The sequence below is a fragment of the Nyctibius grandis genome, chromosome 8 (genome assembly GCF_013368605.1).
Source record: "Nyctibius grandis isolate bNycGra1 chromosome 8, bNycGra1.pri, whole genome shotgun sequence".
Classification (NCBI taxonomy): domain Eukaryota; kingdom Metazoa; phylum Chordata; class Aves; order Nyctibiiformes; family Nyctibiidae; genus Nyctibius; species Nyctibius grandis.
Genome location: NC_090665.1, coordinates 43,921,865 through 44,209,537, shown reverse-complemented (window position 1 = coordinate 44,209,537; position 287,673 = coordinate 43,921,865). Strand labels below are relative to the sequence as shown.

The 287,673-nt window shown below is 41.8% G+C and overlaps 9 protein-coding genes across 11 annotated transcripts in view; 6 read left to right on the top strand and 3 right to left on the bottom strand.

The window, feature by feature from the left end:
• TCEANC2 (transcription elongation factor A N-terminal and central domain containing 2) overlaps positions 1–3,761 on the bottom strand; it is a 6,185-nt gene extending 2,424 nt beyond the window's left edge. Inside the window, exons 1-3 of the mRNA XM_068406788.1 lie at positions 3,599–3,761; positions 2,119–2,260; positions 565–758 (exon numbers count right to left, since the gene is read on the bottom strand). Of these exons, the coding sequence (XP_068262889.1) occupies positions 565–758; positions 2,119–2,260; positions 3,599–3,700 (438 nt within the window). The 5' untranslated portion in view covers positions 3,701–3,761. The remainder of the gene's footprint in view (positions 1–564; positions 759–2,118; positions 2,261–3,598) is intronic.
• Positions 3,762–3,859: 98 nt separating this feature from the next.
• Positions 3,860–12,763, top strand: TMEM59 (transmembrane protein 59). Of its 2 annotated transcripts, none has more exons than XM_068406373.1 (8): positions 3,860–4,073; positions 6,732–6,837; positions 8,961–9,055; positions 9,256–9,408; positions 9,683–9,767; positions 10,064–10,145; positions 10,905–11,013; positions 11,791–12,763. In XM_068406373.1, the coding sequence occupies exons 1-8, from the start codon at positions 3,879–3,881 to the stop codon at positions 11,944–11,946; spliced, it is 981 nt and encodes a 326-aa protein (XP_068262474.1). In that variant the 5' UTR covers positions 3,860–3,878; the 3' UTR covers positions 11,947–12,763. The 2 variants fall into 2 exon arrangements, with proteins under 2 accessions (XP_068262474.1, XP_068262472.1); XM_068406371.1 differs by having other exon boundaries at positions 10,061–10,145.
• Positions 12,764–16,676: 3,913 nt separating this feature from the next.
• On the top strand, positions 16,677–20,966 carry LDLRAD1 (low density lipoprotein receptor class A domain containing 1). Its single transcript, XM_068407006.1, has 6 exons — positions 16,677–16,697; positions 17,090–17,144; positions 18,726–18,857; positions 19,283–19,420; positions 19,969–20,097; positions 20,821–20,966. The coding sequence occupies exons 1-6, from the start codon at positions 16,677–16,679 to the stop codon at positions 20,964–20,966; spliced, it is 621 nt and encodes a 206-aa protein (XP_068263107.1).
• A 4,785-nt stretch (positions 20,967–25,751) lies between these two features.
• Positions 25,752–32,799, bottom strand: LRRC42 (leucine rich repeat containing 42). Its single transcript, XM_068406750.1, has 8 exons — positions 32,706–32,799; positions 31,353–31,840; positions 28,769–28,900; positions 27,592–27,710; positions 27,080–27,168; positions 26,882–26,995; positions 26,644–26,728; positions 25,752–26,241 (listed from the first exon to the last, which is right to left on the bottom strand). Exons 2-8 carry the CDS (start codon positions 31,832–31,834, stop codon positions 25,985–25,987), a joined length of 1,278 nt encoding a protein of 425 aa, XP_068262851.1. The 5' UTR covers positions 31,835–31,840; positions 32,706–32,799; the 3' UTR covers positions 25,752–25,984.
• A 386-nt stretch (positions 32,800–33,185) lies between these two features.
• On the top strand, positions 33,186–36,089 carry IFT25 (intraflagellar transport 25). Its single transcript, XM_068406855.1, has 5 exons — positions 33,186–33,321; positions 33,738–33,844; positions 34,533–34,601; positions 35,156–35,199; positions 35,691–36,089. Exons 1-5 carry the CDS (start codon positions 33,224–33,226, stop codon positions 35,796–35,798), a joined length of 426 nt encoding a protein of 141 aa, XP_068262956.1. The 5' UTR covers positions 33,186–33,223; the 3' UTR covers positions 35,799–36,089.
• An 815-nt stretch (positions 36,090–36,904) lies between these two features.
• Positions 36,905–40,873, bottom strand: DIO1 (iodothyronine deiodinase 1). The gene is made up of 4 exons (XM_068406905.1): positions 40,543–40,873; positions 38,843–38,986; positions 37,447–37,646; positions 36,905–36,970 (listed from the first exon to the last, which is right to left on the bottom strand). Exons 1-4 carry the CDS (start codon positions 40,871–40,873, stop codon positions 36,905–36,907), a joined length of 741 nt encoding a protein of 246 aa, XP_068263006.1.
• Positions 40,874–41,834: 961 nt separating this feature from the next.
• Positions 41,835–48,383, top strand: YIPF1 (Yip1 domain family member 1). 2 transcript variants are annotated; one of them, XM_068406616.1, is made up of 10 exons: positions 41,835–41,872; positions 42,028–42,102; positions 42,795–42,958; positions 43,612–43,692; positions 43,805–43,892; positions 44,017–44,133; positions 45,205–45,371; positions 45,965–46,147; positions 47,053–47,147; positions 48,132–48,383. In XM_068406616.1, exons 2-9 carry the CDS (start codon positions 42,072–42,074, stop codon positions 47,140–47,142), a joined length of 921 nt encoding a protein of 306 aa, XP_068262717.1. In that variant the 5' UTR covers positions 41,835–41,872; positions 42,028–42,071; the 3' UTR covers positions 47,143–47,147; positions 48,132–48,383. The 2 variants fall into 2 exon arrangements, with proteins under 2 accessions (XP_068262717.1, XP_068262718.1); XM_068406617.1 differs by lacking the exon at positions 44,017–44,133 and having other exon boundaries at positions 41,837–42,102.
• Positions 48,384–49,019: 636 nt separating this feature from the next.
• NDC1 (NDC1 transmembrane nucleoporin) lies at positions 49,020–66,694 on the top strand. The gene is made up of 18 exons (XM_068406483.1): positions 49,020–49,082; positions 49,161–49,281; positions 50,515–50,616; positions 50,974–51,148; positions 51,646–51,784; positions 53,159–53,267; positions 54,761–54,812; positions 55,441–55,573; positions 57,821–57,913; positions 59,215–59,296; positions 60,189–60,344; positions 61,425–61,679; positions 61,812–61,930; positions 62,153–62,203; positions 63,264–63,327; positions 64,524–64,624; positions 65,478–65,638; positions 66,498–66,694. Exons 1-18 carry the CDS (start codon positions 49,035–49,037, stop codon positions 66,559–66,561), a joined length of 2,025 nt encoding a protein of 674 aa, XP_068262584.1. The 5' UTR covers positions 49,020–49,034; the 3' UTR covers positions 66,562–66,694.
• A 10,084-nt stretch (positions 66,695–76,778) lies between these two features.
• Positions 76,779–282,058, top strand: GLIS1 (GLIS family zinc finger 1). Its single transcript, XM_068406885.1, has 11 exons — positions 76,779–76,998; positions 77,236–77,625; positions 172,326–172,524; positions 178,623–179,724; positions 241,390–241,551; positions 244,981–245,091; positions 248,858–248,990; positions 256,468–256,618; positions 270,938–271,122; positions 278,090–278,257; positions 281,922–282,058. The coding sequence occupies exons 1-11, from the start codon at positions 76,779–76,781 to the stop codon at positions 282,056–282,058; spliced, it is 2,958 nt and encodes a 985-aa protein (XP_068262986.1).
• Positions 282,059–287,673: the final 5,615 nt, after the last annotated feature.

Here is a 287,673-nt window from a genome sequence, read left to right as displayed (position 1 = left end):
CATAAACCAAGCAAACTAGTCATTAAGCCTTACAGCAAAGCTCTGTTCATTTACTTAAAGGTACCTGAGGGATCTGGTATTTATCACCACTTTATATACTGTCAACCTCGCCTCTCTGTTTTTGCAATAGATTTAAATTTACAAATGTTTAATTACTTAACTATGAAACACGCAAAAGGTCCCAGTGTTGCTTTCACAGCTGTTAAGTAGCAGGAAAAACTTTATGTTCCATTAACTTCCTCCTTCTCTTGTGTATCTACTGCTGTTGGGTTGTACAACTTTCTGTTGGCTGGTTATGTAAATGAGAGCAAATACACCTCACTTACAATTAGCATGTTTACTCAGTTAACAGCTAAAAAAGAAAAATTATCTACCTTGAAAACAAAGCTACTTAAAAGTAGGGATGTGCAGCGAAATCACTGAATCAGGAACAGATCACCTGGTCCTGTCCCCACTCTGCAGGCAGGACCAGCTTTACAGTAGCTACGGCTGAAAAAGGTTTGTTTAACTTGTTCCTACAAGAAGTAACTCTCCGAGCCAAGGACAAATAGATCTGAATGCTACCTCTAGATCCAGGGCTTCACAAAGCAGCTTCCGTGCGTTCTTTCTGAATGCCTCGGTCTTGGGATCGCTCCTGACCTCTATTGAGGGCTTGTTTGAATGGTCTTTGATGAAAGTTCGCCACTCGGTGTAAATATCTTTGGCGAGGCTGGCCACGTCGTGATCTGAATGTTTGCGCATCCTGTTCACTGTGTGACCTGGAAAACAGTAGCAGCTCCCTCAGGTTTGCTAGGTGGACAAAATATAATGGACACCAGTCAAATCATACTGGTGCTAAAAGCAGCCACACGCATTTTTAATTCGGGCAGTGTCAGCAAAACAACCAGAGCATTGACACAAATATAAATATAAAATTATTAGGAATGAAGCCTCAAGTTCTCACTCCTTGACTTCTGCAGTGATTTTTGCCTGAGCAACTAGCAAGGAACTGACCTATACATGTGAAAATTACCTTCCCAAGTCACTGAGGTGTGGAGAGACACTTAGGTAACACAGGGCTATGTTAATTTTCTACACAGATACTAGATCTGGTGAAAGCTTATAAGACTGGCCTACAAAGAATGCTGGTTTTAACCTGAAAACCCCTTTAAGGAGGCAGATGTTGCTGGTGATGGCTACAGCATTTTAACATGCAAACACCACGGCAACTCCAAGCAGAATCCTTCCAGCAGACAGGGCCTATCAGTGCAAAAGAGGCTCTCCTCTGAGAGGAGACAAAAGGGACCTTCCTCCAGCGGGGTGTTTCTCCCTGCCCACTCGCGCTGTTGGCCAGGAGATGTCACTGTTAGGCTTCAGTGGCTCTTCCAGCCCTGCTGCGTTCAGGCAGGCACTGGGAAAATATTCTCAGGAAAAGCCGACAGTTCATAAGTAAGGGGAAAGGGGCAGACTGCACCTCCTTTTCTAAGCCAAGGGGGGGATGTTTGAATAGAGATCCAGCTGCTCTGATGGCAAACAAAGGCCAGTATGACTGTAACTCACGCCAGGATGCTCTCCATAGATGGGAAAGGCAGGGACCATGTGGTCTCACATTATCCCTCCCCCAAGTCCTATGAAAAGAGTCAGGCATCGGGCTGTGTCATTTGCGTGGAGCTGCCTGTCTGCTGGGGATTTCTCAGTGTGAGGATGCAGTAAGCAGTTCTGGGCCAATCTGAGGAGAATTTCTCACATGTTCAGAGGATTCAGCCAGGTCAAATAGATGAGCCACATCTCGGATGGCAAAAGAGCACTCTACCATGCCCCTGACAGACAGCAGGAGAAGGAATAACACACACAGGTGCTCAAGAAAAGCTCTTAAAAAATCTGACCCCAGAAGGGGTGATGCAGTATTTGGTAATAAGCAGGCAACATGGGAGGAATTAGAGGATAGCTGACTTTTCCAGTACAACGACTGAAAACTGTAGGCTGAATACCAACAATTTTTTATTCAGTGACTGGATAAACCTTTTGAGACCACAACACTAATTTCTTGAAAAGCTTGCAAGGTGGTCTCTTTTGTACTGACAAGCCGAGCAGACACAAGACAGTCTAATATTCACAATCAAGATCAGACAAGATCACCTATTTTTGTTGAAAGTAACACTTCCTTGGAAGGTATTTTCTTCTTCAGCTCCTCCAAAGCTTCGATCAGATTCTCTTTCGGTTGCCCAGGAAGCTCAAGCATAGACTTCCATCGTTTTATGTCTTCCACAACCACAACTCTCTGGAAAAGAGAAAAGCCATTAGGAAAGCGGAGTATTCTTATTACAAATAAGGACACTGGCTTCAACTCAGCTAATGGGGCTGTAATTAACACATGAATTATTGATTATGGCATAAACCATAGCACAGAATACATGATGGCCTGGAATGATGGGTACTTGCTTGAGATTAGCAGCCTACTGCAAATCAAGACTGAAGTAACTAGAAAGCAAAGCGAGATGCTCCACCTTGGTCTGCCAAACTCAGGGCATGTAACAGCAAATGCCTGCTAGAAGAGAAGTGTTATGAATTTAAGGAGTCCATCATATAAATGTCTCTTAATGGAAAAAGGGATTAAGAAGGAGGCAGCTCATTATCTTTAGCAGCCTGGCAGAATCTGAATCCTGCTCAGATTGGCTTTAAATTTAAAATAATGCCAGCAGGGAGAGACACAAAGCATTAGGGAACATGAATGCAAACTCAAGTACACTGGACGTTTCCAGTGTTTTTTCACCCTGTTTTTGCCACAGACATTGACAGAACAGACCGCAAACAGTGCAAGTCTCATGTCAGATGTGAGGCATCTTACAAAGATTCAGCGGTGGTCAGACAGCTGGGGCGCTTTATGCACTGTTCTTTTGCTTTCTGCCTTACACTGAAAAGCTCTTTGGTGCAGCAAATGTTTTTATGTTGTGTTTCTACAAAGAGGTGGCAAAGAAGGGCTCAGCTCTTAGGCAGGTCTCGCGCAGGACCACCACGCAACCACCTGAAGGGCTCTCCTTGCTGGGGAGAGAAGTGAGCCAGCTGGCAATACTGAAGCTGGCAGTGTCACACTCGAATTGTGTGCCCAGCCTGACCTTACACCACACTGAATGGGCAGGAAGGAGCCAAGTTATAACCCATCTCGGTTTAGGAAACCCCCTGCAATGCAGCAGAGCCCTCTGCACCTTTCTAACCCGGCTTCCCTCTTCTCTGTGAGGATGCCACCGCAACACTGCAAAGATTTTGGTGAAGAACTGGAACCACGGGTGGTTTACAAAACGTTCCTCCCGCTGCTCAGCTCCACGCAGAGGCAGGATGGCGGCCTGGCGAAGGCCTGACACCCCTTCTCCTGCCCGAGGCGCCTCCGGGCCCGCCTGGCTCCTCCTGGGGTGCTGCCGCCGCCCTTGCACACAGCGCCCGGGGAACGGCGCGGTCCTGCCCCAGCGCAAGGCCGGGGGAAGGCCTCACCCCGTGCCCTCGAAGGCAGCGGCCTCCAGCAGCACCCGGTGCCGCGGGGTGCACACCTCCCGTGAGGCCGGGGCGAGCCGTGCTGCCCCTCCCGCTCCCCTCCCAGTGCCGGCGCCCGCCGGTGACCTGCCTTGAGGGACTCGAGGGTGGCCTGCCGGTAGGCGCGGGGGGCCGGCCCGGCCCGGCGGGGGCTCTGCGGGCAGCGGGCCCTGCGCACCACGAACCGCTCCATCCTCCGCCCGCCCCGCCGTGCAGCTCCCGCTGGCGGCGAGGCCCCGCGGGGCGGCGGGGGCGGCCCCGCCCACGGACTGCACCTCCCGGCAGGCCCCGCGCGGGGGCGGTGCGGGGATTAACCTCGCGAGAGGCCCACCGCGCCCGCCCCCGTCGGCGGGGCCCGCGGGCGGAGCAAGATGGCGGCGCGGCGGGCCGGCCTGCTCTGCCTGCCTCTCGCCCTGGCGCTCCTGGCCCACGGCGCCAGCAGCAGCGCTCGGGCGGCCGGGCCGTTGCCTGCCGCCTCGTCCGAAGCCTTTGACTCCGTGCTGGGCAACACGGCGTCGTGTCACCGCGCCTGCCAGCTGACCTACTCCCTGCACACCTACCCCAAGGTACGGGCGGGCCCTGCCTCACGGCTCCCCGCGGCGGCGTCCGGCGGGGCGGGCCCCTTCCCGGGCTCGGCCCCGCTCCCCTTCTCCCTCCCCGCGGGGGCTGTGGTGTGGGGCTGGCGGGCAGCACGGCCCCGGCATCCCCGGCGCGGCCGTCCCCGGGCCTGTCGCTTGCCCCTCGCCCCCCGCAGGTCCCTGTGCTCCAGAGTGACGGGAAATAGCCGGGAGTTTCTCGGGCAGGAGCCCTTGTCGGGGCATGTCCCCCTGCATGTTTTCTCAAGCAGTGCTGGACCTGTCTTTAAGTAAACATAAACACGAAGGAAGCTCACGCTCGCAGTGCTCAGGTGCAGGCAGCAGCCTGCTGCTGTTCTTCTCTGGCGTTTCTCATCTGGTTTAGATTTTCTTCCCCTAAAAGTAGGAAACGCAGTGGCTTCTCTAAAGATAGAGACTCCATTTTGAAAATAGATGGTTAGGCTGCAGCTTGTCAAAGAAATGCCACTTTCAAAGTATAGCTTTGTTAGTGCTGGTTACTTTTGTGGGTTTTGGGGGATGTGCTGCTTTTTTTTCCTTCTGTTCCTAAAGAGGCAGCTGTAATTTGACTTAGGCTGTTCCATATTTTTGGGCACTAAAACAGTGCTGTGTCCATGACAGGCCAAAGATCCTGAGTCAGGGCGCTAGTGTAACAGTTTGATATTGAAAGATGAAGTATAAATGATGATAAATGAGTAGCTTGTCAGAACCTTCAACCTGTGTTTTGATTCACTTACATGGAATTTTTTTCATCTCATGATAAAATACTGAAATAGTGTCTAATGGGAATCTAATTTCATACTCCAGAGTCTGCTGTTGGTTCAGAGCTTTGTAAACTTTTAACTACTGGTTTGAATTTGGAAAATCTCTTACCAAAAATCACATCTTCCCTGGTTCCTTCTTGGCAATATACTTCATTATCAGCTGCAGCTGTGTAGCAGGTTGAACTCTAAATGATGGGAGCTCTTACCCCATCTTTGAGATTTCACATGAGGGCAGCAGAGAAATGGAAGCGGTGACGGTGTTAGGTAATAGGGCTTTGTCTGTTTACATGTGAGACTTAAATTGGATTCTGTGACTCTAGCTGATACTGGTATCCCCACAGAGGGAAGTGACAGGGAGTTGTGTGGAATACAAATAAACTTATATCTGTACTAATGGCATGTTTTGGTGCCTTTGTGTGATGATAGTGAGGAGAAATAACTAGAGCTGAGGAATTAGGACTAAACAGTATGCTAATATATTTCCATACTGTTTTGGTGCAGTGCTCTTGTTTCTATTAAAGGACTCTTTCAGGGAAAGCTGCTAATTCTGTGATTTTTATTGTGCTTTTGAATTCTTTGTTGTGTGGTGTTGGAGCTGTCGAATAATACACCCATGTCTTCCTTTACATTTAGTCTTTGTTCTGTTTGTCACAAAACTACCAGTTGAATTGCAGGAAATTGTTTTAGTTGACATTGGAAAGTAAGACTGAGACTTCATGGAAGACTGACATAGAAATCTGTCTGCTAAAGCTAATTCTGTCTGGCTATCAAATTGTAAAACATGTTTTTTGCAACAGCATAACTATCTTAGCCACCTTGTCAGTGTTGTTAGAGTTAAGTTTTAGTTTACGTTCACTGTTTTCTACTTTTGTGCCCTTAAAGCATGTGAACTTGTGCTCTCAGAGACAAACAATGGCCAGTTCATTTACAGTAGGTTGTACAGAAGGAGTGGTGTGTTTGGTTTTTGTTAATTCAGAGTCCATTTCCTACCTGTACAGCAACTGGCTGCAGTCATTTGAGTAGTTATGTGGTTAGTGGTTTTGATGGGCCTGATTCATGATTGGGTGTGATCGTAAGTAGGAGAGCTCACGTAGTAGAGGCTGTCTTTAGTTCTGCAACCTGAGAGCACTGTACGTGGAAAGCGCACGTCCATGCCTTTGGTATTGCAGACGGAAGAAATACTAGGTGTAAGTTTTCTATATTTGCGTAATTTTAATGATTGCAGTGAGGAAGCACTTTTCCCCTTCAGTTCAATATAAGAATTAAAAATGTGTGTTTGTGGAACTGGCTTGGCAAGTTACCAGTACCCTGGTTAACTGCTTTAGTACATCAGAAGATAATCTCTTTATTTTGACAATTCTGTTGTAGTTCTGGTTAGAGTCTGGTAGATACATTGTAATATGCTGTCAAAATTAGTCTTTTTTTTGTCCTCTCCTGTTGGGTTCTACTGTTTAAGTTCTGGGATGGAAGACTATCTGTTCTTTGTAGGGTTAAGTGTCAGTAAACCTTTTACAGCCATATCTCTTATTTTTAAAAGCAACACTTTAAAAAAAATGCAGTGCAACTTTGCTTGTGAGTTGTAGGACTGGAATTACAAAATAGAATTTGCTGTTCTAGGTCTACCTCACCACAGAATGAAGAGCTCTGAGATAAATCAATAGTTACACTGCAGTGTTTAAGAGCTGTAGCTTGATTTTGTTTCAGATGATCCAGAGTGTCACATTTAGCTGGTTTCTAGGTCTAATGGAGGGATGGTGTTCTGGTGGGTGGCTTTTTATAGCACTTCCAAAAAAAAAAAAAAATTGTTTGTTTTCTGACAATTTATTCTTGAATGGAGGGATGCGAGCCTTTTCTTGTGCCTTCCCAGGAAGAGGAACTGTACGCGTGCCAGCGGGGCTGCAGACTGTTTTCCATTTGTCAGTTTGTGGATGATGGCATCGATTTGAATCGAACCAAACTGGAATGCGACTCTGGTAAGACTTCAGTACTCCTTCAGCATCCCGCAATGTGGAGACGTAACAGAGGGAAGAGCAGGAACGTCTGAAAGGGTGTTGTTAAATTGGTGGGATTACTTCAGTTGCTTTCAGGTTTTGTTTAACAACTTCTTAAAGTTTGCGCACAGGATAATACAAAAAAAATCTGAGGGAAAGGTTGTCTGTTCTCAGTGAGTTTCTTCTTACCCGATCCTTAGTGTTGCTGTTTTCCTGAATTTCTTAACTACCATCAGTCTCTGTAAATAAGTTAGAAATACTTCATTTTACTATAAACAGTTTGTCATAGAAAACACAAAACGGCTGGGAAAAAAATCCAGTCAAATTAACACTTTTCCTTTAATAATTCCATGCAACAATTGGTCCCATTTACAATTCCTGACAAACTTGTATATAAAAGTGAATTGTTCAGACAAAGTAAGAACACAGATCTTAATGTGCTGTCTGCCTTGTAACGTGTGGTCTAGGCTACATCCTGGGGTTTACCTACAGCTAAGCTCTTGGGAATGAGGTACGTGTTTTGTTTGAAATAGGCCATTAAATACTGGTGACTAAATCTCTCTGATTGTCTGTGTTAGAGCAAAAATTTCAGAGTGAAGATTAGATATGTGTAATATAGGCCAATAAAGACCAGTTTTGGAATTGTATAGAACTTTCATCCAATAATATTGAAGCAGCTGATTCACAGTTTTATTCAGAGATTGATAAAGTGGGACATAACCACGCAAAGCAGGAAAGGTGGGAGCTCTCCATCTGTATTTCCAATACAATTAAGCACCAAGCCAGCACTCAGAGGAGGCTTTTATCCTCTCAGTAGCCGTAAAAACAAGAGGGCTAGTGGCTAGCTCAGAGAGCTGGTGGAAGGTATGAAAGTAGAAAGCCTGACGTGCAAAGATGCTAATGTGATACAAAACTGCATTAAATACTCTAGAAATGGGCTAATGCTCTAGTCTGTCATACACTGTATGTAGCTGTGATACAGCATGTCAATCTAGTTGTCAAACCACACATGAAAGAGTGCCATAAAAAAGAGTAATGTAGCAATAGACCACATGTAGAGGTAATTGAACAGTTGCTTACTTTCTGGTTTAACTCTCCTTCCTGAGGCTGTTGTCTTTTGCTGGCTTATGTTCTGTAATCTGTTGCACTGGTTGGTGCCCTGACTAAGTATTCTGTGCTTGGCAAGATGTGTCTTGGCTGATCTGCTCACTGCTGCCTTCTGATGCTTCTTTCTGCCTACAAACACTAGTTTTGTGGCAGTTTTGCTGTAGAATTGCTGTTCAGGCGCTATGAGCTACATACTCAAATGTTTCGCTGCAGATGCCGTGCTGCTCTTAGCCTTTATGGTGGTCCATTTGTTCCTGTGGAAAACTGGGAGAGCTACTGTCCTCTGTGTTGCTACTTGGTTTGAGTCTTTAGTTCAGGTAGTGCTGCAACATTGTCCACCTAAGCTTTAGCATTTTGGGAAAGAGCTATACCCATGTACTGTCTGTTCAGTATCTCCGTGGGCAGAATAATTCTTGGTCTTTATGGTCTCTAGTGAAAAATTAATAGCAGCTTTCTGTAAAACAAAGAGTTGGCCTCATTTTTCATTAAAAAATTATTCCATAATACTTTCAATGCAGTTTCTGTACTTCTCACACTGGCAGGAAAATGGTCCCCTGGTTTTCTGTCATACCATGACTTCTGCTGTTACCTCTAAGGGATTTAATGGACTGATGGTCCCTCTGTTTTTTTTAGGATTCCAACTCTGTTCTCTGAGGTAAAAACTCATGTTGTATGTGATATGTAGAGGAAAAACTCTAGTGGTAGTGGGAGGATCAATGAAAACTTGCATCCCTGAGTTTGTCCAGGGTAACATTTCTGATCAGTTGCTCTGATTACATTCAAATTTCAACTGCCTCATCTGTGTAAGCTCTGATTTCTTAACCTTCATTAGACCTCAGAGCAAATGCTACCCTTGGAGTGATTGCCATATCTGTCCCTGCAAATGGGATTGTCAATCTTCTAAGTGCTGCTTTGTTTCTGATCCAACTTATACTGAAAATGTTTTCTTAACTAAAAGCAGAATTTATGTTCTCATTTGGGGAACTTCTTCCTTGCAGCCTGTACTGAAGCATACTCCCAATCTGATGAACAATATGCTTGCCATCTTGGATGCCAGAACCAATTGCCGTTTGCTGAGTTAAGGCAAGAGCAAGTAAGTAGATGACATGTTTTTCAAATACCACCTACTTGTTTTCTGTTCAGTGTGTCTCCTCTTTTTTAAATTTCTTCAAATGGAAGAGAAATCTTCCTAAGGACTGAAATCTAGACATGGGGCAAGGGGTGAACAAGAACATGACTTCTGTTCTTTTCATATAAAACCAAATGGAAAACCAGTTAATGTTGTACTTGCAGTTAATGTCCCTGATGCCAAGAATCCATCTCCTCTTCCCTCTGACACTGGTGAGATCATTCTGGAGTGACATGATGGATTCCGCTCAGAGCTTCATAACATCCTCATGGACTTTCTACCTTCAGGCAGATGATGGCAAAATTGTCATATTCCAGGTGCTTGCCTTTTTTGTTGAGATTAAGGTGTTCTGGCTGCTAAGTGTTTAACTCTGCTCCTTCCAGTCACAGAAAAGACTATGGAGCACTATCAGAAGTGTTGAGTTTTTGCTAGTATTTCGCTGCCTTTAGGGCCAGTGCAGGGCGGGGGAATCAAACTTCCATGAATGGTTCATGTCTTGAGGTTAACTTCCATATTCATTCTGAAGATGTAAATGATCAAGATCAGTGGAAGCCTGCTAGCAGGATCTCCTAACTCCTTATTTTGTTTTAGTCAAAGCCAGAAGTACAGTATGTACCACAGCTTGATCAGGAAACTGGAGATACAAGAGGATCCTTGTCGCTGAGTAAAACAGCCTGTAAGTTGTTCTTTGTGCTTTGGAAGAGCAAATGCAAATGTTTGCTGTCATGCAAGAAAAAATTAAGTTGCAGGTAGCACACGAAAGCACATTTTTAGAAAGCTAAAATGCAGTTATGTTTGCCATGTACTTAGTAAAGTCTGCGGTAGAAACCAAGCTCTGCTGGAAATAAAACGTGCTCGCTAGGGACATTTTAAAAATTGCTTTTTATGCACTCTCTATAGACAAACTGGGTGGTGGTTGGGTCTTCTCTTACTGCTTTCCTGACAGCTGTTTCTGCTGCTGTATTTCAGCAGACCTACGTCCAGGAAGTTCGCAGACATACCGAGGACTTTTTGAAGAGCGAGAAAATGACAGCTTTTTCAAGTGTCTTTCCATGTATGTACTAGAATGCCTGTACCTAGTAAGGAGGGTAATGGCCTTTCCTGTGTATGTTTGGTGGCACTGTGGTAAGATGTCAAAGTGCCACAAGTCTGTGGGGTCAGGATGCACAGCAGTTAAAATTGCCTGTCTGTTTGTGATTGCTGCTTTTCTGTGCTGGCCCCGTGTTATTTGCAGGCTATTCTGCCAACGTTGATTCTCCTTTCAACTTCAGTTGAATATCATTGATAATTTCCTACACTGCTTTTTGAGTGTGTTTTGTGAACTGTTTAGCTCTGGATATGTTTCAGGGCAAAGTACTTTTCCTGTATTTGTTTTGGGATTATCTGCTATGAAAGACACTGTTGTGCCTTGTTTCCAGGCTGAGAATATCCAGTATGTCTTTATTAAAGCTTTGCTGAACATCAGCATGTTGGTGGTTCTTTCCCTTACTCTGACTACTTTCTCCTTAAAAGTTTACACATGAAGGATCAGTGAATTGCACCCCAAATGTGTCACAGAAAAATCTGTTTTTAAAATTGTAAGTAGGAGGATGCTTAGGGCTGAATAAACAGAATCCAGCAAGTCTTTTGTGTCTTTCAAGTCAAATGCTAAATAGGCATTAGAGCACCCAGGAGTCTGAAGTGAGTATGTAGCTGGAAGAGCTAGAGACTAATGAATCAGCAGGAAATGCAGTCAAAATAGAGCTGAACTTTTTAGAGGGTCCATTGTCTTGTATTCAGTATATGAAATCTAGTAGCATTCTTTTCATTTCAGAAATTCCAGTTGGATTTTAACCACTACGCTCGTCCTGTCAGTGTTGGTGCTGCTCTGGATTTGTTGCGCAACTGTAGCTACAGCTGTAGAGCAGTATGTTCCATCTGAGGTAACTCTATTACATAACTTACAATATTTTGAATTTATTCATTATATTAGTTTTATGTTACAGCTGTCTAGAGACTAAGAAATGTTTGGGGGGAGGTTCCACTAGAAAAAGTGTTTTGTTTTGTTTTTATTTTGCAGATGTGGTTAGCAAACCAATTTTGTTATTTAAATGTTGATTTCATAGCTGAACAGTTTTTGCTCATTCCTGTGGCTGATAGGTGCTCTGAGCCTTACTCAGGCAGCCCAGATACAATGTCTTTTCGTTTGGAGCGCTGTCCTCTCGACAACTTTCACATTACTCGTAACAAATGGAGCCTGCTTCTAATTTCTCTAGGAATAAAGCTATACTGAGGGTTGGGTGGTGTAGGTGGAACCCAGTATGGGGGTTTAATCCAGGAGAATCAATAGCGAGAACAGAAGTGACAGCATATTACCCGTGAGCACAGAGAGTCTGGTCAGCGGGGATCTGGCTGAACTAGCATCTCTGGTGCCCAGAGAGATCCCCGCACTTCTGAAATAAGCAAGGCTCACAGTATTTGCCAACTAAAGGAGCTCTTACACAAGCACTGTATCTGCTGTGGTTCTGGCAGATTTAATATGTTTCTTTTGGACTCAAATCTGGTTCCAGCCATGAATCGCAGATGTTGCAGAAAGCCTGGATTAGCTTGTGTGGAAGGGCTGCAGCCACCAGAACCAGGAATGTAGTTGCATAACAAAATGCATTTTATTCACAGTATGGAGAGTCTTTGTCTTAAAGTAAACTGTTTAAATATTCCAGAAGCTGAGCATCTATGGAGATTTGGAATACATGAATGAACAAAAACTGAACAGATATCCATCCTCTGCACTCGTTGTGGTTAGATGCAAGACTGAAGAACATGAAGAAGCAGGACCCCTTCCTACAAAAGTCAATCTGGCTCAATCAGCAATTTAAATAAGTCTCCATTGGATCCAATAGACTAATTCTAACAGAGCTAGCAACTCCTAATGGTTTGTGGTGGTTCTTCAGATAAGAAGCTTAGCAGCCAGTCTTTAAATGCAAATAAAGTTACAGAATCAACAAATGTCATGGGATTTTGTTTTCAACTAGTAGTGAAGATTCAGACATCTTGAATTTATGTTTATTTCCAGACACAATTCACTTCTCACTGGTGTTTGCTATGTGTCTTTTTGCTTACAAAAGCTGTAAGCATGCTTTCCATACTTCTGCCATGACACTTTCAAACTTACCTGTGTGTTCTAGGATGTAATGTGTACCTTCAGAGTTAGCTTTGTAAAGGTATAAGAACTTTTTAAGTAGGCAGGAGATGCCTTTTTAGTGTTGCACTTTCTGTTGTAGTTAAGAGAAAATATTATAAAATTATCTGCTGAATTTTTGTACTTGTTAATGTCCATGCACAAACAACCCGGTCTCCAAATATAGAAATATATTTTTTCTACAGTGTGGCAATATCCAGGATGGAAAGCATTTGTTGAGGTACTGTAGGCTAGAACGCGGTTTGTGAAAGATAGAAACTTTGTTAAAACTTATGGACATACCCCTTCACACAGAGAACATAACATGGTCAATAGTTTTGTCACACTTTAGCCTTTAAGTCTTAAATTGCTTGTAAAGTTAGCACCTGTGTTTTCTGAAGAAATTCTACTTTCTCTTCCTGATTAACTATTCTAGTCTTGTAACTTCCTTTACAGAAACAAGTTGATTCCTGAGAAACGAGAACAGACAAATAAAATTGACTGTATAGAAAACATTGACTATATAGCTTTTTGCTATGGTTAATTATTGACCACAACATACTCAGTATGAAAGCCTGTCTGTAGCATTCCTCTCATGGGCAATGGGACCTGATTTTGCTACGTGATTCACTAACACAACAACAACTAACAATGTCCCTCACATTTCTAATACGTTTTTTGCAGTTCTTTTCTTTGAGGAGATTACTATGTGGTGGTTCCCATAGTGTGGGCAAGTTGGGGGTGTATGTGATTTATTTTAAGGTCTCTGTGAGTGTTTGAAAGCTGGCTACGATGCATGATCTCCAAGTCATCCTCTATTTTGTTGACTATACAGAACTCCCTTGAAGGTTTATAAAAAACACAAACCCAAATAATACGTCTTCAGGTTTTGAATTCTGGTGAGAACTGTAGAGGTTCTGGAGGAGGCAGTGATGTGTTCCCTCACTGTTAAAACTGGTTCAACAGTCCTTCCCGATTCGGCTGTCGCACTGATGGTTGTGTAACTACAGATGACGAGGCCTTGCAGGGACCATTAAGCAGGAATGTGCATTAAGTGGCCTGTGCAGTGCTGCAGAAAACCCTAGCCTAGAAGCGCTCCAGCAGCTTTTCTGTCAATGAGGTTTAAGAGCATTAAGAGATGTTTGTTTTAAGCAGGCTTGTACCAACGTGCAGAAATTACCATTTGAAGTCTTAAATTAATGGTACCTCTTTGTGCTAAATTCTTCAGCAGGACAGCTTCGTAGCCCAGAAGTTTGGGTGCCAGCAGCCATCGACAGGTACCGATGTGCGTAGGTGGCATTATTGCAAAGGCCTCAAGCGTGACTGCTGTGAAAATCGATGGCGTGATGTTTTTGGAACACTGTTCACTCCCGTGATAGCAGGGGTGGGAAATCCCTGTGTCTGCAGCAGGGATTCAGTGGAGACGTGCGTTTCTGCTCGCGTCGCGCAGACCTCAGTACACAGCCCCATTTCGGTGCAGGATGCCACGTTCCACTTCAAGCAGTATCAAATGCGATCTGTGCAACGGGTGTTTAAATTTATTTGTGAATACAGGCTTTACTTCAGTGATTATTGCCTGTCTTGTTAGCACTGTAATGTTTGGGATTGCCTTTCCAGAAGAGACTTTAGCAATCCCAGTTTTTCTAACTGAATTACTGACATGGAAATGTTTTCAAGTCTGTTAAAATGTTTTCCTTTACTATTATATGTAGTTGCAGAGGGAGTGTTACAGCTTCATGAAAACACGGATATTTGCCTGTGCCAAATGTGTGCAGTACAACCTCCGTTATGTTGATGACTTCATTTCACAAAACTTTCTCTTCCAAAATGTTTGACTTTATTGCTTACATTCCTCCGTTTGAGTTAAACAACTTCTGCTTTCATTTGGCGTTGTGTCTGCCTACAACAAAGGGAGAAAACTCAACACAAGCTTTACGTGTTGTTTTGTCTTGTTCACTGTTTAATGGTGTTTCAGCTAAGTGATCTGTGCAGTGAAGCCAGTGATTTGGTAAGGTGCTCTTAGGTCACAGAAACTCAATCTGTCACTTGGCACTACTGTTCCCAGAGTGAGCCAGGGTCTGGAGAATTTGTTGAGTGTTGTACTTGTAAGCTCTTGTCAAAGTATCTTCCCTCGGTAAAATCAGATGCTCTCTAGGCTGCAGTAATTGAACTGTTTCTCAAGATTTCTAATCTAAATGGACTATTTAAGCTATCTCGAGGTTTGACTTTGCAAAATGGCTTGTCCTACTTGTTTTTTGTTAAACGTATGACTTCCTGACATCTTCATTGTCAGAGGCTGCAGTTTGGGTTTGATCTCTGCCCAAGACCACTGTGTAAATGAAGGGCCTTTAAAATATTGAAGTTGCAGGAGGAGAGCATTTTCTATTCTCTTTAGGCATGTGTTCAACTGAACTTGTCTCAGGTTTTAAATGGAATCATCTTGACACAAATGAGGTGACTCTCTCGAGTGTGTGCAATTCATTGCTGGCAGAAATAGCCATGGTATGCTTGGGGGTTTATTAGGCGCTAGAATTAACGATAGTCTCCTGTCATACTGGGTGTCTTGATCTGTGTTCCCTCTTCAGCTTCTCTGATCTTTGGCAAAGGTTTTTTTTTTCCCCTCACTTCAGAAGCGCTTGCTTGTGTTTGTTACCTCATTCTCATGAACTCATTTTTCTGAACTATAAGCAGCATTTGATGTGGGGTAACTGCTCTAATCCCACTGCCTGCTTGGCTACGGTTGAGCTTGATAATCTTGGTGTAGGAAATAGATGGTGATAGATGTCAGGTCTTACGGACATTTGCCTCCAAGAGTGGGTTTATTCCACATTTTAAACGTTTCCATCATGGATTGTTTCATGGGGTGTGCATTAGCTAGCCTGCTCCACCTGGCTCTTACGTGGGACTCTCAGCAAACTCACAGTCACCTAAGAAGCCTTTTGAGTGCTCAAAATGGTCCTGTATCAAGTCCGAGTAGAAACTTAAGCTTCCTTTTTATAGAGAAACAGATCCAGAATTTAAGACATGCGGGTTTTAACCCTTAGTCTGTCGCTCTTCCATATTGCAGCGGCTGCCCAGACTTGCAGGCTGTTTGCTACTTGGGGTTTGGTGTTTTCACCCAAAATCCCCCTCAGAACAGGAGAGCTTTCCAGCACCAAGCGTAACAGTGACATATTCCTGTGCGAATCTTCTGATTTGGACAAATTGGTGTTGCCGTGCCGAAGGAGGAGCTGCTGGAGGCTGTATTTAATTCTGGCCGGTCTGCGAACAGGTGAGTGCAGGGTTGGCAGAGGACCTTGTTGAGAAGCGTATATTACCTCCATGTTAATGTAATCGAGAATGAGCTGTATGTGTGGGGATGGAGAGGGAAGTAGCCATAATAGTTCCTCCGTGTCGGGCATTATTTGGTGCTTTGAGTCAATTTGAGGCAACTGTCTCGTGGCCAACTTACCAGCAATGTAGCTGCCAGCTTCTCCTCCGAAGCCCTGGTAAGTTAGTTGTGCTAGTGCTTGGGGAGGAATTGTCATCTGTCGGGTGGCAACAATTTGGAGGCACTTGAGCCCTGTGGACCTTCCTTCAAGCGAGAAGAACACAGGCTCCTCCAATACTTTATGCCAGTGCTTTTTCTTCCCACACATCCGTGGCAAAGCTGCCGCTCATGACATTTTATCCCTGAAGCTGCAGAACTCCACTCTGCATGTGCTGTGCTGAGACCTGCAGCCAGTTTAGAAGGCTGCCATCTATTTGTAAGTTCGTGTTACCAACAGGCTGAGCTGCCAGGACTTACTGCAGGCCTGGAAATTCAAGCGCACAAGTAAAAGAGAGGACCCCAGAGGATTTGGTGTGCCTGTGCTCATTGCCCAAGCAGGGAAGCTCCTCCAGATGGTTGTATCCTGCACAGCTCTGCTGAGGGGTGGTCATCGTGCAGGAGTCTGGGCTGATGCTGCTATGAGGGCAGTGTGTCAGCTCTGTCTTGGGAAGGAGGTGGGGAGAAAGGAGACTTGCAGGAAAATGGTCAGATTCTCTTCCCTCCAGCTTTCATCACGAAGGGGGGTTCTCCCTGACTGGCACTAGGGTAAATGCAGTAAAAGAGCGTTCATCTTCCAAACCAATGTCAGGAGTGGCAGCGGGGTCCTTGGCATCTGAAATCTCCATGTCCTTCACGATTTGCCTGATTCTCTGTTGTGAAACCAAGATGGAGCCAGGAGGAATGAGAAGCAAACCAGAAATCCTGCTTCTGACCAGAGCTGGAGCACAGTCTCGGCGCTGCCTTCCCCATCCTCTCCTGCTTGCGTGCCCGGGCAGCAGCACGCTCCTTGCTCTCCTGCCTCTGTTGGGGTTTGTATCCTGGTAACATCGCTCGTGTTAAGGTGCAGAAAACTCCCTGCGGTCCTTTGAGCTGCTGTGAGGGCTGTAGCTCTGGGAAGCATGAACAAAACTCACCCCCAGGTACAGTCCTTCTCTTTGGGAAATGTTAGGTGCAGCTGTTTCCTAAAGTACACGTGGTTTTGATGGTGGTGTTTGTCTGACCTCTTTATACTGCTGTCTGTGAGATTTCGAGTTGTTTCTACTTAACCTAATTTGATACAAAGGGAAAGTATTGATATAAAGCGCTGGACTGGCATTAGTGTTTGTTTTACAAATGGGTGGCTAAGATTTAAAAGGCGATCTGATTGATTGCTTTGTGAATTCAATCTGGGCCATGTTTCCACCTTTATTTGTAAAAATAAAGACAGACATTAAATATTCCTGGGTAAGAGGGTATGAGAACTAGAAAGGCAAACCTTGTGTTGTTACTGCGTGCTGCTTCTGTAAACAGACTTTTATTCCTTTCCTTCTAGAGAAATGGTGATGTAGCTGCTTTTGATTCAACAAAGTCCTTCTCTGAAGAAAGAGGTAACAAATAAAATGCAGAGCTTAACATTTTTATTATTAAAGTATAAATCAATTGAAACTGTCTATGTAATGTAAAATACAAGCAGTATTTATGGTCTGTTGAGAATGTTGGTTTTTTTCCCCCCTCTTCTGTGTAGTAAAACGCCCGGACTATAAAATTAATAAACTTAAGCTGTTCTTTGTTGGCCTGGAGTTGGCAGTGTTACAGTATAGTAGCATGATAAGTAATCCTTGTCTGGCACAGAAGAGGCTCCTAATGACCTTTCTGTAGGTTTTCTGTACGTTTTTATTAACCAAACTTCAGCAACTTTTGACCATTTTAAGAAGGTGAGCTCAAACAGAATCAATACCAAACCTGTACATTGGGTTGCAACAACATTTCATCACTGCCATTATTATGTACTTGTGTCTGTTTGCAACTGTTGTGCTTTCTGGTCAAAGGTGGTGTCTTGTAGACACAGACATGCTATAATTTACCACTTTTCTTTCAAGCTGAAATGTTCTGCGTTTCATTCCCTCTCAAGCGTGACGGAGGGGGTGGTTACTGCAGCCAGGATCCCTTTGCTGTTGAGCAAAGGCCGTGCCTTCGCTTGCGTTTGTATAACACAACAACTAAGTAAATACAAAGCACAGCTAAGATGAATTCTAACTTCTCCATCAAAGCTCTTTAAGTTCAGAAATACCAAAATCCAATTACCTATGCAGGGTTGTCTTAAGTGACTGGTTACGTGTTTCTCAGATGATCACATTATTTTTTTCTGTTGGTCTGTAAATACAAAGGAATGCAAGAAAATACAACGTTGGTTTAGAGGCAAAGCACTGCAGAGAGCCGGGATGAGGGCAGCTGACCGGGGTTGCTCTCACATGCGCTGCCCTTCTGTGGCGATGACTGTGGGTTTGGCCTTTAGCTTCTGGATTCGGGTTGATTTACATAGATGACTTTCTGAAAGTTGGAGTCCCTGGAAGGTTGCTGCCTTTTGTACCCTGGAGATGTCTTTGGGGAGGGAAAGGGCTGCCCTTCAGCCAGCTCTCACCATTTTTGAGCTGATAATGCAGCCTTGTTCTGTGGGAGCATTAAAGTCCTGGTTGGGGCAGAAAGCCCAAAGCACTGTAAAATGAAATTTTACCTCGAGGAGTTTTGCCGTGGGCTCTGGGAGGGCACCTTTCCCAGCCGTACACTGACCTGCCCCATGTTTCGGCTGCTTCTGCTGTGAAAAGGGCATTGCTGTCCGTGGGGTCGGGCAGGGGCTTGGCCTCCTCCACCCTTCTGCATTGAGTGTGTTGGGTGAGCTCCGACGGAGACATGGCGTTTGTGCTGTTCAGTCCCAGTGCTCTGTAACGGTAGCACAGGCTCTTCCACACCGCAAGCTGCAAAATTCCCTGCGAGGAGGTGTTTAACATCGTCGTTTGGCTATTAAAGCTCAACTGCCAACCCCCAAACCCCAGCGGCCCCCTGCCTGTCCTGCATGCAGAGCCCCCTGAAACACCACCCTCGTGGCTCTGTGCCATTCCCCTCTGAAACACCCCGGCCCTGCCGGACCCTTCCCCAGCCCCTCACCTCTCGCTCTTGCCTCCCAACAGGCTGCTGCCAGCCCCGCAGCACCCGCACGGGCTGCACGCGGAGACGTGCCTGCGTCTCTGCTGTGGCACTGCTCGTCCTCGCTGCTGCCGTGACCTCAGCGGTGGCACTGGGGCTCCTGCTACGCGTGCCAGGTTCGTATCCAGAGGGTCGTGGGTTTTTTTGTAAGGGAGGTGGAAAATGGTGTTGCATGAGAAGAGCCTTCGCGTCCACCACCATGGGTGAAGCGGTGCTTCCCAGTGCAGACCAGGAGGAAGGGAGGGGACTCGCGGAGTGATGCGGGGCTGTGCCATCTTTGCGCAGCTCAAGTCGCCACGAGCCGTTCCTCAGCTCTGGTGTCCTGCTCCGTAGGGCTGTGGTAACTCCGGATGGCATGGTCATGCTTCAGACTACTGGTATAGTCTTCAGACTCCGCCTTGAACCTACCAGAGATTAATCCTGGCCCCTGGTTATTTCCAGAACAACAGATGAATTTCAGAAATCCCCCTTTTTTCCCCTTGATCTATTCCTCATCCTATGAAAATTTTGGAAAATAAAGCATTTCTGACTTTCCCTTCAGTGAACCGCTTCTGCGCAGCCTCCAACAACCGAACAGGCTTCTTGTGCGACAACAGAGCGACCTGTGTCCCGGCCAGCCAGGTCTGTGACAGGGTCAGCAACTGTAGGAACGGAGAGGATGAGCAGGAGGAACTCTGTGGTAAGCGGGTTTGTTGTCACCGTCCTCCCCGCGCTGGTCTTCCTGTTGTGAGACAGAGCAGCCGGTGTCCCTCTAACCCTGCTCTGCACTTCTGGACACATACGAGAGCAGATAAGCCTGGTAGATCCTTTGTAGGGCAGATGCAGAGAGATGGTGCTACCCAAAACCCAGCGGGAGTGCCAGGAATCAAAGACTCCAAACTCCTCTGATTTTTTAGGGTGTTTTTTTAAACCATGATGCAGTTTTCCTCCGTTGGTTAAGCTGCATGCATACGTGGTTAATTTATGGTCCAGTTATCCTGGAAAAAACTCATTAAAGCAGAAGCCTGGGACGCCCAGGCTCTGCGTCTGGCTCAGCCATGAGCATCCCTTTCCCTCTCCAACCGCAGCTTCCCCATCTGCGCCGTCATTCACGCCCTGACACCGCACAGGGAAGGACCAACTGACCGACCCCCCATGACAGCAGCCTTTGGTAGCTGCTGTCCCCATTTGAGCCGGCCCGTCTGTGCCCGGTGGAGTTGAGCATGTCCTGCGTGTCCGCCCTTGCAGGTGACTTGCCCCGCAGCCTTCCGGGGTACCTGGTGTTCCGCTGCAGTAACCCCGCGTACTGGGTCTATGCTGATCAGAGGTGTAACGGGATGAACGACTGCGGAGACTGCTCTGACGAGATGGGGAGCTGTAAGTCTCTCTTCTGGTTGCTGTTGGGCAAGAGGTCTTTTCTGCTGATGGATTGGCAACCACTGCTCAAACACAAAATAGCTGGGATGGGACGTGAGTATGAACCATGCGGGCTCCCTCCCATCAGCTGCCAAGGGCTCTGTGGCAAAGCCTGGTGGCAACCACGAGGAGAAAGGCTCTGTGCTTTGCTCCCATCCCCAACAGTTGTTCCTCCTCTGCAGCTTGCTGAGTGCAGAGCAGTTTCCTTGGGATGTGTAGCTGTAGGCAGCAGCAATCATTCAAACTGGCCGTTGGTCAGGAGATAGGTATGTCTCCGAGCCAGGGGGACTGAGTGTGCCTTGGCAGCTTCAAAGCCGTGTAGATCCGTCTCTCACTAAAATGAGCAGCAGGTTTGTTCACCTCTGTGGTTTTGAACCTCAGGCAAGACCTGCATGTATCAGCAGCTTTCTCTAGAGTAGGTTGCTAAAAAAATACATTACATCTAGTTGTTCCTTCCAAGATGGCATGTCTGCCACAAAGATTGTCCCAATGTCACGCTCCCTGGTTGTCTCCCACAAGTAGCATCAAGCGAGTGTCCTCTTTGGTGGGTTCACAGACTCAGGGTCATCACCAGCAGCTTTTCAGTAGCTGGCCAGGGATGAAAGGGTAGCTACCTGCCTAAGAAAGGAGGGAAGGAGTCAGTGCAGCAGAAGCCTTTCTGTTCCCTGTTTTCCATCCCTCCAGTGGCCGCCTGCCCCCTGTGCGGGTCGGAGTGGTGGAGCTGCAGCCCTGTGCTCTACGAGTACTGCTCCTGCGTCCCCAGGAGGCTGTGCCGGGATGGCATCCAGCACTGCCTCAGCTGGTCCGACGAGTATGTCTGCAGACCATGAAGTCCTGGCACACAACAGCACTGCAGATCGCAGGGTGCTTCCTTCAAGCCTTGGTGTCCTCCTGCTCTGCCACCCACTCGGGAAGCCTCAGCTCAAGCAAGCCCTTGCCAACAGTGCTCTGACCAGCACGCAGTGACACTGAACAGGGACAAAGTGCTGTGCTTCTAGCCTACAGCAGCCCATGCTGCAGGCTAGACACTGGCTGTGGGACACCTTCACACATTCCTGTCATGTGAGGTGAGTCCTTTCTACATGGGCAAAGCACCGTCTTGCATCATCGATGCGATAGCTTCATGGGTTGTGTGCAGGCTGCTGGAGACCACCAGCTGCTGGCAACACAGATACTGTGTCTGGCCAACCCTGGGCGAGGGGCTTCCCGGTGAGGACATGCTGGTGCCTCTGCAGGCAGCCAGATCAAGGTACGTTGAGGACTGCCCTAAAGAGCAGGAGCTGAGCAAGGTGAGCCTTCTAGCCCTTGGGTTGGCATTTCCCTCTGACGCATCTTCACACTCCTGATCCTCATAGGCAGGAGGAGAAGCCTGTGTTTGTGTTCAAAGCACATCTGCAGATGGTTTCAGCAGCGGCTTTGAAGGCTCTGCATTGATGCTCCCAGGACACTTTTGGCAATGCTGTGCTGAGGGTGACACGGTGGGGAGCTGCTGCACGTGCCACCTCCCACACTCTTCTCAAACCGTGAAGGCCAATGTGGAGATGTAATGGCAAGGAAGACTGAAGTGGGTGTTTAAGGGTTTGTGGGGACAAATCACCATGTCCCTGGGACCATGTAGCTGTCCTCACAGGGCAGGGGCAGGGAACTGGAGCGTATCTAAAACGTACTTCTCTCAGGGCTATGCAGTTCTGGAGCAGCAGCTCAGCAGGTTGAGAACTGCCATGGGGCTGGGATGAGTTTGCATTGAAGATGGCAAAGAAAGGAGAAAAAATAGTCACAGCCTCGGAGCAGAGAGCAGCAGAAAACCAAGCGGCGCAGCTGCTCCCGGGGCGGTGTGGGATGACACAGGGTCTGTTTGCTGCTTGTTTCATCCCTCTGCCAGCAGAGCAGGATCAGGCAGCCAAACCTTCAAAGCAGTCCTCGGGATAGAGATACAGACGTGCCACTGAAATTTAAGAAAGATGCGGTCTTCTCTGCTCCTTTGAAAAGCTCTTCGGTGTCTAAAACATCATCTCTGAGAAAACCCACATTTACAGTGAGGGCACTTACTTTTCTAGGCCCAAAATAAACATCAGGCGATATTCTTCCCACCACCACCACAGGTCATATATCTTTAAAAATAAAACCCCATTCAATCATTTCCTGTCTGCCCTGTGATCTGCAGCTCTGCATGTCACCATGGCTTATAGCAACAGTGAATGTTTCTTCTAATTTGTAGCTGGGATACAGCTGTAGATCTGCGAGCTCTTTTAAAAATAGCTTTGCTGTACTCTGACTCATGCTTCACCTGGAATGAGATGGCAAATCCGTGTACAACAGAACCAGTACTACAGGAAACTTTTAAAGCCGCATTTAATAACCTGTCCTTCTCCACACTTGGCTGGGATGGATGGTTTGCTTTCTCCGTGCCTGTGAAACATTACTGCAGTGCGTTCAGTGCTGCAGCTCAGAAGAGAGGTTAGGAGTTTTCTAGGTAAACATTTCTCACTTGCAATCTTCCAGCCTCAATCAAAGCCTGAAATAGAGATGCACACTTTTACCAGGGAGTCATAGACGTGTAACGCTTCAACAAGGCTGAGCTGGGGCTGGTAAATAAAGCCTGGCTTATTGTGGTTGCTGTTGTTCCTCTTGTTACCCCAAAGTATGTTCTGGGGCAATCAATGAGGAAGTCTTGCAGCATTTCTTAAGAGGATCTCAAGGAGGGGTGATTCAGAGGCAGCGCTACCGCGTCAGCCTCTCCTTCCTGGGGAAGAGGAGCTGCTTTCTGATTCAGATTGGGTTAGGCACAGCCTGTTTGGCTGTTCTTTGGCTTTGAAGTGCAACAAGCTCTCTGCATTGGGAGGGGGCAGGTGGGCTACAACTGCTGCACGCTTCTACGGGCCAGCGGTCAAGGAAAGGTGGGAGAGGAGAGGGAGAAGAATCTCATACCTCACGATGGGATCTGTATAAGGATAACAGAACCACTGTGGTTGGTAAGGATTGAACTGATAAGCTGTTAAAAAAAACACAGAAACCCTCATGCTCAGCATAAGGCCCAGCCAATACGGTTGGTAAAAAAAATTTGTTCTATATCAAAGATATTGGGACAGCCATGACTTTCTGGCGCCTCTGATGTTTGCTGTGGTTAGGAAGAGGATGCTGGTTAAGCTGACCCATATGGCAACTGCTCCATTCTGCCAGTCCAGTATTTGTTGATCATTACCACAGCTCACCTCTGCAGAGTTTTAAGATGCTCCTGAGGGTGAAGGGGGAAGGGTCTGGGCATGCAGCGTGTGAGCGCGGGGAGTCAGACATTTGTGCTTGCTGTGTAAGACGGCTGCTGCTCCACCACAGGAGAGGTCAAGCGGTGGCTTGCCTTGGCTAGATGGGGACAATGTTGGGATCTGGGAAGTCTTGCATTATTGTGAGACATGATAAAGAAGGCAAATGCCTGGCTGAAGGCATGAAACATTCTTGTGCCACCTTCTCTCTCCTTCAGCAGGAGGGTGAGGAAACAGAGGCCGGCTTCAGGGGCATGGAAGATATCCCTGGCTGGAAAGAGGAAACCAAACACACTCCCCTCTCCTAAGAAGCTTTGTAATTGAGCTGAACCACAAAGAAATGGAGTCAGAAATGTGATCTCTGCATCTAAGAAAGATAGCCAAAAAAAGTTCACTGGTGTCAGAGAGCTGAGCCACCTGGTACCTGCAGGGTAGAAAGTTACTCTTGGCTGATGTCCCTGTATCAGTTCCTAGTGAGCGCTCCTGGGATGCCAGAGCTGTGATTAATGGCTCCAGGTTAGGAGAGAGGAACCAGGGACTCACCTGCTCTGGATTTGCACCTGTGAAGAGACTAGCCAAGAGAGACATGGGAGGCAGCAGTCCACAGGCAGCAAGACTCAGAAACCAGCCTGGAAACAGCCAGGGATGCAGTGGGCAGTTTCAGCAGGTACTTGGCTGCACTTATCTACTTCGAGGTGAGTCTCCTCCTCTAATTTTCTTACATACTGCCTTGTTCTGGTCAGCAGAGGCTGTGTGCCTTACAGAGAGCAAGAAACAGAGATTAGTGGGTTGAGAACATAGTGGCGTGTCTAAGGCTTCCTAGGATAAAATTTACACAGTGGTGTGTTTAAAAGAGGAAGTCTGCTGGTCAGCAAGAAACCTAAGAAAAGGAGTAGTTGTACCAAGGACGGAGAAGGTAAGAAAAACAGTGCTCTAAAACACCTCTTCTGAAAAGGAAAGCCATACTGTATGATTTTACCGACAAGCCTGTGACCAGGGCAGACTGCTCCTGTCAAATCACGATGTGCCTATTTTCCAGCTCAAGGCTTCAGCTCCCAGGTGCTTTACCAATGTGAAATAGAGTATACGATTCTCCAAGACGTGCATCTCTCCATGGTCAGATTAGTAGATCTCCACAGCGGTGGAAGGGCTAGGAGAAGAAATCTGTGGTGGCAGTTGGACCAGAAGCCAGCTGCAGGGGGAGGATTATACTTGAGCACCATAGTCATCTTCCTCCCTGTCAAGACGCTGTTTTGCTAAGTCACTATTCGTGCCATTATTTGTCTCAGCAGAGGGCTGATGTAGTCATCAGTGGAAGCTATTAATAGCCTTGAGTTTTTGGGAAAAAAATGTAGGGCTTGAATGCAAGTATGCTTGTTGTGTTTGTGTGTAGTCCTTTTTTGAGGAAAATTCGGTGATAAAGGAACAAAGAGAGAAAGGGGTTTAGCTCTTCATGCATTTTTGAGGTGAAGTTCCTTTTCTGAGTCTCTTCATGATTTCCAAGGATGTGTTGCTGTTCTTGTTGCTGAATTATGGCAAACACCTGTGTAAAAGGAAGATAACCTCTAAATAAGCACTAGTAGAGGAAATCTGTAGTAAACTCTTGGCCATACAGGCCTAAGAGCACAATGGTGGTCACAGTGCCCAACTCATGGGCACTATGCACCTTAGCTGGTTCTCATTGCATTCCTGCCCTGAGTGTTTCTGTGATAAACACACCTGCAGTATTACAGAAGCACGGAGCAGGATTAGAGCATGCTGCAGACAGACCAACACAGAATAAGTCCAAGTACCTAGGTTTTTTACAGCAAATACGTATAATTTTGTCAACACTTCCCTGAATGCTTTTAGGTGGAGAAGTACGGTTAGTATACTGCAGGCACGTGCACACAGAGACCAGCTTTTAAGCCACAGAATGCTTTCAAATGCGGTGAATTTGCTTATAAGGGAGAATGTGTTCCAACTGCAGAGTCTGATCTCTACAGTAACCCAGTTTCAGCTTTCATTTCCTGGGCTAAAAAGAAAAAGATAGATGGGGACTTCTGTTCTACTTTGGATCTCTGCAATAACTGTTACCAAGGGGTCACTGTGTCTCTGCCTCCCTCCTCTGCGGCCTCTGCTCACCCTCTTTGCTTCTTCCCTTTGTCAGAGCTCTATCAGCACAGCCTGGTGCTCACAGGCTGCGGTTTCTGTTCTACCAGCACTATTAAAGTCCCAGGGCACTTGACAAGCACAGTGCAGCTTCATTTCAGTTGAGCTGCAGGGATTAGTCTTCTGCCCCTCAGGAGGCAAGAGAGGAGGAGGAGGGATAGGACCAGCTATTTTTGTGAATGACACCTCTGTCAGAAGAATTAGTTAAGGATACCAACAAAAACTTTATTTGAAAAAATTATTACGTATTGAAAATATACAGTAGTATCATCAACCTTCTCCTTGACTCTATCCCTCCCCAAGTGTAGGTTAACCCACAAGCATATCACAGCAACCAGATTTAACAATACTGGTCTCCTTTGTTACTCCCTCTCAATATGTCTGAATTCTGTCATCAGCAAGAAAACAACAAACAAAAGACCCACTTCTTTCTGACTTCAGTAGGTATTTAACAAGTCCCAGTCCTCCACAGTGAGGCACAGATGCTTCTGTTTGGAAGTCCTTTCTCTCTCTTGTTCAGCCAAAGCTCTTTTTTTATTGTTCTTTACTTCATGGCTGCCTGCAACCTCCTTTTTCAAAGGCAAATGGCAATTTTGAGCTTTTTCCTTATAAAACTGCAAGTTTCCAGATGCTTTTGTTTCTGCCTCCACCAACTTGCATTTGACTACTTCCTCTATTCTGTGTGTCTTGCCATCTACAGGAAAAAAAAAAATCAAGTTTAGATTTTAGGAAAAACAGAATTATGCGTAAAATGCATGCTTTTGTTGTAGATTGTTTTGGCCAAGCCAGCCTGGAATACTGACCGCTTTGCTGAAATGTGCATAGGGAAAAATCACATTTATATTTTGGGCTCAGAATTTTAAGGAGAAAACTAAGTTATTGTATGTTGCCCTAAGCATGCTGCCGTGCTGTATTTTAAGAGTTATCCAGTGGTCTAACAAATGAAAAAACTCAAACACATTGTAATGCAGTCACAAAAATGGCTGAAATTGCACACCTGAGATGCTATTTGTACTGTAAAAAAAAAAAAAAGATGAAAATACTCCTTGTAGAAAAGAAAACAAATAAACTGTGTGGTCTCTATGCAGTTACGTACAGAAGCGCAGAGCTGCTGTTCTGGATCTCAAGTTGTCTTGTGGCTTGATGGCCTCCATAACTGCCTGCTCCCACTGCAACACTGTCTGAAATGACATTTGAAGGAGTTAAAAACATTTCTTGTAAAATTTACAGAAATATCATTGGAAACAACTCTATCCCTTATTCTTTCCTATTCGGTGATTTAATACTCCATAAGGACAATTTATAGAGAGTAAACCAGACTTAAACCCCCATACCTGCTCTGCCCATCCCTCTGTTTTGCAGTTACTATGATCAAATTCTTTCAGAGGCACTTTTGAGTGAACCAGGCCTATCTGCATTTGGATCCGCTTAATGACGGCATCAACGTCCTAGTGAAAAGGGAAATAAAGTAGTCAGAGGGGAAGAACATTTGATGACACTTGTCCAGTAAACTTAGACAGATGCTCTTTTACCTTAAGACCTGTCCCAGAAATGTCCAAACAATTCAATTTCTTGAAAGAAAGAAGGTATCCAATTCCCACATCTGTGATTTTAGGGTTACCTGTAAGGTCAAGTAAAGTTAACTAAGTTGGAAGATGTCGAGAAAGATGATCAGAATACCAAGAAACTATTTGTTCCAAAAGCTAATGTTGGAACAAGGGGGTTTGGGCCTTTTTTTTTTTTTTTTAGTATACTTCATGTTTTGAAAGTGAGTCAAAACCGACTTTTTCCTTCTAATGATCAAAATACAAATATTTACAATACTAATTCCAATTCTCAAACTATTAAAAATATTTATGTAAGTAGCAAGTGGCTGAGACTACAGGTATGACCTGTGCCTTCTGGAAAGTTGGTGAAATTTGGGGTTGAGTACTTGGCTCATGGGAATAATCAAATTCATGGTATTCCTTCAACATTAAGAAGGAGAAATTTTTCATCAGAAAGGATAGAGTTTGCTTCTAATATTAAGCCATGAAGTACTTACAAGACAAGTCTAATACCAAAAGATTCTCGAGTCCCTTTTTCAACACTCGTACTGGTGCTGTCATTCGGCGCAGACCTGCATCTGATAAAGAGTTGTCTTTCAGGAGAAGCCGTTTTACACTGGGAGGAGAGATACAAACGCATAGTTTATACTCATTATTTAAACAGTTTTGCAAAATGTCCTAAAATTCTACGTCAAGAGTCCGGGCTCTTCCTATGCCAACCTTTCAGTCTACTCCTTTGTTAACGTTAGTAAAAAGTAGCAAGAAAGAAGCCTGGGTTAGTAGGACTAACAAATATCTTTATATTGCCTCTGCCAGCTCAACAGAAGCGCTTACTTGACCAACTATTCCCAGAGCTCCAGTGACAAACCGATCCTAGAGCACCTGCATTTACTAACAGAGACAATAAGGTTCTTTATACACTGAAGTTATTTAAACCAAGGCTGCCAATCTCAACTCCATTCAAAACTAAAAAGAGAAAAATGCATGGCAAAATGGGAGAGGACAGATTTGGTAAGAGATACAGCAATGACTTTAAATAAGCAATGAGGTTTTGTAATGCAGGTGAACAAAACACAGGGAAAAACGTAACTTTAAAACATTCTCCAAAGTGCTTCAAGACAAAACCTTGATGCAAAACGCACCAAAATCTTATAGTAACGTAATATCCCCTAATTAGCAGTCATCCTACCTATTGATTTCCCAAATTTTCTACTTTTCAATCTTTAGTATCAATAACAAAATCACAAAATTTATTTTTTGAAATGTTAATTAACTAAATAGTCAATGTACTGCTTGCAGAAATCTTCATCTGGTTAAAAATTTGGCTGATAAAGTTCCCTCTTAAAAAAAGGAAACAAAAGTGTAAAACTGTTCCAAATGCTTACGATACAGTTTTTACCTGGCCAATGGAAAAGTTGATTTCAAAACCATGAGACAGTAAAGTATCTTGCACATTTGTAGGACCTTTTATGATTCAGTATGTGCTTTAGATCATGTGCTTTGCGTAGAATAAATTCTGTATTTTGTTTACCTAAGAATGGGTTTTATGAACAACCAAAATCTTCAAACTTACACATGTGCAAGTTTCCTTTAAAGTCACAGCCTGATTCTTTGAACTGCTTAGTGATAGGAAAAGAAACGGCTACTTTTAGCTATGTGACAAGAAACTGGTACCTAGACAGAGCCTCTTTGGTGAGGTGTTCCAGCAGTTCATGTTCATCTCCAAGCTTACAACAGGAGAGATCCAAACACGTCAATTCCCGGAAAGACTTAATTTCTTCTAGCTTTTCAGAGATAACCAGGTATCTGGAAAGAGAAAAAAAAACAAAAAGCTATCAGTGTTCAGGCACATAAGGAAGGTCCTATATCCTCAAGTGTCACAAGCATAACGCAGTCATTTCTTGTAAGTACCTATGTGAAAACTGACAGAAATTAGCCAGCTGTCCTAAGTACCTTTTTATGTGCAGTCTGCACACAACGCACCAGAGTTCCCAGTCTTCTTCAACAAATGTCATGGTTTTGCTTTGATTCAAAATATAGGACTAACAATTAAGACTTCAACTTGCAAACATCGCAATTAGGGACTTCTTTGCAGATTATTATTGTATTATTTCAGAATAATGCAAAATATATATTCCAGTTTACCATAAATCAACTTCACAAACAGCTCTTCCTCAGTATCTAGGAAGTGTGCAGACAAACCCACGTTCATCCAGGTTTAAAATCTACTTCAAATGTTATCAGGATAGCTTGTCAAATGGCAAAATCTTACTTTTTATGTACACACAATTAAAACACTTCACTAGAGATAAAAGTCCTACAGGCCACCTGCAGGACTCCAACTAGAGCTGTGACTAAACCCTGGGCAGTAGTTACTCAGTGGGTTATTATTTTAGCTGTGTTGGTTCCCCGATGTGATTCACTCTGCAGCCATGCAAACATCTGTGCTGGAACTATTCAGTAGGAGGTTCAGAGATGGGAACAAACCACTAAAGAACAGCATGCACGAATATGCAGTAATAAGCACGTAGCAGTCACTGCCTCACCAATCTCCCCTGCATTTACTTCTTATTGTGCCCATGGCAAGACAAGCCCCAAATTCACTAAGCTCTCCTGAATTTACCTTATATTCCCCATGGCAAGACAAACCTCGAGGTCGGCATCTTCACTGCTGAAATGAGGGGAGCTTACTAATTTGATCCCTCAAGGAACATCTCTTTGCCCATGCAAATAAGGGAACCTGAATATCCTCCCACTGCAAGTATGCCTATCAAAGTACCTCACCAAATCCCTTTGCCATGCAATTCAGCTATGCGGAAGGCAGTACATATAGTCAGAGTGCAAGACAATTCTTGAGAGGTACTACTAGCTCAGGGGGTTGTGAAGAGTGTGCTCTCTTAGAAATAACATTAATCAGAAAATGCTTTCATATCTTACTTCCTGGATTTCAAAGACTCTATACTTAACTCAGCTTTCTGTAATAGAGAAAGATGCCAGAGGTAACTTCATTTCTGAATTAAGCCCATAAAAAGTATCCGTACTAGAGATAAAAAGGGAGTAGGTTTAAAGGATAAAACAAGGGATAATTGACCTCTGCTCAAACATTCTTACTGTGCTCAAAATACCCTTGGCACTTCAGATGAATATGCCTGTACTTTGATTTTAAACGGGATAAACCATCCCTTTTTCAACTGTACAGATGAAAGATAGACTGGTTATATTACTGGGAAAGACTTCAGTACTTTAAAGCTACTGAGCCTTCAGAGCAAGGCTTTAAAAACATAATCCAGTTCTAAGCTTGGTAAGGCTCTCTTTTAGTGAAAGACAACGTGGACATTGAGAAGATGGAAAAACTGGTGCTGGACTCTCACCAGAACCTCGTTAAAGCACGTTCAATATGGGGATGGGAACCACAATAAACTAAGATAAAACCTGCTTGACTTCAAAGCCTGTAACTTGCCTACAGGACTGTATCTTCTTCTGAGCCCCCAAAATTAAACGGGATAGGAAGCTTATAGTAAATAAACCCAGTTTGCAAGGGTGTATTTTATCTGTACAGTGTGTTAAAATGCTTATAAACAGCAACTACAAAAACATCCCATGAAATACCTGAGAAGGCACTAAACACACAGATTGTTACGGAATTGCTGATTGTTGTTAAAAAATAGTTGCAGGTTTAATCCTTCACATAAAATTCTGTTAGTTAACATGGCTGTAGTCTGTTACCTGTATTATGATTTGTATCTTAGGATGAAACCAGTGGCTGCACTTGTAGGAAGGCAATCAGAGAATCATAGAATTACAGAATCAATTTGGTTGGAAAAGACCTTTAAGATCATCAAGTCCAACCATTAACCTGCCACTGCCAAGTCCACCACTAAACCATGCCCCTAAGCAACACATCTACATGGCTTTTAAATACCTCCAAGGATGGTGACTCCACCACTTCCCTGGGCAGCCTTTTCCGATGTTTGACAACCCTTTCGGTAAAGATTTTTTTCCTAATATCCAATCTAAACCTCCCCTGGCACAACTTGAGGCCATTTCCTCTTGTCCTATCGCTTGTTACTTGGGACAAAATGGGAATGGGACAAAAGGAAGCAAGCAGAAGAGAGAGACAAGGCTCAGGTCATTTCATTAAAATTAGGTGGTGTCATAAGGCCCAAGAGATTTTGAGAGAAAATAATTTAAGGGAAACTTTAAGCGTGGTATCAAAAAGCACCAGCAGACAACAATACTTGTTACTGAACACACTTACCTATTCCGCAAGCACAACGAACATAGCACCAAATTGCCATAAGCTTCAGTAAACTTCTGTAGAGCTCTCAGTCCCGTTACTGGTTCTGTGAACTTTTGTCTTGCTTCTGCAGCTGAAAAGAGCTTTTCAGCAATCTGCTCTGGGAAACCAATCAACGAGTCAATGTGATCAACATTGTCAGAAATGTAACCCAGCACTAGGCTGAAGAGAGACTTGGCCGAGTACCGGAGGTTCCCCTCCTTAGTGTACGTGAAGATGAAATGATCAGTCCTCTGCCTCCTTGCCCTATCGTCCTCCCTGTTCATACAAAGCTCCACCGAAAATCCTCTGGAAAACAGCCTAAAAGGTCTTGTTTTGGGAGAGACATTCTGTATGCTGCCTGCACCCTGATTTACCACGTGCAGCTTCCCATTTTCACGCACATATATTGGCCCAGTATCCAAATGGCTTTCTGAGTGGAGACAGTAAGACATTCCCCTCATCCAGTTCTGCAAAAAACAAACCGTAGACAGGTAAAGAAGAGCCACAGAGGAAAACACTACCCAGGAAAGACCCCAAACCCTGGCAGCTCTCCTCAATGCCCCGAGCACAGCCACGTAACCCTGCAGCGCAAGGAAGGCCAGGCTGCGTGGAACAGGGCTGTGTGCTGTCTGCCATCAAACCGCAATCACCAGTGAAGTGGGAACTGAACCCAGGGCTGGCAGAGGTGAAGAGCCTTTGCTCTGGCAGGACCCCAGCACTCTGCCTGGTGCCGGTCAGTGGCCTGGGGCTGGATCCCAGCCCTGCACAGGCGCGGGCAGCAAGAGGGGGTCTGGGGACTGTGTGGGAAGCGGCCCCCACAGCTTGGCCTGGCGCTGCTGCAGGTGGGGGGAGGAGGAGGAGGGCAAATGGCTGACTGCAGCAGGGCAGCAGAGCCTGCTGGATCTCCCTCCCTGGGAGGGTGGGCAGGCTCCTGGTGCGCCTTCCCCAGCCCGGCTGGTGCCGGGGGGCTCTGGTTTGCGAGCAGGGGTCCTGGCGGGGGAGCAGGAGGGCACAGACCCTGCCATGGCGGGGGGCAGAGGAGGGATGGGGTCCCGTCAGCTCCTGCTCTGAGGGGTTGGGTGCTCAGGTCCTGTGGGGCAGGAAGGGATCGGGCCCCGCCTGAGGGGGGGAAGGGGATGCTGAAGGGATCGGGCGCTGCCCGGGGGAGGGGGGCCGAGGGGATCGGGTCCAGCTCTGAGGGGGCGGGAGAGGGGCTCGGGCCCTGCCCGAGGGGTCTGTGAAGGGATCCGGCCCTACCCCGGCCGGGAGGCGTGGGGCAGGGAGAGGAGCGACCCGCGCCCCGCCGGGGCCGCCGACCCGGCCCCCACCTACCTGCCCCGGGAGGGGCCACCCCGACGTGCCGTCAGCCGGGCCGCGGCTCGTCGCTCCCGCCGCCCATCCCGCAACGCCCGCGGGTGGCGGGCGGAGCCGCGCCGGGGGCGGGGACCGGGCCGGGGCCGGGGCAGCGCTGCGCATGCCGGGAGCGGGGCTGAGGGGCGGTGGGTGCTGCCCGGCCGCCTTCGCGTTTGCCTTTGTGCGGGGCGAGCTACCCGCTCCCAAACCTCCCACCACCAGCGGCAGCCGTGCTGCCGTCCGACCGCGGGGCTCGGGGCGTGAGGCTCCCGGGAGGCCACGGCACCGGCGGGGAGCCGGGGAGGGGGACGCCGGGGCCGTGAGGGGCTCCCGCTGCCCCGCGCCTGTGAGGCGCTTAGTGTGAGGCGGCGGGTCCCGCCGGGCCCCGGGAGGCACCGCGCAGCTCCCGCGGGTGGCGCGGGGCCGCCGCCGTTGCCTGGTAGCGGCGGGCCCGGCCCTCCCCTGCCCGCCGCTCCGCTGCCGGCCGCCGCGCGGCGATGAGGGCCGCCGACTGGTGCCTGAGCTCGGCGGGGGCTGCCATCGTCCTGGCCACCTCCAGCGACGAGGAGCACCCCGCCGAGAACATGGCGGACGGGTGAGGAGGGCGCGGGGCGCTGAGGGGCCGCGGCGGGTGTCGGGCCGCGGCGGGAAGCGGCGCCTCCGCGGCGGCCGCTCCCCCGGAGATGCCTCCCGGTGCTGCCGTAACCGCAGCCCGTCACCGCCAGGCCCTGTCCTTTGCCTTCCCGCTCGAGTTGCCACATAATTTAACTCCTTTCTGGGACCCCCTCCCATTCGTGACTCCTCCTGTGGTACTGCTCGGGTACAGAGCCTGAACGTTAAAGTATTAATGCTTCCAGAGAGCTTCCCCATTGTCATACAGGGGTTTGCTTAAAATACCCCAATTAAAAATGGCTTTGCAGCTTTTCATGGGTTTTTTTTTGTGATAAATTTCTTTAGGATGGTTATAGATGGAAAGCCGCAGGTGAGGGTTTTGTCCTGTTCTCTCCACAGAAGTTCAGAAACATTTTGGATGACGACAGGCATGTTCCCCCAGGAATTCATTATTGGTTTTCCTAAATGTGTAAAAATCAGCAAAGTCGCAATCCAGTGTTATTTGGGTAAGACTTCATGTATTGCAATATGTAACATGTACTGTGTTAAAATGTCTGTGCCTCTGTAAATCCTCACAGTAGTGTCATGTTCTGTAAGTAGTCACGTCTAACAGATGCGTAAAGCTTAATTTAATTCATAAAGCTTCATTTAGCTTAACAAAGTGATTGTCCATCAGGTCCAAAGTTTTTCATAAATAAATCAGAAAAAAGAGAGAAAATCTACCCCACCTGCACTTATTTTGTTCTTACACCACCTTGTATTGAGCTTGTAATTAACTGTCACACAGTGATGGCTGATCTAATTTAATGGACAGGACTACTGTACTTACCGTTTTAATGATTTATTTTGAATATTGATTTTTATAATTTTGTAGGACAGAACTCTCTTAGTCTTTTTTAAATAATGTGAAGGAAAGTGTGAATTCTAAACCAGAAAGGATCGTTACGAGGTCAGAGAATGAAGACAGGAGCCTCGCCATTAACAAAGGCTACACATATGACATGAAAACTTGTCATTGCCCAACCTGGAACATGAAGACGGCTGTTATATTATAGTCCTGCCCCATAAGTTAGAGGAAGAATGGAATAGTTAATGCTTTTAAAGTCCTTTGTAGATGAGAAGTGATTGAATAAATATCATTATCAATAAAGAATCAGAATTTGTGTTGATATTTTAAATGTACATATATTTTAGTGCGGACTTTAAGGATTGAAAGAAGCGTCTCTAAAGACCCAGTAGGTTTTGAACAGTGCATTGAAAAAGGTAAGATTCTGAATCTGAAGCAGTGGGGATTTTGTGGGAATAAAGTTGATCTTTTTCAGTGAGTCATTTTAACCCCATGTCTATTTGTTGAGTAGTCAAGTGTGGCTTGATGATTATTTTATTAGACATTAATGTAATAGTCACATTTCAATGACATTTATGAACACTGCTGGTCTCTGTAGAAGTTTGGAGGTGTAAAATGCTGTATAAGGGCTAAAAGGACTACTTGTGCACTCACTTTTATGTTTCAAAAGTTAAAAGCAGACTTACATAGTACAACAGAGTGCCATTTCCTGCGTTGTTTGGTGGTTGGGTTTGTTTTTTTTAATGCCTCTTGGGTGACATTTTATAAAACAGTGTAATGAGTGGGATATACATACACTGGGATATTGCAAAAAGTATTTGTTCTCTTAAATCACCTTATAAAAAAAGGACAATTTCTATATGCAGTGTAAGTTCTTGGTCCTTAAACTCTCTTGAACTCTGAAGTCCAGTGAAAACTTTTCAGTGTTGCACATTATTATTCATTATCTGCTTTACAATATATTTTCTAGATTTGCAACACACAGAAGGACAGCTTCAAATGGAAGAATTTCCAGTGAGTATTTACAGTGTACATCAGTAGTGGTTCATGAAATGGGATGTTTAGACTAACTAGGGAGAAACCATGAAAAAACAAAACATCTTTATTTATAATGATTGTTAAATTGACATTAGATATAGGAATTTGTAGATCATGGTATGAAATTGCACTTCCCTGCTGCTCCTTTGTAGATTATGATATGAAATAGCACCTGCCTTCTACTCGTAACTATGTGAAAGAGCTCTTTCCAGAAGTGTGGCAATCTTTCCTCTCTCGATTGTTGCCTGTAAGGCTGCAGCATTTGGGAGGGATGGGACTTTTTTGAATTGCTGTCATCTACAGAAGCTCTGAAGCTGGCTGAATGTATTAAAAGAGCTTGATTTAGGTGTAATTTGAAAACACACACAGAAATATCTAGATCCTTCTGTCTAACAAACTTCTGCAAATGTTGTTTGATAGTTATGTTACTACAGAGAACGCAATAACATTTTATTTTCCTTCTACAGCTTCCTGATTTCCAAGCCACTTACTTGCGTTTCATCATCAAATCTGCCTTTGATCACTTTGTATCAGTGCACCGGGTGATGGCAGAGGGCACAGCAGCAAACACTTAAGTCCAGCTTAATTTTGTATGTATTTTTTTTTTTTATAAAGAAGTTATATTATTATATCTGTAGCGTGGAGAATATTTATTATTAAAACCTTGTATTAAACTGTTTTTTGAAGGTATGGATATAGTATGTACTGGTTTAATGTATGTAATGCAGTACTCCTGCTAATTGTAGTAACAGCTTTCTAGTTTTATAACCTAGACTGTTACCCTAAACACAACTGAGTCCATTTAGATTAGTATGTTTACATCAGGCTTTCTTAATATATGAATTAAAACTCAATTTCCTGTAAAATGTTTCCCTTGCACTCTGAGTTAAATAGAAAAAAAGGTGTGAAATGTTTAAATGGGAGGTATTCCTACTGTCAAGTCCTTCAAAAGTTCTTAAATTGGTAACTTCCTTGTCAACTCAAACTGTTCAAGATTAATAGGATGAATATAAACGTCTGCTAATACTTAGAAATAAGCTGGGAGGGAGAGGGGCAGGGCGGGGAGGGAAATAACCTGAAGCTGTATGAAGTGCTCTGATAGATTTTTAATAATTGCAGATCAATCCCTTGTTTCTGTAAATATTTTCTACAATCAGGTCACAGCCGTCTGTGCTTTATGCTATGACTGTCATCACAAATATTAATAGAAACAAATGTTGGTAGAGATTGTCTTACTCGGAAGCCTTCTGAAGTCAGTGAAAGTGAACATTTAGGAAAATTGTAGGTATACAAGAGAAAGAGAATCTTAATAGGTTTTGCATGCCAGTCGACTTTTGCAAATGTCACCATCCCTGAAGTTCATCCTGCATGATACTCCTTACAGATGTAAATGCTGGTATCCAGTCCTGACAGCTCCATGGACCCAACTACTGTTCATTACTGCGTGTGGGATAAGCGTAGTAAGATACTGCAGTGCAGTAGTTGGGGTTGTAGTGATGAGACTTGAAAACCTCTAGACAAACACATAATGAACCACATTACAGATGTTCTTTAGATGCACATACATTATTCTTTTTCTTCTTGTCTCTTGTTATTTTTAATTATTTTTTTTTATGTCTGAAAACTTTTCCTTGAGGTTTTTTTATCGAGTAGTCTTTTACTCTGAGGTCCTCTTCTTCTTCTATTTCAGTTTTTCCAGGATGGCGCGTATTTCATGGGGTTGATAATTGTAAGGCCCCACTCCTCCCTGCAAAGGCAATAAAATGATACAGTGATGCTCAGGTAGACAAAGCAGAAGTCCTTCAGAGCACACCAGCTGCACCAGAGCTGTGGGCAGGTGTTCTTGGGCTTCCTTTGCATGGCAGCCATCCTGTGGGAGATGGTGTATGCACAGGTTACACCCTGCTGTGTCACTGGGACAGGGCCAACGTCTGGATCCTGGAGCTGGAAAGCGTTCCTGGATCTCACAGCTTCAATGTACCTAAGTTTCCTAATGAGCCAAAAGATAAATATTTGAGCAAGACTGAGGTGTACATCAAATATGTACATTATAAAGGGCCAGACTGGTTTTGGTGCAAGTCCTTTTCTCTCCACAGTTACAGTGAACTGTGAAATTTTTAGCTCTCAAACAGAATACTGACACTTAAATGTAAAGCATTCTCAAATTATTTTTAAATTTAAAAATACCTGTATATTGTGCTCATTATTATTGGTATTTTTTACCTTATAGATGACCTTCCCTCCTTGAAGTAGGTACAGTCGTTCTGGCAATGCAGCGTATTTTGAACTGCTCAGGTTTTCCATAGTGTCTAAAACCACTGGACATAAAGGATTATTTTTCTGAAGAAATTGTGCTGCAATTTTTCGATCTTCAAGGCTTCTGTGATTTTTAATAACAACATTGTTTTTAAAAGCCCATCCGTCTGAAACAAATGAGAAAGGGATTTAGCAAGGAACACTTTGAGTAGCTGTTAAGGGTGAAGATGTACTGTGTGTCATATCCCAAAAGTGTGTTAAAAGAATACTGCAATTTACTCCTAACACCAAAACATGCCATGAAATGAAACCCGCCCTTCAGAGTGTGAGAGCACTAGAGCTTTTCAAATAAATGGTCCCAAGATTTTTTTTTTTATTTTAATTTGGGCAAACTGTGTTTTCCCCTTGCCCTGGATTCAGAAATATTTGAGGTCTTTCAGCTGAAGTGTTCCCACATAAATCAACCCTAGAAAGATATCAGGTGGGGGACATATATCCGATTTGGGTAAGGTTTGTCAAAATTATTGGCACAGAGGGGATTTTAAAAGGGTAAGTAGTGCTATGAGCTGATAGCCACTCATTTAGCACAGTCGCAATGACAGTGCTGGTCATTCTGCTTGATTCTACTCAGGAAGCCTGTAAAACAGAATTTCAGATGTGAGAAGTGAAACATTTGAGCCGGGGCACACCTTCCTTTTTCAGAAATATGCAAACACACATTTGCACACGACTCTTCTGAGTAAAGTAGAAACTAGTAAAAGGTTTTGATGATTTAGTTACTACCTGTTTCTCAACTACTGAAAGTGGCGTATTGTTAGAAAACATGAAAACTGTAAATGTTATGTTTTAGAAAACCACCATAACCCTGGGATAAAATCAATGCCAATGTGTTACTTAGAGTCCAGTGTAGATAAAAGAGTGTGTATAGTTTGCTAAATTTTTCAAATTAGGGTCTGCATGCTGTTCAGACGTGTTAAAAATTATTTTTTTTTTTTGAAACACGTAACATGCTGGTGTAGTACACTAAACCTTTGTTCTATGAAATGCTTTTTTTTTTTCCCCTTCCAAGAGGAGCTGTACTAACACTGAGAGGAAGTTTTGTAAAGATCTAACTATGTGCTTCACCTTCGCAGAGATGAGTGCCTTCAGCAGGAGTACCTCGGTGTAAAGTCAGATGTGTGAGTTAAATCTTTGGAGAATAGGGACACAAACTGGTGCCTAAATCTGGTGTTGCCAGTTTTGATTTGAGGAAGATTTCCTTCCCGTTTGCAGTCCCCTCCTTTGCTGACATACTTTTCTTCCTAAAGGGAATGATAACGTGTCTGAAGTTTTGGTGGGCATTACTGCGATGTTTGTACTGTACCTACTGCGTGAGCTTCTTCAATGTAGATGATAAGGAAATCAGCTATAGAGCTGAAATCTTTGATGAGCTTGTTGAACTCATCAAATTTTAACATAAATGAAGGTCAGGTGCAACTTCCAAAATTCAGGATTAAAGGTCGGTTACCTGGAATAAAAGGGGACAGTTTGTGGTTAAATCAGTGGTGGGAGGAAGGACAGAATTAAATTAATGCACTGAATTGACCGTCCACCGCAGAATTTCCTGGGCAGCAAGTAGGTAAGTCACTTACCCCATAAACTTTCTTAGGACATTCAGATGAGCAGCAGAACATCTGCATCTATGCAAAACAGGCATAAAGGTGCTTTCTTTTCCCTAGCCTGGCTCTGAACTGGGCTGGATCCAGCAGTGAGCGTAATTGAGGGGGACCCTTTCCTTTGTAAACCCCAGTAAAGGCGGGAGGCACCGCGCCGTCCCACAGCTTCTCTCGCATCCTCATCACGAGAGACGATTCTCAAGTTACCAACATTTTGGGATAGGGAACTGATCTAAAATGGATATCACAGCCTCTCCGAGATCCTTAACATGAAGGAACTTGAAAAATACTAAAGGTGATCATCTGCAAGGTTTTTTTCAAAGGACAGTGGCTCAGGGATTTCTTAATGCCTTTTAATGAACCTATTGGCTGAGCTGAGTGGAAGCTGCACTTTTCAGTCACGCATCACAGGCTTCCGTGCTTTCAATGTATTTCTGCAATTTCCTGCCCAAACAGAACTCTGGTTATATATTATTATTTATTAAACTGATGTTACACAAGCCACCGGCAAAAGTGTTGGTGCAGTTGCTTACAAATTAACACAGACACTTTTGCCCACCAGTGTTAGCAACTGTTTGCAAGGCCTTGATTTAAGAGTACTTGCGGGATTTTTAAGCACCTCTTTTAGTCGATGATTATGCTAAATTATCCGAAATCTGTTCAAGATCTGGGCTTCTCTTGAAAAAACTGCTGCTAGCATAGACCCACATCCTAAAGAATCTAAAGGGGGTACTTTCCTGCAGATATTGTGTATCTCTTTTCCAAATTTGCATCCTATTTTCTACATAAAAATATACATATAATTAGAAAAGCAGAGTCAGAGAAGGATGTAATCCCTCCCATGGGATTGAGGCTGCAGCTTAATGATTAATTCCACCTTCTACAGAGATCTCAGTGGGAGGCAGCGGACAAAGCACAATGCAACTTCTTTTTCTTCTGCTTTATTTCTAGCTACTTTGAACCTATAAAAAAACACCGTGTGCTTTCTAGGCGTTAGGCTGGCCGAGGGAGCTGGTGTGGGACGTTCTGTACGTACAGGGAACAACAGCCAACAGTCGTGAATCACTGCACACTGTTCCGATTCTGGGTCTTCTCTCCCTAAAATAAATTATCTTGGCTTTCAGTGAAGAGGTATTTCCAGGCAGAGCCAGCTTTTGCAAGAGGTTGATAAGCTTGCTGGCGTGAAGGGATATCGTAGCCAGGATGATAAAGAGGTTATTTTTGAAAATCAAGAGGCAGATCGCTGGAGTGAACGAGCTGCATCTTTCCCATCAAGTGAATGCTGATAGTCTGGTCTGCCATGTCGTGCACCCTCATGCCAGCCGCCTGTCCCTGTCCCCTCAGCAGCCTCTTCTCCTCATTTATCGTCTTAGCAAACCAAACCCACCTACCCACCTGATTTACTGACCTTGCAGGAAATCAAAGAGGTGACGAACTTCCCCACTGGAAGTCACCACCGGCGTGTTGGGAGCAGGATGTCCCTCATAGGCTTCATCCTCCAGCCTCTTCCACTTCACCTTCAGCACAAAGAGCAAATACTTGAAGCTGAAAAAAGTCGGACCCCAGTTTTCATAGCCAAATTTTGGATTCTTATACATTCCACTCTTTTCGCCTTGTTTTAGGAGGTATCTTTTCACGGCATTAGGGAACAGTACCAGCAGTGTTTTGCCAACAACAACGCACGCAGTAACATGCAGAAGAATCAGGATTTTTTGTAGGAATACCCTGATGCCGAACATCGTGGTGGAGGAGGTCTGGCTGCTTCTGACAGGAACACAGCATGGCAGCGGGGGCAAAGGTAGAGGGCGAGGGAAAACATTCACGTGTTTGGCCGAATTTCTGCCTTGCCTTGCATGCCATCACCTCTCCGTGGACTTCAGCATCTGTGCGAGCGAGGACCCTGTCAGCTGCGCTATCTCCGTCTACACCAAAGGCGTTAATTACAGTGACGGTAGATTTTTAGTGCGAACAGCACAGTTATAAGGCTTATTCACAAATATGTTGTGTCTTTTGCTAATGAGAGGGGCTGAATCAGGATGTTTCCCCAGAACCACTGACTAAAAGTAAGATCTACGTGAGCAGCACCCGAGGAGCTGATCCTGCCAGCGGTTACGCGTTCAGGCCCCGCGGCTGCAGCGCTCGGAGCTCGCCGGGACCATCGACGTTGATGCTCAGGGTCTTGGATCGATGCAGCCGCTTGCATTTTGCGTGCGCTGTGCAAACAGCGTCCTGTTCCTACAGCTCTGCCTCCTTCTGTGCTTCGGTATCTGTCACTTTGGGGCTGGAAGGGTACACCAAAAATATATATACCCCAATACATACGGTATATAAAAATATAAATTATCAAAATACATAATACGCACTTATAATAGCATATATAAAGATATAGGTATAATCTATATGTGTGTGAATATACGTATGTAACATGCATAAATACAGCACCCGGGGCCCCGTTCCTGTCACACCCGCCCAGCAGGGGTCAGGGCTCCGGGGCGGCGCAGCCTCGGGGCGCCGCGGGCTCTTTAAGGGGGCGGGCGGAGGCGGAAGAGGAAGCACGGCGTGGCCTCTGATTGGCCGGCGCAAGGAGCGTCGCGGGTGTGTTGCTGTCGTCCCAGAGGGGCGGGGGAGGAGAGGAGGGCGGCGGAGCTGCTGATTGGCTGTCGGCGCGCAGCGCCTGCTGTCCCTTTAAGGGAGCGGAGCGGCCATTGCCGGTAGTGGTTGGGCTGCGGAGCCCGGAGGTGAGGGGCCTTCCCCGGTCGGTCCCGCACTCTGGGTGGGGTGACAGCGGTGGCTCAGCGTGCCGTGGGGTGGCACGGGCGGCCTGGGGCAGCGCGGGCTGGCGCGGAGGGAAGGGGCCGGCGCCCACGGGTCAGCGCTGCCGCCTGTCTTTCAGGGGGGTCGAGGCCTCGGGGAGCTGCTCCTCGGCCAGGCGAGTGGATGGCGGCTGTGGATGACCTCAAGTTCCAAGGTAAGCGGGAGGCTGGGGCCCGGCTGATGGAGCGGTCTGACGCTTGTTAGAGGCTTGTAAGCGCTGCTGAGCTTTGCTTTGGGTTCCTCTGGGTAAAAGCCTCCGTGAAGTTTCGCCGGTAGCGTCAGGAATCTCTCCAGTTTTCCGAGAGAAGGTTGTGCTCTCGGTGAGCTGACAAGCGTTACCTGTGTTGGCTGAAATCCGTTGTGACGGGAGGTGAAAGCTGAACACGGGCAGAGCGCTATGTAATTCGGAGTGGACTGTAGCTTCCGACTTGCTTAAGCATATTTATTGATAAATAAACTCTGTTCTGAGAAACCTAATTTTTGGAGAGGATTAAAATTACTCATTTCTACAGTCCCTTCAGAAAGGCAGCTTCCCCCTGCCCTTGCAGAGACCTGCGGACTCAGGTTGGGGCTGATCGCGGGAGGAGCGGCAGGCTTCAGCGGTACTAGTTTATCACCCCAGGCAGGTTAGCAGGGAAGAAGGCCTGCTGCTTTGCTAACTAAATAAATGTTCAGCTTGATCCATGTCAGTTTGGGCTTTGAGAAACAGATCGTGTTTGACATGCCTAAACTAGTGATGTATCCTTTCTTGGGCTGTGTAGGGGTCTCAATGTAGTTTTTTGAGCCATGAGAACAAAAATTCTGGTAGCTTGATCATCACCTGTCCTGTAATGTACTTATTTGCAGAATTTGACGATGCAGCTAACTTGCTTGCAGCCAATCCTGATGCTACCACAATAAGCATCGACGAGCCAGCTGAAATCCCCAAGAATCAGCGTGGCCGTCTGCAGGAGCCAGGGAGAGAAGAAGATGATGAATTACTGGGGACCGATGACTCCGATAAAACAGAGGTAATGCTCTTACACCTACAGTGCCTCCATCAGCAAAAAGGTGCTGGCAACATGGAGATATTTCTAGAGGACACCAGGGATTCATGCTGGGTGACTTAAAACTCTGCTTCTTCTCTGTCATAGGCTACTTTCTTGATAGCAGAGTTGGCAGAAGCAAATGTGCATTGGTTCTTCAGCTGTTGTGGTTTGCAGCCTAGGAAACTGAATTGAAATGGTCGTGATTTAAGCTAAGAAAATACGCCAGGAGATGAGTGGAGCAGCAGCTGAAAATCCAGCACTGTGCTTGTTTCTCTTGGTTCTGCTGTGGGGTTGGAGAGTCTGGCAGGAGAGCAGGAAACTTTGAAACGGCCAGGGCTTGTCTGAAGACCTGATACTGATGAAGGCATGTGTTATAAATGATGTGGTGGCAGGTAGTATCTGGCTGCTCCTTAGAACCTCAGGCCACTATTCTGTTTGCAGGGAGATAAGAGACCAGCTGCTGCTAACAAATATTGGAGGGTGAAAGGGAAAGCATTAAATAATTCATAGTAAGCACCACCCTGTTGTTTGTTGTCTGTCTGTGTATGGAAATAATAATTATTGTGAAAATGAACTAGTAATACATAAATTGCACGCTTGTAATGCTTTTCATGTTGCCGTTCCTCCCCATACAGCTGCTTGCAGGACAGAAGAAAAGTGCCCCTTTCTGGACATTTGAGTACTACCAGATGTTCTTCGATGTGGACACGTACCAGGTTAATACTCCACTCCAGAGGAGGGCTATTGCTGGGCTAGTATGCTTTATCTAGATACTGAGGTTTTTTCCATTTTGCATCTTCAGTCAGACAAATCTGTATGTTTTTATAGGTCCTGGACAGAATCAAAGGTTCTGTTTTCCCAGTACCAGGGAAGAACTTTGTAAGGCTGTATATTCGCAGCAATCCTGACCTTTATGGTAGGTACGAGGTGTGAGAAGTTCTCTTCTGCGCTAAATGTTTCGAGTTTATATTCCTTCTTCCTTGCTAACTTTAAAAAGAGGGCAGAGGAGTTGTTATTCCACTGGTTTGTTTCCTTTTAAGGTCCCTTTTGGATATGTGCCACACTTGTCTTCACCATTGCTGTTAGTGGCAATCTCTCTAATTTCTTCATCCATCTGGGCAAGCCAACGTACCACTATGTGCCCGAGTTCAGAAAAGGTTTGTAAGTAGTCAATACAGTCCTGAGTTTGTGGGTTTGTTTTTTTTTTGTTTTGTTTTTTTCTGTGGGCTAATGAAGTAATACAAAACCAGGTCACAGCTTTGATTTAGCAGAGTCTTTTGTTCACTTTATTTAAATTTTTAGAGGTGCGAAACAAATACTTAAAGTGGGCTGTAACTGGCAAAACTCAACTCCTCCAGAGCATAAAGTCGTTACAGGGTTTTAGTAGAGCAGGCAGGAGTAATTAGAGCAGTTATTTTTCTAGCCGTAGTGAGTGCCCCCTTGTACAGCGAGTGAAAGGCCAGCAGTGGCCACTGTGGTGCTTTGGTAGGTGCCTTTCTGGATCTGCAGCCTCCTAGGAGCCTGCAGGCCTCAGACAGAACATGGCTGAATTAGAGGATTGCTCTTCTCACCTGCCGAGGGCTGGGAGTTGTTGCCTTCTGGCAAACTCAAAAATAAGCAAAAGATGCTCAACTGATATGTGCCCCAAAAACTTGGAGTGAGGAGACAATTGTCTATGCCTGTCCTTGCAGTTTGAAGGAGACTGCTGTCCCTGCAGAGGAACGTGGCTTCTGTTTGTTTCCAAAATCCACAGCGTACTTGGAAGAAAGCTGCCATTTGGGAATGCAGTCACTTGAATAATTTCAGATTTGACACTTGTGTCTGTGTTCTCTTTCAATTTTTTTTTTAGCATGTCTGTGTTGTATTCTCTTTTTTCAGTAGCTGTTAATAGCTGAATTTTTATTTTTAACCAAGTTTTTGTTTCCTCTGTGGCTCTTCCTTTCCCGCTGAAACCGACAGCATTTTGTACACAGGTGTAAGAAAGAAATTGCAAAATATCAAGAGAATATTTTCTGGAGTCTTTACTTTTAAACTAACTTGAAGTGCTGGCAAAGTAGTGGGTGTAAATTGGATGTAAATGCAAAGTTCTCAGTTTGAATTATTAATAAACTTTATATTTTGAAAGTAACTTCAAAGGTAGCTTTCTAGTTTTCAGGCTAAATGCTTCTATGTGTTTGATTCTGGCTGGTATTCTAAGTAGAGCATTAAACCTTTTCTCATATTTCCAGTGTCCATAGCAGCAACAACGATTTATGCGTACGCTTGGCTTGTGCCCCTTGCTCTCTGGGGATTCCTGATGTGGAGGAACAGTAAAGTTATGAACATTGTCTCCTACTCGTTCCTGGAGATAGTGTGTGTATATGGCTACTCCCTCTTCATTTACATTCCCACAGCGGTACGTATGGCGTAAAGAGGGCACCTCTATTACATGCCCTGTAAAAAGGTCCTGGGTTAGAAAATTTGCTGTTTCTTATAATTTTGTTCATATTAGCCAAAATCTTGGGGACGGGGCAAATCACTTGCTTCTTTTTCTTGGCTACAATAAAGCTTTTTGTTGAAGCTTGTTGAGTGTAAAGATGTTTCGTGGGTCCTGGAAAAGCCCAGGACAGGTCACTTCCCCAGAGGCAGCAAATCCAATCGGGGTGCTGCTGGTGAGGCTGGCAGGCAGCCAGAGGCAACTGCAGGAATCGGGATGTGTGTGTCCCCAGGGTACAGACATCAGTGTGCAGGGTGGCAATGCTGGTGGGCAAGCTCCGAGGACAAGTTCCCCTAGCAGGAACCATCCTGGGCCGCTCTGGCAAGGGGCAGGCCTTGGAGGGAGCGCCGTAACTCAGGGGACATGCTCTTGTCATGTCTGCAATTGCTGTTGTTTGAGGGAAGAATTGCACAGATTGGCTGGAAGTGATGAAATGTCACAGTACAACGGATTAATAAATGAATCCCTGTTTCACACAGTCTCTTTAACAATCATTTTACTGCCCTTTATAGATTTTATGGATCATTCCGCAGAAGGTGGTGCGCTGGGTGCTGATGATGTTCTCCCTGTGCCTTTCGGGGTCTGTTTTGGTGATGACCTTCTGGCCCGCTGTCCGAGATGACAACCGGAGGATCGCACTGGCGACCGTGGGGACCATTGTTCTGCTTCATGCCCTGCTGGCTGTAGGCTGTTTGGTACAATGCTGCCTTTCCTTTTCTCTAATCCGTTATTTCCTGGGACTGGTGACATGTTACAGTGCAGGGAAGGGGGAGTTGGCTGGTTGCTGAAAAATATTTTTTTAATAAAGAAAGAAATAGTACTTCTGGAAAACCTCCAAAGTAAAATCTCCAGTTATTTCAAACGTAGCAAATATTGATGCCAATCTGACTTTGACAGTGCCAGTAACAAACTCAATAATGAATATGTCTTTAGCACAAAATCCCTCACAGAATAGTCTTAAATTTATCTGGAATTCATCATAGTATCAGCAAAGCGTTAATCTTTATTGTATCCAGTTGCAGCTTATTCCAATGAGTACTATACTTAGTCCTTTAAAATTATTAAATGTTCAATATGTAGTGTGTGCTTGTGAGTTTTATGTATGAAAACATAAACTTGTTAGAACGTAGTAAAATACCAGCGTTATGAAAACAGAAGACCCTAATGCTACTGAAATAGATAGTGATGAGTGGTGGTTTTTGTCACTTTGTTGCAGTAGGTAGAATGAGATCACCCAGGCTCCAGTTCTGTTCCCCTTGCCCCCATCTTCCAGAGTAGGTAGCGGGGCTCCTGTGACCAGAGACTGCCTGGAGCTTCACCAGTTAGAACAGCAAACAGTCAAATGAACACCTGCAATCCAGTCCTTTCCAGTACAGGTCTTTTGAAAGGCCTTAGCTGCTAGCTGTTATATTTAAAAGTACACTTCAGAGCACCATTTTAGTTGACCGTTTCTAATCTGATAAAAACAGAAAAGATCCAAATTTGCCATTTCATTGCTGTGTTTGTACCTTGTGAACGGTGGGTGTGGAAAGAAGGAGCTGGGATGAGGCAGAACTGTTTGTTTCTCTCTAAACAGCCTTTCTCCTCTATAATGATGCAGGCATACTTTTTTGATGCCCCTGAAGTGGATTTTCCTGTACCTATTACCCCTGCTCACAATGGAACAACAGTAATAACAAAGAGTCAGTAAATAAGGTAAGAATCCAATCTCAAGTTTCTTCTGTAATCATCACAGATGTCTTGAAACTTTTCCCCAAAAGGGTTTAACAGACCAATTTTACCAAATGATGCCTGTATATAAATACCATTTATTAAGTTTTCCTCCAGTTGTAATTTTTAACTATAGCCATAAAACGTAAAAGACTGAGGAACAAAGACATGTTATCTTCCGTTTCTTTGAGGTTTACTCTTGACAAAGAAACACACATTTAAATAATTACTCAGTCCTATAGGTCATTTCAAAGATTTTTTTTTTTTTTTCCCCTCAATCCCTTACAGAAGCCCAAAAGTGTTTGTTAGAATTTGTACTGCACAAGTAAAACTTAAGCAATAAACTATTATACTCCTATTTTCCTTTAATGTTAAAAGTAAATTGGATATTTTGCCCTGTGATGTTTGTGACAATGTGTTTCAGAGCAGCAGCTGCGTACAGGGACATCCACGTACAGGAGCAGGGCTGACTCAGAGCCTGAGCTGTCTGTCCCCACATTCCTTGTGTGGGATGGTTGGAGGGTTTGTTTGCTTCCTGGTAGCTGGGAGTGCTGCCAGCGGCAGATGACACTTGAATTCTGTTGGAGAGGCGAGATGTGGAGCGGGTACAGGAAAAAGGCTAATAGACCTGCAGAGGCCAGGCCCCTGCAAGTACACCAGCCACAAGTGTGTTTTATGGAGACTGGAGTATTTACTGCCTAGAAGCTATATTAGATTTAAAAAAAAAAAAATATAGCCAAATATGCCTAGCAAAAATGATCATAAAAGATACCAGCTGTGACATAGTCTAATCATGCAGATCATTTTTAGAAGCTTTCCTCCTGCAAAATCAATTTCTCATCCCAAGTGCCTGTTAAGATTCAATATGATAGTAATGAATTTTAGTATTTAGATGTAAATATGTGCCTTATTGTGTCCTCTGGTGCCTGTGAGGAGCTGTAATATTTATGAGTTATTTGTCTCTTTCAGATTACAATGCCTGTTTCTCCATCTGTACAGTAATTTTATTTTAGATTATTTTTTCACTGAAGAGCATGGAAAGTGCAAGAACAGGGGCTGTTTTTTGTGAAAGGAAGGAGAGTGATGTCCCATGGACTTACAGACGTATCTGTGCTCACTGGAGACTGACTGGTTCCAGAAGGAGAGTAAACTGTTGATCTTAATCCTGTACAGCAGTTTTTCTTTTTTTTTTTAAATTCTGTCTGCACTCAGTGTGCTATTTTGCCTCTGAATAAAGTGTTCTGAAGGTGATTGCTTATTTTGTTAATGATCTAATGCTCCTCGAAGCTGTTGGATAAGGGGTGTGAAGGTGGGGCAGAGGGGAGACAGGATTTTGCCGTGTTACAGTTGAACCCCCCTGAGCTGTGCCTGTGCAGCCCCCCAGTCCTTTCACTAGCAAACGTCCCCTTGCACGCGGTCCCTGCCGCTTCCCCGGGCCCAGCTGCCTTCTCTCCCCTCAGCCACCCTCTCCCGCCCCCTGGAGCTGGGTAACGTTTCCCCTTGTCCCTCAGGCCAGCGCCGAGGGGCCCTGTCGGACCTCTCCGGTCGCGCAGGGTCCCGGGGAAGCCGTGTTCTCCCCGTGGGGCGGGCCCGGGCCCGCCCCGGTGTGACGGGGCCCGCCTCAGGCCGCCAGCGGCCCCGCCTCCAGCACGCGCGGCGCGGGGCACGCTGGGACCTGTAGTCCTCCGTGCGCGAGCCGGCTCGTCACTTCCACTCAGGGGGCGGGGAAAGTGGGTCTGCGCGCCTCCCATTGGCTGCTGGCCGTCAGGCCTCCCGGCGTGCGGCGGAAGTGACGTAATACCGGCGGGGGTGGCCGTTGAACGGCGGAGACTTTGAACGGCGGTGCGGGCGGCCGCGGGCCGGGCCGCGGCCATGGAGGCGGGGGCCGGGGCGGGCCAGCAGCGGGCTCTGCTCCGCCAGGTGAGTGCGGGGCCCGAGGAGGGGTGGCGGCCCCCCGGTCCCCGTCCCCCGCGGCCCCTCACGCTGTGCTTCCCTCAGGTGCTGGGCTGGAGGGTGGCGGCCGCCGTCGCCTGGTCCGTGTTGCTGCTGCCCGTCTGCACCGCGGCCTTCGTCCTTCTCGGCGGCCTCGACCCCTTCCACCCGGTGCGCTGGATCTCGAGTAGGTGCTCTGTGCCCTCCCCCGCGCGGCCGTGGCGGTGGGGCGGGAAGCAGCCTGGGCCTCGCCTGCCCGAGGGACTCTCGGGAGAGAAGAAAGCGTGTGTCTGCGTGTCAGCAGCGCAGGGCGCGTGGGTGCGGGCTCCCGTTTACCTTTCGGATCTGCTTGTGATCACAGCAGGGGTTGTTTAAGTGCTTTGTTACCCAAAGTGACCCGATATTGATGTTTTTAAATCCGTTTATAAAATAAAATCGTTTTTGCTGCGATACTGACAAGGTGCCCTTTGATGTTTTTGCATTTTTACAGTCACATGTTTGTATTTGCGGGGTTTTTTCCCCTATCTGTTGTTTTGGGCTCAGTCTCAGATAATGGGAGCTGACTGTGGCATTATGTTGCATTTCTATTTTGTGTGTTTCTGATTGGTCTTTAGGCTTTGAAATGTAAGTTTCTGTGTTACTTATAACCATGATAGCCATAATTCTCCCTAGGTAGAAATAACTGTTGCAAGCTCATGTAAGCATATCCTTCAGAGAAAAAATCAGGTTAAGTGACATAATTCTCTATTCTCAGCACTTAAACACACTTCCCCTTTCCGCCCTGTGCAGCTGCTGTTTGCGACAAGAGCTTAAGTTTCCTCTAACTTTGGGGCATTGAATCACAAGTGAAATTCCTGAAATAACCGCTCTGCGTGGTGAGAATAACTCCCTCAAGTGCACACACAGAAAATTGAGAGATCTTTAGATGGAAGCTTGATAACTGTCATCATTTAGCTGCTCCAGGCAGGGAGACTTGATTTCTTTCCCCCTTTGATTGGTTCTTTTGGGCTTTTGTATTTTCAAAAGCAATTTACTCTGTAAGGAATTTCTTACCTTTTAAGTGTGACTGTATGGTTGCAGCTTGTATTACGTGAAGGGACGCTGTGTTCATTGAGACATAATTTAATTCACTTTGAAAGATTTTTTTTTAAAAAAACAAAATTCTGAGTGTTCACTTGTGAGAAAACCAGTTGTAAGGGTGTAAAATAGTTTCTGTGAAATTGAAACATGCTTTCATGCAGAAATGTTGCGCAGCTGGGCAGATCTGGTATGAGATTGTAGAGTCCATTGAGCATTACTCCCCTTTATGCACTTAGTGGATTATTGCTTAACTGTCTAAGTGTTCTTTTCTGTTACTTAATGTGTCACTGTTGTGTTAACTGCAATCTTCTGAGCAATGGTATTATTTTTTTTATTTTAGATTCTTTCAATGATTTATATACTTCCTACGTCATCTTTTGTATCCTCCTTATGTCTGTGGTGATATTAGTAATAAGCATCTTCAACGCTGAGTTTTATGCAGGTGGGTTACGTAAATTGCCGAACTCTCTATGGTACCTGAATTAAATAGGATGACCATTTAAAGAGATTTATATTTACATTTGATGTACTTAACATTGGTAGATTTCCTTTTAAATTAATATAGAGAATATACAAAGCTTATTTTTAAGTAAATCATCCCAGATTTCTGTTTACCTCGTGGCTGAGACCCTCCTAGCTGAGCTGCTTCATTGATTTCTTTATCATATAGTGACTGATTCTAACTGTGCTTTTCACATTGTCTTTGGTGACAATGGATTTTTTCGTTTTGTTTTTGTTTGTTTGTTTTTTAATGAAGGGTTTTATTTGTAAGAAATGAGAATTCACTTTTTTTTTACAGTTGTGCCATCAATACCGTGCTCTCGATTAGCACTGATAGGAAAAATTATCCACCCTCAGCAAGTTATCCATTCAGTTGTTCATGCTGTAATGGGAATGCTGGTGGCTTGGTGCGCTGCAGTTATGACAAAAGGGAAGTTCCAGTTTCTTGCTGTGCCCTGCACGTCTTCAGAAAGGTAATTATTTGTGTGTGTTAAAGATAAATGATGCAAATAACTTCTGTTGTAAAATGTATTTACTGATGGCTTATTTCAAACAAAAAACTAAAATTCGAGTACTATCAAAAATAAGCACTTACATGTTGATACACTTTATTAAAGCATAGGAAATACCTTCCTTTGTCAATGTTACAATGCACAGAGAAGTAACTGGGCCAGAAAAACTAAATCGCCAGGATTCTTAATGGAAAGCTGAATGATGACCAATCGGTTGTCACTTGAACTAAGTCTTGGTCTTCTGGTTAATGTGACATACTTTCATAAACACCAGAAGCATCCTCATGTGTAAATTACAAAAATAGGTGGTAGGACTCCTACTTTAGAAAAAGCTTTCTGAGATATCATAACGTATACTGGTCAGGAAAGTAAAATCGAATTTCTGATTTGAACTTCCTAAGGCAAGAATGGCTTTATTTTTTTTGAACTCAGAATTAATTCTAAGTTTTCTATTTTAGCCTAGATGGTGCTGTTCCTCAGATGTGCCTAAATGAATATCACCTCTTTTTTCTTCTTTCTGGAGCTTTCATGGGATACAGTTATAGTCTTCTGTATCTTATTAACAATATGAATTATTTGCCATTTCCAGTCATACAGGTAAGAGGTTTAAACACCTTTGCAGAAAGACATGTCTAAGTAAATAAAAAAAAAGCCTTGATTGTTTATATGTTTTAATATGGCAGTAGCAGCTGTCTGTTGGCTGCTTTCTCTAATAGATGAAGCGTACGCTTAGCTTTAAATGCCAGTAGTGTTCATCTTCGTCCTTCCTGCTCAGCCCCTTTCAAATGAACACAGAAATCCGGGATGCTGGGATTATAAAATTTATACCCCCCTGATGCACGTTAAAAGCTGCCTGAGCTGGACCATTGCAGAAAGTGAACTACAGGAAAGAAACAATATACACAAACTGAGTGTTAACTTGGAACTGACAACAAGGGTCACCTAAAAGCTGAAAATCCTGAAAAGAAAAAAGCGTATTATCAGTTGTAACTGGGTACCAGATAATTTAAAGTCTAAACAGCACATGAAATCTTGCTTAAAGCTCCACATCCAAAGCTTGTTCCTGTATGTAGTGCTATGGAAACTGAAATTCTGTTAATTCCATTGGAGGGGGCTCTAGCAGTTCTACAGAAATATGTACCCATGCAAAATGGTGAGAAGTGGCTTGTGAAATGTCATCTTACAAATATTTATTCTGTTGCTGTAGCCTCACAGCAGCCATTAGCTTTGCATGATTCCCAGGTTTACAAAGTCCGACCAATTTGGCAAAAGCTATCTTTAAAAAGGTTGGTTCTATTAGCAGAAAGTCATGACCATTCAGTTTATCAGCAAACCAAGCAATGCTGCAGTTATAGTATTTTTTAAAATTCTATTATTTGAATATTGTTAATTCTCCTTTTTTTTTTCTGTATTTGCAACTTAGCCAAGTAAAAAATCAAATCACTTTGGTTTCACTTGCATATAGTGTCAAATGTGTGGCTTTGGTCCTTTGGAAAGACATGTAATTTGTTTGTATGGAGAAAGGCATCAGTATTACACTGGTTTCGTTGCTTGGAGGATTACTGACTATAGCTCATGCTTGTCTGAATTTTCCCTGTATTTTAATGGAACACTTCTAATCTAGATAAAACCTAGTAGGTTAAATATGCCTGCTTTGGGTTTTTTTATTTTGCATTAGACAACATTCTGCTAGTTTGTTCCTCTGTGTATAGAGTCAATCTACCCCATCCTCCATTTTCATACTGCTGCAAGTAGGAAAATGGGTGAGAACTAGAGATGATTATAAAATGGCAGAAAGAGACCAGGAGAATAAATAGTAGGTGTAACATGTAGAATTGCCTTAAACTCATTTTTTAAATTCATCTAGACTTCAGGTTTTCAAGTACCTTGTCTTTTATTTTATTTTTTTACAATTTCATTTCATTTGTTCTGAATGCAGACTAAACTAAACTACGTTTTGTTTGTTTTTAGCAATACAAGTATTTACGTTTCAGAAGATCTTTGCCTCTCCTCGTTAAACACAGTTGTGTGGAGTCGCTATATTTCGTTAGAAACTTCTGTGCCACATATTACTTTTTTGGTAAGCATTCCTGAAAGTCTTTTTTTAATTCCTGTATTTTAAAAACTTTATCTTTAATCAGTCAGGCCTGTTATACTATTTTTCAGCCTTCCAGGTAACTTGCTGAAGGCACACAGATTGTTTAAACAAATACAAAGGTCTTTGTTTCAACAAATACAGAGATCTAACACCTCTCTCAAACGGTGAGAAACAGCACAGGGTTTATATAGCAATATTTGTACGATGGCAGTTCTTACAGCCTCACAGAAGCTTGTTTAGCATATGAGAAATGTCTCCAGAGAGATTAACACCTTTTATAAGACTTTATTATCTTGCTGGTAACATTCTAAGATGATGATAATATTCTAAGGAGAAGGAAGTGGGGAACAATCATTTTCTAACCTGAAGTCTGTGTTTGGTCACTGTACCAAAACATACTGTTGTCTCTGGTGATCTCTCTGCAGGAAATCTTGTTGCAGGCAGCTGTGAAATAACTTGCATGTAAGAGGAGCTACCAAACTCTAATCAGCTGGTGGTTTACAAGCGTACATTTTAAAACCTGATGCTTTGGGCCACTGTTTAAATACCTGTCCTGTTTGTGGGAAAAAGATTATAGATCTGAAAACATACTGCAATTAAAAAAAATTGGTTTAGTCTGTAATTTATATTCGCTTTTTTCTTTAAATGTTCCCAAATATTTTTTAACATGGGTAAGCATCTTCATGCCTTGGACTGCTGCTTCCATTGCCTGGTATTGGAAGTATAGCGTCACAGAGCTGAACCTGACATACCAGCATTGGGCATGACTTCACCATATGTAATGTTACTATATTTTCACTATTTTTTTAGTAAAATTAGCACCTTGACTTTATTCTCAAGTGCCCTTTATATTTTTTAGAGGAAGCTGGGAACACAAAGGCAGTACGGCTCCCTCACAAATGAAACTTAAGTTTGGTCTTTAAAACTATAGTAAAAAAATCTGTGCTGATGAAGGTGATTGCACTGGACTTCCTAAAAATCACGATTTTTTTATGATATGGTTGTAGTTATCCTCCTGCATGATGTCAAAATATGCTAGAATTATTTCTACTTCATTTACATTAGGGGATAAATTAGAAATATGGTGGTTCTATATTAGTTTCCATTAAGTCTTTAAAAGCACTCTGCTGCTGCCTGAGCTGTAGTGAAAATTAATATTAAATTATTACCAACCCTCTTTTGTTGGTAAGGAAACACAAATAACTCAATGCTGAGAAGCTAGCAATAAAAGATAAGGTCTACATCTCTCAAAGTATAGTTGCTGGCCTGAAACCTTTTTTTATTCTCTCATTTCTATTTCTTAAAAAAAACCAAACCAAAACAAACCCAAAGGCAGATTGTTTCCTGGTGTACGTGTGTTACAAGACCAGTCTCTTGTCTCTATACAGACATTCTACGTTTGTCTTCGTTTTAGCCTTTTGTGTATGTGTTTTGCGGTGTCAGATTTTTTTCAGTATTTCTTTTCGACCCCTTAGGTTATATCCCAAAGGTATGGATAAGTACCACAATGGATCTTCATATAGACAGGTAGGTAGTACATTGTGCTGAAAAGTTGCAGGAGAATATTGCCGACAGCTCCCTTGGCTGAAGAAGTCTAGCTTAGCAACTGGTTCTTCGTGTGCAGTAGAGCTTGGTTCCTTGCCTCCACACACAGAACGTGGGGAGCATTGGTACTTCTGAAATGGATCCAAAAGGAACCAACATCCCCTTGTAGGAACCATCTTGTAGATAGTAATTAAGAAATCATCTCTAGTGTCCTTCATCTCTGTAAGTCTCTAAAATATTAGAAAAGCAAATCTCTCCAAATCTCATACATGTGTTTTACCTGCTTTTCTGTGTTTCAGGGGAGCATATTTTTGTTTTTATGTGGCTACCATTTGTTTTAAAATAGGGAAGCTGAAGTCTTAATACCTTAATTGACTAAAACTGTAATCGTTATTTATTTCAGGTTTCTTAATTTCATTAATTTCATTAATTTTTCTTGACTTCATTTCATCACAGTTACTGAAAATTAAAGAAGTGATATCTCAAGCATCTTTAAGAAACTATTTTTGCAAAGAAATGCAACTTGATTCTTGCAATTGTTGCTACTGTCGCAGCTTACTATAGACATCTTCCATAATAAAAATACTCCTCTTCGTTGTTTTATTTGCAGTAAATTGCATCCTCTTGACACTCTGACTGGCCTATTGGATCTCTCCTTGTTTTACCATGCCTGGTTATGTGGTGTGTTTCTTCTGATTACCTGGTACATCGCATGGTTACTCTTCAAAATCTATGCCACGGAGGTTAGTACTTAGTGACAGTGCTAAGAGTGTAACATCAGTGTTTCACAGATAATACTTTCTTTTCAAAAGCAGTTTTACTAGGAAATAACTTACTATGAATTCTTGAATTTTCAAAGCATGCACCACAGATAATATGTGACAACTGAGCAGCTGAGAGAGGCCTGGGCGTTAACTAACCTTCCCTTTCTCTCCCTATAGCACAAGCCTATGCTGCTTACAAAATTAACAGGTTTACAGCAAAGCTTTGTTATTTCCACCTCCTCTTCTTAGTCCTCTACTTCTGTTTCCGTGTCCCCCTTCTTCTGTTCACGTTTGATGCTAAATCTGTGCAGATGCTGTTGGGGCCACCCTAAACAAAGAACCACTTTGTGCTCCATGGAGTCCATACTGTGTTCTTTGTCCTCTTTAGGTGTAAAGACAGATGAGCCAGCACAGAGCCTGTATGTGGCAGAGCTTACTAGCTTGGTCTCTGCATGTGTTTCCATGCAATGATTTTGTATTTGAGTGTGAGACTAGCTGAAGACTTGTGACAAACAGCTACAGGTTACATGGGAAGATAATATCTGGAAACTGCATAGCTCTCAATCCAATTTACAACAGGAAAGAGAACAAAATGCTGTCAATTTTCTTGGAGCTAAGCTCTAGAAATCTCAAATTTAAGCCAACCATCAATGTACAGAGTTCTCCAAAGCAGAGTCACGTTAATCTAATTCAGGCTGCAGTATTAAAATAGACTTCAAGAAATCTTGGGAATTAAGACACTTGTGCTTTTTCATTCAATCATAAAGTTACAAATTAATATGGCTAAAAAAAAGACTGTTTAAATATATAATGAATCGTATTAGAATAAACATGAGACAATTATTGAAAAGAGAAAAAAATAAAAGTCTGGCCAACAAAGAATTGGAGAAGACTTGATCTTTGACTAATCCAGATATTTTTTTTTTTTTTTGCAAGAATACAGAGGAAAAAAATTCTTCATCTAACTTGATTTTTTTTTTTTTTTTTTTTTTTTTGGAAAATATTACTAGACTGCAGCTTAGTAGGAATAAAAGTGAAGTTTAAATCCTGGCAAAACACTCTTGTGGGATGAAATGGCATACAGTGCTTGTTGGAGTGCTAGCTTTAATGAAAAACGTCTAATTGTTGCGACTGCATGGAGAAAGGATTAACAAGTCAAGCATAACTGATGTAATGATGTGTCAGAATGGCTCCAACAACAGCTCTGAGGTGTGAACAACCTTTTTCAAAGGATGTTCTTGTTGAAGCCCTAGTGAACACTGTGTGTCAATGTCCGTAATTATTGTATTGCTTATAAAACTGCGGAAGCCAAAAGAAACATCCAGATGTGAAGGTATAAAATGGACCTTGCCCTTTTGACTGTTGAGCAAAAGATTTGTTTATCCACATATTTTTTTTTGATGAGCTAAAAAAATTCCAAAGCTGTTTGTAAATGTTTGCATAGTGTTAACTGAAAAGTCAGGAAAGAAAGTATAAACTTAGTCCACGTGAAGTCACTTTGTTAACACACTTTGAAAGCAATTGCTACCTCAAATTTCAATTTTGTGGTTGGAAACAGAGGAGAATAAAGCTATGAGTGCAGTAACACAAAACTGACAGGTAATGTGTGCCCCAACTGGTCCATGGTAAATAGTGTTAAAAAGATGCAATGTTTGATACAATTTAAGCACTGCTATTTACCTTCTAAATGTTGTAACCACAAGAACAGAAATTCTATTAAAACACAGAATGTGACTATCATGATGATAAAAATAAGAATTCATTAGTTTATCAGTGAAACAGTGCAAAAGAAGAATTTAAAAAATCTTTTATTATTTCATAAAAGAACCCTCAGTTCTTCACCAGAGTGATTAAAGATAGACATTACAGTTTAGATTTCCATCTTGTTTCTGAATGGTATCCCTAGTTTTTCACCTGGGTAAGTGGTTAGATGAACTTCTTTTCATGACATGATGCCCCTAGCTACGAATTATATAGATACATGGAAAGTATTTGAAGATAAAGATACCTGGATTTTGTGACATTTTTCAATTTTAAACCTAAGAAGTGAAGTCTTTTTTGTTTCTGTGTTAGAAATTTCAAGCTAGTTTACAGTAAGTTGAAACAATGGGGTATGTGCTTTTGTAGTTAATCATTCATCTGACAAATAACAGCTTGGGTGTGGTCTTTCATGAGGTTTTCTTGTATTTTGCTCTGTATAACACAGCTTCTGATGTTTATATTTAGACACATCACTTTCCCATCCAGCCAACTTTTGCTGAGGAGACAGACCAGTGCCTGCCTAAAATCTTAAACAGCAACCCTCCCCTCATTATAAAGGTAATTGAATTCCCACCATCTTCCCAGCCATGTGTGTGCTGAGAAGGTGTTTCTCAAAGTGTGTAATCAGATCTTCTAGGTACCAGTTGTTTTAGCTGAGGTGCTAGTTCTTTAAAAAGCTGCCTCAGAACATTGGAGGACAGTGTTACACCTAGCGGTGAAAATTTGTTTAGTGGTGACATCTGCTGGTGCTCATGCAATGTGTTACTCAGAGGGCTCCATTAGTTCGAAGTAAGAGCTGTTTGTCTGCAGCTAAGTGTACTAGTGTGTGCTGATGCAAAAATGACAGCTTAGTGACATTCAGGGGTTTTTAACTCTTCTCAACTTTGAGTCTTGTCGGATAAGCAGGTGTTTTGTCAAACCTTTGTACGCTCTTAACGCTTTGCCCCTGGTACTTATATTTGTGTTCTTATGTGTGTTCTTTCTTGAAATTAAAAAATTATTTCCATATTTATGTTGGAAGCTGGGTTTCTTTTTTTAAAAAGACAATACTAAAAAGCTACTTTAAATCTGTGAGTAAGGAAGAGTGATTTTGGTCTGACTAGTGTAATCATTAATGGGATTCACTGATTAGAATACTTAGAAATTGGAGACCTCATATAAAAAGTATTATGTAAATAAAGATAAGAACATTCTCCTGCATGTGCAAAATCCACATTTGCTGGTTTTACAGATCTCTGATATGACTGGAGATACAATAGGCTGCAATCTATTTGAACCCTTTTTTAAGCTTTGCTGCATTATAAAAGGATGGGTGGGGAAGAGTCGAGCACAGCACAGTTAAAGGTAGAGGAAGTCTAATCTATAAGCTCAGCCATTACTAAAGTCTCTAATTTATATTTGGCTCTTGCATAGTCTGAGAAATCTGGTTATTTTCGGTTTGCCACATTAACTACTTAATCCCATGAAAAAGCAATATTAGGTCTGGCACTGTATGGCATGCTGTGTAGTTGAGCTCTGGCTTGCAAAAAACAGTTCTTTCCTTAGACTTTTTTGCATCTTAGGTTCTTCTGTCTGAGCTGCTAGCTGTTAAGATAAAAAATGGTGTTAGGTGTCTTTTAACTCCAAAGAAATGACTTATCAGTAAAGGTCTCTGAAGCTCTTACTAACGCAGCAGCCCCATCCAGAGTGGTTCTAGAGATGTGTGCAGTCATTTGCCTTCTTTCTTTTTCTGTTACATGGCTGGTTTTAGTCTGTGTGAACTCATTCTTTGTTACGGACTGATTTTGTATGGATAACTACATTTTTTAAGGAAATTTATTGGACTTTGCATGCACTAAAACATTTTCCTTTCTCTGTAGTTTTTAGCCTTACAAGACTTGATGTTACTTTCCCAATATTCTCCTGTTCGACGACAGGAAGTCTTTAGCCTTAGTCAGCCAGGTAATTATAAAAACTATTTCATATTGATTCTTTTTTTTTTAAAGTGTAAGTCAAATGCTTGCAGAAGTTATTTAATGCTGTGACGCGTGCTACATAAGCCAGAAGGCCTCATAAGTAATAGTATCCCTATGGTGCCTTTTCCAAAAGGATGCTTAATCATCTATATTCATATTGTTTCATCTACTAAACTCAACAAATTCTGGTGCCTGTTGTTTGATTTAAATGACAGCCATGAGGAAATGCAAGTCTTAGGGTATTGAAAGCAGGGTCCTCTTGACACCCCCAGTCAAATAGTCCAAACTGAATAATCTAACAGATGGGTATGAAAGCCTAATGTTCAGGTGTGAGTGAGGTGAAATCAAGCATAAATAGTGAGTCACCACTAGAGCTGTGAAAACAAACAGCAGATATAATTTCAAATAGTACTCAAGCCTCTTCTTATATACAAAGGTATGGCAGAGAAGGTCAATTAAAACTGCTTAAAAGCCTTCAGGAACTTTTTGTTACACCTCATCAGGAATTCTAGTGTTTGTACTACTTCAAAACTGTTTACTGTCACCATTGAAATTACTTCGTTTATTTGAGTTGTTTAGTGACTTCAGATCTGATGGGCTGAACTGCCTGTTTTTCCTCGTTGCTTAGCGGGTTTCACTAAAGGCTTTTTAAAGTTATCCATTGACAGGAGGATAGAGTCTCTCCGTGTTTTCATCTTCCTCTCAGTACAAATAAACTGTCACAGTGAAAATGCACTGTGTCTTTTTATAAATGGAGTGGTACTATAATCTTTGAAGCTTATGCTGAGAGCACATTGGGCACTGTCAGAACAGATACAAGGATGAGCGTCTGGATCAAACATAACTACTGCTTTTCTTTTTTGTTTGCATGCTACTAGGTGGGCACCCCCACAACTGGACTGCAATATCAAGGGAGTGTTTGAGTCTTCTGAATGATCTGACCCAGAGGCTGATCACACAGCAGGAAGCTGCAGCAGCAAATGGGAGAGCAAAGCAACCAGCAGGAGAGCTGAAAGTATCTCCACAGACTCCAGGTATGTGAGAAAATGCTCATAATAGTTTGTAAGGCATGAAAGTACCAACAGATTACATAGGTACATTAACCTCATTTAAGTTGTGTGGGGAAATGAGTTGCAGGGTTTTCTGCAAATAAATGCAAACAAAAATGTCTCTGCCCTGATTTCATTTTAGGTATTCTTGTTGAAATAATCCCAAAATAACTATAAAACTTGGAAAGATCATTTTTACTCGGTTTGTTTACTTTGCATGATGTTACGTTCAGTATTTTTCACTTGCATGAATTAAGAAAGTCTAATTATTGCAGTTTTAGTAAGTGGTTGAACCTAGTACAGGGAGAACGTAAGTCTTGCCAAGAGATCCTTAGTAATTTGCATAGCTGCTCTTATAATTAGTTTAAGATGGTAAAGTTAGTTTTTGTTTTGTTGTTGTGGGGACTTTGAATATGTTTGTGTGATTCCGTAATATCACTGTAGAACAAGAAGAGCCGACCTGACTCTGTGTGCAGCCTGCAAGTATTTCGGGTGTTTTACATGCCAGACTTGGGCATCATTCCTGGCAGCAGAGCTGTGTTTAGCACAAGAGGTGCCAGGTAATTGAATCCCTTGGCAGTCAGTGCCGAGGATACAAATGCCCTGGGAACAGCAGGGCACTGTTGGTATGTCAGAGGTGAATTTCTTCTAGTGCTGCTCTTCCTTGGAGTTTGTGACTGACGTGCCTTTTCTTGCATACCGAGCAGAATCAGAAAGAATTGCCATTCTTGTATAGGTAGTCTTTTTTCTAGTACTTAATCCTAAAAACACACTTTATGTAGATATATACCAGGGCATAGTAATGCTAGCTAGCAAAAGGAGAAAAATAAATAAATCCACAGGGATCCTTCTCGTCACTTGCTGTTCTTAAACTGTTGAACTTTTAGAACACTTCACGCTCACGTGAATGTGTACGTCTTTGCGAAACCACAGTGGAAACAATGTCCTTTAATAAAAGCTCTAACAAAAGAGAGGTTGTTGAAATAACAATCAAATAATAAACCCATCTTTTATTTCATATGTGCCAGCCTGTTTGTCTTCATGCAGTGTGTTCTTTGTCATTAGGAGCCGTTGTGGCAGAAGACATGTCTTTCCAGTCACAGAGGTCTAGTATTGTTCCCAGAGGCTCCATGACTTCACTGGTTAAATCATCCCTAATGCCTTTAAAGACATCGCCTGGGTCTGACGTTGGTTCGCCTTTCAGCTCACCTGCTTTAAATTGCAAGATGGGAATTCTGGATGTAAACTCTCCTTGGCATGGATCAGTCCGAAGTCCTCATGTCATGAGAAGGGGACCAAAGCTGTGGACATCAGGTTCAGGTAGAGATTCTTCCACAGCACTGTTTTTACCCTTGTAGTCGTAAGTGTAGTAGGCATGTCAATAGAGATCTGTATCTTGAGGATTAAAGTGACAGCAACCAGTATTCTGAAGATACTGTATTTCTGTTGTAGATCTGCAAATGAACGGTTCCCAGCACGAATCCTTCCCAGTACTCTCTGCTGCAAGAGTTGGCAGTGAGGCAGTACAGCCAAGCTTTATTTACACATGGCTTCAGAACAAGCAAGAACAGGTAGAGTAAAAGTTGCAGTACAGATAGGTTACAGGCAGTGCAGCTTAGGTGTTCTCTCTTCTGAAAGAACTTTCCATTTTTGTTAATGAATCCTTCCTTCTCCCATTAGCTTACATAACAAAAATACTTTCCCCCACGCCCCAATCCCTTTATACTGTGAGAAGATGGTAGAGTTGAGGAGGGCCAACTGTGCTTACCTTCAGATCTTTTGTTTCTTTTCAGATAAAAACTTTTTTGTCAAAACGAGTGCTGATAATGTATTTCTTCAGCAAGGTAATCATGATCTTATGTTTTGTGACTGAGCAGCATGGACTAGAAATGCATGAGCTTATGGGTTCTGCTGTGGCGCTACGTGCCTTTGCATATAGTAATGGTTCTAAAACCTTTCTTTTAATCTAAGAATTTCTGTAAGTACAACTTCGTACTTACTGTGAGTTTCATAGCAGGAGTATCCCATACCTGCATAAAAGACAAAAATTATACTTGTTTAAACTCATCTGATTATAAACTGCATTTTACTTAAAGCATCATGTGCTAGTAAAAGACAACTAAGAACTTAAATGCAATTGTCTCGGTATACTAATTGTAAGATAACATGGCTCACAGTTAACGTTAAAATTCAGTTAACTACTTTTTGTTAGGTCAGAGTACCAAATGAATTCTGTATAGTTTTCTTTTGTGGGAGAAGTGGTAGCTAGAATGTTGGGAATTTCTCCTTATGAAATACTGGTCCTAATAGTAAGTGTTCAGGTGAACTTGAACGCTTAAACTAGATTTGCATAGTGTTTATACAGAAAGACAATTGAGTATTTCCCTTAGTATAATTGAACAATAACTCCATTAAGGTTTATAGAAGCATCCCACCCTACTCTAGGTCTTTGTTTCTCAGGGATTTAAATGTTCCCTGTAAGTAGAGATAATGTTTTTATATGCAGACCTTTTCTATATATGTGATAATGGTTTATGCTTACATGTACAGCAGTGTTTTCTGATCAGTTGTAGACTGGAGCAGGGACTGAGTCAAGCAAGACTGTGAAATAGGCCTGGGGGAATTGTATTGCCCATTTAGCCCTTGAAAACTAGTTAGCTAATATACTTTCTCTTCTGGAAGTCCCAGCTGTAGCTATAGCTTTGTGGGCAGCTCCTGTTCAAAAAGAATTTGTTTCTTAAGAGATCAGATTTTTCTGGATATTCCCTGAGATCTGTCAGCCTCGCTGGTCTTTTCTGAGGGGAGGGACACGACCTCATCAAATGTGTAATACCTTAATTGAAACATGAAATTTTGATGATATTATTTATACAGTACACTCAGAATGCTTTGTTTTCTTCTCAGCACCCAGAAGCCTCCATCCAAGCTGTCTTCGCTGATGCCCAAATGCACATCTGGGCTTTGGAAGGTGAGAAGTTTCTATTTCCAGGTGTTCCACTCCATTGGCTTGTGGAACTGTAACTAAAAGAATCTGATCCCAGGTTTCTGGCCCTCTGTGCTTTATAAATGTAATGGAAGAATAATCTTTGAATCTATTTTGACAAAAATGCTACTGCATTTCAGATACCAACATGAATAGAAGTCTAATTCACTTGTTTATTTTGAGATCCCATGCGAGATCTCTTAGTTTATGTTCTGTAGAGATTCCGAAACTTGATTTCTGTTGCTTTTCTCCAATATGAACCCCTGTATCACTGACATTTTTGTCAGTAACAGATTTATGATGTCTCCTTACAACAACTTTTCTCACTAAAGGCTCTGAGTCTTTCTCTGTTAATCACGGAGAGTTGAGGGAGGGAGGCACTTGGGTACTAACCTAACAAATAAATAGAAAAAGATGGTCTGCAGAGAATTAAAAGATCAATGACTACGTGGTTGCGCTATGGGATTTTCTTGTTTATTCAAAAGTCATGAGCAAATTACTGGTATTGATAGAATCTCTTATTATTTTTCTGTGCAAAAGGTGATCTTTTTCTTAGGTTAGATGTTTTATGGGCAGATATGCCAGGCTGTGTCAGACTGAAGTTGATGAGCTGGGACATATAGAGTCAGGAGATGGGAATCACACATACAGTGTGCAGAAAAGCAGAAGATACCATTTGTGTTTTAACTAAGGGCAGAGGGCTAGGCTGTAATGTTTAAAAATATGATAAATAAGTAAACTGAGAAGGGATTTAAAGCTAAATCAAGATTTCCCTCAAAGTAGTAGAGAGTTCTCCTCATACAAGCTGAACAAAGTTAAGTGATCTGGAATTGTTTGTGTATGGCTAGAAGGACTGTGAAATAGGTCCTGTCTCTTGGCTGATGTCAGGTACAGCTCTGATCAGAGCAGTGGAGAGAGGGAGCCAATGCGTTTTTAAAGATTTATTTTATATATAATCTCTCTTGCTTTATCATCAACCTCAAACTATTGTACACCTGTCAAACCACTGACCGGTTTAGTCCTGAAGCAAGTCAAAGCTGAGGTAACTGTCATGTGGCTGCAGTAAGTCCTGAAGAATTCCACCACACTAGAATAGAATCTTCAGGCAAAATCATGATCTTTGTTAATGCTTCAGAAGTTGAGAGTTCAGTAATTATAGCAAACAACTTCTTATTTTAAAGGTCTGTCTCATTTGGTAGCAGCCTCCTTTACTGAAGACCAATTTGGAGTTGTCCAAACTACACTGCCAGCTATCCTGAATACTTTACTGACTCTTCAGGAGGTAAAAACTGTTAACTTTTCCTTACTGCAGAACAAGTTTCGGAGAAGAGAAGGAGTCTTGTTAATCTTATATTTTGACCTTGCTGAGGAGTCATAACATCCAAGTTGTTACCACTGTAACAACTCTTTTGCAGTTAATCTAAACAAAACAGCTAGTTGCCACTATGTGTGTTATGAAACAGCTGAATAAAAACCTTGTTTTTTAAGATGTGGAAGTAGAAAGCATGTTCGTAATGGAATATTTCATTTTTTAAAAAATGGTACTATGTGCTCAGTTAAAGACCTTATTTCATTGCAAATCACAGGAGATAAGATCTGTGTGGTGTTTCTCTACTAATACTAAGACATCTAAAATTACTGATGTTTGTGTAATGTGTGTTTAAAAAAAATCCAGATTTGTTTCCAAGGCTTTGCGTGTCCTATTGACATAATCATTTTGCACTGCCTTAATGGAGATTCTTGGAAAGCATTTAGAGGTTATTAAAGTTCTTCAGTGTAAGTCATCTATTCCAAGAACAGGCACCAGAGGGGGGAAAAAAAAGCCAATACCCTTGTTTTTGAAAGAAACAAGTCATGATACAGGACAGAATTGTATTTCTACTGCAGCATGTGCTGTGCTTAGCATTTTGGACTCATTAACAGAGAATCTTACTTCACAGAACTTGGTTCTGTGTTCACGTTGCTGGTCAGGAACTGCAAGGTCAAGCTCAGTCTTCCAATACATTTTTGTGTGTCTTGGTGGAATTTCTGAACTTGCACTTTCTTTTTGCTTTATTTGACATAAACATGTTGCTAGTTACATTATGAAATAATTGAACAGATGAAACAAGTTCATTTTTGTTTTTCTCAATCAGGTTGTAGACAGACATTTCAAACTGCCTCATGTTTCTAGCAAGCCCCCCAGGATTTCAGGAAGTCTGGTGGACACATCCTACAAAACGCTGCGATTTGCACTTAGAGCATCTCTGAAAACAGCACTGTACCGGATAACTACTGTCTTTGGAGAACACTTAAAGTAAGGACTTTTTCAGGATTGCTTGCTTGTTAAATTTAGTTTTAATTAATGTTATTGTAGGACCTGTGAAAAGGGAAGTTTGGGCAAAAATCTCTTCAGGTCATTATTCTAACATAGTATTTTAGTATTTTTGATTTGTAGAACCTTAAATTGTTGTGTAGATATATGGTCCCCCTTAGAAACTTATTATTTATAGATTTCTGGGGAATTTGTCTTAGTGACTGTTCATGAACTCTGTAGAAGCAGTCCATGAATACCACTTGTTTAATAAATCTTAGCTGTTGAAAAGAAAGTAAATCAACTAGAGACAATTGTCTGTTCTGTAGGGAGAGAATCCTGAGAATCCTCTGAAGAGTCCAAATAATCAAATTCCCTTGCTGCTTGGTTGTCTGGTGGCTCTTTCTCAGCTACTGTCGCAGCAGGCAGACTTTCGTACTTGGCCTCCGAATATGGAGGACTGAAACTTCCTGCAGTATCTGCCCATCTCTCCCTGTGGGGATGAAATGTCACTCCGTTTGGAGGTGCTTGATATACAGGAGAGATCATTTTAAGAGATTCTTACCCAAATCATTCTTGCAAGTTAAACAATTGCTTTTGTGTGTTTAAAGGTAAGGAAACAGGCTAGGTTTCTTGGGACAAGTGTCTTTTAGTAGCGGAAGCTGTTGAGGTTAAGAATTGACAGTTTTAAGGGTTAACACACTTTTTTGTCTTGGAACATAGGTTTTTCATACAGCTGGGTTTTCTAAAATTCAGCTTCAGTGTAATTGTTGATTTCAATGTATACTTAATTTTGGTGTGAGGCTTTATTTTTGTGGTGTATTACATTTAATGTAAAATAATGTTCTATATTTGTTTTTAGTGCAGTGAAAGTGTCTGCAGAACATAAGAAAAGACTTCAGCAATTCTTGGAATACAAAGAATAACAGATTTTGATGCAGCTATGTTTTTTTTTTCCCAACACTCTTGGTAAGAAGAAAGTGGGACTAATGAGCCTTTTTGCCTTGGCTTTTTGGAAAAGTCACAGAACAAAGCTCCTAGAAGAGCTCTTCTGGGTTCGGATCATCTTTTGTATAATAAAACTTTTTTTTAAATTCATCTTGCCTTCTTTTAATATCACTTACAAATGAGAAAGTGGCAGTTCTTATTTTACGTAAGACTATGATATTTGAGATTATCAGAGTTACTTTGCCACTCAGATCCTTCAGTGTTTTTTCACAATGTATTCTTTCCCTACACTTTTCTGTTAAAGGGCTCAGCAGAGATTTACATAGATACTTAGTGTGCCTAAGTGTTTCATAAATTTACTTGGTAACACTTTTGGTGCAGATGAGGTGTGTACTTTAAGAGTAGGAAACAGATGTGCCCAGGAATAAAACATGCTACTCTTCTGTAAAATGGAAATATTCCTTCAGAATAAAATGGGTGTGCAGAAAGGCTTTGTTAAGACACAAATACTGCCTGAAAAGCTAGCAGCTTGGATTTTATCTTTAAGGTGACCTAGGAAACAAAGCTCTGATCTACACTGAAACATGCAGGAAACATTACTGCATTTAGTAAAACGCCAAGTAATGATATTGTGAATTAAAGTTTAGATCAACAGCTTTCTGTTAACGGGGATAGGAAGGACGTTTGCAGCATATCCAACTTTTTCCAAATAATATACATTATTAGTAGCTTCTGGTGAAAAATGACTTTTAAAAAGCATTTTTTTAAACTACTTATCTAGAAGTAAACCTGTCCAAATTGTTTGAAAATTAACTACTCAGTTTTTAAACTAACTCCAGTTACTGTGATACCTACACTAGAAAAGATGTATGGAGTATGAAGCGCTTAGCTGTAGCTGCAGTACCTTACTATAATTTCCTTGAGATAACAGTAAGCTGAATGGTCTTGCAGATGACTTTAGTCTAAGGGGAAACAAAATTTGGATCGTTTTCCTTCTGTTCTCTTCAGTGCTGTTAGTCCTATAGGGTTTGTTGGTTTTTTTTTTTGATTGAGGACCTAAGATCTGAAGATGGCCACAGTGTCAGTTATGTTGGTGTGATGAAATGATCCGCTGATAAGTGAGTGGTTGTGTAGTAATAATTCTTTAGGGGGGCTCTAAGGTTTAGGTAAAAGAGAAAACCGCAGATCTACAATGAGACCTGCATATTGCTTTCGTCAGTACAGACATGCAATTTTCTTGTAATGCAGACAATGCATGTGTTAGATTTGAGTGGAAATTAGAATTATTTTGTTCCTTTTGCATTGAGGTGATGGACAGCCTTTCATTATATTTAAAAGTTAAGCACAAAGTCTTTTAAAGCTTCCCCAAGCTTAACTTCTACCACAAGTTTGACTATTATGTCAAAGCCTCTTGCCTGTCTGGCTTTATTAAATAATTTAATTTGCTTATTTTCTGGTGTTGCAACGTGCACCTGGAGCTAAAATGGTGCTTTAGCTAGTACCTCAGATGTAACTGTTGACCCAAATACTTCAGCTGAAAGTTTCAAATAAATTTTCCATGCATTTAAACAGGTGCAGAATATTTTTTTTATTGCTCTGGTATTTTCTGCAACACTCCCACAACTATAAGCTGGAAGTTGTAATTAACAGTGTTATGGCTGTCAGCAGCAGGCATAAAATGTAACTTCTTTTTGATGCCAAAGTACTTGAGGTCTGTCCTCCTTGTGTTGCAGTAGAGATTTGCACATGACATCTGCTAATGTGCGTGTGATTCATGGTGTTCTCTGTGTATGACAGAAGAGCTTTCAAAAGCTGGCTGCTTTGTGGTTTCTTTAAAAGCTCCAGTTCTTAAAGAGCTGTGGACTTTTTTTTTAAGCCTTTACTTAAAAGTGCACGTTTAACAGTGTCGCATGCTCATGAATGTAAGTGTACAAGAATATAAAGTGTACGTTGGGTGCCCTCTGAAGATGCAGTAACTGGCTTACACAACTCAAGCAGGGATAACATTCTAGTTTTGGCTTTGGGAATAATTATATTCCTCTGGCGAGCTGTGCTGGTGTTGCAAGTCCTTTTATATACTTCTGCCTTAACATAAAAATAATCTGTCTGTAAAGCCTCTGTGAGGTATGGGAAGAGTCTCTCGAGTTCATTTCTGTGTTCTGGGTAATGAGGAAAAAATAAACCCTTTTTATGGTTGGTTTCTATTTAACTGCAGTTAAATTTAATCCCTCAAGCCTGATAATATTTCTCATCTGTTTAATTGTCTCAAAGCTGAGCTGCATCTCTTTGCTGGATTGCATACCAACTGCACCAGTGAAACTGATAGCATTTGGTTTGGCTGCTGTTCTGGTAACCCTGTGAACTACCTGCCTCTCCCTCCAGGTTAGCTGTAGTCAAGAGTATCTGACATTATTTCCACTGCAGCTGCAGAGGTATGCTGTTGATTGTTCAGATGTTTTCCTGTTAGACTGGAGTAATGAAATAGAGGCTTTAGCTCTTAAGCAGTCTCTTATAAAGACTAAAAAAACCCTATCCTGCTTCATTTTCTGAGATATTACTTTGAAAACTCACACTGTGGGTAGACAAATGCGGTGGCCCTAGTCCTTGAAATGATTGTACGCTGCTGTCTGAGGGAGCTGGGCAGGACTTGTTCCCAAAACAGGGGCACTTTGCCACTTTGGAGAATTGTCTCGTTGCCAATTGCAGCTCAGGGCCTGAATGCACCCTTGAAATGAAGTGGTTTTGATTCTATTGCTGCTTACTTTGAACAGAGGCTCTATTGTATGTACTGCACTTGATGTCTTAAGGCCTTCAGCAGGCATCTTCCCACCTCCTGAGATACACGTATGGCTCCGAGGGCAAGGCAAGCACCCCTGCAGATACATCCAGCTGCAACTGTGGAAGTATCAGTCTCTTGGTGATGAATTTGCTGGTACCTGTTCAGTCACAGGCAAGTTATCCAGTCTGGGGGTTGTGTGCTTACCAGATCTCCCCCTGGCTGCTGGAACTGGCCATATGTGGGATCTGGTGCTGTGCCTGGTGTGGGGGGCTGACACTTTCGGGGAATTGGGTGTAGGTGTGTGTGAATCCATATGAGGTGGCCCAGCGAGCACCCACAGCTGTGGAGGTGCTTCTTGCCATGTGCAGTGCTGTCCCCTTTCCTCATGGGATGAATGGTGGCAGCCTGCAGTGCTTTACTGGTTCAGGCAGGCATTTGGTAGCTGTAGGGCTTCACCCACTGATGGCAGCCATGCTCCCACCACTCCCATCTTCATCTTTTTATTGCCTCTTTGTAGAAAGGTGGTGGTCTGGGTGGAATCGTCACAGGTGTTGCAAGTTGAGGGCCCTCCCCACTACCCCACACCCTCCTCCCCTGTGGTCTAGATATTTTCCATCACTGGTACTGTGTTAACATATTTGCTATGTGGATCAAATGTCTTTGGGTGCCGTGGACATACCTGGAGTGTGTTTGCCAAGCTGTTATGTTGTAAGGGGATGTTCTCACATCAGAATATTTCTTTCCCTCATTGCAGACCCATGGTAGATGTTTGCATCTGGCATATTGGCTTTGGACAAACCTGTAGTAGAAACAAACCACGCAACTCCCTTGTGCCTGAGAGAACAGGCTGTGAGTGAGAGCAAAACCTACATTCTACTCTGACTTCAGAAGACAAAAAATAAATTAGAGAAGACCTCACCTTTCTGCCCTTGCAAAAATCTTGGGACTACAGTAGAGCTAGTCAGTCAGGAGATAAATGAACATGGTGTCTCTGGAGCCTGCCATGAGTTCAAAACACAAATTCAAGGGGGAATAGTTCCCTGCATGGCCTCCTGGATACACTAGCTGATTCTTCTAATAGGTCATGATGGCATAGGAGTTCTCTCTCTTTTTTTTTTTTCTTTCCCTTTTTAATCCCCCTGAAGAGTCAGTTCCTGAAGTAGGAAGAATTTCAGAGAAAACTGTGGCCTAAGAAACATGTGTATGTGCTCATGCAATCATCAAAGGAACCAAGTGCAGAGTGAGTAGTGAGCTCCTCACAAAAAAATACAGGCTTTGCCTTCTGCTTGTTGAATAACTCAACCTTTAAATCTGACTACTACAACAACAATGCTGGGGTGGACTGTTGTATTTAACTGCTTCTTGTCTGAAAAGGTATGACGAGAGCCCTGGAGTGAATTTTGAAGGAGCTGGGAGTGGGATTATACAGCCTTCTGCAAGTCGAAGATTGTCATATGCTATGTGTAAGCATCATTCTCCACTCTCACTTAGCAAGCTCCTGTTGTGGGCTTACTAATGTTAGGATGTTTCAGATCAAGAGGCAGGCTGGGTGACTACCTTCAGGGCAAGCTCTGAGGAGCAAGTAGATGGGGCACCAGCTTTGTAAACCACTGGGGTCCCTGTCTGTTTACCAGGAAAGGTCACTGCTCAAAGCAGGTCTGGGGAAACACCAGGGTTGAGTTTAACTGATGGAACTGGAAATGTGCTCTACCATATACAATGATGGGAAATGCTAAATAACCTGGAGGGAGGGGTGGGGGAAGCTGTCAGTCTTTGTCACAAGTTTAGCACTCAAACTGAAGCTTTTGGCTTCTGAGCCTCGGTTGTAAAATGCGGCTCACTCTAACCCCACCGTCCCTCACCTCTAATGATTATAACAAAATATTTGTTTGCAAGTTGGTAGGCTGCTGCAGTGATGGACACCAAAGAAGTGCCCCGGAGAAAATCAATAATTCTGTATTCTGCACAGGGCTTGGCTGATGTGCAGTAAATATATTCCATGTGTGGTCCAGACACTGTGCCAATAACGAGAGAAGAGCAACTAGCTGCTCATTCAGCAATCACTATCTTCAGTGCATTGAATATATGGATCCCCAGGCAAAATAACTGCGAGGCCATGTTATAATGCCAGTGCTGTAACTCATTGATAGTAAGTGTGAATTGAGGTTGTAGCAGCAGTTCTACCCCTGGCACATCCCAATGCTGAGGATTGGATTTTGCAAGCTGAACATTCTTAAATTGTGCTGTCCTGTTTTGTTTGTTTGTTTATGACTTAAGTTTATTTCACTACCTGTGTTACCTATGCATGGTGTGAGAGATGCATCTGTTTATGGACTGATGCAGAGAAATAATACAGATGGATGTCTGAGGAAGCTAACTGCAGGTACAACCAACCATGTCCTGAATGGAGACTGGTCGAACCCTTCTTCAGAAGTTTTTTTCTTCAAAGTCCTCTCGAATTATGTGACAACTGGGGAGGGAGGAAGGAGGGAGAGATCTGTAGTGTTACAGTGGCTTTTGGAGATGCTGGTTGTTTCTTGCAGTCTCTGCAAGACAAAGGTGGATTCAAGATGACCACAAGATTTTCCCAAAATATGCTAGCTATTGAAAAGAGACTTGTTTTAAAAAGATAAGTCACAGTGATCTGAGGAATTTCTTCTTTCTAACTACAAAAGCTATAAACAAATCTGTAAGTTATGAGGCAATAGTTGAGTACCTCGCCAGATAATGTGTGGTCAGTTTGACCCTTCTGTCTTAATTTAGGAGGTCATTTTAAAACCACTATAAAGAAGGGCTTTGTGCTGCCTTAAAGGGATACAGGCAATCTCTAAGAAACGGGCATACTTACAGAGACAATCCCTTTGGCTCAGTTTTTGTTTGGTTGTTTCTTTTTTACTATCTGTGGTGCAGTAAATTAAAACAAAAACAAGTCTGGACTTGGCATGTCTTTGTAAATAAACTGCTGTGTGTGTGAATCGACAGCTCGTTTGCAACCAGGATATTTATAACAAAGTGTGTTATTTCTCCCACCAGAGAGCTTATTTTGCCCTATATTAACAGAATGCTTATGGTAGCGCTTCCCACCTCTGTCTATACTGCAGCAGTTACACAAAGGCCTCACAATTTCAGTTGTGTCCTTTTGAGATTTAATCTTGTTGCCTGCTGGAATAGAAGTGGGGATTTCAGTATGTGAACTAGAGATTAAGACTTCAACTCTTCTTGTTTGCTCTGCGCAGCTCACCTTACCTGTGTCCGTTCTGCTTCATTCCTCTCCTCCCACAGAAGAACTGCTTGGGGAACAGGAGTTTTCAGCTTCTATGAGTTTCTTGAAGATCCGGTTTGTGACCAGCTGTAATGCTGAGGCCAGTTACAACCGTCCGTTCCTGACAAAGGTAAAGAGCACACTTTGAAGACTGGATTTGGTGAACTGGGGTCCCCGTCATGTAATGTCCTTTCCCCCCTCCTGTTTCCCTCACCTTTTACAGATGATCTCTCATTGTCCTCATGTGTATTCAGCTCCCAGGCAGCACCGTCTCAAGCCAGGACAGCTGCGCTTCTGCTTGTGCAGCTGTGACCACAACTATCTGCCTCAACTAGACGGTCTACTTTGGTGATAGCGACTTCATTAACAGAGGGAAGAGACAACAGGGCTAGCTGTGGGTCATGCTATAACCCATGACCACAGCCCTCGGCCACCAGGAATGTGGAACCCTGTGCAACGTGCTCTAGGGGAACCTGCTTTGGCAGAGGGTTGGACTAGATGATCTCCAGAGGTCCCCTCCAACCCCAGCCATTCTGTGATTCTGTGAAATTTCCCCCCCATTCTACTAAAGGGAGAGTATTGCTGTCATGGGAAGAGAGGCCAATGACTGGTTTACACAAGGACACAAGGAGGGGAGACACCCGTCTAGCTCATGGATGTAATGACAACATTGGGTGAATCAGTATTTGCTGTACAGCTTGTACATAGAGTGAAGTCATGGTGACCCAGGGCATAAAACAGTCTTAGCAGCCACGATTGCACTTGCTTGGCCTTTGTTCCAGAACTGAAACATATGAAGCGTCTTCTGATTCAGCAGGAAGGCTCCTCCCAGCACTTGTTCCTCCTGTGTCTGTGGACTTGCCGGAGGAGCCAAGCCATTGCTTTGCAACAGCTCTAGGTGTCAAGTCTCTCCCACGCCCAGCTAGGCCTGGAGGAGGATGTCCATCTGTCGCCTGCTTCTCTTGCTCAGGATGGGCATCCCCAGCTGGATAGTCCCAGCAAAGACAGGGCAGCTGCCAAATGTCTTGCTTGAAACTGAGGAAATAGTGGTGTGAGAGAAGGTTTGAGTTCGTGAGGCCTCAGTTCCTCTTGGAGGCATGTGGGTACCTGCAGCTTGAGCTGTGCAATCTACATGTCTGTGAGACGACCTACCAGGGAGAAATTTACCTTGCTGTGAAGGCTTCAGTCCTATGTGCTGTTGAAGCTTGGAGCTGTGATGTGTTTCAGGCTAAAGCCTTCCTGGCCACCTGTGTGAAGAAGGCTTTTTTTTTTCCCCCGGCTCAGAGGGTGCCCAGAGCAGGCTGGAGGTTCTCTGCCCAGCCCTGGGCTATTGCTGAGCGGGTGGCGGCACCTGCCGGTATTTTGCAGAATATTCTGGATTAACAGTGATGGTGAGAAAAAAGAAATAGAATTAAACAGCGGTTCAGAGCAGGACACGTGTGGCCTGACGTAGGGAATTCAGAGTGATGGGGGTTAATAAGGTCAGAGCAGCCGAGGTGCTGAGGTCTGTCCTTTTCCCTGCTTGCTGTGGGAAGATCCCTAACCATGAACAAAAATCCCTCTAGGAAGTTATACAATACATCCCAAACTACCTGTTTGCTAGGAAAGCCCCTCTATTTTAGGTATTCAGACAGTGTGTATCAATATAGATGCAATCATTTGCACAAGCTGAGGCCATGGCCAGGATCCACCTAAACACTGTTTTTTTCCTGCACTGGAAGCCATGGGATTACCCCAGTTACACTGCGTTCTGGAATAACATTTCCCTCAGTAAGTTTTACTGCCTCTTCAGGTCACTGGGGTTTAGACCGTTACCACAGTATATTTGTGTCTTAAATAATTACAGTTTCTGGTGGCGCTGCCAGGTGCCTTTAGCATTTCCAAATCGAAAAGAAAGAGCGGCTCGGTCCTGAGGGCCCCACAGACGGATGGGGCTGGGGAATGGGTGTAGGTTATCAGAGCACTGAGAGGTGGTGTGTGGCTGTAGAGGACAGCCATGCAGAGGGATAATGTACGCTGAAAAGTTATACTTTGTTTTTATAAATGCCCAGGATATCACCATTAAAATTCAGTGTTTGTGCCAGCTAGTTGATATTTAGTTTTGTTTCCTGTAGAAGTAAGGTGGGAATTTCTCCCTTTTTGTAGTGTCTTTCTTACACTAACATATTCTGAGGACACTTACCAATTTTCAACCACATTTGACAGAGAGCGATTAACTTCTGGCAATTACAGAAGAAAAAGATCCCATTACTGCCTTTGTTGAGGGGAAAGGTTGGCGAGCTGCCTCTTTGGTAGACCTCAGGGCATCCACACTGGGCAGGAAGAAGGTGAGGCACTGCAAACAGGACTTCCTTAGAACTGCTTGTTCCATATCAAGATCTCATGTCCTTGATGGAGAGTTGCCTCCCTCCTACCAAATCCACAACGTTCATAGCATTTGCCAAGAAAAAGTCGTGCCTTCCTCTCTTGACCATTCCTTTACTCCGCAGAGTGACATATGTTATTAAGGGGTTGGATAAAACTGAGTGAGGCACTCTGTGCAGCATCTGTCCTGGGAGAACATGAAGATCTGTGTTGTCTAGCTGCGAGATGCTCCTCAGGAGGGGTGTAGCAAGATACCAGTTCAGTAGCTGTCCCTCCTCCTCGTGCTAAATCTCCCAAGCCTCTCCTTTTAGGTTTGATGTGAACAGGCATGATTTCCAACCAGATGTCTGCCTGATTTACACCCGTGTAAATCAAGGATGACTCAGAGTCATTCCTGTCTCTGAGCTGTCCTGGTGTGTTACGGACCTGCTGTGCTGCACCTGTCGTGACAGCAGCACGCAGGGCAGCAGGGTGCAGACATCCCTCAGCCAGCAAAGAGTGGGCTGGTAAAGCTTGCTTGTGCAAAGCTGTGCATCGTAGCTCAGCCTGCATTTGCTTGGAACCAGGCCCAAGCTAATAAACCCAGCTAGATTGCTTCCAGACCCGAGCTGGCCCAGGAGGAGCCAGCGCAAATGTCACTGCTCTGTGCTGCTTATTCTGAGCTAGCTTAATTGTCTCTACTGGAGTGGGCCAGCTCCAGGCACCTGTAGGACAGGAAGGGAACGATACAGGGCCACCACAGAGACAGAAGCACTGAATGCACCTGTAACTGCATCATCAAGATATCTTGGCCAGGTTGTACCCACTTCTGATGCATCTCCTGCTTCCTGGGCCCAGGCTGTTGGCAAGGCTTTTGCTCTCTCCTGCTGCTCCTCCATGACACACTACAGTTGCTGTGGCTTTCGCAGAGAAGTTGTTTATAGGGTGCTGCCGGCTGTTCAGTGGCTGGGTGGTTTGCGGGTGTCCCATGGTTCCCACCTGCTGTGGGTGCGGGAGTGGGTTGCCTGGGGACAGGCATGGGGGACCCTCGAGGCCCGTGGGCAGAATGGGAAGGGTCCAGGCCCTCGGCAGTGGGGCCGTGTGAGGGGAAAAACATAGACCGCTCTGGGGGCAAGCGGGCAAGCAGAGGGACCTCTCACCGCCGGGGTGGACACGGGGAAGGTGCGGGCTCTCTCACGGGCCCCGGGACGCAGGGAGGTGCTGACCCTCTCACGACGCCCGCGGCAAGCGCAGGTTCCCCGGCTCCATCCCCTTCTCCGGCGGGGCGAGGCCGTGAGGGGCGGCCGGGCTGGGCCGGGCCCGCGGGCGGACCCCGCTCCCCGCCGCGCCGCTGTCAAAGCCCCGAGGGGCGGCCCCGGCGGCACAGCCCTCCCCCTGCCCGCCCCGACTGGCCCGAGCGAAGGGCTGGCCCCGCCGCCGCGCCAGGGTAATGGCCCGGGCCGCCTTCACTCAGGCAGCCGGCCCTGCGGCGGGGGAGCGGGGCTGAGCCCATGAGCCCGGCGCGGCGGCAGGACGGGGCGCGGGGGCGGCGGGAGCCGGCGGGCAGCGCGTCCCCCCGGGCGGCCCCTCCCAGGTAGGAGCGCGGGGGCGCGGCTGTCACCGCTGCGTCGGGGCGCTACCGGTGCCCGGGCGGGCTCTCCCTCCCTCACACACGTCTCAGCGCGTCGCCGGGGCCGGTGACCCAGGGGCCGCGGTGAGCCCGGCGTGAACGCCCGGCGTGGGCAAACACGCCGTTCGGCGTTGCGTGCGCTGCCGCCGCGTCCGCCGTTGCCTGGGCGGCCGCTGTTTGGATGCCTCAGCTGAAAGGCACCGGCCTCGACGCAACCCCGGCCGTGTGCCGGGCCCCCCTCCCCTCCCGGCCGGTCTCGCCTTCCCCGGAGCGTTTGCGAAAAGCCCGGCGGTGTTGCCTAGAGAGGGAGGAAAGCCGACGCGCGGCGCCAGCCTCCCCGTCCCTCACAGGCGACCCGCCGCTGAGGTCTAAGCCCCCCCCGTTTCTTCCGTCTCCAGCCGGTGTGCGTGAAAGAGCGAGCGGGGCTGCGGGCTGTGGGCAGCCTCCCGCCACCCGGGCGGCCGCTAACGGCCGTTGGCAGCGCGCGCGGTGGGACTGAGGCGGGAGCCGGCGCGAGGCTGAGGCGGCGGGGCTGAGGCGGGAGCCGGCGCGAGGCTGAGGCGGGAGCCGGCGCGAGGCTGAGGCGGCGGGGCTGAGGCGGCGGCCGGCGCTGACACCCCGTGTGCCGCTCGGTGCAGGAGAGCGGCGAGGGCCCTGGGAGGAGCCGGACGAGGACATGCACTGTGAGCGCGCCGGGGGTCAGAAAAGCAGCGCCGGTCCGGCCCGCTTCGAGGTGACCGATAAATGCCAGGGAGCGCCTCTGAAGGAACTGCCGCGGGTGACTCGTCCCAGCACTGGTAAAGCTCTCTTGAATCCTCAGATGTCCTTTAAAATAACTGTCAGCAGCGGCAGTGACCACACGGAGCCTCAGCAGAGCCCCCCTGAAATGTCAGCGCCTCTGCTAGACTTCGTCCCCAAAAGACCCAGCATATTTGAGAGGATCCCAATTCTGCCGAGGGCGCAGGAGCTGCGATGCGCCAGAGGATCTAAAGACTATTTCCAGCAGCAGAAACATCAAAGCGTGAAGGGTGAGTTTAAAAATGCGTGAACTGAACACTACCACCACCAAAAAAAATATTCACCAAACAAACAAAAATGTGTATCAAGTTTCCATCCCCTTTAGTTTCTTTTCTTCCCCACCTTCAGGATGTTTTCTAACTTCTTTATTTAACTGCAAGCTTTAAAACTTTTATTTTCTATGCACCTTGGAGGCACAGGATACATCAGACTGTTTTTTGCCGATGGGAAGCAGAGTGTTTCTCAATATTCCTTAAGAAATCCTGAGACCAGCATCATCTTTAGTTCTCCCGAGTGACTGCTGCTCAGTTTGGTCGCTTCTCAGAGGTGGTTGTTTTGAGGATGGTGCTGAACACTGGGTTAGTCTGTCCTGCGCCAGAGCGTGAGTGTGAGGTGTTTGTTTGTGAGTATGCCTGACTGACAATAAATGCCTAGTTCTTATTCAGCAGTTTCACCATGGTTGCTTGCTTTTATAGTTTGTATTTCAAGGAGGTGTTACAAATGCTGGATTCAGGCAGTGAATCCTCAGAGCTGGGATTCCTGGTGCCTGAAAGGCATGCTGTAAGGTCAAATACTGCTAGTTAAGAAATGCCCACTTTTCATCTATACACTGTTAAAGAAGTGGCACTGAAGTTAGGTTAGGAATTGCCCACTACAATCTGTTACCATTTTGAGCCAGAACTTGTTAATTGAACTGGGATTTGTTAATCAAAATTTAGTTTTAAAATAATCCCTCTAAAGTATCACTGGATGGATTTAGAGGGAATACAAGCATTCCTTTACGCTCCAAAGCCACTTGCAGAGACATCTGCACCTAAGGTTATTAATACTAAAGCAATGTCTTTTGTAAAGTTAAAACGGTAATTCCCCTTTTCTCTTGTCGGTCCTTTCATGTTCTCTATTTTAAAGATGTACATGCTGTTATCTTGTTGGTGTAAGACAGTTCCTACTAGGATTTTTTTTCAGTGCATCCCTTTCTGTCCATTCTTCTGAAAAATAAAAGTAGACAGCGTACCCTTGGACTACTAACATTTCCCTTTGTGAGCTTGTTACCTAGGGTGATGGCACCTTTGATTGCCGTGGTTATGTTAATGAACACCTCAATCTGTGTGAGGTCCGTCCTGCAAACCGTAAGATGTGTTTGTTCATCACCAGTGAATACCGACAGAGTGGAGCAGCAGGTTATAAATTACCTTTTTTATTTTTCTGTTTGTTAATGCTGCAATTCTCCTCTCCCGATTTAAAAAAAAAAAAAAGGTTGTTAATGTTTGGCAAGAATGAAATAAAGGTCTGTTACACAGAACCAGGTTTGGAGGGGGGAGAAGGAGGGTTCACAAAGTATGAAGGGACAGCTACAAGCTCTAGTACTGCTGTGCTGCTGTAACTGCTGCCTGTAGAAGGGACTCATGAGATTTTCAAGTCCCTTGTGGTCCCACAAGTGAGGTTGGTGCCACTCGATTAGGGTTCATACCAGCTTAAAACCCTACGCATGTGTTGCCCTACCCAAGCAGACTGTTGAAACACTTGTTTGGTTTTTTTTATTTTTCACTTTGAGCTACTTAGTCCTCTTCTCATGCTTATTTCTCTTGTGGGTGCTGCAGAGGGCAGGGCTGTAGGGAGGGTATGAAGAAAAGTGTAATTTCCATTCACTTGGGACTTCTTATAGTAGATGTAGGTGGGCACTGGGAGAAGGATGCTAATTCATCTTTCCCAACTGATCAATTTCACCTTTTCACCACTGGGGAAAAAAAAGTGTGTTTTAAGTTTTGTTGCTGTTTTTTGTTTAATGTGTTCTCCGTCCAGGGTGTTACGTTGTGGTTGCTTCAGCATATGGGTGACTTGAGTCATGGGAGTAAGTAGGAGGTATCCATGGGCAGGATAGTATTCGTTTACTGAGCGTGGTGATTTGATGGATAATGTTGGGTTTTTCTGAAGACAGCAGCACTGGGTTTTTTTTGTGTGGTTTTTTTTGGTTTTATTTTTGCTTTTTGGGTTTTTTTCCCCATGAAGAGATTATCAGGAGAAGCTAGGGAAAGCATAATTTTGGGCTAGAGTCTGATTTCAAATGTGCAGGCTGTGCTCCTCCTTCTGACCTGTGTGGTGACAGCAAGTGCCTTAATGTCCACTCGGTCATTTTGCTGTTCTCCCACTGAACGCTGCGAGCTGCCAGCCCCTGCTCTGCACCCTATGCTCCTGAGTCAGTTCCACAGAAATAACAGAAGTCGCTCCTTTGCTCACTGTGATCTAACTCTAAAATCAGAGCTTTGTGTATCCAAAGTGAGCTATGCTGCGGATGGGAGAACTGCTGGTCTTCTGGTGTAAACCATCTCCCAACAACCCTGATTCCCTCACGAAGATAAGAAGAGGGCCAAGGACGGCTGTATGTGGATGTGATAGAACAAGATATAGCTCAGAAGTGGGAATGAGGGAAATATTCAGATTTACCCAGTAAAGGTTTTGGGAAGGAAACTGATGACAGCTTGATTTCAGATCGTCACGCTGTGTGTCTCCTGCTCTCCAGCCCCAGAGTACTGTGTACCCAGTAATTCCCTCTGCAATCTGGGTTAGATTACAGAATGTGCCTCCTGGTTTTGGTTTATACACAGTTGAAAGCTGCAAGTAAGGAGGGTAAAAGTTTTGCTCTTTAACAAGAGCAAAACCAACTTTTAGAGTTGCCTGTAAAAAATATTTTTTTTTCTAAACATGCCTTTACTTTTTTTGGTATTTTTTTTTCAAAAAAGAATGAATCAAAATGATACACTACCCTACTAATAAAAAGGGCAGCTTTGAAGTAAGCACAATGGGGAAGAAGCATCCTGCTGCTGTAATGTCTCTGTAGTGTTAACTCCACTGCTTCACAGCATTTAAGTTATGATCCTGCAAAATGCTTCCATGCCTGAGCAAGTCTTTTTACATGAACAGCCAAACGAAAACTTGAGGGGTGGTGGTGAGGATTACTTCTGGGAATCAGGTCATTTGGGTCTAAACTTTGCAGGATGGAGTGTTGTTTACAAAAAGTATTGGTATTTTGGAATTGTGCTTCATATTTTGTTCTGTTTGGGAGCTGTTTAAAATAAGCACCCAGTTTTTACCCAGCCTCTCCCTTCTGATATGATGGGCTGTGATACACACCATGCTTTTCTTGATCATTGATTTCCCTGTGTGTCACAAAGCAGAGTATTTGCACCCAGGCAGCACTGCTTAGAGGCATTTGTGGTCTGCTCGGCATAGAATAACTGTACCGTAAGGTATGAAGTCCGTTTCACAATATTTTCCTCAGATTCTGTGGTTTTAGTTCTGTTTGGTTGCATTTCATGCTACAGTGTTACCATTTTGAAAGTAACACAGAGCAAAGGAATTAATGTGGACAGGAAAGAAACTTTTGGGAAAGAAAGCTTTAGTGGTGACAAAAGAGTAATCTATAAAGATGTCAAATATCTCATTTTTTTTAATGACATTGATTATGGTTGTTACCAGGAAACACTTCTCCTTTTCATTCTTTTCCAGTTTCGTTCGGTGTACCTAATTCATGACTCAGTAGAAATGACGAGATTTATCCTGTTAGTTGTGCCACTGGGAAGCCATCCAAATGGCCCAGACCTTTGCAGTAACCGCTTCAGATATTAACTTACAGTGGGCAAAACAATAAGCTGTTGCAGTAGTTGGATGTTTCCTTGTTGAGAGTATTTTCTATTCAAACGAGAAAGTGGGTTGGTTTTTTTTTTTTGTTGTTTGGTTTGGTTTTTTTTTAGCTGTAGCTGCTTTCAGCAAACATACAACCAATGTATTGAAATGTATTAATTTTCTTCTACTGTTGAGAAGGAGGGTTAAATCTTGCCATTGCAACGCCCTGTTATTCCCTTGGTGAGCAGGACGGTCCTTGCATAAGTAACAGCTTATAATGTTGGGATCTTAAGCAAAAGCATATGTTTTGGTTATATGACTTATTAGGTGTATCAGCTGGTCCTGGGCCTGATTCTGCCACTTCCTTTCATACACCTTGTCTGTGTTCACCTGAATTATCTGGACTGCCTAGGGTTGATAAATATTATATGGACTGATAAGGAGACAGGGAATGGGCTCACTGGTATGGTGATCTCTAAACTCTCTCAATTTTGTATAGAGCTATAGTAATAACTTCTTTTTCTTTTCACTGTAGTTCCCTTGCTTGCTGTGTTTGAACTCTCCACTACAAAAAGAAATTGAAAGGTTTATTTGAACAGAACTTGCAGTTACAGAACTCCTTTTTATTTCATGGTGTCAGTTGGGGTTTTTTTTCTTTTTTTTTTTTGTTTTTTTTTGTGAGGGGAGAAAGGAGAGGAAACTGCAGATTGGAGAATGTGTGCGTAAAGTCTTTCGGGATAAATTGTGACTGTCTCTTCTTCCCTTAAACTGGCTAAAATGCTTACTTATCTTGAACAGGAAAATAACTTTCAGTTACTAGCTGCTGAAGGAAGTTCTTCTAATGATTTTTGTTGCAAAATCAGAGTCACTGAGTTGAAGATGAGCCTTTCATGCGTTTAATTTAAAAGAGGTTTAATTGTATCAAATAATTAAATTATTTGTTATTCAGGGATTGGTAGTAGAGATCGACCTGTCATATAAAGGCATTCACTACTTGTAAAGCAAAAGAAAAAAAACCCCATTCTGCTTCAGGAAAAAAATACAGCTATTGGAAAAAAGGAGGAGAATAAACATTGTATCCATCTTAATATTGTATAGAATTATATGGAATAACAAATAATGTCGGATTACAAGAAATAAGTCTAATCTGTGGAAGAGATTTTGTAACTTCTTGAGTTTTACTTGAAGGAATAGAAGGAAAAAATAAGAAATTACTTGCTCTGGCTTTAAAATGTTACATTAACACATGGAATGAATATGAGGATTATTATATACTCTGCTAAATGGGATATAAGAAAAATATCTTTTCCTTTCTTCTTTTATAGTAAGAAAAAGTTTAAAATCTATCTTGCAGGTACTTAAGTATGTGCACTACTGTGTTCCTGTCAGTAGTCTCATCAACTACAAATACTTTGGACTTAGAATATTCTAAATTATGTATTCAGCTATATCTAAATGACTATTTGTATGTTAGTGTTCAACCCTGTATACACATAGGCTGTTGAAGTATATGCTGAGGATTTTTAGTAGATTCGAGATTATATTCTGGAAGTGCTTCAAGGTTCTATTTAGTAAAACTACTAAATGTAATGAGTGTCTTCTGGGAGATAGTACTTTTTTATTGCAACAAAGTTGTGTTGTTTTTTTTTTTCCCCACTTTCAGTGAGCAAAGGTGCTCAGTATGTTGAATAGGAGGGACAAAATTTTACTCCAAACAATTAATATGCGTAGGAGTCTTGCCACTAACTCTAGCTGGGTCAGTATTTTAATGCTAATATTACAGAAGTTCTTTATTCTGTGTACAGGGAAAAGCTTGTAGCACAAATAACAAGCTTGTATTAAATCCATCTGTAAGCTAGAAAGTGGAGTAATGTATGGACTAGGAAGAGAAATTTGTAGTACTGTGAATATAATTTCCATGTTCAGTGCCATGATTACCATTATTCTAGAAACGTGAACCTCTGCTGTTCAGTGATTTCAGAACTGTTGAAGATGTTGATGGCAGGGTAATTGGAGAGGGAATATACATGTGAACTGCTCCATTTTGTACTCCAGGTTTCTATCGTTATCTGTCAACAGGCTTGAACAAGGCGTGCAATCTAGCAATCATTTCACAGTCCATGAAGCTGCTTTTAATAGGCTGTTGGTTTTGTTTGCTTTTTTTTTCTCGGCCACCAAACGTTGTTTCCCAGCACACTGATGTAACTCAAAGAATACAGGGTTCCAAAGCAAGGGCAGTGCTCACTAACTGTGGTACAGTGTAATCTTGCCCTACAAATGTGCAAACAATAGCAAAAGTATGTGTTTCTGAATATGCCACGGCTGTTATCTTCTCCCGAGAGCAGGGAGCGTTACAATGACATAGACAGAACGACCAGTTAAAACCACTCATGTCGTTTTATTGCGTTTAAATGGGGCATGTAAAAAAGGCGAGGGCCTGTTCTTCCATTCAGATAAGTATCAGTTCAGACTACTGCAGTACTACCTTTCTGCACAGGCTTTGAAGAATAGAGGCAAAGAATTCCCCTCTTTCTTTCCCTCCTATTACATTTCTGGCACCCAGTATGTGAAATCTCAGTTGGAACCTGGAACTTCCTGTTCTCAGAATCTGTGCTTCACTAGTAACCTGGAACAAGGAAGGCTTTTTTTTTTTTTTTAATTATTGTCATTAGTTTCGATGTATTAAATGATTGTTAATGATTAAGAGTATTTGTTGAAAGGAGAGTACCTGAAAAACAGATGAGACATTGCCAGAGCTGCAATAGGAAATAGATCCCAGTTCTGTGTTTTAGGTTATTTTAAAGCGTTGAGCATTTAGGAATTACAAGGTTGAACTCAGTCAAATCATCACAAAGTGCTTGAGCTTTATATCTTTTTTTTTTTTTTAAGCAATTGTATTGGTTTAAATCTAATATTATGTCTGACTTTTCTGTCATTATGTCTGAATGTATATGTGATTATTTTGCATAGTGGATTGGTAAGGAGCACTGTAATTGAATCTACCCGATCAAATTTATTCTAAGGGTTAAATGAATGCAAAACTTCTTAAACTGCATTTAATTCTGGCATTTACGTGTGTGGTAAGAAGAGGGCTGTGAGAGAGCTATAGAGTTGTCAGTTGTTTTAGAATGTGGGGAAAGCACATACATTCTTACATGGTTTTTTGCATATTTAGCCAGAGGGAAAAATGACACTAAGGCGACATCATCAAATACTCTAAAACTAACTTTTTAATACAGATCTCCATTGTTGTTTTAAGTGCTTAAGGGGTTGGCGGTTTGGTTTATTTTGGAACTTGCTGAACTATATGAAGTGTGTCTCCAGGGGCCTGGTATTTTAATACCTAGTAGAAGGTTGTATAACAGTAGATGATGTATTTTGCCTGCCTTCCAATGCTGTAAATAAATTACTCGTGCTGGCTTGGGAGAGTGTACCTGAGGTGTAAATCAAAGGCTAATATAAGAGGGGGAAAAAACCAATTAGTGACATCTTGTAACCAGTTAGGGTGTTTTATTCATTTATCTATAATCAAGAGATAGAAGAGCAATAATATGTATAAAAATGTTAACATGAGGCGCGTCTCAAGAAGAGGTAAAGGGTCTAAGATTATTTAAAATAAGTGCTGTGATTCATTGCTTTTTCACAATTTACTGTGGTCAAGTCACTTAAATACTGAAGTCAACAATCCCCTAGGCAAAGAAAGATAATATAATTTTAAGCGTATTGTAAAAATTGAAATCTGATAGCTTTCACTCTATAATTCTATCTAAGTCTTGATTGTATTAAAAGGAAAATAGATACATGTGTCAGTTTTGGAGCGTAATCTTTTTTGGAGTTTAAAGAATGATAAATGTGCTTCAAACAAGCAACACAACAGTTTATTAATGTAAATGTTTTGCTAAATACTACATGCTTAAGTCAGCCCCCATTCCTTTATAATAAGTTTAAATATTAATTCTTTGGAATGCTAGATGCCTAAAGCTAGATATAAATGCTGTGCAGTTTCAGATATCTAGAGTCGGCTTGTGAAACAGGATATTTAACTGGGAGAGATGAGTAGCACATTTCAGAGTTACTAGGGCAGAACAACAATGCAAGAGGATGACTTAAATTAAAAAAAAAGTTACAAAATTGTTTTCTGGGCATGAGGCTTAAATACCTTAGAGTTATTTATTTGAAATACAAGAGTAGATTTCCTATGTATGTAGGTTCTAGATTGCATTTTTTATTATTATTTTGTTTAACTTCTTTTTAGCCGCCTGCCCCTCTGTAAAGCAGCTGGCTTTGATTTAACCCGAATCCTTCACTGAGATCAGTCACTTATGATGACTGTGTGTTGTGATCTTCGAGGGAACATCTCTGTAGTGGCAGATGCTTAAGAGAGAAGACCAAATAGGAAGGGTGCTCGAGGAAAGCAGCAATTTGCATTCAGGAGGACTCATTTCGCTCTAAACCAGCACTTGCTTATTGTTCCTCATGTAAGTCTTGCCTACCTCCCAACCCCCATCTGTGCTGGACAGAGAAGAGAGTTAAAGTGAGAACAGATAAAAGAGGAAATTTCTGTTTTATTTCCCAATATTTTCTGGGAAAATCCAAGAAAGGATTTAACATGAGATTTCATTACTCTTGCTTTGCCCTGCTCTTCCTGCTGAAATTGCAGGGAGTTGTAGCATTGACTTCAGGTGGAGGCCAGTACTGAATGTTTTTGAAAATCCCACCCGTGCTCTTTTGAGGCACAGAAGAGAAGATTCAAGTGTTAAACTCTCTCCCAGAGAGAAAAGTGTGCAAGCAGAAGCAGCCCAGTAGTTCGGATGCCAAGGTCAGTCAGCACAGCACATTCACCTTGAATTTTTCTTCCTGTTCAAGACCCTGCATGGGTCTAAAGCCAGTGTGATCTGCCATCGTACACGAAACAGGTAAAAATGGTGAAGGATTGTGCCAGCAGCTGACATGGCCAAGAATATAAATGTTTCGGATTAAAAGAGTTAGGGCGCCTGAACTCTATTCTAGGCTGTACCACTTGTAACATTTTGGGGCAAGTCCATGTACTGTTCATGGTATTTCTACTGCAAGAGTGTAATGGAGTGTGGTGTAGAGAAAGACAAACCAGTTTTGGAGACAGAAACAGTGCAGTTGTTTCGGCGTGCCATCAGGGCCAGCTTAATTTTCTATGCTGAGGGACAGAGTTTGTTAGTTCAGGTGCAGCGTTTGGGTGACGTGGCTGTGCTCTGGTTGAGATCTGATCTGGTGTTGCTGCAGGATGCTGCACTGCAACATGTGGCTTTATCGGCCTGGGGTGGCATCTGCTTGAGCGTAGCTGTACCCCCTCTACACAGTGTGCATGTGGACCAGATTTCTCTCTTTGCTACATGAAGTATGTGGTGCTTGCCCTTGTTGGTAAGTCTCCTCGAGTGTGAGTGGTCAAAAGTGCAAAATACATACTTGTTATCATTATGAGAGTAAGGTTTTAATGGAACATTTTAGCTGGGCTTCTTACTGCTTGGCATCTTGTTTATTCCACCAGTTGCAGGATTGTTGCTGAGGAACAAATTCTCCCATTTATTTTAGTGCTTGACGTGCTGAGGTGAGGGAAAGGAGACTACATTAAGGGAGCTGTGTTAGAAACAGCCAATAATAACTACCTGTTGGGAGGAAGATCTTCCCCCCTGTTTTACTGGAGGAAGCAACAGGGTTGCCTGTGTCTTCCAGCAGATGGAAAAGTCTCTTATGGCTGTTGTTCTTGAGGCAGAAATCACCTGTTGGATTGTATGCCCCCTGGGCCTGAGGTGCAGGTAGCTGCTACAAAGTTCCTGAGATCCTCATCACTCTGGCAGAACAGATTTTGCACGTAGCTGAGACTGTCTCCCAGGACTTAAAGAAGAAAAAGCAACACTAAATTCCACCTTTCTGGATATCTGATTGTTGTAATGTTCAGTTTCCTTGAAGTCATCAGAGCTGGTTTATATTCAACTGAAACTGAGCTGGCCTGATTCCATTAGCCCTAGCTCTGGTGCAAATCTGAAGTTACTCCATTTTAAAACCAAGAGTGGCTAAAAAAGAGGCAGACTTGAGCCCTGGAGGGCTAGCGCATAGAAGTTTGTCCTATCAGTATGGACTCAGTTCGCTTGGCAAAAGAACAAGCTGTCTCACATTTTTAATCTGAACAGTTTTGCTTCTTATTTTTCCTCTTGTCAACTCACCACAATTGGCTTATATTCTTTTTCTGAGTTCTTGAGCTGTTCGATAAGGTTTGCTGACTTGTCATATTTTTGTGGGGATAAGCTACAGACTGTGTGTGTGAATGGTTCTCTTTTCAAAACAAAGATCCCCATGCATTTCAGCATCTCTCTGATTTGAATGGGTATGCAGGAGATTTAAGGGGATGTTTACCCCTAGAGCCCACTTGCTCTTTCCCTGCCCTTGAGTCTCAATAACTTCTTATTTTTTCTACTCTCTTAGCCTCCTGGCCTCTGTCTTTTACTTTGTGCAACTTTGCTGTTGGCTTATTTTTAAATATATGTAAAGGGTTGTAACTTATTTGAATTGTGGGCTAAATACGTGGCAGTATGGCAACTGGTGTAAATAGCTTTTGGTCTGTTGCATGTGTAAATACTCAAAATCTGTCAGGGTGATTTGGCTAGTTTTTATTGGAAACATTATTCATATGAGATCTCCTTTCTCTTACTGCATCCAATAGAAGCTGTTAGGCACAGATTACTGGCATGAATACTCAGGACTGCTTCATCAGAATTCGCTTTTATGCCTGTTTGCTTATAAGTTTGCCACTTCCACAATACTTTTACATGTGCGTATATTTTGCAGTTAGTCATAGAAAGCCAATATAAAGGGGACACAAATCTGGAGAGTGAGAGCAGACCACTGGAATGACTAATCAGCAGTAGTGTTTTGAGCCCGAATGTAAGATGGCATTGGCTACAAGTGCAGTTTATTTGGCAAGTTTGAGTGAAAACACTGGTGTTTTGCAGAGGTTTGCTGATTCACTGGTACCCAGGTTAAGTTTCTTAAAATGGGACTAACCTGCTTGGGGAACTTTCCTTGCTAAGGGTTAGTGTTAATGGCAACAATAGAGTTTTTATTAGCTGCTGGAGAAGTTGCTGGGAGACTTGAAAATTAAGAACAGTAAACATTAGAGGTGATAAAGATGTTTTATGCATGGGGTGGATGTTTCGGCAGCAAGCAGTCACTCTGTAGTGACAGGGAGGCAGTTTCGGAGCCTAGATAATATGAGACTTGAGAAGAAATTTGGTGAAAAATAGCCTCATGACCAATTAGCATTTAAGTAAAAATTAATTATGATACTAACTACCACTAGAGAAAACAATTTGGAAGATTGGATAGAGCTTCCAGTGTGCAGGCTCCTGACTACATTTGCTAGTTTGATGAGCAACCCAGATTTAGAATATAAGCTAGATACGAGGAGGACCTTCTAAACATGGAATTTATATATGAGAGTTATAATTCATGTGCATGGTGCCCACACATCCTTCAGAGGCACCAGTCTTTTCTGCTGGTATGGAAGAAAATCTGTTGCATCCTTTCTGAAGCTGTGTGGCTGTAGTTTTTTCTGTTGGTACTAAGTACTTTGTGAAATGCACCTGATATTCAGCACCTTCTGCCTCTGCTACATTGGTTTGTTCTTCCACAGAGATTAGGTGGCTCGACACTATGAAAGATGATGTTGACTAGGAGTATACTTAGCTTTTGACATATGGTGCCCAAGCAGGCTGTGAGTTGTTTGTCATGGGAGTTTTTAAAGACAGGCTGGATGGAAATCCTACTGTGGGATGTAACTTTTGAGGCCCGACCATCTTTTGTGTAACATTGTTAATTCCCACACTCAACTGCTTAGGCACTATAAAGAGTTACAAGAGGTCCCTCAAGCTGTAATACTCCAGGCTTCTATCCTCTCTGACTTACTGAACAAAGTTCAAATCCCTTCTTCTCTAATGGTGTTTCTGGCCACTCATTTGTTTGTCAAGAAAACACCGAGAAGGCATACAACAAAATCCAGACTGAGTGAAGGGCTCTAAGAGCAGCAGTTGGGAGAGCCAGTGGTGGGACAACTGGGCATGGAAAATGATTGATTTTTATGTGCAAAGCAGTTGTGAAATGTTCTGTGGCATTCTGGGAACATGCCATTGCTAACAAATGATTGCCTGTTGGGGATAGAAAATGCCAACCATTGTTCTGTAGAAGGAAATAGCCTTATTGATACTGAATTAGCCTCACATTGAATTATTATTATTATTCATTCACAATGCATCCTGTTTGCCAAATATGAAAATTAACTGACCATGCTGAAGTCCTCCAGCACTATCGGTCTTTAGTTGTTGGTCATATCTGCATCCTTATGGTCCAGCTGAAGTTTAGACTGTTTAGAACTGGAGATGTATGGTGGTGGAACTCTGCATTAACAGAGCAGCTGAAGGAAGCTGTTCTGCTTCTTAAAAGAGTTCCTCAAGCTTGTTCTTGTTTTAGAACAAGCCTGAGAGTGAGGCTGGCAAAGGTAAATGTGTTGGTAGATTAGACTTAAGCTTCTGGGATACATTTTGAATTGTCACGTGCAATGTTGACGGCAGAAAAATAGTGGTGTAGAAAAGAATAATGTTGCCTTTTGAATGGAGTAAAAACTGATTTATTTATAGAAATTGAGATGCTCACCAAACAACAATATTTTGTACAGTGACAGTATTTTGTATACAACTCTAAAAGTCTGAGTTTTGTTCTCAGTGTTATCTAATAGTTTCTACTGAAATCCTCACAGAAAATAGAAAACCACTGCCAGTAAAGTTTGTCTGTTGCTTCAGATTAAGGGAATAGTAAGTAAAAATTAGGAAGTGACTGGCACGTGATATGGATTTCTTAAGCGATGATCAGGAACTGGACAATGAATATTTTCATACAGTCAAACACATGAGACTGTACCTTGGCATGGAGGATATAAACTGGTTTTATAGATGGGAGGCTCTGTGTCCTGGAAAGTGGTGATGCTGAAAAGGATTGGGATGTTTTCAATTGGTATGAGGAAATAAATTTCTAATGGGGTACAAGGTGATATATAAAAAGCACAGGGAAGTGATGTTAGCTTTCTGTTAAGCATCACTCTAGTTGCAGATAGATAGATTAATGCTCAGACTTTCTTAAATGGCTTTGAAAAATGAAAGGATTTGGAGAAGAACTGGAAGATGCTAACCCATATGTGGTACTGATAGACTAATGGAAAATTAGAGGCAATCTGGTCTGTTCCAGAGATGCACCAGAGGAGAAAGTATGTGATATTTGAGGGTTCTTTTGGGTGGAGATAAATGCAGAACGGCATCTCATGTCTGGAAACCAAGAAAGACCAAACAAGAAGGAAGACACATGTTTTTGACTGCAACTTAGCAAAGGATGTGGTAAATCCTCTGGTACTTGATGTTTCTGACCTAGGTTTGGATGTTCCTATGGAAGAAATGATTCATTTCAACCATGGGTAGTTGCATTCAATGGTAGAATCACTAGATGAACAAGCTGGACCATCCCAACGGCTTCCACTTTCAATCTGTAAAAGACTGGATTACAGGCCATCTCCTGCTGCCAGCCCTGGTGCTGCTCTTCCTTCATGTGCCCTCAGCATTGCAATCTTTGGGCCTAGCATCCATATTGGGGCCAAATTTAGGGCCTCATTCTGGGTTTCATGACAAGGAGTAGGGGCCAAGCTGGGGACGGAGAAGCATTTACTGCACCACAGTCATACAGTTTTGACAGTAATTGTGGTAAGGCAATCACTAGCAACTAATGTTTCCTCCAAACCTGCCTGTTCTTTCCTCTTGTTGTGTCTCTCTCTTCAGCAAACAGCACCACTCCTCTGTGACTAGACTAGTCTCTACTCAGAGATGTTATGATGGAATCTACTGTCTCCTAGGATCTGGGCTGAGACCAACTAAAACCAAGTGCTGGGTTTAAAACCTGGACACGTGGGGAAAGGGTAACAGCTGTGATCTTCCTTCTCTTACCAAACATTGATGATTTTTAACATTAATGTCTTCCCTTTCTTTGCTTTCTGAAATGAAGACAGAGGCTTTTAGCCTCTTTCCTAGCATAGCAATAGTGACATACTAACACAGTTATTACAGCAAACGTTGTGGCCCTCACTGGTCACGATGTTTTCTTTCTGTGGGGAGACTGAAATACTAACGCAGAAATAATGTCTTCAGAAGTCATATTAGTCACACATTTTTAAGACATTCCAAAATCATACCAACCTCCTTCTGAGCTTGTCTGTTGCTACCAATGATTCAAAGTTTTGAAAACTCTCCTTTAGTTTTGATTTACATTTTGGTCTTGGGCACTTGTTATTTCTGGCAAATGTCAGCTCAGTTTCATTAAAGAAAAATCTGTTTTACAGCCACGCGGCTCAGATCTGCTGCGCTTCTAATAATTGATGGCTGGTTTCCTTATTTCCTGCATTGTAGAAAAATAAGGACCTTGTTAGACCCAAACAAGCCTGCATAAAGTCACAGTGTGAAACATCAGGTTGGGGGTGAGCAGAGCAGCTGTGGGCAGGTTTTACAACTTTGGGCCACAGTTGATTAAGGCAGCCAAGGGAAACTGAGAGATACCCATGTGACTAAAATTCAGTTGAGTTCTTTGGCTCCCTGGCCTGAGATTTATATTTGTGACACCTTCCCCCTCTGTCAGTCCCTGGGCCAGACACAAGTCTGTGTCTGTATATGTACTTACGGCTCCACGCACCCTGTGGTGCGGCCGCTTTGCCTGTTGCTTGCCTTGCCACCGTGGGACACGTCGGTTTCCAGTGTTGTCTGTCTTGCTCCAACAGCCCACAACAGTGCAAGTGTGTGCTTTGGGAGAAAGCAGCTGCCATGTGGTGGGGATGAAAAATCAAGAGCAAACACTTTCAGAATTTATGCAAGTGGGCAAATTAATTTCAATCTGAACTGTCATCACAAGGGCCTTTTTTTCCTTCCCCTTTCCTTTGGGTGGTATCTTTGATTTATATTTCTGAACGGTGCAAGTGATTGCCCATTGGTGCCCACTAAGAGCATGTGCAGTTCTGTTTCTTTACAGATGATCATTACAGAATCCTGTCAGTTTCTTGGTTTATGTTATTGAGGACAGGTTTCTTGTTTTGTGGTTTGTTTTTTTTTTTGTGTTGTTTTGTTTTAAGAGCCAGTGAAATTCAGTGATGCCTACCTTAATTGAAAACAACCACAGGCAGCTAATATCTATCAGGTATTTTTCCACAATGCAATAGCTGTCAGATGCCTCCTATCATATTGCCACTCCACAAGCCTGATTATAGAGACAGGTTCCTGCCTTAGAGATTCACAGGGTTAAATGGCTCCTAGGAAGGCAAGCAGTGACACCTGAACAATGTCATAAAAGGTGAGGTTTTTATTCATGTACTTATTAGGTCCAGTCTGTTTCCTTTGAGAACTGGATGGTTCTTTTCAGGCAAGACAAATGTGTGATGAGTCTCTTAGGCATTCCTTTGAAGGACTTGCTCCTCAAAGGAGGTGCTGAAGAGATTGTAGGAACTGTAGAACCACCGAAAAATCAAGCCTTAAAGTTTCCTCTACTAAAGGTCTGATCCAGAGAGGTATTTAGGCACCTAACTTCCATCGACGTCAGTGGAAATTCAGTGCCTAAATACCTCTCTGGATCTGGTGCTTAGTCTTCTGGCATTGAATGTTACACAGTTCATGCTTTCTGTGGGTCTCCTTTTATGGCATCTTCTGTGAGTGGTGCAATAGTATTAATTTTGAATTCTTCCTATAGTGAATTCCAGCACATGATGCAGATGGTTGCCTAGAAAACTATGCCACATGATAATCTACTGTTCCACCAAGGAGTTGAGGCCTCGTATGCAAGCAGTGGGGTGGGAGAGCAGCTCAGAGAAAATACACTGCTCTTTTAGTCATTTAGTATTACTGAAGGAGGATGGGGCTGACCTTCAGGCACTGAGACTTTGTTGAGGGGGGAACTAAAGTGACATACTCATTTGTTTGGATGAAAGTCCATGGAAAAGTGGGAGATTTTTGTTGGCTTTTCCTCCACTCCGTGCTGATCTTATCATGCTGGTTTAGTAGCAGAGCTCCTTTGGCTCCTTGCCGGGTGATACCATTGGAGTCCGTCTGAGATGTGCAAGATAAAAGATCTCGGGAAATTACAAGTATTATGACTTTCCTATCAAACCGTTCTGATGTGTAGAGTCTTCTGGCCCAGAAAACTAGCTTTCTTTTTAAAATTTTGTTATTGAAAGGAAAGGAAATACAAGAGCTGGAAAGTGGAGCCTGATGTTTATAAGGGCCCTGAGAACAGCTGTAATTAGTGCAGGTTTTTGGAAGAGGCTTGTTCCTCTGCCAGCAAAGGGCCCTGGTGTTCAGCCAGGTTAGACATAGCCTGGAACTAAGCACTTGGGAACTGCGTACCATACACTGATTCTGTGTCTGGCACTGAGAACATGAAGTCTTCTCTCACTTAACGTATAAAATAAAAATACTTTGTGTACTCCCAGTGTGTCCTGTGAGACACTCCGGAGGTCTGAGTCACCGCCCAGCCGTTTGGGCTGGTTCTCTAAACTCTGACTTGAGAAGGGCTGCATCAGGGTGCTGTGAGGGTTGCTCTGCTGGGTGCTGTGATGATAATCACTGGGTGCTGTCTTAGTCTTGTGGTACTGTGCAATTCGCAGGTTTAATATGGGCCCATGGGTCTGGTAGTACTGCCTACTGAGTAATGTGAGAGTGAGTAAATTCCTGTGGTGACAGGATCTCCCCTTGTCAGCCCCTTCCTTGCAGAGACTCACAACAATGGAGCTGTAAATCTATTTTGATTATTTTCAGGTAAATTCAGTAGTGATGCTCAGCAATATTCCAGGTGTTTTGTGGTGCTGGAATGCTTTTATGGCTTTGCATGAGGTGCCAGCCCCATCAGCACCACTGGCTGAATGTGAGATTTGCTTGCTTGACTCTTCCTCCCTTGCCTGAATCTGCTGTTATCTTCTTCCTCCTGCATTTCCATCATGTGGCCTCTTCCCATCCCCACAACACCCAGTCACAGCTTTGGCTGACCTGCACTGGGACTGACCTGCCTGGTACTAGGAACATGTGACTGGGAACCAGGAGGTACTCCGTAGGAAGGTGTATATCCCAGGCACAACCTCAGACCGGCGATGCTGTGGGGGCAGTAGAAGCTGAGGTCTGCTTGCTGCCCCGCACAGGTAAGCACAGTGAGGTGTCATAAGGCACACTGACATTCTCTGGGCAGTTTTAGTGTTGGAAGAAGTCCCAGGGCAGTGGACATTCCTACAAGATGATGAACTCTGGCAGATTATTTAACAAGACACAATTGGTAGAGATTTGGGTAAGAGAATGTCAGAGCCTGGTAACTATACGAGGAGTGCTGTACCTTACCAATTCCTGACTAATAGTGTTATCCTGTAATTCCAAATCCAGAGGCAGAGCAACCAGTGAGTTACTCAGATTGTAGACATGCAGCTGCCATTTTTCAAAGGTGAACATTTGAGAAAGGAGTGAAATCTAGAAAACTCTCTGTGGGAACTTGCATAAAACTGTTCAATGTTAACTTCAATTGTTCCCCATTGGAGCAAATGCTCCAACTGCAGAGTTGGGCATGGAGAGGCAATGTGTTCTCCAGTTTCCTTCTGAGAGGTGAATGATAAGCAGGCCAGGGTACCCAGAGCATCTGTGTCTGTGCACATCCTAGGCCGATCAGTTGGTGGCTGAAGGGCTGAGAGAAGTTGAGGGTGGGATTGGACATGGAAGGGAGGGAACACTGGGAAAATGCAGAAGGAACAGGAAAAATTAGAAACCAGTGGGGATCAGCTACTTTGGATATGAGTCTAGGCCCATCTGCACAAAGAGGTCAAGCTGGACCTGCAGGAAGTGTGTGTGTGATCAAAGTAGTCATTAAGGACAAAACCAGATATTATTTATTTTCTTTTCAAAGCTTCAAAATCGAACTATTGAGTTGTGAGCTTCTTGTTCCTGAGATTTCACAATGCATGAGAGAAAAACATTTGACTTCCTTTCACAAGGACTCTAGAGCTGTTGTCAATCCAGTTTCCCTGTTTTGAGACAGGAATCAGAACTGTTCACCACTTCCCAGGTCCTACAGAAGTCAGTGGGACCTCAGGAAAAGAATATTACTTCTGGCAGAGCTAAATTGAGTGAGCCCTCTAGTAAGTCAGCCAGCTCTAGGACACAACGGGCAGCACACTGCACAGAAGGGTGTTGGGGGATGAACAGGGACCCCAGTGAAAACTCTGGCCCTTCTCATCTGTGCTGCTGTAGAGCAGAAGGCTGGGCAGCGAGAGTGTCTGATCCAAAGCCCACTGGGTTGGTAGGAGCAAGGGACTGAGAAGGACCACATGGATGAGTGAATCCAATTTGTTGCTATTGCAGACAATCGACGCTCAGTCCAGGGACATCTGTCCCACACCACCCACTAGCCACAAAGCACTCCCCAACAGCCTATAACAAACTGAGATCATTAGTGGAAAATACCAAAAGCTACAAACTGCTGTGTGCCGTAAAGAGCAGGAGAGGTTGAAAGCACTGACTGTGGCCTGCAACTCTGGAAAGGCTGGGAATTTCCTTAAATAAAAATTCCCAGATGACTCAAGCATCAGATTTGATCATTGGTGTAAGTACCAAAACTGAGTACCTCATGTTATTTGTGTACTTGGACAATCAGAGAACTGGTGACAAACCAGTGCCCCCCAATGCCAGAGTGGAGGGGCTGAGGAGAGCTTACAGCGATCCTCTGCGTGCTGTTTGGCCTGGCTGGTGTTTACAGCAACAGCATTTCCATGCAGTGCACAAGAGGGGGTGCTTCCCACCCCCTCCTTCTTTTTCCTTTCTTCTCCTCTTTCTTTTAATAACTGAACCCAATAGCTCCTCTGAGTTATGAGGGATTTTTACAGCAGAGTTGCACAGTGGAGAGACCTGGTTTTCATTGTGCAGTCCGGGATATCAGTTTTAACCCAGAGGCAGTGAAGTTATTTAACAGGTGCCTTAAAGGCATAGTGCTTATTTAATCACCATCTCCATATCAACATTATGTAAATGGAAATTGCTTAGGTACGCAATTAATTGTGAATGCTTTAGACATTTTTAAAGGCATAAGACAATACCTGAAGTTCCATTTTAAGAATATCCAGGTCAAAGGACACACATGTTTTTATTTTCTTATTTGAGGTATAATGTGTTCAAGGCAGATTTATGGCACAACCTTTGTTTATTGACTTGTACTTTTCCACATGAAACTAATGGAACATGACAGACGATATTTATGAGGCATGTGTTCTTGATTAAATCATGTTAGACATTAAAACCTGATAAAAGAACGTATTTTAAAGGGTGGATTAATAGAAAAGGAGGCAGCATTGATTGGGGAGTTTACACAGAACAAGACACGTTGGTCTTAGACTGGGTATTTATAGGTGAGATATGTGGTTATAAAACTTCAGAAGCTGAACAGAAAAAGATTAATAAGCTTTTGCTCTTTGGAAAGTTTGAGTTTTGTTTTTCTCCCTTTGAGAGCCAACTGGCCACCTCGTTTTTCTGGTCTTTCAAGTGAATTTATTCAGTTCTGCTTAAGAACTTGTGACCCTTTATGGCCTACTGCTTTTACTGTTGGCCCTGCATGCTTTCTATATGCTTCAGGATTCCCAGTCAGCAGATCTGTGCAAGCAGCCTTTGACACTGCTAAAAACTGCCCTGTAAACATGCTCTAAATTCTGCTTATATGGGTGCAAATTGGGTAAATCACCAAGAGTCAGATGGAGCTGCTTGTCCCCACCTTGATATCTCGTGCTTTGCACAGAGTTCTTAGTAATAGGTTAGTAGGGAATCACTCTGTGTAGTATTTTGCATGTCAGCATAAGAGTATCCTCTAAGTATTTCCCGTGGAGAGCAATTAGAGGATTTTAGTAAACATAAGAAGTGGGAACAGCTTGAATTTGTTTTCTTGTCTTAACTGAATATTAAGTCTAAAGGGAAAGCAGATACTTGCATTCTGCTTTCAGTTACACAGGTGCAAACCTGGAATATTTCCACTGATTTCAGTTACACGGGTGTATCTAAGGACACATGCTGGCTTGGTGCAGCATTTTCACTCCTGAGTTTTAGCCTTCTGTGGCTGAATTTGTGCTGACCTGGATCCTTCTCAAAGCTGCATCTTCTCTTGAACAGATGAATTGCTGCATGAGAAGATAGCCTTGAGTTCATAAGTTGCTTTATATAGCATTTTAACCTCATATCAGCTTAGACTTTGAAAAGCACCATTCACCACAAATATAAGAAAATTTTAAGTATAGTTTTTATGAGAACAAAATAAAATTACGTGTTGTGCAATATTCACCTCCTTCCTGTAACCTCTTCATCATAGCTGAAAGACTTGTGTGAAATTAATAGCTGTTTACTTCTTTTAATCTAAAAGCAATATCTTTTCTGGATGAGATATGGTAGAAATGTGTTAAAATTACAGGTTTCAAGTATTTAAATGAATAAAATGCTTCAATATCTTCTACAGGGAAGGAATGCAAATTATAGGCCCATTTATGATTTGCTTTCATTTGGACTTCTCAGGAAAGCTAACTAAAAATATTTGCAACATGAGAAAGCTATGAGTAGAGATGTTTTTATAAAATGTTGTGTGATTTAATTTAATTGAGTTAAAGCAAGACCTTGCAGCTAGTATCATCATCAGAGTGAGTTGTGTTTGAAAATCTATTAGCTAAAATACACCCCAGCTTTCCAAAAAATCCAGTGAAAATTCTTCTCATTTTCCACCCCCGCTTGCTCACTAAAACATCCCTACCTACCTGAGATTTTTAGAATAAGCCACCTCTCCCCTAAGAAAGTGAAAATCTTCATAATGCAGATGTTTCCCTATAGAGATTTCAGCCCTCCTTCCCCAACCGTATGGCACAATCCAAGACAACAGATGTTAAAGAATAAAAAGAATAGAATAGAAAATAGCACTGGAAGTAATATAATGTTGTTATATTAATATTTTGTCTCCTAAAGGGTTTAGCAGAATTTTCAAAGGCTTCAAAGATGGATCAAATAATAGATCAGAGACTTAAAAAAAAAAAAAAAAAAAAAAAGGATTGAGACTGAAAAGAATGGGAATGATTTTTTTTGGAATTGATACAGATCAGAGATGCACAATGTTCGTGCAGAAAAAAAAGGAGAGGGGGAGAAAATGGATGGTATTGAAGAAAACGCAGCTTAGTCCCTCAGTTGTGCATAAAATTGAAAAATTTATCACATTTAGAAAGATGGTATCTTCAAATGGGAAACTGGATGCTGAACATGAAGGGCAGGTAGAAGAGTATTTATTGTGGTTTGGCTTATACTACTAATGGTACCCCTAAGCTTTGTGAGGGCATCACAACTCTCTGCCCTCATAAGTGGGTTGTCAGGTTCTCCTGGAAAAATAGCACTATTAATCACCAGTGAAAATGTCTGGTGATGATGGCCAGCACTCAGGAGGTGACACACATCCTCCTTTCCCCAGCCAGGATCAACGCTCACCACACCATTTCTGGTAGATCTTTGCCAAACCTGTTTTCACATGCAGCCAAGAACAGAGGTTCTGTCCCCTCTCTATCCTGATGCTTAGCTGTCTTTCACATCCCTCTCCTTGATGTTTAAACTCTGTCTTGCTTGCTAAGCTTGACGACTTCTGTCAGCAAAATTCATTTGGAGTTTTATGTAGTGGTGCTAGCGATAGGACAGGAACTGGATCCAGGAATCCCCCTCTTAGATTTTTCTAAGTGTGTAAGTAAGTTGAAAGAAACCTGAGTTCCTTCATCTTCAACAGATACTGCTTCACTAGGAAAACTAGTTGTACTATTACTGATTTCCTGTCTCATAAAAGAATTGTCCTTGGAGTCAAGTGTTGGTATGGCTTCCTACTGAAAAGATTCTTGCTGACTCCCCCAGCTTCTCTACTTCCTTTGCTCTGTCCTGCCATGCTTTGCCAGAGGGGTTGTTCCTCTTTGACCTGTTGCTTTTTATTTGCATATTTTTTTTTACTTACTGCTGGTTTGTGTTTCTGCTGCGGAGAATGCAGGCTGATGGTGCTGGGGCATTGCTGAAGGAAGTTAAACAGGCTGGGCAGGAGGCTTTCACAAGGTGCCTGTAACAGCCAAATCACACATCAGCATCTCCCTGGATGGTGCTTGGGAAGCAAGGATGACCTATTGGCCGTGGTGTTGGGTTCTTGTAAAGAGAAGGGTTCTTGTGAAGAGAGAACAACTCCAAGGAAACCCAGCTGGTATGCAGAGAGAGACAGTCACAGGGAGTGCTGTCACTGTGGGACAACTGAGCACTAGATAGCATTGAGGTAAACTCCATGTCTAACATGTGCCACTCTCTTTTGTGGTGCATTCTAGATGGTAAGAAACAGACATATTTGACTCCTTATCATCAAGCATGTTAAAAGCACTGTGCTAGAGATATGTATACGTGTTAAGTATGTACACATGCACATAGACATATAGCACTAGCATTATCCCAGCTCTCTGTGCTGCTGGGAGGCAGCAATGCCCCATTTCCTGCCATTAGAGCTTACTTGATCAAAGAGAAAAAGGGAAGAGTATCAAATCCAAAGGTTGTAAGAAGTTTGTGTTTAATTGCATTTCTAATATAAATGGAAAGAAAAACACATATCAGCTAATACTGATTAATTATATCCCTGTGCTGCTGGCCAAGAATAGAGAGTGTCATGCCATATAGAGTACATACAACTTGTTCTTTTTATGAATCAGCCAGGGAAGGCATCCAAGCTCTTTCAGTAGGTTGGTAAAGGGTTTGGCTAATTTTCAGATTTTGAAGCCATCTGGAAAAATTTAACCAAAATTATCTGCCTCACAGTCCCAAGATAAATCATTTTCCTACTTATACAATTGTTTCTCATTAAGCTAGTCAGGTTAGGTCTGATTAAACCGTGATATTATAACTCAGGCTTTTATAGAGCATTTGTAGATATAGTTTTGGTGGTGAGAATGATACCAGTATGAGCCCCAATTGAGAAGAACAGAAAAAACAGTTTCATGGAGTGGAATAAACACTCCATGAAACAGAAACAATTAAACAGAAACAATTCTGTTCAGCTCTCAGCTATTTAAGGCATTGTCCTTTCTGACAAATGTTTTATCTAAATAGTTCAGTGTGTACTGCAGTACATATGTTTATATACTTAGATACTGATATGTACTAAATGTACATTATGTATAATACAAATAACCTTTTTTGTGAATCAACGATACTGAAGTGTCCTACATTTTACTGCAACAGTAATAATTTTGAAAAGCAGCAGCAAATAATTCTCTCTTCAGCTTCATTGTATTCTTCGTCTCTTCTCTGCATTCATAAGCAAACTCGTGCAACTGAGAAGCAGAGGGAGAAGGAAGACAAAAACTTAATATTCTTTTTAAAATTTTAAGTGAAAGAAGTTGATGAACCTGATGCTGTGTAAATGAACGCATAACTCAGTGGATAGGAAATGTCCTTACATTTAATAATTTCCAGCGCTACTCTTAATTTTAGAAAATATTCTGGAAATCGGTTATTACAGTTTTGGAAAGATCAATCTCATATTCCAGTACATTGTCCTTATGTACTTGAGTAGTCTTTTTGACTTCAAAGGTCTACTTGCACAAGCATGTTATTAGTGAGCTTGGACTTACAGACCTGGCTGTGAAGTGCTTTAGATGCATCTGATGAGGATTCTTGGGTTGGATAAGGGTTAAATCATTTGCACAGATATTGTGGCTTGACTGAGTGCAGCCGGTTGACAACATCACTGCCTCGCTCAGTGGCGGATCAGGGACATCCCTGGGAATGCCTCACAGGCAGTGTTTACAACATTGAATCCTTAATTTAGCATGTTCGTTTTGCCAACAAAGGTGATACACTTTGCCTCCTAATTGCAGTAAAACTTACTATGAACGTGTGGTGTATAACACAACTGAATGACGTCTGTCTCTGGTTACAGTGCTGAAATCTAGTGATGTAGCTGCGTGTCAGATCTGAGTTTGGGGCCTGCCGTTGCCTTGGCTCATCGTTACAATCTCGAGTGAGTCAGGCAGCGCCTCTGTGCCTCCGGCTCGCTGCTGGCAGAATGAGGCTAGTGATACTTATCTGCTTTTGTAAAGTGCTTAGTGACTGAGGGGTGAATATGTGGTCCAAGAGCACTACATATAAGTAAATATTGTAACCCAGAAATCCTTAGAGCTCCATTTTTGAGAAGAATGGTCAAAAGTAGAATTTCATTTAATGTGAAACTGATGAAGCTATTGAATGCAGCAGCCTGTAAGTGCAACCAAAACTATGTGCAGGGAGAAAGAAACTTCTGGTGCCCATTTCTGTTCATGCCAACGACTGCCAGTCTTTCCTTTTTTTTTTTTTTTTTTTTTAATAAACTTTGTTATTCTTCTTTGGAATGAGGTTTTTGAATGCTAAGAATTACTCAAAGCTCATAAAATGCAGGGCTTGGAGCTACAATAACTAGTATTTCCAGGACACACATCATCGCTGAAGATGATAGTGGTGTGTGGGGGTGTGGGGGCACGTGTGTCATTGTGAAATACTAGGGAGTCTTACCAGGCGGAAGAATTCTCTGCAGCAAAGCTAAGCTGGTTAAAACACACTCATTTCAGGCACTTACTTTAAATGTCTGCCAGCACTGAAAAACTTCATTTTTTCATTAAGTTGCTGCCTTAGGATCTGTATCCTGTGCAGTATCCCATGCAGCTCCTCTGAAATGGGAAGATAGACTCTTTCTTCTCAGTGCTGTTTATGCTTTCATAACTGTGTTATTTTCATGTACTCCAGCAAAGGTAATATGTCAGGTTAAAAAAAGAAACAGAACCAAACCCTTTTTTTTCCGACCTCATTTTGAATTAGAATGATAACCTTTTTACAGTATTGGGGAATTAACACTTACTTTCTTGTAATTGATTTGTCATTTTTTTGAAACGGGTGATGCATTGAGCAGCTTCTGTGACTCTTCATGACGCAGGTTCTGTGACAATGTCAGGGTTACATTACATAGGAGATCTGCAGCCCAGGTGGCATGAGAGGGACATTTCTCATTGAAATGTCTGTCCCTGGTAGGTACAGTAAATGAGATCAAGCATGCCTCCTGCCTAGGACAAAGTGCTGCAAGTCCAAGGCTCAGGATGGACAGGCCATAGTGGCTGGTAGAAGAGCCCTGAAGAAGCAGTGTGGTGAAAGCAGAAGCCCCAGCCTGCAGTCTCTTCAGGATCAGCCTGGGGTTAGTTTCTGAGCTAAGTCTCACAGGTCTTTAAAAAAAATACGTGATTAAATTTGAGGGTTTCTCATCTCCTTGTAGTCCAGCAGATACTTTGAAGCTTTCCCTCATCTTACCCTTTTAGTCCCACTTTGATTTCATCTCAAGGTACAGATTTCTTGTCTTGCCTCAGATCCCTCAGATCTGTGCAAGACTTCTTGATGTGATGCTTGCATTTCCACTGCATGTATTGAGGTTTCCCTGTTGTGCTCTGTACATTGTCTAGTTCTTTCACATAAAGTGCAATCTTGCAAATTCTTGTAAATTACTTTGTAGGCTTGAGAAGCTGCTGTTTTGCTCATAGAACCTTCTGATACCTGTATGTAACTACCATCCAGACCGCATGAAAACACTTACAAGAGGGCTACATCTGTTTGTACAGCATCTCATACTGAAAGACTGATCTTGACCAGACCCTCTACAGGTTCCCTAATAATAGATTAAGTAAAGTCTGAGACTATGTTAAAGTTCCAGTTTTGGGGTTGTTTCTTTCATTCCACATAGGTTATTCAGGGTCCAATTTAGAAATCAGACTCTGATATTTTAATAATCATGTCTAAATGCTTACTGAACCCTCCCGTCTTTCTAACATAATCCCTTTCTTGTCTGCTGCTAGTACTTCTTTGTTAAAGTGAGCTGGGAAGTTACTTGCATTTGGAAGGGAATAAGTAAAAACAAACTAACATTAAGGTGCAGTTGCAAAATATTGCAGGCCCTTTGAATGTTGAGTGTCTGCTTATTTTGGAGCGTTTGCTGGGTTAAACATAACATGAATTTGTCTGTGATGTGTCATAGACTTATCAAAGCCAAATTACTCATTAAAACAATGCTGAATTGGAAACATGATGCAGTAAACTAGTGTTTAAATAAAAGGTTAGCAGAAAGGTAACTTGATATATGAAACCATAAAAGAGATTTCAGAATTAATGAGGGAGACAATATTTCTTCTGTAGAGACTTTAAGATTTGGTTGAAACAGTGTAACAGCAACACATTATTTATTTCTCATGTTGCCTTATTCTTAGGCCCATGGGACCAGACAGGAAGGAATTAGAGAGCCCTATATTACAATTTAATTGCTTGAAGGAAAAATATTATTTTTTATTGTTAACCATTAGCTGCTTCTAGTTTTATTAAAGTCATAATGTCGATTCTGTAGCACCAATGTTTGCAGCGTGCAGTCAGGGCTAAGAAAATTGTTTAATCGTTATAAACTTGGCTTTCTGGGAGGAAAAAAAAAAAGGGGGGGAAAAAGAAAAAGAAAAAAAAAGAGAAGAAAAGATGTAGAGTTGGGACTAGACCGGTGGCTGTTCAGGTGTTACATGTCTAAGAGCTGCGTTTTCTTCCATTTAGAGCAGAGCTGTGAAGAGCTAGTCCTGCTCTTTCACTGAAGAAGTGTTCAGATACTATACCCACAGTTTTCATTGAGTTGAGCCATTGTGAGCAGCTCATGCTCTTTGTTTTTTGTTTCTCTTCTTTGTGTTGGCTTGGAATTTCTGTATAATGTAATGTTTTTTGGTCACATTGTTAATTTTTTTTTAACCATAGGTTAAAATTGTGACTTTATTTGGCCAGAGACATTCCTGTTTAATGTACAAGTTTGTTTTTTGACAGGTTTGGGGTTTTTTTGCAGGGACCGGGGGCAATGAAAGTCTTCTGCCTTATAACTGTTGTTCATTTTTGCAAAATAAAAATTCTCATGTGCCAGCTACACTGTGATGACTGTCCCCTGCTGTGCTTTTGGCCTGTGGGAAAGGGGAGACAATGTAACTCAGTTTGGCTCACTGTGGAAAAAATATTGGAGAGGAATGATCTCACACCTGCTTCAGGCTAAAAATGCTTACTCCATGAATAGACAGAATGGCTCAGCTGTTAAGTTCTGGTGATTTGACCACATGGACAGATAAGCAAAGCTGAGGCACGTCTGTACTGCACAAAGCAGTGTGGTAATGGCAGTATAGCAGTTCAGCCTTCCATGTATCCACATGGAAGATCTGACTGATCAATACAGTAATCCGTTGCATTTTTGCGTAGAGTCAGAGCATTTGTTTTCCTTCATAGAAGCAGGAGGGCAGATTTCTTCCCATGAATCTTTCAATCCTTGATTCTTTGCTTCGGCTCTCAACAGCAACATTGACTTTGTATGATGCAGGGAACTGGGTCCTTTCATAGAAGTTGCCAGCTAGGAAGGGACCATAGTATTTCACCAACTGATTCCTCTTCAAGGTCAGCTTTGTCTCTGAGGTAGGCTTAGTTCTTCTGATCACTGAGAAGCTAATGACTTTCCAACTCATAAGTAACACAGCTGTAGGAGTATCCACAGAAGTGTTCTGCTTCCTTGTAAATTCAGAAGATGATGGTTGTCTTTCTTCCCTTTCACTGTTGAATTCAACCCCATTGAGAAGTATTTTTAGCATCTGTGGTTAAACCACAATGTGGAGGGAGTTGTCTAAATTAGTGAGATGGTGGAGCTGTTGCAGCTCGATGATGGTGACTGCTGATATTACCTGCATCTGGCTTGGATTCCATTTTAAACCAAGGGAATCTTCCAATCCAAGAAGATCTTTTATGTACTCGAATACAAATAATTCCCTTGTTGTCACAGTGAAAGACAGCAACAAGATAGAAGACCATCTCAAGAGGTTTCAGTGTCAGTTGTGGTAAGCTGCTATTTATTGTTCCAGCAGTGAAACAGGGCTTAGTATTTACTCTTAGTGTTGGGTTTTGTGGGCTTAGGCTCATGTTGATAGCCCATCGTATGTATGCAGGTAGCCTGAAAGCCTTGAAAATTTACGCTAGGTATTTCTGTGTGTGTATACATGGATATATGTAAAACTCTCAGGGGTTCACTTCTTCTTAAAGAGCTTTTTTGGAAGCCCTGTGAGCTAACTCTTCAGTTGTTTAGGAAACATGATCCGTCTGATCATGTGAAGCATGGCTGAAATTGGAAATATATCGTGGACATTGTGAGTGACTCTAGACTGTATTTTTTTTTTCAAGATAGAGTCAACCTATTGATACCAGGGCCCGCTCTGCTTTTCAATGCTCTTGCAAACGTTCAGCAGGGAAGGTGTACTAGTTCTGATGAATACTTCCATTGTTTGCCATGGACTCTGGGCAGTAACACTGGCCTTACTGGGAAAGATTCCCATTCTTTGATGCTCTGATTCTTCAGCCAACTCCATTCTGTTGAATATAATTTTAAATAAAGTTTTCCTTTTAACTTGTAATGTAACAAGTCCCTAAATGTGTTACTATCCACCAAAGAGGGTTTCTTGGCAGGATTTCCAAACAAAAACAAAACAAAACCCCTCTATTCTGCCAAAATACTCTTAACGGATGAAGCAACAATTACTCGTGGCTTTGTGAAAATAGACTATATATTGTATATATTGTGGAGCGAGAGACCACGATGTGTGTAGTGATGATTTGAGGTATTGGGAAATTAAGTGATCCATCAGTGTTGATGACTGGTGCCAAGTATTTAGTTCAGTGCTCCAATTTGCTGTGCAATTGAAAGTGGGAGTAGGCTTTTCAGGAAAGAGGGTCTAGTTGTTAATGCACTGAGCTGGGCCTTGGGAGGTCTGGCTTTAATTCCCAACTCTCTACAGGCTTGCTGTACAACTGCGAACACGTTACTTGAACTCTCTGTGCCTCAGTTCTCCTCTTTCCCTCCCTCGTCCGTTCCTTTTTAAAATTGCTTGGGGAGGAACGGTCTACAAGCCTTGTGTATGTTATCTAGACAAAGGGTACTGCATCTCAGTAGGGTCTTGGAGATACTTTGGCCACGGAAATATTTGTAAGTGTTCTGGCAAATACAAAACTGTCAGGTACACGTGCATGTCAGGCAGGCTGAATTATGTATGTGGTAATGGGGGAAAAATTACCAAGCAGAAATGTCAACAGTTACAACTGCATGTTTTCATTTGGACATCTTGATTATGTGAATATTCGGAGTGGCTGCTCCCATCCCTACCCTGGTCCCTAGCAGTACCGTTCCACTTTTGCACATGTTTGGGTGATGATGTACTTCCTTAATAACAAAATTCTCTTATCCTTTCTCTTCAGAAACCCTTCTGGATAGTTCATAAAGTGTTCTGGTATAACACAAGGAGAGGCAGCTAGAGAGGACTGTGATCATTATTCTTAACACAGTCCTGCAACCTGTCCTGGACTGATTTACTAAGTCTCCTTGCTTCCAGTCCCTTACCTGTAAAAGGCAGGAAGCCATAGCTACCCTGATGCTACCCTGGGCTCCGTGCAGATTCGTTAATGTCTCTAGAGAATATTGAAGATGGTACTTGCCTTGAAGTCTGACTTAATATTAGCTGTTGTGTTCAGTGGAAGTTGGGGGCTTGAATAAGAAAGGCCTCTGGTTGAGTCAGTACTGAAGTGTGATTGCAGAAGTTCCTTCAGCTGAGTTACCCCAGCCTAAGGACAGCAGGCCAGGGCTAGGGTTCTCCAGTAAAGCTTGAAGCCTGGGAGGCAGCTCCCAGAGACCCTGTCTACTCTGCTTCTTGAAAAGTTTTGGTTTAGTGAGAGCAGGGAGTAGAGCTGTATTGGCCTGACAGAAAGGGGATCAAAGGAAGTCACTGCCCTTCCTGCCATCTTACATGCATTTAAAAGTAGAAAATGTTCTGTAATCCTGTAATAGCTGTTTCTGAGGATGAGCCCTATAACATTTCCCAGTATGAGAGCACCACTTCTGTGTATATGCTAATTTTGGCTGTTGGACTAGGTAAGGAAGCTGTTTCCTATGAGTATCTGATTTAACATTACAGCCTAGTAAAGACAAACCTTCTCTCTGAACACGAGTGACACAACAGGTGGATTAGCTAACTTGAGTCAAGCCAAGGATTAGCTTTTGGAATCAAAGTATCATTTCATCATCATTAAAATGGTGGCAATAGCTACTTCTTTGCAAGGCAGTATTTCACTCTGAGCCAGTGGGAAGGTAGGATTGAGTGTCATGTTTTGTTTTCATCAGCAGAATGTTTTGTCACTGGACCTAGGCGTAAACAAGGCAGTGATAGGAGAGGTGTTTATCTCCAAGTAGATTAGACATGCATTGCTGGACGTATACATACTGTACTCCATGAAATTGCTGAAGAGTTTGGCAGTTGCTATAGATCTAGTTTTCACAGAAAGATTTGGCTGCTGGGGTCTAGACCAAATTGCATGTGCTTGGAAGACAGCCATTTAAGATGGGACCGGCAGACACCTGTGGAGCTAAGGAGATTAGACTGCCTATGGTTATTTCTGCTACAGAAAAGAGAGTTTTGTTTTGTTTTCAACAATGGGTAATAAGATCTCTTGTTGTGACTCCTGCTTCTGGAGATCTGAGTGAGTAGCACAACACTGGCCATTCATGAAGATGGTATGAAAGTATTAACCTGACAATCTTAAACCAGACCTCCTGTATAAACAAATTATATAGTGCTGGAGTGAGCATTATCCTCCTGCCACAAGGAGGACCTTTCTGATCTACTGATGGACTTCTACTGTAGATTATCAGCTCAGGCCTTGTCTCTGAAGCATAAAGAAATGTCCTGGTTAGACCCACTGAATGTTTGTTCTCTTTCCTACCTCTCATGGTAGAGATAAACGAAGCTTTGGCCCACAGAAGGCATGATAATTACAGGAATTCCTAGCTAACTATCATCTTTGTATTTTATTCATACGCATATGAAAGTAGATATACAAGCCCAATTAAGAAAGAATGAGATGTTAAGGTGTCCTAGGACTCCTTTCTAAAGGTAGAGTCCTTTGGGAGGGATTATGGAAGCCCTACTTTCCTACATGGATATTGCATCAGCAGCCACAGTAATGCATATGACCTGCTAACTGTATTTAAAAATAATAACTTGCAAATAAATACTTTACATTACTGCTGGCATACAGGAGATTTAAAGGTGGGAACAGAAGAAATAGATGTTTTGCAAAGTAAACATTTGCAAGATCTTTCTTCAGATGCAAACTCAGAATCTGCTTTTTATGTATGTACACTTTTTTTGCCAACAAATGTCTGTAAGATTTTAGAATAGAGTCAATTTACTTTTTTTTTTTTTTTTAAAACCTCTATGGGAGTTATCTTGATTTCCAGCCAATAGGATCTGTCTGGCCCACAGACTCTTCCTGGTGGACAAGACTAGCTACTGTTTGCTCATAGCTGCTGAAAGAATTGTGGAATTGGAAAAAATACTTAGTGATAGAACTTTCATCTGCTCTCGTTTGACACTTCAGTTAATGAATGTCTCATGTCTAGCCACCCAAAGGAATGATATTTGAAAATCTAACCCAAATGCTGAGTAAAGTTTTTCACAATTAAGGCAAAAACATTGTCTCATTGAGGTCTGAATCTTCACACCTTGAAGGCTAAGTACGAGGGCAAGACTGTAACCAGTTTGCTCATGTAAATACCCTAACTAGACTTCTACATCCCCAAGTATTCAGCTTGCATCTACATCTAACACAGGGACAGGTGTGTGAATATACACATTTTGTGTGTGGCCCCAGTTCTGTCCTCGGAAAGCCCGGCTTTGAATCTGACCTTGTATGAGAGAGACAAACTGAAGCTTTTTGAACTGAAGATGCCTTTTAGCAGAGGAATGGTCCACCTCTCGGAAAAGCTCTGCAGTGCTGGATCTTACAGATGGGTCAGGTGTCACAAACCAAACAATAATGAAATTTTTCCATTGTGCTGTAGTTCCGTAAAGCCAGCAGTATGAGCTTGGTTACGCCCAGTACAGACATTTTTGTGTGGTTGAAAGCACCTGATCTGTACCTTGGGTAATGCCTGATTTAAACACATTCCAAACTGCAGGTTATGGCACCAACTCAGTCTGTAGCTAGGGATGTATAGACTGGGGTTTTGGCAGGCACTGTCTAACTTTTGTCTGCAATATATAATAAGTCTTTATAGTGTTTAAGACACATAAATCTTATCTCCCCCCAAACTGTCTGTACTTCATTTCCTTCGGGGTTGGGGGAAGGGGGAAGTCCAGGTAGATGGAAGGACAATTTGAGGAAGAGAGAGATCCTGTGAAATCATTTGAGCATGAAATGTTAGATTTAAACAATGAAGTAGCTTCCTTTCCTATTCTATTTATCATTTTAATTGCTTAAAGCATATTTCTTAGAAATAGTCAAAATACAGACTCAGACATATTTATATTTTATGCATCCCTGCTGTTACGTTTTTTTGGATGTAAAATGGATCGGCAAAACCCATGGAGATGTTTATACAGAAAACATAATATAATGAAAGTCTTACTGTGAATTTTGTGTTGATAGCATTTGTAATAAATCAGGGGAGTCAATTACTTTACTCTGCTATGTGCACAGTAACTACTGTCACATTGCATGAAAACATTACTTATCTACTCACTGTAAAGATGCCAACTATCTCTGGATCAAACTGTGCTGAACTATGAAGTCAGACTTCTTATAAGGAAGGAAGACTTGCAAATCATAGGAATATATGTGCTGGTGATAAAGCCAAACGTTTCTGACAAACTTCTTTATGAGGATTTTTCTCATTTGTTGTTTTCTATACTGAAATGAAGGAGGGAACACAAATCAGTTCCTTAAGTTGTTAACGTTCAAGTGGTTCCTAGGGGACGCAGAGGGATCAAGCATTATATATCTTAAGTATTTACTATTTGGCAAACAGAGTCAAGGCATCAGTCTAGCAGGATATCCTACAGGGAGAGGAATACTGGGTAGGTAGTGGATGCTCTTTTTTCTAAAAATCTGGCCTTTTCTCAAGGTTTCCTCTGGTGTCAGGCTGAGCAGTGAATGAGGGACTCAAGACCAGTATTTTTAAACAAAAATACCTTGAAAGACGTTCTGATCTCACCTTTTGAGTATTCGTTGTGGCTCTAAAAATAGTAATATGTGGCCTATAGACCAAGTTGAGCATCACAATGTAAAATTTAGGCTAACTGTTAATAACTGCAGCTTTTATAAGAATTGAGGAAATGGTCCCTTTCACAGTATGTGTGAACTTTAAATGCTTTAGCTCTAGAACCAGTATAGGCACAAATAATTTGAGGTTCTGGGGCCTTTAATCCTTTCGAAAAAAAGGATTATAATTATAACCTAAGGAAATGCTGAGTTTGGAAGGGAAAACTGTCTTTATAAGGGGGGGACTAGCCCTTTATAGCTCAAGATAGTAGTTTGAGACCCTATTAATTTAGTGAGGACACTTTTCCTGTCCCACTTATCTAGAGGATAAATAGAGGAAGGTGAAGTAAATACTTGAAGCTGTTGTTGGAAGAAGGGAAGGCATAAGAAACCCAGGCCATCTTCCTGTAAACTCCTGGGATGAGGCAAGGCTCCCGTCATGCCCCTGATAGGTGTTCAGAGGAAAGGCAACTTTTTCTCTAAACAAGTAGCTGTTTGGGCCAGGTGATTGTTTTGAGTGTATGAGGTTTCTGGAAGAAGAGGTGTCTTGTCTTACAGATGCATGTTTGGAATAGGTTATTTCTGAAAGCTGGAGGAAAAGATGAAGCAACTGCTCATAGGGCCACCTGAGCCTGTGAGGAGGCACATCAGCATTGCTTTGTGAAAAAAGGGCAAAAGGCTGTTTTTAAAATGTGAATAAAAGAAATTATATGCAGGCCCCACAAGTTCTAGTCACCCATAGTTGCCCTCCATTTCTTGATATGAGTTCTTCCAAAATATCTGTAAACTGTAAGTCATCAGTTCTGTTCATTTTTAAAACCATACAATGCTGGAGAAATAACTGTCTCATCCTGGATTGAAGCTCTATTTTTAATATGAAAGAGTGTGTTGAAACTGCACTTGCTTATAGCACTGATGGCTGGTAACATCAAAATTATCTGTATCAGTTGTGCTGTTCTGGAAGCCAGCCTTGGCTGAGCCAGCTAAGATACTTCTGAACTGACTACAAGGACCTTTCTGTGAGCTTGCAGTTGGCTTGCAACAGAAGAGGCTGAGTAATCAGGCAATTACAGCTGAAATCAGAATCAGCCACTTGAAGCCCGTTTTGTTTTTGCATTTCTGTTATGTTTGGAGTTGTTATGTGAGTTTAAAGATCTTGAATCATTTTCTAAGCCTGTGCATTCAAATTGATTGAATACTGGATGCTATAAAAACAATTACTTCAGCTCAGATACACTTACACAACTCCCTTCTAATTTTTGGTAACTGCATTCAGGCACTCCAGTAATCTTTGGTGAAAAGCTATTGGATGCAAACAAATTGTAACTTTTATCCCAGTTGGATGACTGAAGGAAATTAATGTCTTTGTGTAAGAAAGTGGCCTTCTCTATTAATATACTCAGCCCTTGCAGGGCTGTAAAAAGATTGCTTGTTTACCATGTCTAAGCTTCTCTTACTTAATTCAGTACCAAAGAGGATATTGGTCTTTCCCATCTGAGCTGCTGTGCTATTAATTCAGGATCTTTCACTGTAACCTTTACATCCTCCCAAGTTTCACAGGTGCAAAGCAGTTCTCAGAATGTGAAGCTATTGCTCTTGCTAGATAGAGGACACAGATGCTAGGTGATGTATGCAACATATCCTTGTTAATATGCTTCATCCCTTTTGGGTATTTCCAAAAAAGTTAAACATTTTCAGAAATGTCTGTATAGATAAAGGAAAATCCTAAGTCGTGAGTATTAATGACTTATAGTTCTTCCTGTTGTAGTCAGGCTGATGGAAAGGTTGCCATTTTAACAGCATTTGTAGCATTATCCATAGCATTGGATGGCCCTTAGATCTGCACACAACATTCTAATTGTTGACGTAATTTTACCACAAGTATAGAATGGATTGCAGAATCTGGTGAAGTCTGCATGAATGTTCATGTTGTCATCCACATACTGCAGACATAAAACCACTAGCTGTCTTTTGGAGAAATCCATTGTTTCATCATTCATAATTGTACAGCACTTTCCAGAAATTTTCTCAGAAGCATCCCTCATGAGTTTTAGAGCCATAATTTCCATTATCTCATGTTGAGTAACTGGATTTGTGAATTTGTCTTGAGTCATTTTCAGCTACTTTGAAATATGAGGATCAGATTCCGTTTGCAAACAAGACAGCTAAGATTGATTTCAACTTTATTCTTTGCTAAAGGGTATATTTTCAGTTTCTTTAGTGGTCTCGCAGTGTAAGCCTTTGTCAAGCAAGATAATATCTCCTACTTAGTATTTTCATAAGGATCTTCCTGTTTTCTTTTTTCTTTAGAGAGCATTGAAAATTTAGCATTTCACCCACATTTTTGTGGTCTTTTGAATGGTATCAGCTGCTTTGCAGTGATCTCAGATGGATTTTAAGATTGTTTTTTCTCCCAGCTGGAAAACATGGATGGCATAACAGCTTCATCTGTGTAGTTAGTCAAAAGTTCAGTTTTTGGGTGCAAGCTACAACAGTAGAAACCACGTATGCTGTGACCACCTTGAGAATCAGAGAACTCTTAAAAATCCTCAAATTAGGGAGCTGAACACACAGTCAAATAAAAGAATTAAATTTTTCTTGATGAGCTGCAGTTGGATTCTGCTGCAGACAATGTCAGATAAAGCTTTAGCCAGCAAAAGCTGAATCGCATATTGCTGAAAGTTTGGTGGGGTTTTTTTTCCTTTTTTCTCTTTTTTTTTTTTTTTTTTTTTTCTAATTTAAAGCAATCAGAAAGCTTTAAGTGATTTTCATTTTGGCACCTGGAAGTTACGCTGTCTAATTTTACTTTTTGTTCAGTCACTACTGACAGAGTGATGTGGCACAATAGTAGGTTGTTCATCACTTAGGTAATCCTGTCTGGAAAAATGGAAGTTTTATATTGCTACTGCAGTGTTTGTAGAAGGAGAAGAACAATCCCTATCATTTACAGCAGCAAAACAAAACATAAGTCATGAGCTAGTAGCTCTTTGGATTTTCCTCTGGCATAGAAAATCTACATTTAAGAGGGGAGCAAGAAACCCTTTAACTTCATGGGTGAGGGATTTCAAGCTGCAGAAAGTTCACTAAAAATCATGGTCTCACTGTTGGCTAGCTGGCTGCTCCTCACGCGAAGATAATTCTTGAAACTCGGAGACAGGAGAAGAGAAAAAGTGGTCAGAGCAGAGGAAGTTGGCCAGACTTATATCATGCCTCCCTAGCCAGTGGGTATCCTAGTGAACGGTGAAAGACAAGCCATTTTTGAGAGAAGCAGGACAATAGTGCAGAAGAAATGGGAGAAACAGAGACAGGTAAACTTCAGCCAGGCTCAAATGGGAAGGCCATGTTGTGTTATTCTTCCAGTCAGGAAAAAAGAGGAATCTAGACACTGTTGCAGAAAAGGCCCGTCCATTCACAACAGTTTTCCAAGAGCTCCTTGACTCCGTGGGAGAAGCAGCAGCTGAGACCGTTGAAGACGTATGCATCTGAACTAAAGAGCCAACTGCATATCCAGGGGACTGATCTCGCAAACTGTAAATAATAGAAAAAATGGTTTATCAGCTTTCCTACTCAAGCTGTCTTTCCACTCCCCTGCCCTGCTATTTCACATCGAAACAAGTGTCTACACCCATGGCAAATTGTATGCCTTAAAAGAAACATGTCAGGATCTCTTGCAGCACTGCTCATTCAAAGCAGACAGATTCTGAGGGCCAGCTGTAAGAGAAATGCTTAGGCACCTACATGCCTTTTGGGTAGAATTTAGGAGCTGATGCTAGAAGGCTTTGTTGGCTGACTGCTCAAGTGTTCAGAGCTTGGAATCAGAGAAAAGCCATGAAGAAATGTGCTTTTGGAGTGCTTTCAGTGCACTTTGACTCTCTTGAGGTACATAGTATCAATAGTGCAAGCTGCAGAATTCTTCCTCAGAACTGACTATTCTATTGTAGGAACTTTTTCATGCCTTGAAATGGCACATGCTGATCCCAGATGTTAGAAATAATCAAAGCAATGCAACAGCTAGAAAACTTAGTATCAAAAGGCACAATCTAATCTGCGTGGTAAGTACCTTTTGAAAATGCAGATTCAGGAAAAAAAGTTTAAAAAATATTGAGATGTCATTTCAAAAGAATAATTAAAAACAAGTAAAAGTATAACATTATGAATAACAAAAAAAGAGTAACGAGAGATAGATTTGTTTTATGTGTTTCATGCAAAAAATAGAAGAGGTTAGATCCTGTTAACTGTGTGTTGGCTAAAACTGTTATCTTGAGATGACTGTGTCTGTACAGCTATGTGAGAAAATGAAGTACATGGTCACTGGGGGGAAATGACATAGATACAAGGTAATTTCAAGGAATATGTAAGAAGGAAATGGAGGACATGAGTCGCTGTGTAGATTTTCAGTTAGACAATAATGACATGCTTGGTACTACATAGGCATCACTTTGTTCTGTGTTACCATCTCCCTTATTATGAATAGATGCAAGGGTAACGAGAGGAGTGTTATCAGTGTGATATCCTTTTATGTATGCACAATGTGAGAGGATGAGAAGGTAGTTTCTAGTGTCGGGTGTGCCAGCCTTGTTGAGGGAGATCACAAGCAGAAAAAGGGAAGTTCACAAAGAGGGAAAATTCCTTCTCACCAATGTCAATGGCCACCAGTGTTCCTGAGGATGAAGTAACAGATCCAGCAGTGAGCATCGTTTTGGAAATATGCAACACATTCAACAACCTCATCTGGCAGTAAGCCTCAGAGTTATCATGGAAAAATGCAAAATATCTGAGAACTATGGAAAAGAGTGCATCCTTTGAGCAAAGGGCATGTTCTCTGCTGACATAACTCGCTGAAGTTGGGACCTGCAGCATGAGAGAATTTCGTCCATACACATTCAGTCCCCTGTAGGGGTATAGGCCTGACACTGCCTTTGACATAAATAACCCTGGCCCCTTTTAAAGAAATATTTTGGGGAGTAGAGTAGAGGTCTGGGAGTCCATGAGGAGCTTGTGTCAAATGACCCTTTATCAAAAGAGAATTGCACGTGTCCTTACTAACTGTAATGTCGTATCATCAGCCATGGGATGATTATGTTTATGGTGCAGGTGGTGAAAGGTTAGTTTTAGCTAGTATGTCTGTCATGACTTACATAATTAATACCTGTGATGCTACAGTGGTCGATCATATGGTGACATTATTGAAGTTGAAAATAGACCCTATTGATTGCAAACAAATAATATATTTTTTTTCCCAGCTATACTTGACAGGATTATTTTCCAGCAGAAAATTTCAACTTGGTATTTTCTTTTTGCATGACATCAGTCCATGATAAAGAGGCCTCAAATACGTATTTATGGTATATATAGGTAACAGAGGGGTTTAGGCCTTTGTTTAAAAGGAGACTGTAAAGATATTTGTATGGAAGTCCTATTCTTTTTCTCCTCTAGATGTATGTCTCAGGAATACATTTTTAAGAAAAACTCTGGAGTCTGGGTTCAGAATTTTGTTTTTCTTGCCGTACTAAAGGCAAAGATAACCCGTACCTAAAATTGTTCAGATGCTTTCAGGCTTCTGGAGAGTTGAGGTTTAGATCCCAGATTGATTTGAGGTTGATGCAAACCAAATCCTCTTGTTAGTCTTCCACAACACTGAGTGATTAGTAATGCTTTACTTCAAGATGAGGGCTCGAGATCATGTAAGTGTGGTTTAGAACTTACCGCTTCCTTGGCGTGAGAGTCAGTACATGACTCTGCCTGTTCTGCGTATGTTACAGTGCAAAATGAAGTGGGGTTTCAGAAACCCACAGCCTTGATTTACAACCAACACAGCCATTTAGTACCATTGTGCTACAGTATTTCCCCTACATTCGAAAGGTGAAATCAAGGATGTTTGTCAGTAAACGTGACTGCCACCCACAATTACTTTTAATAATAATAATTTTAAAATAAATTGGTAAAGTGGATTTTTCCTGATTTTTGTGTAATGGCACAAGATTTGACTGCAGCTTTACTTGTTAGGTATAGGAGGCAATGCCTAGCTGCTTAGGTGTTAGACATGGATTTACTTGGGGAGGGAAGACAGTAGAAAGTTTAGCTCTTAGCACAGCACCATGATATGACATAGTTGTGTCTGTCCCACACATGCAGCTTAATCAGCCCTTGTAGATCGAAGTGTGACCTAGATCTGTTTAAGGGCAGAGAGCTTGTGAAGTCATCACCTTTTACCATATTCAGGAACACCTTAGAAACACATCTGTTGGGGAAGACTTGGATACAATTTATTCAGATTTGAGGGAGAGTTGTGTAGATAATGTCTCAGGGAACCTTCTAATCTCTCTTCCATGCGACTGATATTCTGTATATTCTCCCAGCCTCTAGTAGTGTGCAGCCTAGGGACTTCTTTAATTAGTACTCATGTTGTTCTGTTTCGTAGACCTTGATCAGTTTTACCATCACAATTTTTTCTAATCACTTTTTCAACACATGCATTCGCAATATTCACAACATCCTCTGATGGTAAGTTTCAAAACTTAGCTCTATGTTAGTTAACCTCCCCACTAAAAGCTAACCCACTCTGATGATATAGAAGCTGCTTTTCATTTGGCACCTCCTCTGCTTCGTACCTTATAGGAGAGTGAGTGGCATGGTCCATAATCCATGTGCTGCTTAGTAGTATTTTACTGGTTGGATTGCACAATATTTAAAGACATGTTAGGGAAGGAAACTTGTCATTTCTTGTCCTGAAGGAAACTTGTCACAGGATTGAACTCAGTTTGCTGTGTATACACACTTGAGTTTTATAGCATGACCTTTAGTGTAGAATGAGATAACTTTAAAAGGCCATCTTGCTTCAGAGGAGACAAAATGGAGTGGGAAGCGGGGGGATTCATTAAAGACATGAATATTAAATTGTTTTTGCACTGCGTTAGGTTCAGATATTTGTCCTAACATCTGGTTTCTCTACCACTTTCATCTTAAATCTAAGCTGGATTTTCTTAGTAAACAAGCAGCAAATTCATCACTATGAGCTTTCTAAAAAGCATTATAAGTTATTTTAAAGATCTTTTTTGGAGTTTTATTTTAATTGCACAATAGGCTTCCATTCGTGACTGAAGATGCCTGCTTGAGGCATCAACAACCATTTTTCTTTCCTGCATTTCAGCCATATTCTGTGAAATTGGTCCAAAAAATCTATTAAATTAGATACACCAATAGGAATTGATTCTGAAATGGAGAAAAAATAAATTATTATTCCTTCTGATATTCATACAGCTGTGAATACATCTTGATTCAATTTGTACCAAGTGGTGGGAAAACACTTTTTGAATGGTTCGAAAGCATTTAATAGTCCTGTGATGCACAGTTGATTTACAGCTTAGCTGTACTGGATTTCAGTGCCATGTGTCTGCGAGTTTGAAGGTATGATATGGAAAATTATTACCTTCCCTGTTTTTCTGAGTAATTGCTCTCTAATGGACTCTTCCAGCTTTGAGACTGTTTTATTGCTTAAGGTAACTGTTAGCTGTATTTAGTGGCATCAGCTATGATTATACACCAGCTCCTGGGAGGATATTCTCTGTTCCCTAGGTGACAGAAGCCCTGTGCTCTCTACCCCTGTTAGCTCTGCAATTGCTTTCTTAAAACAATTATAAAACAACTCAGAGAATTGAAAAGAATAGCCCTTTCCTTGTAGGAGTGATAACTTAAAATAGTAGGAGCAAAAGGCTTGCCAAAGCCATTTGGACCATTGGTCCGTCTAGTTCAGAGTCCCACCTTAGGTAGCAGTGAGTCCTGGGTGCTTCAGACAAGGGGATCCTACAGCAAGGTAGTTAGGGGGTAGTTTCTTTCTGCTGAAGTTTTGTTGAACATCCTCTTCTTATGATATGAGGAGGTGAGAATTAACTATTCCATGGTTAGCTTTATACCATTCATAATGTAGCTTGGTCACCTCCTTTTTGTCTCTGTTTTTGAGATAAAATTCCAGATCTCTGCAAGATCTCTTAATCTGAGGCACATTCTCTGCTTTTGCTTATCTTTACCCCATGTCTGACATTCCCTCTGTTTCTACAGTGTCCCTTTTGGCTGGAGTGTTAACTGTACTCTTGATAAAAGGTAGCCATTGGCACATTGAACAGTTTTTTGCTATTTCGATTTGTTCACTACCCACAAGTGCTCTTCCATTGAGTTTGTAGCATGGTGATGTGCCATCTGAGATTTCTTGTATTTACCGATAGGACTGGTTTTAGGTACTTGACAAAGGAATGGTTTTGGGGGTCACAGTTTTCTCCTGACTGGAAGTGGAGCCTGTTCATCAGCCGCAGATGTTAGAAAATCATGGGTGCAGCTTCTGGCACTGGCCGAGTACCTGGGAAAATTGTGCCTTAGATGAGCAAGTACTCATATGAATAGGTAATTTACTCATTAAGCATGCTTTTGTGTGCTTGTTCCATTCATACCTCAACCGCCCCGATCCTTGTATTTTCTTTTAGTCTGAGTGAAGAATCAGATTGTTTTGGGTTGAAACTGCATAGGGAGAGGAAATATTTTAAATAATTGAGAAATAAGGTAGCTACGTCTAAGCTATGAATTACTGAATATGGTGTCAAGTGCTGAAAGAAAGTAGAATAAACTGAGACTTCTAAAAATCACACAAAAACATCTGGAAGAGGAGCTTGATTTCTTCATAAGATGCTGAGCAGCTGCGGAGGGCAGGTGGCAGTGGAAATTTGTGGACATCAGCAGCAAGATGAGCTCTGAAAATACTGTCATTTTCTGTATCTCTTGGAATTTAAATCGTTTTGAGCTTGGCAAAAAGGGATTCAAAGTGGCTTAGCAATCACCTCTGAAGACTGGTGACCACTAATTTCTCAGCAGAGGAGTTCAACTCTGCTCTATGCTACCTAGCAGTTTTCCTAAAGCTGACGCAGAGGTTTCCAGAGGCTTGATGTATATCTTACTCTCTTCTCATTTGTAAGCTCTTCATGGCAGGACATACTCCATCTGTACATAAATCACCTCAGCCTTTCTTTATCAAGCTGCTCTTTGGCTGTTCTTTGTTGTTCAAATATGACTGGACTTTTCTTCAGGAAAGAAGTAAGCTTCTTACAAGATTGGCCCAAAGAAAAGAGGTGGTCTTCCAATTATTTATGAGCTATAAGCTTGATTTGCTTATTTGATGATCACCTTCTCTCCAAAAACCTCTTCAGATTTATTTGAAGAGACAGAATAGTTATTTGAGAGTCTGATGTTAGTACCACCTTCTTATTTGCTTTTTTTTTTTATTTAGGACTGTTTAGTGTGAAAGTTGTCCTGACCAAAACTCCCTGGGTATGTATGTGCAGGATGCAGTCAGACTGTGGATTTCTTCTCTGGTGTAGTAAGGATGCAGTTACTAGTCAGGCAGACCAGTTTGGGCTGGTGATGCTGAGATGTGGCTGAGCAAGCTGTAGTGTGGGGAGATGTGAGCTCTTGGCTCTGCTGTAATCCTGCTGTGCAGGAGGGAATGTCACCTCTCAGCAACAGGGAGGGAGGCCTCAGTTCTCTCTGTAACGCATAGATTAAAAGCTAAGGAGTGACATTATTGGCATCTCTGGGTTCAAGAACTGGGATTTTTTTTTTAATTGTTATTTTTATTTTTTTTTTTTTTTAAGACTAATGGGCTATTCTGTCACAAACAATAGTTGTAGAGCTGTAAGGCTCCTCTCAGTACTGAGCCTGGAGATACAAATGAAGATCCAAGCACGCTTATTTCACTGTACTTGTGCCTGTGCTGTGATGAGGCCGTAGCTTGCTATACACATTGTGTGTTGAGATGTAATGATCTGACATACATCAATGGCCAGTCATCAAAGTGTTTCCCATTATGGGTGGTGAGAAGAGAAGGTGGGCAGCTCTTTCCTTTCTGCTTCAGAAGCAGTGCCTTTGGCAGTGGTGGTGGTGCAGTCCCATTCCTGCGGCAGTACAGGAACTATACTTCCCAAGCTTCTCCAGATCAGGCTTTTATCCCCACTTTTCCCCCATTCCTTTCCAGGATATTTTGCCCAGGTAGGAAGAGGAAAGGCTTGTCTGAGGCTTTCTAGAATGCTGTTGGCTATTTAGGTGTCCTGGCCATCAGACTTGCTCAGAGAAGTATTACGGAGCATATGGTCAGCTTGTCACACTCTGGACATACCGGATTTGCTGTGTGAGTTTATGTATGTGCACTGTCTAGTGTGCAGGCACAATGTGGGGAGAATCAGAGGTGTCCTTTTTCTGAACAAATGAAAAAGGAACCAATAGTTCTTCTACAGGGGTACATATATGCCCAGGGGCCTTCGTTGTGAGTTATTCATGTCCCATGTGTAAGACTTTGTCTCCTGGGTAACTTAATCTGCCTCAAGGGAATCCAGCAGCCTTCCTGACGGGAGATACAAGTGGCGTGCAGGTGGGGAAGCAAAGGAATTAGACTACAAGGAGGGAGCTGCATCACGCTAAAGGACAAAAAGAGAGAAACAGGGTGATACACATCTATAGACTGATGCTGAGAACAGAGAGGAGTTTAGGGGGAGGACAGGAGCTGTCAATGAATGATCCAAGGCATAAGAGACCTGTCTAGTGAATCTGAGCTTTCCTGTGTATATTTATTTTCACGTCACAATCTGTTTAAGCAAGAAAAGCAATTCTAATTGCACTCTAAACAAGGATTTCTCCTTCAGCGTTTTACAGCTGTTTCTTGTATGCAGTGCCAAGCTGATCTTGGTGAGATGTTATAGCACAGCATGGACATGAGCCCAGTGGGCAGATGTTTCTTTTGCTGCATTTTCATTCACTGTTTGAAGGGGCAGTTGAGAGACTGTTTTGCTCCTTCATAATGGTTTATAATTCATGAAGCCCATTACTGTGTACAGAACTGTATATCTGGCATAGAAGCACTATGGTGGCCCAAAGAATGTGCTCAGCAAGAAATAAGATGCTTTTGGAGTAAATGCTGCAGTCTGACTGGAGTTAACTTCATTTAAGACTAAAGAGCAAAGATAATAGATAAGATAGTGGCTGTGGAAAGGTGATACCAGGAGCTGAACTGAGTTACAATACCTGTGACATGTCAGAGAAACGTGAAGTGCTTTGGGCTGTAAAGCTCTTGCATCCAGTTATAAGATACAAGTACAGTAGTAACCTAATGATTTGATCCTGCTCTTGTTCACGCTGATAGGAGTTTGGCTAGGTGCATGAGATTTGGATAATAAGGACAATGTGAGCAGAAGAAGAAGGGCCGTTACCTATGGCAGAACATTGTTAGAAAACTTGCCTTTCTGTACCTTCTCTGTACCTTCTCTATAGATAGCTTTGAGGGGTCTTTGTTTCCTAGATTCTGAATTCAGAACATTTTCAAAAGAGAAGTCAAATCCATTTTATTTAAGAGCTGACATTGTGTCCAAGAGAAACTTTCCCATCAGGCAGTGTGAAGTCTTGAAATAAGAAGAGGCAGGAATTTGTACTGTGAAAATGAGCTGGATCCTGCAGTTGTGTTACAGAAGCTACGAGCAGCACCTTTGGTTAGGATGCCGCAGAGCGCGAGTGCGCGTTGCTGGGAAGCAGCTGCACTGTGCAGCGATGCAGCCTGAGCGGGTCCAGTTCCCATTGCGATGTCACCCCACTAGAGGGATTTTTCACTTGCTGAGCTCTGTCGCACCGCTCTGCATTTGTGCGCAGGCTGCTGGTAGCTACAGCTGAGGCACAGGAGGCTTCTGCTGCTGCATACAGCGGGTCACCCGCTATCCCACTTGTGTAAAGCAACTTTTAGCACTGAGAAATGAGAAATGGGGCTAGCAGTTTCAAAGCGAAATGCAGTGAAGTTACATTCTTTGTCTTCATTCATGCACTTATATGACAAGCCAGCGTTGTCTTGGAAAGCAAAAATTCTTTATGTTTTGATGCTTGTAGGTGTCTCGTTGCAAAATATGCATTTGAAAACTGTAGCCTGTATTTATAAATTAAAAAAAAACACAAACCAGTGGTTCTGGAGATAAAAATAAGGGATCTATCCAGCTGAAGAATCAAATGCACCATAAGGTCCCTCTGGACTAAGACATCTTACTAGTGGCATCCCAGCTAAATTTAGACTTTCGAATTAAAACTATCTCTGCTGAGAGGCCAAATCTGTAGACTTGTTCTGAGTTAATGAAAAGACAGAGATACTTCCCAAAGGCTGATTCAGCCACCTAAGATCTGGAGTTGCATGTGTGTCTCTGCTGACTCTTGTGCAAGGCTCTGATGCTCCTGAATTAGAAAGAATGAATTCAGAACTGAATTTAAGTGTAAAGTTTTGAGTTGAGCCACAGATTTTGAATAGTTTTCAAAAAGAGGTGGAGCCAGCCTGCTACTTTTGGGCATGAAAGGCCAGATACAGAGTTGTTATGGACATGAAGAATCTCAATACAGGATGAGATGACGTCCGTATTAATCAAAAGTGGCTTTAAATTATTTGTTGTTTTTTTTTTAAATGGACTAGTACGAGAATCCCACTGACTTCAATGGACTATTCTGCTTCCTTCTGTGACCCATTGCCCATAGTACGCAACAATTTCTGTACTGGTGTGTTCTGAAATGTCCTCTTGATCAGTATGCTACTGCAGACAGCATCTTGGTGAGCCTTGCTGACTTAATAAGAAACTGTACAAAGTGGGGAGTGACAGCACAGGAGGAAGGATGACAGACAAGGAGTTAGACATGACATTTATCTCGGGAAGTGGCATAATTTGGAAGATTCACAGACTAGCTGCAGTGCTGACTATATTTCAGTTTTCAGATCATAACAGACATCCAAGTCTGAAGTAAGTACTGTATGCAATATTAAGAAGAATAGGGATTCTTGTCAGAATAGTCTGACGAGATCTCCAACCAAAACTTTGGAGTATTCATTAATAGATAAATGAGAGCAAAAATTAAACAATTATTTTAACAGGAAGTTTTCATCAAAACTATGTCTGCGATGCTATCCTCTGCCAGTTACATTGGAGGAGTCGTAAGAATCAGGCCCAAAGAAGACCAGAGTGGAAAGAAAATACACCTCATAGCATCATAGAATCACAGAATGGTTTGGGTTGGAAGGGACGTTAAAGATAATCTAGTTCCAACCCCCCTGCCACAGGCAGGGACACCTTCCTCTAGACCAGGTTGCTCCAAGCCCCATCCAACCTGGCCTTGAACACTGCCAGGGAGGGGGCAGCCACAGCTTCTCTGGGCAACCTGGGCCAGTGTCTCACCACCCTCACAGCAAAGAATTTCTTCCTAATATCTAATCTAAATCTCTCCTCTTTCAGTTTAAAACCATTCCCCCTCATCCTATCACTACTTGCCCTTGTAAAAAGCCCCTCTCCTGCTTTCCTGTATCCCCTTCAGGTACTGGAAGGTGCTAGAAGGTCTCCCCGGAGCCTTCTCTTCTCCAGGCTGAACAGCCCCAACTCTCTCAGCCTGTCTTCAAAGCAGAGGTGCTCCTCTGAGCATCTTCGTGGCCTCCTCTGGACTCGCTCCAGCAGCTCCACGTCCTTCTTATGTTGGGGCCCCAGAGCTGGACCGAGAGCGGAGCAGAGGGGCAGAATCCCCTCCGTTGCCCTGCTGGCCACGCTGCTGGGGATGCAGCCCAGGATACGGTTGGCCTTCTGGGCTGCAAGCGCACATTGCCGGCTCATGTTGAGCTTCTCATCAACCATCACCCCCAAGTCCTTCTCCTCAGGGCTGCTCTCAATCCATTCTCCGCCCCGCCTGTATTTGTGCTTGGGATTGCCCCGAACCACGTGCAGGACCTTGCACTTCAGTGGAATCAATCATAATTCCAGTTTATGGATGCAAAAACTATCCCATTTGCTAAACAAAAGATTTTCCTGCTTTGCTTATTTTCAGGTTCACACACCAGTCATCTGCTGGTCTGTTACCTATATAAAATTTTAGGTGTAAAATCTCCTTTCATTTGCTCTCATGGTATGCACTGTATTTATTCTAGTTTCAGTTAGTAAGAACAGAATGTGACCTCTTCATTGTGTAAGAAATTAGCGTTCTCTACTTCAGCCTAGTAAGTACTCATTTTGCTTTATTTAAATATTATCATTTTCTTCTCCCCCTCTGAAAAAATGGAGAAGAAAGGAGTTCTTTTGAAATTTTGAATCACACCCAAGGGCTTTGTAAAAATGGAATGTGCAATTAACATAAAACCAATTCTTCTTATCTGAAATTGTTGGGGGAAAGGCAGAATTGATTCTTGATGCCTCTCTTGTGCAACCCAGCATTCCCTCAGAGTAGCAAGATTCCAGTATTAGTGGAAAGCATTTTTGTAAGACATCCCAGCCCGTGCCAGCACGGCGTGTAATGCACACCAAACAGGCTAGCTCATGAAGAAAAACATGTTTACAGAAACTGAAATGACTTCTTTGTTGTTTACTTGTGAAAAGGAGAATGGCGTCAGGAGTACTTCGAGAGAGAATCTAGCTTTTGAATTACGACTGAAACAGCGTTGCAGTGTGACTAGGCAGAATTTTCCTGATCCTGAGACAGTTCCAGGAGCTGCTGAGCAAATGCCTCACCAAACAGTTGATCTGTGAGGCACAGAGAGAGGCATTGTCATCTAAACACACGGCTGTACATACCACGCTGCCCAGTCACCCCAAGGAAAGTGACTCACTGTTCAGTAAAAGCAAACTCTGCTCTGTAACATCACTTACCTCGACAGCACTTCCAGAGTCTGCTGTCTTCTTTTGCTGATGGATCAAGCTCACTTGACTATTTCAGTGGTTCAGCACGTGCCCTAAATTGTCTGAGATGGCCAGTAATGAGTGAGGGTTTACATGCAATGATGCTGCTTGTGCTGATGCATGCTGGCCCTCTTACAGCACATTGTAGAAATCTTGCTCCCAGTTGCAGGATTTTGGAATTCTTCTGGTTATCTCCTGTTCACTTTTATCTGCTCCCCTCCAGGGATCTGTAATTGCCCCTGAATTTTTTTACTTCTGATAGATATGCATCATCAGTATTTGTTAAAGGTTTCCAGCCTCTCTAGTTTGAGGTGGGGTTTTTTGGTTCTTTTGCTTTGTTTTGTTTTCCCTAAAGAGCAATCTGTAATTCATGCCCTGGAAGTGTCTTTTGGCTCAGGCTTGAGATCCTGGAGATCTTACCCACTGTGGGCACAGGAACCATTTCATCTCTGTTCACCTGGGTATGGAAGGTGTTTGAGTATTGCCTATGTGGTCAATCAAATTACATATTTGTACCCTCTTGTTCCAGTAATAGCTGAGTGTTTACCAGTGTTACCAGGATCCGTGGGTATGCTGACAGTACCTGGGCAGGAAGCAGCTCAAGGCAAGAGAAGAAAAATCCTGATGAAATTAAAAATACTGACTGTAGAGACGCCAAGCAGTAGGCTGTAGAGGATGATTTTACCTCCACCTTTCCTGGTAGAATAACAGTCCATCAGGGCTTCCAGCTAGATGCTGGAGAAGATGTCACCATGAGCAACATCAGTGGAAAGCATTTGTGTTGTGAATGTCTAGCCAGCACAGCTCTGAGTGAGTTATTTGTGTGAAGAGCAGTACAGAAGTATGTACCTTTTTTTTTTTCCCCTACAAAGAGTAGGGAATGGGGAGAGGGGTGATTCACACACGAGTTAGACATCACTTACTGTAAGTGTGTTTCCCTTAAAGAGCTTACTCAGGCAATTCTGCAAACACAGCAATGCTCTTGTAGGGCTTGTCATATGATTTTTAGGTCCTCATCCTTTCATTTTCTTTCTGCTCCTGGGTGATATTCCTTGTCTTTGCTCCTCTAGATTTTCTCCTATTTTAACACCATCATTCTAGACTTTTTATAGCATCTTCTATTCTAGGCTCTTCTGGTTCTTTTTAAAGTTGACATTACCCTTGTGCCATGAAGTCATCAGTTTTTGCAAGTGGGGAAACAGAGGCACTGAGAATCAGTCCACAGACCTCTTGGCCCTTCTTAGTGTGCCTTATATACAAAGCTGTTGTATGATGTGCCCTGTCCTAACTTCTGTCAAAGACTGAAGAGTCCTTTGGCCAAATGCTCTTCCTCCTGCCAGTGTGGGGTTTCTCTGTACTGCAGATTTACTAGTGATTTATCCATGTGGCCAAGGAGTGCATTTGCTGGAGCAAATTCTGTGTAGCTGAATAGATCTCCCTCATCAGGCTGTATTTTCCCGCTTTCTGTCCTTAATTTCATCCCGTGCATTTACCTATGCTTCCCTTTTTAAACAACAAATAGCAGTGTGTTCTGTAGGGTCATTGCTGTCCACTTACCTTCCTCCATCCAACCACCTGCCTAGGATGCATCTCCCATTCTTTCTCCCCAGATTAATGAAACTCTGCTTTTCCAAACCAAATGTCAGTTTTTTACTTTCCAGGCCTTTCTTCCCCTTGCTTATTATTTCTCTGACTAGCAGGAGTGATCTCTTCCTTCTCCTGGTGTCTTCTCTGAAGGCAGGAGCTACCCTGGTGCTTTCTCTGCTTCAGCAGTGGGAGGTGAGTGACTGGATAACCATTGCCACATAGCTGTCTTGTGCTGCCCTCAGCATGGCCAGGAGACAGAGAGGCTGGGACAAAGAAATTGCAGGGATAAGATAGCTGGGTGCATGGGGAAACGTGGGGGTGAGTCACTTGGGGGTCAGAAGTGTGACACAAAGCGGTGTTGCAGCAGTGGCAACTGCTTCATCCTCAAAAGCTGATGGCTCTGTGGGAAGCAGATTGCATATGACTCAATTGGCGCTGCTGACTCTTGCACAAGTTTGAATGAAGCCCAGCCTGACCCCAGAGGTCTGCAGTGAGTTCATCCTATTGATGCACACAGCTGTGAGATGTCTGAATCCTGTCTCTGGTTGCAGTGCTGGCAGGAGTTAAGATTGCTACAGAACCTATGCTCAGAGCAGAGGAGAGCAGAGCATGGGAGAAAGAGTCTTCCAAGACTCACTGTGAAGCAGTGCTTCAGAGGAAGAAATTAAAGGGTGATGGGGGTCTCAGAGCTCTCCTTATCTTGTTAAAATAATTGTACTAATAGCAACCAAAGGATAGCTTTCCCGAGGTGTTTAATAGCCATAATGGGTTCTGACAGCCCCAGCTGCTGCTGCAGTATGTTCCCTGGATGTAGAGTGGCTGTTGAGTGACTGACTGTGGGTAAGGCACACACTCCACTCATTTTCCTTTCCTCCCCCTTGCCCCATTTCACCTATCTTTCTCTTTGATCAGTGTGTACAAAATCAGTGGGTATCCGTCCCGTTTCTGCCACAAAGGAGCCTTGAATTCCATGATTGCTGTTGGACACTGCTGCTAACATGTTGCATCACTCGAGTCAAGTATTTGCTGAATGGCTCCACAGTGGAGTAAGCAGACAGCACAGCAGCATGGCTGTTCTCCTTATGCTTCAACCTTTTACTGACAGCATTGCTGTGAAAGGGTGGCATGAAATGGATGTTGGACCAATACCAAAAATGAACGAATAGGGTGGTGGCGGGCCAGTTAGTGGGACTTCATATTTGGCAATATCATGGTTTGATGAAATATTGAAGAATAGGCATAGAGTTAGTTTAGTGTGGTTGTAAGGAAAGTGCATCTTGTCCAAGAAATCTGACGTCAGATTTCCATGAGGTTATGAGGTTAATGGATTGAGGTTTTCTTAAAAAAGCCCTCAACAATCAAAACCCAGAGAAACCCCAACACACATTATGTGATATTGCTGAAACCTCTACTAAACAAATTAAGTACTGGCTTAGAGTAGCTGACAGTAGCAAGTAGAAAGTAGGTGGATTCAGTGGGTTTGCATACGGAGTGGTTAGGTTTTTTTAATACTTGAGGCTAGAACTTTAAAACCATTGCTGATGATAGAAATTTCTGCATGATGTGAAGGTTGCCCCGATGCCAAATAATGACGGGAGCAGAGCAATGCAACAGGTAGATTGTCAATCACTTGACAAGCTGGAACCCACTGAGGAAAAATGATTTTTAGCACAGCTTGGTATTAGATCCTGCAACTGTGGGGGAAGCAAGGAAGGCAGGCTGGCAGTATCTGCAGAAGGAAGGGCACCTCATCCTAGAAAGCCTGAACTCTGTAGGTGATTTTGCAGTTGTGGGGAGCAGTGGCAATACGTGCAGAGAGGTGTTGCATAGTGTTGTGCTGCTCGCAGTAGAAATGATGACAAGTTGGAGAAAGTGCATTAAAGAGAAAGAAACCTTCCTGGACTTGTGGGCTTTAGCCTCTAACTTATCAAAAAGGTTAAGTGACTTGATGACAAGAAAACTCTGTACATTAAAGGATTCTTAATGCAGCAGAGAAAAGCGTAGCAAGAACTGGGGGCTGGAAACTGAGACCAGACAAATAAAATTTTAAAAGTCATAAATTCTTAATAAAAGATGTGAAGAATCCCTGGAACAAGTGAAGGCTCTTGGTCTCCTGAAATCAAGACTGGATGCTTTTTTGACAGTTGTATTCAACCAGAACATGAGTTTACAGGATCAGAGGTAACTGAGAGAAATTCGTGGTCAGGCAATGGGATTCACTGGGTCCAGCAGTCTTTTTTTTTAAAAAAAAAAAAAAAAGTCTTGAATATTGTATCACCTAAAGCCTAGCGTCAGGCGCAGAGCCAGTTTTCTCTCGTGGATGGTAAAGGCAGATGTTAATCATACCATATTCCTGCTAACCTTCAGGAGATTTTCTTTGTCATCCTTAAAAGGGTCTGATTTAGCTCTGTGGGAGGGTTTTCATTGGCTTCAGTGAAAATGAGTGAGTCAAAATAGCATTACTTTTACTCCCAGATCAGCACGCTGATTTGGTAATGTGCACTTCAGATATCAAGTGCAAGAGATTCACTAACACATTCTTCTACAAGCAGCCCTTTTGAGTGCAGTTTTAAAGCATTGGAATATAGTTATTTGACTGATTATCTTTCCGAGAGCTGACACAGAAATCAGAATTCAGATATTGCATTTTCCAGTGTCATTTGGTAACAACTGCAATAAATTTGATGCATTCCTACCCATATAAATTAACTGAAAGATTAGAATCAGACTTGTTTGTATTTGCATGATTCAGTTGTAATTGCTTTTGTGTCTTCACTGTTCTTTCCATGGAGATCTCCTTGGACTTCTGAATTTGAAGAATTATTTTTAAAAAGGAGGTGCAGGGAGAAGCGGGAGGATAAAGGCAGAGAGAGAGAAAGCCTGTCTGCAAGGCAGATTTTTTCCCAAGCTCTCACAGCTACATTAAAAAGTACCTGGAGACAAATTAAAAAAAGAGATATTCCTTGCCCCAGCACAGAAGTCACTGTTGCTCATAAAACCAGCACAGACAATGGTGCCTAACAGCATATTTGGGCAGCTCTTGTTTGAGCATGGCACCAGGTTATTGTATAACGGCTCATCCGTGCTGTGTATCTCTTTCTGCCTGGAGGAGAGCCTGCCAATTCCTCGCTGTGGTCCAAACCGCTGCTTTTGCTACCTGTTTCCCAGTGACTGAGAAGAGATGGTATTTAATTTGAAAATAGGTTGTGTTTGTTTGTTTTGCGTGCTGTTAGGCGAGTACTCTTTGCAGGCCTCAGCCAGGATCTCTGTTTTCCGTTTGATGTGCGTGCAGAATTCCCATGAAAGCTAATGGATATGCAGTGGAAGAGGCCGGGGAGGGCTTTGCGGGTCGGTGCAGCGAGCGAAGGGACTGCCAAGTTTCTGTCTGTTGCTGTGTGCACGACACACACTGCAGCCAGAAAGCAGACATCGCGTGCCATGAAGGCCAGCATGAAGTCTCTGCTGCCCTATCTTGTCTTAGCAGGGGTGATGTATTAGGAATTGAGGGGAAGGAGCTGTATTCCTCTAGATGGTGAGAGAAAAGCTGTACTAGGGACAGTGAAAGGAGCGGTACCTAATGGGGACAATACACCTGAGCCTCATATGCTGCTGGTGCCCAGGAAAAGGAGCTGCAGGCCCAAGCTGGTGACCGTAAGGTCCCAGGCAGGGTGTTGCTGAGATGCAGAAGTTCTCTGTGGAGCGGGAATGCCGTGTAGCACCCAGATGGCTTGCTGCAGCTCTGTGAGAGAGGGGGTCATTTACTGGTTGTTTCTGATTATACTCCTGTTCCTCCAGAAGCTGCCACATTCAGACCAAACGTGGAGTTTGTCTGCCTCCGTACTCTGAACTGAGAGGCTCCAGCAGACTGACTGAAAGGAAGCAGGGAGCAGGCATGAGAATAGAGAAGGAAGAGAGAGAAGCTGTCAGTATAAGAGACTACCAGGAGAGTTGTTTTGGACTCCGTGGGCTCAGGGAAGCACAATAGGGCTGGATGGATCATTTCAGGTAAATGATTGCATTGGTCAGTTTAGCCCTTTGTGTCTAAACTACCTGGGAATAGAATTTATCCGGAAGTTCACATATATCCTGTGCAATGCTATTTTAATGCACAGGATCTACTCTGCACGCCCTCTCTTCAGCAAGGTCTTCCTGTGTTTCCTAGTGTTGGTAAGCTGCTTGATAACATTTCTGTCTCTTGGTTGGCTAACCAGAATACCCATAACTGGAGGGCAAATAGTTCACATGAGTATTGACACAAAGCATATTAATCCTGAAAATTTGCTAGAACAAAACAAAACCAGAAGTGGTAGCAGAAATGTAATGTGTGAATGCCACCCTTCAGAATTCCCTGGTCATGTGGATTTGAGGCAGAGAGAAATGAAAGAAGATGGCTATTTCATTCCCTGTGATGCAGGTTGTTGGGATTTGTCTGATACCAGACCGTGCCTTTCTGTCCTTGGGTTGCCACTTGAGTTTTACAGCAGACATGCAGCAAAGTATAAATTCCTCATGTTTCAGTGAATCAAGATCTAGCTTAGTCCAGCCACCAACATGTAGTCAGTCCCTTCAGCATGGAAGACTGCTTCAGCTTTGTCCCTATCTGAGTTTGGGGCATCACTGTAGTTTGTCCAGGCTCCATCTGCATGTGGGCATATATGTAGCACTTTTTTTTTTTGAAGGGCACATAGAGTAAGTTAGCTGTTAAATCACAGTAAGACTGACATCTGCCACTGAAAAAATGAAAAGAAATTCTGGCGGTACAAATGATATCTCTCAGGTCTAGTTTTCTGATACAATGACAAAAATTTTGAGTCAGCCCTGTTAATTACACTAAACAAGTCAGTGCACAGTGGGGTCTAGTGCAAAATTAAATGAGCTACAGTCTTACGGACAACCTAGAAATGCATTCCTCAGTGTCAGAGCCATCCACTGGTTCCTCCAACCTATTTTTCAACCACATAAGATTTAATTGTTGCAAATGGAATACTTGTTCTACAGAAGTCCAATAAATCTGCAGTCTGTCTTCCCAGTAATCAATCACAGATTGTGAATTGCATGAGGAAAAGTCTATAAGATATGTTCTTCATGTCTAGTGCGTTGGGTTATTTTCATGTCTTGTGGTTTGAATTTGGCCACTGTCATTTTAGAGGAATTTCCTGCCATCTGCATTCAATTGAATTTTCTCACAGATTTGGGCTTGCTTGTAAATACTGGGATCTGGCAAAAGAAGTATCTTTGTTCTTCAGGGGCATATTCAAAAACCGTTAACATGGTGTTGGCAATGTGCTGGGTTAGGGAAGATCCAGGAGACAAAAAAGGTATAAATTCCCTCCTCCCCCTAACAGTTGATGATTTGTCTGGGAAGGAAGAATAACGACGAGTGCATGAGTTCGTGGCAGAGTTTTATCTTGAGCTATCATGCTATTTCATATTTTGCTCATTAGTAGGGTGTTGGTCTTACTGTCGGCTTGTGACCACGTACGCAGGCAACAGACTGAGCAGCCAAAATATTACAGTGAATTCCTGGGGGATTTCATTGCACAGTCCCAAACAGATCAGGAGTCGATTTACCACCAGCTCTAATTTGTGTTTTGGCTGCTGGTTTTGCATTGCGTGTTAATATCCAAACAGCAAGTATTAGCATATGTAGATTCTTAGAAGTCACACTTCCTCTGGTGAGGAAAGTGTCGGGGCAAAGGGGCTACTCTATCCTTGCTTTAAGGCATTGCTGCAGTGTTACGAAATTCAAGGTAATCTCATCATCCTCATTGAAAGCTGGAGAGAGCTCTCTGCATTCCTTTCTGAGAAGAGTGTGTATAATCAAATTAAAAAAAAGATCCAAATCTTGAGGATCGAGTTTAAACCAACAAAATCAAAACAATCCAGAATGGAGTTTATTGCTGTCTTGAGCTTAACCTCACGAGAAATAATAGATAAAATGGATTTACATGTGTACTCCACTGTGTTACTCGCTAGAGATAGAAGAGGTGTCTCAACTCAGAAGGAACCTGCTTTAATTTATCTCATTTTGTATATTTCAGTTTGTCAGACCTTGTGTTGTTTGGGCATAAATCAGGGTCAGTTCCAGCCTTGCTGTGAAAAGTAGGCCTGTGAAAATAATGCAAAGGCTTCTAGATTTATCATGTCTCTGATTGCTTAACAGCTTATTCCGTTTGTAGCTAGCAAGATGTGTTTTTGACTGCCAGTTTCTCAAACTAACCTTGGTCTTTAAGAATGGGTTATTTCATCTTGTATGTATGTCACTGAGCCAAGATTAGATCTTCCCCAGTTCCTTTAAACACACATTGTGCATTTAAATATGTGCAACTGCCTGGAGTTCAGCACAGTGATCTGTTGATAATGCAGCAGAGGGAATCCTGCTTCTGCTCCTGTAGTTCTGTAGAAAGGGGAAAAATAAGCATTTTGGCCAATGAAGTCCTTAGAGTGTCTCAGTATTGTTTAGCTTTGGTTTCTGTAGTGAGCCTTTTCCAAATTCTGTCAGTACCTGAAAGCAGTCCAGTCTGAGATGTTAAACAACAGCTCTGCCCGGGGAGCTAGCGGGTGACATTTGTGCATAATTCATCTTTTAGAAGAGCTGCAGCATGAGAATCAATGTGTTGTTTTCAGTATTGCATTTTCCATGGTCTGGAAATAGCCAGTGCCTACGAGGAGGCTCCTTGCAATAACTGCGGACACGCTTAAAACTAGCAGCTTTGTTACTGCAACCTCTGCTCTGCCCAGGGATGCTGAGATCTGGTGGAAACCAAGCAATTTGCTCTTACGGGCATGAGCAGCTGCATTTGCATTTACATCTCTGGGTGCTTTTAGGACAGACAGTTTTATCAACTAGGAATGGTGTACACCCCGGCTACACGGGAAGCTTACTGCTTCAAATGAATCCTGGGGAATATTTGCACTTCGGCAACGGGCAGGCTGACAGTGTGAGTAAATGGGCATAATTCAACCGAAAGAGGCTGATGTGTGTGGTTCTGCCTTGTGCCTTTTGAGATGCCAGTGTGTAGCCCTGGCTGGCACAGACCTATTCATTGCCCGGGAGGAACCTCTCAAGTGGAACATTTCCCTGAGATTCAGCGTATGTCTTAGCTCATCTTTCCTAAGATTTAAAAAAACTTTCTGAAATTTTGGAGGACTTTACAGTTCTTGCTGTGCATGTTTTTCTTTCCTCTTGTCCTGTTTCCTTATTTTTTTATATTAGTCTTCCTATCATAACATCGGTATAGGTATTTGTCTTTTTTGAGGCTATTTCCATTGATGTAACTGTATTTTAACTCATTTGTAATACATTGGGCACCACTGTTCTGGCTTGACCAAGAAGCTGAGGCCGCTGTTGCTTTATGAATAAATAGATGTTTATTCACTACTTCTATTTTTAATATGACATGATTATCTTAGCAAAGATTACCTATTTGATCTTGACAGGAAAGCCCATGATGAACATCTGGCAACACACCTTCCAACGGGTTTTAAGCTATGACTCTGAGAGAGAGAGGCTCCTTTATTTAAGTAAAGTTGCCAAGATTCTCTGGATCACCAGTTTAATTTGCTTGTTTACCAAACAAAGGGTTGCATTTTACACAAGCCAAATGAGCCTGGCACTGCAAATAAAAACCAGATTACATTCGTTGCCATTAGTCACTCAAACTTAAAGGGCAGCTCCTCCCTGAAAAGCAGCTCTAAAAACAGCATTGAAGATTTCCATGTTTTTAATCCCTTAATATTTCCAAACCATACGCGCTAAAGCAATACTTTTATTTTCTTATGTCAGTCTTGCACAATTCTAGTGCGTGATAGCTGTGATGACACCTACCTTCATTTTCTCATTTGACCTTCTGCTAATGAAGTGTTTTCACATCTGACAAGCCTGTTTCCTATTCACTTATGCAGTCCACTCTGTCCAGATTTTGTCCCTGATTATACCGAGGCAAATCTGGGTTCTGTTGTAGTCAGGAAGAGCTGGAACCCCTGGTCTGTAGCGATTTTTTTGGTGGATAAATGAGGGATGGGATAAATCATTTCCTCCCAATGATTAGATCACATCATGTCCTGAATGAATCCTGCTGTTTGCTTCCAATGTTCCTCTACTTCGGGTATAATACTTCTTGCTTTGTCTTCAGAAAGTTGATAATTTGCTTTGTCCCTGATCATTTGTCTTTATCCCTAATCCTGTTATCCCCTTGTTCCCTCCGTCATGCCTTCACACATTATTTTCCTACGTCTCAAACAACTACCTCCCTTCCTTCTGCTGGATTTCCCAAACACATGCCAGGCCCTCACTGAGTTCACTGCACGATGCTCTTCATCTAAGTCTCTACTGGAGACCAATAAAGCCAACAGGGAATTAGCTGACAAAGACAATTGTTATTGTTATTTCCTAAGAAAACATGCTTGCATTTTCTTTTTCTTTCTCTGAATAACTAAATGATCTTAACAATAGTTCTCTTGTTCTTTCTCCTTTATTCGCTTCTCCCTGCCATTTTGTTTCATGAAGTTAAACTACTGATACATCTTGTGTCCTGAAGGGCATCTATCAGGCTTGCCACAGTAGGAAATACATTATAGTGAGATTCTAGGTCATTCTGCATAAGTCTAACTCTGGCTTGCAATACATGTGGTTATTCTAGAAAAAAGAGCATCACATTAAGATTCTGTATGATTTTAGCTTTGCTAAGAACAGCATGCTTACCCTATGGATAGTGAAAGATTCCTAATGATCTTAATGATCCAGCATGGCTTCCAGATGCTTGGGTTTTGTTGTAATTGTGGTAAGTATATTATTGTTGCTGGGAAGCTTCCCTGGATATGCTAATTTAATTTAATTTGGATCCTGAGCTTTATCTCAGTAAGAATATAGACAATCTCTGCTGAGGTATGGTGTCTGAGTGTGCGTGTGTGTGTATGTATATATATATACACACATATGTAAATATATATATATATATATGACTCTTGGGGATTCTCCAGGCAGAAGTTTCTGGTGTCAAGGGCAAGGTGACCCAGCAATAGAGAGCAAGATAACCTGGAGCCTTGCCTTCATCTCCCACTGTAAACCTTGTAATTGCAGATGTTGATGTCCCCATGAAATACTCATGAGCTACCTGATGAGATCAGATGAGCTGAATACAATTTTACACTCTAATCCCAATGTTGCATTTGTTCAAGCCAATCTGATGTATATCCTGCTTCTTTTAATGTAAGTATGTAGAGAGGTTGCTTCTTTATCATTAAAGATATTCATGTGGCTTAGCAGACTGAGCTTCAAAATATGTCATTGGAGATTGCTATGCTAAAACCTCCTTTAGATAAAAGCAAGAGTAAAAACTAGCATTCCTATTAGAGGTTTCCACAGATCCTCCCCAAAGTGTTCTATTAAAGGTGGCATAAACCTGTGTGCTTGAACTGTGTTTACCCAGCTGAAATTTTGACCCGGGTGGCACTGATTATTGGAAAGTACATTTGCGTTGCACTTACCTATCATGTCTTTCATAGATGCCAAATGCTTAAGTGCAAGCAGATGAGTAATTTAAACCATTGTGGACTATACACAATCCAGAGAATAAACAGATCATTAGATAGTGTAAATCAGCAGTGAAGCTGTAGAAAAAAAACATGCCAGCTAAAAGATTTGATATATTATCCTTATGGTTTTCAAAGACATGTACATTTCATCCTGATACAACCATCTTAATTTGAGCCAGAATTTGTCTCTGAAGTTAATATGCAGCCCTGAGAGAGAGAGGAGACATGGGAAGCACTATTCAAGAGAGTGAAAAGCTCCACAGTAGGGTATCTATGAGTGGTGCAGGGATCTCTGACTTCGGCCATGTTATTACTGCCTTTTATGATGTGTGACTTGTGCTGTGGCAGATTAGAAATATGTTGTTGGAAGCTCAAAGAGGCATAGATACATACAAGTTCTATGAAAGTGTTTAAAAACATGAGTGACATTTCCTAATTATATGCATTAATTTCTTCTAATTTTTTTGGCTGTTGCTTTGTCCTGTGGTTCTTGATAAACAATTGGTTTTACTTAAACTGAAGCTCTCTTCTCCTCAAACCCTCAACCTCCTTGTGAGTTGGATACACAACCCGTCATTTGTGGCCTCACACAGTCATTATGGGGATGTTCAGGAATAATGTTATCACACATCCTGCTTGGTGTTAAGTAGAAAAACTAAAGAAGCAGTTGAGGATGAAAAGAGAAAGCCTGTATTCACAGAAGAAAATTATAACTTCATAGCCAGCACCTTTGCTCTTGGAAAGCTGAGAACCTCCCAGAAAAAGCAGTTAAAATGCTTAGTTAGGTTTGTGTCGTAAGCTCGCAACAGGCTGTAGAAAGCATGGGGCTGTTATAACTTTCTCAGCTCAGGACAGAAGCTCAGTTGCCCTGAAACCAGGGAAGGGGAGCCAAAGTCAAGGCAAACACCCAGCACAGATAAGCTCTCCTATCTCGTACTTTGGCCAAAAGTCTGCTCTGAGCTAATTCCCCAGGTGATGCTGATATTGCCAAGAGACAAGAGGGCTGTTGCTGTTCCTCCTCAGCTATTAGTACTAAACCATCACGACTGTGGGAGAGATCAAATTGCATCTGTTGGGAGAAACCCCTCTGGCTTATACTCCCTTTGCGCCTGCTGGAAGATAGGTGTAGGGCTGCAATATTTGGGTAGTGAATGCTACCATGCTGTCTTGACTTGCAAGCTGTTCCTGTGCAGAGCCCCTTGGAAACGATGTGGTTAACAGTGTGCTTGTTTAACTGGTAAGGGGGGAGGGAAATTAGTATCAGGTAAAAATGTATATGTGTGTGTATATATATAAATTCCCAAAGCATTCACAGCCAGCTACTTAATAGTTTTCATTGAATTAATTTTAAAATGAGAACCTTGTTTCCTTTATTTAATAGAACAAAACGACTTCCATATTCTTGCCTGTAACTAGCAGGTTTATATAGCATTCTGCAAACAAAGTAAGCATTAAAGTCCTTTTTGCCCATCTGTGGAATGAATAATTTTGTGCAAAGTATTTATTATAAGCACACTATACACTTAAACTTTTTACTGTAGTGGTGACAGATCCAGCACAGAACTGGATTGTTAAGTAGCAAGCACACCACGGTTCTATACTGTATAAAAATTTACCAACCTTTCTCAAGGCTTATGGGTTCAAAGGAAAATGTTAGCTCACTTGGCTAACTTTTGGGTGCTACTTAAAATGATTCTGGATGTGGGAAGCAGAGCGTAAGAGGTTGTGACGAGCTTCAGTTCGAATTGCACAACTTCATGAAGGTGAATGGAAAGGTTTGGGTCTGGTACACACGGAGACTGGCCACCCGCCTGCTCCCTGGGAAATGGCACTAGGCAGCAGCTGGGGGTTAGATACTCAAATGTCCTTGGGAACCACCTCGCGAAAACTTTAAGATTTCCCTGTTATTTGGCAGAAGTTGGGACTAACCCAGAGGTGACATGTCACAAGTACCTCCCTCTAACGTAAGTGCTTTTAGGATGATTTACAATAGGTTGCTATAATTTATACACACAACAGTCATATTATGCTGCAAGTTGAAGATGTCCCTTCACTTCTTTGAGTTGCACTTTCTTTTACATTCCAGTTAGTTGCTCTCAGAGTTGCACTCTTCCCTTCCTGTAGGATTCAGGACGTGCTTAACATTCAGCTTTCTTATCAGATCTCAGAGTTTGGGCTCCCCAAAACAACCTTCATGTGCGTATATATGCAGAGAGCCAACTTCAGAGCTGGGGCATGAGGAGTACGAGGATGTGTGAGTTAGCCACAGATAAGCATACACCAGGTTGGAGGGAGTCTGGGTGGAGATGACATATAGGCCAAGGGCTCTTGGAGGTGACGTAAGTCACGCCACCATACGTTTCCTGTAGCCTTGTTTACACTCACCTCTGAATTTGGCCTGCCGACTCTCTGACGTGATCTCTGCAGAATGTCTTGGATGTGGCAGTATAGGCAGCTGTTTTAGTTTGCCTCTCATTGTACTGGTATTACTAATTGGAGCAGAAAGAGACAAGTTTAAGTTAAAGGTATCTGAAAACATGTTTTCAATGTTTTCCAATGCAGCCAGAGCACCACAGTCCTTTCTGTTTATCCCTTCCAATCTGCTGCCCTCACCATTTGGAATGAGCTGCCTTTACATCCAGTCGTAGGGCCAGTCTTGTCTCCAGCAAAACCTCTCTCCCATTTAATTGAGCATCCCAGGGATGAACATTCAGGGATCAGCATCTCAGTTGATTCTTGAATATTTGCCTTTCTACATCTATCTTGTCCTGTTTGAGTGCTGTTTTCTATTCGGTTATTTGAACCATATCTGCAGGCAGTGCTCGGGAATTCATGCCACAAACCCATCGTATATCATGTCCTTTATTGTCTTGATAGGGTTGGTGCAAGTTCCGTGTATATTCTGCCCTCTGAAGTGAGGTTGTTTGTCACTGATGTTTCATCTGTGAGGAGAATGTCTCTGACTTCTGTGCTGCTGTGTTGACTTTCATGCCAGAAAATGTCTTCTGTTTTTGCTATGCTTGGGTTATGTCTGCCATGTTGAATGGCAACTGAAGTGGGCTTAGAGATGAAGAATGTATCCCTCCACTTTTCCAGCTATAGCACCATCCTTAAGGCTGGTGGTGGGCTGGCCTTGCAGCTCTTCTGCAAAGAAACCTTCTGGACATACAGCTTGTGGAGCAACTCTCAGAATAAACATTTAATTCCTCTTTGTACCTTTAAAATACAGCTGAAGATCAGAGGGCTGCGCATGTATGATAGAGGGTAGATATTGTTCTTTATATGCAACTGCATTCTTGTATAGGTTGTTTTTTCCCTCCAGCTTATGGTTAGTAAAAAAGATCTCTGGAGTCCTCTTTCTCCCTGTTCAGCAGCAACGCTGCATTCTCCTTCAAGGTTTGCTTCGTATAGTGTTCCTGTTATCGTCACTGTGTATATAATGCTGCTTTCAGAAGAGATTTGCTCTTGTCCTTGCCCAAATCCCAGAGGCACCTGTAAAAAAGGTACAAGGCCAGAGGAGTGCTGGGTTCCCATATTCCCTTTCTGGATCAGAAGGGTGAAGGAGAAGACATTCCTGAATGCAGGTCTCCAAATTAGGTTTCTGTCGCTCCTAATTCCTTGAGCCAGCATAGGTGCTGGTTGAGCTAATGGAGCACAGGGCGATTGCTTCCCCAGCACGGGCAGTTTGTCGGATCCTTGAAATCTCGTGATCAGTCTTGGAGAAAGGTTGGAAATAACAGCTCTTTTGCTATGCCGTTTCCAAAGTGTCCTCAGAGTTACACCCTGCAAGGTTAGAGGCGTGGACAAATATAGGGAGGGAGGAGCAGTGGGAATGTTTCATGTTATTGTGAGTTTGGGAAAATGTCTTTGGTGTGTAGTTGGACTTTATTGTTGTAACCAAGAACAATAAACATCATAACTGAGAATATATAGAAGTATTTCAGGATGTTATGAGGTGACAAAAAATAAAATGATTTGTCCTGTAAAAGCCCATTTTTTTTTTTGTTGGATGATGACCTAAACCCTGTTTATTTCCAAGCAGTCAATTTGCACATCTGTTCTGATGTTACTGTCCAGGTTTGTTTGCTATTATGCTTTGATGGGAACACCTAAATTATTTACAGTTTGCAGCAAGAGCTATTTAGTTGGGTCAGTTGGTTTCTTCATGCCTGTAAGACATTCAGGGGTTCATTTGATATGCAGATGGGAGGAATCTGATGAAATACTGTAGAAGTGGTGAATGTGATTTTTACTTCTGTTGAGTCTTCCACCTGATCCAATGTTAGCTAGAGTTTTAAATTTATAATGCTTGTGTCAAGGAGAAACTTGAAAATAAATCATGTTTTATAGTCTTGATAATGTGGTGTCTGTTCCAGCTGATACTTTATTTCTTCAGTCCGTTGATTCTTTCCATATGAAGGCAACAAATACTTCCATCAGGTTGATATGGCTGTTTCTTTTCTTAGAAGTTAGATACCTTCAGAATGGTTTGAGCAACTGCATCTCTAAAATTTGCATAAATGAATCATCTATGTACTGTGGCTTTTCTGATGTTCAGTGTCTTTTTATTAGCTGATGATTAAACGTATTGCAATTTACTAATGAAGAGATGCATTTTGAAGAGCAAAGGTCAGGGCCAGATTTGAAGACTTCCATTGCCTGAAATGTCTAAAGTAATTTTAATCAGGGATTTTACTTGCCATCATCAAAGCACTTTTCCTTTCATGATTTGAAAAAGTCTTACTGCTGATGTTTATAATTATGGAACACCACCATCAAACCCTTTGCTCATCAAACTTCATTACAATGATTCATTTGACATGCAGTAATACTTGTAATGCAGAACAGAAACAGAGCTATTGATTTACCAGCAAATTCATTAAAATTGTGTAAGTATTATTGCCAATAGATACACAAGGAACATAAATTATTTTATTCTGGTTTTTGAGTTGCAGAGGGTCTGTCAAGGAATTCCATATAAAGCAGTGCAGAAAGCTAACATTTCTGTACGTTAGCAGATACTTCTGGAATAGCTTTTCATATGTCAAGAGTTTCTACTGTCGCATTTTGCTTAAGAAAGTATTTTGGTTGGTGCAGTCCTGTCTTGCAAGGAGACATATTTTATGACCTATAATGAAGTCAAGAATATGGTGAGTGACATATCAAGGCTGTTCTTTAGATACTAAATAGATTACGTAATGGGAAGGAAAAATCTTTTGCATTTTTTTGCATCACAAGTTTCAGGTTGATCCAGAAGCTACCGTGCATTTGGAACGTTTTGTGGGTATAAAGAACTCCTTAACCTTGTTTTTATTTATATTAAAATGATTCCAGAGGTGCAGGGCAGGACATTTGCTTGTGTTTTATCTCCAGACTGTTCTTTGTTTTATATCTCTTAGATTGCATAGTATGTTATACAGCACCTGCTCCAGCGGAGCTGCAATACTGATTGGTTCTTAACTGATGCCATCTGCCAGAAATGGTTACTGACTTTTGTGTTGTCATTAGTAAGTGCTGTGAGTTGTTGGTACCATGCAGGATGTAAAGCACCATCCTGTTACGCTGGTGGTGGAACTATCTGGAGAAATGTGAAGGCTGAATTGGGCTCCAGAGTGAGTTTGTCCCTGTGGGACTTCTCCAGTCAAGGTCAAATGTTTGAAGGGACTCCTGGTGCACTTAAACTGCGCTGAGTGTAAGGGCGCATTTTGTTCTTTGTGTGTTTTACTGCTTTCCCTGGATTTTTTTTTTTTTACTTTGCCATTTTCTGTAGGCAGCTCCATTTTGTGCTTATCATGGCTCTGCCAGATGCCACGCTAAGCGGTGTGCTCCTTTCCCCAGTACAGAGCATCTACTCCGCTGTTGTTTGGTTTACTTGCCTAGCCTCAGGCAGGATTTGTTTTTTTAATTACAAAGTTAATTTTTTTCTTTGGACACAATTCAAACAGCTAACAGTAATGCTCATATATCCCCTAATGCCTATGACAGGTTTTCTGTGTAAACAAAAATTGCATCTGTCCTCAGGGACTAACTTCTATGAGTGTGTATCATGAAACGCTGGCTATTTTTATAAGGTATGTAAATGAAAATGGAAAATACTGAGAGGCTGTCCTGGAATGTGAAAAGCTTATATTTCTGTCTGAACTTAGGTAAGCAAACCTGTCCTTGCCTTTAAAATCAGTTGATTTATTTGATTCAGGGCTTCGTTTTTGGCCAGTTGATAGTATATGATGCTTCACCTCAGTCTGTATCTAACAAAGACTCCAGTGAAATCACAGAACTTGAGCAGTCAGGAGTCACTTGAGTCTATGCGATAAGCAGCTAGAATGTGTAAGCTGAGTTACTCGTTGGTCCTAAAATTGAGTGTTTCTGTGAAAGGAACTGGAGTCAATTTGTGGGAAAGGAATTAGGAATTCCAAAACCCGTTTTGTTTCCTTTTTTCTCCCCCCTTTTTTCCTCAAATTTCTCATCTGTTTTTCCCAGGAATTTGAAAACAAATATGAATGGATCCTTTCTCCTTTCCTTCCTCTCCCCCTGGGCTGATAGGACATCCGTGATACCAAGTTCAGTGTCCTGTGGGAAAAGGAAGACCATCGCACATTTCCTGGCCAAGACAGTCTACAGGAATCAGAGATCACACAGAGCTTATTCTGACTGTATGGATGTGACATACATTTGTCAGTATTAGAAATGGAGCTGAATCCCCAGCTGATGTGAATTGTGGGATCTATGTGAATCTCATGGTTCTGCATATACCTTCAAGCAAAGGAGCTAGGAAGAAACTTTCCTTATGAAAAGGTTATTTCCTCATTTATAGTTTCAGGTTTCCATGGTTAAGGGGCATTTCATGCCTCACCAAAAGCCATACAGGCCAGTCCTTCCCCGAACAGCCACTGTAGCTGTTTCCATTCATTGTCCAGGCTTTGCCTGCATACCTACACCCCATAACATTTGATGCAGGGGCAGAGCAAGTCAGCGTAACTTATTTCCCTTTCCTCAATTGCGTGAAGCAGCTACATGATTTTTTCATCTGTCAGTTGTTAAGCATTTAAGTGCAATATTCTAAGAGATGCATCTTTGCCAAACATCATGTCTTCCTCTTCTCTGTTTATCTAGTTATTTAAAGAAGTAAAAGGGAATCTTCTCCCATTAGTCTCTCACTGCTCTTGTAGAGCAAGGTATGTCAGGAAACATGTTTCATGCAGTCTCCTTGCCCACCCCATGCTTGGATGCTGAAAAATTATTGAAACAATTTTTTGAAAAGCGGAAGGACTTGGTGGATCCATTTAGCCTATGGATGGACCATTTAGCTTAGCTAAGATGATGTCTGCTTTTAGACTGAAAGCACTCTTTAGTCCCTATCAAGGATGTGACAGATCAAATCCTGCCTCCTTCAGCTACACGGTGTTTGCCTAAACATACACCGTTAGGCCCTCATTTGTGTAAATCACTGTATTCATTCACTAAAGAGTCTTGACCGGAGTAAAGGGAGTTTTGATGATTTGCATGAACTGAGAACCTGCCCCATGATCTCCTTGCAGTAGGATTTGACTGTGCTGTGCATGCGTGCCTGTAAATGGAGGACAAGTTAGGCACCAGCAGCAATCATGAGGATCTGTATTCTGGTCAGCCAGCGGGATCCACAGAACCATCGTGGGCAGGTCAGGCAGTCATTCACACAGCACGGCATGAGAGCGGCTGGACAGACAGTATTTTCTTCCCAAGATTTTTTTCTAAACTTTACAGGTTTTCCAAGAATATCCCTTCCATGTGTACAGTCATTGCTCCTGAGGTGCATAAATGTCTCTGATTCTACTAGGAGACAGATGACTATTTTGGTGATGTTTCAGCTCTTTTAAAGAGCCCGTGGATAGGAGCAGAGGTGTTCATGGGGGCACTGGGCCTCAGGGTTCTGGCACAGGATAAATTACTAGAGAGTAACAAATCACTATGTGTCAGTTGCTCAGTTGTGAGTAACCATATGCACACTCTTACCCTGCAGCACCTCCTTGTCAATGAAAGGTACTTGAGCTCTCTTGTCCTGAAGGAAAGCTACCTTAAATTAGGTTACACTTACTTGAGGAAAGTGCCTGTAACAAGACAGTATGAAGTGGTTGGTAAGTAGTAACTTGCCACCTTGCAGAAGTTTATCTGTGTGGCAGAATTCTGGATCTCTGAGTTTCTCAGTTTCCTTTTACTTTAAATACAGCATTTTTTTTCCCAGTTCGCAAAGAAATAAAAATCAACTTAATCTTCTTCATCTGTTTCTGACTTCAGAAGGTGTTGGTATCTCCCTCTTACTTTCCTTGGAAGTTCAAAAATACTCTTGTTGCTCCACTGAAGAAATATCCTTCCTTAGAGAATTTCTGGTAGAATAAAAATTTGGAAATTTAATTTCCACTCTCTCCTGAACCACAGCATTCCCCTCAGAAAAATCGTCCTTCTTTTCCTTCTCTGAGTGCTCAAAAAGAAGGAGAAAAAATTAGCAAGTCCCCCTTAGGTGTGGGCTTTATTAACTTGATTGGCTAATTTCCTTATGGTCTTTCTCCAGAAGAATGTAGGACCTGAAACTCAGTGTTGATCCCAGAATCACACAAGTCCTCTAAACTGGATGAAGTGGAAGGAGAGGAACTGAGATGGGAAGAGGGGTGTCCTCCTTTTAAAGCAAGTATTTTGTATCAGCTGTTTTTGTTCCCTGAGCACTACCAAATAAATCCAGCAGAGACATCTGGAGAAAGCTCTTTTCCCACCTGCCCTAATGCCAGCAGTTTTGAAGATCTCTATACTTACTCCTGGTCAAAGACTGTGTTTCAGTGAGGCTGAGATGCTTTGCTTTCTTCTTAGCTAGAATCTAGAAAACTAAATGATTGATGGGAGGTTTGTGATTAGCAGCTCTGGCCTGGGTATATTCTTAGTCTCTGAACAGTCATGGAGCAGAACGTGTCCTGCAGCCATTCCTCCTCCCTATGAGGGTCTGCTAGCAGCAGTCATGTTGATGGGCACGGAGGCTACAGACATACCGTGTTCCCAAGGCAGGCCAGAGGGAGGGCTGTGCTGGTTTGCCTCCCTGGTGATGACAGACCTCGATGCCTTGCAAATAAGAGTGTGAGGGATGGGATGGGAGGGGTGGGATGACCCAAGAGGGAACAAGCTGGGGAAAGGGAGGGAGAAAGTGGTGACAGGGACTCCAGGGCTCTTCTTCTTTCCCTTCCTTTTGTCCCTTCCTATTGTTTTTTCCTGTGAATGCAACCGTGAAAATGTGAGTAGGCTACAACTTAAGGTGAATGGGAAATGACTGAAATCTGACACTACAAGAACATGTGTTAAGTTATTGTCTTAAGCTCGGCTTTCACATAGACTCAGATCGAGATTGAGCCTTGGGGCTAACTTCACTGTGCCCTATTTCTGGCTGCTGCTTGTCCTGAGCTATTATTTTGCCCTCATCAAAACCCTCATTCCCAGAAAGCGTTTCTCAACCTTTCTATCTTCTGAGCACTAAATCCAACTTACTTGCCCCAGAAAACCTCACTGAAATGTGTTCTGGTAAGGTTCTGACTACCTTTCCTTTTCACTAATTGGTAATCTGTTGAGGAATGGTCCTTGCAGCACACAAGGCAATGCAGTCTAAGCTAATTTGCCAAAAATGAAGACAGATTGTAAAAGGTATAGAAACCTACTCTAAAGAGCTTACTTTCTCCCTTTTCTTCTGCCTTTGCATCAGTTTATTTGTGATAGGAGGCATGTCTGTGGGAGACACTTGCATTGACAATTCCCTGAGATGCTTCTGAAGATCCTTCCCTCTGCTTTAAAATTTACTGTCAAGGTTTCTCCTGTCTGGCAGTGACAGCAGAGGCGTAGGAGGTTCAGAGTTCAGGCTTAGCTCCAGTGAGTATCCCAAAATATATATATACATATATATATATGCAATTCTGGAGCCTGTTTGAATTATCCAGACTTCTTCCTGACAAAGATCATGCAATCCCCTGTGTGCTCTCTGGCTATATTTTAAAGATACTTTTTTGTGGAGGCCTTATATTAGGTCTTGCCAGCAAATACATAAAACATTGCAATGGGGGTGGCCAGACAGCAACACTTTGACAGTAACTTCTCTATATGGGGTGATTGTATGGTGCTGTAGAACTTGGGTGTCTCTCAGCCTTTAATATATATTTATTTTATTAGTATCCCTATGAGATACAGAAGTGCTGTTACTCCCATTTTACCAGAAAGGCATAAAGTGCAGGCTGAATTCAGTGACTTGCCCGAGGGCCATCCAAAATATGAGTTATCAGCTCCAACATTTCGGTCTTTGCTCTAATCCAAGGACCATCCTTCCTTCCAGGCCTTCAAGTGGACATAGGCAACACAGCCATTGAAGATAAATCATACACTGTTGGAGGAAAACCTGGAAGTGCCCTAACCTTACCCTAATTAAGGTGTCCTAAGAAAACAACAATAAAAGACATCAGCTGCAATGGAAGTGTTGAGCTTGATAAGGAGGCCTGCAAGATTCAGACAGTAAAGGGTCATTTTTCAAAATGCATGGAATATATGGGAGATTAGTTCCATTAAACCCTGAAGGCGTATCAGTTCTATCAGTCATTTTTGTTAGCTGGCCACACTAATGGCTTCTGCATCGAAGTGATCCAGTAAAACTGAGAGGAATTTGTCAGGTTTATTTCATGTTGCTGGAATTTGTCTAAGATGGTGTTTGTACTGAACAGTTACATTTACAGAACCTGCAGTTTGGAAAATCTGTGTTGCTTCTTGGTCTGCCTGTTCTGTAGCGCGTAATCCACTAATACAGAGGTGGTTTCTCGCTCCTGTAATCTGACATGAATTAAAGTGATCATAAGGTGGGTTTCTGTTTTCTTCTGTTTTGTTCTTCCTATAGAGGAGTGCAGTCTTCCTGCATTGCGGATAGCAGCTGTTGTTAAAAAGCTAATTTGCAAAAATAGTGCTTAGTTCTCTTGTGAGTGCATGTGTACTTACTTTGTATAAGCAGGTCCTCTGTTTGCTATTTAGATTAAGAACTGGTATCCTAACAGCTAGTAACCATCCCGGCACATCCAGAAGGCACTGACTGCAGCGGAACACACAGCTTGCTAGGTGTCAGGAGCACTTTCTGTAGTGCCCGAGGCTCTCGTGGACATTGCCTACCAAAATCTGACTGTTGATTTGCTTATGAGACTTGTCAAGTTCAAAGCATGAGTTAGTATGGCAACAGTACTGATGCATCCATGGAAATTCTGGCTCCATTAGCTTTGGCTAAGAATTGTGACTATTTTTTAAGATTTTAATAACGTTTGGGGGATTAGCAGTCATTTTTCTCCACATAAAGTATCTTTTAAAAAAAGTATTGACAATGTTAAAAAAAATCTTGGTTTCTGCTGAACTTCAACTGAGTTAATAAAAAAGAAATAAATCTTCTGACTTATCTAAACTACTAAAAAGTTGGCAAGATGAAAACCTAAGGAAAAATAAGTAATTTCTGGCAGGATGCTCTCTTTTTGTTTTACATTTTGTTACATTTATCTAAGAGTCCATTGTTGCTACTTCTTTCAATAAAAGGCAGCTGTCATACAAACCATACTCTGATTGCTGAGCCAATCTGTAATTTTAATGAAAGGATTAGATTCAGGTAAATCCATTAAATTTACTCAGAATAATAGCCTGATAATGTTTAAGGGCTGCCTTGACTGACTGTAAACTTTTCTTCCAGCATTCTTCTTAACAACCTCAAGCACTAAACCAGTAGAGAGGAAGAATTAAAGAAAAAAGCATGTTGGTAATGACTGTTGTTGCTGTATAATTAACACAGATTTTGTCTTGCAGTTGTTTTTGCACAGTTCTGTTTGAATAAACACAAACGCTTTAATAGAGGATCGTTAGAAACTTTCAGCAATGAAATGCTCAGAAATGTCCGTGGCACACTGTTCATTCATGGGAAGTCACAGCCCCTCTGCTAAACCCTATGAACTACATGTAAAAGTGCGTTGTTTTGTTTAAACTGAGGTCCCATCATTGATTTCCGTGTACGTCACATTGCAATAAAACTGTGGCCTTCAGTCTCTTCTGAAAGCATCACTGTTAGGGAGTTACACAATAGACGTTAAAACTTGATGGCTGGAGAACAAGATGTAACATGCCTTAGAGGGTCAGGGTCATAGTAAGTGCCAGCTTTTAGACGTAATGTTTTCCTGGCAAGACAGCAAGACTTGCCATCCTTTTGGACTAGGAGGAGAAGGGACATTTATAGGTAGAGCTGAGCTTATCCTTGCAAGAACAGTGCATCCTTTAGGGCTAGGAATGGTGTATTTCTACATGAGCACAACCTGCTGGCCAGCTGCACAGAGAGGTTACAGGGAGGTGAATTAATGGTACTGGGATGTGACCAAAGTTCTGTGATGGGTGGAAGTGCCGCAGGGAAAATAGTGGCACTTAAAATAGGTACAATGAAGGTGTAAAACTCAAGAGTGAAATCCCAATACCCATACTTCTTTCCGATTTGGTTGTTTCTTAGGTAGAAAGTTCATAGACTTCAAAGAAGATTTTGGCTGCAAGGTCCGGATTTGATTCACAAAGTATTTTAAATTATTGTTCATAATAATTCATAATTCAGTTTCTAATAAAAACATGGATGATTAAGTCTGGGAGAGCTCAGAATTTAGTCCTCGATTCTGCCTCACGTTCTTGTCTTTCAGAGGGAACTTTGTCCAGTATTCCTTATTATAAAAATTCATTACCAATATAAATCTCATCCCCAGATGTTTGCATATCTCTGAAAAAATACAGATGTCTGAGAAATCATGTTTGATTTTATAAAGATCACTTTTCCCTTAGTACAAACCTAACTGCTGGAACTGAAGCAATTCTTCTAGGGTCCTCTAAATAGGAGAAAACTTTTTTACTTAAAACTTTAACAGTCAAGGAAGCAGTTACAGCAGGATGGAGATAATGAAACACAATGAAGATACTAAGAACAGATGTGACTGTGCTTCAGCAGCATCCTGTAAGCTGTCGGGTACCACTTAGTGGAGAGAGTGGCTACATCTGTGTGGTTTGTTTGTTCTAAGAACAAAGAATGTATTTCAAGCAAATGTACCATATTTATTCTAGCAAAAACAAATACTGAACTTAATTTTTGTTTTATTATTTATTTTATCAGTTCACTTTTTTTTTTGTTTAAAATATGTTATTTTTCAAATGCATTATCCCTTTGTATCCCTCCTGTTCCGTACGTTTAAGTTGTCTGGGGGCAAGGCTTGTCTGTCTTGTTCTGTATTTGCGTATTGCTAGTGAAAGGAAATTTACTCTGGGACTTGAGATTTCAGGCACTATGGCAATATGAATAATGAACAAGTACGCAGCTTCCTGTCTCCTTACCCCAGGTGATCATGTCACTGTATTGCTATGACAAACAACTCTGTATATGATATGGTGCAAACTGGGAAACTGGCCTCAAAATAGCTTTGTGTCTTGTGCTGAAATCCCATACTGACAGGCCATGCTGAATTTAGAGTGCTAGGTTATTAAAAATACAGGGTTTCTAAGCAACACTGTTTGTAGAAGGAACACTTCTTGTTCCCAGTTTTGCCTTTGACTGCTGTATCTATAAAATAGCTTAAACCAACAGTATTGAGGAGGTTTCAGTGTTGCAAAAACGATTAATTTTGATGCTAATGAAATGGGGCCCTGCTGCCTTCCTTGTGCTCCAGTGTACTTGCACTGCTTATAGGCAAGGTACAGGATCTTGCAACGAGTGGGTTGCTTTGAGCTTCTCTTTATTTTACAAAGCATATTGTTTAGGGTTGTTTTTGTGAACAGTAGTTCAGTGATCCATAAAATAATGTAAATTGTCTCGTAAGTTAGGAACTCGCAAAGGAAAACCTTGCATTGACTAAAATCCTAGTTTTAACTCAAATATAATATTCTAAAGAACAGAAGAATGTAGTACCACAAACTATGGAAAATGCTGTTTTACAGAGAAAACAAATTCTGCTTCTGTGTTGTGTATTTTCCCCCTTCTTCCAGATGATTTATGTAGTGACTTTCACAAGCCTCATGGCATTTTATTGAATTCCAAAGGAACTTTACTTATATAGAGATGTGTGCGATAGGATTAAAACTCAAGTATCTGTCATTTAAATGCTAATATCTCTGGATTAGGAGAACTTGGCAGTAATTACCAGACCCAGTGATGGTGCATACTGATTTGAGGTAATCGGTGGTGTTGAGTGCCCTACGCTGAGAGTAGAACCAACACTGTCTTATGTCAGGGTCAAAGCAAAGACAGTTATATTTTATAGAAATTGGCTATGGAAGACTTTGCATAGGATCCAAGTCCGTTTGCATAGGATAACTGTTTCTTAGACCCAGATGTTGGTGAAAGGCTCTTCAGTGCTGTCTGTGGAGAGTGGCTGGGCCCAGTGCAGGCTGGCGGCAGGGTCGCAGCCTGCAGTCCTGTGAGAACTGCCCATCCTGCTGTGTTCTGGCCTTTCTTTCAGCTGTGCGGTGGTGAAGTCAGGGTGCTGCATACAAATGCATTTATAAAATCAGTATGTGATCATGTTTCTGAAAATCAAGTAAGAGTAAACTAATGTATGAGATCACTTAAGAAGGGTTCTGCAATCTTAAGCAGCTGAAAGAAAATGTTACCTGTTTTAATTCAAAACTATGATTTCAAAAGGGACAGCCTGGTTAGATTTTTCCTGATTTTGTTTCACAGATGAAATAAAATTCAGAATTGTGATTTGAAAGAAACAGCAGAACCATTTTCATGAATCAGTATCAAACTTACTAGAAGAGAATTTTGTTTCCCTGTATGTCTAGATTATTGTAATGGTATTAATCTCTACAGAGTGTCCTGAATCCATGCAGTATTCCCAAATGCTGATGTTTGTATTGGCACTTACATGTTTACAGATGTATGTGCAAATCCAGTCTTCTCCCTCCTGATTTTAAATTTAGGAAGCTGCTGTGACAGTTATTTCTCCTGCAGCCTGCAGAGACTTCCTTGTTTAATCCTTGCTGAGTTTACTGTCAGGTGCTGCATTTTGGCTAGACCTTGCTCTCTTTAGGCAGTTCATTGATGTCCAAGCAGAACGCATGCCAGCAGATTGTGGAATACAATTTGTAATACAAAAAAAGCCAGGAGGTGAAAGTTGTTGTTTCAGTGCACAAATTTCTTGGGCCTTTGTTTATTATGTATGCTGTAGTAACTAATTCCTCCAGGACAGTTTATATCTAGATTTGTCCAGCTTCAGTGGGAGCGTGTTGAGTGAGCACGGAACAGAACGCACAACACACAAGATCTAATCTAGCAATGGCATGTGCGCAAGGAAAACTTTGCCTTCATGCGTTGCCCCAGGGATTTCACTGGGCTCTGCCTGGGCACCCAGTTCTGCCTACATGGAATAAACGGCAAATAAGAGTCATGTGTCTGAAAGCAGCACAGAGCTGTCAGATGCTTGTTTTTAGCCAGACTTTACTATTTGTATAAACACTGTAAGCACTCTGTTGCAAAGCTTGGAAAACATTTTGCTCTGCCTTCTTTGTTTTGCTTTGATTTTATTTGCATGCATCATTTTACATGTGAAGAAATTAACGCAATATAACCAACCAGATTGCAAGAAGGTAGAATAAGGTTTTACAAGCAAAATTTGTTTCCTTGTCCTTTCTCTTCTGGAACACAATTTTGCCAAAAAACCCCCATTTAAACAGATACGGATCTGCTCATAACAAATGTTACAGAAAATAATCCAGATATCCCCTGGTTTGCGAATGTGGAGTCGCACGCACTGAAAATGCACTAGGCTCAAATGTTTACTTTAGACAATGATTCTGAACACTGGGAAGTTGTGTGTCTTACATACAAATATTAGTCTTTCATCTGTCTTCAGAACAAGCAAATATTGGGAGACGAACTTGCTCATACTTTCACTGCTGCTCGGGTGAAGTAGTTTAGACACTAAGGTACAAATTTGCTTTTGATGTTGGCTTGTTTTTCTGTATATCTTTGGGATAATAAATATGGAGAAAAGATACATTTATTATTAACTTCCTAGAGACTGACCATCTGATTTATGGCTTCAAAGTGTCTCCATTTAATCTGTCAAAACTGATTTTAAACTTCATTTGTCTTCTGGTTTTGGCAGCACTCTTTACCTTGAATTTGACTGTTTGACAGGCATTGTACCAGAATCACATTTTTAAAACATTTACAGTGCGCTGCAAAAGAAAGGTTCAGTTTGGTACATCTGCTTTCAATATTATGCATCTCTAAGAGTGAAAACAATTTGAGAGTTGGCATTGGGAATGTTCTTTTTGTAGCTGTGAGCACAGTATTTAGGTAACTTTTATAAGAACAGAGTAATAATTACAGAAAATGAATTGTCATTGAATAAAATTCTCCTGTGATTATCACCAATTACAGTTAACAGCTCCAGTGGCCTGCTGATTAGATGCAGAACATGGTTTCCCCAAACTGAAAGACAGGCCATTTCTCAAAATATTTTTTTAAAATTACTTTCAGAGAGAAACTGTGTTCCTGATCATGTGGCATTAACAGCCCTCCAGGCTTTGCACAGTGTAGACACCTCACAGCACAGGCTACCTCCTCCAGGAGAGCTGCGTCCCTGGAGCTGATAAAACTCTTCCTGCTCTCCCTTCGCCGTAAAGGAGCAGAGCCTCAACTTTGGGCTTCTCTCCAGACTCTGCCTTTCAGGCACTGACCACGGCTCCTTTCCTGACTCTGAGCTGTGGAGTTGGCATAGTGGGAAGACAGCACGTTGCAGGCAGAGGGGTGGTACAGCAAGAAGGAGGTAGGTACCAGGCAGTGAGCCCTACAATGAACAGCGTTTAAGTTCTGCCAGAGCGGTAAGAGAGAAATCTTCTCCAAGTACACGTATTACAAGTACACAGGGTTCCCCTGTAATCCCCATGTTTTTTAATCATAGCTGCACGGGCTTATTTTTGTCAGAACAGCCTTTCCTCATCTTGCGTTTTTTTTTCCAGCCCTGCTGTCACTGTATATTAGTTTTTTCCTGCACTAGTCTGGGTAATTATCAGCAGGGGAATATCACATAAGTAACAATCACGTAAGAGGATGTATTTGCAATAGAAACACAGGATAAGGGGGAGCTGGATGGATGTGCTGGCAGTGCGGGTAGATCAGCAAGGCATTACCTCAGGAATAGCCTGCAGAAAGGCCTAGAAGCGAAGTGAGGGCTGAGAGATCCAAGTCAGAGATGAAGCCTGTATTATGAAGACCTTGTGGTAGGGACTGTTCAAAGTACGAGTGAAAGGAAGAAGCAGACTGAAGGTGCAGCGGTCTGGTTTTTAGCTGCATGGAGCTACCTTTGATGACTTGTCATCCAGGAAGCAATATCAGAGACTGAATTTTTAAGTGGTGGTAGGCAGAGGCAGACAATACTCAGCAAAGGCAGTATGGTTATGTTTGGTTTTGTGATTAAGATTACCAGTGTGGAGGTGAAGAGGGAGGAGAGAAACAGAGAAAGGACTAAGCTCTTTGAAATGGAGAGGACATGAACAGGATCCATCCTCTGGACAGCTCAGGGAAGTAATAGCTTCTCCCTGTGCATTGCAGGGGTTGGTCATGATTCCTACTAGTTAGAACAAAATAACCTGGTGTTCATGTGTGCACTCACCAAATCGGAGGAGTCTGCTGGGGGTTGATACTCCTAGCTTGCATTCACCACGGACCTGCCTGGCGTGGTGTTGGGGGATTATTGCCTGCGTTCTCATCAATGTAAGGAAGGATTTAAGCAGTTTGTTTTTTTTCTGTTCGTGCCTGATGCTGAGCCTGGGGTTTTTATTCTTTCAATTATGCTCTGTAGCACTTGGAATGCTTAACAGAGCCCGGCACAGGCAGTGCATAGGGATGAGAGCACTGGAATAGAAAAATAAACAGTGGAAACCCACAGCTGAACTACCAGATGCTGGGGTTTGTCAAGAGTTTTTTTTATAAGAACACAAGGACTCTGACTGGGGTCATTATCCCCACCAGCCACTTGTCAGCGTAAGTCCCTCTTTCTTTTTTTTTTTCTTTTTTCTTTTTTTTCCTTTTTTTTCTTTTCCCTTCTATCTGCACTCCTCCATATAAATGTCCCTGTCCAACCACGACTGAAACGACTGATTAGCTGCTGCTTCTCTGGAACAGGAGATGCACAATGCCCACACACGCAGGGGTGTGCAGGCCACCATGTCACCTCTGGAGACATTGCTGCAACACAGGGCTTGCCTTAGACTATCGGAGAGCAGAGGGAAACATAGGTCACCAGCTGACAGGATGTTTAGGAGGAACTTGTTTTCCTTCTTTACTAAAAGTACTGATGTGAAAGTGTGAGGGGTTCCCTTAGCTCTGAGCGTGGGTGGCAGGGGCAGAACACAGTATGTATGTGTGTGTCAGCTCTCTCCCTGCCACTTTGCATAGTCTTGCCCTTCCTTCTCTCCTGCCAACCATTAACTGCTGGTCTTTACTACCACAACCTAGAGCCCAGAATTGCAGTTGTCTCTACTGCACGTGGAGAGGTTTGACATGCTGTGTTTGGCTCATGGTGCAGACAAAAGATGTAGAAACCTTAAGCTCCAGTTGTGCCAAGGCCACTGCTGCTGTGCTGAATGGCACTGGCTCATCATTCCTTTGTGCTCTGCTGCTTGTATCTGTCAGTCTCTTAGTCCGTGAACTTTGTGAGGCAGGAGTCATATTTTTGGTCATTCCTGTGCAGAATAAACTGCAATGGCATTATAATCCTTTGTTCTTTGGCAATATTATTCAATAAATAACAGGGCATGCTGTAGAACTGCATGGTTCTCACTATGTGTACAAAGAACGGTCCCCTCTCCAGTGTTGAGGAGAGGGGGAGCACAAGGTTCCCTCACAGCTCTGGCATGTCTTTGTGTTTTAGACAACCACTACCTGTGTCTCAGAAGTAAAAGCTGGGGATAGCTCCTTTGCTGTGGCTGCACCTCAGTCAGGCAGGTGTGAGGAAAGAGGCCATGAATGATCCCGAGCAGACCACAGTAGTTCTGATGCTCTGGCCTCTGCTGGATGGATGTTCTGCAGCAAAGAAGATTAAGAAATATTGATGGGCATTAAAGGGAAAGCAAAACTGGAGTAGGCAGTACATGTGCCTGACAGGGACTGTATTGCATAGCAGTCTGAGCATCAAAGGTCTGAGTCCAGAAGGAAGGTCAAGAGAGATTCCTACCAAAGCCAGTAATTGTTTTCTTTTTTAGCTTGTTTATTTTCTATGCAGTTAGCAAAATGTGACTCTTCATTATGTGTAGTGTAACCAGTCATTAGCTGTATATACATGGCTGGGATTCAGTTACACAGAAACAAGATACTTTGCTTTTCCACACTGACTAAGAAGAGGAAAGTGCACTGACGTACAGGGGATGTAGACCTGAGCTTTGGGAAGCCACTTTTGCTCGTGCGGGACTAGTCGCTGCAGCACCCATACTGGTATTTCTGTAGGGCTTAGTGCTTTCTAAGCATATCCACTGAGGAAGTGCATGTGAACGACAGCACAGTGTCTGGGCTTGCCGTTGATCCAGACTCTGAGCAGTTTTGCCAGCCTAGCCCTGATCCCAGGCTAATACGGCCTCTGGAGACAGGTTTTCTTGCTGGGGGGGTGGAAGCACCCCCTGGTGTTACTCTGCAGCATGAGGACTTGGTAGCTCAAGTCATGCCATCTTAGAGATGCCTGCAGCATGCTCTGAGGTGGCCCAGCTTTGCTGTTGCCAGTCCCTTCTTTCCTTGCTTCTCTTTTTGGAAAACTATTGCTCATGAACTACGGTGCAAATAATGCATGATACTTGCTTCCATAATATTACAAGTAGTGATTTTGGAGCTGTGCTGCTCTCGTCTTTTCCCTCTTGCTGACTGCCAGGTTCCATGCAAATGAAGGGTTATGACAATGAGAAGGAAAAATTCCTTGTTTTTCTCTTTTTGGGAACTTCCAGAGGTTGCATTCCTCCCCCTTCATCTCAGCTAATTTCTTAGTCAGCGTGCAAAGGATCACATGGATTTCTGCCAGGTAAATACGGATTTTTGTGAGCCGCACTCCACTCTGTCGGCAGTCATTTTAGCTCTAAAAGGCCATGGCTTAGCGTGGGGCTCGGATGACACACAAGTTGAGCTTCCAGCTCCTTTATTTTTTAAATGGCTTCAGTTATTCCCTCTCTCCTGTCTTTTGCAAACCAGCCATAGGGTTTAGAAGTATTCTGCAGAATTGTGCTAAACCAAACAAGGCAAACCTAAGAAAGGCTTAATTAAAACAATAGAAATCTCACACTCACTGACTCTACTGCTGGAGCCCTTTTTGCCTGAAAACAAAAAATTCAAATGGCTGATTTTCCCCCCTCAGTTTCATAAGTGGTTACTGAGCTTCTGCAGTTGCTACATTCCTTAAAAAGTTGTTATTTCTTTTTTGGTCACACACTGGGGGACTCCATTGTTTTCAGTGGTGCCTATCGAGTTAGGCCCATCGACAGCAGAACTCATTCTGGGTCATTAAGTTTGGAGGCACAGTAGTGTAATTTGGTTCTATTTCTTAGCAAAGACTTGTATTAAAGTCACACACACACAAAACCAGAATAACCATCCTTCTCCCTTCCCCCAAACTGTGAGAGCGTTAAAGGACCCAGCCAGGCAGCCTCAGATAAAACATTAAGAATCTGCTGGCTGAACAAGACTTACTATTCCGATGTTACAGCAGAATAATAATGATAAAAAAAAATGTGGAGAGCTGTGTTTATGCACCTATCAGGAAGAAGTAGCAAAATAACATTGCTGTCTTATGTTATTAATGATTCTAGTACTGCACTGTTTTAGTGTTGACAATTTAACAAGGTTCCTTGGAAAAACTGGCTGTATTTAAGAGAAGATTCACACAAACAATTCATGATCTGGAGAATGTACTACACTGTGAGAAAACGAAGAAGGTGGCCAGTTAGTTACTGAAGAAAAGGTAGGAACAAAGTCTAAAGTTATCTACAGAGGGAGAAAGTACTAGGTATGTCTTGTGTTTTGATCTAGCACACAAAGACATAATGAGACCCAGTGCCTGTGAACTGAAGTCAAACAAGTTCAAGCTATATAAAATTCATGCTGAGAACCATGGAACAAACTGCCACAGAAGCAATTCTCCACCATTTAAAGATTCCACTTTGAGATTTGATGACTTTCTGAAAGATACACTCTAGATCCAACGGCGTGTGGTTAAACTAGATGTAGATATCCCACAGGAAATACAATGCACCAAGCGCACTGGCGTTCTTTCTGGGTTCAGCCTGTAAACTGTGTTGTCTTTGGAAGTTACTCTCTATTCCTGTGCTATGCCTGCTATTCACAAACTCAGTCACTTCACCACAGGGTCTCTGTTTCCCACTTAGAAGTAGTTCTTATAGGGCACGTTTCTGGCTCTTTGGTCCTGACATTTAGGGAACCTTGCACACCTTCTGACCGCACTTTACCTGCTATGCAAACATTTCCATCTCCACAGGTCTTAACCCGGCATTTTTTTCCCAGCACTAAATTCACATAAGAATGCACATTCCAGATATAAGTCCTCATCCCTCATTATCAAGGTTAGCTGTGTGCCAAGGTGATGGGAAAGAGGAAAGGAATGAGATGTCTGCCCAGAGTTGTAACAAGCTAGACTTTCTCAGTCTGAGGCCCTCAAAACTAGTCTGAGTAGAAGATGATCATTCTGTCTGTGGCTCTCTGTTCAGTTTGGTTAGTCAACAATATTTATGGGGTTGCTGGCTGCAGTATTTGTGTCTCTGATGGAGAACTGGAAGCTTTTATTAAAATGGAGATGTTAGAATTCCCTCCACTGTGCATCTTTAGACAGTCAGTTCTAGAAGACTTCATAAGTCTCATCTTGCACCTTCTAGTTTTGTAGTACTGTTATTTCACTGGCTAAGGCAGTGACTCCTGATTGACAACCAGACAAGGACAGAACTGGACCCGGAGACAATATGATTAATGAATTACTCTCAGTTTCACTGGGTCAATTAGATCAGCATGTTAGAATGATTTCATGCCCTTCATATATTCTTGATGATGGGGTTGGTCAGCAGAAAAAGTGCTGTAAATCTGAAGAGTCAGTCTTAATTAGAGTTTTGAGAACACCATAACACTGGAATCTGGACAGTGTGCAAGTATGTGCACTTTCCTGAGAGGTTTTTTTTTAGTGTTTTGTGCTGCTAAGTTGAATTATGGAGTGATGGGACCTTGGTGGAGGCAACCATAGCTCTGCTTGGATGCGTTTGGTAAGTTCTGTACTGAGATTTCTAGGCATTTTTCAGAGGACAGTTTAATGCAACAGTAAGAACCAACAGGAAAATGGGGTAATACCAAAGGTTCATTAACCTCATTATTCAGTGTCTTATCCAAGAAAAAAGATAAAATAATCCAGATGAGATTTAACTGCTGGGTCTGACTGCCATTGTGCTGCTTCCTTGCTGGCTAACTGTGAAGGAAGCACATACCTGTTACCATCTGCAAAGAACAGGATCTGGTAGTGTAAAATGTGGAGGAAAGAAGGTAGCATAAAAGACAGAAAAAGATCTGCTGGAGAGAGTTCAGAAGAGAGACAGAGGGAAGAGATCAGAGCTCTGAAAAACATGATTTATGACAAAAAAATGAAATAATGAGGGCTGTGTAACACTGGCAAGAGAAGACTGAGTGGAGACAGCTTTCAAAGACATAAAAGGTTGCTATGGAGAGCAAGAGAATGAACTCTTCTCCATGTCCAGTTTGGACAAGACAATATGTAGCAGACTAAGTTGTGCTAAGGGGGCTTTAAGTTAGACATTAAGAAAAAATTTCTAAGTCAAGTGAAACAACTGAATAGGTTGCTGGGAATGCTGGGGAATGGCTGGAGGCTGTAAAGGACAGATTGGCCGAACACCCTCTGAAGTCTGTGAGATTGGATTAGGCTGTAGGGGCAAAGGAGAGAGTAAATGACCTTCTGAAGACTCTTTCAGCCCTGTTTTCTGTGATTGCATAACCTGTGTATCAGGCTTCTCATGATTGCAATTACACTTATGGATCAGTTTCTTCGCTGGAATATCCAGCTTCATGTAATCACTGAGGTACCTTATTCTTATGACTTGTGTGGAAAGTGCAGACCCAGTGTTCCAGAAGGATGTAGAAGGCAGAGATGCTAAATAAAGTAGAGAGTACTCCATATACCTCCTGATCCATAGCAAGCGCCCACTGTCATCACTGAAAGATTCACAGAGGGCTTTTAGCAGAAGGTGAACTTCTAATTGTTGTTTATTCAGTGTCCATGTAAGCCAGCATCATTCAGTGAGAACATTTTCTCTTTTTGTAGCAGCCCTTGTACCTTTTAATCTTTCTGCATCATCCTATCTCTGTTTTTCTTCTTCCCTGTGCCTTTACCTCTTCACAGTAGATTCCACAATAGCCTCATTCTTACCCTGTTTCACAGTCTGCTAAAAAACCCCACAGCAGAACAGGTAATGGTGAGGGTGGCATGGTTATTACCAGAATCTGACTTTCTGAAGAGATTGATACAGTCAAGATGTTCAGTCCTCCCAGTTGTCGTCTGAAGCTGCCCCATTTAAGTCATAAAGGAGAGTTTTTCTTCTTTCTGTGTTGCATGGCATATAGATATTTATTGCACCAATAACTCATATGTTTGACATTGTTCTTCAGTAGACCGTTCTTACTGTTGATAACACTAAGGTATATGTTTAACATGCACTGCACATGTCTACGATCCTAAGACTGCAGTTATAGATTCTGCTATTCTCAGACTTGTATAAAGTTAGGGAGAAGTCTGCTCTGTTGTGGAGAGCCTGCAAGAGGCCTGTTCACTGGCAGTGAGTGCTGAAGGGTAAATTCTACTTAAATAGAATTATTCCCAAGCATAGTTCTGGTAAAATAGAAAACAACATTGCAAATCACTTGGTGTTAAATATATTTCAAATCAAGCCTTGAAATAATGCCAAAATCCTGGCAGAAAGAATTGTCAAACAATGAAAACAGCAAATGAAAAGTAGCAGGGGTAGGCTGTTGCTCTTTTCAGCATATATTGGGGAAACTGTTTGTTTGTCTTGAATTTTCTTTCTGGCAGTGTTAATTCTAAGCTGCAAAGAAGCCATTACTGTATTAGACACCAAGTGTTAACTGATCAAGGAGACTGAGTAGGTGAAATGGTTGCCTGTTTGTGGTAGCGATTTGAGTTTTCATTGTAAAAAATTATTTTACACAAGAGCACAAAGAGGTTGATTGGGGATGTATGTTACTTGGTAAGTGTGAGAGATCTGCAGTGAGTCTAGATGGAGGCTGTGTATGTGAAGATGTGTCCTTTTTAATAAGAGAATGGAGAAACCAATGCAAGTTGCGTTAGGACAATGTGTAGTCTTTAGCAATCAAATGTCTTTTCGCTGTAGTTTTTCATCACTCTGGTATATAAAGAACCAGGAAAAAATGTCTGGAAGAAGCTCTTATAACAAGTGAGCTTGGAGTGAAGATATGAGTAGAGAGGAGAGACTCATGCAGCCTCTCATAGGAAAGCACCTTAATTCACACTTTTTGCAGGGCCAGCAAATGGAAGACAACTCAGAGCTACAAGCTGATGTGCAGTGCAGGTTTACTAGCCCCCCTCCTTTGTCTTCTCTTTACATGTTGGAGTATTCCCATCACACAGTAACATGGAAAGTTCTTTCTAGACTCCCAGTGCATTTTGATTCTTATGAGTCATTTTCTGTTTCCTTTGACTATGAGTAGACTGGTTTCCAAATATATGCATCAGAATTAGGTCCTTAAGAATAGATGTTGTGTATCCTCATCCTGCCAGACCTTTTCTTCCATCTAGCTTGCACTGAAAAGAACAAAATGCTTTTAGTTACCAGCTTCCCCCTTTGTTTAAAGTTTACCATTTCTGCATAACCCTGTGTGATCTACAGTGATTCTGTCTTTGTAGCAGTTAGCTTCTGTGGCTTTTAGTGACTTGGTGATGCTTCCAGGCTTCCAAATCTTTGAGCCCAACAACTTGATGGAAATAATTTTTGTTGTGTTCTGTTGTAAGTACGGGTGGTGGGGTTTTTCCTTTATAGTGTACTGCTGAGCCAAGCAGACATAAAATTCCTTCTTGGGACATAGAGACATATATGTTTACACAAGACATATGCAAGGTGCCATATGGGAAAGCCCCAGCTTTCATTCCCAGCACATCCTTGTGTTTCAAGTGTTTGGGAGAGCATATACTCCTGCGGAGTCTTTACATGGTCTGCTGGCTAGAACTTCCATGGAAAAGAGAGACTAAACGGACTAAGTAAAATATAAGGGAGTGGAGATCTGGGCGTTTAAAAGTTCAGAGTTTAATAAGTAAATGGGACAGCAATAACCCACATGCAGTTCATAGTAGGCATGCTCTGCCTATTAGTGAATTAAATGACTTAGAGGAAAAAAAACAAAAGGAATAGATTTTCTCAAACTGCATGTATGGAAAGATCCTGTTTTCTCAATGGAGTCCTATAATCGATGATGAAAGCATGTTTACAATAGGAACAATTCAAATACCCTCATCACAAAATGCGTGAACTTCTGTCTTGAAAGAGTCACTCTGAAGTTCTTTTAACCTACAGGCCCCGTCTAACTACAGACTGCTGTGAAAACCCTGGTGGTGTCCATTTAGAGCAACAAAAAAGACAAACCAAAGGGGACAAGGGCAGGTGAGTGTGTACATAACCCTAAACGGTGTAGAGCTGTCTTATACCTTACACCAATATGCACAATAGCATTTATTCAGGGGGTGTGGATTGATTTGTCCTGGTTCAGCTGGTCTCTGGGAGCACAGGTTGTTGATCAATCTGATGTGTGAGAGCAGGGAGTTTAAACCAGACAGACTGGCAGCAGCTTCTGTGTGTTATGTGTGTTGCTCACATTGAAAAATACAGTTGTCTGGTACCCAGATAATGTGACCAGCTTCAACTAGGGTGAAAACTTGTGCATCTAAATAGTACAATGGATTTGGTAGAGCCAGCTTTGTATGGTGCGACGGCAGTCTTGCATCTATGTTATCCTTGAACGTGTACTGGAGGGTGAGGCACAGGCTGGAGAGGGTTAAAGATGGCAGTGGAAGAAACTGTTTCAAACTGAGCTTAGGAATGAAAGGGAAATGGAGATGAGTGGAGAAGTGGGAAAGGAGAATGGGGCTGTCGTGGTTTAACCCCGGCCAGCAACTAAGCACCACCAAGCTGCTCACTCCTCCCAGGTGGGATGGGGGAGAGAATCGGAAGGGTAAAAGTGAGAAAACTCGTAGGTTAGATAAAGACAGTTTAATAGGTAAAGCAAAAGCTGCACATTCAAGCAAAGCAGAACAAGGCATTCTCTAGTCCCATTGGGAGGCAGATGTTCAGCCATCTCCAGGAAAGCAGGGCTCCATTACACATAAGGGTTACTTGGGAAGACAAAAGCCATCACCCTGAATGTCCCCCCCTTCCTTCTTCTTCCCCCAGCTTTATATGCTGAGCATGACACCATATGGTATGGAATATCCCTTTGGTCAGTTGGGGTCAGCTGTCCTGGCTGTGTCCCCTCCCAGCTTCTCATGAACTCCCAGCCTACTCGCTGGTGGGGTGGTGTGAGGAGCAGAAAAGGCCCTGACTCTGTGTAAGCACTGCTCAGCAATAATGAAAACATCCCTGTATTATCAACACTGTTCTCCGCACAAATCCAAAACAAAGCCCCATACTATCTACTGTGAAGAAAATTAACTCCATCCCAGCCAAAACCATCACAGGGGCCAATGGCTGTATTTGTCTCCTTTGAACATGTTTACTCATAAGGTGGCAGAGCCACCCCTGTTCCCGTGTGTTTGGCACAACAAGGAGAATCATAATGATATATCCTGCCTATCAGAAATACTGAGAATTAAACTTTTTCCAAACGCAGTCGTCTTAAAAAAAGAAATACATCAAATTTCATTACACAGAGCTTATATTCTCCAAGTGCCCATTAGGAAGGTATTAGGATTTCCTTTTAATTAAAATAATGTTTGTTGAGCTTAATATTTTCCTAAAACATTTATTTTAATGTCTTTTCCCCCTGTTACTAAAACCCAAGCTGTGAGAAGGGATAACTGACCACAAAAAAGGCCAGATGTGCTGAGAACAATATTTTTCAGATTGCCTGGCAACAGGCAAAAGGTGATTCCAAGCCGAGGAGACTCCATAACAATGACTGTAATGACAAGACCTGTGTTTCATCAGGCTGCAATAGGTTTTGTCCTGATTGCCACGAAAGAGGGCAATGGTCATTTTCAGTCTGCTCTCAGCTATGTTTGGGGACATAATGTAGAGGTCTGAGATCCAGACAGGAAGCCAAGAATGTTGCGTTCCAAACCTGAGTGTAGTGAAAGACTCCTTGTGATAGTAGACAGTCATTTTATTTCTCTGACAATCAATTCACTGTTACCTAAAATGGTTATATTCTTACACGTCTGGAGCCTAACTCAGAACATCAACTCGGGCTGTGAAGTCACTGGAACCAGAGCACATGGCATGTGTTTTTCTGAATCTCAGCCATGCTTGCTAACTTCAAAAAGTGTTGTGAAGGTCTCTGCTGGCAATCTAAGCTACGTAACATTGCAAGCCATTTTATCAGTGAAGGATGTAATGTATTGTTACTTTGGTCTTCGCCTGTCTGGTGGACTCCAAGATTATCTTTAAAATTTCATGAAAAAGTCAAATATGGGAGCTATATCTATCCACATGCTCGAAGGTGAAAAGTTTACAAATCTCTGAACTACTGAAATGTTTTCAAATTGTTTTAAGTTAGGCTGATATAAAATTAGTCACACTTCTTTATTCAGTAATACCAACCTACTCATTCACTCTTTTAAAATACTGTGTGTAGTCTGCAAAACAAAATTCCATGGAACAGAAATAAAATGCAATCCAAATAAATTGTTTTAAAAATAAATTGAACATGAAATAACAAATATAGATGTAGCCAACACTTAGGGTCCAGAATCTACTAGAAAGACACACATGGGCTATATTTATCTTTCACAGGTTTTTAAGATTGATATTCCACAATTTATTTCACTAGCTGGGTTGTTTTAATTTACAAGAGTTTTCTTAGCCCTTCTGTCTTCACTCATACATCAATGTGAAAGTAAAGAAATAAGTATTTCTGTTACAGGATTTTATAGGACAGTTCAAAAAAACTTGGAGGAGAGAGATCCTTCTTTTTTTATTCTGATAGTATTGAATGTTGCTGGTTTTAACCCTAATCTTTTATCAATTCATATCACCTGCATGTATTTTCAAATAGGCAGAGGATATGTCACCTCTGTTCTGATACACAAATAGGACAATTTGGGTCTTCACTGGACTCTCACTGTACAGTGTGGTCTGCTCTGTAATACTCTTTTGGCTCTCACTTACTGTGTTTTTATTAAGATAGTGTACAGGCATTATAAAAAAGTGAAGCCAAGTCTCTACCAGCTGCATGAAACAGGCCTTAAAAAGTGAACAGATTGTAACTGATACAGAGATCTAGAGTGAACCTGGAATGTGGTGTGAGCTGCTTTGTTCATCTTTGAGATATGAACCCTTGAATGCAGCAGTGAAAATTCAGTGCTGTTATTGTTAATGACTTCACTCCTTAGGTAAGGGTAAACAGCAACAAAAGAGACTGGGACATCTCTTGTCTTGATGCCTTGGAGAAAGAATTGTTGCCTTCCTTTGCCAGTCTAAATGAGCCAAAGGAGCTGTGCGTGACAAACAGTCATATTGAAAGTCAGTATGCTTGACCCCATGGGCTGCCCAGCAGGCTTGAAGAACTGCACAATTATATTTGAACATTTTTAGCAACTTTTCTGTGTAACGTTGATTTTGTTTGATAGTCACTATCTATATAGTTGTTTCCTCAGCGCCATGTTCAGATCCTGCATTTGCTACCTGTGCATTGCAGAAGTCTCAGATAATTCATGGAACGAGGATGGAATTCTGCACCTTAATGCACTGCTCTGGGGCTGTTCAGCTCTAAGGGGTTTCTTGCCTCCTTCTACCCCAGGAAAGAAACTTAGTGGTGCACAGTATTGATATCACACAGAGATGAAATCAAAACACAGAGAGAGCTACCAGAAATACGCAGGGTAAAACTAGCTTGTAATAAAAAAGATAGAATTTACAAAGCTTTGTGAGAGTATACATTTACCTACATAAAGAGTAATGGTCAGACAATCTGGGACCACATAATGTTTGCATGATTTAAAAAAAGATAATCTTTAATGATAAAATGTTACTGGAAGTCTTGTACTGAATTAGAGATTATTGCCAAGATCTCTTAAAGTGCAGAACTTTCCTCTTTCAAGTGGTAAGAAGGCCAAATGTTTAGAGGTTTGTTGTGTACTGGATGGTGCACTTGACTGCAAAGACATCAAGAAAAGATCTGAACATCTTCTCTTTTGGGTCTCTGGGCCAAGATCTTGAAGTCCGTGTTTAGGATATCTTGTTATGAACTTGAAGAACTAAGTGAAAATAAGAATACTACATTTGGGTAAGGTCTGCTTAAGGTTGTAATGTCATACATGGCTAATCACACCAGGCTACTTCTAAAGTGTCTTCTCTTCTCTTAAGCTGTGCCCACAACAGAAAAAATTAGGTCCAAACTCATGTCCCTTCTGATAGTGGTTCACTGAAACTAAAGGAGAAACCATGTTTTTTCACAAGGCATGGGTAATCCGTCTCCATGATCCTACAGTCAGACTTGCCTTCCAGGAGGTATAAAAACAACTATAGTATCTATTTTCCAGCTTTTATGCTACATTTCTTCCCCACAGGCTTGGTGTTGTAGGATTAAGACAAGCCTTCCTATTTGCAACTAAGAATGGTGTAACAGGCATAAAAAACTTTGAGAAAGCGTTGATTTTTTTGTTGTTGTTGAAAATTTTGAAAATGCTCTATTTCCATGAATAATTTTGAAGATGCTGCGTTTTGAAGCATTCGGTTCATTCTTTAGAGCCTTCAAGCAGGCAGCATAGTGCTGTGCATCTCTCTTGATGCTCTTAAATTACTGACTGTAGGAGTTGTGGCAGTCACTCCAGCCATACGCTAATGGAGATTATTCAGCGCTAGTTATGTGGAATGGGATGCTGAGTACGGGTACAGCACCTCCTTCCCTACCATACATGGCTTTGCTGCATTGGCAGCTTTTGAGTTAATAATTTTCTTTCAGTGGAGGGTTTTGATGGCCTCTTCCAGCATGGATGATTTTCACTTGTTTGAGAAAATCTGGTACTGTTTGGTCTTTCACTTGTCTCACGTGACTCATCCAGCTGCCAGTAACAGTGTTCCATTTCTCAGTGTTGTCGTGGTAAATTTTGGACATCGCATCCAAACAAAACCAAGAATGGCAAATTTTTTTTAAAAAAAGAAGTAATTAAAGAGAATGAAGCAGTAAGAAAAAAAAGCAAATGACCTAGTTTGGGCTTCGCCGCAAAACCCACAATGCTCTGGGGATATCTAAGTATGTTAGGCAAATATTTCAAATCTATATCTATTTTGAATGTGAGTCATTTTAATTATACATCGTTTCAGTATTTGTTCATTGGCCTTAATTAGGTAAACTCCAAAGCACTGCAACATGTGTTTGTTGTTGAATAATTACCCTTTTGGTAAGTTCTTGCTCTTATCTATCTACAGCCTTAATAGCTAATTTTACCAGTAAGAGTGAAGCCTTCCTGAATGGTAAACAAGATGTTTCCCGGGGAAGAAGGAGAGCTATTGCCATTTAGTAGGGTTGTTTTAAATGTTGATCTCACTGTCACACAGACAGGTTTCCCTTTGTGTGTGGAGGTGCTCTGTTTTCCTCTAAGGGTATTTACCCCTAGCAAGAAACGTAGAGCTAACTCTGCAGATTCTGACCAGCGTGAGCCGTCCTTCCTGAGGCGTGTAGCCCCATCACAATCAGTGGGACGAGTTCTCACATGACTTAAATCAAGAAATAAATCAAGAAAAAACTCCCCCAAAGTCAGTTACCCCAGAATGAAAGAAGCAAGATATCCAAAATTGAACTAACTTGATTACTCATATGGAAGGAATTGCCTGATTGCAGCCTTTGCACACTACTGTATCAACCTCTTCCGTTCCCTTCACGAGCATTTAAATGTAAAGATATAAATCAAAACTGCAGGACAGAAAAAGAGAAAGACAAAAGTTACCTTGATGGATTCCACTTCCATGAGATCCTTCTGGCAAGCATTCTGCTTTTATTAGATTTACTCTCTGTAAATTAGGATTAGTTTTTTATATGGATTTATGAAATAGCTATGTGTCTACTGAAAGCAGGGTGAACCCTCTGGTGTAAGGCAGGGAGTATGTGCTCTTTTCATCTGTTATTGGTAAGTTACAGTATGTAGGTTAAAGGCCCCTCGATACCAGTGAAAGAGGAGATCTAGTTCCAGACATGGAACATGCTTAAATCTTGTGTATGCCAGCCAGGGAGACTGATATTGCATAAAACAGCCAGTTGTCAAAGGGCCAGATTCTGTTCTCAGTTACACCAGTGTAAACCAGACTTTTTTTTGCTTTTTTTTCAGAGGCAATGAATTTGCTTTCACATGTGCTTGAACATTTGAACGTAGACTCTGGTTGTCTGTGTTCAGAGACAATCTCTCAGTTCTTGTTTTAGTTGCTGCAGGGGAAAAAAAAAGTGAGCCGCTGGTGTTGTTCCTTGTCCGTCATTGTTCCAGCTCCCATGTGGTGGGCACATTTCAGAGGGCTTTGATGCAAGTGCGACTTCACACAAGGCACTGTTGTGCAAGAAATTTTTAGCTCTTGTTAATAAATCTGTAAGGTACTTCGTGAAGGCAAATGTACAGTGGATTGGCTGAAACACACATAATCTCACAGATTTAGCATGAGTGTTCTGTTCCTTTGCAGAGAGAAAATGTATTTTCTGATTTGACAGCTATAAGAGAAGATAATCATTTCTGACAGCACAGGGATAATGTTCATGTTATTCTAGGAAATCTCCATCTTCACACAAATAGGTATCTCTGTGTGCTACAGTTGGTATTGCTGAACTTTGGTGGAAGCTTCAAGTTTCTGTGTTTTGATAATATGATAAAATTGATAAAATGCATATTTAGAAAACCCTAATGAATTTAGACTTGTATCATTTGGGGAATGAAAGAAAGAATGTGTTTTTATTACAGGTCCAGTATAAATCTTAAACATTTTAAAAGAATCCACAGTATTTTGGAGGGAAGATACATCTTGAATATATTCCAGGTAACGTTGCTGATGGAAAAAGGAAGGAACTGTGAATTGAGTATTGTAGCTATGACTGATTTACTCGCTTCTCTTGGTGGGGTGGCATTTAAAAGCATATAGAACTTATTTTACCAGTGTTCAACAGTATATTTAGATACCCTGAAAATGTGATCCATGTATCCAAATTAACAACTGCAAATCTGATTATATAGTCTTGCTAAGGTTAAATTATGATGGGATAAAGCCAAAATAGGAATGGAACAAAGCACGATGGAGCTGTGGACTCCAGAGTATGTAATGATCATTTATGTTGTAATTACAGGCAGGGCAGAGCTAATGGTCACAAACCCCCACTATAAGCTGAAAGGCATCCAAAGTCATCTTAAATGCCTCATTCCAAACCCACCGAATACAACTGACTGCCCTGCGCAGGCCAAAAGGTGCTACATTTTGGTACAGCTTCTTAGTCTCTTCAGCGTCAGTCAGAACAATCACAGAGTATCAGTGAATTCAGTGAACTCTGAATAGAAATCTGAGATAACTAGAACATATATATTAATTACCATGAAGAAAGCTAATGGCCCATTTTGTATAGTTTCAATACAAATTGTTTTCTCTTTAAAATCTTATGTATCATTCCTAAAAATCTTTCATGGGGTTTTTGTTTCTATAAAATAATGCTGGCCTACACTTCCTAAGACTTATCACATGTCTTGGTATTGTGATGGAGTTGGGTAGGAAAAACCTGGTATTGTTTTTCCAATTTTAAAGATTCTGACTTCTTAATAAAATAAGTCAACTAAATAAATGGTCAAGAAATGTAATGTATCAGCCAAACACTGAAAACTTTTCACTGGAAACAGGGAATTCTATTCTGGAAATGTCACAATAACGCCTCATGAGACTTGTAATTTGGGTGTCACATGTACCCACTCTTTTCTATGGGTCTGGATGCTTGCCTGGACTACATCTTCATCTGCCATGGTCTTCCCTCTTACAATGGTGCCGTGGAGCATGATGGGGAGGCTGTGGAGCCCAGCCAGTGGAGGAGAATGGACTTTTGTGCTGTGATCCTTTTCACAAATTCTCCAGTTACCAGAGACTTTTTTGCCTTCCCCAGTCACCTGTTTCTTCTCATTTATACTCATCAAAACCCTGAACATGATTCTTATCGCTTTCAAAGCATTCATTGACTGTAATTATAGAGGACCACAGCAGCTCGGGCTCTCCCACTTGCCTTTCGTTTACTATAGGATTAGAATCATAGAATCATTTCGTTGGAAAAGACCTTGAGATCATCGAGTCCAATCATAAACCCTGACACTGCCAAGTCCACAAGCATGAGCAGCTGTTCGTAAAAGGGAACGGAGGTTCATGTATGTTAAGGGTACCTTTGCTCTGAGTAGCAGTGCTGAAGCAGTAACTGACTAAAACGAGCACAATCTCTGTTTGGAACTTCAAAAACGATGTAACAAAACCACAGTGACTGCAAAACTTCATGAGTACAATTTTACTTACCCTTATATCATGAAAATATCATTAGCTAGATACTGTGATATCTGCTTAATTATGTAGTATTATACCTATATAATATAGGTGTAGTATCTATATAATATAGGTGTAAAACTCAGTACAGACTGAGTGATGAATTGATTGAGAGCAGCCCTGCAGAGAGCGACTTTGGGATGCTGGTGGATGAAAAATTGGATATAGGCTGGTAACGTGCACTTGCAGCCCAGAAAGCTGACTGTATCCTGGGCTGCATAAAAAGCAGCATGGCCAACAGGTCAAGGGAGGGGATTCTGCCCCTCTACTCCACACTGTAAGACCACACCTGGAGTACTGCGTCCAGCTCTGGGGCCCCAGTACAAGAAGGACTTGGACCTGTTAGAGCAGGTCCAGAGCAGGGCCATGAAAATAGTCAGAGGGCTGGAACACCTCTCCTGTGAAGAAAGGGTGAGAACGTTGGGGTGGTTTAGCTTGGAGAAGAGAAGGCTCCAGGGAGACCTTATTGCAGCCTTTCAATATGTAAAGGGGGCTTGTTAAGAAAGATGGGGAAAGACCAATTCCAAACCATTCTATGATTCTATGTCAATATATACCTGCTCTGGATAATACCATAAATTATAGTCTTGAAATGGTAGTTGTGCTGTCAATGGCAGGTGCAATATGGGTTTCAGTAGAAGAAGGGCCAGACTCGAGAGCAGTGTAAAGTAGGTTATCTGTGATAAGGATGTTTGTAAGTCCTATGGCTACTCAGAGGGATTAATTTTGCTGAACTGCAGCTGTCTAAAAGCCAGGTACTCTGTTTAAGTGCCTCCTATACTCAAGGGTGAGAGGAAAGCGTGTCCTGAAGTTGCATGAGCCTGTCTTAGACACCCATTTTGAGATGGCTGAATGACATAGACTTTGTCTGGGTAAAACTCATAGACAGCAAAACTATGGTGAGATTAATTGTGCCTTGTAACACCTTAATAAAGGACAAACCTTGATGCTTGTGAGAATCAGTGATTTGCATAAAACTGAGCATAGGCTTTATCTTTTCTGTCACTTTGCAAAATTTGTTTTCTTCCTCAGTGTGCAAAACTCAATACCTCCGTCAAGAATGGACTAACTACAATGCAGTCTAGCTCTGTAGTACCCATCACCATGAGCACTGGGTACAGGGTTGAAGGAGTTACTTTCTGGAGTCTGTATGAAATCTACAGAAATATGCTTGCCATTAGTATCTGACACCGTTACATTTTGTCTCCCCGAAAAAAACAGATTAGAGGGTGATCTAGGATTTTAAAAGCATGATTCGTATGCAATAGTGAAAGTAATGGTAAATGGCTAATGTGACTTCTTTAGCTAGCCTCTGAAGGCGAAATTTCTTGCAAATACTTTTATACATGCTTGTCGGTGAGTATTTGATTAGTTCACTAGAGGTAAAAACCCCAGCTAATATGCTTTAAATTAAATGGAATTGCTAGCGTTTGACCAATGCAATCTAAATTCTCAATTCCTTCATTGTCCTCTCTTTTTATCTAGATTATAATTTGTGGTTATACTTCTGAAGAATATTGCTATAGCTCTAGTCTGTTTTTCCAAGTCTGATAAAACTTAATGTTCACCAGAGCAGAATGTATTATTATTAGCATTAGCATTTATAATAATAGCTTACTTGGAAAATACAGTCAAATGTATACATTGAAACAAAATTAATTTCATTTTTTCACAGTGTTGACCTGACAGTAAAGTAGAAACATGCCCATCTAAAGTCATAATCACAGAGATAATTGTCTGCAAAGAAAAACTGGACTTACGTCACTGTTTTCAGAGCGCTCTTCTCCCTGAAAATAAAGGGACTCTGAAACATCCCTCTCCAAAATCTAACACAGGCAAGACTCTACCATAAAAATACACAGAAGGAAGGCAAGCTATCAGATGAAGTTTTTTTGAGTTAGATTATGAAGTGTAAAATAGCCACAAAACTTAAAAAGAGAAATAAACAACCACAATTCACAGATCCAGATTCCTTTGGAATTAATTTTTGCTTCCTTGAGAAACCTTTCATTTCCACTGCCGTGTCATTTACAAGAATTCTACAAAGAGATCCAAAATAAGCATACAAAATATGCAAATAAGCATACAAAGTAATGAGCATAGAGGGTTCTTAGTCAAAGGCTTATGACTTTTTTCTTTTTTTGACAGTGAACGGTGGCTACAATCATTGTAATTTGATCTCTGAGAAGAAGAACATGATGGACATGGAGATGACAAGTAGTTCAGTACCTGTCTGCAGACAAGGTCTATTCATCCACACGGGAAACCCACTTATGCGAGACCACCCACTGTCCTGTGAGAGACTGCTGCATGTTGGTCAGCTGAACTTGACACACTCGGATATAAGGTATCACTGCAAGTTTTATCTGTTGATACACTTTGCTCTTCTGGAGGGCTACTTTCTTGGAACTATTTCCCAGTAGCATCTGTGGGTGCTACATTTGGAAGAGAATTTTTGGCTTTTACTTCCTTTTGGAAGTCCCTTGGATGCTGATTTAACCACACTGCGCATTTGCAGGTGCGCACTGCAGGGACACACACGTGTGCGCAGACAGCTGTCCAAGGCAGAGCCAGGAGGAGGCACTGTGTATGCAGCTGCAGCCCCCTGAATTGAAGTTTAAACACAGCTTCCCTGTGGGGACTCTTCCAGCATGCTCAAAAGTCAATGAGAGTTTTGCCAGAGGCTTAAGTAGGGTCAGACTTGCCTCCTCTGTACCTCCACCCTCCACCCCAATGCCATGTTGTTCCAAATTGCAGCCTGGAAGGCAGGGATGATACTTACTCCCAAACCAATGGCTCCCATATGGCAATTTGGCATGCCACCATCAAACCTACAGGAAGCCAATGCCACTTTTATTTCTACAGCATTTCCTTTAATGAAGTATTTTCAATGTTCCCATACAGCCACATCCTTGGTATTTGCTTTTAAGGCCATAATGTGAAAATTTGGTCTCTGGTTTTGATATATACACTGTAGTTGGATATGCTATGAACAGAATCTCTATTTAAACATTTGCTATAAATTAATTATATGAAAACACAGAACTCCATTATTTTTTTGTTGTTGTTACAAATTTAACATTACCAGATTTTAAACAAGTACCCTAAACAGACATCCATTGTGAATAGAAGCCTGCTACAAATTAAAATCTGTCCATCTATTTTAATTACACTGCTTTTTGGCAGGGGATATAATATGGAATAATCTTGACCTTTTTGAAGAGCTGTAGAAAAGAAAAACCTCAATAAAGTTGCAGCCTTTATCTTAGATACTTGGAATAATTGGCACTCTGTGCCTGGAACTATCAAGCCAGAATTTCCATAGTCACAGCAAGAGGAAATATGGCCTATAGCTTGGTCTTGGAAATCTGACTGTTCCTGATTTTATTATACATATTTATGTCTTGTTTCCCCTTTTCCATTTACTGGTCGAGTAAGAACATCTGTGTTTTCAGGAGAAAGAGGCACAGCAATATGGCAAGCAAGTGGAAAGAGCTGTTTGTTTGTTTGTTTGAAAAGGACAAATAACATCCATGCCACATAACAAAATATTCTGCTATCGCTACAAAGATTTGTAGATGCTGTTGCAGCTGGATGTAAGTCTGCTCCCTCCTAGCTTCTTTATGACTCAATGTGGGACTGGCAGTTATCAACCTTTTTTTTATTCTGTCAGTGAGCACAATTATGAAACAAAGGTAATTAGGGCAGGAACAAACAAAAGGAAGATGAGAGTACTCTGCTTAGATCTTTTTGAACCTTTTTGTAAAATCTATAATGAGGAAATGACAGATACCTGCATATCAGGCATCACAGTACCCACCCTTAGAAATATGAACCCCTTCCAGCCCACATTTGGAAGAGGTTCCCAGAACAACATAAAGGATTGTCTGCTGCATATCATGAGAAAGTAGCAGGTGATAGACCTAATTCCCTCCCCTTTGCTTTGTAGCGTGGTCTAAAGCCTTGAGGCTCTGCTGCTTCGAAGCAACAGTTAGGAAGTGTTTGGAGAATATCTTGAAGGAGCCTTCCAATTCTTTATGGGTTGTTTTTGAGTCCCACTGGTCATGCTGTGCTTGTATGTCCACCTGGCTAATACTACTTTGGTCTGCATGGGATTTGCAAGGTAAAGCCAATGCCCAGCTCTGCTCTCTGGACCTCATAGACACAGTGTCTCATTTTATCATCATGCTACTCATGAGATACGTGGTACAGAACCAAAACCTTAGCACATGAGAGAAGTTGGACAGCAGTTGGGACAATTTCTGTTCATGGTGTTTGTGATGCTAAAGGTTTTTGACAAGCAAGTAACAGAAAACATGGTCTTTCCCTGAAGATCTGGAGACAGGAGAACGTAACTGAGGTGCAGGGGTGAATGCCCATGAGGTTCCAGTGAAGCCAAAGGTGCCCCGTGCCTCCCCGGATTTCAGCCTTCATTAAAAAATAGATGAGAGAAATAGGGCTGGAATGGACAGATATTGGAGCACACAGAAGTCAGAGCAAACTCTGTTTGTTTGTTCTGTCCAGCTCTAGTGACCAGCACAGAAATAAAGGGAGATACAAATTCAAACAGTCTCTCTGGGTTGAGCTTTGAACCACTCTGCATTTCTAGGATATTGAACTTCCAAGGAAAACCCAAACAAACCAGAGAGCACCTCCCCTAGCAATCCAAAATCTCCCTCAGGATTTGGGGTTATGATTGGCTTTGTCCTTTCTTCCCCTCAGTGCACTGAAGCTTGTTATCCCCTTCAGCTTCTCCCTGAATCACTTTCTCTCAGAAACTCTATTCTAGGGATGACTGCCTTAATCCAAGAATCACGATCCCTCTTCTTCCTGGCCCCTTTTCCCCGCTCAGTTAATAGCTTTTAAGTTGTGCAATATAATTGCTGCTACATGCTATCTGTGAATGTAATGTGTGTGGGACTGGAAAAGTCCTAATACGTTCCTTACCACAACTGGAGTCAGCACACAGCTAATGTTGGCCTTTTGTCAAATAATCCATTATCGGACACGGCAAACCCGCCCACATTGTGCTCAGCATATAAAACCCGGGGAAGACACCAGAGCAGTTTGGTAGTGTTGCAAAGGGTCCCTGGATGTGCAGCAGGACAATCCCCTCCAGCTTCTTAAAACTGTCAGTTATCACTGATTGCAGAGTTACAGTGGCAATTGAAGGCATGTATGTTTTGTAAATAATCTGGAGATTTCCAATACAGTCATCTTTTCCTCTGAGGGCAGTTGGGAACTGCAGTACTTCTGGCATGGTGCTACTGGCCTCGTGCTCTGGCTCCAATTACCACGTAAGGGAGTCTCTTTGGAAACCCTGCCTTAGTATCCTCTGAGAGGCTGCTGTTACTCTTCAAAGGCTTTACACTCAGCTTTCATGTGCTTAAGCAGCAATTCTGTTGCCTCAGACTGGCCATCCCTGGTACATGGATGCTCCCTGTGAAGAGAAGTTTGTGCGGTATATTCTTCTGCCGACCTCACTCCCTTCCAGGGTTGCTTATCTGGAAGCCCCTCCGATGCCATTACAGGAGCAAATAGTCAATGGGTACAAGAGGAGCCACCCAGCAAGTTGGATGCCAGACACCTTGTTTCTCGCTCGCATTGGTTTTGTTTCTGTGCCCCTTCTCCCTCCACCCCCACCGGGACTGGGATGAACGAGTAGGGCTTTCCCTAGAACAGTGATGGCAAAATTCTGCCAGGAATATAGAAAGTTTGCATTAATGCAACCTTGACGTTAAGATCAGGAAATTGAAAGAATGCCAGACTCTCCCAGCAGAGATAACTAACACAGGGTATATAATGTATTTAAATATACAGTACTACAGAGAAAACTGAAGCTCCCAGAAAGGACTTGCTTCTGATCTGCACAGGCAGCCTGTGCTTATCGTGATGTAGGCAGAGCATGGGTAAGACACGGCTGTGGCAATGGGAAGCATGAATTCAGTGCCTTCCTCTCATTTGCTTTTGAAATAATGTATTCCAGCTTGCCTTTTGGTTCAAAACTCCCCTCTTATGTGTCTCTTATTCAGTACTGCAGCATCGCACCAATACAGTCCTGACTGTATTGTAAGTAAGATCTTGCGCTGGAAATGCAGATCAATGTTCCTGGGAGTTTTGGGAACCTAGGATTTCTCAGGGCAGGGATGTTTGAATCCATCCTGCAGGTACTCTGCACTGACTCCAGCTTGAACTCCTCACATGGATTTCTGGCAAGATGGGAGCTTTACGTAAAGCTTAATAATACAACACCAATTATCACAGGCTAAAATGTAAGGCTTGGGTTAGCTTTATATGATGTAAGAAATGTGTTGTGTTTACTTTAGCCTGAGGCTTTGGGACCACTAAACTATGACAGAAACTGAATTATTTAGAAGAGTTCTCATACAGAAGAAACTAAGTAATAGGAAATATTGTGCCTGGCATGATATGCTGTAAAAGCTTTCTCAGAATGTGTTTAAAACAGCACATTTCTACCGAGGAATGAAGCTACAAGCAAGCAGGGCACGGTTTCCCAAACACGTGCAATAAAAAGTTTTTACATATGCTTATGCCACATATTTTACAGACATATGGTTCTGTAAATGTTAAAAAATAATGTATGAATACTGTTGGGTTTGGTTTTTTCTTTTTAAATTTGCCATGTGCAAAACCAGGTGCTTTAAGTTTATTTACCCTGAGACCAACTGTGCAAACCTAAAGGGAGAAATTATAACTAATGGTTTATGGAAACCTCTAAAATTTTTAAATGTACTCTTTTTAAATTTCTGGTGGCAAATGCAAGATCTGATTGTTCTATAGCAATGAACGGTGGGGAATTTCACTTCCCTCGTGACCTTAAAGGTTTTTTTATATCAAACCCTACTGGCTGCAAACGGTTGGAGCTTAAAAACCTGTCACTAGTGAATGCAGTGGTGCCAGCTGTGTGCCTCAGACAGGTGTCATTTTTTGACAACCTTAATTTCATGGGAAGAAAGTATTTTTGAAGTTTTCTGTTGTTGTTTTGTTTTCTCTAATTGGTAGTTCTTTGAGAGCTGTTTCTAAGGAAGTGTTAGAAGTCATCCCAACTTCCCGTCTTAATGTTAGTGGTGGATTAATGGAAATAATAGTGATAAAACAATCTAAGTTTTAAAATAAATGCAGTTTATTCAGCTGCACATTTTAATGTATGTATACGTCCAAAATACCTTACGCATACGTGTTTCATGCTTTAAAATGTGTCAGATTTGTCTTAGCTGTGGTGTCACACACAAGTTGCCAAATGGCCAGGTTTTCTTCAGCTTTTGTGGTGCTAGCATCAAAAAAAGCATAAAATTCATTTAAGTGGAACATGTCAGCATAAGAGCCACGGAGCACCTCTCTGGAGGGTTTATTAGTTCAGGTACAGCTTTCCTGCACACAGATGTACTGTTTCCTCTTCTCGGTCTGGCACATCGCTGCATGATGAAGCCATAGGTTAAACACTCCCATGGTTTAGGGGTAGGTAAGGAACATCGCTGGTCCTAAGAAAAAACATACAGTTGGGTCATGCACAGCAAATGCTTATAGATGAGACAAAATGTTTTATTTTAAGGCATAAACCAATTGCTAACTGCTTGGAAGAAAATGTTAGGAGGAAACGTTTCCTAAATGCAGTGTTTTTCTGAAATGTCGATGTGGCATTCCTCAAGGTTCTGCTTCCTGAGTGACTGGATTCAGCACACATCAAAAAAGATTAAAAATCACTTCTGCAGAACAATCTTCTTCTGGTCGGCAGACCCGTGTAGACTTCAACATAAAAAATGGAAATGGGAATACATAGACTGCAAGTTTAAATCTGCCGGTTGTGAACTTATTCTTAGTTATCTTTTGTACACCTCTTAGAAGTAAATTCTAAGCTGATCTCTCATCGACAGCGGACCACTGGTTGAAAGCGAGCTGTTCTTTGTTTTTATTCCTTTTTTCCCCATTGATCTTGATCCTTTTTTTTTAATTTAGCCAAGGGAAGCATCTCTCTGACATGTTACCAAAGCTCAGCTAGCCTTTTTTGATTCGTGTGAACAAGAATGCCAATTCCTAGTGTGCTCTGAGGAAAATGCCGATATTTGAATAATTCAGAAATGCCCAAAGCTCTCGAACTTCGTTCTCAGCTATTGTTTTGCCCAATCTATTATGCATTGAAAACCTAGATTGTGATTGATGAACTGCCCGTAGCAGTGGAGGGGAGATTGTCTGTTCCGTGTGTAACCCACTGTGTAAAATTAATCCTGTGTAAAACGATGCTGCCTTTACAAGGGTTGTAGAGGAAGCGCTGCAGAATTTTTTGGTGTAATTGCTGCGTTAAACAGGCAACATTCAGCAGAGGGCAAGTGCTTACATTCTCCAGGGCTTAACAAATGTTATATCTTGTACAAAAATCATAAATCCTGTGGTAGTTAGTGATACTTAATGAAAACTCTATTACAGGTCACCCAGGTTTCAAGACTCGTTAGATTCTGCTGCTCCATGCCTGAATGGAAGTCACCCGGCTCAGCACATTAAACAAGAATGCCCGAGTGATTATAAGGTTCAGTCTGAGGCTTCCACACATAGGAGGATTACGGAGGGGATGGAGCTGAGAGCCTCTGGTAGTCTGCATCCTGAAATAGACCTAATGAATAATAGCTTTACAAATTCACTTTCATCCTACTTGTTTAATAATGAACATAGCTCCTCCCTGGGTCCTTTGTCACTTGGCACCCCTCAGCACTCGGCCAGGCTACAAACAAGCAACCTGAAGAAGAGATGCATCTCTGTTGTGCCGTCTTCAGCTGAAGGAATTGATATTACAGCTATCATCCGCACATCACAGACGTCACTGGTCACCTGTGTGAATGGACTGCGAACTAATTCAGCTGGCATTTCCTCTCATCCTGTGGAGATCAGTCATCACAGTGCTCAAAAATCCTCGCGGCCACAGTCTTGCTCTCAGCCTGGAAACCCTTGCAGTATTCCCTCCCCTCCAGCATGTCTTGTACCTATTTCCGCTGAATGTGACAGAGGTGACTGTGAGCAGATACAAATGCAGCAAGTCGAGGAGAATGGAAGCCTCAGCCTTATGATGAATGGTACTAGCTTTCCTCATCAAAACACCTCACACAGCACCCAGAAGGTGAGTTTCTTAAAACAAGAACCAACTGATGATTATTCCTCCGCTGCTGATCTTTTTCGACATCATCAGGGGCTGCCTCCTCCTTACCATCTACACCAGCAACTAAGCCAGACTCAAGGGACACTGCCTCACTTACACGCCTCCATGTCCCCAAAGTCCCTTCAGCCCAGCGACGGGGATGAGCAGGACCTCAGCAACGGCAAACAGGTCTGTCGGTGGATTGACTGCAGTGCCGCTTATGACCAACAAGACGAACTGGTCAGACACATAGAAAAGACTCACATTGACCAGCGGAAAGGAGAGGATTTCACTTGCTTTTGGGCAGGCTGTGTCCGCCGATATAAACCCTTCAATGCTCGTTACAAACTGCTGATTCATATGAGGGTTCATTCTGGAGAAAAACCAAACAAGTGCATGGTAAGTCTGGAATATATTTGTTTGAATAGAAACATACTACTCTGCTCCCTTCCTTTCTCTCTCTTCGGTCTTACTCCAACATAATTGTTGTGCTTTCCTGTAACTTAGTCTGCAGCAGGCTAAAGGGGAATTGGAGAAAATCTTAATCTAGAAGGAAATGTTTGAGTAAGAAATACTGTAGTTCTTGGAAAAGGGATTCAGTTTCCTTATGTGAGAGCTTAGCTTTTAATACAGTGCTTTAGTTTTTTTAATATTCATTAAAGCATTAATAAAGTGATGATCAAAGCATGCAGCAGTCATTTAACGTAAAACAAGTCACTGAGCCTCGGGTGACATTTTTAATCAAGAAACATAAAACACATCTAATTAAATTCTTTTCATTCCTTCAGCTGAACAATAACCCATAGAGTTGTGAGTGCAAAAGTTTCAAATGGTAGTTTAGAAAAGAAAAACAAACTTCTTAAGGATTTTAAACAGTTAAAAGAATAAAAGGAATATGTTCAATTACATTTTCAAAGGTTGTTAGGGGCTTTTTTAATTAGCAAAACAGAGCTTTAAAAATAAGTAAAAACCATTGTTCTCTTCTGATCAAGAAGATGTAAACAACATCAGTGTTCCAAAAAGAGGATCTTGGGAATAACCCATCTCTGCATCTGCCCACCATGATGACAATATGACCAAACTAAAATAAAAGTTAATGACTTCCATTAAGCTTTCCACATGTTTGAAACAACAATGATATAAGACCCTGACTGAAACAGATGAAGCAAAACAAGTTTGACATAAGCTTCCAAATTGGGCCATGAAATTTGGAAAGTCTTATTTGTAATACCCACATGCGCACGCGTGTGCACGCATGCACATACACACACGCGCACACACACACAAATAAGTACAAACAAAGGGAAGGGTTATGGCAGCAGGTTGTGGTTCTTGATAGGCAGAATTTTCAGCTCTGTCTGTTTTATTGTTTTGATCAGAGCATGATATAATGGAAAATGCTGGTAAGGAAGTTAGATCAAGACAAACTTTTCCATGGCAAGCTGTAGCTTTCTATAGAGGAATAGGAAAGAATGTTTGTATTAAAAACTTACTTTTTTTCATTTGTTCAAGGAAAAGCTTGCTGGCCTGCAATAGTTATGGAAGGGAGAAGGAAGAAAACAGCAGTATTCAAAATGTTTTACAGAGAAAAGTATTCTCTGTTAGTGGTCATCCTGATTATCTTTTTGCTTTCATTGGGTAAATAAAAAGTTATCTTAATGTCTGCGCTATTCAGTGGGTATTCCCTAAAATAACACTGGAAACAATGCAGATATTTAGGGAACACCATCAAGTTGTCCAAGATAAAATGGGAACGATCCAAGACTTACCTGTTTCTCTTTCCTTTGAGAGAAAGAACTGACTTGCTCGTTTCCAGAGGTAGCTCAATCACAATTTCTAAAAGTACAAAGGAATTTAACTTTCTATAGTATCTCTTTTTTGGTCATAAATCATCAAAGGATAATGCAAGTTAGTTGTCTCTTTCCACACAGAAGTGTAAGCAAGCTATGAAAGCATACTTACAGATTTTATTTTAGTCTACTTTTTGTTTTTAGTGTTTTCATCAGCTGGAATGAGATCAGTCTTCTCCCCACTTTTATCTCACATTTTTTAAAAGAAATACTTAAAATGTGAAACCCTGATTACCTTTACTACAATGCTGAAAGATTCAGTAGGGAACTTCTGTCTTTTTCTGCAAAATGCATATTTGACAGGTATTGTATAGCAGATTTCTAATGTTACATTCCCATTCCTACAGGAAACTGGATAAACCAGAGACGTTAAATCATGTAATATCTTAGCAAATGCTAAAGATTTCCTCCTTTCAATTATGTTCATCTGCATTAAAGAACCGGTTTTTGATAACATCTCAAGGTTTAAAATTGTGAATAGGTTGGAAAAACCTTTGCATCAGATATTGCAGACAGCCTTCATGGCACATATATATAGCCTTGGCATGTAAGTACATAAAGATCTGTTTTATTTGAGCAGATACTGTAGTTGTTCCCATACACGGAATGGCCCAATCAGAATTAGGAGCTTTACGTTGCACAACTTGCAGTTAACTCTTCTATTCCCAGAATAAGACCCTTCTGCTGTCAGCAGAAGTATCCATGTATTAAATGTTACAATCTGGAATCCTGTGTGAAGTAAAGCTGGATCCAAATGAGCACATGACAAATATGTCTTCTTCGCAAATTTAGTTTTCTACCCTGGAAAGACCTTGATCTAGCAGGGACAAGATCCAAAGCTGCAACACGGCTCCTTAAAGTTATTAATATCAAGTGGGGATTATTTGCCCAGCGAATTCCATTCCACTTTAAACAAGGGTTGCTGTGCAGTGTTTCATTGTGCAGTGATGTCATGTCATTTTAAATGATGGCTTTTCTTTTGATGTGGTAATAATTGTGCTGTTATTCCTGCAAATTAAGAAGGCAATTCATTCTGTGTCTATAGAGGTCTGAGATTTTGTTTCGTTTTTGCTGTAGCCCTGTTAAAGTAACTTTACATCTCTTGGTATTTGTAGTGGAGATTTTCTTTCGCCGTTCACAATTACCCATTGTAGTTTCTTTTTAAGCCCTTGATTTTGTTCCTCTCTGTAAGATTATCGGCTGACTAGGTATTGAACTGCTCAGGAGAAGCTAACAGCGTGCAGCACCCTGCCCTCATACATAAAAGTGCTTTTCCATGTAAAATTATTAATTTCTTATGACAGGCCTTTGCTACTATGTACTGTAATAGACAAAGGAATTTTGGAATTCAGGCTACTTGAGAACAGGAAATACATGAGACATTTTGATTGAAAAGTAAATGGTTCACTAAAACTGCAGTTAATCCTTTTATTATCTTTCCAACAGCAGTTTCCACAATACTTTCATGAGGTAAGCTTCCTTCAGTCCAACTGTAACACTCTCATCGTTACAGCTGGTTTAAATTTAGCTAGCCTGCTTCTTTCTTTACTACAGACAGTCGACAGGCAAAACAGTATCTGGTGTAGAGAACTACTGATGTTTCAGGTCCATGTTCTGCTCGCTGTGTTTCGTTGCCAAAACCGGTACTATGAGTATTCTGTTTTCATATTCTGTTAAATATTCTAATTAAGCGGTGCCTTCTCGTCATTGTGTCCCTCAGTTTGGTTTTTCCTTGGGCTCTGCAAGTAGTCTAAAGGAAACTACCTAATCTCTTTGCAATATCCTGTTATGTTTCATACTTAACTCATGTTATTTTAGTTTTATTAAATTTGGGGTTCATCTGCATTATAATCAAAAATATATCCAACAAAAATAATGATGCAATGCCTTTAAGACTTTAACTTCTGAAGATTAATTTCATGCTTTTTTAGATTTGATGTCCCAGACAATTGGAATTTTGATTGTCTGAGACAGCAAAAATTAGCAAGCTTAAATGGTTTTTATTTAAAAAAAAAATTCTCATAGCTGCATCTTTTGCTGTCTTTCCGCTCTTCCAATACTTTGGTGGGTAGAACCCTACCTGTCTCCAGATATTGCATCCCCAGTTTAAGCCTCTGCTTGCAAATGTAAATATAGAGCTGCTCATTTAGTTATCTAGAATTGTTTGGTTTGGACAAGTCCATACTTGGCTTATTAGTTTACCCTCTTGCACTCTTGTGGCTTCGTAAAGAGTAGAAAATTAAGTTCCCATCACTGCATGCATATGTGCTCAGGGGACCTATGGTGCAGGCCTCCACAGACATGATCAAGGTAAATATATTTATCTTTACATAATTTCTACATGTGCAATTAGTTTTTATAGAAATTGGGTATCATAATGTGAAAGGAGCTGGACAGTGATGATAGCCATTGTTAATGTCTTTCAATACATTGTTAATGTATTTCAAAGAAACAAATGCCTCCCGAGTATGTTCTAGACCTGTCTGTCACATCGTGTTCTTGTCTAGGTAGTTAAGGCTTTGAAGCAGAATCTTTTTTTGTTGTATATATGCAACGTATTCCATTTGGAATAGTCTTGATGCACTGATTTGGGTGCTGTATTGTACACAGTGAAATTTAGCACCTGTGCTGTTTGTACTCAGTTCTTTTGACTCCCTAAGGGTGAGACACTATAGGTACTGCATTAAACATGGGGAAATTGAGACATAGAGAAGATAAGTAACTTGCCTAAGGGCATCTTTAGGCAATTCCAGCATTCCAGCACAGATCTCGTGTTCAAATCGCTACATCACAGAAACTAACCATTTGCAACTGTACATCTCTGAGGCAGGTGGTTTGACATGTCATAAACCTGTGAAAACCTTCATCAGAAGGCTCGGCTACATTTGTACACTTCATGGGCAGCAACCTCGTTATTACGGTTACAGGAGAAAGGGGCCTATTGAGCAGATTAGTATTATTGCATCTGCTGCTAAGGAAACCAAAGCGGAATCTTTGTTCTCAGTAGATAGCAAGTATTATGGTGTCTGGGGTCAGTGGGGAGCATGTGTCTAGCACTGCGTGGTGAGTAATGAGATCTCTACAGGCTGCATCTACAGATGAGGCTAAGGGACAATCCTGCATGTACAGGGAAAATAGGTCTGCATGCACCAGCTTATACGCTTTTGAGTCACTCCACCTAAACAATGTTTCCATGCCTGACTCGAAGGAACATTGTGGAAGTCTGGAAAGTATTTTCAGCTTTTGGAGTGGAGAGTGTCATGCACTGGTGCCAAACGAGTGCTTTAAAAAAACAACAATAATATTAGCCTCACTTTCTTTCCTTTGAAGTCAATAGTAGGAAACATCCATTCTATCAAAGCAGCCTCACCAGAGATCTCTCTTTTTATTAGGTCTCTGATGGCATTTCCCGATACTGTCAAGGAACTGCAGCATTAAAAACACTCTGATTAGAGGACTAGACAGCAATTCAGTGGTTTTGTGAAAATACAGTGTTTGTTTGTTTACAAAAACCACTACAGATTACACGACAGCACAGATGGGTTTAAGCATGCACCAGCACTGGAGGGCAGGCTGGCAAATGGCTTTAGGCTTGGCACTGTGTCAGCTCATGCCCAATGGCAGCTGGTGAATTTGAACTCCTCTGTCCACAGGAGAGCTCCAGACTAGCAGACCCTGCAGAGCAAAAGCTATAGAAATTATTTGGCCCAGATTTCACTGTGGATGGGATTGCCCCGTGTTTCAGTGCAGCAGGACAGAAATGCACATCTGCAGTTCTTAGTGCAGACGGGCAGTGCAGCGCAATGGTACGGTGCCTTTAGGGGCTTGAGACCTGCCTTCTTGAGCTGAGCTGCAAAGGGACTAGCTGCCACTGTTTCCCCTGGGGGATTATCAGCTCCCCAATGTGGCCCCGGGATTGCCGACCTTCAGGACATTCTGTGAGGTGCTTTATCAGGTTGATACAAAAAGGTGTAGGATGCTGGGCCAGATGGACTTCTGCTCTGACCAAGCTGGGCTGGCCACCTTTTTTGTTATTTTCCAGCAGTTTGATATGAGTTAGGTCTGACTGGCATGCTCTCAGATTTTTTTGTTCACATAAATCTAAATAAATACAAATGAAGTAAACTCCCAACTGTTGCTGCCAGCACCCAGAATGGTTTTCAGGTTCAGTTCTGTGCCTTAAAAATGTTATAGAGGACACTGAAGAGATCTAATAAATGGAATATGGTAGTTGGAGGTATAGCATGGAAGTTCCATGCAGGGAGCTTTCAAATACATACTTTTTTATCCTACAAGAGCATTTAATTCTGCAAGGTTTTATTTCATTTGACTTGATAAATTATTAAGTAATATGGGACCGGGTTAAAACATAATTATCGCGAAGTTTTCCTGGCATATTTATACAGAGCTACTCACTGTGTGTAGGTATTACTGTTCATTCAGTCTTTTAAGTAAGAAACAAAGTGGGATAGTAACAGTAATATCACCACAACATAGTGGGTACTCACCCTATGAAACTCACTGCCATAGGATATAATGTAATTAATTACCACTATTATGGTTCTTACAGTGTTGGATAATTTCCACTAATAATACTTAGTATCTACTGAAGGTAAGGTGATAGGACTAAGCAGATAGTGGTTTAGGGAACAGATAGCCTTGTGACACAGGGATGGATATTCATTTTCGTGTTCCACATTAGAAATTTTACAAGGTATTCCATACCAGTTTTTTCAAACCAGTAGTAGTGTCATTGTAAAACAGAGCTTTGAGAAGAAAACCATTAGTGAATCTGGGTCACGTTCAATTTGGAAAACAAAATGATGGGGGGACAGGGAACAGTTCTGAAGGATTTTGTTACTATTGACATCTCCTAAACAGTGTACTATTTTGGAAATAATGAAATGTTCCTGTATTTTAACCCATCTTATTTTACTTCCCATTTCAGAATGAAAAAGTGTTAAACAAAGACACTTTTTTGGTTGTTTAAAAGCTCTCCCCGTTTGATTTATTCAGTGTTTTTATTTTGTTAGCGCAGTCCCCCAAACAATTATATTTCAGCTCATCCTGGACTGATTTATCTTCTCTTCATTCTTCAGTGTTTTGATTTGGCTACTGAAATACATATTTTTTACCACAATTCCAACTGTGACATGATTTGAGTAGAAGGAAAATGATCCACTTTCCTACAAAGCAGCAAATATTTGTCAGTATCCTAAACACCCTGAGCTTTTGAAAAATACCTGACAATGGTCTGATTGACAGAGAACATCTTACAGGAAGGAAATATTTTTGTATTAGAAACGGTTCCCCACGGTGACTCTGCTGCTTGGCACCATTGTGGCACATAGAAGAGGTAGTTGTATCAGAACTCCTCCACACCGAGCAAAGTCATTCATGTTCTTTGTCAAATAATGCAGGCTAAAGTATGGCCAGCTTAGAAAAGTGAGATTTATTAGTTGTGACCTACGATGCCTGGCTGCCAGACAAACTTCTAGGCATGTCTCCCAAATCTTTTTGGAAAATTTCTGCTAGGCTCCTCTCCCTTCTCTTTGTCCAGTTTGCACACAAAAATGACATCTCGATCCCGTGTTTTTATCTTTATCCTCTTGTCCCACAAAACTCAGTAAGTAGTGATTCTTTCTCATTTTAAGACCCTCAGAATTATTTCCAGCTCTGCTGTGGCCTGGCTCTGGATGATACTCCACATGCAGATTTATTCAAACCCCAGTCTTAGCACAGACCTATAAACCTCTCATGGGGCATCACCTTCTGAAGATATCTTGCAAGCTGCCTCTTACCTCCCAATTCATTCCAGCTGCACCACAAGATCACTTTCCTTGCCATGCAGATCAATGAATTCTATCAAATAATCACATCTGAAGATGCAAAAAGGGAAAGGCTTTCCAGCCTCTAAGCGCTGGTTTGCAATAATTCTTAAGGATTTCTGTAGCTCACCGTTTCCCATGTAGCAAAAGTGTGACAAGATCTCTTTCTCACTATGCATCCCATCTGGGAGTGAATCGTCCATCAGTTTCACTATATGAATCTGCACAGTAGTAAAGATCAAGTGATACACCCTCAACTAGTCAGATGCATTCTCCATTCTAGTCATAAGTTTTACAGAGCAGTAAATAAAATTGTGAACCACGCTTCCTGTAGGAATGTCTAAATACACCTCAAGAGTACCTCCGAGATGTGTCCAGCAGTCGGGTCCTAAAACTACAATTCTGCAGGGTCCAGCATCATTTTGGCAGGGTGAGTTGTCTCCAGAAGATCTGGGAAAGAAAGTTGCATTCAGTGATTTGAAGGCAGTCTGCAGTTATCTAATATCTAGGAGCAGTGAGAGAAGATTTTTTCCCCCCTGAAATTTCATTTAAAAAAACCCAATTGCATCTGAATATTATTAATCTTGTCATTTAGAAGGTGGAGAGCTTGAAAGTTCTAAAATGTCAAAACAAAGTCTTTGTGATTGTGTTCTTGAGGTTAAGTGCTTGGCTTTATTTTATTTCTATGTATGTGTTCTGAGGGGATTATTAAAAATGGCACAGAATTGTTCTGAACTCGTAGTGATTTAGCCTTTCTGCACAGTGATTAACCTCAAGAAGGAAAAATAGTTTGAATCACCTGGCAGAAGGCTTGGTCAAATTAAAAAAGCAGTAAAATTAAATATTGTTTAAAAACTGTGCCAACAATATACTCATTAATGTTTCTTATTAGGCCAATACATTTTAATACTCTATATTAGTGAAACATATGTCATTTAATAAAAATGTTAATCTGCATTTGCAGGCAGCACGGAGGCTGTATCATATAGTCTCAGAGGAGCAAGAGGAATTTAGTGCACATTAAAAACTTTATACAGTCATTTATGCAGTTGGATCTCCGTTCTAAATGTGGTGCATTTGTTTGTTACTTGGGGGCAAACCAGCAACAGTTAGCCTTTAACAATCGGATGAGAAATAAAAAGCCATCGTTCCACAGCGCAGGGTGTTTATATCAGCTCGGGCTTCACAATGGGCCAGATTCTGAAACCTTCACTCACTTGTTTAGCAAGTAGTCCAGGGGGCCTAGTAAAAAACTAATGTGCTATTTAAACTAAATATATCAAAACTTGACCTTCTGGCATCTGACAACTCACATTGAGCAAGATTTTCAAAAGCAGACCCTGGTTTTGGATAGCTTTATTTTGGAGGTGCCCTTCTCTAATAGGGCACCTCTGAAGCTGAGGTCCTCTTTCTCTCAAACCAGAGAGAGTGTAACTGAGTTACTGAAATTTCATGAGCACTTCTGCAAATTTTGACCTCAGATCTACATTTCCTCACAAGTATGATGTGATAAGTCTCTCTGGAGCACAGTGATGGTGAATAATCACAGTGATGTAGTGAGGCTAATAACGTAATGCATCCATAATGCTATTTTGCATCTCTAATGGTTCCTTCTGCTGAGAATCTCAAAGGTCTTTCAAGCTTCTGCCTGCCTACGGCATTTCCTGTGCAGTGAAAACTCTTGTGCACAAGTTCCAGATACAGTTGAATTAAGGCAAATTACTGTGCTACTTTCTGTCCCTGTTTACATCAGTGTAATTGTAAATAAATCCCAAATTTACACCCCAGGGTACGTGAGCCCAGAATGGCTCAGCCACAACGTGCCAAAAGTCACACATTGAGTGCCTGGCAGAAAAGGCAACAAAAAGACCTCCTTCTTCCCAAAGTGTTTTCTCTTCCACCTATTTCTTAAAGTCAGTGTGAGACTATGCACCTTTGCTGACCAGAAAGTCCCTTCTACTTCAGAGCATTATTCGCGTGAGTAAGGGGATGCAAGGCGGCGATTTTATTCAGCCCTACAGTGGCTTTCAAAGAAAATGTTGCCATAATAGAGCAGTCAGCGCCCTGTGTTCCTTCTCAAGGACACCTGAATTTTCTGTGCTTGGGTAAGTCAAAAGGGGCTTCATTTCAAATAGCCGTGCATTTACATCAGAGACATTTGTCATTGCCTGCCTCTTCTGTGTACATCCCTGGCCTTATTGTGGAATCAAGGAACAATATGAGTTTTATTTCAAAGTCTTCTTTTGTTGTCTATAGCAGTGTCTTCCCTTCCTCTCCTTTTATTGTTGTGTACAGATAACATGTGTGAAGAGATTCTACACTCAGGTACAGTGTAGCTGCAGTGTTAAATAATTGATCTTGAGCTTTCTTTTGAAACTGCATCCAAGGCATTTAAAAGTGGGAAATGGAAAAAGCATGTTCTCATAACCCAGCTCAGTAAAGTTTGCACAACTGCTCTTTGTTTCATCATCCCTACAATAAATCTTTCATTTTTGCCAATTGAGAATGCCTACTAAATCTGCAAATGATTACTTCCCTGAATTGTGTTGGGATTCTTGCAATACATTTTTCTTACATGGGTAATGATAAAATAAGAGTCCATCAAAGATATGTTATTGCCTGGCAGAGAGCCTTTTATGAAATGGTTTTGATTCGAGGAGATTCGTCCAAGTGTTTTAGAACCGTTGCTTACAACTTTCCTTTAACCCTTGCAGGGAGGGCTGCCAGGCCCTGGGAATGTCAGAAATAACGTTAGTCCATCAGCGGCTGGTAGAATGCAGGACCTGGGTATCAATTTAACCTGCAGCCCTTGGACTCAGACTGAGAGCATGCTGCTTCAACATGTACTTGTAAAGGGTATTGTGTTACTATTAGATTAGAAAGCTGATGAATGTCAGACTGGTGGGAACCTTGTAAAACTAATCTGCTGTGTCCATGTTGATATGATTTCACTCTGTTTCAGTGAGAGAATGAGGAAGATGGAATATTACAAAAAGGAAAACACAAGGCAAAACTGGTAGGGTCATCTGGGTCATCTGCGATCCCAGGTATCACGTCCCCTTCAGTACACCCAGAGACACAGAATGCCTTTATGTCTGTGCCTTTGAGAAAGATGTATCGTCACCACTATGACTTGTAAGTCAGGATTTTTCAAAGTCACGTGAAACAAATCCTGCCCTTTTCCCGTGATTTCAAAATGGGTACAACTGCATTTGTCTGCCTTTGCACAGGAACTGGCCAGCTGTAGGAATGGCTTTTATTTTTGTTACAAAGAGATACAGTCTCAACCCCGTTCCCCGTAGATCTCCAGCACCTCCAGCACACTGTCCCCATGTAAAACAAGGCTCAGGGGGCTACTCCTGGCATGGCACAAGTTGTGATGCCTGAAAACACATTCTGGTACTGCAGGGAGAAGGGATCTGGCAAGAGATCTACCTTATGATACTTATTTGCACTCACAGAAAAACAGCAGTAGACCTGACTCAGTGTGGGGTGCTCTCAACAAAACCACATCTAATGCTTGACACATTGCCCACTTGCCTCCATGCAATAAATTGTCTCCTCAGACGACACGAGAAGAACAGAAAAAAGCAGATTATGTGAAAATATTTAAAAGTATCACAGTTATTCACAGACTTTTATCTTCCTTCATGTCCTCAAACATAATGACATTTTTAATTGCATGATCGTGGTGATCTCGGAGTTCACTGTTTACAATGTTTTGGTCTAACTAAACATTTTTAGCTTGTGCTTTGTCTTCAAGGCCAAGGAGTGAAAAGATGACAACAAACACACAGAAACCGGACATATACATCAGATGCATAGAGTACATTAGCTTAGTCAGTGTAAGTCCTTTAGCCAGGTAGATGCTAAATAGCACGCTTTACGCTTCAGACTGGCAAACCTCCTCTTGTATACATCCTACTTCTGGGCTGAAATGATCTGCCAAAGTTATCTCAGATGATCGTTGACCATTTCTGTTCACATTTTGAAAGGAGGCAATCAGAAATACTTCCAGATGTGAAGAGACTTTGCTGAATTTAGAGGGAGAGGTATTGGAGGTACACAGTGAACACCACAGGAAAGGCCAGGTGAGGGATTCTGTATCATCAGTCCTCACATATGGATATTGAAAAGCAGCAAATTTAGGACTTTTTAAAGGAAAGACTTTTTAACATTGAGCAAAGTTGAAGGGATCGGAGTGGAAGGAACCTTTGTGGAGCATGGGTGTTGTTAACTGTGGACTGTGATACCCCTAACCTTCCATCAGGACCTCTCAGGCGACTTGTAGCTGGGCCACTAGAATGACAGCACGTTTAAAACATGAATATTTGTAGCTGCATTACTTCATTTCTAGGGCTGTAAAAATACCATTCACATAACGGGGTAATGGCCTGCAAGTTCTCATGATTTCAACTGTTTTGGAGTTACAGGAGTTCTGTTCCTTTATGGCAAGCATCCATTTCTCATTTTAGCATCTTTGGCACTCATCTAAAGGATGGGAAATTAAAAAATGATGAAGGGGACAGAGAGACAGTCTTTTAAGGAAAGATTAAAGGAATTAAACAAGGGCTGGGGTGGGGAGAACAAGGAAAGGGAGGGGTTGCTTAGAAGAGAATAGAGAATAAGTAGGGGTGAGCAGGCAAAATCAAGCAAAGGAAAATTTAAAGCTGATCTTTCACTAAAAGTTTCCTAAAAATGAGGTGTATTTTAGAGTGGAATAATTTTGTAGTGGAAATAGAAGATGCCCAACTGTATGAATAATATAAGCTAGACTGTCTGAAAAACTGGAAAATATATTGTAGAGAATCATTTTTAATGTAAAATGTCTTATTCCTCATTTCTGCCATTCTGTGAAAATTGATTGCATCATTAGGCGTAAGAGAAGGAACTGTATTAGCAGGCACAGGAGTACAGTTTAAGCCTTCAGGTGTCTGCACTCTCAAGATATTATTTGTATATTTTGTCTTCCTAATGTTGCTATGAGGTAGCTGGGGATAGCCCCATGCAGGGAGATGGTGCTCAGCATCCCGAGACGTGGGCCCCACTGTCCTTCCGGGCAAGACTCTCAGACTGTTTCACAAATGGACGCTTGCTTTGCACGCTGGCAAGTATGAAATCAGGGATGACTGGCTAGAGCAGTCAGTTTGCCAAGAAAGATACCTTTTGTTCTGCTTTGCCCTTACCAGATTTGACCTTTCTAGAACAAAGAGTTCCTCTTCACCATGAATGAAAGCCAGAAAAGGACTGTGCCATGACATATGGATATTTGATTTCTGCTGTGAAATTGGGCAGGTAAAGACTGTTGAACACAGCAGCTTTACCTGCAGATTCCTGGTCCAACTTCCTCAAAATTCAGGCAGTGAAATTCAAGTTTTAGATCAAGCTTGTTTGGTGTGCATTGATCAGTGGCCCGAAGGCCTGGGGACTAGTCTGTGTTTGGCTGGGGAAGGATCCAGGCCACAGCTGCACTAGGGATGTGGGAGCTGCACAGATATGGGATCACAATCAGATCGTGCTAAGCAAAACCTGGGGAGACAGAAAGCAGCCAGCTCATTTCTAGACATCTCCTCTGCTAAATCTGTACCTGGGCTCGTGTTGGTCAATTTTTTGGCGTCTTTGAGCATGACGGACATGGCAGAAAAGGAAGATAATGAAAAGCATGATAATGCTGCTTTCCTGTGTTAGTTTGGCATGGGTTGAGATTCCTTGCAAAGGTGTTTGCTGATCAGGAAGTACAGAGCACACCAGCTCTCTATTTGCTCCTAGTATTTGCACCAGCCATTTGAATGAGTTGTTCCCTTCAGCAGGCGAAAGCACCCCCATTAAGAATTTGTCTAATGGTTATAGGTGGACAACAGAGGACTCTCTTTGTGTAACACCAGCAGTGCATCTTAGAAGGTAGATTAAGCTTATTTTGAACATTTCAGCTGGTCAGATATAGGCTCTGATACGCGTCAATTGTTTTAGGAAAATCTGTGTTGGAACACATCTCTGAACAGCAAGAGAAAGAAATGGGTATTGTAGTTATCCGCGATACTTTCAATTTCGATTGTTTATAGCAACGCTGACAGAAACTAACACTACACACAAAACTGGTTTTGAAACTGCCCCTTTTTTCAGAGTTAATGACCCACAGGCTAATGGAAATTTGCCAGTTTTTACCAGCTGGGATCTGGCCTGATTTTGCTGGGAAAGAAAACTGCAAGGCAAAGAAACCATTTGGATTTTTGAAAGTCTGTGATGGTTGTCCTCTCTCATTATATAGCCTTTGCTTTTTTGTATGTTGTGTTTATAATTGACTTGTACTTAGCAGAAATACTTGCTTTGTCCAAGGACAGTATACTCTGATCGCCCAGGAATTCCCTCCCTTTGACAACTGCATTTAGATCCGCTTCTGTGAAAACCCAAACCCATTCCAGTCAGTGTGAAAGGACTTCTACTAAATCATGGCTTTGAGGATCCGCTGATGCAGCTCAGCTGCTCTGTCTCCATCCAGTAGAGGGTAGTCATATGCATTTTATGGTACACTACTCCATTTATTGCACTCAGGTCTTTCCAAGGCATTACCTGGGGACTTCTCACATGATAGGCATGGCCGATTTGGCTCACATAATTAGCCTGGGAAAGGCAGGCTCTGTACCTGAGTGCATTTCTTTGTAAAATCAACAAAAGAGAGGGAGCGAGCCATTTATACCAATTTATATTAAAAAAATAATCCCTAAAGGCAAGACTATATAACATGCATTATGTTCAGGCAAGTATGGGATCATTAGTGTCATTCATGATAATTTGATTTACCCCCATGGCTTCCAAACAATACATGGCTCGTAGCCTTGTGAATTGGTGTGTGTTAAGAATTGCATGGCAGCCCTACATTTTTAGAAGAAAAACTCTTAGGTCTTACTATGACGAAGGCTATTTTGTTGTAAAAGTTTCTTTACTAAGATAGATGTTACTTCAGTTCACACTAAACAAATTGACTCTGGAGTTTTCAGTCTCAGCTTGCCAGATACAAATTGTGAAAGCATCTAATTGTAGCCTAAACAAAACCATATTTTCCTTAAAAACATGGCAGCATATCATTCTAAATCTATGGTGCTTTGCCCAGGAACTGTTTCAAGCAAAAAAAACCTGTGCAAAATAGCCACCTTAGACAAAACAAACTATCAAACCTGTATATTAAATGGAGTGCTTTTGATTGCAATGTTGCACTGAAAATGTTGTCATTGTTTCAGCTCTCTGTCCCTCCATGCAGTCACAGACACCAGTGTATACTTAAGAAAATGGTAAATATAGAATACTGGCAAATGTAGCTCAAATACAGTTACTAGTAAACAACCGTAGCTGGACTAATTTTCAGGACTGATTGCAGCCAATTTTAATTTATTATGAAAGATGAAGAACAGAGAGCCTTTAAATCCTGATTCCCAGTTCTTTACGACATTTATCAGTGTACAGTGGCTTTATTCATGACCTGAGTCTGGTCCTGATAAATTTTGATAAATGTTTCATAATGTTATTATAGAAATGATAGACACATGAATTAGCTATCAAGTTGTTGGGCTTATGTGAGGGTAAGAGAGATTGATGGGAAGGGCTGAGAGCAAAGGGGCTGATTATTCTGCTAAATATGTAGAAATATTTGCTGATGAGAAGGTAGCTCTACTCTTGGGTGTGCTGGAGCAGCCATAAAGTGGCCATTGCAGCTCCCAGGTGGGATTGTAGCTAACGCTGCTGTCCCACCCTCCCATGTGCACTTTGCTTTGGCCTGTCCGCTCTTGAGCAGCCAGTGAGCATGCAAAGCTGTGAGGGAGAGACACCTCTGCTTCCCCATGGTGTCCCCCAGCTGTGGTCCCTCCAGGCAAAGCAGGGTCTCCATCCTTTGTGCACCTGCATGGAGCTTTCCCAGCTGCAAACTTTAGGGCTCTGCCAATTCCTAAAGGCAAATTTCAGCTGCACTGAAAGCAGGGGCAAAATTCCCATCGACCGCAAACAAGCGGGAGCACAGCCAAAGCTGGAATGATACAAGCTTAATAATCAAGCCCCAGTTCACAAGATGTTGAGTGCTTCTGCTGCGGAGGTGGATGACTTTCCCTGGGCTTTGCTGTACTGCACGCAGCTCCGTTGTACAGTACCTCTGAACGCTGCTCTCCTTAAGTTGCTCCACGTGTTTGAAAACAGGGTGATTCAGTTGGGTGATTCAGTTGGGGAGGCTTTGAAGTTTTTAGCTCAGGTTTTAGGAAAATATGCAACGTGAATCATCCAGGAACTTTGTTTTCTCAGTGAATTCTATCGTAATTGCACATTACAGCAATGTTTAGGGCAAAACAGTATAAGACATTGGAGCTTTTTGTTACAGCCAGTCATATCCCACGGAAAGCCAAGTGTCTGTCAGATTAAGCAGACAACTCATGCCTGGCTGTCTTTTGGGGATTGGAGGGTTGGTGGGGAGGGTGCATGTCTTATTTGAATGTATCAGTGTGCAATGCTAAAAGGAGAAGAAAGGGAGACAATTCCGTTATTCTTTCTTCCTTTGTAAATCTGGCCCTCTTTGTTTCATGGTGGATGCAGAATTTTAACTTTACCACATAGTGATTGTTTTAATTTTTGATCTTGGGGTATTGAGGAAACAAAAAAAGTAAGATAAGAATTAGTGGAAAAAGGACCATTCGTTATTTATTAGCGCAGTGTATCAGTTAATTCAGGCATTCATAAAATTGACAGCTGATAGTGGTGCTTAGGCCAATGTGTTAGTTGTATCCCCTTCAGCATGCTCCTGATGGTATCAAAGTTAGGCCTGCAAGGTGGCCACAGAACCATGAGCATCCATGAGGGGCACACTCACCCCTGTGCTGGGGCAGGAAGACCCTGTCAACTGCCAAGGTCAGCAGAAGGTTCAAATACCCCTTTTTCACCTGTCTTTTGTGATGGTCTTTTTCTGGAGGGAGCTGGTTGAGAACAGGAGAGCACCTATGAAGAGCATGTGCATTTATAGAAGCTTAAAGGTTTCTCACACCCTGTGGTAGTAAGATGCAGACTTGGAAATACCAGAGACAGGATAGACGGGGCTGGTGTTTGGCACAGGAGAGGTGCTGAACGTGTTCGGGTTCAGGACACAAGCTCTGTTTCCCCTTCAGGAAGGCAAAAAGTAGCTGTGTGGGAGTCCTGTGGCTCAGCCGCAGTCCCTGCGTGTGTTTTGTTTGGATATTTCTGATCTCATTACCTCTTTGGTTGGCACTTTGGGTTTTAGCAGCAGTGTCCTATGCAGTAGTTATTTTGGAGCTTGGCTTCCTTTGTTTGTTCAGAGTCTATTCATTAATAATAATGGACTGTAAAATCCTAGGTCTTTTTTTGAGTTATCAAAATAAATGCAGTCTTTGTGACCAGTTTTAGTCATACGTGGGCTATATAATCTGTGCTGTTTAAATATTTGCTCATTGCACTACCTTCCTGCTGCCTTATTAAACCTAGAGCACTGGCTCCAATGAGAAATTAAGTTCACTGTGCAGGGAAAGAGTTTCTCCTTTACTTCCAAAGCTACTCATGACGTGTTCGGAAAGATAAATAGAAAGAGATTGCAGACAAAATGTGAAGAACATGCATACAAGTTAACAGTCTCATAACACGGAAAATAAGAAAATCAGGGGTTACATCATATGATTGTAAGAATACATTATTTTGTTTTCAAAACTGTTATTCAACAGCGGGATGAATCCTTGAGTCATTTTATGTTTGAACTTCCAAAATGGCTTGTGGTTGTTCCGTCGTTCTTCTCACACAATCCCCAAAGACACAAAAGTTAGAGGCAGTGATTAATCTTTCTATATTAATGGCCTAATCCAGCACTTACTGATGTCCAGAGGAAGCTCCTCATATTCTTCAACACACTTTGGAGCAGGCTGGTGATTTTTAAATATTAGGCGTAAGCAGCAAATGAGAAGCAAGTTAGGAAAATCTTTCCAAGTCCTGTAGGCCCAGTTTAAGAAACTGCTGTATTCTCTTGTAAGACTATCTAGAAACCTTAAAATATACTTACAAATACACAAACACATGGCTTATAATTCATTGTGATCACTTCCTACCTTTGATCTTTTGTTTTACTTAACATCACTTGTGTGCATATGTGTGTATGTGAGAGTAAATAACTTCATTCTAATTGTCTGAAGATATACATATAGACATATAACAAAATGTATTGCTTATATAATGCCATAAATGAGTATAGTGTTTGTGTGTAAATTATATTTATACATAAATTTCCTACAGTATATATGGCCAATATAAATAAATTCTTGTCACAGTAGTGGTTTTTATCTCTATATTTGCCTTATAAACTAGCAGGTAATAATTTAATTCAAAAGGTCCTTCCAAAAATGCAATTAATGTCTTTTGTTATAGTTTCCCTGGGTTTAATAATCCTCTCTTCCAGATTTATATTGGTTTCTGGAAAGTAATGCTTATTAGAGTGTTTTTCCAAATTGGCCACAATAATCCACTGAAATCTGCCAGCTGAATCATTGCTATGCTTGTGAAATTGCCAGCATCGCCTGACAGTTATTACTGGGGTAGAAGGGGAGGGGGGAAAGGAATGAAAGTTTCATAATATATCACTGTTATTGATACCTTGGCTATGGGTCCTAGGTTTGGATTGAAATGTTTACCGAATACTATATGAAAGCTGGAATGCCTGGTGGTAGATTGGCAGCGCTGCTATCATGGAGACAAAGTTTAGTAATTTCATTAGGCAACTGTATTTTATTCTGGGCATATTTTAAACATATATATGTGTGCATGCATGTGTGTATATATTTATATGTAAGTATGTACATATATGTATGTATGTGCGTACTCCCTCTGCGCCATTCCCCCAGCCTGGTTGTTGGAGAAAGGAAGGGTGTATGTATATATTCCCTGAACCAGGGTCATGCTTTACATACAAAATCCCACCACCTGTGCAAAACATGTTACCAAGTCACAGTTAAATCAGTCACCTGCTGCCAGGCACATTTAACATCTTAATGTGCTCATTCTCTTCTATATACTGCAGATGAACGTAGGTGCCAGGGAGTAAGCAGCCATAGGTCCAGTATGTGTCGTTTTGTCCTGTACTTCTGAGATGATAACCGTAATGAGCTGATTTTGCAGCATCTGAATTAACCTGTCATGTGAACTGCTGCAGAACTGGACCCTAACCCTCATTTTGAGAGGGGTTTACATCACTAGCAGTTGCTGACAATGGGATGATGGATCCTACTGCCTGACTGAATAGGTATATGAAAGAATAGCAGGGCTATGGCCTGCCAGGGCTATGCCAGAGGGAGAAAGACAAAATGCCTCCGCCCTTATGAGCCCTGGCACCACTGCTGGGACAGACCCTGTGTGGGAATGAGTTCTGAAGGCTCTGGGTGTCTGGGATAAATATTGTCTCCAGCAGCCAGCCCTAGTGAGACTTTGCTTGGGGCAGTGCTCACCCCTACTAAGCATTTATGCACAGGATTTATATTCTGCTGGTGTAAATAAGCTTTTGCTAAAATAATCCATCTGACTAATGGGTGTGATGGGAGGTGTAAGAAAGAGTAGCACGCTGCTGCACAGGCAGCTGGGCAATGCTGCATAAACATAGACACACTTACGTGGAACAAATGGCATACACAGGGGGTGCAGGGCTGTCATTGACCAGCTCAGGTGTAGCAGGTCCAAAGTCTTCCTGATAAAAGGCATAAAAGCCATTCTGGTTTGGATTTTTCTATTTGTGTTGTTGCAGCTACAGCAGCTTTATTATGAAAGTTTTGCATTTTTTTTTGTAGATTATGAGCTGAGATAGTGGATGCCCACTTCAGTTACAGCCAGAAAAGTAAGATTCTGAAACATTCTTCCATTCCACAATATGTGGTTAAAATTATTTCCATCTCAGCAGATGCTGATGTGCAAAATGACACTTTAAAGCAATAAACTTACCCTAAATTTTCCTTGTGATGAACGCAAGTTTCCCTTAAGTACCAACCAGTGCAAAAGGCACCTTGCTTTGGCAGTATCTTTCTGATCATTTCTGTCCCCTGGCATTGCGTATGGGGTCAGCTCGAGTGCTTTCCAGTTTGCAGGAGCAGCCACACAGACATGCTTCCCCCTGACATACGTTGTGATCTGTCTGTGGCAAGCCTGAGTGACAGGCAACACGTGAAGAACCAGCAGTGCTGTTTACATTTGAACACCAAATACTGAAGGTAGCGCAAGCCAACTGGACTGCAGAAGAAGTCATCTTCAATTTTTATAGCCTTATAATTTGTAAGACAATTTTTATTACTCTGATTGGAACAGAGATGATGTTTGTAATGCCTGTTTATGCCATTTCAAATTTGAACATAAATCTCATTTTTTAAGGGGATTTTGTGGTTTTCTTGGCTTTATGGATTTTTTAATCCTTCTTTTATGCATTCTGCTAAATTAAACCAAAATACACCCGAGGAAAAAAGTGATTCTTTAAAACAAATCTATTATTTTATCCCTTCTTTGGACAGGAATTTTCATCGGGAGACAAGGATAGAACATTCTATTCAGCCTTTGCCTGCTGATTTACGCTGCTGTCGTTATAAAAGCTGTAACGATGTCCAATAACTAGTAACAGGAACTGTAAGGAAAAGCTTTGTAATACAACGCCGCTCCCCTTTTTCTCCAACAGCTTTGTTGGTGGTCCAGACATCGCTCCAAAACGTGTTAGATGGTTCTCAGAGAGAAGCATGCGGATTCTTTTGTTTTAAGAGAAGTCCAGGCCTAAGATGGCATCATGTAGGCTTCTGCCATGGCTCTGAGGTGCGGTGGGCTTACTGTAGAGAGCTGCAGATTAAGAAATGATGGCTGTTCTTTTTTTCTACAAAGGAAACCTTGGGTTCTGGTGGGATAGCTTATAGGGGATGCTTCTAACCCCGCTATGGGATTCTGCCTTAAGTGTTTGGGATAACATTTAAGATTAGAGAGTGTATACTGGGCAGTATGTGCCTGCAAGTCTGATTAATTCCTAAAAGAAACTGAAGATATTCAATAAACCCATCAGTGGTTTACTGTTAATATGTGTTGATGCCAGAAGTTTTGTTCGACATGTAGAAGTACTTTCAAAAGGTAGCAAGTACTATCCAGCTTCATATCTGATATTAAAATATGAGTTTGTTATTGCAAGGTAGTAAGAATCAGTTGTCACTTGAAATTGAACTTGACAGTATCATTCAAAAGATCCCGTTCTGAGTATTGCTGTGATAGCAGAGCACAGTGGCATCAAAGCAGCAGCCTTTGCCAACAGCTACCACAGAGCAGCAGGTGAGATGTGACTGCTTTTTCCTACGTTTATACATAGAAAATGACTGTGGTAACCCTGTGGTATCTGCTAGCAAATACTGACTTGTTAATGTTTCCCCATGTAAGTGGTTGATGTTTTATCAGTGTTACCAAAGCTGCTTTTTTAAAAAAAAGATTTTAATCCCTTTATTTTCTACTGTTCATTATTGTGGTGGTATGTTGTTTATGGAGGTTATTTCCATATGGGTACCTGGGGTTGTGTGTTGTATGAGGTAAAGCTGGTTGTCTCGCCTATATGAGTGTCTGTGTAGTACTTGGGTTTGGGTTCTTTTTTTTCAGATTAAGATTTCTCCCACTGCAGAAAGGGATGTTGGCATACAGACTTGGCCACAAGTGAATTGCACTTGTTAAATGTTCTGATGAACAAATGACATTTGCAATTTAAAAAAAAAAAATCTTCTTATATGGAAAATTTAGGCAAAAATGTTTATGCAAAAAAACTCTTTTGTCCCTGGCTCCCTACTCTAAGTACCTCTAGCAAAGTCTCTTTGTGACTGCAAGTGAGATCAGAATCTAGCCCCTTCGTGACTGATATCTTTTGATTGACTAGACAATGTAAAAGACACATGCAGCATCAAGTTGTTTTAGCAACTAATATTTGACAATTTTAAAAAGTTTTCTTTTAGGCTGAGTTTTATGTAAAGCTGTTTACATTAAAGTGACATCCAATTAAAGTGTATCATGTAACCCACATCACAGTTCAGCACACATTTTCTGTTTTAACTGACATATGGCCCCATTTATGAAAATAAAAATCATCATGTTTTGATGATATGTTCACATAATTTATGTGGAAAAGCAGGGGGAGAGAAGCAGGGAGAGGGAATGCTTTTACTGTGTAAAGCTATTATTTTCTGTGATTCATTAAATGTCTTTTAACCCGTCTGCACAGGCAAATCCCTCCTCCCTCAGTTCCTGCCCAGCCCCGCCCCCGCATTGTCCATGCTGGACAAAGGGACTTAATATCTTTTATGGGCAGAGACAGTAGATAGACAGAAACACTTTGTAGAATATCATCCCATACCGCAGGCATTTTTACAGTAAGGGATTCTTTAGTATTCTGTAGAGGAGATAAATCAGTTTACCTAAAAAGTCAGTGGACAGCAGATTTAATTAAGCCCGTTTTCGTTTGGTTGTCTCAAGGCCGAGTGCCTGTGAGGATTCTCTGATGTCTAGGAAAAGATAGTCTCCTACTGAGGTCTCTTCTTCAGTCTCTCTCCTACTCAGCTGCCAATTTTCATAAAAACTAGTAGGAACTTAATATCTTCGCAATGAGCAATCCTCTGTCAAATTTGCCTGGAATTTTCTCTCTATACAGAAAAGTCTTTCTCTCTTGTACACCTGAGTGTTTCAGGAAAGGCAGATTGCTCTCATTAGGGTAACCTGTTGGTAAAGAAAATGGTTCTTTATAAAAAGTGGCCATGAATCAGAGACGTGTCAGCACAAACTTGGTTATCTCAAGCCATCTACAGCCAAGGCTGGAGGTTTGGTGTTTCTGTCCACACTCTGAGCCTCACTGACACTGACTGCAAAAAAGAGTAAGGCTCTAAACTGATTTTAATCTACTGCAGGACCATGGAAAAGCATTATCTAAAACTATATCGTTGCATTTTTCCTGTTAAACAGTTGCATTTAACCCCTCAGGCCTTAAATTTTTTTTTATGTAGCAGCACATCAGTGGAAGAAAAGGCTCTGCTAGATGACAAAATCACCATCTGCAGAGGAATCAGCCAGTAAGTGTGCAGTGATATCATATTAATTCCTGGCTTTCCCACATATATTGGAAGGTAGAATTTACTTTAAAATATAAGCAATGTAACTACAGTGAATCCTTTGTTTATCCACTGTTTTGGGACCAAACGTAGGGGATTATTGTTTAAATGGTAACTGTTGTTGCACATCAGAGTGCAAGACGTTGATGGTAGTTGGATTGTATAAATCCATATGCCATCTTCTCCTTGCCAAGGTAAACTAGACTGTACACCTAGAGACGGGTTATTTATAGCATGAGACTGACAAATGAAACCTTTAGCCTGTACAATTTCGATCAGTAGATGTTTGGCCACTGTCACAGATAGGAATTGAGTCATGTCCTTTGTGAGTGGACTCTTTAATGTATACTACAAAAAGCTCCAAAGAGACATCACCCAGACATTAAATTTGGACTATCCTTAGTTTCTTAGTACATGTGACTGTGAAGCCCCACCAATATTTCTTATTTGTTGGAGTGGGAACAGAGCCTTGTCAGTTGTAAGGTATTGTACTGTAATCACCCTCTGTTTTCTGCTCTCTAATGACTTTTTAGAGTCATCATTCTTGACATAAGTTTATGCAAAAAGGAAAAAATCCCACTTCCTCATTTGCCTCTAACAATGGAAAGACCTAATAAACTTACATTTACCAACTAAAGTCCAGTGGGATCTAAACTGCTGATGATAATATTAAATCCTGAGAAATGTAAAAGTTCCAATCGAATATGGCAACTTCTGGCAGAACCTTCTTTTTCTAATGAAGTACGTGCATTATGTATAGTTGGATGGTGATCCTAATCAGGGTACTGAGATCTGTGCACTCTGGTTTTGATCATTATTACCAAGATTAAACAGGCATAGAGCCAAGATGTTGCAGCGTAATAACCTAGGAGTTGAGGAGGAGGGAGGAGAGGGTGAGGGATTATTTATTGGTTGGATAAATGGCGTTAGCAGTTATTGAGTGTAACAGAGACTTATTTTCCTGAAGTCAATGACTATTTAAACGACAGGGCTTATGAATGAAGAATGTCTGTCAATTTAAAAAGTAGAAACAGTATCATGAGTGAAGGAGAAGGCCAAAATCAGGCCCTCTGACCCTGAAGTAGTTTTCAGTTTGCAGATTTCTAAAAAATGGTTGAGTAGAATTGCAGACTCTTGGATAGCAAATGTATGTCCACAAGTAATCAGCTTTTTGTAATTATGTTTTACGGCAGGCTTGCAGATAGCTAACCTTAACACTTTGCAGACCACAGATTGAAACCCGTGGTCTTTTTCTTTCTTAGATGGCTGTAGGATTGTGCGTAGGAGTTATTCAGCAGTAGGCGAAAGAATTATTTTCCAGCTTTTAAGAACACAGAAATCCATTACATATGCTCATAAGCTTCACTTTCACCGAGATCATTAAACACAAATAGAAATTCCCTCCTCAGTGCAGAATCGTGCTGTTTCCCATCAACTCATCACCTCAGAGAGGCATTCAGGTTCCCTGAGTAGGTAGAGTAAAGCTGGAATTGTGACGTCTGCTTCTGTTCTGTAATTTGATTCCTAGAATTTTGGCAGTTTCTTTAAGGAAAATAATTTTACAGGGTTGGGGTTTTTTGGCTTTTTTGTTTTGTTTTTAATTAAAAAAGTCTGAAGCTTTCATCAGAGAAATTTCTGTATCCATCCAAAGGAGAAAAAAAGCCCACAAAACTACCCTAAAAAATTGTTCTAATAAAAATTAAGGAACAGTTAGAAGGAACAGAGGTTAATCTTCTTAAGATTCTGGCTTACTCTGATGTAGAAGTTAACAACAGCTAATGGGAATGTCATGTGTTACTTGGGGATAGTCTAAAACATGCGCGTACAACATGCACATGGGAAATCTAATAGTTGGCTTTAAAGCCCTCTTAGCAGACTGTTTCACTTTGTTTCGAAAGCAGAGTTAGCGGTCAGTGCTCTCAGGATATCCTGCGCAAAAGAGACATTCTTCTAAGCTCCTGCTATTTCTCTGCTCTTTTGTGTGCAGGGTTGCTCACCAATTTCACCTGACACGGTCTTGAAACAATTCTTTTGATAATTTAATTGGAAGCTAGCCTCACTGCTGTGCTCAGGTGGTCAATAAGAAAAGGAATGTGTTCATCCTGACAGGGAAGGCATTGTAATTTCTGTGCCCCCAAAAAACTGTTAAGAAACAACCAGCGAATCAAGTGTCCGCGCTAAGGAGAGGACAGTTTTTCACTTCAAAACCAAGTATTTCAAGTTGTCTGACAGCTTGGGTCAAGAGAGAAATGGTGTCTAAGGAAGAGCACTTTGATTTTTTCAGAGGTGTGAAGCGCTTGGCACCTTTAAAAACAGACTACTTTTAAAGGTGTTTAAATAAGGATTTAGGTGAAAAAATTGGCCCAGTTTCAGTTGAAATTAATGATTCACTGCAAGCAACGTTAAACAAACATCAGGGTTTTCAGAATAGCAGAACAAAAATAAAAACATAAAATGCAGTTACCTGAAAGTTTCAAAAAATGCATTGCAAGTGAAGTTTGGATGGTGCAGTCTGTGGGTGTCTAAGCATGGTTTTTAGTACGACAAATTCTGCTCTCGGTAGAAGGTTATTTGCCAGGTATGGTAAATCTTTCCTCTGCTGCTGAGATGAGAGCTTCTCAGAGAGTGTTTGTGGCTGCCCATCTGATGTGAGGCAGCTACAGATTACCTTCCAATGAGGTTTGAACTATGTATGCTTGCTTCCCATTTCTGTTTGCCCGGTCCGTCCTGGGTTTCTGGCAGTTGTGAAGAGCACATGTTCTGCTCAGTTTCCTAAGAATGTGTTCCTGCTTGAAGTTGGTGAATTCTCTAGTGGAGACTCTGATTAAGAACTAAAGCTATCCAGAAGAGGATGAGTCATGTCCTCCTGTCTAATCTACATGTCCACATCTGACTGTCCCCTTTTTCTCTTCTTCTGCAATCACACACAAATTATTTAGTCAAGGCCTCTGCCACACCTGCCCTGTTAAAAGTTTCCAGTTGGCATTTTACTCCAGGTCTCAAAGGACTCATTTCCTTTCCCACAACAATTCCCAGTTCTTCTGGTCGATGGGAAACACCTGCCAACCTGAAACTGAGGAAAATCTCCATAAGAGAGCTTTTCCCACACTGTAGTACTTCAGCCAGTCATTCTGGAGAGAAACGGTATTGTTGTGGTATCTTTGGTTATCAGGAGTATCCTAAAGGGCTGATTTTGAATAGCAAAGGCTTGAACCTGAACAAGGTGGTCAAATCAACGCAGAGAAATTCATCTTTAGTCTCTCTGCCTGGCAGTGCAGTTTGATTTTTGTCTGTCACTCATCTCTGACCATCCTAGATACATAGGTTTTGGATACAACTGTGCTGCTGTTTGGTGGTTGCAAGAAGGCTACAAACCAGCTTCCATGGCCACTGTTGTGCCTGGAACACTACGTTTTTAATCATACATTTTGAGTCATCTACACTGCAAGACTGAACCTGGGTTAACCCTGTGGTGGATGGATAAGATTGTGGCTGAACTTGTGACAGAAATAGTTTTCAGGTCCTGCATTAACAAATAGGTACAAGCCAAGGGGAGCTTGCAGTGTTCTGCTCCCATGCAGACAAGTCTTGTTTGTCAGAGGCATTCACAGTTGTGATTTGAGGTTAGTGAATTTATGGGAAAGGAATTAAGGTGGTCATAAAACAGGACTTAACCGTACTTACTCATCTGCAACAGTGCAAGCACACTGCTTCTGTTTTTTCTTCTGGAATCAAGTTCAGTGAACTCACTTTAATAACCTGGCCAGGATGAAAGGTTAAATACATGTTCCCTGCAGAGCTGCTGAACTCCAAGACCTTGGGGACTTTTTCAGCCTAGATGGGATCCGTAGGCTATCCGAGACTATTAAAGATGTCTTCTGCTCCAACTGGCTGTTAAGACACTAACATGACTAAGTAACCTGGTGAAATGTACCACAACCATTCCCTGAAGAAGAGGTGGAAACATGCTGAACAGATTAGAAGGCTTGTCTGACAGTGAGTCCTTGCTGAATGGTATATCAAAAAGTGAATACAGCTTTTAAATCTGGAACACATGGCCTCTGTCTGGATGCTATGCAGGCTAACGTTTGAACAGCATCAACATGGCTGAGTCTACATTACATTTTTTTAATAAATATATATAATACATAGAAAATAAAAAGGAAAAATCAAAAGGATTTCCAGAGATTTGTAGTACACTATTCTCTTCACAACAGACTTTAAAAATAGGCACAAATTTCCTTTCAGCGGGGAGAGAATGAAAGGTAGGCTTCAGACTTGGCATTGTCGATCTTCCTGGAACATGTTACATGTTCCAAGAGGCCCAGTTTTTTAAGTTGCCTCCTTTTTGTGCCTTTTAATGCGCAAGGCTTTTCACTCTGTCTGTCACTGAGATAAGCATCATATCTTTAAGGCCGTGGTGAACAACCAAACACCAAATAATGAACCACCTTCCCTGCACCTTGGCTGCAGGATTGGGGTAGATGGCCTGGCCCCTGCGTGCTCAGCAGGCAGATCCCACAAGGATCGTAGCTTCTGTTGAACGTTCTCTGCTCCCACAGACTCCAATAGGAAGTTGAGGCTTTTGGCACTTGCCGTCAGCCCAGCAGAGTCCGTGAAGGATCGTATCCAATGAGCATATTGATTTTCGTTGGTGTTTGTCGCCCAGCTCCCTGCTCGGGGGTGAGTGCCGTCTCGGCTGCCACAGGTGTGGCAAGAGTGGATCAAGGCACGTGGAGGAAAAGCTGTTTGGAAAAAATAATTTTAAAAATAGCTTTGCATAACAGCTCTGGATTCAGGACCTTAACAACTTCATAAAAGCTTGTTGCTGGTGTTGTAAAACTCTAATATGCAAGTTAGTTCCACATAAGAACACGGCTGTAAGATTTTAGCTCCAGATGCCAAAGAGTGAGCCCAGCCTGTTTAAAATGTGTTAAGCTGCAACATGCTACATAAGTTAATACCAGTTTTCTACTTTTTACCTTGGGGCTCTGCCAGTGCCAGTCACTTACATACCCCTTTACCTTGATTCACTGTAGGAGATGAGGCTGCCAAGCCAGATATTTACCTTGGGAACACACATTCTTATCCTGTAACATTTCATCAGCCACAGCTAAAGCAAAGATTTATGGACTTTGTAACACTAAGATTATTTAAGTCACTTGTAAGCCAAAAATAATGTAAAGACATACAGTGCTTGTTTCAAAAAAGTTTGTAATTAGGAGCCCATACTTTGCTCTGATTTACAATGTAAGCTTGGTATCCAATTAGCAATTATAGTGTTCTTTTAACTAAAACACATATCCTTCCAAAATTATGCAGACTTTCCAATTACTGTGCTATGATGAAATTATAGCTAGAGACTCATAAAGTTGTGCATAGTTTATAAATGCAATATATTCTTAACTACCTCGCCGTACAGTATATACTAGCAGGGCTCATATGTTCTCTGTGTTATGGAGGCTTGTTAAAAAACACGTATAAGATTATTGAAAAAGTATGTCAAATAATATTTATGTACTTACTGCCATTGTGATAGGCTGTTACTGTTCATTCTGATTAACACTTCTGGTCAGATACAGCATGATTGCGTGACTCAATCTCTAAAATTCAAGAAACAGTTTAGAAACTTCTCTTCAAACCATCTGGAAATTTAAACCCTTGAGGGTTACCATTTGATTTCTTTTTACCTTGTCATTATGATATCCCCTTTATTTTGCATAAAATGGGAAAAGCATTTGCTCATTTTTAAAAGCAAATTTGTATAAAAATGAATTGCAGCCCCTCACCAGTTCATATCCAGCATCTTCCTCTTGCTTTTCTTGTAGCCAAAGACAGAGCTCATTTTCGCTGGTGTGGGAGCAGACTGCTAATCAGAAATGATTAAATATTGTCATATAGTTAAAACCAACGTAAGAGAACAGGCTTCTGAAGTGCAGAAAACCCTTTAATTGCTGTCCGGCTGGTGGGAGAGGTCAGAGGGGAGCTCCTTACTCTGCTCATAGCAATTCCTTTCCAGCCGTGATGTTCTGGCACTTTTGCAGAAGGTTATTGATGAGAAAACTGTGTCTTTTACAGGAATGGGTGAATGAGTAAGGCCTGTTGAACACTGTGAAAGTGTTGGTAACACTTAATAAGATGACTAAGCAGACTGCTCCAGGGCCTTTGCAATTTATTTGTTATTATTATTTATTACTCAGAGTTTGCTGAGGACTGTTAGTCCCAGAAGGAAACTCCTGTTCATCTTGCAGAAAAATGCTGGGGAAAATGGCATGGATAAAGAGACTAACAGGAGAGTGTGTGCGTTGTATTTTCTGCGAGAAGTATGACCTGTATGTGTATTAGCTTGCATTATTAGACTAATTTGGGTTTGCTATTGCTCTTCATTAAAAATCATTTCAACTTTGCCAGAACCTTGTGAGCTCTTTGAGGTGCGAGTGGACAAGGAGAGGATTCAGTGGTATGACTCAGGCTGTTGTCATCCTCAGTCATTCTGTGACCTGTCCTGTCTCACCCTCCTCTGCCCCAGCCTCGTAGCAGGGCCTGGTGTGAGAGATGCTCTGTGTCAGATCTTGGGGAAGAGGCACTTAGCCCTGGGGGATGGAAAAGAAAAAACGAATTGTTAGGTGGTGACAACGCCTAGCCCTTTATGGTACCTTCCCTACCCCTAAAGAAAGGAGGAAGGACAGGCTACCCTGTCACCACCATAGTGAAAGCCCCCTGCCTTGGGGCAGCTATGTGGCTTTACAGTGTAATATGTAATAAGAGATGAGAATTAAAAGAAAAACTGAGTAACCTATGAATCTCCTGAGAGCTTGCTCTGTCTTTAAGTCTGTCCTTATTTTTACAATTCTTCTAGCCTAATAAATGAGGCATCTTCTTTAGTGTGAGTCATTTAGGGGGATAGTTTGGGTTCTTCAAGTTTTGAGGCTATTTTAATTTTTCAGGCTATTCATTGTCTGCATTTGCTTTGTTTCATTTGGTTTGGTTTTCCTTCAAGCTCTTAGTTCTATATAGTATAAAAGTACTCAGAGCTGTATAAATTATGGCCCAAGATGCCTCAGGGGACTTGGTAGTGAGTTACAGCACTGTGTCTGCATACAGTGTCTCAGCTGCTCCGATTTACTGGTCTAAGTGGAAGGAGGCTGAGAATCATTACAGCTTCAGGAGAGCTTGATGGCTAATGGCAGTCAATAAATCTGACCTCTGTAGACAGGATTCACGCTGCCAGACTGCTCTGGCACACCCACTTGAGGTGTAGGGCTGATGGACATGGAAAACTTGATTGCAGCATTGCAAGGTAACCTTAAGAATCATCCATTTTCTTGGCCCTGTTCTAAAGGCTTGCCTTGGCCCTTGGGGTGGCTGCCTCCAGAACCATTTTGTGAACTAGCTGGAATTGGCAGCCAAAGTCCCAGTTGTTCCCAGTGCCACCCACTGCTCAGCCCCCTCCCCGACCACCCTGGAATTCATCTCTGACTCTCTCTGCAGGTTTGGCTCTACCAAGAAAAGAGACTAAATTGAGAAGAAAAGGCTTGGATCACATCTGCTTTACTGTCAGCTGGCCTCATCTTGGCAATTTAAGTTCTCCAATACACTAGAATCAGAACAGTGTGAGCAGGATGGAGGAGAGGCAGAATAGTAAGTACCAGGGGAGCAGTCAGGACAGGGCAAAGGCAGATTTAGGGTAGGTGGGGTTCAGGCTGCACAATAATAGATGTCCAACAGCTGTGGAAAACAATAACAAATAGATAAAAGTAAGATTTATGGGAAGATGGTGTGTGCAAACTGGGGCATCAGAACTGCATTGGTTCCCATTCAACTATCTGTTGAAAACCTCAACAAAACAAGACAGCCCGTCACTTCAAAAGGCTTACATCAGCTGAGGAGCCGTGCTCTATGGCCTCTGCCTGGAGAAACTGCAAAGGCTTAGAAAACCTGCTAGCAGCTGGTAACGTGTCTGTAGCTAACAGTATGGAAGCACTTTTATATTCATGTGTTGCAAATATTTACGCATTAAGTCACAGCAATTAGGAGTAATTAGAGTGGAATGTACTTTGTATTCATGGAGCCAGACACTAGGCCCATGTCATAAATGCTGAGTTTATTTCTGTTCAAACTCGACAGGGTAGGACGCAGAGTCTTTAGTGCCTTCCCATGGCTGTGCCCAGTGCCAGCACACAGTACTGTGGTACAGGTGGTGGTGGGAATCCACATTGGGGGTTTAAAGCATGAATGCAGGTTTGGGTGACCTCTCTCTAAGGCTATCTAATTGCTATTTATTTTTTTCATCTTATCAAATAATTCGTGAAGTAATATCAAATATTCCCTACCAGCTACCCAGGAGCAAGATTTGTCTTCTCACAGGAATAAATAGTAAGAAGCCTTTCCACCAATACTGTTCCTCCTAGCCTTCCTAAAGAACTGTTACAAATAAAAGTCAGTCTTTGTTAAGTGTAAAAGTTTCTCATCGAGAAATGGAGAGGATTTACCTACTGGCTAGCAAAGGCCCCAGAGAATTAGAGTGACTAGTTCTAGACCAGCTTTGCTAGTGAGATTGCAACTGGCCACAAGTAAGACACTTAAACTGTTCTGTTGCGGGAAACATATCCTCGATACCTATTTGGTATGTTTTGAAATTGGATTGCAGTGTGAGTAGGAGATGCCACTTAAGGGAAATCCAGTTTGTAGAAGCTGTTGACATCTCTAGCAGCCAGGAGTAATGATGGGCTTCTTTTGCTTTGCCTGGACCACAGCAGTATTGTTATTTCATAGTGTTCTGAGGCATCATTATTCATAATTGTTCATAAATGTGGTGATTAAAATGACAAAGCACATAAACTGCTTTTTAATACTTTGTAATTATCCCAAGCTATTTATTAATTATGTAACTTCCCAGCATATTATTGCTTCACCTTAATTGGTGCCTGGCAGTGTGTTAATCAGTCCTCTGCCACACCACTTTAGTGCTCTCTTTGCCATTGGCTTTCTACCATGTTTGCTGTTAGCATGTGCTTGGTGATCTTTTTGGTTTTGGGGCCCAGGGGGCCAGGATGTGGTTGAGTAGGTTGATGTGATGTGTTTTGTGGAGAGTCTCAGCATTTTGGGGAAGCTCTGTGCTGGTACAGAGATTGTGAAGATCACCAAACAGGGTGAGAAGAAGTGGAGATGTGTCATATCCTCATCTGCACCAGAACTGACTCAGCAGCACTGCAGATACTAAACTAGAGCAGCCGAACCCGTGCCCGTGGAAGCTCTGTATTACCTCGCTCACTGGAGGAATGACGGCCTGGGGCTGTGCAGCTGTGCCTAAAGGGTGACATTTAACAACAGGATAATCAAAATCAACTGTGCCGTAATGCTGTAAAGTACTTTTCTGGCTTGAGGAACATATTGCCAACTCCTCTTAGTATTAGGTGTGTTTTGAAATGGGACAGTGATGTGAGTAGGCTGTGTAGTTTTAAAGTGAACCCAGTCTACAGAGATAGTTGAAATCTCCAGCTACCATGAAATATGTTGTCACTTCAATCACAGTTGCAAGTACCTCTCTGTTATTTGTTTCCTGTAATACCAGACAGACTAGGTAAATATATATCTTTTTTAATGAAGCACAATATAGTTTTTTAAATGGTTTATATCAAGCTGTTTCCAGTTTCTTATAAACTCCTGATTTCTGAATATCCCATTATTTGTTCCATATGTTTCACTGAAGTCATTGTTACCAGTACCACAGAAAATACATAAATAATCTGGTAATTTAACATAAGTTTGTGATTTTTCTTAAGTTACTGTCAATCAAATATCATTAGTATAAACTGAAATCAAAGCAGAGCCAAAATCTATAACTGAATCATGGAGGATGTACTGAGACAATGAGAAAACAGGGAGTGCTCTTGTAGGCTGTACTGCGTATAACTGTCACTGTGTGTGTTAGCAGAGAGACCACAGAAGTCTTGAAGGAGGTAGTTTTTCATGACAGTGACTATACTTTTGTCTAAAGGTTTCAAAGCAGAGTCATGACAGTTGGTATTAATCCATTAATTGTGTTTGGTTTTCACTTAAGCTAAATATCCCATGCTATATGAGGGAATAAAACCAGTTCATTGTGGTGACATACTAGGAAAAAATCGTTGTGGAAGATGCTTCCAACTTGCTGTTGAACCTGATGAGAACAGGGTGATGATGTAGAAAGTCTCCGTTCTGTGAAAAAGGAGGTCACAGAATGGAGCTGGCAAAAGAGTCAAGTTATGCTTCATGAAAAACTTCAGCATTTCCTGACAAAAAAATGTCCTTATTGCCCAATGCAAAAAATAGCTTTTTTCATTTTGTCTCCCCTCAGTCCCTTTTCAGTAGTGAGAAAAGGAAAAGGAGAAGGAACAGATGGTAAGAAGAAAAATATGGAAGAGGAAAACAGGAAGGGAAAACAGCACAGAATATGTAAAAGTTTGTGGGAATCGTTTTAGAAATATTTAGAAAAATCTAAAATACATGAACATTTTCAGATTCAGGAAAATGTCATTCTAAGTCAGAGATGGAAAAAGAAAAAGCAGATCACTCCAGGGCCTAAAAATCTCAGTTCTCACAATGAATGCCAGATATCACTGAGGAGAATTATTTATGTGACCGCTGTTCCTTTTTTCCCATTAGACAGGTTTTTTTCAGACTTTGAAGGTGTCTTGGTTAGTAGTGCATAGCTTTGTCTGTCCTATTTTCCACCCATCTCTGTGTCAATACATCAACTAACAAACCGTATGGTACTTCTGAATCAGATCAGCAGTTCCAGCTGCTTTTAAACCTGCACATTTTCTCCTCATCAACCTGTGTTGTTGCCCTTGTGTCCATCTTTGATTTTGATGGGTTTAGAGGTATGTTTTCAGACATGCTGTGTAAGTAGAGATTATCCTGATGAAGTCAAGCATTACTTTCCGTCTGTGGCTAGGAACCCAAGTTTCCCTTTCCCAGGTTTCAGGGGAAATTTGTGATGACAAGGTTCTCCATTCAGCTCTGGTGAAAATCCTATTGGGCAGATTTAGTGTATTCCCATTATAGCTTTTATAGTGACAAGTTCATGAAACAGACAATTTGACTACATAACGAATGCTCATCTGTTATTTGGTTATTCTCTGTTATGCTTTTCTGGAATTCTCTTTCTCTTCTGAATCTCCACTTTTGTTCGTAGACCCTATGATAATGCTCGTCCAAAATTAGCCCTACAGACAGTCACTGATGCATGAAATAGAAATACATTTCCTCTGCCAAGGTAGAAGGTGAGAGGCCAACAGTAGGCTTTGGCTTCACAGGGTAAACCACAAATCTGAGAGGGAGATGTTCCCTATGGATAAGCTGCAGAAATCAAAGTGTAGAGCAGAGTGCATGGCATGATGGATAACACATTGTGTTACAGTGCCAAGAGCAATGTTCAGCAACAGAGGTGGAAGATACAGCCGTTTCAGAGATGACTGCTGATTTCACAGTCACTCTGGAAAGCAGCATCGATGTTGAAGATGAGGAAGAGATGGGGCTAAACTTCACCAGGCAAGAACAAGCAGCGTATGTTAGGGCTGCTGCAGTCATGGCTCTTCCAGTGTTTCTGTTGTAAGCTCCATTTTTCAGGGGTTTATAACTTGCTCATAAAAATTTACTGTGAGCTATAATTTGGCACACAGGGTTCCAGCCTGAGAGCATACTGCTTTTCTTATTTAAACTACATTTGGTTTATTGACGGGCCTGTTTTCAGATTGCAAGAGAGTGACGAGTGAAATAGAAATCTAATTGTTTCAGAAACTTTATTTTCCTTTTTTAATAGTCTCTAGCCCCAAAACAGCTTTAACCATCTGCCGGTGCCTTTGAGTATTACAAAGAATTAGAACTAGTTAAGAAATTCATGTTTAAATAGTGGCTACTGTGCATACTAAGGGATTATATTTACAATCTATAGCGTCTTTCAGCCTGAATAATCCCAGTGCAGCTTTCCAGCTTTCTAGATACAGAAATGTATTTCCTCACAGCTGAAACAGAGACATCAAGTAGGATAAAATGAAGCAGCCAATGGTATATACATGTATATAGCAGGACTGATTGTGATTTGGGCCAAACCATTCAATTTAATGCATCTGCTCTTGCAAAAGACACCAGAGATGATGTGGATCGGATGTTCAGGTACTGCCTTTCTCTTCTGGAGAGTACAGGTAGGAATGAAGGCATTTTTACAGTTACGGTTTAAGCCATTGCTGTATTAAAGCTTCTGATTTGAAAGCTCAGTCATGGATACACGGTTTATTGATTGCTGCAGGCAAGGAATTCAGGCTTTGAAGGTCATGATCACAGTGTTTGAGTATCTGTGAACACTGGGAGGCTAACTCGGCTCAGAGTTAGCCAAGCTGCTCCCAGCCCCTGCCCACCTGCCAACATCCTGCCCTTCCCTGTCACCCTCCTGCTCACAGGCTGACATCCCTCGCACAGTTATTAACCTTTCAAATACCATGGAAGAAATGTTGAAATTGCAAAGTAAAGCACTCAGAAATTGAAAAAGGTCTTGATGAAAGCTCTATCCCACGCTCCTGTGCGTGTGTAGTTCTGCAGGTTGGAGTTACATGCACCGAGCTTTTGGATTCTAGTTTTGTGGTGAAAGTATCACAGAAAATACCTGTATTTATTTTGTGCAAACCAGTTCACATTTTTTAACCAGCTTTACTTAATCCTATTAAGTAAAAATATGCGTCCAGGTTTGCCGATGATCCTTGCTAATGTTTGAGAACTTGGGCCTGAGCAGGTTGATGTTGCACTACAGAAGAATACTTCCCTGCCGTGTCTGAGCACACCTTTTGGATCTAAGCACAAGAAAGTGTTTTGGGGTGGTTAGTTTATTTTTCAGTATCTAAGCCAATGTGAAGCAGTATCTTTCTTGACAAAATACACTTCCAAAACCATACTTGGAATGCTTTTGTAATATCTTGCATCCATATTCTGGTAATGTCAAGGAGAAGGGAAGATTGGCATTTTATGGCTTTAACTGCTGGGACCTCCTAGGCGTTGCACTGGACCTGTTGAAAAGCTGATTGTATCTTTACCTGTCGTAATGGAGGCACTGGGCTCAGGCTCACTAGATAACTCCTATTTCAGACTTGAATTCTTTGTGTGGAATGTCACAGAACTGAAGCACTGTAGCAAGGTATCAGATCTAACTCTTCCTCCTTGCACCCAGAAAAATGAATTTTACAATCTCAAAAGGTGCTTTTACTATCACAGAGTATTTGTATTCCCATGAAGCTTAAAAACATACTTCTTTTACCTCCCAACCTGACTGATCTCATCCTTTGGAGATTTGTCTTGGCTAATTCAGGATTCCTATTGCTCCCTTGGGGACACAACTTTGAATACTTTTCTGAAGAAAAAGTTTGGCTATATAGGTACATACCAAAAAGACCAAGCAAAGGAATTTTTAGACTGTGTGTGGCCACGGTACTTCAGCAAATCAAGTGGACAAATTGCTCTACTGCCATATCTGTTTCTCTTGGCAGAAGGCTGACAGTCTTCTGGCATCCCATTGCAACTGTCCTCCACTGTTTGAGCTCAGACTTCATTCTGCAGCTTGTGTGTGTGTGCACAGGGATTCTCCATGCTGATTTGCATAGCTAACAGTAGAGAGGCTCTGCTTGAAAGGTAATACATTACAGACACTGTAATCTCTATAGATGTGTTTGGGGATGATCAGCACATTGCTATTTCTTCCACTTGGGGACAGCTACTGCAGAAAGATGATATGGATTGAACCCTTAGCACTGATGCACTGGCGAGAAAATGAAAGTTGGCTACGATAAAGTAATCTTGTCTCCTGAATGACAGGCTCACACCTTCTGTCCAGGGGGAGGCTTCTGGGATTGTGGGATTTGGAGGGGCAGATTTAGGAAATGAGAACATCAGTACCAGTCACAAGTGTGTGGGAGGTGAAGGTGGAGTAGCACAGAGTGTGTGGGGCACAGCAGAGTTCAAGAAGGGGAAGGAGGCTCAGCAGGGACGGGGAGAAAAGGACACAGTGAGGAGCAGCATGGAGGGAGAGAGGATGGGTACAGGACCTATTAGGGTTCTGCTCGTCCTTCTCCAGCCTCCTGTGTGACCTGGGCCTCTGGATAAGGGGTTCTGAAACCCAGCTGGCACCAGGAAGCAGTGATGGGCTGCTGCTTTCTGGATCCTTCCTGCTGCAGCGGTCCCCACATGTCTCACAGCCTTGCTGCCTTCACACCTAGGGCTGACAGGAAGCACTGGCCAAGAAACCATCTTCCTGGAGGGGGAAATTGCTGAGAAGGGCAAATGTCCATGTTCCTTCTGTCAGTGCAAGAGGCCTGGAGAGCCAGCATGGCTGCTGGGTCAGTACTGCTGCACAAGGGCGTTTTGGGGCAGCACAGCTACCGGAGTGAGGGAGACATGGCATAGAGGTGAATCAGCCCAGCTCACGTGGTTTTGCCTGTCTTACTGAGGAGTGTCTGATCCTGCTTCTGTGACTGCTCCCCTGAAAAATCAGAAGTGTTCTCACTGGCCACACCACACGCTGCACCATTTCTCTGCCATCTCCCAGCTCCTCAGGTCTCTTTGGGAGGAAGCTGCTCAAGGAGGAAGAGTCAAGCAGCACTGAAGAGGCAGAGAAAAAGAGAGAAGTAAGAGAATGGGCATTGTGTGGCTGGGGCTGTCATTGCCAAGGGGTTGAGGGAGTGTAGAGGGATAGTGAATGAGAGTGATGAGAAATTATTGTTCTAAAATCAAAGAAATTAAATGGCACACAATTCTGCTAACACACAGCTGAGATTGCCCAGTGGCTAAACTTAACACCTTTAAGATTTAAGACATGAGGAATTCTGGTGCTGATTATCCCTAGTTCACTCTTCTAAGATAACACAGGAGAGGACAGGGACGTGAAGTTTGTCAGCAGTCTCGATCTCTGTCTAGCCACAGGAGAGACTTAACTACAGATGTACATGCTGATCCCAGCTGTTTAACACCGCCTTCCCATTGTTTTATTAACAAACAGAACAAAACTAGAAACTTGCCAGCCCAAAGCTCAGTTAACCCAGAGCTAAAGTTACCTGCTGACAACTTGCCTGTTCTCTTCCGGAATATCCAGTTCAGGTAAGCACGGGCATCTGGAAACCGTGGAAGCATGAGTTAAGGTAAAGCTGGTATAAGAAAACGCATGGTTCACACAGACTCTAGTGCAGCCTCAGCTGTCCTGCAGGAGCTGGCAAAAGCCACTGGGCATTGTCTGCCTGCCTTCTCACTGCCTTCACCACCCTCAGAATAGCTGACAAGCTGAGAAGGTCCATTCCCACAGTCAAGGAGGGATGTTTGAAGTTACCTTTGCCAACCTCTCATCTTCTCCCCACCCAGCACAGCAGTGGAAAGGAGGCAGCAGCTGCAGGTGGTCACAGGGCTTGCCTTATTTCAGTACTGCGCTGGGTGAGCTCAGCATATATCCCTGCTTCTTCCTACCCCAGATGGTCAGCAGGAGGGCAACCAGTGGATGCTACCCTGCATGTATAAACCAGCTGCTTAAAACAATCCTGTGTATAGGCAAAGCGTTTGAGAAATTGTGGTATGGTGATAGGGTTCATTTTCGTGGGCAAACCTCAGCCTTTGTATAGGTGACTTCTGTTCATTGCAGCTCGTCTAACTTACATTTACTCTAATAGAAAAGCGCACATTCTGCACAGGTGCTGAGTGCGGCTTCCAGTATTATGGGCTATTGCGTAGAGAGGGCAGAGATAGGATGGCTTGGCGGAGTATTTGTTTTCTGATTTCCAGAGGATGAATTATGACCCTCTCTACATTTTTTTTTTCCTCCTGGCTTTTGCAAATTTGGCTTTGCTCTTTAGGTGATGCTGAGGAGAGAGCACTAGAAGATTTTCTTAGCAAATAGTAGGGGCACACAGAATGCCGTTAATCTGCAAAGATTTATGTGTGGATAATCAGGTGCTCTCTCTCCCTGTGTTACTGTATGGAATTCTAAACATTATCAGGACATATTTTTTTAAAAAATTTAGCAGACATTTCTCATCTGCACCTACTGGAGGATGTGATGCCTCTATTATCTTACATATTTTAAAATACATGCAGCTTTAATGGCAGATGAACTGCTGGTTTCTGTCAAGCTGCCCTTGGCTTCATAAGTGCTTAGTGCCTTTCTTTTTAATATTTTACTTTTTTGTTTCTGTGCAGTTACGGAGGATTTAACAAGGAAAATGCATTCAGTTGCATCGGTTCTAGCATAAAGGCCCTCATGCAGATTATTGTAGGTATAAATTGAAGATTTACTGTCATTATTTCTTAGAAAACCTTTTTTAAAGTGCATTTAAAGTTTGTTTGTAAAATGCCTGTGTACCTGTGCAAATGTAAGCTCTTGGAAATGAATGGAAATTGTAATAGTAGTAATCACTTATATTTGTATAGAGTCTTTTATTTCAACAAGTCTGAAAGTGCTTCATCAAGGCACAGGTCAAGCTGCTTGTCTGTGGAACACTGTGTGCAGGGCATGGAGACTTCTGGCAGTTTAGGGTAGGAAGAGAGAGATCATACAAAGCTAAGCAAGGACAAGAGCATTACAGCGGGCTGCAGTTTTACTGTATAAATGGTATTTGCTTAAGAGATTTGGATGTGATTCTCTATGCTTTCAATTCATGCCCCGCAACCTTGGCTGGGCTAGTCCACTGCTACTGCAAACACAGTTTCACAGGGCATGGTCTTTCAACAGCAAACATGGTTTAAAAAGTTCTCCCCTACTTGTTCATTCATGCACCAGGGTTTGAATGTTGCTGTCCCTTCTTTCCATTATTTGTGTTTATGGGATCCACAGTTGGAACTGAACAGATCCTGATTAAAATTCATGATGTTCTCTGGTTTTGACTCTGATAAAATCACTGGTCTGATTCACAGCATGGCTCTGCAAACACTTGTCTTGGCTGAACTGAGGGCATGCAAAACAAAGTAGGAATGAGCAAAAAAGGGTAGAAAACAGTGGCAAGAATTCCTTAAGTCAGTGTTGGTACCAAAGTGCCTGCTTTGTGATACTGGGCCCTGAGTTCAAGTAAGATGACACATGATGAACACACCTACAGTGGATTTTGATCATGCTTTGATACATGACAAATATAGGTGACTTTTGTTCAGTGCGGCTCATCCAAGTTCCATTTGCTCTAACAGAAAATTACACGTTCAGCACAAGTGCTGAGTGTGACTTCCAGTGCTATGGGACATCGCAGAGAGAGGGCAGAGATAGGGTGGCTTGGTTGTGTACTGAAGTAAGAACAGCATTATTTGATAAAATGCAATATTGTGTACCTAATGCTCTAAAGTTTCTCCCTGTAGAAGTGAAATGGAGAGAGGCCTTTATTTAGTACATCTTCTTGTTCCTTTAATTGTGATGGTTAAAATAAATTATTGTATGCCACTAAATCTAGCAATCATAGAACAGTGTTGGGATGCAGCTATGTATTTTGATGCTATCTCAAGTAACTAGCCTGTTGTTCAATATTTAATTTAAAAGAAAAAAAACTTGATACAACTAAAAGACAGGAATCTGAAGCCCTAGGAATGGTGGCCAGCCTGATACTTCTAACATACTAATTGATAAATCTTGCTTTAGAGCTGCATCTGGGACCCGTCTTTGTATGTCCTTTATCTCTTTAATTCTTTTTGCACGGAACAAAGCAAATTGGAAATGAAAAACACTGGCTTATTGTATTCATCTAAGGACATGCTAATTGAAAATGATTGCTTCATACTGGGCTACATTCAAAAATCTGTACATCTCTCTTTCTGTCTTTTACACACAAATCCATTAAATACTTGTGTTGAAATAGGAATTACTAGGTCAGAGGGAAGTGAGATAAGTAAACCAGAGACAGGCACTTAAGAGGTATCCATACAATGGGCCAAATTCCTATGCCAGCTCCCAGATCCTTTGGCACAGATGTGATTGCCATAATCTACATTTTCATTAAAAGCAAAGCAAAACGAAGTCTTGAGCTTTTAGACCCACAAAGATAATTTGGAAAACATGAACAAGAAAAGAATTTTTTTCAAAAAGAAAATCTTAGATTTTCTTAAGCACATTTAAAGCTACTAAAACAGAAGGTTTAGGTTGATCTGGAAGAGGATTTGATGGAAGAATTGCTTGTACTCTCTTTAGCCAGTTCACTTTCTTTCTCAAATGAACTTGTTACGGTAAGGAGAAAGGGGACATACCAAAAACCTTAGTAAGGAGATCTTTAAAAATCTGATATTTTTAATAATTATAAAATCATTATCCAAATTTTGGACTGAAATCTAAAGTGATTTTGTTCAGGTACTATCACCTGAAAACCTTAGTAGAAAGACCTTCAGATTACTTAGGGTTTGGGTTTTTTGGGAGGAGGGGGTGGTGATACCCGATGAAATGTGTATCATGTATGTTGCATGCTGGTAGCGTCAATTGGAAGGATTAAAGTAAAATAAAAGACCAGTTAATATTATAAATGAACCAGTGTACTACATCATAGAGAGTGTATGGCCCTTGTGTTAGGAGAGCACACACTTTTCCAGTTAGGAGTGGTGTGCGTGGAGTATAAAGTCCCATACACAATGGTAGATCAAAGAATAGCAGTAACTGTATGTTTCAATTGAGAACTGTTTCTGACAGATCGCAGATGCAGAGCAATAAGCTCCTTCGTGGCTAAATTGCCAGTTATTGAACAGTGGCCAACAGCAAAAAATGGGTCATAATGACTTTTTACTATGCAGAATTACATGTTTTTATCGTGTTTATCATCACCATTATTATATTGCTATTGACATCCTAGATCACCTACCCAGCATTGGAGGGGCATGAAATTTGGCCAGCATTATGTTGTGCCTATGGTTTACAATTTACGCGGTTTTTTACTTCTCAGCTGGCATTAAAAGCAACAAAAACTAAGGTTTTGACTTACTGTGGTCCCTGCCTCCAGATCTCCTATCCTCCCATAAATGTTAGCATGTATTTGGAGCTGGACTGTTGTGTTTGGCATAAAAAGTTTTTGGTTTTGTTTGTCTGTTGTCACGTTAAGATATCAGATGAAGTGCCAGTGGGTTTGCATCTGGGACAGCTGTGTCAACTTTTAACTCATATTCCAACCCCACAACTTAAGGGGGAGAAAGGCAGAATATCCCTGGTGAAGTGGTGAGAGCCTGGCTGTGTTGACGTTGTGTGTGGACCAGTGGACTTTACATTTTTTACAGCACTCTTCCTCTGCTGGGCTATTTGTCAGTGGGTTTACACACAGAAGAGAAAAGAGAAGTCCCGTGAGTTTGCACCCAATTCATTCTTGTCTGTCTGAGATGGGAGAGCTGAGTAACTTGACTGTTTGAACAAGAAAGGATTCACAAAACTTGTTTTGTTTAAAAAAAAAAGTGACTTTTCTGAACAACCTGCAAATGGATACAACAATTACATGCTTTTGGTTAAAGTAAAATCATTTCTTCCTACTTGGCAGCACACTCACTCTGAACTGTTCCTTCTTCGTCACTGTGAAGAAAGTTCTTTTGGTCAAATGAGACCAGCAGCTACAGCTGCCTGATGCTGCCATTGAGCCCTGTCTGCCTTTGAGGTCCACAGGGTGGGCTGGCTCACCTTGCAGCCAATTGTCAGTCCATTCTGAAGCCAGTAGTTCAGGTGGTGGAAAAAGGATCATGGTGGTTGTGCACAAGGAGCAGATCTTTGGAGTAAGATGCTGCCATGTCCAGCCTGTGGTTTTTCAGAGCGGACCTGTTGCTGATGGGTCTCCAGAAAGAGGTCAGCATTCTGCGTGTCAGCCCTGTCTGATGTCGCTGTGCTGGCGGAATCACAGAATAGCTCTGAAATGGTCTTGGGGAGAATGGTTTTCTGTTCTCATATGCCCTTGGAGTGTTTTTTTTTGGTTCTCTGGAGAAGTGAAGCTGTCTACCAAGGACTTGTTCTTTGGTCAGCTTTTTAGATACTCTGGGACCACGTCTTGTAGGAAAGAAAGATGGGATCCACATTGCAAGGATAGTTCAAATTCATCCAGTGATCCTGAGAAGAGAGCAGAGGGCAGGGTAATGCCGTAGCAGGCTCGGTGGATAGCCTGTGATGCCCAAATGCATTGTATTTTGGTGGTTCAGTCTAAGAGGTCACAGCTGAGGTCATGACTGGCCCATCAGGTTGACAGTGTCTCCAAGGCAACTAGACATAATACAAAATATTCCTCAGAGATGCTGCTGTAGGAACGTACCCTTTCAGCCATGACTACACGAATATATTTTTCCCTTTCTTTTTTACGCCCTGTTCCAAGGATATTTTATATGCTGAGAAAACTGATTTTAATGCAGGAGGAAAGGACTCCAAGAAATGGTTGCAAGCTTAATTAAGGCTTGAAGCCACTGATCTGATTCATTTGCCTTGCACTGTGACCATTCAGCTGATTTGCAGGGAAGGCCAGCCTAGGGGAGAAGATTGTTTTACCCAGTGCTCGTAGAGGTTCTCCTCAGTTGACCAAATCTTTTCTGTGCCCTGATGAAGGGTCATTTCCTATTGTCATTGACATTGTTTGCCAAAGTTTGGTGCGTGTGGCTTTTAAGGGTGAGCGCACAAACGTGTCTGTGGTAACTTGCTGGCGTAATCCTTTGTGGCTGGGTATGTCCTCCATGCTGATGTTGTGCCAGGGCGTGCTTTAAGTCCGAGAGCCTGCAGGCTGTACTCTTATGGTTACGAGTTATGATTTTGTCATGGTAAGTTCTGAGGGAAAATCATGTGTTAGTCATGGTAAAAAATGTCAATGGAGAACCAAACAAAATAACAAAAAATCGGGGTATGTTTTGTGCTGCTTGACATGGGGTATTTAGGTACATGAACTTGGTTGATCCTAAGCAGAACTAGGTTCCCATGTCAAAATCAGTAACATGTTATTCATTGTAAACAGGATTCAGAGGCAGGAGTATCCTGTACACGTTTTATCATTTCTTTTGTCCCCATCCTGGGCTCTAATTTTAAAATCTTCTCTGTTCAGTGGACACAATCTGCCACACGGGTTGCTCAGCATTTGTCTTGCTTTTCTGTGCTGCTGTTTTTTTTAGTGACCCCATAGTGAAAGCAAGATAGTGATTGCAGTTGACTCTGTTGAGACCTGAGTGCTCCATTTGCTTACCTGAAATAATGAGATTTTATCTTCCGACACCCTGTCTTTCCCTGCCCTCCAACCCAATGAGTCTTTGATCTTGCCCTCCCAGAGGTCATCATTCTCTTCTTTGTCCTTCCAAACCTTATTTTCTCCACCAAATAGAGTTCCAATTTTGTCCTGCCACCAGCTGTTCAGCTGGGAGGTGCCACAGAATTCACAGTGGCATCTTGTTGGCCTGTTGTCTGTTAGGCCTTTTAAGTCTTACCTCCCCAGGAGCTCTCCTAATTTTATTGTTCTCTAGGATTTCCTAATGGTCACTAAGCAAGAATGCGGTGGCAGCATATCCCGGCTGTCTTGGACAGCTGTCTGAGGATGAGGGACTCAGTCACCTTCTGGAAGGCCTCTTTGCCTCAGTGTTTATGAGGAGGGTGTCCGTGACTGGGACGACTAGCCAGTTCTTGTCTAAATGCGGGTAAGGGGCCTCCTCCCAGAATGGCTGGTTAACATGACTTTGAGAAGTCTGTGATCTTTAAAAAGTTAAAGCTGTCTCCCACCAACAGTGGGTAAGAAAGAAACCCAGTAGTACAACAGGTACCTAGTGTTACAACAGGTGACAGTGGCCAGCAGCAAAAACTTCACAACAGGTATGAAAACTGGAACAGACAGACGTGATCACACAGTACTCACCAAACGTTAAAGAGTGGTGGTAAGCCCAGAAGCAAGAGGCCTAATGTCCTTTCCATACTGTTTACCTGAACTTTGACAGGTCTGAACAGTCTTGCTACACATGCATCGGTTCAAAAGTTTTCTAAATTTCACTTTCTCTCCATACCGGTTCCCCACAGCAACAAACTCTGAAATCTCCCATGTTCTGTGAATAAGTATTCCCTTTCCTCAGTTTTACATTTGCCATCTTTTAATTTCATTGCATGCCCTTTTGTTCTTCCTGTGCCACACAGAAGAAAAGATCTCATTGTATTTTCTCTTAGACCTTTATTTTAGAGGCTGTTCAAGAATTCACCTTTTCTCTCTTTTTTAAAAATAGTAGTCCAGCTTTTTCAAAGTCAGTATTTTCATCTGCCCTGCCACATTTGGCTAAAGAAGCCTCACAGAAGTTAACCCTGCACCTCAAGTGTATAGAAACCCTTAGGTTGGCCCTTGGTGAGTTCTGGGTAGCTCTTTCAGTTGCCTGGCTGGGTTGGAAAATGTCAGGAGATTGATGAGGTGGAATATTTGGCTGTATACAGGTACTGGCTCCTGGTGAGGATTAGGAAAAGGCATTCTAATGGTGGTGAGCCATCCTGAACTTTAGGAGTCCATCACTCTGGCTGTGCTTTAATGGCAGATAAGCTGAAGGGCTAAAGAGGTAGTTTTGAACACCCCTGTCTCAGCAAGGGAGAGTATTTGTGCCATCTAGAACCCAAGTTCTCTGTGTTACTGTAACAGGGGGCCAGCCAGGAGCTCAAGACTCAGTTTTTAAGGCAGTCTTGAAGGGGGCAATATCGTTTCCCCAGCAGTTCAGGGAGTTGTTTAATGCGTGCATGCATCAGCCCTTGTGTGTGTGGTCACACGTACAAGGGCTCTGTAACTGTTATCCTGCTCATTATTTGGAAGAAGCACAACTGTATGTGAAGTCCCTGTTTCAGGCTATGTGAAAGGCTCATACTAGTGAGGGGGTTTAGAGGTAAATTTCTCAGGCCAGGAACGTTTTGAAGACATTCAGCGCAGAGAGAATGGTCGTGTCCTGTTGATGTCATATCATGTAATTAGTGAGGTCATGCATACATAAAAATCATGAGAACAGGCAAGACTAGTAGGCCCACCACTCATGTCTCTTTTATTTTCCTTGGATACATTTTCCAACTGCACATTTGCCTGCTTGCTCTTTAACTTCTCTGTAATTAGGGGCTAATTAAAAAGGCACCAGCCTCCAAGATAAAATGTAAAGAGTTCTTATTTCATATGCTCACTCCTGGCAGTGAGAAAAGACCACAGAAAGCTCACAAGGAGGAACGTGAGTTTTTTTTCGCTACACAAAACATTGATGCAGGATTGTTTGGACAGAAAGAAGGGCTGCACCTCCCCATTCCCACAGGCCCTGACATTTCCAGGATTGCAACCAGTGGGAGAGGAGTTGGAGTAGGAGGGATCCACAAAATCTCCTCCCTGCTCCCAAGGGTAAAAGTAACAAAGCAAGCTGAGCAGTGCTAGGCAGAGGCTGTCTTTAAGTGACCTCCTCTGTCCAAGGCAAAGCATACCCATTCCACCCCAGAGGATGGCTGTGTCAACAGTCGTCTTGGGTCTATGGCATGCCTCTGCCCTGTGTAGTGCCTGTTTAGAAGGTTGGCACTGCCCTTGCTCTGGCCTCCCGCACACCTGGAAGCTTGCTAGCCCAGCTGGGGTGGCCTGAGTCTGAATTAATGATCTGTTCTGGAAGGCAGAAGTGAACTCATGCTGCTCTTTCTCCAGGCTAGTGTGGAAACTTGATGCACATATCTTTTCTTTAGTCTCTAGCTACAATTCTTTGTGTTCCGTCTGGAGAGAGTTTTACATCCCAAGAAGAGCTTTTGTGCTGAGAGCCTGTCTATCTTTTTCAACTGTATTAGTTGGTCTAATAAAAGGTACTCTTTCTCCTTGCAAGACTTTCCTCACTGTCATTAAAATATGTGTTTGTTTGCATATGGAGAGTTGAGGTTGTTTTGGACTTTTTTCTGGGGAAGGAGAAAAGGACATGGCATTTAAAAAAAATAATGGTAGCTTTTGGAAAAGTTCTAATAATTCATTAAATGCCAAAGTTTATTCTCCTTTTCAAAGAATGCATTGTGGTCACATAGATCACCATGAAGTCAAAGCACGTTTACTCCAGAACTCATCTCTTAAACAGAAAAATAAACCGACCATCTTAATTTTTGTTCAATTATGAGGTGATTGGAGAAGAAATATAAAAGGAAAGGTAGGGTTTTAAAAAGACATACTGTAGATTAATTCAGAGTTCCCAGCTTTTATTCACATAGAGTATCGTTTGCAAGAGCATAATGGAAGTGTTTATCAGAATTCTGGGTGAGTAAATGATGGGCCAAACCAGGACAAAATTTTGGAATAAGAAATCATCTGTGAGGATCTGATGTGAAGGTGCTAGTAGAATTGGAATAAAAACAACAGAATCTTTTCAGTGTTAAAATAGAGACATGGAAAGGAAGATCTCTCCAGAACAATCACAAATCAGTGTAGCCTAAGACCAATGGAAATTAGCCTTTCCTGTGCAGCTGTATGAAGAGCAAGGCTGAGGCTATTCTTGCCTGTGGAGCACACACTCAGTGCAAAGATCTCAAGGTGCTTTAGAGAAACAAAACCCAACGAATTAAGGCTCAGTACAATCCAGAGAGACACAAATGTATTTATATCCCCATTTTGTAGCTGATTAATGAGTCACAGAGAGGACAAGTGTTTAAAGCCTTGCTTTAAATTTGGAAATGCAGTATTGTATGTACTCAGGCTGGAGGCTGTACATTGCCTATGCCCTTGAAATAACCTTATTCATCTGCACCTGGAAGTTGTTCTCCATCCACAAAACCCAGTGGGGCTATTGAAAGCCAGTTCACAGGTGTCTGAAATTTTACATATAGAGGTGTGAGACTATTTAAAACATATGTGCAGGTGTTTACATTGCAAAGTGCAGGAGCAAGTCTGTGCACATCCAATTTAGGTTTCATGTTGAAAGATGGGGCTACCTTAAAGGAAGTCCAGGAACAGGTGGCAAGGTTGGCGTGTTCCCAAATACATCAGAAAGGAGATAAACCATACTATAAAGAGCTTATTTTTATGCTATATAACATGAATGCTGGTTGCTTGTTTGACATCATTATTTTTTTTTTCAAACATCTAGGAGAGCATTTCAAAGCGTAAAGGTGTATTAGCAAACTACCTGAAGATGACTATGTGTCTGGCATTCTCTTCAGTGCTATGGGTATTGATCTTCTGCTGGAAGGCCTGATTCTCCAGAGCACTGCTCCTGGCTCAGTGGCTTTACAGCAGTGACTGATGAGTTCGGGATGCTCCGAGAGCATCTCATGAGGCTCTTGGTGTTGCACAGTCCCTGCTCAGTAGGCATTTTGGTACAAATAGTCAGGACGAAACTACACACAGGAGATGGAGTGGTTTGCTTAGGGTCACCCAATCGCAGAACTTAACACCAAATCTCCCACAGCTGAGCTCCATGTCATATCCACTGCACTGCACTGTCTTTCCAGTTCAGCACTTCCTAGACACCCATCTGTCTCAGTTCATGCTGTCAGGCTGCTGGCAGATCAGAAGTGATCCCTTAGGTAGATCTCACCGGCAGACAGGAGCAGTAGGGGTGCTTGGCATGGCGTCGGTTGCAGGTATGTCTCCTTGAACCACGCATCAGTTGTTCAAACGTGTACTAGGGATGCTAATGGCTTCTGGCTACAGAGTTTTTCAGAAATGTTATTGCTAGTAGCTATTTTGTCTAGTTGGAGATGGACAGTTTTATAAGCCAGTAACTTCTGTAAAGCTGTGTGGAGCACAGCACTGAAATGGGACATCTAAAAAGATGTCCAGGAGAAAACTTAGTTCTCCCCTGTAGTCTGTGGTCTTGGCAAGTGCTGAGCCTGGCACCCCGAGGGAGCAGAAGCACTCTCTTTTCTTGCTCCAGGACCAACGTGGATGGGCCAGGTATCCAGTTGTGGCAAGCCCAAGGCTGAAGGCAGCTGCCCTTCCCCTCAAGTGGCAGAGAGGACCCAGATGTGGAGGAGAGTAATTACAGGGAGTTACAGCCCCGTACACCTCCTTCATCCTGGTTAATCTCTCTAGGAAGTGAGAGGAAGAGCAGTACAAATGCTTGATTGTCTTAAGTGCCTAGAGTTTGCACATAGAAGAGACAGGAACAGGGACAGAACCTTTCTTTGGATTTGGAAATAGGGAACTGTGCAATAGCCTCCTGCACAGCCTGTCTCCCTGAAACAAACAGGTCAGGTCCCACCAGTAGCAGAATCTTCTCTCCCTCACCTCAGTGGAAGCTGGGAGAGCTTCCCAGTTAGCCATATCAGACCTCGTGAATTGAGTAGCTTCAGCAGCAGCAGCCAGGAGGAGCACAGCATATTTTAAGAGGGGCCCCACAAGGACTTGAAGTCATCCAGCACCTTCAACACATCAACTCTGGATGCTCTCCAGAGCCAGAAAGTGCGGAGTCAGCATGCAAATGTAAAAATGAAACATATTTAGGCCTTGGGAGGTTTGTCTTGGGTGTGGTCCGAGTTCTGCCTATCGTTTTGGGTCACTTCCTCTTGTTTTACCCAAGCTGCTTTGGCCCATGCTTGGCCTTGGACTCCTCATTCTGAACCTCCAGTGCAGGGCTCGGCAGCACATTTCAAGACGCAACTGTTCTGCCTGGTGCTGTTTGCATAGATAGTATCTGGGAGCGTCAGGGCTCCAAGAACTGCGATAGGAGGCATAAACAACTTTAAAACCAAAATAAACTCTTGCTATCAGAGTCACAAGGCAAGCTGTCCAACACAACATTGGTCTCTGATTTTATATTTAATTTTAGAAGCTGAAACTAAATGTTTTAATTTTATATTATCCTCAACATAATGCTAATTTGCTCCAGATGTCCACTCAGAGCTGAACGTTGCCATTTTGCATAGAAAGCATGTGCGTCAGTGATTTATTCCAAATAGCTTCTATTTTACTGCATTTCATTTTATTCTCAATGAAGTACTTAACAACATGTTTCTCTTTAAGAATCTTACTTAATCATATGGATATAATTTCTTCAATTTACGTTTTCAGTTCTTTAGTGTGGTGGCCACAGGGTGTTTCTTAACCTAGGAAGATTAAATGCACATGTTGAAAGCTGCTTATATTTGAGTTTGAGGCACTTTCATTTCAAAGTCCTTCACGTAAGGTACAGAAGTGATTGTGGTTTCCTGCTAGGTTATGGGATGGAGGTATGACTCTCAGGAAAACCTTGCAGATACCTTCTAAATGTTGGATAATCATGCATGACAATAACATAATTTAATTTCTTTCAAACCTGTGGTCTACTGAGAGTGTTTAAGACTTTTTTATTGGGGTTCAGGAAAAAAAGAGATTTGATTTTCTTGTCATTTCTGGGCTACAGTTCAACATTTCAATTTAAAACCTATTTCCGTTGAGTTCCATTTCCAGTTTTCCCTCAAAATATTATCTTAGAAAATGTCTTTTCTTCAGTTATTTATTTATTTATTTAGCAGCGTATTAAAAATTATGTGAGACAGCTCAATGTGAAACCTTTGTTATTTGAGCCTGGCTCATTCAGCCATTCCTGTACATGGGCTGCTATTGGTCAAGTATGTCAGGAATGTCCTTTGGCAGCGTCCTCCTCAGGAGCTACGTCATGTGTGTAAAGCAGCTCGTATGAACGAGTCGGCATGGATACGAGGCTGATCTGAAGGAAGATCTTTCCTAGGAAGCAAAGTCCAGGAAAGATTCTTATTCTTCTTTCATTTTAAAGCTGACCCTGAGTGTGTCGTTTGTAGTAAGATAGGATGCTTCTGCAGTGGTTGTACGGTCTAGGTGTAACACACCAGTTTCCTCAGATATCAAAACCTGCTCTTCTTCCCTGTTAAAAATCATTTCATCCATGTAATCCCTTTCCCTCTTAGGCTTTCAGGTGGCAACCTATAACCATGGAAAATAAATTTCGTGAGGTCGCATCATTTGCAAGGCTGGTTATTCCTACCTGAAATGGTGTTCATCTGTATTCATCTGCATTTTCTTGTTGCATTTTTTCATAATCTTGGCTTTTCATTTTTCAGAACTAACCTTGCTGTTATTCTACAATTGTATTAGTTTATTACACTGAATTGTTGACACAGCTGGTAGGGAGCTAAGTGCTGTGGTTTCACACAATAAAATTTCAGACAATATGTGTAGCACTTCTTTTTCATACATATCATTTGAAAGCCATATGATTCACCAATATGTGTTATTGTTATCCACCCATGTGGGATACAATCTATTTTAAATTAGTGAAGTGACTTGGTAAGCTCCCTGTAAACAATAAGACTGTGGGAAAACATTAAGTGCTATTCAGAAAAGAACATTGCTATATTGCCTTTTATCCCAAGGATCCCACAGTGCTATAGAGAAGGAAGGGACCTGGCACTGCTGCCACGCTGTCTGCTCTTCAGCAGAGAGCTCATCTTCACAATAGACTTTAGAAGGCAACTCCACCACTTAAAACTGGAGCAGGGTTTGGTGAAGATCGTAACTACCCACACTAGTTCAGGGTGCTAGGACGTAGTAAGTCACCATGAGTGAAAAGTAGCAATGGACTTTGGGGTGTTTGTTAGCAAAATCTTGTTTTAACTTCTCCTTTGGAGGCTTAGGCACGGAATCCAATATAACTGCTCCACAGGCTGGTGTGCATCAGCCACTGTAACTGTTGAAGCACATGCACTTAGCGCATGAAGTGTGAGGTAATGGGAGTGAGCTCAGCCTGTAACAGAAGGCATCACATTACTTATCAGGTCTACCAGAGAGAAGGATCTTAGGTACGGACCATTGCTGCGGCTCAGCTGAAGCATGGTGGTCATTTACAAAGTGCAAGAACAGAATTGTGTTTCCAAATTCTAAAACATGGCTCTTCCAACTACGCATTGCCTAACCAAGCCTAGACACTGGTTTGATTTTGGCAAAGCCAGAAAACCGACTTCCTTTAAAACAGGTGAGGTCTAGAAGCCATTTTCCTAGGAATACATCTCTCAGATTTTCCGTCATGTAATGAACATGGCCAAGCAAGATGAAATGAAAACACTGCAAGACTAACGACTTTGGGTAAAATGAGGAGAAGTTCCTCATTTGCAGGGAAGAGAGCCTGTTCTCTCAGAAAGAGGAGATTATTCTTCTCCATGTTGTTACCCTTTAGCTCTCCCAGTGTAAAGTCACCCTGTGGAATTCTGGTGTAGGGTGGCTGGAACAGGTCAGCGGGCGAAGGAGGGAACCATGTCTCGGGGTTCTGCTCCACAACCAGGGCATGAGAGAAAGCAGAATAAAGTAACCAACCCTGAGATGGTAACAAGCTCCCACCACATTGCACCGTCTCTCTTTCCTGGTGGTTCACCAGCAGCTCTCGTAGGGCTCTTTGCCAGAGCTCAGCTCTACATATGCGAGGAAGTATTGGGCATAATCACGTACATCTTAGCAGATCCTTTGCCTTCCTTGGATTACAGGTTGAACCCCAGTCTTCATTTATGGATATTCAGATTGGCCCAGCAAGGCACAGAAGAGAGCAGGAGCCTATCTGAGCATGGAAAATCCCACCAATTTGTCTACTCCCTTGCTAAGAAGAACCTTAGAGAAATTTGTGTGCTCTTCTTATCACTTTGTGCAAAGGTTCATCCAGTATCGAATATTTAATGCAGCTTGTTGTTAATTTGTAGGGAAACTTTATTCTTCTTAACTGATCTTTAGAAACAACAATTTGATAGAAAAGCTCCATTATGTGCACGCAGAAATGAATACAGGTGGAGTGTGAGGAAGACAATGTCTTTTAGGAAAAAAAACCCACCACCCTATCTAAAACAGGGAAAAAAAAGGAGCAATAAAGCTCTCCACTTTGTGAAACACATTTTATGAGGAAAATTAATGATCTATGTTCAACCACACACAAAAAGTTGTATTTGCAACAAAAAACACATAGGTGGGTGGAGAGTTACTTCCTGGTAATTTTCATCTTTTCTAAGAGAGAATTTGGTTGTGGTGACTAGTTTAGTTAGCTGTAACCAGCAATTTCCAAGTGTAGATCAGTTTTCACCCACAGGACCCTCCTCTGTTTGATCTGCCAAGGACAGGAGCCACTTTGTTAGCTGCGATGACATGTGACAAGCTATGAGTGTAAAACATATTTATTTATTGGTCTTGAATATGAGCTGGGTTTCCCAGGATTAAAAAAAAAAATAGTAGTCTGGGGGATGAGTGGGACGTTAGGATGGACACTCACTGTTGCCAGATTACCCCGTATTTGCTACAGATGGGGTTTGGCACACGCTTGTCTGAAATCTTCCTGTGACGGGGGACAGACAGAGCACAGACCTAATGCAGGATGTTCATGCCTGTGGTGCATTGGAACCCTTCCTGTTTATAGACACGCTGCTGGCATGTTACAAAGGCAGGCTGGACTGTGTGCAGATCTTGCTCTTCCTTTACTGGTTCATTAAAAAAAGAGAAAAATATGAAAAAAGAGGGAAGTTTTTCATTTCACTTTTCCATATAAATGTTTGTTAGTGAATACATTCAGAGTATTTCAATTACAGTTGATTCTAGTGTCTGATGTCAATATAACAGCTTAAGATTATTTGCTTAATTCCTGAATGTGTGCATTGTTTTTAGCAAACATTTTTAATTTACATGTTTGTCCTGCCTCTCTTCAAATCTCCCATTGGATTCAGAATATAAACCAGGACAGGCAGTTTCTCTGCCATTCTCTTTGCAGATGTCTCTCAAAGAATCAGTGCCCCTACGCCGGGTACAAAAGGGTTGATGAATTCCCCAGCACGCATGAATGTCCTACGCTGAAAGAGAGTGCTCAACACTTTACAGGAACAGCTTACAGAAGCAGGGTGTGTAATTTTTAATAACTGGGATAAAAACCCTCAGTGACATCTTTAAAATATAAATGCCTTTTCTTGTTTCTTTTATTTCTTTCCCCCCCTTATTTTGCCTTTTCATCTCTTCTCCTTTCAATTCCATTAAGCTTCATTGTACAATAATGTATTGCAGTGGACTTTTTTCAATTATGTTTTTGATTTTTTCCTCCTTGTTACTATAAAACTCCAGATGTTTTGAGACTTCATGGTTCTCTGGATATTTTTTCCTTTATTTTAATCTTCTTTTGTAACATGCCACACATGTGGTATTTTGGCCTTTAAAGATGCTACGCTATGCTAATCAGCCATAAGTTTTGGGAAGGTTTTTTTTTTTCTTTTTGTAATGACTTTTTTCCTTCTTGCTGTTGTCCTCTCTTTATTTTTTTTTTTCTAAACTGGTTAGTCCACATAAATGGATTCTCTCCTTGTCCTGGGGCTGCATTCATTATCTTAAGCAAATTAATTCTTCACTCCAAATTTGCAAACTCTTATACCTGTAAGTAAATTATGAGTGCCTATTCCATCTTGCATGTCAGTGAAATGCATTCTGTACAGAACTGTTTGCAGTGTAAGTGGCCTCCCAGACCAAAACCACAGTCTGTTATTTAAAGATGTGACTGAAATGTGGGCCAAAATGCAAAGACATAAGCAAGAGCCTATGACAGAATTTCAATAAAGTTTCAGCTGAGATAGGAGTAAATAGGTCATACATTAGATGCAAACTGGAACTGAAATGTTTCCTTGGGAGAGTGAGGTAAGGCAATGACTGATCCAGAGGAACAAAGGTTTGAAGTATGTGTAGTAAACTATATTTTTTTGTTAAAAAAAATCTAAAGGAACTGGAGGGAAGCATTTTAATTTTATTTGTGGTTCTTTGCTGGTGCAGCTGGAAGGGGTTTTTAATTGATTTTGTCCCCAAAACAAGCAGATCTGGCTTCAGATATTGGAGCAGCAAATCTTGGATCGTGTGATTTCCTTTAATTTCGAATAGCTTGTAAGCTATGCAAAAAATCCCAAATAAATAATAGTTTCCTAATTACATATGAGGAAATAAAGGGATTGACATGTAGATTTCAGGAGGGGTGTCTTCTTTGCTTATTACATGACCATATGAATTTTGCATTTTGTTTTTCAAAATGTTGCTCCATGCAATGTTATTTTTGCCTGCAAGCCATAATACTGCATTCAGTCCCACTGTGATGAGGTTTCAGAAGATTGTTTGGTTTCCAAATGACATATTTAGCAAAACCTTATGGCAAAATCTGTGGCTGTCGTGCTGCTGATAGTAAGATTTCCCCAGTTTCCTGGTTCATTCTCATATGTTGCAGCAAATAAATGCAAGTACCCCTGCTTTGACAAATGTTTATCCTTCTACTTGATTAAAGAAGGATTGCTAAAAAGAATTTTAAGACTGGCAATGAGGTCTTGTGAAGATTATAGGATGCTCTGATGGTTTCACAGATATTTTGGGGTTTGCTGGAAAACGTATGGAAAACTCTGCTTGCTCACTGAAATGCTCACTGAGGTGCCTGACCTACAGGTACTAGAAGAAATAATTCTATGAATATTTCAGTGCTTTGAACAACATTCACCCCTTTATTGACAGATGTTACTTTACAGTTATGTGAGCAAGATTTTTGAGGGACAAAACATGCCAGTGCTACTTAGAGACAGGCTAAGACTCAGTGCCTGTCCTGATGAGCTGGTCTTCTGCACTCAGTATGACAGCAGACCTTGAGAGATGATTGGCAGAACTCACATTTAATGCCAGATATACTCAGGAACACAGGTAAAACTAGCTTTAAGAAACAAAACCCAGAAGCCAAATCTGGGCTGCCTCCATAGTCAGGGGAGAGAGACGGGCATGTACCAAGCAGGCTGCACCCCCCTGAGCTCCCTTAGCCGCAGCCTCGTGCTGGGCAGACCTGCCGTTCCCCAGGGACTCGCGGAGCTCAAACAACGACGCTGTTCATTTTTTAGACAGTACAGTGAGGGCAGAGGAATCCCATCTCAGGGGATGTTGGCAGGCAGGTGGTTGGACTTTGCAGTCAGAGAAGTCTGTGTGTGTGTGGAAATCACCTCGCATGCAGAATCAGACGTGGTGGCTGTTGAAAGCCTCATGACTTAAATGAGTCTGTTGTTACGCCTTGCGTGGGCCAGGTCTGCATTCCTCATGCACCCATAACTCCTAGTACTGCCAGAGCGGGGGTCAGGAATGCGGACTGAGGGGCTTATAAAATTCATAGAATTGAAATAAGAGAGACAGCCCGAAGTCTTGTTTAGCTCAGTGACGTATGCTGATCAAACACCTCCTCCCGCATTTTCAGTGTATTAGTATTTCCCAGTTTCACGTTAATTAGGAAATATGCAACCTGTCTAACAGCATAAAGAAAAATGAACTGCTGGTGTACAATGTGTTGGTGTCAAACGGTCGGCCCTAAAACCCAACAACGTGAAGGATGTATTGCAGTTATTCTGTGGCTTACTTTTCTAGATTTTTTCTTTTTCCTGTTCTGAACCTTTTTACCTTTTCTTTTCCTACACAGCGGCAATTGTACAATAGTCTGGCTAAAGCCCTAAATGCTTTTTTTTGTAATACAAATAATAAAACAAGTACAAGCAATTTTTCCCAGGACTCAAGTGAAATATCATGCAGAAGTGTCAACGTAAATTGTTCAGACTTCAACAAAACCCATAGAAATTGGCAGATCCTTTTTCTGTTACAGGTATCTTCCGTTATTTTGTTACCACAAGGGGAAGAAAGCAGCTTCTAACAATTTAAATCTGTAAACTGGCTATATGAACTGGGATTCCTTAGGAAGTTGAGAGCTCAGTCCTATGGGTTACGGTTTATGTACGCAAATAGTTCTGTTGAGTTTAATAAAACTCCTTGCATGAGTCATGTTACTCATGAGTAAGTGGTTGCAGGATCAGGGCTTTACATTGTAGCTGCAACAGAGAATCAAAAATTAATCCAATCAGGAGTTTGCTATAAAAACCAAAGCACCAAATCAGGTATTTTGATTCTTGTGTTGGGTGAAGCAACTTGTGTGCTTCAGTTACTGCCATTCATAACGGTTTGGAGCCTGGTATGCCTCCTGCCATGTCCCCAACATTAGACCCAGTGTGCTATAAAACATTGATGCTATTTAAAGGGTGGTGTGACTGCTTCCTCCCCCCCAGAAGGGATACATGTCCTCACAGGATCCTTTTTCTCGTAACATGTTTTTCAATAAAATTTTCCCAATTTTGTAATCAGTTGGGAAGAAAGAACATTTCACAATGTTCATAAGGCTTGTAGATGTTTTGACCAGACATAAGATTTCCTATTGATAGTATTAAATGCTTTGGAATGAAATGTTTTGGGTTTTCCATCTGTAGGCTGTCTGAGATGTCAGCAGCCAATGTGACCTGCTCTTTCCCTTCTAGGTCGATAAATAAAAGGCAGCTTGTTTAACTGATCTTGCAGCAGAGAGCAGAGGTGTATATTAATGAGCTTTCTCTAATGGCACACTGGACCTATTTAGCACTACAACTGTGAAGGCTTCTCTTTTTCAGTCATAACTCATTTCCTAAGAAAATGTCAGTTATTGCTTCACCTTTTGGTCTGAGCTGTTTAGTTTATAGTTTATTTCTTCTGATCTGTACCACTGACAGATATTGTAGACATGACTGTGATTAAATACGCTTATGAAAATGGTAAACATTTGATAATATAAACCTTATTGGGAATACGCTGTTATTTCTGCATGGCAGCATTCTCAGGTGCATTCAGAGTATAATGTGGAAGCAAAGAAAAAACATTTTAAGCAATTACAGTTATTAGATTAAATTGTTTTGTTAGGAAAATTGTGATGTGTTTAGATCACTGTGAGATAATTTAGTGTTTTCATAAATATGCCTTTTAAATGCATGATATTGCAGCAGCTACACTCCAGTGAGATTTTAGTGTAAAATAAAGATACCATATGTATTTCCATATGGTAGTGAACTAATTCAGTCCTGTAAATTTCTACAACGTTATTTTTTCTGGTAGAAGCCCTATTCTAAAAGCAGCAGTAGTTATAAAATCCAGTCAGTGCATCATGCTATTTACTGTGATCATGTGGCATTGTTTTGTGTCTGTGCTCAGATGTGTGTAGCACAGCACTGTCTGAAGCACACATTAACAATCTCACAATAAAGACAAAAGTAGTAATGGCAATATAATTATTATTTTTATTGATGAACTTGTTTAAGAGCTCTGTTGACATTTACAGTCTTTGAGGATCATACAGCGTTTGTTACAGTTATCCCAGGCATCAAATGTCAACAAAATGTTTAAGATTGTAGGATTAAGCAGTGACAGATTGGGGCCAGATGTCTGGAAGATACTGCTAAGTGGCCTTCTCAGTTGATCAAATAGCTCTTACCATGCTAAAGCCCTTTGGAAACTGAACATTTGTTCTTTGTAGTTGAAGCTGAGACACTTCTGGGATTGATGGATCTTCCTGGAGGTTATTTGAGAAGGAGAATGAGCACCCCATTTATCCAGGAGTAGTTTTATTGGTGTATATATATAAATACACTCCAAGTAGCAAGGGTAGGTGGAAGGGTTAAAAGTGTTGGTGAGTAGCAATGAAACCCAAGAATTACCTTACAGAGTCATCCCAACAGTTTCCTCAGCAACCCAGTTGAAGTTACCTTGTTCTTGTACAACTGCACAGGTGAGACACTTCTGCATTGGGGAAGCTGTGTCTCAGCAGTGCTGTCTCCACGTGTGGACTTGTAGGGAAAAACTGCAAGGGACACAGTCAGCAGATTCAGCAGGAAGTAACAGAGCTGAAAGAGGTTTTCCTGGAGTCCTTCAAAGTGGAGACCTTTCTGCAGCTCTCAGTGGATTCTCTCAGCCCCACGCTTGTCAGGTCTTTGCACCAACTCCTTTCCTCCCTCCCTCTCAGGCCTTCCGCCTTCATCTTTGTACATCACCTTCTTCTTTTCTCATCACTTCCCAACAATGTTCTTGCCCTCCTCTCCTTTTCCATTGATTTTCTTCCTATTTAGCCAACCCTACCTTTAGCAACCCTGCCTCCTTGAAAAGGAGTGCTGGAGTCATTCTCTGCTGTGTATTCTCTCACCTTATGTGTTTAGAATGAATTTGGCACAGCATTGTAACTGTCCCACTATCTGTTACCCAGCTTAACAGAGCTGGATAATATAAATATATAAATTAGGAAATTATAATATAAATAAGAAAAGCCCTTAAAGTCCAGGCATACGTGGTGATGGAGGAACCTTACTGCCGAAGGCATTAGACCTTTGGATTATGTGTTAGTACCAAAAAAGGCTGTTGACCACAGTAAAAGTATAATAAACCCCTGTTTGAGTGTTGCTGCTTACATTGTAGCTCTGAGCATTTATGGTAGGGCCTGTTCCTTTTCTTTCTGAAGTCCCGATGCAGCATCCAGCAAACTCTTAAACATATGTGCTTTCATGTGCTTTAAATTAAGCTTGTGTTTAGATGTTTTAGGACATTTGCCACTGGCATTTTTGCTACTGACATCAATGAGAATCGAGCTGGACCTTTAATTAGTTTGGGTTATTCTGCATACTTTCCTACTTTGCATTAGGCTGTAGATAAGGAGCTGAGGACTGGTAATCCACTAGAAAAAATGTTCTGAAGCTCAAGATCCTCCATTCATGACTGAATAGCTGAGAAATTACTTCTGTGACCTAACAGATCTTCCAGGCCTGAGACAACATGGAGACAAGAAGGATCAGGTTGTGGAGTGTCACTGTAGTGATTCTGGTGCCAGCAGGGTATAGTGTCCCAAGGTCCCAGTAACAAGGAATGTTGCTATATAATGTCCTTCTGGGATAGGTTTTTTGATGACTGTATGCAAGAACCAGAAACTCCTGTAGAGAGGGGAGTGGAGTACGTAGAAGGGACTTGTGACAGTCAGGGGAGAGTCTGCTCAGGTCAGGGAGAAGGAATGGCACACGTGGGGGGACAGCATGAACAACTGAAGGGAAAAGCTTGGTCTTGGGGCTCACCTGGGATTCGGGTGAATGTGGCTGCAGAGCTGAGCTGCAAAACAATTTTGTAGACTCTGGGTCTGATCCTCACGCTACCTTGTGGTTATATATTGGTGAGTAAAACTGAGAAGAGCCGGTCTATTGAACTGAAAATGAAAGGGATATTAGTTCAAAGGGTGTGATACGACACTGGACACAACACTAATCAAAGGAGACTGAAGAAAGGTAGCGAGAGGAGGGGAAGGGAGAGGATTAGCTCCATTTGCCAGAGACTGGCCTTATGGAATGTCTTACAAGAACTCTGGATTTGCCAAACTCTGCTTTATTTTTCATGGACTTCAGCATATTTGCACATTTCAGATTGCTTCGTTCTGAATCCTTGCCAGATTTTTAGTGGTGATTAAGAAGAAAGTTTGTTTCTTTTTAAGCCTTGGTGGCTTGGTCACTTCCAAAACTCCCCCACCTCCCTGCACCAGCTCAAGTGTTCAGAGGGGAGTCATGGCCAAAAAGCAAACTTCTGAAGCCATAGACTGCATGTCTCCAGATGACTCTGTGGATCTGTCATGATAGTTGTGATGGGGAAAGGCGGAAGTATATGCATATCAGATAGCTGTCTGCACACAGCGGCCCAAATATGCCATTCAGACAGATTAAATATCTGCCCAGGGAGTGAAATATTTAGGGCAGTAAAAGCCATAGTGATCCTTTCATGTATGAGCAGCAGAGAAAGGCAGAAATTTGCAGTCTGCCAGGAAACCCTCTGTGTGGGTGCCTGTGTGTTGGAGTGCATTGGTGTGCTGAATTTGTAGTGTGCAGAGCCCATCTGCATCCAAAGACAGAACACAGCCTGCAAAATGAAGTGCTAGCTTGAGAATCCAGATCACTTTGTTCACTGTGTTGAGACGCTTAAAACACACTGGTCTGAGCAGGATGTGATGGACCTTTGTCCATCAGTAGTTAAAATTGCCTTTGTCAGGCACCAGGAGATCAGGTGCCTCAAGTTCACAGCATCTTCTAGGCTCCATCTGCATGTACCCTCCCTTCCCACCCCTCTGCCTGCAATGCTGGATGCAACAGCTGAGTCAGAAGTTTGCAGGCACCGATGTATATTAGAGGTGTGTGCATAACAAATCGAATGTGATGGGGATTGGCAAGACTGTAATTTTTGTAGTGCCATCTGAAGAACTGCAGGTAGCGAATGGAAAGCTGCTGAACCAAATCCTGACTCAGCAGAAGGAAGTGACAAAGCACTCACTAATTTTGTGAGGGTCAAGGTTTCACTCTTTATGAGCAAGAAGGGTACAAAAAAAAATCTGGCTTCCAGAAACAGTGGTTTTAAGACACACCTACCTTATTTCAGAATTGTTTTTAGTGTTGATATGAAGGTGAATTGGGTTGTGTTTCTCAAATACATTCTTTGAGATCTCGAATCATAGAGGAGCCAGGGTTTTATCTGTATAGAGATGCTAGAAAATCCACAGTGCTGTGAAGCTGCAATGCAGAGGGGGCAAAGCATATGCACACCACCACACGTATGTGTGCACAGAAGTATTTGTGCACATGCCCAAGTGCCTGAGTGCATTTTGTGGATTTGCTGGTGCATGAATGTGCATATGCATGTATTTGTGCACACCTGAATTAGTTCCCAAAGCCCATATTAGAGGCAGTGCCTCCACTGCAGTCACCTCTTGTCTGTAACACCAAAACGTATCAGCGAGCAGTGCAAAACACCCTTCCCTTGGCCTAGTAGCTGGAAATGTTAATTATTTATTTATTCAGATTGAATTTGAAACAGTGACTTTTGTTATGAATGCTATGCAGCGTTTTATTACTGAGTTCTCTAATGAAGCGGGTACTTAAGAAGTCAGAATTGCTCAGGTTACTGGTTGTATAAATGCTGAGAACAGATCTGAATGATACGGCTGGTAAAGAAAAGGGTGCAGAATAACAGCAGAGTTCCTTTGGATTGATCTTCAAATGGATCAGGTCTTCTTGTAATAGTCCGTGCTCATCTGCTCCACTGTATAGTATTTCAGACACCTGAAACCAGGTTCTTAGCCGCCACAAATAGCTTCTCTTGCTCTCTCTGTGTAGCAGCTAATTGTTATTGCTCACAGTGGTTCCTGTGCCAATGAACATCTAAGAGAACTCATCAGAACACTTGTTCTTTCTTTAAATTTTCTGTTCTGACACCATGTCTTTAAGCGTGCAGTGCTTCAGACAGAATACGTGAGATATTTATAACCCTTGTATTATTATTGAGCTACACACCATGTCTTCAGTGACAGATTAAATGAACAGCACAAAATGTTGTGTTTCATCCATAAATTTCAACAGTTGTTTGAATGTTTGTTGATTTATTGCATGTCCAACTTGGATCTTACACTGTTCTCACCGTGGCTGCACATGGTTTATTTAATAGTACTTTACAATGATTTTTTTATGACGTTTTTCAGTTTGAAGGGTGCAACAAGGCATTTTCTAGGCTTGAGAACCTTAAGATTCACCTCCGGAGTCATACTGGGGAGAAGCCATACCTGTGTCAGCATCCTGGCTGCCAGAAAGCTTTCAGCAACTCCAGTGACCGGGCAAAGCATCAGCGAACACACCTGGATACCGTAAGCATGATTTCATACCGGGAGTTGCACTGAGTTTTCCAATGGTCCTTGTACACAATCTGTTCTGCAACTGGAGGGTGACTTTTCCTTTTCACGAGGAGCGTCTCAGAAAACTCAGCTACAGGCAACTGTACTGTTGGTTTGAATTGTATGTGCTTTGAGAAATGAAACAGTCTTGATCACAGAAAGGCAAATTCAGCTGTCTTACTCATGCTGAGGAATAAGTTACTCAAGAATAGATTACTCAGGAATAAGTTACTCAGCAAACACTCTCTTTGTTCTTATTCCAGTAAGAGGAGGCAGCAGTAGAATAAGGTATGGGTATGAGTGAAAGCTGAGTCATTGCTGCTGTACTAAATGTGTGTCATTGTCTTGCTTCCTCTCCTGTGTTGCTTCAATAAAGTCTGTTCTGAATGAATAAATGCAAAAGCAGTTCAGACATCTCAGTGGAAGGTAAATGCATCTCAGTTTTGGACATAATTTTGTAAAGGTCAAAATACATCTGTCTTAGAACTATATGAAATAACCAGAATTAACTGTAAGAAACAAATTCTTTTCTTATGTACAGTTGGTAGATTCTGGCTCAACGCGACAGGCCTTCTCACTTGTCTTGCAAAAAAGGTGGGAGCCTGTCTAGCGTCTTAGGCTCCGATAAAATTAAATCACCGTATTATGGGGAAAGAAAGCAGGTAGACAACTTTGTAGACCAGTTAAGTCCTCAGCATAAAGCTTGTAAAGAACAACAGGCAGAGTTGTTCCTTTGTCTTTTTCAAAGCAGTGAATATATGGTTTAATGTTTGGCCAAGTGTTTATGGGGCAGAACTTTTGAGTTTAATTGATATTTACTTTTTAAGCAGTTACACATTTCAGACAGTGCAGCATTAAGGAATGTCTAATGTACATTATGCCTTGCAAAAACAAACAAGTAAGAGAAGCGAGTCAGTCACATTTTCCAAACCAAAGCACACTTACAATAACAATGTTTTATTTATTTGAAAGTCAACCTGAGATATTTGAATTTGTGATTAGTTCTAAAATGCGTCTCCTTTGAAAGTGGATATACTAAAGTGGGTGCACAGTTTTGAAATGTAACTGCTTGAATCTAATAGATATATTTTTTATTAGCCAAAGTGACAAATGGAATGCCATTTATTAGTTTTGAAAGAGAATTCAAATTGTTACCAAAATAAGTAAAAATTCTTATATCTGTTGATCTGTGCATTATTGAAAACAAATCTCTTAACTTCCTATTTTCTTTTCTTCTCTCTTTATCTCTGTCTTTATTATCTGAAATGCTCATAAATCAGGAAAAAGGTACAGTAATCATTTTCTACTAACTTTTGTAAATATCTAAAAACATCCTCCATGCTATTCTGTTGCAGGTTCTTTGTTTCTGAAGTCCTACAACACAGTAATTAATTTCCACTTACCTGGTTTAATTGAAGTCCGATGGTTTAGCTTAGTGTATTGTGTGCTTACATGAGTGTGAAAAATCACAGAGCTACAGGATGGTGCAGTATGTTGCATTAGCTCAGTGGACAAAATAATGCTGCCTGGAACGTCAAAGCAAATAGCCATGAACCTTTTTAAGGGCAGTGAGATTTTCATCAAGTTTCCCTATCACTAAGTTGAATGATTCTATCACTAATTTGAATGACATCAATGATTTGAAAAACACTCTGCTAGTTTTTCTGCTAAGGGATTTGTTAAAGTTTTCCATAGTTTTTCCTCAGGTGTCAGCTCCCTGTGTTCCAGACACTCTCAATAAATCTGCTTCGCCCTGTAACTTTCTGGGTAGGTGCTCTGTTAGCCTGCAAGGTCATGCGTTGGTGAATGATTCTATTATTCCTTCAGAAATTCCCTGCTGGCTGGACAGAGCAGCAGTACTTATCCTCTGGAGGTACTCACAAAGAAAAGGGTTTATTATAGACTGCTTATTCCTTATTGAGTGCATTTGGAATTGGTTTTAAAGCTTCTCAATGGAGGTCGCTCCATCATTTATCTTCTCCAAAAGGAGAATCTGTAAATCATTTCAGAGACTTACTGGTGTATGCTAGTTTGACGGAATCTCTACTAAATCATCTGTGGAAGTAGATCCTTGTCCTAGGTAGAAGCAGAACAAAGGGAACGTATCTGTCCTTGTGGTAAAAAGGGCATGTCATCACTCCTCCAGGAGCAGAGCAACTTGTTTAGAGGACCTCACAGTCACTTCTCCCCAAACCAGTGGGTTTTTTGCCCTTTTGTGCATTCTCTTCCTGAAACCGAGGGGATTAAAGAATGTGACACTGAGGTCATGACAAACCAGTTTTCTACCTTTGGGATGACACCAAAAGGACTTAATATCCAAGTGGGAAGGCTAAGGTAATGCTGACAGATGAGGCAAGAAAACAGAGAAAAAAGGAATGTTGTGCTCAACTTTAAAACTTTGTGAGCTTTGACATGCAGCACTATTTTTGTATCACTTAAGTCAGGGGTTACTTAATAACAAGTGCCAGAGTCCCTTTGTTCAACTTGGTAATTGCACATTCCTTTGGAGGTTGTACAGTAACAGAGAGATAGTGTTTCATTTGTTGGGAGTAGGCAGAACTAAGAGAAGAACTTGGTGAGGCTTTCAGTCATTTGGACTCCAGAATCAGCGGTTAAACTGGAGCATCCTTATTTATTTACTTTTTTATTTTCCTGTGAGAATAGTGTACTGGAACTGCCCACCCAGCCCCAGATGGTTTTCCCAGGAAAGAGTGCTCATCCTGTGCCACATAGAAGTGGCAAGCTCTGCCACATGCCAAAATCAGCTGGAAAGGTCTTGTCGACAAAATCAACAACCGGGGATTTTTCTTTCTGTATTGATTTGCTCAGATGTTAATGTTTGATGCAGGTTGTTTGGTTAGGAGTTACAAAAAAAAAAAAAATTGCTGCTGTTATTCAAAACAGGAACCAAGGTATGGAGGAAACCAAATGTGTGTTATGCCACAAGTTTTGCTCTGCTGCATATGGAAAAGTTGTAAAAACTATGTAAATCAGAACTCAAAACCAGAGCTCCTATATTTATAATTATACTGGGTGATCTCATGATTATTTTGTCTGCTGTAAAGGCTAGGAAAAAAGTAATGTTCTCAAAACCCATCCAGTTACATCTCATACGCATTTAATTCAGCCCAGTAATCAATACCCAACATGACAGAGTATAGATGTGTCAAGTGCTCTCAGTGCTCGCACGGAGTGCAAAATCAGAGCGATCAATGCGGTTCTTCCGTTTGCATCATGTCTGCCTTGTGTTCATAGAGGAGACAGAGCAAACCTGGAAACAGCAAACAGAGCAAACAGCTCAGGCTTAACACTTCACAGAAACGTCCATCCTTCCACGCTCTCTGTGCTGATTGTAGAGGTGCAGAGGAATACGAAATCTTTTCCTTTTTCTCCCATTTACAGAAACCCTATGCCTGTCAGATTCCTGGCTGCTCCAAACGCTACACTGACCCCAGCTCTCTGCGCAAACATGTGAAAGCTCATTCAGCCAAAGAACAACAGGTGCGTAAGAAGGTAAGGCCCACTAGGCAAAACGTGACACATCTCCAGATCTCCTCAATATAGTCATTTTTAATTTACCTTTAGTTTACGTATTTTCAAATAAGAATTCTTCTGCAACATCGCTAGAAGAGAACTTCAGTTGAGCTAATTTTCCTGTTGGTTTTTAATCACTGTTGTTAACCAGTCCACTTTATAGTTTTACACTTTCAAGGCTACCACCCTGTAATTTGCCCCACGCTTTCTCTCCAAGTATTTCTTTCCTGTTCATCTTTCATACACAAGCCCAAATTCTGCTGTCATTCACACAAAAATGTCCCTGCATTGAGTCTCTGCAATCAGCTAGTAAATACATGTTGGCAGATCATCTAAAACACAAATGAAACTAAGCCAGGAGACTATGGAAATGTCAGGAAAGGAGCACTTGTAATAGATGAGAATGAAAACCCCCCACTTTTCCCACCACATCTGTGTTTTAAATGCATTTATAAATCATTCCAAACCCAGACTGCTAGTTATGTTTTCACTACTATTAGATTCAGATAAGTATTTTGGGTTTTGTGGGCTAAATCCTGAACTCATTATTAAATGGAGATGCTTACGGGCACCAGCCCAGGATCAGAGACTTGTTTATTACACATTTGTACACACAGTTTGTAAAAAGATGATTGTCTATGACAGAACAGACCACGAGCATACTTCAGGCCCAGGAGTGGAAGGGAATGCAAGCCTTAGAAAGCAATTACAATTAGTTCAATAAGGAGCAATGACGTCTTCCCCCAGCTGCGTCGCCACTGCCAAGCGCATCGCGGATGAGATAGCAAGGCATGTTTAAAGGATGGAGGACAGAGCAGAAATGACAGCCTGGCAAGACAGAGCTAGGGAGCAGCTAGTTTGGAAAAATGTCAAAGGTAAGAACTAGAAGTACTGGAGAACAAAGAGAGGAACATGTAGAGAGAAGAGACAATAGCAGAACCCAGCTGACCTTAGCTGCAGAATTTGGGGAGCCATGGAGGAGTGAGATGGATGTCAAAAAGGCCTAATTTTCCTGCCTGAATACAACGGTGATGAGTTCATACTGACTTCTCCTTGTGTCAGCCATGCCCCCTGTCTTACACCCTGTACCTCCTGCTACTTCTCAGCATGAATTATATCCCCTACAGTTTTCCCTTGGCTAGATTCACCAATCTGAACTTATGGTCCCCTTTCCTAGGACAGTTGTCTGTCCCCCAGTTCTCATGGAACCCTTCTCTGCGTCAGGTGCACGCCATCTGAATAACAGCTTCTAGAACATCAGTGTCCAGAGCTGTGCACACTATTTCAAATAGTCAGTCAAGAAACACTCATTGCATGTGGAGCTTTGTGCCTGGGAGTAGCACTATTCATCCCTAGCACCCATCCAGATGTCCACAGAATTGAGTTGTTGTCTCTGCATATATCAGGTCCAGGCAGAACTCTTGTTTAGCCTGGCAGGACTGGAAAGGACTGCCTAGTTTTCAAGCCCAATTTTGTATTATCAGGCCACGTGGTTTGAGTACAGCTCTCTAGAAAGCTCCACAGGGTGTGCTGTGCACATGCCTCCCACGCCACAGGTCGCAAAATTCCCAATGCTTCCCTAGAGCAACCTTTAGGTCTTAATGAGAGTAAGAGTCAGAAAGCCGTAGCAGTAATTGGCCACCGAAAGAGGTTGACTAGGGCATCAAAGTCTATGATGCAACAGCAGGATCTTTGTAACAGGAAGATTTTGTTATATGAAATTCTCAGCTGATTGTGGAAAGCAACTGTGCTCCCCATTCCAAAGGAGAGAACTCCCCCATCTTTCCTTCCTGTGGTTGCTGACATACTTCTTGGGGGAAGGAAGGAGAGAATTATTTCCTAATAACAAACATGGGTGTCATTTGTTCAGCTCTGTGTACAGGGCTGAATGCATTAACGTGTTGACATCCTTCACATCTGGACAAAGGAACAGTCCCCACTGTTACACCCTGTCACCTGCTGAGGCCTATGTCCAGTTCTACAGAGGAAGGTGGGAAAAAAAACTAAATCCAAACTTTGCATTAAGGGGCACAAAGTACTTCCTGCATAAGCAGTGGGAGGCCTTAAGCATAGAATCCATACAGGGACAATGCGGTACACACAAACTGCAAACTCAGGCTGCTTGGATGTACCAAGACGTCAAATACCCAGGGTCTCATATCTCTTAATCTCCTAGCTTGAGGAATTTTCCTGCATGCATATACATACCCTCCCATAGAATTACCAAGTCTGTCTTAAAATAATGTTAGTTCCTTGCCTCCCACACCTTATTTGGTAGACCAATCTAAATCTGCACTCCTCCGGTGGTTTGAAATCATCTTCAGATTTCCTGTCTCATTTATCCGTGACAACTTTATGAATACTTGATCCTTTGTCTTTTTTCCTTGAACTTAAAAGGAAAAAGCAGCAGATTTAAAGTGCATTTTGATCAGGCTCTCTTAAAAGGGACCAAAGCAAATCTGACTCATAAAAAAATAATAAACCCCCCCAAATATTTCACTTAAACATATTATAGGAAAAAAAACCCTTTCACAACTAAGTACATCTCAGTGTTATTGAAACGATGACAGCCTACTTGCTCGTTTTTGGTTATAACTCAGCAAAGGCAGTTGTCTCTTGGTATCAGCTTCCCAGGAGTTCTGAGTGGAAATGACTTAGCCAAGAAAGAAAAATTAACAGGCTGCTCTGGCCACATGTCTTGGTTGAGATATGCTACCAAAATGTGCCGTCTCTGATATAAAATAAAATGCCTGAGCTTAGACTTACATCAAAGGAATCCTGACTGTTTAGTTCATAGCCTAGAAGATGACTGCAATGGTAATATTTGGTTGCTCTGAAAGGCTTTACAAGAATAAAATAGGAGAAAGTTAGCTGTTAATTTAGTAGTAGTTTAAGTTTAATTGGCTGCAGATGCACTTGGTGATCCAAATGTTAGATGTTTATCTTGAACCCACAAATGGCTGTATAGCAGAATTCTAAATAGGTTTGCCTGGACCTTTTATTTAGAATAACCAAACCCGGGGGAGATCGGTATGCAAAACTGTAAACGTAAAGACAATAACTATTTATTAATGGCTATTGAATATGATGGCTGTTTGTGTAACGTGAGCATTATATTATGACAAAAGCTTGGCAACATCAGCATGTTTGAAAGAGAATTAGAAATGCTTTTCTTTCTTAATTCTCCTCTCCTGCTGTTTTTAATATGATCGACATTGTGGTTTTCAAGAGTTTGCTTCAGACACTTTTGCCAGAGCTTTAATTCACATGGAGAACAGCTGACATATCGGTGATACCTCTTGCACATTACTGACAGCATATTATTCTACCAGTTCTAATCTGATAGGCACAAACGCTTTTCTTTGCCTATCAAATGTCTTTCCAAGTGTCACAGCTACAAGGTGATGCAATCGTTTTGCCACAGAACCCAAGAAACTACAGAAAGCCTGAAAATATGCAGTTAAATTACTCAGGAAGGTTTGAAAAAACACAGGGTACATTATTTCCTGAAGCAAATGGTTGTTGATTTAAGATTAGCACACTTAACTTGTGTGCTTAAGAAAATCAAAATTATCTCTAGTTAAAAATACCAAGTAATAGATACATCCTTAATTACACCAAGTTCCTAAGAATGGCATTTTGTTCCTTCCTTCTATACATAATCTTTAAGCAAAGAGACATATTAATTTAATTAGAAGTTATTTGGTTTACTTTGAAATAAAATGTTTGTTTTATCCTCTTGTAGCTAAATTCATGTACTGATATCGAACAAGATGTACTAAGTGAATGCTTAGCTATACAACAACTCCACACATCTTCACAACACATTTTGGATGGGAAATGTGGTAGATCTGTAGGTCATCACGATTTAATTACAGGTAAGAATACTTCTAGTAAGTATGGTGCTAAGTATGTCATATAATACAGGACTTAAAACAGAAAAGCTTATGGGTCTGATGCGCCACTATGGAAGATGAAAAAAAAAAAAAAACCCAGAGCAACAAATAAAATGAAATAATTTTGTGAGTTATTTGCTAAGGCCTGACTTTTTTTAATCAGAGTTAGCCAGCCAAATAGTTCCTATGAATTTCATGTGAAGGGTGTAGCAGCCCAGCTGAAAGTCAGCTTCTATCCATTTGTTCTCTTTTAACAAGGTTGCCTTGGCTTCAGCAGAATGCAGGTCCCTGAGCTTTGCTAAAGACACATGAGTGCTCTAGCAAAGACAAAGGCATGCAGCAGTAAGGTTTTCCAGCTCTTCAGGAGCTGCAGAAAAGTTGATGAGGCTGTGTATTACCATGTGCTGGGTGATTATAACAAATAATATGGTGACGTATGAATGGAGCAAAAGCTTGAATTTGAAATGACAAACGTTGTTTTAATTACCTTTTCCAGTGTTTAATCTTTCTTTCATTCCTTCTTGTCTGCCTTGTGTGTCTTTCTTGTGGTTTGAACAAGAGCTGGCCCCTTTCTGGGACCTTAGACTGTTCTATACATTTTATAGGAAGAGAAAAAGATGCTTCCATTCCCTTCTGCTGAAAATAAGATCTAGATTCACAAATTTTGAACCTCAGCAGTGGAGTCTTCTTCCTTATATCTAGACTGATTCTGTCAGTTTAAAACCACTGCCCCTTGTCCTGTCACCACAGGCCCTATTAAAAAGTCTGTCCTCATCCTTTTTATAAGCCCCCTTTAGGTATTGAAAGGCCGCAATAAGGTCTCCCTGGAGCCTTCTCTTCTCCAGGTTGAACCACCTCAACTCTCAGCCTTTCCTCATAGGAGGAAGTCTTCAGATTGCAGAGCAGAGCCAATGGGAGACACAAAAAGGCAGAGATGTCATTTTTTAAGACATTACTTTCAAACTTGGTCAATATTAGAAAGCGTTCACTGCTATTAAAACCCAAATTGATTCATAAAATGATTTAGCTTAGAGGTAAATTAATCTATCTTGATTTAAAATGCACTTTATCCTCTTTCAGTTCTACTGTGGAGGAGAGGCTTGACTTGGTATTACTGAATATGTTTTAAATTACTTTAGTAACCGAGTACAAGCTTTGCAGACAAACCCTAGCTTGTTTCTGTCAAGGCTTATAGAAATCCAATGGTAAACTGGGATTAGAAAACAAAAATGCCCGGTACTAGTTCCCTGCACCAAAGGAAGAGCTGGTGCACTTTATTAATATATTTTGCTTTGTAAGAGCGAAGTACTAAGTTACTAAAAATTACTTAGGCAAAAATGTCCTGCTTTTTTTCTCACTCCAAATCTTAAGAATAAAACCAAAAAATGCATCCTGCTTGACATCTCCTATCCTCCTTTCTAGTTCAAGTTGCACTAAAATGTTGGAATGTAACTGGTCAACAGAATGGAGTAGAAGGGGAAATAACCCATCATTCATGTTCCCCTGGGAGTCTGCACTCACGGTTTATATGTGGCTCCTCGAAAAGTGGCAGAAAGCTGGAGGGACTTGGGGGGATTATTTCCATTCTCTGCCTTTGTCGTTTGCACTTGTAAGATCTGTGAGGGCAGCACGTGGCCTCTGCTCTCCACCACTGACAGTCTGGCGTAGCTGGAGCAGGGCTTGGCCTCACGCTTCCAGGCAAGACAGGAAAGACCAGTGACATTTCCCTCAGAACAGGCTGTACTTAAGCGCCTCAGAGATAGCCTCAGATTTCAAGTGACAACAATAAAACAGGAAAAAAGTTATTAGCTTACAGATAAACAGACCATCCCTAACCTCTCAGTGTCATTTCTGAGAACCTCTTGTGAAATTAAGGATTTTATCTATCAGTAATACTGGCTTTCTCTGATATGATTTCTTTGCTGATTATATCAATCCATCACCAGGATGTTGTAAAAAAACCTAGTAAATCTTCCCTGATATTTCCATTGGGTCACCCCATATGAGACCCCATCACATGCACAGTATGAAGAAGTTCCAGGGAAAATAAATCAAGATTTGAAAGACTGTTTTACAGTGAAACAGAAGTTGCTTCATACTATGTGTAGTACAATTCCATAGGCAAAACTGTTCCTCTGTAATTATTTAGGGCATATAAGCTAAAGTGCTGATCCCTACAGAATTAAAGCATAAGGATGTTCCTCCTGCCACCTATAGTCTGCAGTGATTGTACATTGGCTCTTTCAAATCAGCAGAGGTAATATTTCGAGAGAAATCAGATATACTCTGTATAGGATATATATGGATAAATACAGTATATGATGTCCTCTTGATTCCACTTGAAAATATGGAAAAGTTCATGGTTTGGGTTTTTGTTTTGAGTTTGTTGGGGTTTTTTTTCTTTTTTTTTTTTCCTTCCCCGAAAGAAACCACATTATTAATGTGCAGAGCTCTGGGCTTTAGGGATCACTTGGATTCCTGGAGAGTTTCAGTTTTGTCTTTCTCCAAGTTAAAGCACATTTTAAATATGTCAGGGATGAAAGCCAATCACAGAAAAAATGAAATATTTAAAAAGCTCCCATCCCTTGTGTCCGACTTCAAAGCAGGTTTGTGCTTAGGACTGGGTAAGACAGTGAGCAAAGAAAAGGTTTTGCAGTCAGAGGAATCCATTGTTTGCTTAGTTCTTCCTCCTTTTTCCCTCCTCATAACTAAGGTGCTTCATGGCTGCACACACTCAACTCTAGCTGTGCCCAAGAGCTTGTATCACTCTCCCTGCAAAGGAAGTGTCTCCATTTAGGTAAAGCCACTCAGGCATTTTCTCTGGGTATGTTTTATTATTGTTTTTCTGGTCTCAGCATAAAGCTGGGGGGAAAAAAACACTGCTAGTCACAGATGCTCAGAGTACTGTTTTGGCAGCAGATGTTAAGGTTAAAGGGAAAGCCATTTAAAATATTGATTGATGACATATATTTACAAGCTAAGATGGTCAATGCATGAAGAGGCCCAAGGTGCACAGCCCTGAAGTGGGTTGCACTTGCAGAAGTAGTCATTCATAACAGCTCCAAAGGCTTCTGTGTGACTTCAGATACTCAAAATATTATAACTCACTGCTGGAAAAAAAGGAAGAAAAACTATAAAAGAAGTGAAAATTTTAGAAGTATTGAAAATTATACTGAGGCTGGAATAGCATCTGCTCTTCCCCCCTTGACTTCTTCTGTTGTAGAGGCACCTCGCTTCCTGGGCAAAGGGATCCATGCAGCAAAGACAGCATTTCTCTCCCCTCAAACAACTGTTCCTTTGTGTTAGGGCTTGGCAGTGGGAAGGGCCTTATATCAACAGATACCTCCTGCTTCCTGGAACAAGGCAGTTCAGACTCTCTCTTTCCTGATAAACCGCCACTGCCAATATTTCCTTCTAAAAGCACCATCTTTGGGCTGAACACCCATGAACATACCATTAGGTAGTCATGGAATCAGAGTGACAGCAGCTTCAAACTTATTTCCAAGTTTGGAGTTCCAGCTCCAAACTTTATTCCAAGTCTGGAATAAAAATATGCATATCAAAAATTTTTACAGTCAAAATGAATTGCAGTAGCAGCATAAATGGCTGAGAGCTGATAGCATTCATAGTGCCCAGTACAGGACACCCTGCACAGTGCCCACGTCTGTCCCTCTGAAGGAAGTAAAGTGAATGTTCTGTTGGAGTGCCCTTGTTTTGCACTGTGTAAAGTAAATACCTTTTAACTTTAAATAAGTGCCAATTTAGTTCTCAGTGACTCAACAAAAATGACTAACGTCTCATTGCAGACTCACATGGAAACCTCGTAGTAAATCCCATCTTCCATTGTGCGTGCCACATGGCCCTCAAAGTACTCTTAATTACAGGCAGACACCCCATGCAAGCGAAGCAAGTGAACAATAGGGTCAATTCTTTGTCTACGTTGGCTCGCGTTTCGGCTTTCTCACTATCCAGAAGCTTCAGGGGTGGATGCAGCCCTCATCCAAATGGCAGGCTGTGCCACCTCAGAGCCTCACCGCCAGGCCCAGGAGCACACACTGCCATGTCTGATGCAGCCTTGCAGCTCCCCCCGGGTCTCCCACTCGCCCTGTGTCTGAGGGATACACGCCGTATGAACCAGGACTCTGGGTTTGCTCTCATTTCCGTAGGAAGCCAGGCTTATGTCATGATTTTGCTCGCCTCTCTGTCCGCATGTGTGTCCGTCCCCTTCCCCACAGTATTTTTTTAAATCATTTAGCCAAGCTCAACCACATTTGACAAACGCCTCAGAGATAATTGTCTTCTGACACGTTTCATGAATACTGGCAGCTGGATAGCAGAGAGTGGCACCCAAAATTAGTGTTCCAACTGCGGGAGAGGCAGGCAGGGCTCAGCTGTGACCCATGCTGCTTGGCAGCAGGCAGCACACGTGTAGTGCCACATTTGCCAAAGTGTCACGGAGGACATGGGGACAGCTGGGGTTACCCTGACGTGCTTCAGCCGATGTTGCGGTGTGCTGCCGATCCGGCAATGCTGTGGAGAGGGGGAGTCAGTGCGAGGAGAGCCAGCGGCTTCTGGGTTGAGGCAGCACAAGCTGTGGTGTAGAAGCGGGGTGGGGGGATGTGAGGACAAGAGACGCCACATGTCAAACCGAGTGTGAGTGAGGGTGTTGTAGTAAATAAAGATATATGAAGAGGAAAACTCGCCAATGAACAAACCCTACGAGCTCCAAGCAGGGACCTTTTCCAGAGAAGGTGTGATCAGTAAGTCAAAAGACAGATAAACTCAAGGTAGGTGGAAGAAGCCCTGCTTTATCTAGGAGAGGAGGTCCACAGCTAGACAACTTTTCAAGCCCAAGAGTGGGCAACGCGTGTCCACCCAAGTAGTCCCACAGATGGGTAAAATCCTCTGCGTAGTGGCTGGGTATGACAGAAGCTCAGGGTCACAGGGATTCTGGTTTCATTTGGTTTTCTAATGGGGTGGGGGGTGGGGGGGTGGTTGAGTCCATGGGATCATGCAGGACTTGGCTCCTGGACGTATGGATGTGTGGGGTGGTTTTTTTAACGTTTTCTTTCTTCTCTAGAGGGTTATGCTGATTGTAGGTATTCTCCTACTCTGTCTTTCTCATCCACCTCAAGCAAAGAACTGAACTATCCTCAGTAGCTAAGACAGTAAGGAAGGGGCCAGGAGAGACCTCTTAAACATTCATGAACTGTTCAGGGATGGGATTGTAAAATAAAGCATTTGAGTGTGTTTAATGGCCACCACACTGCTAAAACTACCTTTTGAGGGTTTTTGAGCGAGTTATTGACAGGGACCAGTAACAGTCTGCTAGCCTTAGAGAGCACAAACATCTCTTCTTAGGTTCAGCAGTTTTCTCCAGGCTGTGCTGCCAATATACCTGAACTGCATGTTTTAGGAAATACAGCTGAAGTGTGAAATGACACTGTACAATCAAGGTCAAACTGGTATTTGGCTCATCTTCCAAGCCTGATAATGAATGTATGAACAGTAAGGATTTGGGGGAAGTGGAAACGATTGTATTATAAAATGGACTGAAGCCACCAGTAGAAAAATGACATTTTCACAATGTAGCATCCTAGCTACTGACTTACTGTTATCAGAAGAGGCTTTGACAAATAAATCCTAGCATCACCTGGGAACATCTGACTTCTTAAAGCCCCTTCTGTCTGGCTGTCAGTGCAGAAAGCAAGTTGGTTTCACTGGCTGGTTGACAAATGTTCTGTCTAGCGGGAGACAGAGATGATGTGGTTCATTTTTGTTGCTTTAGATCTGTCAACAGCTGAGGACTCATTGTTCATGAGAGGTTTTTGACTCATCTGAAGTCCCTGACAAAGGTGGCTGGAATCTTGCCTTAGTGGTTCTGCTCCTCAATTGCACAGAAACAGATGCTGACATTCAGCCGTTGCTTATCCACCCAGAAGGCTGTCACAGATTGCCCACGGCTCCAGCTTTTCATGTTGCCTTCTGCTTGTTCCATGTCACTGCGAGGGTTTGGGAGGAGTGCCATCCGGAACCATGTCAGTGACACGGCCAAGCATAGCTGACACAGCTCTGCCTTCCTGAATGTGTAGCTCTGCACACAATGAGTGGGAGAGGGAAGATGAATGCTACAGGAGGAGAGAAGGCAAAGGAACTAGGCCTCAGAGGGGGTGTGGGGTCTTCTGTGCTGTATAGCTGGACAGTGTGGGAGCTGGCAAGCTTCATTTGCTCCCCACAGCCTTCAGAATACAATGAGTGGCTGCTCTAGTCCTCCTCCATGTGCAGATTCCCTGGGAGGCATGCCTTGGTGGGCCAAAACTCTGAGAGATGTGTGGTAGGCAAACTTTAAGAAGAGCAGGAGAAGGGCAGAGAAAGTGAGAAAAGAAGGACCAGACTTTTCCAATAATTGCATTTACTAGGAGCCAGTCCTTTTTTCCTCCTGCTATAGGGCAGCATTTGCGAACAGTGTTGGTAATGCCGGGCAGCAAGCACTTCGGCAATCTCCTCTCGTTACAGAGGCCTGCCCTCAGCGCAGCCTTCACGCCAAAAGTCAGCGCCAAGGCCCTGACCCTCAGATAGCCTGGACTGTCTTAGTGCGCGGCTTACTCTTCGGAAGGGAGGCTTAAAAACTTAATTCCAGCATCTTATTCCAGGAGTCCTGGACAAAGCTTCCTCAACAACCCATGTGCTTGAGGGCATGACAGACACTTTGCTATTGGTGCCTGCCTGCCATGGTATAGGAGAGTAGCCAGAGTCCTAAAGAAAAGGGAACATTCACACTCCTTCAGTACTCTGTATACCAGTAAACCTTCTGTTTTCTCCTCACTCCTCTCTGCATTTAATTTATTGGGGTTTCATTTGTATCACTATGTGATATTTTCAAATGGTCCAGGATGTCCAGCAGCATACTAATTGAAAGTCAAATTAAAAAGTTTGGAATGAACAACAAAAAAAACCCAGGTCCTGGTCCCTCTTATGCAAACCCAGTGCTCTGAGTTCAGCGTCTAATGAGATGTAGGTAGGGTATCATGTACCGCTCTGCTGTCAATATGAGCTCCATTGTGCTGCAAACAAGGGAGCACTGTGGGTTCTCACTCAGAAGTATGGTGAAGGCAGAGTGAGAGTCCTGCCAAGTCCCGCCAGCCATTAGGAGGAGTGCTTACAGGTCTGCAGTGAGAGCAAGGAAGAAATGGACCACCTGAGAGGGCCGGAGGGGAGACACACATATGTCAAAATACCTTGATGCAGCTTTGAGTGCTGTTCCAAGCACAGCGGAATTCATTTACATGCTGGGTCTGTGAGTAGGTGACTCGCCCTGGCAGTGTGACTCCCCCAACAGAAGTGGGCTGCTGTGTGTCGTGGGGTTGGATGAGGGATGGGGAGGATGTGGTTTTCAAGGACTTCCTTGGATGCTGCTTTCCTTGCTTATTTTATTTTGCAAAATGATGTGTGTTCACAGGCATGTACAGTGGTTCCAGCGCTAACCATAATGGTCCCTCACCAGGTATATTGCCACCTCCTCATGACATCCCTTCAAGACACCAGCCACTCGACCCCACCCTTTCCAGTCCACATCACCATCAGTCGCCGCTGGAGAGTTCCAGGGAAGGGTATGTGTGTGAAACATGCTTGGCCTCTGTCTGGTATGATAATGAATGATTAATTGTTTATTTTATTTTGCATGGATGCTGTTCAAATGAAAAAACACTGGCCCAAACTAAGCAATTTTGTTTGTTTTAGAATCGTAGAATAATTTAGTGTTGAAGGGACCTCAGAAGGTCACGTCATCCGTCCCCTGTGCAAAGCAGGGCAAACTTTGACATTACTATCAGGTTGCTCAGGGCCTTGGCCTTGTCTTCAACAAAACACACTGAGATTTTTTTCTTCATAGCATGCAATTACAGTTAGATTTTTTTCTTTTTTTTTTTCCCTTGATGACTTCTTGTAAGTTTGGATAAGTGCAGAGAACTTTTCTCAGCTAAAATGAGAAATCTCTTGAAGGGTAAAAAACCCAAACCATGACTCACTCAGGAATAAGGCAGTGTTGGCCTGAGTAAGACTTATTTTGTGTCAGAGCAGCAGGCTTTCTCACTTCCTTGCTCTCTGATAAGGTTTTCTGTAATACATCCCTCAGCAGCGGGCATTAACCAGTAAGATCCTAATCAGGGAAGAGTATATTATCACACTGATTTTATAGAGTCCATTGCTACAGTATGGATTGCATTGCATTGCTACAGTGTGTGATATTTCTAAAGCACCATTTACTCAAGGATCTCATAACATCTTCTCAACAGTAAAGAATCTCTGTAAGCCACAAAATTCTGCTCTAATCTTTTTGCTCAGGTTTTTTTTTTTGGTGCTAGGCTTACGCAAATTAAACATTAAACTTAGTTTTTCTTACCAGCACTTTGGACTGATTTTGCTTTACTGATGGGAACCTGGGATACAGAGAGATTAAGACTTTTTTTTTTTCCTAAAAATATGTTTGGGTTCTTTAGCAAATACAGCAATTGAATGTAGAACTTTTCCATCCTAATCCAGCAGGATCCCTTCCCCTCACTGCGGCCAGAGCGCTGCTCAGCTGTTTCCTCTTTGAGTTGGTTCTAGGATGGGCTTCCTAGGGCAGTTAAGGCAAAAAATCCCAACCACGAATGAAATAAACTAAGGATATACTATGGGAAGGATGTAACAGGCTGTCAGTAAGGTGGATTTGTTTCTAAGGCACTTCATGTTTTGGTGCTGTTAATAAGAAATGAAAGCAAAGACTTGACCAGAATGAGGGCAACAGACAGTTTTCCAGTTTGAGGGGTCTGAAGCTCCTGGATGAATTTTCCTTGCTGCCTCTCCTGTCTCCATTCCAGAGTACAGCACTTCTCTTTTCAGCAGGAAAACTGTGCTGAGTGAACTGAGCTCCTTCTACAGATATTTTGATCATTTGCTTAGGCCAAAGTTCACATCAGAATTGTCTCTGCTGTTTTCAGTTCTAGTGGAATAGGGATTCTGTCTCAGAAGAGACAACGGTGCTGATTTATCATCTCAGTGCTTATATACTTAATAATGTAAAGTCTTTGCAGAAACACCATGGTTAATATCCTATGACAAAATGTAAGAGTGAGATGATAACAGATTTCTAACCATGAACCAAACATCAGGAAATGGAGAGTGGAATGTACTTTTGAATAGTTATTTTAAAACAGGGTATCTAGTTTCATGACATAATTACTTGGAATTTTTCAGCGTCTCAAATACCATTTTCTAAACTCAAAATCATCTGTATTCAGCACTGTCATACCCAGTCCAAGATCCTTTTGCTGTGTTTTCATTGTTTATGCTTACATTATTAATGACTGCTGAAATAAAGCCCATACATGACATTTTAATTGCAAGTACAGAAACTTAGTGTGAACTAATAGTCCTTGAATTTCATTTAGCACAGTTTTGTTTAAAGCGTTCATCCATTTAACTGGGCAAAATCACTTAATAATATAATGCTGGGAGACACTGAATTATAGAACTGTTACACCTCTGCCACTTCATAACAGTATGCCATTACTCATATAAAATATATATGGTTTACAATAGGAAAGAAACACCTAACACTACCTTTCTTCATATTAACTGCTCCAGCTTGCTGGCACACAGAGAATGTTTTGCCTCATTTGTCAGCTGTCTCAGCATTCATGTTTAAGTAAATGCGAAGAATTTCTATGCTGTGAATCAGTACGATGACAAGACCGGATTGCATAGTTTGGAAGTCTGTGGAATGAACCAAATGCTTACTATCAAGAAATCTAATTACTGAGTCATCAAATATGCAAGATGCCAAAAACTACATGAGGCGGAGTGCAAACAGTCTACTCAAGTTTGACATAAGATTCAGAATTTGATTTAAAGGCTTTTTCTTTTTTCTTAAAAAAAGGCCTACATTACACCATCCTTTGCCAAAGTCAATACCAAGTGCAGCCGTCAATTTTCCCAAATGGTTTGCTGAGACATTTAAATAGTTTGACAAAATTATCTAATTCACTTGAAAATGTTCTAACAAAATCTGACTTCATTACCAAATGTATTTATACTGGCTTTATACAATATGGAGAGTATTTTTTCAAATTCTGGTACGAAGTATATGCTAGAACAGAAAATTTTACTTCTATTGATATTACTTAAACTAAAAGTGTGTGACTGAGAAATATTTTGGCATCCAGAAAGTGGGTTTGTCATGATCCAAGTTTAAATATATATTTATTTTTTATTTCAGGTAGCAAAGGTTTATTTTAGCATTTCTTGTAGCATATGCCATGTATAATGTCTAACTCGGTTTCATTTTGCACATTGCAAAAATAGTCTGTTTTGATTTGTAGCAGAACGAAGACGGAAAAACAGCTTTTAGTATTAAATCTTAGGTGGATGTTGTGCTTGGCTTTCTTTCTACTATTTTTTCAGCTGTTATTATCTAAGTCATCTAAAAATGTGCTTATTTTCATTTGTAAACTATCTCTGTAAATTCCAGTTTAACATATTCAGTGTGATAAATTATCAGCTTAAATGAAACTGATATGACTAAAGTTAAGTGAGTTTGAGTGGTGGCACCAAGTTAGGGATTTGCACCAATTTGGCTTAATGATCCAACAAGGTCACTTTGTAAGATTCGAACACAGTCCCTCTGTACGTGACTGTGAGGCCCTCTGTCACCTGTGACGCCCATAACAAACAGCACTTATGTTCTCAAAAGAAGCTGAGGGTACTGACAAATAACAGCTTTACTGGGAAGGTGATGTGTCTCCAAGGGAAAGGACAGTGAAACTATTTTTTTATATTCCTGCGGTAATTTAGGTCATTGCTACTCTGTAAACACAACAGTAAATTACGAACTAGTGGGATTAAGGCATCTGTGATGTCCATAGGTGATGATTAATGAGAACTCTGAATCCAGTCTCGTGAGCCTTTAATATAAAGGATTAAGTAATCAAGGTTAGAGGAAGGATCTTACACAACTGCCTTTTGCCTGGGCTTCTCACCAGCTAACTGCAACCAGTTCAAACCATGTTCCAGACTCCCCTGAAGAGCCACTTACCCATACAAAATCACAAGAAATAGGGCTTAAAAACAATCAAGTGAAAAGAGACGTTTTAATCAGGCTGCTTAAACATCGGAATTTTTGTTTGCTTGCTTCTTAGCACCTGTTAATTCAAATACCACAGAAATACTTAAATGTAAAGAGAGATCTGTTAAAAATGTAGTCCTTCATTTCTCTTTATGTAAAGTTAACATACACAACATGCACACAGCCTCCCTTCTTGCCCAACCAGGGACCACCAGATTTGAAATTCCTGATATTTTTAAGGTTAAAAACAAATATGTAGGATAAAATCTTGTGTGTTAGATTTTTATTTGTACTACTAGTGCACTGTACATTGGCAATAAGAGACTGTAAGCCAGCTCCTGCCCACGTTTCAGCCCTAGTACACACATTGCCAGGACCCTGTCAGGTGCCTCCATTTCAAAGAAGGATCTGGCCCAGCCACCCTGTCTGCTCTCCGTGAGCTGCGGGGTTGGGAGAAAGCACCCTCCAACAACCCCCCGTCTCTGCTCTGTGGGATTGGTTTTGGCTTCATATTTGCTGGTATATGACTATGGCTTACAAAGGGTTTGGTGGGTGCTTGCTTGTCAGATGGGACCGGACCCAAATTGTTTCACTGTTGTTTGCAAGCAGCTAGTTTTCTGGAGCATGATGATAAGATTTAAGAAACTGCCCCAAAACCAGTGAAAGAAACGGGGGAGATTCTTTTCAATAAGTTGTGCTGTCTATCTCCTTTAACTGCCAGAATCCATGGCCAGATCAGAAAATACATTTGTGTACCTATTTCTCATTACTTTCAGTGACAATTAGGTGTCTAACTAGTTATGTCTAATCTTTATTAATCTTCAAGTTTGTGAGCTCACATAAATAAATTCAGTAGTAACTGGCATGGAGCTAGAATCTTTGTAGGAAACAAATGTTTACTCTCTGGCAGTACTCTGGAGAACTAAATACCTACACAGTTTTTAGAACAGTTCCTAGGACCAAGGAGATACATCATTCATTCACTATGGATTCCACTGGAGAATACTCTTCATTTATAATAGAATACACAAGTCAGTGTTTTAGTCTTTCTTTCAAAAGCACTAAAACCAGTAACAAGAAACAGATATCTCTGACAGCTGAAAACATTTTCAATGGAGGAAGCCAAGAACCCATCATAATTTATCTCAGTGTTATGGATCTGAGCACGCAAAAGGGGCATCAGTACATCTGTCCAAAGAAAGAACAATGTACAGGTGCGGAGCTGAGGTTCATGTAACAAAGAAAATCAGTAATTAAAAGCATCTGGTTTCGAATCCCAAGTCATTTATCTCATTGTAGAAAATGTGATCAGAATTCATTTATAATCACGTCCAGATAGGCTTATACAGTTTTCCCCCCCTTAAAGCAAAATTAGCATTAGCATAGGCTTACTTCAACAATACATGGTTAAGAATAACTTAGTGGTTGATCATGGGGGTAAAATATTTTTTGGCCATCAGCAGAAATAGGTGGGCATGTGTTTCGTTTGAGTTTCTAAAAGGGCTGGATTGACATTCGTTAGAGCCTTCATCAGTGCATCTCAAAGTAAGTGCTATGTTGCCTGCCCAGAAGGGACACTGTAAGCAAAACTATCTTAGAGTAAGAAATAAGGGAGTTACAGAAGAAGGTGGGAGGTTAAAGGAGTTGGTCAGAGTAACTCAGGAACCATTTAAGATGGATTCAACCACAGCTCTTCTGCATTATATTAATTATTTTAGCCATTACTGGTTTTATCTGTAGTTAAATTTATGCTTAACATCTGTAAAGCGGACTTTTTTTTTTTTTTTCAAATTTTGTTTTGCTTTTTAAGCGAAACTTCTGCAGTTAGGTGTAAACTCTATACGCCAAACACAATAATTTATCATGGTATAACAACTGATTAAGTTTTCTTAACATCTCCCACTATTCAGTATAGTGTCTTTTAGACTGTAAACTTGAAGAAAGCAGGCGTCAGCTACCTGTACAGAATCTACCTGCACCTGGAAGCATCTTGCTGCATACTTACCAGAGAATAATGACCTTAAATGACTAAAATAAGATAGATCAGTCCAGCATGCAGTACATGCTGGATAATATTGAGTAGACAATATCTGTTTGATTGCATGTCTGTGTAATTGACTTCCTGGCAATCACTTGAACCTAAGGCAGTGCTCTTTATTTCAATATGTTTTGATATTTCTTTGACCACGTTAATAAGGATTTTTTTTTACTTTTGAAATATATTTTCCTGCTAGATTATTATCAAGTTTTCAAATTTCCCTTACGTGTAGCAGCTTCCACTGTAGTGATTCATTAGCTTCATTTCAAAGATTATTGAACAAACCCTTATAAATGTGTTTTAATTGGCACAGTTCCCATAATGATCATTATGACTATGTGCTCTGCAGAAATCGCACATATCAGGTCAGAACAATTGTAGAGTTATTTATTTAACATAGAAAAAACATGTTTGTGTATATGTGTGAATTTGTATAGGTAATGAAATGCATTACAAAATACTGAGTTACGTTTTACGCCCAACTGAGACTTGCATGTATATTTGTTAGAGTATTTCAGTAAGTCGCTCTCTACCTGAAGAGAAGGCACACACAGAAAGCCTGTGAGTGTACCAGGAAAGGGCTCCTTTGGCTCCTCTGTATTTTTGAACCCAAAGCTATTTTCGTATCACTGTTATTGGCATTATTAAAAATATTCTAAAGCAATTAAATGACCTAAGAATCCTCAGTCACATTAGAGGTCCCATGGATACTCTTCTCCAGAATGTTTATGAAGCCCCTCTTACCCATCATAGCTACCTAGCTCCTGCACTCGTTGTACAGGCACTTGTTGACACTGCTCAGAGTGTAGGTGAGGGAAGATGCAGAACTGGATTAAAGTAACCAAAGGCAGTATTCTGAATGAAAAATAGTATCTTGTATTTCTCTGGAAGCAAGGAGAAGGCTGGCATTGCCTCAGTCCTACTGTAAAGATGAGGTAGGTCACATGCGGCATTAGTAGCAGAGCCAGGAACAGAGCCCCAGTCTGCTAACGGCAGACAGCTACTCATGCTGGCCACAAGCACAGTGGGGAAACAGAAGCAGAAGCACAGCATTGGATCTTACAGTCACAGAGACTGAGACCGTGTATGAAGGGCAGTGTGTCACAGCCCAGTAACTTGTTTGCTCATTGTTTACAAGAAAAGGTAATAAAATACAATGATGTCCAGCAAGATGATCTGCAATGAAGGATTTATTATATATCAGGGAGAGGGGGGGGAAGTGGAGAAAGGAAGAAAGAGGGAGAGAAGGAAAAGATTCCTTGCATTCCAGAAACTTAGCCAGAGGCACCTGGCAGTGATTAGTGCAAAGGTTCACCAAACTTCAGATAGAGTCTGCCTTTTTTAAAAAAAAAAGTAAAAAAAAAAGTGAACGGTATAACTGTTTCCTGAGCATGTGCTGACAGAAATTCCCGTAGGGCAAGACCCAGAACAGAAACACGTGGCAAGAGATTGGGCGCTATCCAGAGACCAGATTAGCAGAGCTTTACACATCATTTTTAATATTATGGGAAGAGATGAAAATAAGTGTTAACTTTTTTTTTTCCATTTTAAAAAAAAAAAAGTCTCCTGGTCCTGGAACTGAATTGGACTCTCACACAATGTAAGTAACTATAATGCTTGGGGGAGAGATTTTATGAATGAAATGGTTGGCATGCTGGACTGCATGGTACAACCTGGTTTCACAGAAAATCTCAGATTTTGTAACTTGCTGCAATACTGTACGAGTCACTTAAGGTAAAACATGGAGCTTCTTTGATTTTTGCTTCTCACTCTGGTGCTTTATTATATACTTTTCTTCATATTAATATGAGTTAAACGTAATTCTCAAAGTCACGATTGTTTGATATAGCGATACGCTATGCATGTGACCTGTATTACAGAATGGTCTTATAACCCAAAATATACAAAAAATTGTTTGAGATAAAGGACAGATGTTTTTCAGTCTGGATTTGGTCCTGTTTCCACTGAATTCAATGGGATATGGGTTGAGGTTCTTTGTCTAGCTCAGGAATCTGCCAATCAAACTGTCACATCAGAAAAAGAAAAAAAAAACAGACAGTTTTCATATTGGAAACATCCCTATCTTAGATATTTCTATTTTGTGGTTATACTTCATTCCCACTTATTGTTCAAGAATCTTAGTTTGCATTTACTTTCATTACTTGTCAATTTTCAATTCCATTCCATATTTACTAATTACGTATACTGCGTGTAGTTTTTGGCAATCGAGAGATGATGAACTAGATCATGAAAAAGCTCATCTTAAACCAGCTCAAAATCTGGCTTTACGATTTCTTCCTCTGTGTTAATTTGTCCAGGAACTGCTTTTGAACAAAGACTGGCTAAAGCAAAGTGTAAAACTATTTCTTACTCACACTAAGTACTGTGGATGAATATAGAAAACATACATCTTGACATCTTGACAGAAAGCTCACAAAAATCAATGTCGATATGTATTTATTTTTTGGTTCTTTATGTTGCAATAACATTGGAACAAGACATTTGGTGTGCATTGTGAAAATACACAATTCTTACACACCACTGCCTACTTGGGGAGGCTGAAACTGGAGGCAGGATAAATAATTCTAAAACAAGATAATGGTATTTGTAGCCTATTAGGTGTCTTTTCTAGAGATCACTGCTAACTTATGGCATACCGAGATAGTTCCTTCACATACGCCTTGCAATTTAATATGAACTTTAACAATACAAAGTATATTGTTAAAACTGGTTCCAAGAAAATTCATGTAAAAGTCTTTCTGGGATTTCTGTTTGAGATTCTTAAAGGTGTGCATGTTATAAAAGGAGACAGAAGACAGATTAATATATTCTATGTTTTGACTTTTAATTTTCTTTTAAAAAAATCCTGTTAAGATCCAGATTTTGGTGAGTTCCAATTGATGTGAATGACAAATGCTTTGCAGTAGAGGTGAGGGATTGGCTCGTCTATATCTAACACTTGGTTTAACGACCCTTCATGGGTAGTATCCCATCTGACTTTAAACCCTTTGCTTTGGAAGGGTTGTGAAATAGAGTATTTTAAGACAGTGTTTAGCATGGTGCAGCAATGTGCGCAGTATCATAGACAAGGTATGTTAGCAAGTTAGGATCAGTTCTTCCAATAGTTTTCTGTCGGTTGTGTGGATGAAGGTATTACATAAACAAGATTTTTCTGATCAGTCCTTTTACTTATTTTTCTACTGATGCGTTCTCAGGAGAGGAATGCATTAGCTTTGCAATTCCACCTGAAATCATAGGTCCCTCAAGACTAGTATTACATCTTGATCGCCATCCTACACATGGTGCTTCAAAGGGAATTTGAAAAAACCCACAATACCTGGTCAATCGCACAAAGTTGTATGATGAGTGAAGAGAGAGGAGAATTCCTCTTCGACTCCTTGGCTGATCAGTTTACATCCTGAAGCACACGATTTGATTACCCCTCGCTTAGCATGGAAATGTTGGTTTTGGCCATTAAATTTTTCAGTCCCTTTTTAAAAAAATCGGTATTTTGTTTGATTCTGTGACTTCCTGTGGCTATGAATGCCACAGGCCAGGGCATGCTGTGTGAGCAAAATGTTCCTTTTGTTTTAAGCCGACCTGCGTCTCTCTGTGGTTCATGCCGTGTCTTGGACAGAGTGGAGGGAAGGCTGGCTCCTCCATTGCACCTTGTAATCTGGAAAACTGCATTTTAAATTCTCTTCTTTTAGTGGCATGCTTCTAGTTTTGGCAGTTTTACTTTGTAAGAAAACCCTGTCTTACTATTCTAGTATATCCTCAGCTGTTTTCATCCTCAGCTGTTTTTAACTCCCACAATAACTTTATGCATCAAAACTGAACTGGTTTTACCACTATGTAACGTATGATCATTAATGAGTAGATTCTTACCACATCCAACGGTGTAGTTCCCTTTCTGTTATAATGTGCAACTTTTTTGAGCAGTGATAATTCCTACAACACTGCTATTCCCAAAAGATACTGTAAGTTCAAAAACAGTTAACACATGTAAGGAACGTAGACTCTTTGGTGCATACCTCTCTATGTGACAGGAATTGACAAGCACCTCCTGTTGTTAGGTCTGAAGTCACCAAAATGAATCTTCAGGTGAAAAAGCTTTCCTACTTGCATCTCATATTACACACAGCAAAGTTTTTAGCAACAGGAGTTTCATCAGTACACAACTGGAAATCCGCTGTATTCAGAGGGAGCTTATTAGTAACTTCATTAGTGTCTGTAGCAGATAATGGCTAGGAATAAGGTAAATGCTTGGTTAACAGGTTACCTGTCACGTAAGGGACATATGGTTTCTGATAATGGAGTAGTAAAAGCCTTGCAGTGGGTTAATTTGTCGTTTGAGGTACTAAGTATTTTACCATCAAACATCCTTGGAAGTCAGGGCAGACTATATCAACAGTCAGACTACATCAGCAGTGGAAGCGATCTGTAAGAACTGTTGATTCTTAGCTTTGTCACAAGGATAGGGAGATAGCAAAAAGATTTATGCTCCCAAACAGAAATACTCCTTATAGCCAGGAGCCCTCAAATTTAATGCATTAAGGAAGGATAAGGATTTTTTTTACATGTATGTGAGAGTATTTCTTTATATATCTCTAGATACAGCTATATATAAGCACAGATATATATATTAAACGGCCCCAAAAGGACCTGCAAATTTTCTGAATTACACAAGTTACAATTAAAGTAAAATATATGGTATAGATTTATTATTAATATCCAAACCAAAGCAAACTGTGGTTGTAGTACAGTATTAACAGGAAATGTCTAGGCTATTAGTTATTGAAACATAGATGCCTGAGCTACTGCCTGGGAATTTTTAATGGATCCAGCTGAGTTCCTGGTGTAAGTAGTTTAGTGTTTCTTCTTCCACACAGAAGGCATCTCCTTTTAAGCTCTTTTCTGTTGCTAATGCATTATCTATTTAATTTGTATCAGGAATGATTCCTCCTCTCTTTAAACAACCCGAGTATCACAGCAACCTAATTAGTAGGCAAATATTCAGGAAAGAATTAAAAACACAGCACTAGGAACTGGACAGTGAGCTGATGAAAAAAACTCTCCTTGAGTGTGCCAGAGCACATTCACACTTGCATATACACACACAATAAATTTTTAGGCACCAGCTTGAGCTATAGGCATTGTGATGGATATTTTAAGGAGACAAATCCAAATGTTGGCTACTTGTGCTAATATAGGCAGATTTTTCTGCTGAGCAAAGCTCTTTCCTAGCTAAAAACTGTGCCTTAACTTATGGGAAACATGTTAAATTCCCTGTTTGGGAGAGGCTGAGCAGAACATAGTAGATTTCAGAGTGACCTGCTCAACTGTATGAAACTCTCTTCATGCAGAGGAGGGAGCGATGGTCAAATGTTACATGGAGCTTTCAGGGTTTCAGCTCCAGTTCCTGTGCTACAGTAAGTTCCTAGGATACTGGCTGCCCGCAGACAGCTATGTTTGCTGAGCTCCAGCACCGTGACAGCAGTGCCGAGTGGGAGCAGCGAGCTGGCAGCTCTGCGCGGCCGCTCAGCTCACCCAGCTGGAGCAGGGCCCCACATATCCCCGCACCCCTCCTGCGTCCTGTGGGGAATCTCACCTGCTCTTAACCAGTCATTTCAAAGGCTTCAAGGCACAAATGCGATTGCAACTGTTGAGCTCACACACAAGGAAAACAGGAATGCAAAAGAGTGTGAATGGGGAGAAGCGCTGCTTTAAAAATAACAATAAAAACTGTTAAATTCTTCTCAGATGGTTAAGATTTAAATAGCCTCTGGGAGTAGTTAAACTGGGTAGAGAAGCTGGGATTTTCAGTATTCCCGCAGCTGGACACCTTAAATGTACCATTTTTGTTTGACATGCAACATATTTGCATAGAATTGAAAAATGCGATTACTCGACCATCCTAACAAAGCACTGGGCAGAGAGCAGCCCGGCAGGCCTCTATGGGGTGCTGCACTTCCCAGCAGTAGCCAGGACAAGACATTTCAAGAGAAGGCAGAGGAAACCCAACACAGGCAGTTGCAGAGTGCTCGCTCACCAGAAGTATTTTCCTCCCTCATTCAGAGTGGTTTCTGGCTCATCCAGACCTCGGAGTTCTTAGTACATCTTTTGTTTCTCTTTTAAATGTGTGTGTGGTCATTATCCATATAAATGTCACTATTGTGACCGCTTTTAGCTATTATCTTTCCAATGAAAACAACGGCAATCTTTTTAATCTCCTTTCAGATAAAAGCATTTCCAGGTTTCTAATAGCATTTCTGGCCTGTCGAGGACAGTGTCTCCATGTGTGCCGTTTGAAGGGGCTGGAGACCATTCTGTAATTTGCGGTTGTGCTTTGCCGGCGCTCCCTTGCAGCCTCGGAAGAGACCGTAGCAAAGGCTTTTCTGCAGGTCCCAGCAGATAACATGAGCCCCGTCTTTATGCAATAGCTCACCACAGACACACGCTGGAGAGCATTTGCAGAAGATACAACTTGTAGCTGGGCTGCATAACAGCTCGTTTGTATTAAACTGTTTCTCTACTGAGACCTTTGAGGAAAAACTGCAGCCACATGGGAGGTGACCTTAGCGTTTAGCTGCTTCTTAGCAAATAAACTCGGTTATTTTCCCCTCAGCATCTGCCCTTCGGCAGTTCAGACTCCAGCGAGCACTTTCTGTCTCTGACCTGAAGAGGGCACAGGTGGCCCCTGCAATCCTGCACCGACCCACTCCGTGTCCCCTTTTTACCACCCCTGCAGCCCCGGGCCTTTACCCTCGGGCAGGGCAAGGGCCATCCCAGCCCTGGTGCTGAGCTCTTTTTAATATGCTCTTAAACCAAAACACAGGTAAGATGTTTTTTCTTTGCATGTTGGCTCTTAAAATTCTACTTCAGTCCTCTTTATTTTATGTATTGCTGGTCATGGCAATGATTTTTTTTTTATTTATTTATTTTACATATTGCTGGTCATGGCTCATTGTGGGTAGTGTTGCCTTTCTCACAAGAAATTTATTTTCCAGTTTTTACATATTTGGCTGGCAAATATCCTTGCCTTCACCCATTTAACAATACTGGTTTATTTCTTCAGTTTATTTGGGGGATATTCAGAGTCTCTGTGGTTTGTATTATGTGCCTTATTTTTCTGCTTTGGGAGATGGACTTATTACAACATAGGATGGGCTTTGACTGGTTGATTTATTGAAGCCCCTTTTAATAGAGTGTCACTGTGACAGCTTTTGGCAGTGTTCCTCTGCCTCTCATGTTAAATTTGATTAAGCTGTTGTCACCATTAATTCACAGTTCATCTATATTTACCTCTTGAATGCTCCCATGTAGTGCTTAGCCCTAAGTCAAGCATAGCCTCGCTCCCCAAATTTTAATCCTAGCTGCTCCAAGAAGCAGTAATGTCAACTGGTGAGGAACTGCTATTGCAAATCATGGTTTATGGTGTTTAAATGGCTTGTGCAGTGGTAGAGGAAGACACCAGTGATAGATTTAATTTATTTTTTAGTTGATTCTTTGTATGCCTGCAATGGTTTTTGCTCAGTTTTTTTTTCCAGCTAGGTGACATATATTATAACCTGCAGGGGTGTTTTTATTTCTGCGCCTCAGGACCTGTAGCTGTGAAGTTCAGCAGGGTGGCTCTCAAACGGACAGGTGTTTTTTTTGGCATCTGAAGGTTCTAGTGCTGCTCAAAAAGCTGCTGCTTATGTTTAGCAAAAGCTCCAGAGGCAGCAGAGAGTATATGGTGAACGTATGGTCCATGCAGCCCTCACATTTGAAAGTGTGACACTGGGCTATGGAGCAAAAGGCCATTTCTCACAGCTACCATAGGAGGGTAGAAGATTCAGCTTCTACCTGTTCACTCATTTATAGGGTTAGTTTAATGCAGCTCTAAGAGAGGCTCATACATGAATGGCCAGGTTTTTGGTCCCATTTTCTGCACCATGCCATCTTTCTGTCTGTAAATGGCCAAAAGACAACCCTCTGGCAAAGGGCTCGTCCCTTCTGGGCCAGCCACTGTACCACCCCGTGGTGGGACGGTCGCATTGTAGCAGGGAGGAAGCACTGAAGCTTCTCTGCTCCACCAGTGGCAGAGGGTGCCCAGGGACTTCATGCAAGTGGGTTAGTGAGGCTCTTCCTCAGCTGCTCCAGCTCGTTGTGGGAGTGTTGGGTCAGGGTCAGTTCCCTGAGCAGGACTGCCCCAGAGCTCCTGTGCTGGCTTGAATTCCAGACATCTGGGGGAACTTTCCGTCTGTCAGGTACAACCACTTCTCGGTCTTCCACTGAGCAGTGCCGCCACAAGCAAACACTTACTCAGGCTTTTTCTTTGAAAGGACGGTACCATCTGTTGCAGTTAAAGCTGTATTTCTAAGTCTAAAAAAATCCTACATGAGGAATAACTGAAATGAATGCTTGTCTTTGTCTTGGCCGAAACTTGGGTGTAAACCTTTACCCCATTACAGCTACGAAGGCACTTAAACAATTTACTTGCATTTACTCACTCTAACTACATTATCCACTTCTGTTTTCTGGACATGCTTACTGAGGAGTGGTGTCATTATGGCTAGTACAGGAAGTCAGTGTAAAGGAACAGAAATCTTACCTAACTCCCTTTCCTCCTAATGAATACCTGAAAGTGGCACTGCATTGTTATCTTTTTCTTACAATATAATTTATACCTGCAAAATAAATGTTTCTATAGTCTGGCCATCATGGAAATAGGGCCTTTCAAGTATTTCATTTTCCCATATTGTGATGTGATATGTGAAGTTTTTCTGTATTTTCTTTTTCTAGGCTTGCTCCCAACATAATCTCTCCACTTGTCAGCCCCCTGAAGGCATTAGTTCCACCTTCCCTACTGCAGAAACACGGCTCTCCATCATCGCACAGCCAGTCACCAAATGGGCAGCAATTTTCTGGAATACCAAATAAACCATACGCTCAATTTCAAAACCAGTCTGTACAGCAGGGATCTCAAGGTAACTCTTTTTTTTTTTTTTTAACTTTCCTAATTCCTAGTTGGGAAGAAAGAATTTATTTCAGTTTTTGCATTTTTGGCCAATACTGTCTTACTAAGGGACTGACAGCATTTCAATGGGAATTCCTATTTTTAAAGTGGCTTGATATACATAAAGAGCGAAATTCTCACACCAGTTCATGCTGTGATATCATAATGAGGAAAGCTATCACAACAGCAGATTTCTTGCATTTATTCAGGTTCTTTAGGACATGTTTTCAAAAAGGTCCTTAGAAGAATTAATTATGCCCGCAAATAACTTCTTTTAAAGATGAAGTGAAATATTTAGCCCAGACTCACTCTTTGATTGTCAATAAAGGATTGCTCTCACCACGCAGTAGCTATGCACCTCACCTGACTGGTCACCCAGCCTTCCGTCAGCTTGGAGAGTGACCCTGCCAAAGCAAGAGCCATCTAGTCCCAAAGTACATGGGCTGAAGCACACCTTGGCAATGTCCTGCTCAGTCCACTGACAGTGATGCACTAGACATAAGCTTAGACAAGAAAAAATATTTTGCTATTTATTAATTGGAAGTTTGGCATCTGTATTATTTTATGTAACAATATGCAAAGGCACTCTGTACAACTATAGAGTGCCAGTGTGATTTGAGGACAAGACTGAGAACAGCTAAGCAGCTGTCCCTCTGCTTAATTTAAAACAATTTTTTGTTCTGAATTACCCAGCCTGTTTAATCAGGACCTCATTTACCTATTCTGCTGTGGGAACTAATTCATGTTTCTGCAATTTTTGAGGTGTAAATTAGCAAGAGATATTATTATCACAGATTCTTCCAGTAACAGGAGCTTGCATATTTAAGAAATATGTTCTCTAATCCAGATGGTATGCTGCTTAAGTGTGGTAAATGTTCACAGTAAAGAAGTGTGCAGGACATCTGTCTGGTTGCAAGTATAACCAAGCGTATAAGTTTATACAGGCAGATAACCAGCTTTTTGAGACTCGTTTCACAGCTGTACTGTCATTTGTGTAAGGTCATTTTTGGCTGGCGAAGTATCACATGTGATCGATTTACCAGGGGCAAAATAGGAGGTTTGCTTTCTCTCAATTTATGCTACGGCTAGGTCTGAAACACAGGAGTGGAACACAAACCCAGTGAGCAATTCACAGCTGTAATGGGGTTCAGTATCCCAACAGTTCCCTCTGCCCTTCATTCTCTGAGGAGTGTTTTTGCTCTTTGGTTGGACTGATTTAGTCTGAAAAGTTAAAGAGTGTTATATTAAATGATTTGTGCTGAAGGAAAAACTAACTCAACCTGATGCTCAACAGATTATTCAATTTAAAAAGATTAACTCTGTGAGGGAAAAGTGGCAGATTTATGATAGCATATAATGATATATGATTATGTTACTATAATGAGCTAAATAACTACTAACCACAAGAGGAAAGTTTAGCAGCTCATTACTATGGCAGAAACAAATGCATAGACAGAACAAGTTTTGAACCACTTAAATAAATTGACTTTATTCCTTAAGAAAACCACATTTCCTTTTGAATGAATTGTTGCTTTCTAAATGTTATGTCGTGTGGTTTTGAAAAAGCAATCATTTTCCACTTTGGCCAAATGTTGAAGTATTATTATAAATTCATTATGAAAATGGTCATTCAAAAATCAATGTTGATTAGCAGCCTTTGAAATCAATTGATCTGTAACCTGTACTTACCTGTACTTACTCTACATCTTTTTTTGCATCTCAGTTCATTACTAGCACATTTTTCTAATGGAATCTGTAGTAACTTGGGAGTTTTGCATTTTTGCCGAAAAAAGGAACACTATATATAAAGTCTAGCTGTAGAACTGGGCATCTATATAGAAGCATATAAACATTGTGGACCTGAAATTTTTAGAAGACAGCAAGCTTTGTCAAGCTGGTAGCAGAAACACTGATAATGAAAGACTAAGCTGACATTATTTTTATGTTTAAACCTGGTTGTAGTAAGATCACATGGAAATTATTACATGCTGAAAGAATTTGGCAGGCAATGGAATCCTGTAGTTATTTATACATGACATGATTTCGTGTCAGAAATTTTATGGAATTTGAAAAGCTGAGATTTATTTGCACATACATGTAAATGACATGACATAACAAGATGGCATTTAATAGGCATATTCCAATTATTTGCTCATTACCTCATTCATTTTAAAGCTGCTTCAAGTTTTCTAGGCCGTGCCTTAGAGAAACAGAGGCAGCCAGTGCACTGTGTGAAGTGGCTAACTGCAGCTTTTCTGTCACAAATTATTTCAAAGCAAAATTTTAACTAAATGTTATGGTTGGAACTCAGTTTATTCCTTTATTAACTGTTATATTTCTACCTTCACTGTACATAAAACATTTAATAGTGATCATTTAAACTGACAGGACATTTAGTAAATTCTTCACTTGAAAATTAACCTCAGAAAATTTTTGCTTTAAATCAAAACTGAAGGAAAACCTGAAATCCATGTGGAAAAAAAAATATTGGTGAAACACTTGTTGCCAAGTTGGTACTACACGTTTGCTCTCCTAGAAGGAGCAAGGTTGTTTGCACCAGAGAAGCCTTCTTGCTTACTTCATATTTTAACCACTGAAGGGAGTCTTTTTCTAAGAACTTGTAACAAATGCTCCATGTTCAGTTTACTCTAATCAACCATATGTAGTTGCTAATTGAACCATTGGTTAGGGGATTTTAATCATATCTTAATTCCTAATACTTTCTGTGTAAAGCATTTAAAACAACCTAACGGAACCACAACTAAATGGCATGAACCAAAAGCACCTTTGTTTCATACTGCACATTTTAAAAATGTATAAATGCAGTACAGCTCTGACTTGTACTGCATGTGCAAATCAAACATCGTATCGCAACAAGTTGCGTTTCCTGTAGTTGTGTAAAATGAATGAAACCTTATCTGGCAAGAGCACCCGTTGTTACAAAGCCCTTGTGGTTGCTTTAAGTCACATGGCCTTTCCATCTCTTGCCTAATGACTTTGGTTTTCAGGAACACTTAGCATTTAAACAAGCTCACGATTTTCCCTTTTTAATAGTTTAAAAGATGTGTGAGGTTCAGGTCCTCTGGAACAGACTGACTGGCCTTTTGAGCCATGCCAGGCTACTGAAGGCCATCAGCAAAAGCCAACCTACCTGGTACCAAAAGAAACTCTGATTGTGCCGCTGAAGCAGCGTGTGGGAATATAGAAAGTATATAAAAAGTCATGAAAAAGATCTTACTGCCATAGCGACTCACTGATCCTGCAGTCCTTCAGCCGGGAGGTATGCAATTTTAGTCACTCTAAGACTCATTTTCACCTTCCCGGACGGACATTCAGCTGGCTACATTTTCAAATACAGCTTTTAATACTGCAAGCACAATTCTTCCTACCCAAGTGTTGTTTCATGCACAGTTTAAGTACAGGGAACATCACCAAATTCTTCCTATACATCCTAGTAGCTGGTTCACCAGCTGCAACTGCCGTTCTTTAGTGTTCCAGATGTAAAGCCAGAGTCCTCCTAAATAAACTGCTGCTTCTGTCACTCCACATGAAACCTCCATGCAGTCATGTGAGAGGTTATTCTGAAGATGAGTCGTGTAAACACACAGACGAGTGCTTGCTGCTAGGTCTTCAACCAGGCAGTGAACTGTCTGGTATAGAATCCCTGCATAAGGGATAAAGCAGACACTAACTCAGTGATCTTCTCAATGCTCTTGCCTATGCAGAAGAGCTGTCTTGAGTCTCCACCTCTTTCTAACCTTCTGCAATTGCAAAAGCTATTGGGAGTCTCTGTCTTCCTCCTTCACCTTTCATCTCCAAGAAAGCAGCTACCTGCCTTTTAGTCCACTCCTCCCATAGCCCTCCCTGTGCCTTTTTCCACACGCATGGAAAGCCTTCCATAAAGCCTGTGTCCCTTTCTTATAGGGTCCCACTGTCTCATCGTTTCTATGAAGCTAATGAAAAAGGAAGAAAGCTTTCATTATACTGCTCAAGTCAGAAGGGTTAAAAGTCCCATTTTTAGTGTCATGGTTTGTTTTACCTGACCAATGTTCTTGCTGCAACCTTTCCCTTCCTCACTCTCTCGTTTTTCTCTAGTTTGCTACCTGCATTTACCACATCTGCAAGCACATTAGAACACAAATGGTCTATTTTCTTTGAGAAGCACTTAGCAGAAATTTGGTCCTGGTGAATACAACAGGGCAGTAACACTAGTATTTTCCTACATCGTGTCTCTTCATTGGATAGTTCCACTAACACTTTTTGCGCTGCCTTTTCAGATTATCACGCAGCGATGCTGAGGGATAGATACTGCAATCCAAAGGAGAATTTGATTGCTTGTGGCAGTCCTTTTCCAGACTTCTGATTCTGAGGCAGTTCTCTGCCTCGGGTATTTTTTCCTGAGCAGCTAGACAGTGTAACTTAAAACACTTTAAAAGAAACCTTTACCCATAGGTCTTGAGAAAACCCTGGATCCAACTAGTTTCAATCCAGTTCTGTCATGCTTGGCTGTTCTCTAATTTTCTAAGCCACTGTGCCAGCCCTGTAGATCATAAAGATATTTAATTGATTTAACAAAGGCAAGCCTAGGAGCATGACAAAAGGGCAGCAACTACAGAGACAGAGCAAATACATGTCATGCCTTCCCTAGAAGTGATCTGTATAGCAGACATTCTGGAAAAGGTTCAGGTTTTTTTCACTAGCAATGCATATAAGTGCTTTCTGCAACCAGTTATACCTCATCTGAAGCCAAGTGTCTCATTTTTTCTCACTGCTCATCTCAAAAGAATCTATTTTTAGAAGGCTTACAGCAAGGAGTTCATGTTTTGTAAACAGAAGAGTCAGGATAATTACCAAAAGTCAATCAATAAAGCACTGTACCTAAAACCACATCAAAAGATGGCTTTGCTGCATCTCCTAAGAGCTCTTTGGTTTTTTGAGCCAGACTCTCCAGGCAGTAAATAGAGGTGGCTGTCTATTTATTCCGAGGAAGGACATGCATCATTTAATACTCAGCTTTCCAAATTTCTGGGCCACCTTGTATATAGCAGCAAATATGAACAGCTTTGGTACAGTGTGCATAGCGTCTTTATCTAATATAGTCATCCATTAGTACTTCACCAGTCATGGATATCAACAATTTAGGTATTTTGTGGTGGAGGATCATAGTTTCTCAAGAAATTAATCATCTAATCCTTGCAGATTCTGCCAAAACACATATTAAACCGTGAAACTTCAGAGCAAATCTTTCACCACTCAATGAGTTCATTGCATTTCTACTAAAGAACTGCCTCACTTAGCCTTATTTATTACCACCTTAGAAAAACATGACCAGAATGAACAGACAGACCCTGAGCTTTGCCTGATACTATCTACTTGGTCAAACTTTGCTAGTAAAGGGAAAAGGTAGAAAAAGCCAAGAGATCTTTCTTAACAGGAAAACGCTTATACACTGCATGATTTGTAAGGGACAAATTCCACCCTGTGCAGCACCCAGGCACTCTGGTGATAGGCACAGGTATTTCATTTCTGAACAGACTGAATAGCTGCACAACTGGCCCAGCAAGTCAAGTCTTCCACTGGTGAGTGGAGCTGTGCTGACGTCTGTCAGCTGAAGATCTGGTTGTGTCTGCGTTTGACTGAACTACCTGGAGCTTTCACAGTAGTTCCTTAGGAAATGTTTCAGTCTGAGTAAGGCTGAAGGAAGAACGACAACAGCTCCATATTTTTCTGGCAATTAGAGGAAAATCCTGATGGAACATTCTACTAAGCTTTAAGTCTGACTTGGTTGACTTCAGTCGCATATAATGGAAGCAGCACCATTTCAGAAGGGACTTTCAGAGAAGGTAGGAAAAGGGATAGTTAATATGAATTTGCAATTAGTGTGCGATGCACCTGGAATCAGGAAGAGGTTATTGAGGCAGGAGGAAGGAAGATAATTAAATCAGGCCATGGTCTGTATAAATCTTGTGGAATGCTTTGAGGTCATCCTAATGGGAGCAAATAACATTTTCTTTTAGGATGTTGGCACAAACTTGTAAGTTGTAAAATTCCTTCCTCAGCAGTTCATTTGTTCTTTACTGTTAAATATCTTCTTTTGTTGTGTACTACTCATTCACAACTTCTGCTGGCAAAATCCAAACTGCTGATCCACTGGTAATATTATATTTTTTTAAAAAGCAATAGAGAAGAAATGTAGGGTGTGCCGGGGACTGAAGTCAAACATGCCCCAAAAGCAGAACGACCGAGGCCACCAGAGACCGTACGGATTCATCTTGGCACTTTTCAGAAGCAAGAGCCTCTAGCTGAACTCAAAGTCTTCTCCTGATGTCCATCTGGAGTCAGCCCTGCACCTCCAGTTCAATTTTACTTGCAGACTGTGGCCCCCTGTGTTCAGTGAAAGGGGTTTCATTTGAAATAAGATCAGTCTGAAAAAGCAGAGGTTTAAGGTATTCTTAAAGGTATTTTGAATAATTAGTGCTCTCTCCAGCAGTACATAATGCACACTGGATGGGAAAAGCCTTAACTGAAAACAAAGCAGTTATTCATTTAAATATTGCATTATTGTATTTAAATTAAAACTAATTCAGTATAGACACATTCCCTATGTGAGCTGAGCATCCTGGACCTGATCCAGTGGAGTACTTACTACTTAGCTTTGAACACAAGTGGGCTGTTGACTGCGTTCAGCTGAGCTACTGCTTGAAAAGAAGCACATCCTTGAGATTTTTGCTTGATGGGGATCACAGTCTACAGCACCTTGTGGGACTGAGACTGATGTAGCTTTTTTATTATTATGCCTTATAGAATAGCATGATCATTTTTCCATAGTGAAAACTGAGGAACTAAAAACCCCCACAATAGTAGTGAAATACCATGACAGAAATGGAGCTAATACCATTGCAGTAGTGTTAAAATGTGTGTGCAATATCTGTTTTCAGGTTACCAAGGCAGCTTTCACTCAATACAAAACTGTTTCCACTATGGAGACTGCTACAGAACAATGGACCAGTCTGTCACCAGTGATGTGCTAACAGGGGAATCCCATTGCTTTAATCCTCTGAGACAGAATGGCTATCACATACTCAATGCACCTTTAGCTTCAACAGGTAATTTATTCTGCCTATAAAGAATTATCCATATGATATTTTTAGCAGGAGGGAAGAGAACACATTTTATAGTCAGTGTTATTACAAAGATATGTTTGCTTAAAAACTTCAGTTTCATTTGCATCTATAAAAATCCCAGAAGGAAAGCAAATTTGTTTTCTTTAATCTTCCTGTATTTAACTGATGGACAAATTCTCCTTCCGTTCTGCGGGATGTCATAGGCAACACACACCTTCAGGAGAGCTGACAAACAAGACACTTCTCACACTTACTGTGTGGACTATTCACTGTACATCTCTCCAGGTACGCTCAGGTAGGCTGTTACAATCAATCAGATCAGAGTTAAGAAGATAGTTAACACGACTCTGAAGGGAACAGCAGCAGCAGGGACCTCCTGTCCGTCTAAGAATAAAAGGATGGCTTTGTTTTGCAATACTGACATTTACAAAATGGAAAGGCACTGCTTTGATAAATTCAGCTAAAAATATTAGTTAGTTCCTTTTTGTTTGGGAGTTCCTTTGTGTTTGTGCTGTTGCACATTCATGGCAATGGTATTTTCCCATTTAGCTACATATTTGCATAACATAAAATTCACAAGAAGTTATTATAGCTAGATTACTATACTACTTCAGTATTTAAGTATTCATTTTTATAACACATTTTTTTCTACTTTTAAAACCACAATTAAGAATTGACAGAATTACTGAAATCAAACAAAACGTGATTATAGTCAGAGCCGTGAAACACTACCATTTACTGCAATCTTCACTTACATGTCTCCCAGAAATTTTTCTTTATTTCTGAATTCAGGAGGGCATCTCAGTTAAGGACGATACTGAAAACATATGTTTAAATGCTTCTTGAAATGGGGCCTGAGTCAGACCACAAAATTAGAGTTGACTTTCCTGTTTGTTTTGTATTAAAGGAGACTGTTCAGAAAGAGCGTGCATGCATTTGTCTGGTGTTCCATACTAGAAAGTGTATGCATCAGTAATGAACACAAGGGAAAAGTTTAAGATGAAGTTTCAGCTTCAACTTTGAATTCTTCTGTGTTATTCATAAGTTTGATGTTACTAAAACATAGTTTTTTCATGTTAACATCAAATTTCAAGTCCAGATTGACAGCCTGCAATACTTAAAGAACAGACTAAATAAACTTTCCAAAAGAAATTGTAGGAGCAAAGAATAATACTATGGCAAGACACCAACTTCAACAACAGTTGATTTTTCTGTCTGGGGCTAAACTATTATGAAATGTTTCTATGTAATATTTTTATTTTTAGAGTGGTTATTGAGGTATGCAAATACTTAAAAGGCTGAAACATAAAAATATATATGAAATATATAAATCTTATCTCATCTTTTTGTGCGTAAAATAGAACCATTCATGTTTGCAAGATTCATCAAGGCTAAGCATTAATTTTTTTCAGGCTTTTATAGCACCATTAATATTAAATGAGATCTCATCTCACAGGAATGCCAAGTGTGACTGGCAAACAGCTGTTCCATGAATCACATTAACAGTCAATAAATTTTTATTTTCTGTTCAGGACTTTGGATAGTTTACTCTATCTGGAATCTAATAATGATTTCTGGGGTGTATGCTTATATTGGGTTTTGTCCAGCTGTGGTTGTGTATCCACCCTGTATACAGGCTCATCAAATAGAAATTAGCATAACATAAACACTGACAAAACTTATAAAAATAATGGTCACTCCACTTGGACTGACACAGCACAGGGCAGATAAACAGGCCAAGTTTGTCTTCTAGAGACTTTGGACATACATACAGTGCATGCCAGAATTCTGCAGGCAGCAGAATTTGACCTGTAAACTAACAGTAAATTAATACATCATAGGAAAATGCAGAAATGTAAATAAGTAGAGAATTTGGTCTCAAATAATGAAAAAATTCCTAATAGTAAAATACCTATAATTAAGTTCTAAGGACTGAGCCGACGGTTCTTTCTGAACTCAGGACTGGCTGTATAAGACTACAGGAGCTGTCACTACTGCTGGTGGTGCGGTGCCGCACAGCCTGGAGGCCTCAGTTAAACCTGGTGCAGCATTTGATTCAGCCACATCTAGTCACACTTGCCTGCAGAGTTAGGCAGTCGGAAGAGATGAGAAGGCTAAAGAGAAGAAACAAAACCAGCCTCATTTTCCACATGGGGAACTGGGGCACAGAAAAACAGTCCTTTCCCAACGGCTCCACAGAACTCCTCCATCAAGCAGAGAATGGAGCCAGGTCCCAGTCCTTTAACCACGAGGATCAGCCATCCACACAGTGACCTGCAATTCACACGAATGTGATTTGTAAACAGATTTATTTTCTACATCAGGCACTTAGTTTGCAGGCACGGCCTTAACTAGAAGAATCTTGTTCCATGTGTTGCTTCAGCTGACTTAATGCTGATGATGATTATTAAAATTGTGGTAGGTGGGCTCTGTGGGCTGGGTGCAGGGGTCAGAACCTTGCGCTGAAACTCACATAGATGCCAAAGACCCAACTTCAGGTGGTACGGGGTAAAACAGAATACGTATGTTAAAGGATGAACATAAGGGGTCAATGTTTTGTGCAGTAGTTTGGGGAGGGGGTAGTGAGGTGGGTTAAAAAACTGCTTAAGGAGAAGGCTTAGGATGTTGTCCAGCCCCCAGGCAGACAGCAGGGCCATGGGGGAGAAAGGAGGGTCTGGTTGGTGTGAGAAGTATGGGCACGGGGGCAGATACAGAAAGAAGAAGGGCAGGCAAGGGGAGAACACAGCAGGGGTGAAGTAAGGAAAGATCTGGACTGCAGTAAAATGAGTATGTGCACGTGAGCCTTGACTGACCAGCTGCAAAAGCAGGTTATAGTGGGGCATAACAGGAAATTTTCATGTCCTGTGGGGTAGGCAATAAACGTTTTGTTTCAGACCCCCTGGCACTCCAGCTGCCATAGCACCTGGTAGCAGGCAAACCTGTTCCTTTCCACAGGGATGCACAGCTCAGGGAAGCTTGTAACAGCTATGGAAATTTTGCATTATAAAAGGAGAAGGACAGAGAAATTCTTCCCCACCATAGCAGCTTTCTGGTAGCGTGGCAAGCGCCAGCCAGCTCAGCCAGGTGAGGAGCCAGCAGCATCGTGGGCTGAGGACAACATGGTGCACAGCTCCTTCCACAGGTCCTGTGGGCCTGGCGTGACCCCAACAAGCTTCTGCAGACCTCATTTCTGCAGTATGTGGGGATCCAGATTTCTCCTGGATCTTAAGAGCAGCTGGGAGACACATGGAACATTTTTCCTAAGTGCCATTAAAAGGAAAAACACACAAAACAAGAGGACTGCATCACTTTCAGCGCACACTTACTAGGATCCTTGCCCACTCATTGTTTTGACATCCTATTCAGATAATGACTGTAAAGTCCCAAGAGAGTCATACTCTGATACTTGCACTTCACTTGCAAATGGGTAGCTTTCCACAGAAATGAATGGGAGCTTCATCTACTGTGAGACAAATGCCCATGGAGATTAGTTTGTGTATCTCCTGGGTAAGGCTTTGATGCTAAACCCTATTGTCTTTTCATTAACGCTGTGCTGTACTGTATAATCCCAGGCCTCAAACTATGCTTCCTTCCTTATATGTACTGTGGTACTAAATGATGTCCATACAACTTGTCCCACTTTCAGGCTATGACACAATCTCTGAAGCACAGTGTGTGTCTGAAGACATGGTCTCCAACGGAACTGATGAAAACGGATTCTTCCAAAACAGCGCCTTTGATCACTGCTTGAATCACATTCCTTCCATCTATACAGATACCTAAGAGCAGTGCTGACCTTGTTTCCTTTATTATACCTATAACTGTGTATGTAATAACAAAGGTGTTGTTCAAGTACTTTTATTTAGTCTGTATCCCTATATGTGCTCATTTAAATAAACACCTCACATTTACCAAACCATTTTATACATGAATAGTCTGTATAAGATAATATTGGAACCTGTTCCTTTGCTGTGGCACTTTGAAATTCATGCTTTAAGGGAATGAGGAGCATTTCAAGCAGCTTGTTTTGTAAGTTCTCTCAGTAAAGTGTAAATGTAAGTTATATAATAAACTTGTAAAGAAGGTTGTTTTTTTTTTTTCCTGAAAAGTATGTTTCAATTTGAGAATGTTGGTCCCTTTAATCAGTTTTCATTTAACTCATTGGTCAATTATTCTTTTTTCTTTTTTTTTTTTAACTAAAAGGATTTTTTTAATCACAGACCTCATGTATATAAAGATCTTCATTTGCTCAGCTGGTTTTATATTTTCAGTTTTACAAGAAAGCATTAAAAACTGGAAACAAGTGTACTGTCATTCCTTAACATCATTGGTCTGCCTGATAAATCCTAATACTACATTCTTAAAGTGCCTGAGAGTGATTTAAACAAAGCAGCAACACGTGAGTACCTGTGAAATTAAAGCAGCCCAAATGTACATCAAGAAAACCAAGGGGCCTGAAGACTTCCAGTGAAAGGGGCAGAAGCCTTCCAGCACGGGGCAGCACCATGGGCTGCCTTCCCGGCGCTGCATGCCTGCCGGCCCTGCACCATCTCCCAGCTCCTGCTGCCCTTGCCATGGTGGGTACGTCAGCGCGTGCAGCCATCCCAGCAGTGTAGGGGAAAATTAAATGCAGCTGTGGTTGGCTTTTTGCCCCCACAAGTAAACGTATGGCCTCATCAGTGGCACGTTCGCACTGCACAGAGTGTGGGGCAGGTCACCTGATTTCTCCATTCACAAGCCCCGGCAGCCACTCTGGGCTCTCCGCTTCAGGCACACACTGTAGAGGAGCACAGGACACTTTCGGAGGGCTTTCCTCCATCCAAAGCACTTGTAATTGGCAGCTTCCAGAGGCACAGAGGTCACCTGCAGTAGCCTGGTTCCCTGTCACTGTGGCCCTGGCCCCACTGGGCTGCATTTCCCAGCCTAGTCATGATTCCTGGGGGAGACAGGCATCCTGCAAGGGGACAGGCACTCCCAATGTGTGCCAATGCAGGTGTGTCAGACATGAGCTCCTGAAAATGTCCCATGGGACATCTCCCATTGGGAGAACAATAAGGAAAAACTAACTAAAAAAAAAAAAATTGTTCTCATTTGCAAACCATTGCTAGTTGGGTTTAATGAGGCACCCACAGAGCCATGTATGGTTATCTGAAAGGCTCTATTCTGTCTAATACACAAACCCCAGCCTCAGGAAATGCTGCTGCATGCAGATCCTGCTGTCCCACAGGTGTGGGTGCAGCCTCTCGAAGGAAAAAGAGAGGCTGGTAGTTTGGGTTAAATGAAGATGTGCCACATCCCTGGGAAGACTACTTAAAGTTAGCGTCAACTTTGCTCTTGTACTATAAATGGAAACAAATGACAATAAATGTCCTAGCTGCCCTTGGCAGTGCCCAGCTGTGACTGGCTGTGCCTCCTGCACCCTATGCCAAGAGGGCTTGAGCTTGGCCACAGGGCAGAGCTCTCAAGAAAAGGCTGAAGGACTTTTTTTACAGCAGGTCCTAGAGTGAAGCCTGCAAAAGGACGCCATGCCCACACCAATGACAAGCCCCTCCCACACCACCACAGTTGCAGCAGCAGAGGTGCCACGTCAGACACATGGCAGCCCAAGGAGGCTGTTCCTGGGCCCATCCGAGCCAGGGGAGCACACCTGAAATGCTGCTGATGCCTGAGAAGTTTTTCACCACCAGGCAAATCTTCACAAGCACCATTCACTGAAGGACGCCCAGACTGAGCATCAATCGATGTCTGGTAAATACCCCTTCATTTCCAGCTCAAAGTTACCCAAGCCCCCATGGGGCACTACTGAAAAGCTCGCACTAGGTTGAAACCAGTTGGTGACTGAGGACAGTACTTACTTTTTTTCCTCTCTTCTCCCCATTACCAGGATCTGCTCAGCAGCAGTGTACCCATGCAGTGCTGTTAAGGACTTTTCCTCATGCCAGGTATACCAATGCTAAGCTCCATCTCTTCAGTTTTAAGGCCTGTAATCCAATTAGCAGAACTGCCTAAAACAAGAACCAGCTGCTGGAAGATTTCTTGCCCCCACCCCTACCCGCAAAGGACTGACAGAAAAATGTCAAGCACCTGGCTTCAGCAAAATAGAAAGTTCCACAGCAAAAAAAATGCTAAATTCAGTGGTATGTTAAGAAAATACCACATTTTGCAGCTGCATAATCAGAATCCGCAGAGCAGGCCCCAAGCTGAATGGGGCAATTCTTTGGCAGCATTTGCATAAGTGGCATTACTGGGTCCACGGGACTGCGGTTCCCCTTACGGTCACAAAGTTATACAACCACAATGAAAATATATATATTTTAAAGCACAATTTGGTGGCAACGTGTGAACCCAGCAGTCAAAGTACCAGGGAAAACACAGTAGCAGCATAAACTAGGAGGTCTCCAGTGCCCCAGCCACTCAGTGTATTTATGTGTCCTTTGCAGCCCTACCAGGGGATGCCGGCTGTAACTCCTGGCAGTTTCTAGCTTTGGCAAACATCTCGTACAGAATCAGAACAGTACTGTGAGGGTGTCCCACGCTTGCAGACAGCCCTTGAATGGCAGCTCTCAAGGGGACCAAGACCCTGCCTTCTGCAAGGGTGTTATCCCCAGAGGCCAGTCAACAGCCTGTGGCCGACAGCTCCCTGTCTCTCTTGGACACTTCACACAGAAGTGGAGCGGGAGGGAAACCCAGACAGGGCAGCAGGGGAAAGTGCTGGGGTGGCAGCTGTGAAAAGAGAGGAAAAAACCCAACAAAATGATACTGATGGAGGACAACCAGCATTCAGTCACAGTGAAAGGCTTGTACCAACCTGCCCAGAAACGTGGGACACAGCTCAAGTCCAACACGGCACCTGATGCCCCAGTCCCAGGACCTGGCAGCCCAAGGGTCTGCTCCTGTGTAAGCATCGAGCACCCTGGTGCCACTGCGCTGCTCCTCAGTCACAGCAGCCTCTGCAAACTCGGGAAAAACCCTGGATGCCATGCCATCACCGCTCCGAGGGTGATCTGGGCTAACCACAAACATGGATGCATTTTACTTGTTTCTCCAGGGCCTGGTTGCACCTCGTTAGTGTACATGAAGGTGCCTCTGTATCCAATTTAGCTTTCTGTCCTCAAGAAATTTGAATGAAACTTAGACATTCAGGAAGTTTTATAGTTAGTCACCAGAGAACGAGGTGCATGGGGTTATATGACCCCCCCTTTTATAAACTGTTCCTCAAGATCTCTAGCTCTCAAGGACGCCCAGTCCCAGCTGCAAACCCGTTAATTGTGGCTGCCCTGCCTGGCCCGGGCAGTCCCTGGCAGCACTGACTCATCATTCCTCTCCTAGAATTAAAATGCATAAAGGCTCCAAATTCTGCTTTAAGCCTACACACGTGGCTTTGCTTCTGATCACTGCCACATTTGGCTTTCTGTCCTGTTGCTGATCTATTCTGATGCATCAGAGTTTTGGGTTTTTTTTGGTCTCAGATGTTATGCAGCTAGAACTCTTTCCTAGAACATTAAGCTAGGAGGCAGGTAGCTTAACAACTGCCAAGCAGTAAAAACTCTAGAGCTTTTGAAGGAGGACTTAGAAAAAACATACCCAAAGCCCAACAAAGCTGTAATGGCTGAAACAAAAATCAAAATAATTCCTGTGCTTCAATAAGTTGGAGACATTAAAAGGAAATCATGCTTAAAAACATGATTAATCTCATTTCCTAAAAATTAAAGAAATCCTTCTAAAAATTACATTTTTTTTAGTTAAAAATACAAACCAACCAAACCTAAACATATTTGATCAATTACAAAAATATTTATGTCACAACAACCAGGCTGTTCAAAACCACACAATGATTCACAAAGGTCTGGGAAACTTAAAGCATAGCAGCTGGAATGATGATTTAATTCCAGAATCTGTGTGAATCAGGTTTTCTGTAAATTAAAAGGACAGATTCAGAGAAATGCAAAGGCACACGTTTGAGTCTGTACGGTTTGGAACGTTATCCATAATAAAACCATTAAAATACACAATAGCACAAGTTAATGGTTACTTGTGTGCTTGTGTACTTCATTATTTCCTTTTATTACATGTAAGTTGGGAAGTATCTCATGTAAGCTTTTCCTAAAGACACAAAGAAACCTTTCAATGGAATTTATTGCTTGGCAAGTTTCTCGTTGTGGTGCTGTAAAAACCCCACCAACTAATACGTATAATAACAGGAGTAAGGCTTTATAATACTAGAAAATTATTACCCTGTGGAATTAAAATGGAACTGCTGGTTCCAGTTGACTGTCAGATACGTTTTCAATCTAGGCAACAAAATTCAAATAATAAATTACAACACTACTTTATAAATAGCTACAAATCATTTCCCCAGTGAATGAAAATCCTATTTACCCCTGTGTATGTACTCTGTGTGCATGCAGGACGCTTTAGGAACGACTGAAATAAGATGACCTTCAGTGGCTGATCAAGCTGGGAGAGAGAAAATGAATTTCAAGTTGACACTGAAGCAGCTAAAGCACTTTTTGCGCTTTCCACTAGTTGGGATGCAAGCCAAACATTCAGCAGGACCTCTACATTTTTAATATAATCGAGCTTAAGCTTTTCATTGTATAGAAAACCAAAATGCTTGTTGTGTTCCCGTTTACTAGCTGCAATACTTCACAAGCTACAGAAGTAATCGTCCTTTCTGTGCTGTAGAGGTGCCTTTGCAAGTGAGCAAAGGAGATGTATACGTGTGGCATATCATGACAAAAGAACACTATTTTAATGCCATAATTCTGATGTGGCAACATGACACAGGAACTTGCAAGACCAAAGCCTCAGGTCTGCAGTAGGAATGGTTACAGCCTGTGGCAGGTATCAGATATGCTCCCATGGAAAGAATACAGAGTCAGTGAATACATTTTCAGATCATATTTTCTAATTATGTACACAGCAAACAGCAGGAACAGCTGCTGCTTGTGGAAAGGCTTTGCTGCTTCTGAGATTGTCCTTTCAACTGGATACATTTTTTAAATGGTAAAAGTCCAAAAAACAGAATTCCAGAGCACATTAAGAGCACCAATTTGATACTGCAATACACGTCAGTTACGCAAGCAGTGCAAAAAAAACCCAGTTCTTAAAACAACCAAGTATGTGAAAATAAACAGTGACTGTAAATTGAATTTAAATTGCATAAGAGTAAAAAATTTCAATGGGTTTTGTTATGATCTTATTAAAACCTACACAAGTTTAGTTCAGTTCTCCAGTAATGTATTTGTATTAAATTAGAAGATCAGCACAACAGAAGATGAAAAAATAGCCAGTCTATATAATTTAATTCACTGACAGAAAAATTGGAATATTCTCTCCTGAGATAAACCCTTCTGAGATCTGCAGAGTTACACTAAAAGCTCCTCTCTACTTAAATT

Bases quoted from the DNA above. Each gene is read 5' to 3' on its own strand.
- IFT25 (XM_068406855.1), top strand. From the start codon at position 33,224: ATGAGGGCCGCCGACTGGTGCCTGAGCTCGGCGGGGGCTGCCATCGTC. The intron at 34,602-35,155 runs GTAAGATTCTGA...TATATTTTCTAG, and splicing joins TGAACAGTGCATTGAAAAAG to ATTTGCAACACACAGAAGGA. The intron at 35,200-35,690 runs GTGAGTATTTAC...TTCCTTCTACAG, and splicing joins TTCAAATGGAAGAATTTCCA to CTTCCTGATTTCCAAGCCAC.
- LDLRAD1 (XM_068407006.1), top strand. From the start codon at position 16,677: ATGAACAAAACTCACCCCCAG. The intron at 16,698-17,089 runs GTACAGTCCTTC...CTTTCCTTCTAG, and splicing joins TGAACAAAACTCACCCCCAG to AGAAATGGTGATGTAGCTGC. The intron at 20,098-20,820 runs GTAAGTCTCTCT...CCATCCCTCCAG, and splicing joins CTCTGACGAGATGGGGAGCT to TGGCCGCCTGCCCCCTGTGC.
- LRRC42 (XM_068406750.1), bottom strand. From the start codon at position 31,834: ATGAGGGGAATGTCTTACTGTCTCCACTCAGAAAGCCATTTGGATACT. The intron at 26,996-27,079 runs GTAAAAGAGCAT...CCTTTTCACTAG, and splicing joins TTTCTGGGACAGGTCTTAAG to GACGTTGATGCCGTCATTAA. The intron at 26,729-26,881 runs GTATGGGGGTTT...ATGTCATTTCAG, and splicing joins CAGAGGGATGGGCAGAGCAG to ACAGTGTTGCAGTGGGAGCA.
- TMEM59 (XM_068406371.1), top strand. From the start codon at position 3,879: ATGGCGGCGCGGCGGGCCGGCCTGCTCTGCCTGCCTCTCGCCCTGGCG. The intron at 4,074-6,731 runs GTACGGGCGGGC...GTGCCTTCCCAG, and splicing joins CCCTGCACACCTACCCCAAG to GAAGAGGAACTGTACGCGTG. The intron at 6,838-8,960 runs GTAAGACTTCAG...TCTTCCTTGCAG, and splicing joins CAAACTGGAATGCGACTCTG to CCTGTACTGAAGCATACTCC.
- NDC1 (XM_068406483.1), top strand. From the start codon at position 49,035: ATGGAGGCGGGGGCCGGGGCGGGCCAGCAGCGGGCTCTGCTCCGCCAG. The intron at 53,268-54,760 runs GTAAGCATTCCT...TCGACCCCTTAG, and splicing joins TGCCACATATTACTTTTTTG to GTTATATCCCAAAGGTATGG. The intron at 59,297-60,188 runs GTAATTATAAAA...GCATGCTACTAG, and splicing joins CTTTAGCCTTAGTCAGCCAG to GTGGGCACCCCCACAACTGG.
- GLIS1 (XM_068406885.1), top strand. From the start codon at position 76,779: ATGCCTCAGCTGAAAGGCACCGGCCTCGACGCAACCCCGGCCGTGTGC. The intron at 241,552-244,980 runs GTAAGCATGATT...TCCCATTTACAG, and splicing joins AGCGAACACACCTGGATACC to AAACCCTATGCCTGTCAGAT. The intron at 271,123-278,089 runs GTAACTCTTTTT...ATCTGTTTTCAG, and splicing joins TGTACAGCAGGGATCTCAAG to GTTACCAAGGCAGCTTTCAC.
- YIPF1 (XM_068406616.1), top strand. From the start codon at position 42,072: ATGGCGGCTGTGGATGACCTCAAGTTCCAAG. The intron at 45,372-45,964 runs GTACGTATGGCG...TGCCCTTTATAG, and splicing joins TCATTTACATTCCCACAGCG to ATTTTATGGATCATTCCGCA. The intron at 46,148-47,052 runs GTACAATGCTGC...ATAATGATGCAG, and splicing joins TGCTGGCTGTAGGCTGTTTG to GCATACTTTTTTGATGCCCC.